Raw genomic sequence first — 287,564 nt, forward strand, 5'->3', positions numbered from 1 at the left:
ACATATATCTCCAATCACAAGATGTTGGGGATCTGATTATAAGATGTGGGTGAGGGACGGGATCTACTTCCTTCTTGCCACTGCTTGTGACTGACTATCACTGGGAACAGGATACTGGACTAAATGGATGTGGGCCTGAACCAACAACTCAATAATTACATTCTGTTATGCTCACCTAATTTCTTCAATAGTGGCAGCCAGTGGGCAGTATGGCTGGTGGGGCAGATGGTGGGTCATCAGAGGTGGAATCAAGGGGTGAACAGGGGTGGAGTCAACTCCATGTGGTTTGCTACCTAGTCTCCCTCTTGCACGCTCAAAAATCAGTTGGTAAAACATGACATGGTAAGACATAGCCCAAGCCCACCCTTTTCAGGACTGATCTGTCCTGAAACATGAACAAAATATATGTATCTCTATGTCATATACAGCTCTCTGTTTCAGTAGTAATAGTCTTAGGGTGCAATCCTATGGCTGCTACACAGCGGCTAGATGGCCATAGGATTATTCGGTTTTCAGGAACTGACCTTGAAGCCAGTGTTCCGAGGTCAGTTCCCAGAAAACTGCCTCCCTGCCCTCCTAAGAGGCACAGTTCGTCCCCAGCTCCGCACTCATAACAGCAGCATGGAGTGGGGGAAAGGGGGGTGTTCCTGGGGATGGGGAGGGAACAGAGGAAGCGTCGCTAAGTCACTTCCTATGTGCTGTCTGCCTTCCTTACTCCCGCTCCGAAGTCCTGTAGCTAGACGGCTGAAATCGGCCACCTAGCTCCAAATACAGGGCGGCTGGAGTGCGGAGGAGAGGATCCCCTCCGTGCTCTGCCTGCTCTGCATTGGATAGTCATTTGCCTCCGAGTTCGGAGGCGGCCAACCATCCCCATTGGATTGCGCCCTTAATATTCTTAGGCTGCAATCTTATACACACTTACCTGGGAGTTAATTACATTGAACTAAATGGGGCTTACATCTGAGTAGATATTATCAGTTTGCACTGATTATTATTATTATTATTATTATTATTATTATTATTATTATTATATAGAGTTAACACTTCCGACAATATTTATATTTCTGTCTTTTAAAATCTCATCATATTTTGGAGCCAAAAATCAAGTTTAAATTTTTGTGAGGCTTTTGTCCCACTAAGCTCTGCATTTCACTTTCATGAGCTGGCTTCATGCTCACAAAAAAATATTATTCATAGCCTCTTGGCTACCATAAATTCACTTACTTATTTTGGGTCTCATTTCACTTCTGAAATGGGCTGTTTTAATTATTTGCCCAGCAGAATGGAATGAAAATACACTGTGGAAAATCTATGAGGAAAAGCTGTCGGGGGTGGAGGACAGGGAGGGTGCATCTCTTGGAAATCTAGTTCACAAACAGGACTCTCTCTGTAGTGGAAGAACCTCCCCCTTCTTGCCTGAGCTCAGTGAAGCAGTTCTTACTGCTACAGCACAGAGTTATGTAATTACACTTCAGCCTTTCCTTTCTGCGCACCTATCTGTGTGTGAAATATAACTTCTTTTCCCGGCAGGCAGCTTTTAAGAGCTTCTTCACACAGAGCTTTTGTCCTGGTGTTGAGATTGGTTACTCACAGAAGTTTGGGGGCCCTTCAGATGACGTTGTCAACCTCCAGGGCGTCTCCTGCACTAAATGACCTTCATCCCATTTTTTAAAAGATCGGAGATAATGAGCGATCAGATTACAGTGTTTGAGTTTCGCTTGAGTTCCCTTGTGAAAAGAGGAAATCCCACATTAAGAGGAGCTGGACCACAGCGTCATCTAGTGACTGTCTAATGAAACATATGGATGACTCAGATAAGGGGGGAAAGGAGGAGAAAAAGCGGGGGGAGCGTGTGTAAATTTTATTTATTCATTCATTCATTTCATTTCTATACCGCCCAATAGCCGAAGCTCTCTGGGCGGTTCACAAAAGGGAGTCCATCTTGATCCTGCTTTTAAAATGGAAGCAGAAAGTCCCGTTTTAGGCTCGTGTAGAGATGCTCTTAGTCACTACCTCTCATTTAAATCAGTGCTATTATATCACCACATAATTGCAATCTCCTAATTGGCCAAAAATTTTTTTTCCAGCACTTCTATTCTCCCCCTGCCCCCCGCTCAAAAATAAATATTATCACACCCTTGTTTTTCCCCCTGCTCAGAAATCAATTTTGAAAAATAACTTTGAAAATCAAAACGGATGCAATTAACCAAGCAACAAATGGATAAAGTGGGGTGGGGAAGCATGGGGTCATGGAGCTGCAGCTGCTGCTCTCTCACTTGTGAGACCAGACATGCTGTGTCATTGATGGCTCTGCGCCTGCGCCTGGCTGCAGTGTGGCAAGGCGCCTGGTGCCTGTTAGCATCCCTCCCTTCCGAGGAATGGGACTCATTCTGATTGGCTGGAGGCAGTGGAGCCTCAACTTTTTTTTCTCTATAAATGGCACTATATTGGAGGAGTGCTTGAAAGGCCGCCCTCCAGGGCTCCACCCCCGGCCCTCATTAAAACTGGCCTTCTGTTCTGCGCATGCGCCAAAGTTCAGTTCGCAGAAATGATGCTCACACAGGCCAGGAGTTCCTTCCCAGAGCTGAGTGCGGTGCAGTGCAGCAGAGGTCCCTGGTGCGGCCAAAAGGCAAGGAACCGAAGCAGACCTATTTGCGGAGCTGGGTTTTTGTGGTGGGAGAGGAGGGAGAGCAGAGCCCACCCCCCTGGACATCCATTCCCACCTGTGATGGTGAGACGTTCCAGGGGTACGGTGCTTAATTTGATTTCCCTCCCTTTGGAAGGAGGTCACCTTACTGCTTATTGGAGTTTTGCAGTAATATTTACAGGCACATGGCTTAAATGCTCCAACAGACTGCTAAATTCCACTGCTGTTCCCACAACAGATCTCCAGAGAGAGCCAGCGTCCTTATATGCTTATAGATCCCAGATTCAGCTCCCAATGTCTCAGTCAAAATCGCCATGAAGATACCTAGATCACATTAGCCTTAGCTGCGGTAGGGGAAAAGTAGCCCCCTTTTAGACATTTCCGAACAAATAACAAGCAGTGCTTCCCCAAAACGAATCACATCCAAGTGCTGAATTATGTGCCAGCAAATTCCATATGTTAGCCATTCCCACAACATGCAGAATATGCATGGCCCTGTTTAGATTCCGGCACTGAGCAGCGGGTTGGACTTGATGGTCTTATAGGCCCCTTCCAACCCTACTATTCCATGATTCTATGATTCTAAGACCAGCTTTGTGAGCAGTCAGTCAATCTCCCTTAGGCGAAGGCAACCGGCTGATTATTAAGGCAATCACCAGCTCCATTAACCCTTTCCTGTCCAACCCCCAATCTTACATCAATTCTGTATATGATCATCTCCCTTCCCTTATGCCAGCTCTGTGGTACAATGTGGATGAAGAAAATATTTTTAGAGAGACCGCTGGGCGGTTTCGGAGAATGAAGAAAAAAAAGTTCTTGTTACTGATTTCCAGTGACGTTCCTTTGTTTGTCAACAAAAATACATCCTTTCCACGCAATAACAGATCTATACATTATAGGCATTTAAACCATGTATGTTACAGAGTGTCACGCTGAACAAGATTTACATTTGCATCAATCTGTCTTGCAGTTTGTAATAAGAAGGATTCCTCCCCCCCACAAAAAAACCCCCAAAGCCTTCAAAAGTGTGACATTCTTTATGGGCATTCCTAGGGGCACTGAAGTGTATGGTTTCTCAGACGAAGGGAGCCAACGAAGCCAGAGCCTGGAATAAATGCTTTTGCCAGAAGATCAGAAGAAATATTTACTGATTGCCACTAGATGGGGATGGAGCTCTAGCTACAAGATTTAACCCTGCTAGCAAAAGTGCTGTCATAATGGGTGTCTCTCACCCAATCTTGGGTGTGCTGCAAAACAGCAAGCTCCACACAGCAGCTTCCAGTGGTGCTGACGCTTATTTATTTATTTATTTATTTATTACATTTCTATCCTGACTTTATTCCTCCTTAAGGAACCCAAGGCGGCGTACATGATCCTCCTCCTCCCCATTTTATCCTCACAACAACAACCCTGTGAGGTGGGTTGGGCTGAGAGTCTGTGACTGGCCCAAAGTCACCCAGTGAGCTTCCATGGCCGAGTGGGGACTAGAACCCGGATCTCCCAGCTCGCAGTCCAACACTCTCGCCACTGCACCACGCTGACACTTACTTTATCAGATCCAACTATGCTCACTAGTTATGCTTCAGATGTTGCTTCCTACAGGCCTATTGTCTGCAATGTGGAACCGGCAGGGTTGAAACAATCCAAAGGCCTTAAAAGTTCACAACTAGGTTTGTTGCAAGGGACCAGAGGCCAACAGTCTCCGGGCATGCTCCTGAAGCTTTAGCTCCTGTTCGGTGGTATCCCATAATAGGTTCTCATAATAGGATTTAGGTCAGTTACCCAGTATTTCACATACAATATTGCTGCTGCTCTGACCATAGATAAAGTATCTCATTGAATCATAGAATAGTAGGGTTGGAAGGGGCCTATAAGACCGTTGAGTCCAACCCCCTGCTCAATGCAGGAATCCAAGTCAGAGCATCCCCGACAGATGGCTGCCCAGCTTCATCCTGAATGCCTCCAGCGTGGGAGAGCCCACCACCTCCCTGGGTCATCGGTTCCATTGTCATATTGCTCTAACAGTCAGGACATTTCTCCTGATGTTCAGCCAGAATCTGGCTTCCTGTCACTTCAGCCCGTTATTCCGTGTCCTGCACTCCGGGATGATCAAGAAGAGATCTTGGCCTTCCTCTCTGTGACAGCCTTTCAAGTCCTTGAAGAGCGCTATCCTATCTCCCCTTAGTCTCCTCTTCTCAAGGCTAAACATGCCCAGTTCTCTCAGTCTCTCCTCATAGGGCTTTGTTTCCAGTCCCCTGATCATCTTCGTTGCCCTCCTCTGAACCCTCTCCAGCTCGTCTGCATCCTTCTTAAAGTGCGGTGCCCAGAACTGGACACAGTACTCCAGATGATGCCTAACCAGTGCCGAGTAGAGGGGAACTAGTACCTCACATGATTTGGAAGCTATACGTCTATTAATGCAGCCCAAAATAACATCTGCCTTTTTTGCAGCCACATCACATTGTTGGCTCATATTCAGCTTGTGATCTACCACAATTCCAAGATCCTTCTTGCTTGTAGTGTTGTTGAGCCAAGTATCCCCCATCTTGTAACTGTGCATTTGGTTTCTTGTTCCTAGGTGCAGAACTTGGTATTTATCCCTATTAAATATCATTCTGTTGTTTTCAGCCCAGCGCTCCAGCCTATCAAGATCACTTTGAATTCTGTTTATGTCTTCCAGGGTATTAGCTGTCCCGCCCAATTTTGAGTCATCTACAAATTTGGTAAGCATTCCCTGCACCTCATCATCCAGGTCATAAATAAAAATATTTTTTAGTTTCAAAATATTTTCAGTATAAGAAAAAAAAATAGAGGCTCTAAAGGGAAAAATTAGTGCTGATAACATATCATATGCTGGGGTGAGGAATCTTTTCTTTCTGTCAGGGGCTGCATTCCTTCAAGGGTGATCTGTCAGGACCCAAAGGAAGTGAGGTGGGTGGCTGCCAGGAGGAGGGCCTTTTCTGCTGTGGCACCCCGGCTGTGGAATGAGCTCCTTAGAGAGGTTCGCCTGGCGCCTACATTGTACTCTTTCAGGCGCCAGGTGAAGACTTTTATATTTGCATAGCATTGTAGCTTTTTAGCGTTATTGTCTTTAAACTTTGCTGTTTTAAGTCTGTTATTGTATTGTAAATCTCTGTATTACTGCTAGGTTTTAGTCTGGTTGTACTTTTATACGGCAGTTTTAAGCTTTTATATTCTATACTGGTTTTATTCTGTAGTTTGTGGCTTTAATTTTGTGAACTGCCCAGAGAGCTTTGGCTATTGGGCGGTATAGAAATGGAATAAATAAATACCTGTGAAGTGCTCCTCTTCTTATGCCTTAGGCCTGTCTTGTACCCTATGTATCCTTCTTTTGCAACCAATGCAAACAGCGGGTCTGGGGTCTCAGACAGGCAGTGGTGACACATTATAATAGATGTACAGAGATACGTTTTCTGTTCATTTCATTTATATACTACCTTTCTTACATTGTGAGAAATTACATTGTTTATTTCTTACATTATTTCTTACATTACTCAAGGTGGCTACATGTGGTTCCCAGGTGGTCTCACCTCCAAGCACTGACCACACCCAGACCTTCAGCAAGGTGGCCACCTCATGTGCCTTCAGACCATGTCTTGGGACCAGTTTTCACAAAGAATCAGGACCTTCTTTTACTTTTGAGCATACACTTGCACCTATGAGCCTGTTGTTGGTGGTGCTGTAGAGTTCCTTATGTTGTTGTTGTTTTTTAAACCAGACTTTGACTGGACAGGCCATCAGACAGAGGATGCCCTCAAATAGAGGACTGTCTTTTTAAAACTAGGACACATGGCTATTGAATTATTGTGAGTTATTGTGAACCGAGGGGGAAAACCCCCCATCACGTTTGACAGATACCGATTTTGGCAGCACAAGTCTGACAAGGCAGCAGGAAACAATAGATAACTTTGCTACTGAACTAAGGCAGATTCATAAATGAATTATATACAGTAGATAAGAACTACCAACACCCATAGAGAAACCACCAGATACAGGGTGTAAACGAGGAAGAAAGCATGCTTTGTGTTCCTTTGGTGCTTCCCCCACCCTTTCTTTCCTGTAGTGTGGGGTGTCTGACGGGCCATTTGTGCAGTCTGAAAATCTGCTTTTAAAAAAACCCCTGTTAGATGCCTTTATAAGGGGATTAGACGAATTTATGGAGGGTGTGTCGCTTGATGGCTCTAAGCAATGATGGCTAAATGGAACGTCTGAGGCCATTTGCCACTGAATATTTATTTTTTAGAAGTTTTATTTATTTCATTTCTATACTGCCCAACAGCCAAAGCTCTCTGGGCAGTTCACAAAAATTAAAACCACAAGAGTGTAGCATTAAACAATATAAAATATAAAACAAATAAAATATAAGACAATATAACAATATAAAATATGAAAGCTTCAAACCACACTATAACAGTACAACCAGAATAAAACCTAGCAGCAATGCAGAGATTTAAAATACAGATTTAAGACACCGGAGCTAAAAGACTAGGAAGCTAAAATGCTAAAATAGTGGGACAATAAAATAGAGGGGACAATCAACAGAAGAGGGCCATTGCACTCATGTCCTGCTTGTGGGCTTCCCAGTGGCATCTGGTTGGAGACCGTGGGAAGCGCGATGCTGGAGTATCGGCCAAGGATCCGGATCCTTTGGCTAGATCACACAGGGCTCGTCTGTTCTTGCATATTCTCTTCCTTCATCGGGCTTCAAAGATCGTAGCAGGTATTGCCCACACGCCTTTAAGCCTACCAGATCTCAGGTGTGTCCTGCAAAATTCCAGGCTACTTACGTGGGACAGGCACCTAAGTTGCATGCCAGACCTAAAAAGCTAGACTGTGTCTATATACGATAATCTTAACCACAGTATGATAACATCAGCCCGTCATAAACACGCACACTGTTATGACTCATCTGACAGGTTGATCTTGTGTTTGACGACTAACGGCTTAACCGCTCACTTGAGGATTTTGTTCAAGCAGATTCTCGCAGGTTCAGGATACTCAATTTCAGCACTTCTATTGTGGGAAAATTAACAAATGAGTTATTTCTCTCCTCTGCATACACACCCTTTTCAGCAAGACATTCCGTCTCTGCCAGTAATTATGGTTAATTACAATTTACTATGAGAATTGGGTATCTGTTGAAAACCAAAAACGGGTTTGAATAAGGGAAAACACACACTCACCGCACAATCAAAGTGGATACACTATCGTTCTGCATAAATCTCTGAGTTCTTAGAAGACAGCTGTTGGTTTCAGGGAAGGGTGGTAGCATGTCTCCAAGCTGTGTGTTACAGCAGCCTTCCAAATGTGTTGGACTATAACTCCCAGCATCCCCATGGGAATTATAGTCCAACAGATCTGGATGGGACCAGCTTGGGAAAGGAATAAAAAAAGACAGCCAATCTCAGAGCAGAGAAGAAAATTAGGGGTGGAGAGGGGGGAGAGAGAAAGAAAAAACCACACGAACATACATTTTCAGTTATAAAATCAGCTGTGAAACTGCAGCTTTCTTTCCAAGTATTAAAACTGCGCTTTTCTGTCTATGTACAAGACCGTTTGACGGTCTTTCTTTGAAACAGGAGTCCCTCCTGTTTCTGGCTCCAAGTGGCTCATTGTCATTATGTGTTTGCTGGAGAGTATCTCTGAGCATGTTGAGTGCCTTTCTGTTATTGCTGTCACTCCATACTGCCCATTTCATTTCTAGTGTGAAAGGCATAAAGAAATGCGGCTGTCAAAAAAACAAATAAACCTAGAATCCCATCACTTTTACCACTACCACCCCCAATAGACACAGAAAGAGTGCTTACTTCTAACTGGTTGAACTTAAGCTGGGTCTTACATGGCCTCCATCTATATGGCACCGCTTTGACCCGCCCCCGTCGCAACTGCGCAGTAATGCGGCTTCGAGTCAGCACACCCTGCGATACACTCGGGATGTACTGTGTGCTTCCCTTACAGACTCGCAGTACCCTTTTTTGCCATTTTACTGAAATGCGCGGCTGTGCAGCCCTGTGAGTGTGGGGGTGAGACACTTCAGTGGCTGTTTTGTATTTGTGCAGCTCTGCTGTGTCTTTCCGTCCCTTTTTAGGAAAAAAGTGGGTGTTTTGTGCTCCTTCATTTGTCAGGTCCCTAGCGTGAGACTCTTGTGATGGTTCACACTCACAAGTATGAATGCTATGTGCCTAGCCATCGTTCCAAAATGGTGGCTGGAGCGATGTTGGTCCTCCCCCAAGACCAATGCCCCCCACCCCGGGTATTGAATCTACAACCATTGCGAAGATACAAAGCTGCAAAACTGTGTGAAAGTGTGATTAGATAGAAGAAAATGTCTCTCTGTGCCTCTGTAACTGTGCAGCTGCGAAGGGACAACGGGAGTAAAGGGGCGTCACGGAGCAACACAGGCACTACGCACGCCTACAACGCGCCCACTGTGAAATGCGAAGTCGGTTTGGGGAAGGGACAGATGGCTCGCAAGTGCAGGGAAACCCGCAGCAAACGAAAAACATTGCAGCAAAACAACTCCTTGGAACTCTGCATTTTCCGGGTGAAAACCACAGAAGGCTGCGAAGTCGTGACTGTGTCATCTTTCACGAGGGACCTCGACTCGCCCCCGCCCCGGAGTAAAAGCCTGGTGTAGATGGGCCCTTGGCCTGAGAACCCGCTTTCAAAACTGCTCTTGAATAGCTGAAGTAAAGCAACTGTTTTATCTGAACATGTACAAAATACCTGCCTGTGATGCTAAACACCAACTACCAATCCTGCTGCTATACACACCTGGAGCTACGGCTAAAAGCTTCCAGGTAGGATAGGATATATCTCCAACAGCACAAGAGGCGACTCTACACATGGACATCACCAGATGGTCAATATCGAAATCAGATTGATTATGTCCTTTGCAGCCAAAGATGGAGAAGCTCTACACAATCAGTAAAAACAAGACCTGGAGCTGACTGTGGCTCAGATCATGAGCTGCTTCTCGCAAAATTTTGGCTTAAATTGAAGAACGTAGGGAAAACCACTAAACCGTTCAGGTATGACCTAAATCATATCCCTTATGAATATACAGTGGAGGTGAGGAATAGATTTAAGGGATTAGACCTGATAGACAGAGTGCCTGAGGAACTATGGATGGAGGTCCGTAACATTGTTCAGGAGGCAGCAACGAAATCCATCCCAAAGAAAAAGAAATGCAAGAAAGCAAAGTGGCTGTCTGATGAGGCTTTACAAGTAGCTGAGGAAACAAGGGAAGCGAAAAGCAAGGGAGAAAGGGGAAGATATACCCAACTGAATGCAGAGTTCCAGAGAATAGCAAGGAGAGACAAGAAGGCCTTCTTAAATGAACAATGCAAAGAAATCGAGGAAAACAACAGAATGGGAAAGACTAGACATCTCTTCAAGAAAATTGGAGATCTCAAGGGAACGTTTTGTGTAAAGACGGGCATGATAAAGGACAAAGAAGGCAGGGACCTAACAGAAGCAGATGAGATTAAGAAGAGGTGGCAAGAATACACAGAAGAACTATACAGGAAAGATCTGAATGTCCCTGATAGCCATGATAGTGCGGTCACTGAACTTGAGCTGGACATCCTAGAGAGTGAAGTCAAGTGGGCCTTAGGAAGCATTAGTAACAACAAAGCTAGCGGAGATGACAGTATTCCAGCTGAGCTATTTAAAATCCTAAAAGATGATGCTGTTAAAGTGCTGCATTCAATATGCCAACAAATCTGGAACACTCAACAGTGGCCACAAGACTGGAAAAGGTCAGTTTACATTCCAATCCCAAAGAAGGGCAACGCCAAAGAGTGTTCAAACTACCGCACAATTGCGCTCATTTCACATGCCAGCAAGGTGATGCTCAAAATCCTACAAGCTAGGCTTCAGCAGTATGCGAACCGAGAACTACCGGAAGTACAAGCTGGGTTTCGAAGAGGCAGAGGAACTAGAGATCAAATCGCCAACATTCGCTGGATCATGGAGAAAGCACGAGAATTCCAGAAAAACGTCTATTTCTGCTTCATTGACTACGCTAAAGCCTTTGATTGTGTGGATCGCAACAAACTGTGGCAAATTCTGAAAGTGATGGGAGTACCAGACCACCTTACCTGTCTCCTGAGAAACCTGTACGAGGGTCAAGAAGCAACAGTAAGAACCAGACATGGAACAACCGAGTGGTTCAAAATTGGGAAAGGAGTACGACAAGGCTGCATATTGTCACCCTGCTTATTTAACTTATATGCAGAGTACATCATGAGAAATGCCGGGTTGGATGAATCAGAGGTCGGAATTAAGATTGCTGGGAGAATTATCAACAACCTCCGATATGCAGACGATACCACCCTAATGGCAGAAAGCGAAGAGGATCTCAAGAGCCTCTTGTTGAGGGTGAAAGAGGAGAGTGCAAAAGCTGGTTTGAAACTCAACATTAAAAAAACTAAGATCATGCCATCTGGCCCTATCACTTCCTGGCATATAGAAGGGGAAGAAATGGAAGCAGTGACAGATTTTACTCTCTTGGGCTCCAAGATCACCGTAGACGGTGACTGTAGCCATGAAATTAAAAGACGCTTGCTCCTTGGGAGGAAAGCTATGGCAAACCTAGACAGCATAGTAAGAAGCAGAGACATCACCTTGCCGACAAAGGTCCGTCTAATCAAAGCTATGGTTTTCCCAGTAGTAATGTATGGCTGTGAGAGCTGGACTATAAGGAAGGCTGAGCGCCGAAGAATTGATGCTTTCGAACTGTGGTGCTGGAGAAGACTCTTACGAGTGCCCTGGACTGCAAGGAGGTCAAATCAGTCCATCCTAAAGGAAATCAATCCTGAGTGCTCATTGGAAGGACAGATACTGAAGCTGAAGCTCCAATATTTTGGCCACCTAATGCAAAGAGAAAACTCCCTGGAAAAGACCCTGATGCTGGGAAAGACTGAAGGCAAAAGAGAAGGGGACAGCAGAGGATGAGATGGCTAGATAGCATCACTGATGCAATGAATATGAACTTGAGCACGCTCCGGGAGAGAGCGCAGGACAGAAAGGCCTGGCGTGCTATGGTCCATGGGGTCACGAAGAGTCGGACACAACTGAACGACTGAACAACAACAACAACAAGGATAGGATATAACATCCTGGCAGGTTCGATACCCAGGAAGTGATTAAGCTGTCCTCCCCTAAGAGAGACTGATGTGTCTTGGGTTCTTCTGCCATCAATCAATAGCCTGTGGGCAAAATGCATCATTTTCTAAAAGTTTGTTAAACGCTGGTAATGAGAGCATTGTGTGGAATGCAAATGTTGGTTTTGTTGAGAAAGTGTGTATCTAGCCATTCTGTTTTTTATATAAAGCACTCAATGAGGTTTACAAATAATATTGAAAGCCATCAATCAAACGGTGAGCCCTTTCCTAACAGCCAGCCTTGCTCTTCATACTTTTGAGGTTTAGCATCCGTTGCACTGATGTGTTCAGTGGAATCTGGAAATGTGTATATCCTCACGACTGGAGAGCTTGACGCTTCCAAAATGACGCTTCCACTGTTTTGAGTGGATTGGACTGAAGTGGCCCAATCTAGATCTAGAAGCACTGCATAAACTGGAATGCAGAAGAAATTCAGGAATGCATGCCCTCCTCGGTCCTCTGCCTACTTTCTCTTGTTATCAGACACAAAGTAGGGAGGTTCAGGTATGATAACCTTCATCTGTCCCTATTTGCCAGGAACACTATTTTCTACTACCTGTCTCTCATTAAAAAGACAAGGTCGTTTTTGTGATCTTATCTGCTTTCTGGGTAGATGTGGGGATGTCCTTTTATAAATATGTTACTGTGAACCTAACATGTGCTAGAATTAGAAACCTGAAAAATTCAGGCCCCACCCTACTTCTATGGTACGTGCGCGCGTGCACGCATGTCTTATCTCTAGGGCATGTGGCTATACATGAATGCACATGGATACAAAATACTGGGTTTTTCCCCCCCAGTCCCCCTAATTCTTAAAGGTGTCAGAGTTGCAGCTATTCAGTAGTTGCAGTATGTGCAAGCCGATCCATTGTGAGATTAAAATGTTTACACTTAAAAAAAAAAAAAAGCAAGGAAACTTATGACCAGTTTATTCACACACTTGTTTCGAAAGCCGGTGTAGAGTTAGGGTATTGCAGAGTGTATGATTACAACATACAAGTAGGCAAAGTAGATCCTTGAGCAATGCGTAATAATATTGTGCATGTGTGGGCAGAACTGACTCAGGCAATGATCCTTGATGTGAAATAGGGGTTTAGAAGTGCCTGAACGCTATTTTCATCCTTGGCATGCTGGAGGGTATGGGCTTCAAATCCTCACTCAGCCATGAAGCTCACTGGGTGCCCATGAACCAGTTATCTCTCAGCCTAAACTATCTCACAAGGTTGTAGTGGGGAAAGCAAGAGATGGGGAGAAGCGTGTGTACTGCCTCGAGCCCGTGGAGGAAAGACAGGATGAACAGGAGTGCATGAATATTAGTGGTACACCTTTGTGTACAAACAGTATTTGCACAACACATATGTGCCTAACACACTGTACCCAATGCTCAAGTCTTCAAGTCACAATATGTGCATAGCACATATGTGCCTAACACACTGTACCCAATGCTCAAGTCTTCAAGTCACAACGTGTGCATAGCACATATGTGCCTAACACACTGTACCCAATGTGCAAGTCTTCAAGTCACAACGTGTGCATAGCACATATGTGCCTAACACACTGTACCCAATGCTCAAGTCTTCAAGTCACAATATGTACATAGCACATATGTGCCTAACACACTGTACCCAATGCTCAAGTCTTCAAGTCACATGTGCATAGCACATATGTGCATAACACACTGTACCCAATGCTCAAGTCTTCAAGTCACGATATGTGCATAGCACACATGTGCCTAACGCACTGTACCCAATGCTCAAGTCTTCAAGTCACAATATGTGCATAGCACATATGTGCCTAACACACTGTTCCCAATGCTCAAGTCTTCAAGTCACAACGTGTGCATAGCACATATGTGCCTAACACACTGTACCCAATGCTCAAGTCTTCAAGTCACAATATGTGCATAGCACATATGTGCATAACACACTGTACCCAATGCTCAAGTCTTCAAGTCACAACGTGTGCATAGCACATATGTGCCTAACACACTGTACCCAATGCTCAAGTCTTCAAGTCACAACATGTGCATAGCACATATGTGCCTAACACACTGTACCCAATGTGCAAGTCTTCAAGTCACAATATGTGCATAGCACATATGTGCCCAACACACTGTACCCAATGCTCAAGTCTTCAAGTCACAATATGTACATAGCACATATGTGCCTAACACACTGTACCCAATGCTCAAGTCTTCAAGTCACATGTGCATAGCACATATGTGCCTAACACACTGTACCCAATGCTCAAGTCTTCAAGTCACGATATGTGCATAGCACACATGTGCCTAATGCACTGTACCCAATGCTCAAGTCTTCAAGTCACAATATGTGCATAGCACACATGTGCCTAACACACTGTACCCAATGCTCAAGTCTTCAAGTCACAATATGTGCATAGCACATATGTGCATAACACACTGTACCCAATGCTCAAGTCTTCAAGTCACAACGTGTGCATAGCACATATGTGCCTAACACACTGTACCCAATGCTCAAGTCTTCAAGTCACAATATGTGCATGTGCCTAACACACTGTACCCAATGCTCAAGTCTTCAAGTCACAATATGTGCGTAGCACATATGTGCCTAACACACTGTACCCAATGCTCAAGTCTTCAAGTCACAATATGTGCATAGCACATATGTGCCTAACACACTATACCCAATGCTCAGGTCTTCCAGATACCAAGAACTACTGGACTGGCCCTATCATGAGGCGAGTGGGGCAGCTATCGTTCAGTGTCATGGAAAGGCAGCAGATTATTAATTTATTAGTGTATTTTTACTGGCGGATAGGCGCTTGTGGGATTTCCTGTCTCTGATAACAGAAGAACTTGCCCAGCCTTGGGAACTGGGCACCTTGACTTGTGGGGAGGGGGGACATTTGCTGCTCTGCCTGAGTCAGCAAAATATCTTGGCCTGACCCTGCAGCTGCACCTTCTCCATGCGCACTTCAGTCTGGCTTAAAACAGCACCGCGAGGAAGCAGAAGGGGAGGCCGAGGGGCTGGAGGACTACATAAGGGAGTTTTCCGATTTGCAGGGTGGAGGGCGCCCCACTCCTCCTCAGCACTCCCAAATGACAGAAAAGAGAAGACAGACAGAGAACACCGCAGTGAGAGAATACCCCAGTGAGAGCAACCTTCCATCTAGCACCCAGTAGATGCCCTCTCCCTTGCTCTTGCCTGCCGCCTCAAGGCTACCTTTGAACCATCTTGCAAGGTATGTGGAGTGGGGATATGGGGGTGGGAGGTGGCAGAAAGGGAATGAAGGCAGAACAGTCTGTCTAGACCACCTGGCTGGAGAGAACAGTCTGAAAAGGTGAGGTGAGAAAATGTCATTTAGCCTGTGACAAGTACAGAAAGTAGCCAATATGTCAAAACCGCTGAAACCCAGTGGCAGATACATTTCTTAGGGTTTTTGTGGGTTTTACAGTACCCCATGTTTTTTTAAAGATCGGGTAGGGAAACTGTGGCCCACCCGATGGCTGATGACCAGGGACAATGGGAGTTGTAGTCCAACATCCAGAGAGCCACAGGTCCCCCACACCTGTTTCGAATGGAAGAGCAATTATTCCCCATCCCATTCTAGAGGGTCAGGACAGGTTGCATTTAGTGCCACCCCCTTAATGGAAATTAACCCCACTCCCTTATACAGAGCCCCCTAAACCTCTTCATGACATAGGATCCATTTTTATATGTTGCATATTAACAATGCCATCTTCTTCCTTAGACAAGAACATCATGTATGCGTCAAAATTCCCCAGACATCCCGGAATATCCACCCCTTACTTTACTGCTTGACCAGCTCTGTCATTATTAAGAGATTTCACACCAGCTCTTAGCGCCTTTGCCCCACAACAGCGGTGAGTCTTGGGAGTTCTGGGGAAGCAACCTCCGCTACGTTGTGATTCTGCCTGTCCTTATCTCTGGCCACCAGTATCCACCTCATGGGCTACAGTAGAATTGTAGTGGCTAAGAGACTGAAATGCGAAGAGGAAAAGTCCCCCATCTAAGTACTTAACGAAGCGTCTTTGGCTACTCATCAAGCCCCAGTCCCTGGTGGAAACCAAGCAGGCCCTGCAAGCCAGATGGGGAATGTTTTGAGCGATGGCAGTGAAACTCGGATCATCACGAGGCCTCCAGGGCTATGTGACATGTGGAACATCAGGGGCGGAGCTGCTCAGCACAACCCCGCTGCTGGGTCTTGCATTCAGCATGAAACATCTGAATAGGCCTAAGGTGATGAGAGGAACTGAGCCCTGCTGAATACTGCCCGCATTCAGAGTACTTAGGAGAGGGGATCTGTATCTTTTTGAATATACTGTGGTTTTAAGCTTTCATATTTTATGTTGTTTTATGCTGCACTTTGTGGATTTAATTTTTGTGAACTGCCCAGAGAGCTTCGGCTATTGGGCGGTATAGAAACTGCATAAACAAACAAACATACCTATTGCTGTAAGAAAGGGGAGAACGCCTGTGAAATCTCTTTCTTTGGAGAGGTAAGGGCAGGCGAAGATGGAGCCAAGAAGACAACCGATTTCACTCTCTCTCTCTCCTGTGTCATATTTAGATCTGCAACCCCCTGCAGAGTTTCCCACGTGCATCCGCACTTTGATCGTGGTCAATTTAACATAACCGGTTTCAGCCCTCGTGACAAAATCCATTGAATGCTAACAAAGAGCTGCACTTTGGAAGAGGCCTAAATTACATGCAAATGTATCATTTGTTCTTAATTCCCTTCCACCCAGTTGGACACTTTCTGATGAGTCTGGAGTTACCCAAGAGTACTTCATCTAGGTCCTAAAAAGTGTTAAAAAAACATATGAAAAATGACATGCTAGTGTTCTTGGGGTTGGGGAGAAGACAAGATAAAACAAAAGCATGCTGGAACAAGACAGCCTGTGCTTTGGGTGGAGAAACATTAATGAAATTTTGATTGTACAGATTTAACCTGTCTCCAGGAGCCAAATCCTCCTGGAGTTTCACATAAGAACACACAAGCTCTGAAAGTTACCGCAGGCACTTACAGAAAATCATTTACTCCACACCCATCTCCCAAACAGCAGGTGTGCAAAACAGTGGAGTTCACTTGAAAGCTCTTCAAAGAAAAGAAGTGTTCCTGTTAAGGGTGGAAGCATCTCAAGAAACAAGCACCAGCTGCCAACATCAGCAGAAAGTGAGCCAGTGTGGTGCAGTGGTTAGAGCAGCGTTCTCCGACCTGGCTCCCTCCAGTTCATAGAATCGTAGGGTTGGAAGGGGCCTATAAGACCGTCGAGTCCAACCCCCTGCTCAATGCGGGAATCCAAGTCACAGCATTCCTGACAGATGACTGTCCAGCCTCATCTTGAATGCCTCCAGCGTGGGAGAGCCCACTACCTCCCAAGGCAATTGGTTCCATTGTCATATTGCTCTAACAGTCTGGACGTTTCTCCTGATGTTCAGCCGGAATCTGGCTTCTTGTCACTTGACCCCATTATTCCATGTCCTGCACTCTGGGATGATCGAGAAGAGATCCTGGCCTGCCTCTCTGTGACAACCTTTCAAGGACTTGAAGAGCGCTATCCTATCTCCCCTCAGTCTTCTCTTCTCCAGGCTAAACATGCCCAGTTCTTTCAGTCTCTCTTCATAGGGCTTTGTTTCCAGTCCCCTGATCATCTTTGTTGCCCTCTTCTGAACCTTCTCCAGCTTGTCTGCATCCTTCTTAAAGTGTGGTGCCCAGAACTGGATACAGGACTCCAGATGAGGCCTAACCAGTGCTGAGTAGAGGAGAACTAGTGTCAGGGTGGAAACTGAGCCAATAGAACCCCAGAGCAGTTCTGATTCTGAGGAGGAACAGCAATCCGTGGGAGAGGAGCTCGCTCATCTCTCACAGGCACAGCAGCTGGCAGAGATTCCTCCTGCCAGCATTCCTGGGATAGTGACCCTGGCAACAAGAGAGTGCTGGAGGGGGGCTTGCTGGACGCTTGATGTCGACTTAGGGAGCGATGACAGATGGAGGGCACGGAAAGGAGGCATAGCGCTCGTTTGGTGCACAAGCAACAGTCGCATCCCGAGGACCCAAGGGAAAGAGGGAGGATCTCTCCCTAGCCCATAAGTTCAGGGTCTTCCCGTGATTCTCCTTCAAACAGGGACCAACTGCCTAACCAGGAGCATAGGCTACTCTGCTATCTTTCCCCAGTGCTGTTCCTTGCTTAGTCACTGGTGATTAGCATCTGAAAGAGTCATTACGTTGTAAAAGGATTAAAGCCTTGAAAAGTATCGTTTTGTCTGTGTCTTGAGCTGGCTATTGGAGTAGACTGTAAGAGGCAGCTAGGGCACATCCTGACAACTAGTACTTCCCAGGATTTGGAAGCTATGCTTCTATTAATGCAGTCCAAAATAACATTTGCCTTTTTTGCAGCCACATCACATTGTTGGCTCATATTCAGCTTGTGATCTACAGTTCCAAGATCCTTCTCGCTTGTAGTGTTGTTGAGCCACATATCCCCCATCTTGTAACTGTGCACTTGGTTTCTTTTTCCTAGGTGCAGAACTTGGCATTTATCCCTATTAAATATCATTCTGTTGTTCTCTGCCCAGTGCTCCAGTCTATCAAGAACACTTTGAATTTTGTTTCTGTCTTCCAGAGTATTAGCTATCCCGCCCAATTTTGTGTCATCTTCACATGTGATCAGCATTCCCTGCACCTCCTCCTTCAAGTCTTAATAAAAATGTTGAAGAGCACTGAGCCCAGGACTGAGCCCTGCACGTTACCTCTCCCCAGTTGGAGAAGATCCCATTGATAAGCACTCTTTGAGTCCGATCCTGTAGCCAACGGTGGATCCATCTGATCATTGTTTCATCTAGCCCACTTTGAGCTAGTTTGCTCATCAGGATATCATGGGGCACTTTGTCAAAAGCTTTGTTGAAGTCAAGGTATATTATGTCCACAGCATTCCCACAGTCCACAAGGGAGGTGACCTGATCAAAACATGAGATCAGATTCACCTGGCAGGATTTGTTCTTGACAAATCCATGTTGGCTTTGAGTAATCACTGCATTGTTTTCATGGTGCTTACAGACTGATTGCCTTATCATCTGCTCCAGAATTTTCCCAGGGATTGATGACTTGTCTGTAGTTCCCAGGTTCCTCCTTTTTGCCCTCTTTGAAGATAGGGACATTAGCCCTCCTCCAGTCATTTGGCACTTCACCTGTGCTCCATGATTTCTCAAAGATAATAGACAGTGGTTCTGAGAGTTCTTCTGCCAGTTCCTTTATTACTCTAGGATGCAGTTCATTTGGCCCTGGGGATCTGAACTCATTCAAAGTAATTAGGTGTTCCTTGACCATATGCCTATCGATCTCAAGCTGCAATCCTGCCCCTTCAGCCTGTACTTCGCCTTTGTCAGGGGGCTCATAACCCTCTTTTGGGAGAAGACTGAGCCAAAGTAGGAATTAGGCACTTCTGCCTTTTCTTTGTCACCTGTTATCATTTCGCCATCCTTATTTAATAGCTGAACCACCATTTCTTTCCTCTGTCCTTTACTATGCATGTATCTGAAGGCTTTTTGTTGCTTTTAGCATCCCTCGCTAACCTCAGCTCGTTCTCAGCTTTAGCCTTCCTGACGATTTCACCTACAACTCCCGACAATCCAGCTAGCATGACTAATATTCAGGGATGATGGGAGCTGTAGGCCAAAACATCTGGAAGGATTGGCATTGGGGAAGGCTGGGTTAGTGTCAGACTATGATCAGGGAGACCCAGTGCTTGCTTTGCTATGAATCCTTGCTTTGCTATGAAGCTTGAGCAGGTGACCTTGGCCCAGTCATTCATTCTCTTTCTCAGCCTAACTTGCCCCATGAGGTTGTTGCGAGGATAAAAAATGGAGAAGGGGAGAATCATATACAGTGCCTTGGGTTGCTTGGGAAGAAACGTGGGATATTAAATAACAAAATCGATTTTCAATAGGTGAATGGACACCCATTACACTGGATCTTAACTTCTGAGAACTCATGAAGTGACGCCAGTTAAAGCTAGGGCATGTGGCCATAACCTGTGTTACCGAAACAGGTTGCAGCCTGCAAAATAAATAAATAAATAAATAAATAAATAATCTTGCAGAGAAGGAAATCTCAAGGTTTTCATTTCAGACCTGCTGCTCTGAAAGGGAACTGAACAGGAAGCTGCTCGCCCTCTCTTCAGGGTACGCACAAGGGAAGGAACAATAGGCCGTTCACTAGAGTTCCAGGTTTTCTAGATGTAGTCTGTGCAGTTGCAGAGCCCAACTGGAGGATCACAGAGACTATGAACTTGCAGATGAAATGGCTCACGCTCCATGCGCCATTCCCCCAATTCCAGCTGAGGCCCTACCCCTCCACCTCCATCTCACATACCCAAGACTCTTGCCTAAGCTAGGATGTATTTGTAACAAAGTACAAGTTCAGTCACAATCTAGCAAAATAGATCTGTATGCAGAAAGCAGGTTTCTGCAGGTCCAAATGTGTATCATGATTGGGGCTGTCTTGAATATTCTTCACTTTTGATTTTTGGGATCAAAACAGTGCTTTCATGGCAGTAGAAATATTTCTCCCAAATCCCTTTGTGAGAATTCATCCTGTTTGCTGCCATCGTTTTCCCTGCCTGCTACTGCTTCCTCAGTTACGCACTCACACAGGCAATCCAACCAGCCCAGGAACACAGGGATAAAGTCATGACACTGCACAGCCCATCACATCTGGTGACTTAATGGTATCATTAATGGTGGGGGCAAACAAAACCAGCTGAGAGAGGCAGCAAGAGGAGGATATGGAAACGTACTGGCAAACTTTTTTGCAGATATTGAAAAAAATGTCAGAAGAGGGTTACTTTTAGACACAACCAAAAGTGTCCCAAAAATGCAGCGAGTAGTTTTGGCTCAGCCAAAATCATGAGGCCCATCTGTGTCCAACAAAGCCAGCTGGGTGCATATTAAAAATGTAAATGAGGATGTGCATTCCCATCCACATGCCTAGAGCTGCACTGGGACCAGTGAAGTTCTTTTTTAACTGGAAGGAGTCCTGTGTTTTTTAAAACTGGCATCTCCGCAGGAAATTGTACTTCCCCTCTAAGTAGGAAAGCAGCACTTTACAACCAATGTATTTCGAGACTAGTACAGAACACTGCAGCCTTTTCATTTTCTTAAAACATGTTCTAGTTTATTACATCAAAAACTATTTAGAACAGGCCAAAGAAAGTAAAAACAAACTAATGAACAAACAAACCAAAAACAGAACAGAACCCACTACAAATCCATAAGCCAACAATGGATTAGGAGACATTCACAAAACTTGGTGTCTTCAGTTAAAGCTACCAATTTTTAAAAAATCCTCTGAGGAGGGCAACCCTGAAGCAGAATTCTCAGACAGCTTGAGTTTAAAAAGAAAACAAAGAACTTTGTGATGGTGCAAGAAATTTGTAGAGTTACATTATGTTGGCTTTCAATATTGAAGGCCTTTAGTATTTCTAACACTGCAGCCTCTTTTCTTTTATTAGGCCCTGAAAGGGGGATGTTGAGACTTAAGAGCAAGTGTCTTGTGATGGCGATTTTTGTCCGGAACTACTTTTTCATTCTGTTCTTCAGTGAAGTAAGTTGTAAAATGACACCAACTAATACATAAAAAATTGGGTTCAAAAACAATGAACATTAAAAAAGTATTTTGGAGGAGGAGGACGGAAAACAGGATTTTTGAATCTCAGCACTGCAGCTTTGGATCTAGTGGAAAAAGGGACCTTTCTTTCTTGGTAAAAAATGAATGGTAATTTAATTATGTGGGAAGGAACTTGTGGTTTTCATAGATAATAGAAAAGTGGTTATGTCTGGCAGGAGCTGAAGTTTGGAGTATTAGTTCCACATGCACCTTGAAATAACATGGAAGAGGGAGACTCAGGATTGGGAAACCTGCACCATAATAATCAGATTCTAAGCTGTCAGTCCCCAGCTGAGAACAGAGACCTTTTTTTGGAAGTTTAGAGTCTTCTTCTACACACTGCAACATTTCTCTGGAAAAAGGACATGAGAGAGAAAAAAGCAAATAATAAAACAAAACTGTTTCCTTGAGAGAGGTGTGATGCTGCTGTTGTGGACTGTAACGCAATGGAATGCGAGCTGAGATCAGGTTTTGTGCCAACTGATCACCCAGAAGCCATTGCTCACTCCTGGGCGTTTGAATCCACTGGCATCACACAAGTTACGAACAGTTAAAATGCCCAGTATTCATCTGCGGGTGGCCAACATACAAAACACAAAACAATACCAATAGCAACTTACATAATGTTCTTCCCCACATCGTTAGTCATTTTAGAAAGAGAGAGATACATGAAAAGAGGCAGCAATATATTTATTCTTTTTTTTCACTGTCCTCTGAAACGACTGGGTCAGCTGGGGGTTCTTCAACCATGGCGCTGTTGCTTTCTGAACCGGTGTTGCTGTCGCTCGTCCCTTCCTCTGCCATGCTTTCAACCCCTTCTTGCCCACTCTCCTTGTCTTCTGGAGTGGATGTTCCTTCCCCATTTTGCTGGCTTTCAATAGATTCTTCTGGAGGAGGTTCCTCTGCCACAGAAACATTTTTATTGATAATTAGATTCTTTTGTTGTTGTTAACGTGAATTTTATTAGAAGGTTTTCCAGGCACAACAATAACACGAATAGAGTTCAAAGAATGAATGGTATGGACAGAAGGAAAGCAAAATAAGATGATCCTATCTTAAAAGTTGTTATGCATTATATACTGTTTGTGGCTTAGTCACAATATTGTACCAGTCATCTGAATGCTTTCATTCCCCTCTACTTCTAGAGCCTAGGCTATATAACATCATTCTATATACTAAAGTGAAGTCAAATTCAGTGGTCTGGCCAGCTGGTACAGCGAGATAAGAGACAGGAATTGAATGTCAAAGCAGAGAACGCAGATATTCAGTAACAGTTGGCACCCCCTTTCTCCAAATGCCCCACCTTACCTGAGGGAAGTTCCACCTACAATGTTTGAAACTTCCCTAGCTGTTGGCTGCATGATCTCTGACTTCCCTTTTTTGAAATGAGCCTCTATTGGCTGGACTGCTGTGATGTCATAGAATACTCATGGGCATTCTGTAGGCTAAAGACTTAAACTTCCAGCACAAGGGTTTAGGGACAGAATGGGCTATGAACTGTTGGTGGGAAGGTGGGGCACCACTGAAGCAATGGTAATCAACTGCTGGGCTGAGTGAATGAAGGGAGTGATTAGTGCAATACAGAATGTCTACAGAGAATGGCTACAGAGAAGGTGCAACAAGAAGAAGAAAAAAAAAAAGGCAAATTCTGAAGGTCTCTGTATCGCCCCTGCAGTGGGCGTTGAACTCTTAGGTTAGAAGTGCCAAGATAGTGACAAATCAGATTCAAAGGCTTACTTACAAGGAGTACTTTATTGGGTAACTTACAGCACACAGGCGTACCCAATGGTTGGATCAGACAGCTTCTCTGAGCCACGAGCCACTGGGTACAATGGGTCTTATACTCTACATGTTGGCAATAAGGCAGCCTAGCACTAGCAAGCACCCCTAGCGTTCATTCCCAGCATAAACTAACAGTGCTTCGTTCTCAAGCGCACCACCTGTAGCTTTAAGGTAAACAAACTCTGCTTCTCGGGCACATCAGTGATAAGACATTCTCCTCATTAGCAAGGAATGTTCCAAGAAGGCTGTTATTGGCCTTTTGACTCATCTGCACATGCTCAGAGGCTTACTAGCATGGGAATGGCACCAATAATGAACTTAAGCAAGCATTATGGATCTCTAGGCCCCTCTAACACTACAAATGACTTATCTATGCTCCTGGGGCCAACACAGTCTCACACAGAACATTTCTTTATCTGAACACAAAATAATTCCTGCCCGTTGAATGCTCTTGATCAAAGTAAGACAGAAAGGAAGACAGGAAAAAAGCTGTTAACAGGGGAGCTAGTTTTTAATATAGTCTGAGATAGAAGGAATTACCAACCGGACCTGATCATTCCAGCCAACTTGGCGATGCTGGCGTTTGGCAACACTGGCATTGCCTAGTCGTCCCCCCCCACCGCCCATTAAGCTGTGAGCACAAGCGGGGTACTGGAGAGAAAGGTCTACAGCTGGCCTTGCCAAAAAGGTTACCCGTTTCCATGGGAGCGCTGCCCTCTTCTTTCTTCTCCTCTGCCTTGCTAGCTGCCTGCTCCTCCCCGGCGCCTGTGCTGTTCTGACCGCGCTCCGCTTGCTCTGCAGCTTCTTTCTCCCTTTCCTCCTGCCGCTTGCGGGCCTGCTCTTCTGCTTGGGCAATTTCTGCAGCAATTTTCTCCATGTCCACCTCTACTTTCAGGCTGCACAGCTAGCGATGAAAGGAGAAAACCATCTCACTTTTGAATCCAGAGAACCTGTCGGGCTCTTTTATCATCCTAATGGCGGAACTCAAATCTCGTCTTTACCATGAACTCACTAGGTGGCCTTACGCCAGTAATTCTCTTTTAACTTCAGCTCTTCTTGCTAGGTATTTTGGTTCTCTCAATATCCAAGACAAAAAAAACTAATCTGTATAAAGTGATCCTGAGTATGCACTTTTGCTTAAGAAGCTTGGCCTTGCTGGAACAGACCAAAGTCTATATCTAGTTCAGCAGTCTTTGCAAAATTCCCAGCAACAAGCAGCACTAAATTAACCCTCAGAAACTGACCGGTGGTGGATTAGCGGGCCTCCTCTTATCCCAGCATATACAGCTGGCTGAATACAGGGAAACCGCCTTGGCAGTATACTGAGTTCAGAAGAAATTGGCCAGACCTTCTGCTCTTGCCTTACCAATTTATTTTAAGGACTACCAAAATAATGCATGTGAAGCTCTTAGAACATTATAAAGCATAATGCAAATGCAAGATTGCATTTTCAGTGGTACTGGCTGCAGAGAAAATTTTGAAAGGTTAACATGATAGCTAGAAACTTACTTTTTTAAACATTACGTTGCAGTTTTCCAGTGTCTAAGCAAAGCTTGAGGGCCACCCAAACATACCTGAAGGTTTGCACATTTGCCTACCCTCAAATGACCCACAGTTATAGGATTTCCCTAGAATATTTTCAAGGCGTTAGGCTGGATTTTACTCATAACATGCCTCTTGTATCAGTTCAAAGATGACCTCTCAATGCGGCATAACATTCAAACCTGTGGGCAAGTCCTTTTGCTCTGAGAAACGTTTTTACTTAGAACATAGCAGATGCAATTAGGAGTCCTGGAAGGGTGTAAATAATAATAACCCTCTTATAGTGCAATCCTGTATATGTCTACTCAGAGGTAAGTCCCATTGGGTTCAATGATGTTACTCTCACGTAAGTAGGTGTAGGATTGCAGCCTTAATCTCCACCACTATATTTGTGGCAATAATATAGCGGAAAGATATAGTGCAAAGAGAACATCTGTTATTGGGTGGATTAAAAATCTAATAAATAAATAATCATGCGTTTTACTGTCCTAATTTTGAGAAGCCTAGCCCAGTTGCTTTCCTGGATATTCAAGGGTCAATACTGATGCCATTTTATTTATTTATTACATCTATATCCTATCTTCAGTAGAGCTAAGATGGCATATACAGAATTCCCAGGTGGTCTCCTCTCCTGGTTCTGACTAGAACCAGACCAAAATCGCTTCAGCCAGGGCCAGTGTGCTATGTTCCTTCGGGCTGTGGTCTTGTTATATTCACTGGCTGTGATCTGTGTAGTTATGACCGTGTGGCTAAAACAGACACACTGCTTGCTCTTGGCCTAATGGGTTCATGACCGAGACTTCAGAGTACTGCCACCAAACTGGGAAAAGCACCCAGGCCCCCAATGATTAAATATGTGTTGGGCAAAACAAGCAGCACTACCTGACTCAGAGCATGGAAGACAAAAGGCAACTGGTGTAACCACGATTTATTGTAAAACATGCCAAATTTTAATCTGCTGTATCAGGTTTTGGAATTTTACTTATTCATAACGAATGGCCCTTCAGAAGAATTTTCCACAAGAAATCCTCCCCCCTGCATTAAGATGGAAATATAAATATGTGTGTCGCTTTTATGAGCATGAGTCTTTACGATAAAAAACATGTGAACCATTTTGACTCCCTCCCCCTCGATTTTCAACAGAATGCACTAATAGCCAGACTGGAACTCCTGAACAGGGTTGTGGGCCCCACCTTTCCTCTGAAGTCTGAGCTAGTCAGGGTGAGACACTCACATGAAGCTGAATCCATTCCCCTTAGTCAAGCAGCCATGTCACCAATGTAAGTAGCTACCCAGACTATAAACAGCCCTGTTGCCTCTGCCTCAAACAGTTCCCAGCTAGGAGACACAGGGAGGCTCACAAGCAGGGTATAACAGAGATAAGCTATTGTGATCATTTATTTTATTTATTTATTAAATTTCTTAATCGCCCAGCTGGCCGGTCACCTGGCCACTCTGGGTGATGTACAATGGTACAATTTAAAACAGTAAAATTACACATTAAAACCTGATTTAAAAATACACCAACGCACCCCAAATGCCTGCCTGAATAACCAAGTTTTCAGTGCATGGCGGAAGCTCATTAAAGAGGGGGCATGGCGGAGTTCCCTAGGGAGGGAGTTCCAGAGAGTGGGGGCCACCACAGAGAAGGCCCTCTCCCTCGTCCTCACCAGCCTAGCTGTCCTATCATCCAAAATCTAATACATTTTTGAGAGCTGTGCTGAATGCTAGAAGCTGAGATGGGTCTAGATCTCACTGAAGGCCCCTGTGTTTGGGCCTCAGACAAAAGGTATGGGCCCACATGATGGAATGCTTCCACGTGAAAAAGAAGATTCTTACACACAGTAAACCCACATGTTAGGGAGAACACCAATCCGAAACCGTGGCCTTAATGTCATATTTTCTATTGGGAGATACATTCAGTCATTTGAACCTGCTCCCCAACTTCCAGTCTGACATGGTACAGCCCACAAACAGGTTTACAACTTTGGTGAGAACATGAGACCTTGGCAGAAAAGTTTTTGCACTCTTCAGCCTGCATTTATTTTACCTTGGAACTAGGATTGCTTGAGCTGGCTGCTGTTTCCCCATTATTCCCTCCCAATCTATATACTCACAAAAGCTATCAGAAGCCCTCCTTCAAAGGAAACTAATCCTAGACTGGTACTGAACCCGCCTAGTATTTCCAGATAAAAGATCTCACTGGCCTTGATGGACCATGATAGAAAGCATACAAAATGTAATGGTAGCAGGCACTAAGATTTCAGTTCTCCCTAGTCTCAGCTCTGGGGAATCAAAGATCTGTCCCAACACACACATCCTCCTTCTCTATGGACTGAAAATGGAGATACAAGCAGGAAAACTTTGGAGAACCATACCCTCTTCAGCTCATTGTTAAAGGACTCTGTACTCTCCAAGAACTTCCTCTTCTTGTCCTGGTGGCGTTCTTCTATCTGCAGGAGTTCAGCTTCTAGTTTCCGCTGTGTGTATGCAGTGGAGAAATTAGAATACAAAGTAAACTCAAAGTTGTAACAAACACATTAGTTCAAATGCACATTTGAAGTATTGCTATATTTGGGGAAATGGTTTCAGGATGTTCGCCACTTGCTTTGTATTCTATGTTTTGCAAAGAGAATATTTAACCCACATATTTAATAACTAGGGAAACTGACCCGCATGTACAAAAATAGGCTCTGGCATTGACGTGCTAAAGGGAATGTGCAATGCCTTTGAAGGAAGCAGCTCCCAGTTTCACCTGGTTCAAGAGCTGCATTTCTGTGACAGGAATATCTGAAGAGTTAGTCCACACCTCTTATTACATTTGATTTCCCAACAGATACCATCTGAAGCCCTGAATATTGGACCTCACCCCTTACTCCTCCCAAAAGAGAGTGAAAGAGAAGTAAGCTCTGTGGGCAAAAAGATTCATATGCCTAGCATGTGTGTTCAGGTACATCATGTGACTTGGAGGACATCCCAATGCTCCTGAGCCAGGGCCTGCAGGAGAAGCTACCACCACCTGGGGAAGAGGCGTGCCTGCTGCCGCCGCCACCATTATCACCACCGTGGACTCCTGCCTGGCAGTATTTTTAAAGGGGATGTTTTGGGTTTTTTTGGATTTTTAATTGTTGGTGGGGGGTGGAGTTTTTTTGGGGGGGGATTCTGTTGTGTTTTTAGGGGTGTGTAACCTGCCTCATAGGCGGGAGTGACTGAGGCAGTGGGGGGAGTGTTGGGGGCCAGAACATACTGAGGCTGGGTGGCAGGCGCTGGCGGAGCGCAAGGGGCAGGCCATGCCAGGTAAGGGGAACAAGGGAGAGATGCGTAATATCTGTCCCCTGTTCCAGGCCTGTCCAGACCTGAAGGATGGCTGGGGGAGGCGTGACTCCATCTTCTGGCCTTTGTTTATTGCTCTGCGATGCCAGGTGTGTTACCCAGGAAACGTCCCTCATCCATGACTTGATCTTGGATGAGGGTGCAGACCTGGCATGTATTACGGAGACCTGGCTGGCTGAGGCCGCTGCTCCAACTCTGGTGGCCATGTGCCCAGCTGGGTTTTCGTACGCACAGCAGCCGAGGGCTGGGGATCGGGGAGGAGGAGTGGCTGTTATCTACCGGGAGTCCTTGGTCTTCACCAGACCCCCTCTCCGGGAGACCAAGGTTGCTGAGTGCATGTACTGGAGGTTGAGCCTGAAGGGCTGTCTGGGGATTCTGTTCGTGTACCACCCACCCCGCTGGATGACTGACTCCCTGGCTGAGGTGCTTGAGGTGGTCTCTGATGTGCGTGTACAGTCCCCTAACTTATTGGTGTTGGGGGACTTCAACGTACATTCAGAGGCCATCCTCACAGGAGCACCTCAGGACTTCATGGAGACCATGGCTTCCTGGGAGCTGCACCATATTCTAACTGGGCCTACCCATGTAGCCGGTCATGTGCTAGACCTTGTGTTTGTTTCTGGAGAAGCGGGAAGTGATCTGGAAGTCGGGGGTATATCCACCACCCCCTTGTCATGGTCAGATCACTATCTGGTGACATTAGACTTCTCGGCTCCACAACCCCTCCGCAGGGGCGGAGGACCCATTAAAATGGTCCGCCCCAGGTGTCTTATGGATCCGAATGGATTCCTGAATGCGCTTGGGGATTCTCTGGAGCACGCCAACGGTCACTCGGTCGAGACCCTGGTGGGTGGCTGGAATGCTGCAATCACTGGGGCATTAGACTGGATGGCTCTGAAACGCCCTCTCCCCCTGAACAGGGCTCGGACTGCACCATGGTTCAATCCGCAGTTACGAGCTCTGAAACAGGAGGTGAGATGTGTAGAGTGCCGGTGGTGGAAGTCTCGCTCCAAAGACAATTGGATACGGGCTAGAGCTGTATCTTCAGCCTATCACATAGCAGTGAAGGCAGAAAAAAAGGAATACTATGCTGCCTGTATTGTGTCCGCAGAGTGCTGTCCCAGGAGGCTGTTCCAAGTAGTCCGGAGCCTGGTCAGTCCAGTGGCTCCAGAACCGCTGGAGCATTCTAAGGCCTCCTGTGAGGCCTTGGCAAGGCACTTTGCAGATAAAATTGATCGGATTAGGTGTGTTACTCTGCACGCTGTGGATACAGTTAGTGAGCAAGAGGCGGCCTGTGGCAAACCGGTTTTGTGGGATCGGTTCCAGCTTCTTCCTCCTGATGAAGTGGACAAGGTGCTTTCATCTGTAAGGCCGACCACCTGCTTACTTGATCCTTGCCCATCTTGGCTCATTATGAGCTGCAGAGAGAGACTGGGTGAGGGGATCAAGGCGGTGGTGAACGCCTCCCTCGAGGAGGGAGTGATGCCATCAGTCCTCAAGGAGGCAGTGATAAGACCGCTCTTAAAGAAGCCCTCCTTGGATCCCCAAGTTCTGAACAACTTTCACCCAGTCTCAAATCTGCCATTTTTGGGCAAGGTGATTGAGCGGGTGGTGGCAATGCAGTTGAAGGCACACTTGGACGAAGCCGATTATCTAGATCCATTTCAGTCGGGCTTCAGGTCTGGGCATGGGACAGAAATGGCCTTGGTGGATGATATGAGGAGGGCTCTGGATAGGGGCGAATGCACCTCCCTTCTTCTCCTCGACCTCTCAGCAGCTTTTGATACCGTTGATCACGGTATCCCCCTGGATTGCCTGGAGGGGTTGGGCATTGGAGACACTGTATTGCGGTGGTTCTGGTCCTTCCTCTCCGGCAGGTACCAGAGGGTAGCACTGGGAGAGGTTGTTTCGGACCTGTGGCCACTCAGTTGTGGGGTGCCACAGGGTTCCATCCTTTCCCCGATGCTATTTAACATCTATGTGAAGCCGCTGGGGGCTATCATCAGGAGGTTTGGGGTGCGGTGTCATCAATATGCGGATGACACGCAGCTCTACCTCTCATTCAAATCTTCACTAAAGTTGGCAGTAGAATCCCTGTACAAATGTCTGGAGACGGTGAGTGGCTGGATGGGGAGGAATAAGCTGAAGCTCAACCCTGACAACACCGAGGTACTTTTGGTGGGAGACAAGAGGAGGTTGGGGGATGTTGACCTGGTGTTGAATGGGGTACGGCTACCCTTGAAAGACCAGGTCTGCAGCCTGAGGTCATTTTAGACTCCCAGCTGTCCATGGAGGCTCAGGTGTCAGCTGTACCAACTCCATCTGATACGGTGGCTGCGCCCCTACCTTCCCGACCATCTGCTCCCATCAGTAGTACATGCCCTGGTCTCCTCTCGTTTAGACTACTGTAATGCGCTCTACATGGGGTTACCCTTGAAGACGGCTTAGAAGCTGCAGCTGGTACAGAACGCGGCGGCTTGCCTGATTAAAGGCAGCCGCCGGCGAGATCACATCACTCCAGTGCTGAAGGAGTTGCACTGGTTACCAGTTGTTTTCCGGGCCAAATTCAAGGTGTTGGATTTGACCTTTAAAACCCTATATAGTTCCAGCCCAGCCTATCTCAAGGAGTGCCTCCAGCAACACCAGACAGGCCGCTTAACAAGATCAGCCTTGGATGGCCTTCTCTCTGTCCCATCAGCCAGGACAGCTAGGCTGGTGGGGACGAGGGAGAGGGCCTTCTCTGTGGTGGCCCCCACTCTGTGGAACTTCCTCCCTAGGGAACTCCGCCATGCCCCCTCCTTAAGGAGCTTCCACCACGCATTAAAACATGGTTGTTCAGGCAGGCATTTGGGGTGGGTTAAGGTATTTTTAGAAATATGATGTTTTTACTGTAGAATTTTGTTTTAAACTGTTTTATTATACACTCTGTACATCGCCCAGAGTGGCTGGGTGACCAGCCAGATGGGCGATTAATGAATTTAATAAATAAAATAAAAATAATACCGCTTCATTGAAACACACTCAGGCTTATAGCAAGACTTGTTTGCAAGAACCTGCAGCCCAAGCGGACAGTGTGAAGGTGTGTATATTTCTGGCAAGAGCTAGAATGAATGGTATAAATAATCTTTGGGACTGAAGGGAAATAAAATACAAACCAATCATTCAAGGAAATGCATTTCATCTCAAGACTTTTATATTCTTCATACATGGGGCTCCACACGACCATGTCCAGCATTTTCTCTCCCCCCACCCTCCAGGTTTTGCTTAATCAGCCTGAAGAAGAGTTTCGGAAGGACTCAAAAGCTTGCCCACTATTTTGTAACAATTTAGGTGGCCTTGAAGAAGGCATCACCCTCCTATGATTTTGGGATTTTTTTAGGGCTGCGCACCGCTTTGGCCCAAAGCCTGAGTCGAAGCAGGCTGCTTTGGGTCACTTTGAGCCCCTTCTGAGGCAAAGCAGAGGGGGCATGAAGTGACCCGGAGCGGGTTGGGGGCTCTCCAAAGCACCTCAGTGTGCTGCGGAGCTTCGGCACCCCTGGCCCAGCCGTGCTGGCACCGCCACGCCCTTACCTGAGCTGCCTATCACTGTCGTCATCGCCACCTCCATCACTGCCTGTATTGGCCCCAGGAGCGTAACCAAGTCATTTGTAGTGTTAGAGGGGCCTAGAGATCTATAATGCTTGCTTAAGTTCATTACTGGTGCAATTCCCATGCTAGTAAGCCTCTGAGCATGTGCAGATGAGTCAAGGGCCGGTAACAGCCTTCTTGGTGCATTCCTTGCTAATGAGAGTCTTTATCTCTGATGTGCCTGGGAAGCAAAGTCTATTTACAGGTGGCTATGCCTGAGAACCAAACACTTCTAGCCTATGCTGAGAATGAATGCGAGGGGTGCGTGCTGCTGAAACGCTGCTTATTGCTAACCTGTAGAGTATAAGACCCACTGTACCCAGTGGCTCGGGGTTCAGAGAAGCTGCCTGATCCAACCATTGGGTATGCCTGTGTGCCCTTAGTTACTCAAAAAAGTCTCCTTGTAAGCAAACCTTTGAGTCTGATTTATCACTATCTTGGCACCTCTAACCTAAGTGTTCAACGCCCACGGCTGGGGCGACACACCGCCTCCACCGCCGCCCCCGTCATCACTGCCACCAGCCCCTGAGGCCTGGACGCGTGCTGGCTCTTATTGCAGGGAGTCACCATTGTCACAATGGCAACTTCCAGGGACTTCCCATTTTAAAAATGGTGACTCCCTGCAGTAAGAGCCAGCACGCGTCCAGACCTCTGGGGCTGGCGGCGGTGGCGGCACTGACAGAGGAGGTGGCAGCGGTGATGGAGGTGGCGGCCCAGGTAAGGAGCCAGGGGTTTGCGCGGGGATGTGAGGGGCCCCTGAAGTGGGATTTGGCCATCCGAACCCTGCTTCTAGTTTGGGGCTGAGTCGGGTTGCCTCCCCCCAGATCAGCCTGAGCTGAATCGGGCCCGCCTCCGAAGCCACGAAGCAACTTCTGAGTGGAATCGGGAGGTCCCTGCACAGCCCTAGATTTTTTCCCCTAATGGATCAAACACAGCTATCTACACCTTCTGAAAGTTTCTGGAAATCTGACAGCTTCGAGCCCCTTTTAGTAGCTCAGGTGACTCATAGCTCACTTCATCCCAACTGCTTAGGAAAAGTAATAGTATACTAATAATTCTACCCTACAGGAACATAACAACAGCCTGGTGGAGATGACCAAAGGTACATCGAGTTCAGGTTCCTATTCCCAACAGATGCCTTGCCACCAAAAGTCACTTTGAATAAAAATGTCTTGCACCTCTTCCAGTATGTTTAACACCACAGATGATTTCAAACAGGTTTCAACTCAATTTTAAATTGTTGTGACATTTGCAGCCAAGTGAATCTGGGAATTGTGAAGAGGCTAGAGCTTTCTTACAAAAGAATTCCCAGCATGCTCACAAAGCTACAAATCCCAGAGTTTGGGAGAAGCAAATGCTAGTTACACTGATCTGAAACCAGTTTAAAAGGGATAATGGGGACAAATGTAATGATTCTAGACCTGTCATCACACAACACAGGTGCTCTATATCATGTAGAAAATGACCCACTACAGGCACAGAACCTCACTCATAGACAAACACTCTCCAAAACTATTTACATTTATAGTTTTCAGATATCCAAACTTTACCTGGTGAACCATTAAGGACTGCACTTGACGCTTGAGAACTTGCATCCTTGCTGTGGTGACCACTGATCTGACATCAGGGACCACGCTTTCACTCAGGATCTCACTGATTAAGCGGTGGTTTCTCTGGAAACGGGCGGTAGCAGTGTGCTTCATAGAAAATCCATCATCGTAATCTGAAACAAAGACATTCACAGTAGCGAATTACAAAAGACACACGTGCAGCTTGCACACGGCTACCATTGCTTAGCATCACAGGTAACACTGGCCACATAACCCTGAAATCTACACCCTTCCATTCCCTCTGTTGCCTTCTGCCACTCCTATGCCCTTTTCTGAAATCCTGAAGCTAAGAAGCAGAATTAAGCAAGATAAAAAATACACTTAAAATATATACCCACATACAAAAAACAGAGTTGTGATTGTAAAATTCAGGCTTCCTTGGCTGCAAATGTGTGTTCGCTCCCATTTACCTTACAACAACCCTGCAAGGTAGGGCAGTGTTATTAGTTATTCCCATATTACAGGGTAGGGAGCGGGGAGGCTGAGTGAACACTTGCTTCCTTTAGGCCATCTAATGAGTTCATCTCTGAACTGAGATTTGGGTTGGGTCATGTCTTTAACCACTACGTTTATACCAGCTCACAAATCCAACGTTCCTATTCTAAAGATCACTAAATACAGGTGCTTTCTTTTATACAGAAGCTGTGGATCGTTTACAATTACACTGTACTCCGATACACGTTTACTAGGCAGCAAGTTCCACTGCACTCAAATGGGCTCACTCTTAGGTTAGAATGTGTAGGTTTGCAGCCTTGCAAAAGCAAGTGGGGCAGCTTATTTAACCCAGCCATGTAAATGAGCCCACAAAAGTTACTAGCCTGCTGAGGGCTGGCAGAGGAGGTGGGCCAAAGTGTGCCTCCCTCCCTTCAACAGCACTCTGCATTTCTATGTTAGCTGCAGAGAAGGGGGCTTTCCTTTTCTGGCAGCCCACTTAGTTTCTCTGCTGGGTGCAGAGAAAGGATGGAGTAGTCCATCCTTCTTCCACCAGCCCACTTACTTCCCTGCCTGCAATTCCTTGTCCCCTATGGCTACCAGGCGCATGCTTAAATACAAGCTGGTCTAGTCCTATGTTAAAAGAAGCTTCTTCCTTTGCACATGCAAAAGAAAAAAAGTCCTTGACAAAAATGAGCTGCTCTATACAGTGGGAAATAAAAAGGAACAAGAAAGTGTTTCACAGACAGCTGGAACAGTAGCTTTTTTGCAGATGAACAGTCATTTGCTACTACCGAAGGAAACCTGCAAGGTCATGGGCTTTTTCAACAGACACCTAGCAAGCCTGCACCCTTTTCTCTGTCAGCTTTCCCCACAAAAGTAGTTCGTTAAACTGGATTGCAAACTCACACCCACCCATTCTCCCCCTGCCAGAACCACTTTCCAACCGGTGAAAGAATGCCACAGACAGTCAAGCACCAAAGGCACATCTCCAAAGTGCTTTTTTAAGTTGGGAGGATAAATGCCAGGCATGGGTTTGGCCTTGTTTCTAAAAAAACCTTTATTTTCAGATAGGTTTCACAGAGGAGCTACCCTGAATTTCTAGCCCATCCCTTCTGGCCAATGAATCCTACGATTAATAAAAGTGTTTAACTTCTGACTGTAGTACAAGCAGCTCCTATGCTTGTACTACAGTCAGATAATGATGGTGTACCCATTTTGGAACTACCCCTCCCTGCTTGCTTTCTAAAATGAAAGGTGGGAAGCTTATTTGTAAACTTACCCACTGCGTGCACTGAAAGCTCTTCCCATTAATCCCAGGTGTGTGTGAGCTTGCTGTGGTTTACTCATTAATAAGATAAAGATGTTCTGCACATGCTCAGGGGTTCTCTGTTACCCTCCCTGCAATGCTGGGAGGGCTGAACCCTGACAAGGATGTTTCCTAGGCCTAGGCTCCTCATGAGATGTATCACACACACCTCAAGACAAAACCTTGCGGTGTGAGTGCTGGAATCCCCCTCCCCAACCCCCAGCAACTAAAAAGTAACTTTGAGAGGATGACTCAATTCCACGCAACAACTTGTAGAGAACTGTGCAATTACTGCAGTAAAAAGCCCACGATTTGGAAAGGCCTCAAGAAAAGGGGAAATGGCCCTTCTATGGTAGATACCAAACCAGGGCCAGAAATCAGCAGCGTGGTAGCTTTTGATATTAAAAGCCCAATCAAGCAGGTGATTGTGCAGAGAGGGGAGAACAGCAGTGAGGGAACAGAGGAAGCTCTGCTGCCCATTCCAATCCTCCATAGTTTTTTGGGGTGTGTGTGTTAAAAACACCTCCTCTCCTCTTTTGAGCAAGGAAGGGAGATGTTCCCCCTGATTATCTGACTCCCCCACGGTTTCTGCTCAGCAACCTCACAAAAGAATGTACTGCAATTATGGCAAAGAGCACATATGCAGTATCATTTAAAGTGGATCAGTTACAAGCACCCACCCAGGTTAGGATGCCCACTCCTTGGGCACTAAGGAGCTCACCTCTGATGGCGGCCTGCCTCCTGTCCTAAGGGAGTAGACAGAATTAATTAGCGTGACTGCCTGCTCCAGAATGAGCAAAGAATCCTCCATGGCATAAGGTGGAATCAGGGCAGGGCAGGGCAATTCATGATCATGTTTGCATACCTCATTGCACCTCATACGGTGACAATAGCTGCTCTGCCGCGGAGCACGTCTCATGAGTTATGTGGGCATAGCAAAGTAGCACATTTGCTTTTCTATCTGAACATTTTCACTCTCAGGATTCAGCACAGGTACAACAAGTAAGACGGTCTTAAAGAATAAAAGAAGAGAGCCATCATATTGCACGACTTATACCACAGAGCAGGCAAAGAAGGCCAAGGGGTATTCATGTCCTCTGGGTGGCAATAAAAACGATTTGGACAATTCTCCTCTCAAGTAGATGTTGGTACTGACAATATAATTCTTTCAAAGTGAAGACGACTGACAGAAGTAATTAAAACTGATTGGGAGGCTTCAGATGAGAGCACGGGTACAAAAAGCGACAGCTATGAACAGAAGTTGCTGGATCCATCCACAGCAAATTAAACAAAACAATTCTATTCACACAGGTGTGAATGAGCAATCCAAGGGTCGAACTGGACACGATTTCAAACAAGGTTTTAACAGACAGAGCTGACAAGCTGGTGCAACATGGTGGAAAGTGTGCAGGTCAACCATGAGAATTCATTAGGTGGTTTTAGGCCAACCTCAACCCTCACCACAATCTGTAACAGGGAGATAAAAATAATATTGGCTTAGGCGACAGCTTTGTCATAAGGAGTGTTAAGAAGGATGGGAAGTGCCCCAAGATCTTAAGTTCTTATGCGCAACTTTCCCTATGAATTATGATTACCTATATACATAAAAATGCCTCCCAACAATACATCACACTTTAGAGCACCTTCCACAATGTGGGGCCCTCCAGAAGTTTTGGATGACAACTCCAAGAATTCCTTACCATTAGCCATTTTGCTTAGGGCTGATGGGAGCTGAAGTCCAAAACATCTGCAGGACACCAGGTTGGGGAAGAGCAAAGGTGGGTAAGTTGTGGCCCTCCAAATCTTTTGGCCTACAACTCCCATGATCCCTCACCACTGGCTAAGGTAGGTAGGGCTTAGGGGAGTTGCAGGATAAAGCATTTGGAGGCCACAACATGCCCACCTCTGCTATAGAGCGACCAAGAAATACAACAGAATCCTAGATGCGGCTATGCAGATCCCTGAGAGTACTCCTTTGTTTTCCTCTACATACATGAATGGTTACTTGACTTTCATAAACAGTTGACAAGGAGTGGCTAAGTATGTGCTGTCAGGGATATCCCATGGCCAAGGAACCTAGCTACCTGGTTCTGATATCTGGTGAAAATGATTGGATTTTTAATTCTTGCCTCCCTAACTCTTTCCAGACTGGCTTCCGGGTTTGATCATGCTGTTTTCATTCTTTATTCTTGCCCGACCTCTGAAAAAGACTGATAGACTTTGCATAGGTGGAGTGGGGTTGGTTCTGCTTGTACCCCCCCACTGCATGGGGACCATATAACAAGTCTCTGACCAGCAAGCACCTCCCCCACCTCAATCAATCCCACAACAGTGCACAAAGAGCACGTCTCCTCTACAAAAGGTGCCAGTTGGACAAGGAAGTCCGGAGGACTCAGGCAACTAAGGTAAGAGAGATAGTCTTTTTTTCAGGACACAGCATAATGCCCCTCCCCACTGTGCAAGTGGTGGTGGAATTTCAAATTCTTAGATGTCATTTTTAGGCACTTGAAAAACTCCAGGTGCCTGGCTGCGCAAGTGCTGACAACGGATTTTGCATTAGCTGGTGGCAGAAATGTTTTTCTTTTAAAAGCTGTTTACACCCCCTGCAGGATCATCAGTGAAAGTAGATGAAAAACACAAACTCTCCAGCAATGTTTGAATTATGTCTAGGATTGATGAAAAATAAATGTTTGTGTTTTGTGCAGCCTCATTCTATTCATTTGGAGGTCTCAAAAGAATAGTTACAGCAAATACATAGATGTCCCAAACAGCAGATATAAGGAGACCTGCAGATGGGCCAGCCCCAAGCAACCTGGGGTAGGGGACAAGAGATTGGTTTGGGATGCGGAACTGCCTTCAGAGTTCCCGCTGCCGAGTACTCATTAGTAAGAACCTGCAGCTCTATCACCAATCACCTTGCCACTGGCAGAAAGCACTGTGTCCCACACTCTTGCTTACCATCTGGATCTTCCGCAGGCTGGATGCTCATATAAGGTTCGCCCTTCTCCATACGGGACTGCCTTTGCCGGCTTTCCTCCTCCAGTGCAGCTTCAGCACGACTTTTTGCATTGATGTAGGCAAGGTAAGCAGGTGAATTGTGGTAGGCCTTCATTGACTCGTTGTATTCAATCTATGGTTTTATAGATACAGTTTTCTTAAAAATTGTGATCAAGACCATCGCCTATACCCTTGGGAAATTCTTCTGACTAAAAGAGCCTTGCAGTAAACAAGGACAATTTCACGTGAAGCGAGGAGTGGACATCTCAGGGCAGTTTACTGAGATTCAATTGCTCTCTTCTGCAAGGATCTCACAAGCAAAGGCAGGGTAGGGTTGCATCTAAACCCAACCCTTTCGGAGTGCTTCCATATATATTGAACAGCAAAGGGGAATACAGGGAAGTGTGATGCTGAAAGAAACTGGAAGAGGGGAGTCTCAGTAACTGCTTTATTTCCAGGTGCCTTTATGTTTACAGTTGGGGGCAGAGAGGGAGGGCACGCAACCTTGATTCAGGTTTAACTGTACAATTTTTGTGCATGTGGGCTCTTTTTCAAGCCATCCAAGGTATTGTGATTCTATCATACTCTCCTTAAAACTCCTGGGAGACCTGGCCTTGCACAGCAAAGTGTTGATTCAGTTTCTTTCCTCAATAACGTTCTCGTATGTGAGCCCGTTTTATCATCACCTCCTGCAGAACCAGTCTTTTTAATTTTTTTATTTTAGCTTTATGTGTGTGTGAGACAGAGAGAGACTTCCAGCGTCATTTGGGAGTGAGAGAGGGAGATTTCTTCTGTGTACCTTTTCTGCTTCATATTCATTTAAGTACTCTTGCTTCTCTTCATCAGTGAGGTCTCGCCACATCCCTCCAATGATTTTTCCAATTTCCCATAACTTCAAGTCAGGATTAGATGCCTTCACTTGGTCCCAGACCTTAACAGAAACATCTGTAGTAAAGCTCCAGCTAACTAAATACTTATAAAATTAAACACATCTTTGTTAATATCACCACTATGACTATGGTCCTTTCAGGGAACTATCACCACAAAGCAAGGCTACATTAAGACAGTTATTTTGGCTGTGCTATGTCCACTGTTTGATTATTTCTCAGGGGCAGGAAAACAGAGGTACAATGTTTATCCACTGCCTGGTTTTATTCTCAGTCGCACAGCATCCTTGCCCTTAAATTCTGCACATGTGTCTTCTCTTCTCTCTTAAGAGAGGCTGCTGGATGAAGTAAACTTTTTTTTTTTTTTAAGAACCAGGGATAGAAAGGCAGGTAACACAGTCCTCTTTCTGGCTCAGTCATTCCTTGACACTGGAACGGATCAGGCGCTGTCGAAAAGACTCTCATTTTATCAGGAAAACGTCACTGATTTCTTTTAAAAAAGGGAAAAAAGAGGTGTGGCACTACACCCTCATTCCCTCTCCCTAAAGTAAAAGGAGATGAGAACTGATTTTTTTTTTTTTTAAAGCGAAGTAGATTCTTACTGTCACTATTGCAAAGTCCATCTATGGAGTTGCACCAGTCCTGCTTTGCCACTGAAAGTGGATACTTTTAACACAGAAAATTCTGTCAATAAGTCACCAGATGCATCCTTGTTAGCAGAGATAGTAGTAGTAAGTCTAAATACTTTCTAAATATTCAATTAAAAAGTCTTCATTTCTCCCCCGACAGTATGGTGGCCATATTTCATTTTGTGGTGAAACTTATTTTTCCCCTCCACTTGGGTAGTTCACTACAGCCTTCACTGTGGAAGGAGAAGACAACTGCATTCTTAAGTTTTCCCTTAAGGAAAAAAAAATAAGCAAAGCACTCAGGTTTGGTTTTTGAATTCAACCACTCTTTAAAACAACTATGAAACAGATTAAGCATAAGCCAGATTTTAAGTGTCACTTAGTGAGATTTTGTACCCACCTTCCTGCTGTACCTCATATAGGGCATGAGGGGCTTATCTGGAGGCTTGGGGGGCTTGGGGATTGTAATACCTGATGATGCCTAGAGAAGAACCAAATAAGATCCACTGGTTATCTTATCTCAAACATCTGAGAACTGCAAAACACAAATTTTCCAAGAGACATATACAGGTAAGTAAGACACAGGTGCAGGTAACATTACTAGCTCTCATGAGAACAGAGTATATTCTCCAACACTAGTCCTGAGTCAGGAGTACCACAACAGTACCCTGACTGGTAGCTTTAATGAATTTGTCTGTCAGTACAGAGATTTTGGACTAAAAATGGCAATTATCTCAACAGCACAAGCAGCAACTTGAACAGCAGCTCCAAATGTCTGTTCTCTCTTTCTAATGAGAGCGCCTGTTACTCTACCTGTACTAACTACCTGAGGCTACATTCACACCTGTCTTTTAACTCCTGTTTTTAAACCCCAGCAGTAACATCAGTCCCAACAACATCCACATGCACAGCTCCATGCAGATTTAACAACTCTGAATTTCCAACTAATTCCAATCCTAATTGCTGGTATTGTTTCGTGCTATGAAAAACGTGGCTATCCCACCATCCTCTATAGTAAGGGAGATTGGAGGATGCCATGTCTGATAGGGACTGTCTAGGCATTTTTTCCCCCACAGCAAGGTAGCAATAGTTCTGAATCTTTGACCTGCCCAATGCCGCTTCTTTTGCACCAGCTCCTTGAGAGTACTTGATATTGCTGCTGGATATTACAATGATAGCCACATGGATTTCCCCAGAACTCTCACTGGGGAAGCACGAACTCTAGAGGATTAGGGGCACTTGCTGCAATTGATACAGTGGCAAACTTGTAGTAAAGGTCAGGTATGAATGCAACCTCAGTGCTAAAAGAAAGAGACAGGTAACTTTAAGAAGAGGAAAGAGAACAGAATTGAAGTAGTATTGATCTTCTTTCATTCAAGGCCTTCTCAAATTACAGTTATTCCATAAAGACAGACTAAGGGTGGGAAGAACCCCAGAATATTTATTGGAACAAGGTCTCTGCAAGGCTTGCTCCCTGAACCTGTACATCATATGAGTCCGAACTGTACTGTCCGAGTCCAAATTAGATTGTGAGTTCCTGGAGGGACCTTTGTCTTCCTTTAAGGTTTGTACAAACGCGAAGCACCTTGCCTGCACTCGATAAGAAAGAAAAAGAAAGACACTAAAACAAATAGGTGTTATTGGCTAGCAGCTGCACAGTGCCTTTCTCTCTACAAAAAAATTCTTGTTTCAAAATATAGCATTTGCACAAATACAAATTGTCCTTTTCAGAGATGTGCTGACACTTCATTTGGATTATCTATAGCTTGGCAGAAGTCTCACTCTGAGATTGCCTTAGTCTTATGTGTTGTCTGTTAAATTGTTGCTGATTTCAATGGAACTAGTTCCAATGATCACAACAAGCCATATGTGCTGAAACCAGTGTAATTTCCAGATAGGGGCTATGATTCAGAGTTGTGTGTATACATGGGGATTTTAGTGCCAACTATCATAAACTGACCTCTAGGGATACAAGGATCACTTTTCCAAACTGCTGTTGACAGTGAGAAAGCTCCAGTTTGGACGGTAGAATTATCTCATTATAGATTGTGGTCCTTATTGGGTGGTTGCTTACAGTACCAAAAGCTCTGATATGCACACAGGACACCATCCACAAGGGCTTCACATTCAGGAAACAGGGAGAAAACAAATCCATCTGTGCATTTTTTCACTTATGTGGATTTCATCTTTCCACAGAAATTACTGGGGCAGCCTGCGTGAGCAAAATTCCACCGGCCATTGGAGCACATACAGTTGATCTTAAACACTGTAATCTCATTGCAGAAGAAGGCATAAACATACAGACACACCACTGCATGGATCCCAGCTTTAGAACAATCAGGTCAATCTCACGGGCTCTAATAGGACAACTTCCTAGCTAGAGGTAAAGCATGTATGGTAAGAATGGTTTGCAAAATCAGGCCTCTAGCATTCTAGAAGCACTTGGAAATAACTTTTAAAGGGAGAAAAAGCAGGCTTTCTCCTTGCCATATTTATGAAATGCTATGAACCAATCAATGCATACGTCATTTCCATTGATATATTAAACAATGTTTATGAGGTGTATGCATCAGCAAATGTATACAGATATACACACAACGAAGATGAATCTGAAAACACTCAGTGAATCAATTTAATGCATATAAATCAATAGGAATTTTTAAAAGATAAACCACACATATTGAAATATACATGGCAGAAAAAGCTGTAAACACTCATGACATATATACAATGAAAATCTGTGAACCCCCCCCGTTTCAATCTGAATTTGAATTCAAAATTTTAAAATATTTGGGGTTAAGATTTTTTTAATGATTAGGGAAAAAACTACACCCTGGGTTGGACTTAACAGTGCAATCCTATACATGTCTATTCAGAAGTAGCCACACTGACTTCAAGGAAACTTACTCCCAGGTAAGTGTGTATAGGACTGCAGTCAGTGTATGCATGAAGGGCGATTCCCCACCACTGTAGTTGTGTGCAGTTTCTGTATCCCTTTGCTACCTGTTTGTTTGCAATTGTCTTTATAGTGCCCTATTTTCTATTTCTACTTTTGAGCTTTTGGAGCTCTATAGTGCCCTATTTTCTATTTCTACTTTTGGAGAACAGAAAGAAGTCTCCCTTCAATTTAGCAAGTTATTGCATTTGAGGGAACCTTGAAGACATGGGTTCAAGCCCCATGTAAGCCATGAGTTTACTGGATGGCATTGGGTCAATCATTCTAGTAGTTAATTTATTAAAAGTGGGATACTAGGACTAAAGCCTGATCTTTAGCCACAGAGAAGTGATAACTGGCTATAGTGATTCATTGTTTTAGGAATAGAAAAGGTTTAGAGGCACTGTCCTTTTAAGGTAGCCTGGAGATGCAAAGGGATGAGTCCTAGGTATTTCATGAGAATTCAGGTTCCAGGGCCACTCCTGCTCAAATTAAGCATGGAAATAATATATGTTATGGTACCAATACTGAGCCTGTACATACTGTAGCAGCCATGAAGAATAAGGCTTAGTTCCTAATCAACTGGCAGAGCTATGTCTGAGCTATACCGCTTCAGGTTGCAGTGGAAGCTTATATGATGCTCACTCATAGACAAAGACAATTCCTACACACAGAATATGAGCAAGTGAGAGAGAAGGCTAGGCTAGAACCCTTCTCCCCGACAGGCTTACGTTTCATGTGCAGGGAGTTATTTTTAGATGGAGGGCTATTTCATCTTGTGGGCCCCTACCTGGTGGCTGAGGTGGTACAGCCCAGACACAGGATTAGCACTTCAGGGAGAACTAGAACTAAGGAGTGGGCTGGAAAAGGTGACAACTTCTCCATGTCCTATCACAGACTCATGATCATGGACAGCTGGGGATGGAGGTTCCCCGCAGGCAGGGAAACTGGTAACGTCACAATTTACCATCTACTTTTCTCCCTCACAGGTTATCAGGCTACTGGGGAACCTTCCAGTCATCAGGAGATCATTAAGTGGGTTGAGACCACTTCAGTGCTGGGGAGCAAGGTGTAGATTATGGCAATAGCTATGTACTTCTTTGCCTGATTGTCCAGTGAGGGAAATAATGTTTCTAATACTTATTATAATTATCATTTACTCAGTAATTCCAGAGGAGTAGCCATGTTAGATATATTACATGTGCTACTGCAGGGGCATGGAACCACTTCCTTCTGGTTTCTTTCCACATTGCACCTGTAAGGAAGCATGCAGGAACTGCACAAGTGGGGCCAATGGTGGGATTCTGTCCCATGCATACGCTGCCCAGTTGAGAGGACAACCATCCCAGGAGAAGGAATTATGTAATTAGCCTGGCCAGCGTGTTTCCTGTATCCAAATCATGGATGGAAGGCATGGGAAAGTGGCTGCCACACCAATGCAGTTATCAGTTGCAGGTACTGGTACACTTTGATCCCATTGAAAGGTGGCAATTGCTTCTTATTTAGATGAGCAAGTGGTTTCCAAATTGTAACCACCTTTCAGAAGGACATAAGAACTTGGCATAATTAGAGGTTGTCTAAAGGTAGTAAAGGAAAAGCCCTTTAAAAAAATTTATGAGAGTGGGCAAGTGCCCCCCACTTCAATTCCAGAACACTGTTGATTTTTACACAACTTCACGTGAAGGCAGAAGATGCTGCCTTCAGTAAACACTAATCTTGGAGAATATTTTGGAATTTCCTATAGTTTCAAAACTGTTTCCCCCAAATCTGGGAAAAACTCTTTAGTTCCAAAACTTGCTTCTCTGGTTCATCCCGCACAGTGTGGCTCAGCCCAGGCATTTCTATACCCACCACCTTCTCAGACTGCTTCATTCATCTGATGAAGTAGGCCATTAGCTCAGAAAGTTCATGCCCCAATAAGGCAAATCAGTCTTGAAGGTGCCAAAGCACATCTAAATGAATTGTTCCTATGGAAGTGAAAGACCAATTCACACATGCATGTATATCACTTGATACTTTATCACTTGGTGGACTTGCAACTCCATGTGTGAGCACCCCACTACCTGAGGTGACATAAAAGCTCTGTCAGCAATGTCTGATCTGTGACAAGTTTCATATATGCTTGATGTTCCAGTCATCAAGTGACATACATGTGAACTCACCCAAAATCTTGTTCCAATTTACAAATAAAGGTCTATTATCTAAAACTTAGTTCCTGCACAGTGAAAAGGGGAAGGCCAGGGAGAAAGGAAAAGAAATCACAAGTTACTTTTTCAAGTTTATATCGTAAAAAAAAAAAGTGATAGCAGCTAAGATTCAGAAGAACCTAACTCTAAAGCCATTTCTGGTCACTTCCTGTTGTTTGCCGGATGACGTAATAGTTGATTCTCCTACCGTGGCCCGGCTGTTGGTGCCCGGGTTCCCTCCCAGCCTGTAGTTGTTGTAGGCCAGATGGCTGTATGGATTGTATCCCACAAACCCCGGTGTGCTGGGCATTTGCTGATGGAAACAAATGAGACAAAAACACGAATGAGAAATGAGTCCCAACGAGGAGAACAAAGAGAAATGAAAATGGTTTGCAATACAGCATGCAAAAGCAACCGGAAGTTAAACAAGCAAAATGAGGTGTTGCAGCAACTAGGTCCCTCTTGAGAGAAGCAGTTAGCCTGAATGAAATCTGTCAAGAAAACAGGAATGTTCCTCTTTAAAAATCTTGTCACTGCCAATTCTGGACAGTTGCAACCTCACAGCTTCTAACATGAACGTGGCAATATTTTACCTCTGGCGATTATAGTTTAAACATATTATAACCAATTTCAGAGGAATCTACTTCACAAAAAACCAACACACACACACACCAATAATTCAGGAGTGAGCAGCATCCCTTGCCACACTGAGGAAATTTCCAGCAGCAAACCTCTATGGAAGGCTAAAATGGCCAAACGTAGCTTGTTTCCAACTTAAATTTGTCCCTTTTAGCCTTCTGTAGTGGGCCGATATTGAAAACAGTCAGCAAATCACTGTATTTTTGGTGACACCAAATTTGGTGGCAGTGCAGCAGCAGGAATGCAGTCCAGGGGGGTAAAAATCCCCCCCCCCAGCACCCAAGTTACCCACCCTTGTAATCTCTAGACCCAATCATTATTTGGGGGTGGGGTGGGTGGAGCAGTCCTGTTTTATAGTACCTAGCCAGAATTCTCTCCACGCACAGACCAATCATGCTCCCCCCGACCCTGTTTTGCTTTGTTAAAGAGGACGTTTCTTGCCTGTCAGCAGCTCTCATCTTAATTGGCCTCAGAAGAAGGGGCACAGAATGACCAAATAAAGACACCGACCTCCAAAGCCACATCAACTTGGATGTACAATCTCTTAGGAATTGCCCTTGAATATCTGAATTCTTCGAACCTGCCATATATGCCTAGGCACCCAGCCCTGCACAGCACTGAAAAGCATTTCAAATTCCTTGGCATCAACATTCGAAAGCCAGTGTGGTATATGGTGGTTAAAGTGTTGGCCTTAGGTTGAGAAGCCGCTGGTTCAAATTCCTGCCTAGTGATAGGAATTTGGCTGCATTTGGACAATCATATCTCTGCTTAGTAAACAGAGATATACATGAGCCTTTTGCTTAAGCACAGAGCCCCTTTGGGCGAGCCTCCATTAAACCAGGATCTCATTAACCATAGTTTCCTGATTTGGATAAAATGGGAAACCATAGTTAAGCAAAAGGCTACTATGTGATTTTGAGCCAGTCCCTCTCTCTCAGCTTAACTTACCTCACAGGGTTGCTGTGAGGATGAAAGGGGTGGGGGGAATAGATCATGTATGCCACCCTGAGAAAGGGTAGGACAAAAATACTAAGCCTGAACAAATAAAAATTCCAGACAACCAGGTAGCCAGGTATAACGTCACTCCTATTTACAACTAAGAAACGATTTATGTTTATAGCCTGTGAATTCCTGAAGGCTGATGATGTTATGGCACTGTGCAGTATCAGAAGATGTCACTTTCCCAAAGGCTAAGAATCAGAACAAGAAAATATTACTGTCTTCCACCAATACTAATACAACTGTCCCCAGTACCTTCCTTTTCTTCAACATACATCACAAAACTGTAATTCCCAGGGTCTCTCAGGATGCTGAAGCGATGACAGTTGTCAGTTTATATTCTAATGTATGAAGAGCCTAAGGAAAGCTCATAGACTGTCCACTACCCAATCTGGGTTGACAGAAACCAGGTTTGACTTAGGCCTGGTATAAACTGAAGTTTTTACAGAGGGATCTGCTGCAGGAAACATCTGAGCTGGAAACTAGATTACTAACACTTCTTGCTTGTATCTGGATTTTTCATACTTATGTAACCTTCTTTTCTGCATGCATTCCTCAGGCCAAGGATGTAATTCCTTACAATAAGATGACACTGAACATTCAATTCAGTACTCAAGGTTGAGAACAGCTGACATCTTCCCCACAATTTCTGACCAAAGCAAGCAGTAGAGAGCCAGTGTGGTGTAGTGGCAAGAGTTGGACTAGGAGCCGGGAGATCCGGGGTCTAGTCCCCACTCGGCCATAGAAGCTCACTGGGTGACTTTGGGCCAGTCACAGACTCTCAGCCCAACCCACCTCACAAGGTTGTTGTTGTGAGGATAAAATGGAGAGGAGGATAATGTAAGCCACCTTGCGTTCCTTGCAAGAGGAAAAAAGGCAGGGTATAAATGCAATCAATCAATCAATGTAGAATAAGAGGTGTGCACAATCAAACAGCTTCTTCTACCACACTGTTCCAGATGGGTCAAGGAGGTTGGGGATCTTGAGCAGTTATCTGCAGCTCTAGCTATACTTATTGTAGTAAGCCAGTAAGAACTGCAGGTCTTCATGAGTAGCCAAGCTTATTTTCAGGCCTGCCTAGTCAGGTAGCCCAATGGCTAACCCAACTGGACCCTGGTGACCCTCCTAGGAAACAATACTTCCAGGGCAAGAAGCTACCGGACCTTGTGCTCAAACATTTACTTTGGTCTTCCCTCCCAACCTGCCTCTACCCTGGTGTTAGTCCTTGCTCCCTCATTAATATGCCTGGGTCCATTCAATACACTAGCCCAATGTGAGCATGACCTTTTTTGAACCTGGCTCTAGTTCAACATGTGTAATCAAAGTTGTCCTCCTGACCCTTGTACTCACTGACTTTGTTCTTCTGCTTCCTTCCATGCCTCACTATAATCCTCCACTTTGCAGGCTACATATTTCCACTGGAAACGCTATCCTACAAGATTTTGGATGTGTGCCCTGTCTTTAACTTCTGGACTTCCCTTATTCTGGACAACTTCCTACTACCTACCATGCATGTCCAACATCTTCACTCCTCTTTATCCTATCTTTCCCCTCCCTCTTTGTTTTGTCTCTAACACTTAGGTAGCCGGACCTATACTCCCTCTACGTTCTGCAAAGATTGCAGCAAACTGCTGACCCTACACACCATTACATGCGTAATGAAGCTCAGTGAGGGGTGGTGCTTAGCATGTAAACTCATGGCAATAGCAAAATTGATGCATTAAACTGAACTAAAGCTACTGCTGAAATGGCACATTTTAGGCACACACATACACACAAAAGTCCAGTTTTTCAGAACTAGACAAATATTATGATGCCTCTTTGGGAATAAACTGATTATAGCTTCCTTGATTTAGTAATCATTGCCTAATAGGAATACAAATGGAAAAAATACCAACACTACGCCTGCTGCTGAACAAGATCATTTCAGTGGCCCAAGCTACCATATGAAACGTTTGTGAAATACATCCATTACTTTGCAATCTTGAAGTGAAAGGTGCTTTAGACACGCAAGTTACAGGTAATCATGGTTTAGGTTTTTAGAGGAGCACCTGAGGAAACATTTTATTCATCTGTATGAAACTCTGCCCTCTGCAATTCAACAGTTCAAGTGCTAGCTTGGATGCAGGTGATCCAAGCTCAAATCCTCTCTCACCTACAAACACACCTGGTCAAGTTATTCTCTCAGGCTAACCTACATAACAGAGTTGGTTGTCCAGCTAAAATGCTGCTGTCGGCTCTTTGAGGAAGGGCAGATACAAATGGAACAATAAAGTCTTCAATTTTTAATTGGTAGATTAATAAGCTGTTTAGTTGGTTCAATTTAGTTGGGCTGAGAACAAAGAGCACACATGCTTTTTTTAAAAAGCCATTTTGGATCTGGTGTATTAACGTAATAAAGGAACAAAGAAAACAACTGTAAAAAGACAGCCCTCCATCTAACAATGAGGGTAGCTTTTGTTTAAGCTATAAAATATCCCATGCTCCTTTCAATAGACTCATAAATGGAGGATTTGGTAGCATCCAAATTTATTTACAATAAACATATTTATTAAGGAAGAGCTTTCAAATGTATTTGGCTCTTTGGAGTTTCCAATACTGTCCACGGCATCCATACATTTCACACAATACAGGTATTTTCAAGGCCAAGATGTTCTTAGTGGACCAAAGAGACTAACTTGGTACCAGCTATTACGTACGCCATGCTATCAGCCTTTCACCTATCCCTTGTACATCTGCAGTGATGAGCGTAGTACAGAGTGTAATTTGCTAGAATCTGCAGCTAAGGTTAAGGATCTGCAGTCACATCTAGTTTCATTTCTTTTGTGTTTTTTGTTTTCCAGTTGCCGCTCTTTATCCCTGAATGTTCCAGTGCTGCTCCTTGAGGGTGTACAGTCCACACCTGCCTATAACTTGCAAGTAAGCATCCCAGTCCGCTGTGTCTTTGCTAAGGGTAGGCTTTTCAGACTGTCACCTGAAGCAGCATGCTGGGATACATCCTCTCAAATAATGGTGTTCATAGGTTCCCAGACCTATGGCCGATGCCCAGGTGAAATAATGGCGGTGGATGAGCATCAGGAAAAGGAAGCAGAAGAATTAATGTTCGCTGAATTGAGGAGGAACAAGTATCTCCTGGTAAAAAAAAGTATGGGTGAAGCTCACTGGCGTCTTCTGGCCAGCTAATCTGCTGTTTGACAACTCTTTATTAATCAGTTGAGAGAACTTGAATGCACAGTATAGAAATTTCTACTCTAACCAGCCACCAGAAAAAAGAAATATAGGCAACAGCGATCAGACAAAAAGATCAAGTCAGAATCTACGGAACAAGACACAGAGAGATTCTGGTTTTATTCAAACACTGAAGTGTTTTAACATTACATGAATGAGCCTTGGGCTCCTCCACTGTTCTCCTCTGGTGCAGCCATGAGGAGCAAATCAGAAGCTTTCACTTCCATTTTAAAGTAACCACGGTTATGTCCAAATCAGATCTGTGTGTTACCTGACACTCTTACATGGAAATTTTAGTACCCACAACTCAATCCAAACATATTTGTATTAAAGTAACCACTCTGTAAAAATGTCTGAAACTAAAATATCGATTGTTCTGTAATGTAACTCATTTATGTTTAAGTTAATAACCGAAAATAATTTATTTGTAGATATACAATAATATACAGTGATGCAATATATATAAACTTGCTGTTACGTATTATTCCAAGTAGTGTTCGCAGAACTCTTCACACTCTGCTCTTAAACAGTTAAAGGACAGAAGACAGAGAGAAGCTGCAAGCATAACTGCAAAAACATGACACTGTGCTTTCCCTGCAAGGAAGATATAGCACAGTGACACGAATGAACAGCCACAGGATTATGTGCTCCCTTTTCCCTCTGCAATTCCCTCCCGCCAATCCTGATTTGAGGGCTGGCGAGAGGGAATTGTTTGTCATAGTTCGCCATTTTATCTAAAACAGTGAAGCTGTGGATCAAACTCTGGTTTGCTTTCCGGGTTTGCAGGACAAGGGCAAAGGACAGTTTGTTGGTTTGGACAAGATGGCAAAATGGTCCCCCTCCCTCTGGTTTGGGTCTGAGGCAATTGTAGCATGCAGGAGAGGAGGAAGCATACAATCCCAAGGCTTGCTCACATAATGTCAAATCACGATCTGGCGTTATGTCTGGATCACCCACTGCTAGTCAGCTGCTTGCTTGCAGGGCACTTGCTATGCTCCTTAGGTGAACGGCATGCTTGATATAAAGAGGCATTCTAAAATAATCAATAAAATTAGAACTATTACCACCCAACCTTCTAGGCTGGTGCCAGCCAACCCACATTAAAATCCTTAAAAGAGGAATCTGAAGGACACTTGGTGCATCTCCCCACAAAAAGGGAGTTTCACAGCTGTGATGCAATAACTGGGAGTGCCTGTACAGGTGTCCATGCCATACAACCCCCCTCCCCTAAATGGAACACTCAAAGGGCATTCTCAATTTTAGAAAGCATGATACATCACAGGAAAGGAATTGTTCAAGCATTAGTGGCTAGCAGAAGTAGCCATTTATATGGGTGCTTACTGTATCAATGTTTTCCTAAGCTATTTCTGCTTTTCAAAATCAGTTCACTTTTCAATGTTTAATATTTATTTATATCTCGCTCTTCAACAGATTTCTCAGGGCAGCTAACAATCAAGTATACCGTTTACAATACAGAATACAGCATATCGAAAATACAAGATTAAAAAATCATAAAAATGCAACAGCAGCCTAAAATCCCACTGCGAAGATAAATTATTTAAATTGAGCAATAAATTAAAAGGCATGGGTAAATTAAAAGGTTTCCACCTGGTGCCAAAGACATCAAGAAAGGTGCCAGGAAAGCCTCTTGGGGAAAGTGCTCCAGAGTTGGGATGCCACCAATGAAAAAGTCCTTTTCCCCATTGCCACCTGCCACATTTCACGCCAGAACTACACTAGGAGCTACACAGGACAGAAAACTGACATGGTCTAAGCCCAGAGAAGCATCCCATAATACTTTGTATGACTCATGTTGCTAGATCATTAACCAGGACCAGAAAGTGAAGTATATCTCACCAGTCTTTAAACAAGTCTTCACTGGCTGCTGGTCCATTTCTGAGCACAATTAAAAATGCTTCTGTTAACCTTTAAAGCCCTATACTGCTCAGGACTTGAACAATAACAAAAAGGTCACTTTCAAAGAGAAAGGGTGCCAAAACGGAATGTCTGTGGAACATTCCATCCACCCACGCAACCCCCACAGAATTTCACCCGGCACTGAATTTCATATCCTCTGGCACCAGGAGAAGACTTTTTTATTTGCCCAAGCATTTCAAAATATATTTTAGATTTGTTTTAATGCTGCTGATGCACTTTTGTGGTTCTGCTGTTTTAATTATATTTGGTACATTTTTAGCGTTTCTATTTTTAAAGTTTTTCAAATATCACTTGTAAGCCGCCCTAGAGGTTGTGAAACTGAAAGGCGGTGTACCAAATATTTTAAATAAATATTCTCCTTCCAGATGTTCCTATAAAATGGAATGTGGTGAAGAGATATTTACATAAAGTTACCCAGAATGGCACAAAATTATTAAGAGAATTAGTTTGGCTTCTGAAAGTATAAAATATTGGAATCTCTGCAGATCCACAAGATTTCACCTCCCATGGAAGCAGAATTCAGAGCATTGAAAGACCTCAATTAAAGCTGTGCAGCGCTTTGGCTCCAGAGCCCAATTCCGAGCCGAAGTGAGGTGCTTCGGGCTGCTCCCAAAGCAGGTTGGGATCAGCCTGGAGCAGCCTGAAGTGCTTTGGAAGCCCAGCCGCCCCTCTGCCTCCGCGTGAGTCCCCTGTTCCGTATCTGGACCCTTGGAACACATGCCAACAGCTGTTGGCCTCAAGCTGCCATTGCAACTTCCTCCATTTCTGGAAATTGAATCCTGTGCTGCCACTGCAATTCCTCCATCATGTAAGCAACATTACAGGTATCAACGCCTGTAATATTGTGTACATGATGGCTGTAAGGCCGCCATTTATGCAGGATTTAATTTCCAGAAATAGAGGAATTTGCCAAAATGGTGACTCCCTTAAAGGGGCAATGGCATGCGTCCTGAGGGTCTAGGTAAGGAGCAGGGGGCTCAGGCGTCAGGGTAGGGGGACAGCCTGCTTCAGCCCTCCGAATCCTGCTTCAGCCCTGGAGCCCAAAGTGGGTTGAACCGGCCTCAGAAGCCCTGAAGCGGCCTCTGAGGCAGGCCAGGGGGTCCCTGCACAGCCCTAATCTCAATGGACAGGGAGTTACACTCCTTATAGGCTCCCCAGTGCTAAATGTATGTGATGGAAGTAAGCCCTGCAGAAATCAGTGAGACTTCTTTCCGTGTAACTGTTATAGGAGTAGGATGTTGGAACAGCTGGATAATGCAGCTTTAGATGATGGGGCTCTAGCCCTTATCCATGGAGTGGAAAGCATACAAGCCATAGGGGGCTTTGAGTAATTAGACTGGAGCCAATAGACGAGTATGTACACATTTTCAATGGCTGCAGCCCAAGCAAGAAGGTCAAGTAGAGTTGTATTTGTAACACAGCAGTAGCTAGGTCATATTGCACAAAACAATGGTGGATCTTTTCAACAAGAGTGCTGTAGTAATTGATGACTAAAAACAAATCAAAAGAAAAGTATACTATAGTATTGCTACAGGGAAAGGTGGATAGAAGATCCAATTCACCCTTCTCTTCAGCATTCCAAGCCCTGGGCACTTCCCAGCTCTGGAATTCTCCTGAGATTCACAAAATCCGAAGCAATTAAAGATTTCTTTGCATAGGCAAGCATTTACTGGACAAAAACAAATGAAAGATTTTAAAATGGGTAATTTTCAAATATTCCTTCCACTGTTTTATAACTAGAATATACTTCTGTTCTGGTTAGCTTTTTACCAACCTATGTTCATGTGGATAAGGCGAGCCATAAGAGCTACTAATATGTAAATTGCTACTCTGGAACAGCACAACAGGTGCATAAGTTGCAGCTTGACTCTGCAAATAGCACCTAAAACTATCTCAGCCCCAAGCATTCATGAACAGCGGAAGCCATAGGCCTAGACTGAATCCTAGCCTTATGGTCTTTGGAGGATTTTGTTTTTAGTTTGTTTTATTCACTGTATACATCACAGATATCCTTAGTTATTTTTACTCAGAAAGTTAATCTACGGCACTTGCTCAGAACTGAAGTCTCCGTTTCAATATGGAAATGAAAACCATACATTATTCTGTGCAGCACTTTTGCTATTTTGTCTCTCCCCTCCCTTCCACTGGTGTGTGTACCTCATTCTTTGGGAATAAATTCAACACGAAACTATTAGAAAAGGAAAAAAATCACAAACATCTATTATTGCAAATGCACATGCTCTCATCTTAGCACAATTTAAAAACTACAGCTTGCATTTCCCCTGTCTTCCAACAATATGTAGAAGCCAGGGGAAACATTTTTAGCTTTAAGATCATTTGGAGAGAAGCCAACAATAACTGAAGTTAAAGATATAGCCTTGACAAGCAATAAAAACGTGAACGTTTTCAAAAGTTAATGCTAAATGTCATACCAAATAAGCTCATGTTATAAGTTAGAGTTTGGACACAGAGCATACATTCTGTATGCACAAGACCCCAAATTCTAATTTTTGAAAAATGCCATTTAAGAGAAGTAGGGCTGGCAAAGACCTCTGCGGTATGGATGTGAGTCAGACTTTAATCATATCGGGAGAGGGGAACCATTGGTCTGATTCTGTGGATGGAGCTCCTTATATCATCCGTGTGGGATGAAAATGAAGTTAGGTTTGGATGTGAGTCAGAGTTTAATCATATCGGGAGAGGGGAACCACTGGTCTGATTCTGTGTATGGAGCTGCTTATATCCTCTGTGTGGGATGAAAACGAAGTTAGGTTTCAGAGTTTGTGAAATAAGAAAAATACTTCCATACTCACGGTTGTGGGGGCTGGGGTGGGTGGCGGGGCATAAGACGGCCTTTCTGTTTTAAAAAGAAAAGGAAGAATGACTATGTAGAGGAGGTGGAACATACAGACTGCAAGGACAGTTTCTGAATAGTAAATCAAAATGTGAATAGATGAGCAAAGAAGAGGAAAGGCTATAAATTTAGAAAACACTTGAAACACTATTATAGGAGTGCCCAAGGTGTAGTTTGTGCACAGCTCCTGAGAATTCAAGGAAGTTAATAGAATGAACAAGCCCAAATAATTTAACAGCATAAGAGACTTACTCTTTGTACATCCCTTCTCCTGTTAAACACCAAGACCAATGGCCGACTGGTTAATGGTGAAACAGTTAATGGTGATATTGCCCTCTCACGGGACTGTACCCCTCTGAGTCTTTATATCACTTATTTGCAAGTGCACCAACGTGGAAAGTTTTACACGTGAGAAAGAAAGGAATGTCAGAAGCCTTCTCTCTGACATGTAACCATTTAACATGAAGCATAATTTTAATATGGAAACATTTTCATACAAGTGACTGAGTTAAATGAGCAAAGTTTGTACAACTCTAACATGTATCTTGCAAGGAGACTGTAGCACCCACAGAACTATATGCTGGAATCAACATTTAGGGAGCTAGGGAAGAGTATAAGACAGCAAAATCCAGAGTGAGTGCAGTGGTGGTCAGTGGTGCCAACAACAAGAACTGCAGGGTTCTGATGAATCATTCTGATTCACCTTAAAACAAAGATATTGTAGAGCTGGAAAAAGTGCAGAAAAGGGCAATTAAAATGATCAAGGGGCTGAAGCATCTCCCCTATGAGAGAAGGTTACAACAGCTGGGATTGTTTAGCTTGGAAAACATGCTAAACAATGTTGATGTCTAGATAGATAGATGTCTCCCCATCTATCATGATGGGGAGACATGATAGAAGTCTACAAAATTATGCATGCTGTGGAGAATGTGGATAGGGAGACATTTTCCTCCCTCTCTTAAAATACTAGAACCCGGGGTCATCCCATGGAGCTGCTGGTGGGAGATTCAGGACGCATAAAGGAAGTATTTCTTCATACAGCGCATAGTTAAACTATGGAATTTGCTACCACAAGATGTAGCGATGGCCATCAATTTGGATGGCTTTAAAAGGGGGCTGGACAAATTCCTGGAGAAGGCTATCAATGGCTACTAGTCTTGATGGCGACGTGCTACCTCCAGTACCAGAGGTGGTGAGCCTGTGTACATCAGTTGCTGGGGAACATGGGTGGGAGGGTGCTGTTGCACTCATGCCCTGCTTGTGGGTTCCTGGTCAGCAGCTGGTTGGTCACTATGTGAATAGAATGCTGGGCTAGATGTACCCTTGGTCTGATCCAGCATGGCTCTTCTTATGTTCTTATGAATGGGATCCCCCCGCCCCCCATTACGGGAATTGTAGACGAAGGAAAAACAGCAGTAAGAAAGCTGTAGGGACAGGGATGGGGACTGTGTTTGGAAGGACTGGGCTGGGGGTCTATTGTTCTTGGTCACATTGGGCCAGTTCGCACAACATGACAAGCCCATTGCACGACTTGCAGTAAGGGTTGTAGGGTGGATACGAATTTACCCTTGCTGCACCGTGTGCTGGGTTTGGACGACAAACCAACCTGCACTGCATCACGGAGAATTATGCAAATGGCTGGCGCGCATGCAGGACATGCCGGGGTGGGGTGGGGGAGGCACGATGGCTTCTTCTCCCTACACCATCATCTGAATACCCTTTAAGCCTGGAGCTAACTCATTAAGATTTTGATTTTACAACTCCGTAACTTTGACTATTCTTCCTTCATCACACTCTTCAGTAGCTGCTTGCTTGGGGCAAGTAAAAATTGCCATAATGTGAACAAGGAAGTTAGGATGGTAGATTCCAGAGTTAAGTGTGTGGCTGACATAGCAGTGTTCCTGCCCTGTGCCTACACAGGACTGCACCTTTCCTGAGAGGGCCTTCTCTGTGGTGGCCCCCACTTTGTGGAACTCCCTCCCTAGGGAACTCTGCCATGCCCCCTCTTTAATGAGCTTCCGCCGTGCGTTAAAAACGTGGTTGTTCAGGCAGGCATTTGGGGTGGGTTAGAGTATTTTTAGAAATATGGTGTTTTTATTGTAGAGTTTTATTGTTTTAAAGTGTTCTATTATATACTTTGTACATCGCCCAGAGTGGCTGGGTGACCAGCCAGATGGGCGATTAATAAATTTAATAAATAAATAAATAAATTTCCAGACTTGCAATGCTATCCCATGTATCTTTACTCAGAATTAAGTCACAATATGTTAAATGGAGCTTACTCCCAAGTAAGTGTGCACAGGATTGCAGTTTTAAGACTATGTATCTTAAAAGCTGGAAGATTTAGAGCAGGGATGGGGAACCTTTTTCAGCTTGAGGGCCAAAGTCCCCAGAGTGACCAGGGCCACCCCACTGCCAGATGTGGCCCCAACATAAATGTCCAGATCCCACTCACTCACATATACAGTCACACTCACTCACTGTAATGGGGCTTTAAAAAAATCTCCCTCCCCAGCAGTGTCCTCTCCAAAATGCTGACTGCAATAATGTTTTAAAAAGCCTCATTGCAGCATGAGAGGGAGGAGGGGAAACTCCGAATCCCAGATCAGAGATAAGGCAGCAGGTTAGCTTGTGGGGTGGATGGGGCCATATCCAGCCCGTGGGCCAGAGGTTCCTATCCCTGATTTAGAAAGTGTGGCCACCACCAGCACTGAGCCATGGGATGAAATAATTTGGATACGTTATATTAAACAAGGGGGAAAAAAAACTCTGCTAAACTTACTTGACATTTTGGTAGATAAAATGTTCAGCCAGATGACATTAGATCTGCAAAATACACAGAACAAAATTGTAAACCATGTTCTCTTTTGACACATAAAAGTTGGCCCAATACAGTCCGCTAATAACACCTACAATTAAAGTCCATAATTGATATAGTAGGCTAGAGCCACACACTAAACACAACCTCTACAGTCTCCAGTATTAAGCTATCAACATGGACAAACAACCCATACATAGTTCCCGACTGGTACCAGCTGGTGGGAACTATCTGAAACCAAGTGCTTCCAGTAGTGAGGAAGTAATCCTGAAGTTACTCCCCTCCCCCTCATTTCTCTGACACAGAGACACTAGTAGTGTAAATGAGTAGCAAAACCACATTACAGACCAATTAAAGGCATCTTGGGCTATAGGCATTCATCTATCTGTGACTGTAGAACATCAGTGATGCTCAAGCTCTGCTTGCAATCTATGGTGCAAACCCCTCACCACCGGTGGCAAATGAACAACTCTGGTCATAGAAGTGCTTTCTTAAGTGCCTCACAGCCAATAAATCTCTGTATGTAGACAGGCAGCAGATTTGGGAACACCCTATAAGATGTTTAACATGACAGCTTATTAGCAGATAAGTCAGTATATAAATGTTAATAATAAATGTTTTAGAGGTAGAGGCAATGACAACGGACAAACCTGGTATCCATTGTTCACCACCAACCATACCCAACGTGAGCAGCAGTAGTACCTCTGAGACAAGCCAAGAACTGATTTAGGGTGCAGTCCTATGCATGATTTAGACAGAAAAAAATCCTACAACTCCTAGCATTCCTTAGCCAGACCTAGGGCAGCATTCAAGGTTCAGTCCCTTTCAAGCATTTTGAGATTGTTGTACCATGAGGTGTTCCTCCCCCACATCCCAATCTGGATTCTGCTATTATTTAATTTCTAACAGGTCACAAGCCTGGGAAGGATCTGTCCTGTAGCTCAGAGAGCACAGTGACCACAGAACGTATTCCCCACTTCCCCTGACCGCATGGCTTAGCTGGGGAGGGACTATAGCTCAGTGATAGAGCACATGCTTTGCACATACAACAGAGGTGGGGAATGTGTGGCCCCACTGCCCCCTCCCCATGAAATTATGTCCAGAGCTGGCATTTTGAAGACTTTTTGACTCTTTTAGCTACTAGACAGCATCAAAAGGGTCAAACTTGAAAACAAGCGAATTTTGACCCTTTTGGTGCTCTGCAGCCGCTCCAGACGGCATTTTAAAGGGGGGGGGGGGTTTGGCATCCAGACCTCCCAAAGTTGCCACCCCTGACACAGAAGGTCCCAGGTTCAATCACCTCCAGTTAGAAAGGATGAAGAAGCAGCTGACAGGAAAGAAGTATACCCGAGATCCTGGAGAGCCATTGTCAGCTGGAGTACCCAATATTGGGCTAGATGGACAAATAGTATGACCACCTGGTATAAGGCAGCTTCTCACATTATTAGCTTGACTCATCAGAACCTACTTCACTGTAGCCATTATTTATTTATAATATTAGCCGCCCATCTGGCCAGCTGCCTGGCCACTCTATGTGGGGTACAATACTAATAACAAATTCACATAATCAACTGAACAAAACATAACAAAACAACACTACTCTAAAAAACCCTAACCCATCCCAAATGCCCTCCAGAACAGCCATGTTTTTAAAGCCCAGCAGGAGCTCATCAAAGCTTCATCATCAAATTTTAACAGGGTATACATTCTTCGTCCTCCGCTTGTAGCACACTGGGGTCTGTTTTATGTGGGATGGTGCAGAATTATTTATATTGTATTCTTTTTCTGTGAAGCCTTTCAACACAACCCCCAATCCCATATACTCTGCTGCCCACCACCCATGTGCACCCCCATCCTTTTTTGTGGCCCCTGTGCACAAGGTGCACAATTTTGTATTAAAATCCGGGAGCATGATCTTGCATTAAAAAAGTCACATCCCCACACACATTGCTTTAAAGGGAAAATGCAGCTTTTTTCTTACTGCTACAATTTGGTGGCAATTCAGCAGCAGTAGGGTGTGTACCATGGGTGTGTACCATGGGTGTAAATTGGTCCCCAATGCCTCCAAAGTTACCCACCCTTGCCCTCCTGTAACTAAACCTAAGTTTGCAATCCTAAATGCTAGCTAGGGTAGTAAAATCCATAGAAATCATGGATTTACCCCCGATTAAAGATGCTTAGGATTCTGCAGTAAGTATGTATAAATGATTGCATATTAACCATGTTTACCATTTCCTTCCCTTTCCTCTTTTGTCTCCTCTTTCGACATACAGATCATAAACACCCTATGACACGAACCTGTCCTTTTTTACTTATAAATCAACATGCACTTACATGGCACTAAATCTAAGCAAAAAGAAAAAGGAAAAAAACCCTACAGTATCTGGATGATGTTTCTTTGTGGCTGGGACCTGATGGATTTGTGTGACTTCACAATGTCTGTAATATGTTTTTATTCCTCACCTGCTAGCAATCGAAATCCCAGCCTGTTTGGCTTGCTAAACTAGGAACAACATGTCCTTAGCATCTAAACAGCTGCTTAGAATGTTCACAAAGTGCTTCATGTAATTTTTCTCAGTAATCCTTATAACAAATTTGTAAAACAGATTGGTATTGTTATCATGATATTGTAGATGGGGGAACTGGAAAGTAGAAAAACACTAGCTTGCCTACAACCAGCTACCAAGTTTACGCCAGAGGTAAGATATGAACCAATACAGCCTGGGTTTTGTGTTTTTTAAATATACAGTGCAATCATATATGTGTCTACTCAGAAGTAAGCCCCATTAAGTGCAACGGAGGTTATTCCCTGGTAAGCGTGTACAGGATTGAAATCTTGATTTTGTTGTTGTTAATACCAAAAAGAGCTAAGCAAATATTGCGAATTATTCCCCACCCTAAAACAGAAACGTACTGAATTAAAAAGGGCTACCAGATTGGCTTATTCATTTTATTCATTTATTATTTATATACTGACTTATTCCTTTTGTTTATTATTTACATATTGGCTTATTCGTTTTATGTATGTTATGTGTGGGCTTATTCATTTAGGGCGCAATCCTACGGCCGCTAGACAGCAGCTAGACGGCCATAGGATACCTTGTTTTCCGGGAACCAACCTCGGAGCCCGCGGAGCGCCGAGGTCGGTTCCTGGAGAACTGACCTCCCCCCACTTTCGCTCTGCCTGGTAGGCAGTGCAGAACAGCCTCGTCCTCCGCTCCCCCAAGCGGAGCGGCCAAAAAGGGGCGCACCTGGGGGTGGTTGGAAATGCCTTCCCGACACATCCAATGTGTCCCACAGCCGCCTCCTCCCCTGCTCCGTCCTCCCACGGCTAGACAGCCGCAATCGATCCGCAGGGAGGGAATCTGCCCATCCCTAGAACACAGCCGGCTGCATTTCTGGACTGTCACGATGAGCACCGGCGCTTCAAAATTTCTGGCTACACCCCTGCTCTGCGGCGTGCATCAGCAGGGAGGGGGTACATCTTCCACAGCATGGCGAGGCTGGTCTTATTATTTATTTTATTTATGTATCCCCTTTATATCCCGCCCTTTCCCCTCCTTACAGAACCCAAGGCGGTTTACACTGGACTCGATGGCCTTGTAGCCCCCTTCCAACCCTACTATTCTGTGATTCTATGATAGGTCACCCTCCTCCATTTTCTCCTCACAACAACAACCCTGTGAGGTGGGCTGAGCTGAGAGTCTGCGGCTGGCCCGAAGCCACCCAATGAGCTCCCATGGCCGAGTGGGGTCTCCCGGTCCAGCATTCTCGCCGCTACACCACACTGGCTTTACCCATTTGCATCAGGAAAGAACAAAAACCCTGGATTTCTTTTTAATTTTAAACGTTCGCTGGGGGGAGTGGCGGGGGGGGAGACGAAAACTCGTCCGCACACGACCACTGAGGGCAAAGCGCCCCCTCAGAGGCGCCGGGGGGGGGGAGGCGGCGGGGTGCTCAGGAGGGAGGATGCTCTCTCCCGGGCCAAGCCCAGGCCGGGCCCCGCGAACTCACCGGCTCCAACCCGGGCCTCGGGCCTCGCTTCTTTGTCTCTCTCACCCGAGAGAAACGATGGAGTCAGTCGCGGGCGACGGCGGCGGCTTCCGTTTCTGCTTCAGCACTTTCGACACAAACGCTCTTCCGCCTTTCAAAAAACACAACGAACAACGACAGCCTCGCCGCGCCCCGCTGCCCATAAATAAGCTCCCTGTGCCGGGAGGAGACGTTCCGGTAATAAATCCCACCAGAAACTGCCGCCACAGCGTAGCGAAACTGCGAATCTGGAGCAAAATCACATTTACCGTCGCCGTAAGCTTTTGAAGAGCGGCTGAGAACGGGGGGGGGGGTGGCGTGCCGGATCACGTGCGGACGAGATGACGTATCGCGAAGCGTTGGAGGGGACGTTTACCAAAGGGGTGAACCATAGACTTAATAATTAGAGTGGGCGTGTTGAGACAGAAAAAAAAGTCCTGTGACTTTGCTGGGAATGACAGGATTTTTTTTTCTCTCTGTCTCAGCACGCAGAGGGCTGTGCTCTAAATTTCCATTTCTTTTGACATTTTTCCCCTTGGGATGGAAGTGAGAGATGCAGATAGAAATCAGCGGAGAAAATCGGGGTTTTAGCGTAGCTGTAACTGGGCAACAAAAGTTAGTAAGAAAGTAGCACGATCCTATGTATGGTTACCCAAGAGTAAGTCCCACTTTGTTCAATAGGGCTTACTTCCAGGTAAATATGAATAGGATTGAAGCCTTAGGACTTATTTCATGTGATTTTAAAACAAGTTTTTAATATCTGATATATCGGATATCGGAAGATCCCCTTCATGGATCACTGCCTTGTTGTGGCGAAGGAGCTTGCGTAACTCAGTGAAGCCATAAGCTATGCCGTGCAGGGCCACCCAAGACAGACAGGTCATGGCAGAGAGTTCTGACAAAATGTGGTCCACTGGAGAAGGAAATGGCAACCCACTCCAGTATTCTTGCCAAGAAAACCCCATGGAACGTATCACAAGGCTAAAAGAGATGACGCCGGAAGATGAGCCCCTCAGGTCGGAAGGTGTCCAATATGCTACTGGGGAAGAGCAGAGGGTATTTCCAAGTAGCGCCAGAAAGAGTGAAGCGGCTGGGCCAAACCCGAAAGGACACTCAGCTGTGGATGTGTCTGGCGGTGAAAAGAAAATCCGATGCTGTAAAGAACAATATTGTTTAGGAACCTGGAATGTCAGATCAATGAATCAAGGTAAGCTGGAGGTGGTCAAACATGAGATGGCAAGATTGAACATCGACATCTTGGGAATCAGCGAACTAAAATGGACAGGCATGGGCGAATTTAATTCAGGTGACCATCATATCTACTATTGTGGGCAAGAATCCCTTAGAAGAAATGGAGTAGCACTCATAGTCAACAAAAGGGTGGGAAAAGCAGTACTGGGGTACAATCTTAAAAATGATAGAATGATCTCAGTACGAATCCAAGGCAAACCATTCAACATCACAGTAATTCAAGTCTATGCCCCAACCACTGAGGCCGAAGAAGCTGAGGTTGATCGGTTCTATGAAGACCTACAACACCTTCTAGAACTAACACCAAAAAAAGATGTCCTCTTCATCATAGGGGATTGGAATGCTAAAGTAGGAAGTCAAGAAATCACCGGGATAACAGGCAGGCATGGCCTTGGTGTACAAAATGAAGCAGGACAAAAGCTAATAGAGTTTTGCCAAGAGAACACGCTGATCATAGCAAACACTCTTTTCCAACAGCACAAGAGGCGACTCTACACATGGACGTCACCAGATGGTCAATATCGAAATCAGATTGATTATGTCCTTTGCAGCCAAAGATGGAGAAGCTCCATACAGTCAGTCAAAACAAGACCTGGAGCTGACTGTGGCTCAGATCATGAGCTGCTTCTTACAAAATTTCGGCTTAAATTGAAGAACGTAGGGAAAACCACTAAACCGTTCAGGTATGACCTAAATCATATCCCTGATGAATATACAGTGGAGGTGAGGAATAGATTTCAGGGATTAGACCTGATAGACAGAGTGCCTGAGGAACTATGGACGGAGGTCCGTAACATTGTTCAGGAGGCAGCAACGAAATCCGTCCCAAAGAAAAAGAAATGCAAGAAAGCCAAGTGGCTGTCTGATGAGGCTTTACAAGTAGCTCACGAAAGAAGGGAAGTGAAAAGCAAAGGAGAAAGGGGAAGATATACCCAACTGAATGCAGAGTTCCAGAGAATAGCAAGGAGAGACAAGAAGGCCTTCTTAAATGAACAATGCAAAGAAATCGAGGAAAACAACAGAATGGGAAAGACTAGAGATCTCTTCAAGAAAATTGGAGATCTCAAGGGAACGTTTTGTGCAAAGACGGGCATGATAAAGGACAAAGAAGGCAGGGACCTAACAGAAGCAGATGAGATTAAGAAGAGGTGGCAAGAATACACAGAAGAACTATACAGGAAAGATCTGAATGTCCCTGATAGCCATGATAGTGCGGTCACTGAACTTGAGCCAGACATCCTAGAGAGTGAAGTCAAGTGGGCCTTAGGAAGCATTAGTAACAACAAAGCTAGCGGAGATGACAGTATTCCAGCCGAGCTATTTAAAATCCTAAAAGATGATGCTGTTAAAGTGCTGCATTCAATATGCCAACAAATCTGGAACACTCAACAGTGGCCACAAGACTGGAAAAGGTCAGTTTACATTCCAATTCCAAAGAAGGGCAACACCAAAGAGTGTTCAAACTACCGCACAATTGCGCTCATTTCACATGCCAGCAAGGTTATGCTCAAAATCCTACAAGCTAGGCTTCAGCAGTATGCGAACCGAGAACTACCGGAAGTACAAGCTGGGTTTCGAAGAGGCAGAGGAACTAGAGATCAAATCGCCAACATTCGCTGCATCATGGAGAAAGCAAGAGAATTCCAGAAAAACGTCTATTTCTGCTTCATTGACTACGCTAAAGCCTTTGATTGTGTGGATCACAACAAACTGTGGCAAATTCTTAAAGTGATGGGAGTACCAGACCACCTTACCTGTCTCCTGAGAAACCTGTACGAGGGTCAAGAAGCAACAGTAAGAACCAGAGATGGAACAACCGATTGGTTCAAAATTGGGAAAGGAGTACGACAAGGCTGCATATTGTCACCCTGCTTATTTAACTTATATGCAGAGTACATCATGAGAAATGCCGGGTTGGATGAATCAGAGGTCGGAATTAAGATTGCCGGGAGAATTATCAACAACCTCCGATATGCAGACGATACCACCCTAATGGCAGAAAGCGAAGAGGATCTCAAGAGCCTCTTGTTGAGGGTGAAAGAGGAGAGTGCAAAAGCTGGTTTGAAACTCAACATTAAAAAAACTAAGATCATGTCATCTGGCCCTATCACTTCCTGGCATATAGAAGGGGAAGAAATGGAAGCAGTGACAGATTTTACTTTCTTGGGCTCCAAGATCACCGCAGACGGTGACTGTAGCCATGAAATTAAAAGACGCTTGCTCCTTGGGAGGAAAGCTATGGCAAACCTAGACAGCATAGTAAGAAGCAGAGACATCACCTTGCCGACAAAGGTCCGTCTAATCAAAGCTATGGTTTTCCCAGTAGTAATGTATGGCTGTGAGAGCTGGACTATAAGGAAGGCTGAGCGCCGAAGAATTGATGCTTTCGAACTGTGGTGCTGGAGAAGACTCTTACGAGTCCCCTGGACTGCAAGGAGGTCAAATCAGTCCATCCTAAAGGAAATCAACCCTGACTGCTCATTGGAAGGACAGATAATGAAGCTGAAGCTCCAATATTTTGGCCACCTAATGCGAAGAGAAAACTCCCTGGAAAAGACCCTGATGCTGGGAAAGACTGAAGGCAAAAGGAGAAGGGGACGGCAGAGGATGAGATGGCTAGATAGCATCACGGATGCAATGAATATGAACTTGAGCATGCTCCGGGAGAGAGCGCAGGACAGGAAGGCCTGGCGTGCTATGGTCCATGGGGTCACGAAGAGTCGGACACGACTGAACGACTGAACAACAACAACTGGGCAACAAAAGTTAGTAAGAAAGTAGCACGATCCTATGTATGGTTACCCAAGAGTAAGTCCCACTTTGTTCAATAGGGCTTACTTCCAGGTAAATATGAATAGGATTGAAGCCTTAGGACTTATTTCATGTGATTTTAAAACAAGTTTTTAATATCTGATATATCGGATATCGGAAGACATCTATGTTCAAATTAATGGAGCGTAAGCCTATATGTTTTCCCAGTAGCAACGTATGGCTGTGAGAGCTGGACCATAAGGAAGGCTGAGCACTGAAGAACTGATGCTTTTGAACTGTGGTGCTGGAGGAGACTTACGAGTCCCCTGGACTGCAAGGAGGTCAAATCAGTCAGTCCTAGGAAATCAACCCTGACTGCTCATTGGAAGGACAGATACTGAAGCTGAAGCTCTGGACTATAAGGAAGGCTGAGCGCCGAAAAATTGATGCTTTCGAACTGTGGTGCTGGACAAGACTCTTACGAGTCCCCTGGACTGCAAGGAGGTCAAATCAGTCCATCCTAAAGGAAATCAACCCTGAGTGCTCATTGGAAGGACAGATACTGAAGCTGAAGCTCAAATATTTTGGCCACCTAATGCGAAGAGAAAACTGTCTGGAAAAGACCCTGATGCTGGGAAAGACTGAAGGCAAAAGGAGAAGGGGACGGCAGAGGATGAGATGGCTAGATAGCATCACCAATGCAATGAATATGGACTTGAGCATGCTTCGGGAGAGAGCGCAGGACAGGAAGGCCTGGCATGCTATGGTCCATGGGGTCATGAAGAGTCGGACACGACTGAACAACAACAAATGCGAAGGGAAAACTCTCTGGAAAAGACCCTGATGCTGGGAAAGACTGAAGGCAAAAGGAGAAGGGGACGACAGAGGATGAAATTGCTAGATAGCATCACCGATGCAATGAATATGGACTTGAGCACACTCCGAGAGAGAGCGCAGGACAGGAAGGCCTGGCATGCTATGGTCCATGGGGTCACGAAGAGTTGGACACGACTGAATGACTGAACAACAACAAGCCTATATGTGACTGAGTTGGGATTTAGGCCGGGAAAGGAGGGGAAGGGGATCCAATGGGACAATTTAAATAGTCTAACCTGTACTGAAGCATGTGAGGTATTTGGTATGGAGAGGCTTAGGTGCAAACACAGACCAGCTTCAACTCCATTTCTGACCTGGGCTGCATCTATATGGCACCGCTTTGACCCCCCCACCCTGTCGTAACTGTGCAGCAATGTGGCTTCAAGTCAGCATGCCCTGTGATACACTCGCGATGTACTGCGCGCTTCCCTTACAAACTTGCCGTGCCCTCCCCATCCCTTTTCCTGAAATGCGCGGCTGTGCAGTCCCATGAGTATGGGGGTGAGACACTTCAGTGGCTGTTTTATATGTGAGAATTATTATTGGGAATAAGCCCCTGGGTACTGAGTCCACAACCGTTGCAGGGATACGAAGCTGCACAACTGTGCTTGTCGTTGTGAGCCGTGAGAAGTGCTCAGGAAAGGACAAAGGGGGGTCGGAAGCTATAACTCCACAACACTTTGCTGGATTGGGGCGTAATTGGGGGTGGGGTGCTCTCCTAGGGAGCCTTCAGATGCTGCACTGGAGAATCAGAGATTTTGGCTTCTTCATGCAAAAGTGTGCATATTGGGGAAAAGTGGGGGGGGGCCTCTAACTCTGTGACAGTTTGCTGGAATGGAATTGTGAATTATTCACTCTCCATTCATAATAACGTAGTAGCAGGGGACAGCCTGGACAGGGGCAAGGAAACAGGTATCTCTCATTGGTTGAGCCACTCCTGCCCTGTTGGTGATGTTCTGCTTTACTCCCCACACCCAACCCGGAGGTATGTTCCTTTCAAGGGCTGTGTGACCCGTGAAAACTGGATTTTAAAGGTATGGTATACTTGGCCTTTCTTGCTTTGCATGTCCCTAACAGACCAAAATGAACTTGAGCACACTCCGGGAGACAGCGGAGGACAGGAGGCCTGGCATGCTATGGTCCATGGGGTCACGAAGAGTCGGACACGACTTAACAGCTGAACAACAACAACAACAACAAATGAACCAAAGCTGCTTCCATGAAAATGGAATGAACATGTATTTCCAGATGGGGGGCTCCTGGCAGTAATAGTCAAAAGGCACTGTGCAGCTATTCTATCTTTTCTTAGTTAAAAGATTTTCTGTGGTAAGAAAAAAGATGTGAGAAGCAGTGGGGAGGACACAGGAGGGTTACAAATTGAAGACCACAACGTCTCCCCCCACCTCCACATAAAATTCAGTGAATGAAGCAAGGTGGTTGCACAATAAAAGCCTTGCCTGGGAAGCACCCATGGGCTCAGGAGAAAAGAGGAGAAAATGAAGGGAATGGAATAAAAGCAGAAATATAAAGCAGAGATGTCAACCAAACCAGAAATTTAAAACTATTGATCTCAGCAAAATCAGTCTCCCTAAAATGGAGAAAGACTGGCATAGTTGAAAGAGGCAGCAGAAGAGACAACTCCCAGCTGATCCAGGATCAGGTCTCCCACCTCCTCTCCAAATTCCCACAGGGCAAATATCTTACGTGGTCAATGTGGTTGAGGAAGGGTCAGTGTTCAGTTTTCTAGTTTTTAAAAGAATTAATACTGCTAAAAGGTCATGGGCAAAAACATTAATTGTAGTGCTTCAGAGAAGGCCAAACGTTTTCCTCGCTGGGCCATGAACACAGAGGTACAAGTAGTACTCAACACAGTGCGCTCTGTGTGGGACTACCCCTGAAGAGTACCTGAAACCTACGATTGGTGCAAAATGCAGCAGCTAGGCTGCTAACCAGGGCACGGTAATGGGATCATATTCCATGTCTCCTGAAAGACCTGCACTGGTTTGCTTTCTGGGCCTAACTCAAGGTGTTAGTCATAACCGTTAACATCTGGAGGGAGCAATCCTATGGCTGCTAGTCAGAGGCTAGACGGCCATAGGATATGTGGTTTTCCGCCTGCGCTCCGAGGTTGGTTCCCAGAGAACCGATCTTCCCCCCCTTCCTTGCTGCCTCGCAGGCAGCGCATAACTGCCCCGTACTCTGCACTCAGAAAAGGAAGGTGGAGCAGCCAAAACGGGGCGTTCTGGGGGGCATTCTGGGGCGGGGAAGGCAGAAATGCTGGTACGACACATCCCATGTGTTGTTCTGGGAGCCTCCTCCCCTGCTCCGCCTTCCTGCGGCTAGACAGCCAAAATCGGCCACCTAGCCACAAATGCAGGGCAGGAGTAATGCGCAGGGAACAATCCCCTCTGTGCTTCTCCTGCCCTGCATTGGATAGCTGGTCGCCTCTGAGTTCGGAGGCGGCTGCCTATCCCCATATGATTGCTCTCTAAATGGCTTAGGACCTGGCTAAGGGACCGCCTGTCTTCCTATGAGCCTGCCCAGGTATTAAAATCTGCAGGAGAGGCCCTTTTGAGGGTGTCATTACCCAGACAGGCCCGTTTGTTGAGCGCACATGTTTCTCCTGTGTTGCCCCCAAACTATGGAATGTGCTCCCTCCAGACCTATGATTTGTCCCCACTCTCTTGGCCGTTAGAAGGGGTATGAGGATTTCTCTTTCAAATTGTGCAGTTTTAATGTTTTCACTCCTCTTGTTTTTACCATTTTAAGGTGTTATTGTTTCAGATTATTGTGCTCCACCTTGATGGCTCTTTAGTAGAAAAGGCAGTATATAAATGTTAATAATAATAATGATAACAACAACAACTCATATCCTTACAAAGATGCCTTGCTAAAGCCTCCTATTTTTTGCTGAGAGTCTAGAAGAGAAAGATTAGGAATTCAGAAGAGGGAGGTGTCAGGACTGGAAGTGAATGCAATCTGGAGGACAAAGGAGGTATTTACTGTTCTTGGTTCCTTGTGATGAGAAGATGCGCCCAGAGCTCAGCAGTACCAGTCCTCTCACGTCACTTGAGCAAGGCAAAAGATTCTGAAACTTACAAGTGCTCCTGGCCCTAAGCAATTGTGCAGAATCTGAGCCCTCCCATTCCCAGCTCTACAGACTTATTCGCAAATTCAAGGGAGAGTCACAGCTATCATGCAATTTGCTGAAGGTCTGTACACGTGGAAGAATACTTGCTTGGCTGTTTGTGGGTTACCCCTGTAGCGCCCTAATCTTGTTAATAGCTTGTGCTATGCTGAAAATTTATTCCACATTGTTTTCGACCATTCTCAGTCAATTTGACAGAAAAGTAATTGCTTTTGAAAAGAAATTCGAAGGAGAAGAAATTTCAGAGAAATTCTCATGGGTTGGGTTCACAGTTCTTGTGCTGGCCTTTCTTATGAGGCAGCTAAGGAGTGTGTACGAGTGTCTTGTCTTTCATTGTACAATCACCCCTCAGGCAACCTGTAGCCTCCTTGGCTTCCCACATTTCAATTAAAGCCCAGGGGAAGACATCATGGGTAATTCCTCCCATAGGGCTTTTTCAGATCAGGAAACATAGGAAGGCTGGGAGGCTGCAGAACAAGGGAGAGATGTGTAATAGACTGGGATGGTGCGGGCACCTGATCGGGTCCAGGAATCCGATGGACCCCCCTGCCTGCTGCCCTGAACCGCACCGCCGAGGCCCCTGCCCCCCTGCTTGCCAAGCTGCCTACACTCACCCCAAGTCCATCCGGTGATCTCTGCACCCCCCCATTTTGCAAAAAAAAAAAAAAGGCAGGTGCATACATACACACATTTGCTCTTCCGCAAAATGGTGCTATGTGAATGGCCAATATATATATGGTTACAGGCATATATTACAGGTTACAGGAGAACCGGACAGGGGGGCGCCCATCCATCCCTAGTAATAGAAAGAAAGAAAAACACAGCACCCTCGGCCTCAATAAGGTAAGTTCAAAAACACCACAAAAGACATTCAAAACGAATTATAAAATGCCCCGGGAATGAGGCAGAAAAATGGAAGCCTCTTTCATGGGGCAAGAAAACTCTCAGGAAACTAGAGGACAGATTTTGGCACAGCACTAGGTCCACTTCGTATCTCTGGAGCTGGATGCAACTCTCCCTCCATCCCCCAGCAAAAGGACTTGCAGGGAAGGAGTGGTCTTATCAGCACTTCCATAAGAGACAAGATTTATCCACAATCACCCCTCAGAAATATAACAGTTGGAAGATCCTGGGGAAGGTGCTGAATCCTGAAGGATGACAACTAGAGCGGAGGCAATATTTCTCTGCCATTATTTTTTTTGTGATGGATCTCGCCTGCTTCTCTTGAATTCTTCTGGGGTCCTGGCTTAGGTCTTTCCTAAAGCTGTAGGCCCTAGACTTCTTATTAGCCCTTACTGGCCTTGCAAAAACCTCTCTGCTGACCACCCAGTGCAATTATCTCAGAACAGGCCACAGTGGACCTGGTCATGGAGCAGCCCTGAATTTTTTGCCCCACTGCCGCTGTTGAGCAACAGCATCTACTCCACTGACCAACAGTAGCGAGGAAAATACTAGAGACAGTCTGTTCCCAGTGCCTTCACTGATTGCCTGATAGGTAAGTAAGGGTCATTAATGGGAGGCCCATGGGCCAAATCCCCCCCCCCCGATATTGCCTGGATGTATTGGGGCGGTGGAAATCTGCACCAATGGAACTTACTGGAAGTTTGGGTGTTGGGTGAGAAGCGAGTAAGGGGTGGTGGTTGGCACCTCAACCCCCAGCCCCAAAGTGACCTGTGAATAATGGCTGTCCAAGAAAATCCATTGTTGATCAGACTCTATACCCAGTAATTATGGCATAGCCCTCGCCAAGGTAGTAAATTTCGGTTGTACTACTGTGGACAGCAGTTCATGTGATTGCTCCTCCAATCAATCAATCAATCAATCAATCTCTTTAAACAGCAAACTAGATTCCAGTGGGTCTTCCCACTATTCTAGTTTTCATTGTCCTATTTTATTTGTTGTTAATATGGTTGTTTGCACTGTAAAGATATATGGTCGTTTAAAAAATACTATGGTTTGCCTTAAGCCTTTCGAACGAGAACGGCTTAGCTATAAAAAACATAGCAGAGCTTGGATGAAAGGCAATATTAGAGGAAATGTCCCAGACAACTTATTTTTTTTGTAAATATATGCTGTCTGGAGAAGCAGTCAACTGTCAAATCATCCCAAAGGGTGTTTTCCTTCCCCACATCGCACACAATATATTCATGACATATTGTATTAAAAGGTAACATTGAATACTTTGAGGTCAGCTTAAGAGAGTCTAAATCTAACCAATTAAATCTACCATGCCAATTAAGATGTGACATTTTCCTGGTGGTGGGGTTGTATTGTGTGTATTTAGATGAAAACGGCCGATCCTTCTTTTGGCATGTTTGAATAGAGAAAAGGGGGAAATATGAAATTAAATCAGATTTGTAAACAAAATATTTAATTTTAATACGGGATTTGTGTAATCATTTTCTTTGAATGTTAGCTATTTGTTTGGTTTGCCAAACCTGTTGTACACAGTTCAGTTAACAGCAATGTGTTTGCTTTTATCAGGCTTTTTTTTGTTATTTTTGTAATTTTGTTATTATATGTGCTAGTTTCAGTTTAGGGGTAAGGTTGTTATTCTTTGAGATAAAAAGCAATAAGCATAGTTGGCAGTGTTCTGATGGATTGGGTGGCCTTGTTGCATCTGTGGCAGGGCTTCCGTAACATTGGAGGGTGGAGTTTTTTGCGTAATTATTTTGCTTGTGTAATAATTTGCATGCCCTGGCCTAAGCACATATTTGTTGGACTACTAGGCTGTCAGAGAATAGGTGGGGTCTTGGCAAAACCAAAGACAGGAATTTAAGGACCAGTTTTTAAAAAAACAAAAACAAAACAGGAGACCATTGTTTTCTACCCTTAATTATGGACTTCACTTGAGAAGCACTTATGTCTCTGGGCTTGAACAGACTCAAGGGTCACCTTTGCGCTAATGAACATTTCATCTACACATTAACCCCTTACAGATTAACTCACATCACCTTATTGTTCTCTGCTAGAAATTCCTGTGCAATGGAAGGATGACTCCTTTCAATACAAAAAAAAAAAATTACTGTGCTGTGGCTTTTGATTTTTTCTAATTGACCATCAGAGCTACGTATAATTTTTGTGATCTTTAAATCAATAATTTCTGAGATAAACTAGTGCAAATCCCGTGTCGCCATGGGGGCTAGTACGTAGGCTAAAATGGCTCAAAATAGGGAACACAAATGGCGGCTGCTGCAGCTGCTGCCATTTGCGTACGCTGTTGTTTTTTTTTGGTTTGCCGTGATAGGCTACGTAAATACTTATGTAGCCTATCACGGCAGCTTTGCAGGACGCAAATGGCAGCTGCTATGGTGGCTGCCATTTGCGTCCGCAGCAGCCCATCTGCAGCTGGAACTCCAGCTGTGGACAGCCCTGGCCGGCGGCTCTGCAGAGCTGCCGCGGAGCGGAACTGGACGGTTTAGGATTTCGGGGGGAGGTGTGGAGTGCCCCCCCCACTGCGAATCACCCTGTCAAAAAGGTAAGTGACTTTTGTACATCCCTACTGTATACACACACTGTGTCACATGTTACATTACATGCACAGTGCGGAGCATATGCATTAACCTCCCCTTTGCGTCATCCCAATCCCTTCTCCTTTCCCGAGCTGCCCAAAGCTCAAGCTTTTAACTTTTTCAGAGTTTCAAATTTTTCTGCCCATCTACACTGCTCAAGCATCACTTTTTTTAAAAAAAGAGCAAAATTGGTCTGGTAGATCTCTAGTAATAAGCCTTGCACTACCATATTCTTATACAAGATTATAAGTTGTTCACTTATTGCTCTGGTCAGCAATTAACCTTGCTATGTGCCAGTTTCCTTCCTGATCTTTTCTACCCCTGGATTGGCAATTGAGTGGCCAGACCTTGGACAAAACGAGTTTTTCTACCTCTGTATCAGTCAGGGTTGAACAGGGTTAACAACTGAGGCTAGTAAGTGGTCCTGGTGGATGAATGTTGTCTGGTGCTTGAGTGTGTCCCTCTTGATACTCTTAGACCTTTCTCAGCATCTTTTGATATGATAAGACCATCAAGTACCCTTGGGCTAAACTTGAGTGGTTGGAAGCTCCGTTCTTTGGTGATTCGGTTCTTATCTGGCTGAATGGCACAAGAAGGTACTATTCGGTGACTGCTGCTCTATGAGTCTCCATACTTTTCTAATATGAAGCTATTGAGTTTTGAAATGTGGCATCGTCAGTAGGCTGATTATACCCAACCCTACATTTCATTTATATCAGATACTTGAGCAAGTGCCTGAACACCTGTATGGCTGGATGAGGGCCAATAAGTTGAATCCCGACAAGACAGAGTTTGAGGTTAGTTGGCAGATCCGGTAATGCGGGGTATTGCCTATTCTGGATGTAGTTACATGTCATTTAAAGGATCAGGTATCCCGGGTGGTTCTCCTGGATCCTGCATTGCTATTTGATCCACAAATGGCAAAGGTAGCTGTGTCTTCTACCAGCGTTGACTATAAATTGACTGTGATCTTGCATTTCTTCTCCATGGATTGGTTACCTCCCATTTAGATTACTGTAATGTGCATTACGTGGGAAGATGATCTGGTATCTTCAACTGGTGAATTATGCAGCTGGCAGCTGCACACTTTCTGTCTGGAATTTGAAGGAAAGATCATATGATGCCAGTCTTAGCACACTTATACTGGCCACTCAATTCAAAATGCTGGTTTAAAGCCCAAATAGCCTGGGTCCAGCATACCACTCTGAACACCTTCTCCCATAACTGTCTTCTTGTTCTTTAATATCTTTGGGAAAAACCTTCCTTCCTCTCTGTTCAAAGGGTAGCCATGAGCTCTTTTACAGAGGACAGTCCTGTCTTTGAGGGGCTGCCACAGGACCATCGGCTGTTTGACGTGTCCTCCATTTGAAGGGCTCTCCTGCCCGATTCCAGTTTAAAGATAATGAACCATAAGAACTGTTGCCCATCACCAGTTAGCACCTGGACAGCAGTATGAACAGGTCGGTCACCTGGTCACAGTCTTCCACACTATAGTGAGGCATACTGTATTTCTATTTAAATTATAATAACTATTTCTAAATTTGTATCTATAGATAAACTAGCATACCCAATTTTTATGCAAATGTGTCCTCTTTTTGGTGACTCATAAGTGGCCACCCTAGAGAGGGTGTGGAACAGAGCCCTTTCTACCGCGGCATCCGCTCTATGGAACTCTGTCCCAGAGGGGATCTGTCTTGCCCCCTGTTGTATTGTTTCTGCCAGCAAGTGAAAGCCTTTTTATCTGGAAAGGCTTTTGCTGGGTTTTGTGGTGTGTGCAACTTTGTTTTTGCTGCCATGCATAGTTTTTAAGCGGTTTTATTAGTTTTTATGTTATAAGTTGCGCTGTGTGCTGAATTGCAGAAAAGGTGACTAACAAATTTGAGAAATCACATAAATTTAACAAAGACATCTCCAGTTGCTGACCCATCACTTCTGAATAGTAGCCCTACTGCTCTTGATGCTGTGTTGAGAAGATCCACAGGACATGCTGCTTATATTTGTCAGGCTTAGTTTTATTATCTGCATTACAGTGGTGTCATTTACTTGGATAAATTCATATCCCCATAGTTTTTTTTAATGCTCAAAAGTAGTTTTTAAGTCTCCTTTTTGAAATTCCAGTGTTGCAAAAAGTACAAATTAAGTTCCAACAAATAAGGAAAAAGCTGCAGAGTAATTCATAAGACAGTTTTACATTCAGAATGCCAAGTAATCAAATATTAACAATGCTAGATCAGAGTTTATTTATCAAACGTCAACAGCTAGCATACTATTTTAAGTTATAGAACAAGAACCTGCAGTAGAAATGATTCTTTTATATGTTGTTAAAAGTTGGAAGTTAGTTAACTAAATGCAGCATGGAACTTGCTGTGTCATTTTTTTTCTTCTGCATGCCATATGTGATAAGGCAACTGTTGACACTCCAGCAAAATTATTGCATGCTATTGAGGGACTAAATAAAGAATCTGAACCTGATTCTCCAAGATATAGTGTCAAATTGTAGTTTTTTCTAATCATTAAAAAAATCACTGAAACACACACACATTAATTTCATCATAAGGTCATTTTTAAAACCCAAATGCCTGTTTTCAAGTTTCATTTTATAGTTTTTTAAAGACAAGAATTTACTATCTGCAGCATGGAAAGAAAAATGTACACTCTTTTCTAAAAATGTTGGATGCTGCTTTGCATTTCCAGGGTGGTAAGAACATAGATGACGTACCTGGGCTGCGACAAAAAATCCAATGAATCTCTGGGATGATTGCTATGAACACAGGAGGTTGTGAGTTTGTATTATGCTTCTCTCCTCCACCTTTTCCCATGACTTCACCTTTTCAAGAAAAGTCATGCTGTCCTGGATTAGGGAATAAAAGATTCCCCCCCTTCCTTTATATAAAGCAAATATTATGAAAAGGGGACTATGGCCAGCACCCAAAGAACAATTTTAGGCATGGCCAAAGGCTAGTATGCACCCAGTAGGATTTTTCTTAATGTCTGAACAGCAGTCCCCCGTGCCTTGTTACAGATAGCTTTTGAAACTCACCTCAGTTTGCCATTCAGCTTGCCGAATTGTTCAAGAAAAACATGTCCAAAGCCACCCCAGATGTGCTAATTAGTTGTGCCATTCTTTGGATCCTGGGCTATAGATAACTACGATCGCTAGCATTCCAGACTAAAGATTCAGATAATCTACCATTCTATGCATTGTATAAATAGAATGTGTAATGTGTAACAGACACGTTTGACCAATGGGGAGAAAATGATTTGATTTCTCTAATGTCTATGTGAACGAAGGGTGCTTTCACAAGTAGAGTGATGCTAAGAATGCCAATTAGTCTGGAAGTTAATAGAGCATTCAAATGTAGAAGAAAACCAATCCGATATCACAGGAAAATTCTGGTAAGGGCAGCTTTTGAAGGAAGACAAGAACCCATCCCCCTCTAAATGGCTAGTTGTAATATGAGTTCCTATAGGCAGTAGCCTATTCACCAGGCAATAAATTAGACTTTTAAGAATAGGTTTTGTAATTTATTTGGCTTGTAACTGTGTGTGCACAGGTAGTGGTTGCTGAATTGGCATGATGGAGCACAAATGTAAAAAAATCTAGTTTCTCCCTGGTTGGTTTACCATAACAAGATGCTGTAAGACTTGAGCACAATTTTGGCTTCAACTTGTAGCCCTTTTTAGTCTCATTCGATCAACTGTGGATACGATGTTTCCAGTTGTTATGATAGTAGACCATATGGCAGTCTTCTTCAACCTGGTGCCCTCCAGATGTTTTAGACTACAACTCCCAGCATTCCTGACCACTAGCCATGCTGGCTGATGGGAGCTGAAGTCTAAAACATCTCGAGGGCATTAGGTTTGAAATAGCTGCCATATGGTATAGGCACAGACATTGTACATTAATATTTTATATTTGAAATATCTTTATCCTGGCTATTGTAATAACCACAAAATTGCTGTTGAAGCTCTGGGTGTTGTGAAGTCAAGAGTTTTCCTATTAGCTTCAAGGAAACCAGGATTTCAATCCATTGAGATTACAGATGTGTGTGGGAAGACACTGCAAAATGAATAAACCACCCCAAGCCTTTGGGGAAAAGGCTAAAAGTCTAAGTAAAGTATAAACGTATGAAAATATTTTGAAAAACAAAACTCTTTGAACAATTTCCTTTCAAGGACAACTTTTCCTTGGATAAACTCAAAGTCACAATGACGGGTAGCAAGAAATATGCTAAACAGGTCATTTGTTATGGCCCACATTCTAGGCCAGTTCACATGTCACGCTAAGCCATGCTGAAAACAAGCAATGGTGGGTTGGTTAATTGCTCACTAAGCCATGCTGCTAACAGACAGTTGGGCACTTGCCGGCTTGCCATGGTTTGTTTCCCCCTTCGCCCTCCCGCCTACTCTCAGAATTCCTGCTGTGAAAAGATTCTCCCCGTCTATTTCTTGCCTTGCAAAGCACCTGTGTTGACATACATATGCCATATCTTCGCGGGGTGGGGGTGGGGGGGCGCTTACCTTATTTTCTAGGATGACGTGGCTGAGGGTTTTATTTATTTTCTTCCTTTAAAACTTACAAAAGCGTCCTTGGCTGCTCTCTGCAGGCAGTGATGGAGCAACTTCCTTTTCCTAGCACAGCTCTATGTATATGTGTGAGTGACTTACCTCTGGGTAAACACGTGGAGCCCCAGTTCAGGACTATTGCAATTTGGGAGGGGGGGATTTAAGCTTTCCCCCCTTCTGCCTGCATACTGAAATCCCCCCCACCGCAAGGAATGGTTAAAAAAAGAACAAAAAAGTTTTTTTTCCCCCTTTTTTAACCTTCAGCATGAATCACACATACACAGGGCGTTTCTACACCAGCCTAAAATCTTGCATTTAAAATGGGGCTTTCTGCTTCTGTTTTAAATGCAGGATCACCACTGACTCCTTTTACATGTGCTTCCTTCCCCCCCACCCCTTTTCCCCGTAGCTGAGTCTTCCATTATCTTTCATTGATTTCGCTCCACTTTAACTCTTTTCATGGAGGAAACTGAAGCGGAACACAAGCGGGGTAATTTGATAGCTCATTATCTATTTAAAAACGGAACAAAGGGCGTTTAGTGAAGGAGGGTCATGGCAGGGTCACAGCATCATGTAAAGAACCCGCAAACTTCCGTGAAGGAGCAATCTCAATCGCAGGATAAAAACTGCATGATGAAGCCCACACATAGCAGTGATAACTCATCTCACAAGTGGATAAAGCTGGTTGCTGTCAAACGAACTGCCAAGCCAGAGGAGGAAGGAGCTGGAGGAGGAGGGGTGAAGGGCACTGCGAGGGGCAGCTGGTTTTTGCCGCTCTCTCTAGGCCTTTCCGACAAAATATGCACAAGCCACTCTGCTGGGTTCAGACATCACAACAAACTATCCTGAACAACCCAGCAACAAGCCATGGGTTCTCAGGGTGACTTGTGCATGGTTAACAAACTATGCTGAGGAAACCATTCCGGGTTCGGACGTCATAACAAGCCACCCTGAAACCAACAAGGGTGACAATCCACCATGGTTTGCTGCTTCGTGTGAACCAGGTCAATGGATAGCTCACATACCTTTCTGATGCCATATTCTCATGGCCTGATGATGCCATGATCACCAAACAGAAGCCAGTTGGAGCAATGATAGTTAGCAGCCATGGGCAGTTTGAACATCTTCCTATTGGTTAAATTATTACTTGGGCTGTAGCCTCACCTTGGCTACAGGTGAAATCTACCAGGATTTCATAAGTGCTGATATCAGCACATAGCAAGTTATGGTTTAAAATGTGTTTTAAAAGAAGGCTTGGAAATATTAGCATAGATCCTTTTGGAAGAAATCCAACTACGGTCATAGAATCATAGGGTTGGAAGGGGCCTACGAGACCATCGAGTCCAACCCCCTGCTCAATGCAGAAAGCCTGATTCCCAGGTGGGTGTCCCATCCAAGTACTAACCAGGGCTGACCCTGCTTAGCTTCCGAGATCAGACGAGATCAGGCACATCCAGCCCTTTACTGGTACACAGATTCTTGGATAAGTGCACAATTATTGGCCAGTTCTGATAGAACAGGCAACAGTGCGCATAAGTCTTGCTGTGGTCATGAAGTGCTTTCTGCAAAGCATCACAAGGACGTTAGTTGGACTACTTTGGAATTAGACGGTTTGAGGCATACGTGCCCCCTCGCTAGGAGAGAAACAGCAACTACTTGCATGTTAATTATGATGCTGATACAAATAGCCAAAGGCAGTTACATCAGTCATAATCCTATGCTAGAGTAAATCCTTTTAGATGGAGATGTTCTGTTCTGCAAATACAGGTCTTTGAACCTATTACATTTTTAAGTGCTTATTAAAATTCTAAAAGCCAAGAAAACTTCTTTGAAGAAAAATAAATGAGAAAATAAAGTACTTCAGCAAGCACATAATAATCTAACAGGCATTCTGTTTCTTAGTGCAATGTCCTTAACCTTCTCTAATATCTTCACAATAACACTGGTTCATAGGAATATATATTAGTTGAAAGGCTATACTCCTAATTTTGACAGACAGGAGGCAATCATGTAGTCCATCTAGGTCTGTACTAACATTTATTTCTGAAACCCATTCATGAATAATCTTTGGGTTAGTTTGAAGCTGATTTAAGTTTTGATGGATGGGATGCTACAAGACCTCCTCATAACCAATCTCACCTCAATATCAGGTAGGCTTGTCTGTTTAGTCTGTAAACAGCCTTCATCTGCAGCTGCCAAGTGGAGATCAAAGCGCAAAGAAACTGATTTTTTCCTTAAGCGAGGGTTGTCCTTAAAGAAAGAGCCTTCCCATTCTTTAATCACTTCATCGACTTTTTCTGTCCTGAAACAATAAATTAAGTATTATACACACGTATTAACACAAAGCATGTCCTCAAGCTAGGATTCCATAAAGTGATCAAAAGTGGCATGACCTGACCACACAAGGAGATACGTTTAGTCAACTGAAACAAAAGGCTGTTGGGTCTTTTAAATAGCTATATTTCTACGAAATATATTGGGAAGGTGTAACTTTTATGCACTTCTCTTCTAAAATAAAAGGAAATCAGTATGGCATCACTGACCTTATGGAAAACAAGCCTTTTGGAGCCTTTTAGTTTAGAAAAAGGTTACGGGGGGCATGATAGAGGTGCATAAAATTATGCATGGTGTGGAGAAAGTGCATAGGGAGAGGTTTTTCTCCCTCTTTCATCATACTAGATCATACTAGCAGGGATGGCGGACAATTCTGCCACAGACTCCAGTGAGGTCGGATTCTTTAGAATGTGGCGGAACGGAACAATACCCCCCACCACCCCGTGAAGTCCCCACGGACCGGATCCTACCTGCCTCCAGCGGTCCGGATCCGGCCTCTGCTGGCCGCTGCTCCAATGTGTGGCCGCGAATGGCATCCAATAAAGCAGGAACGCAGATGGTGTCCGCTACGCCATTTGCATCGCTGCTGTAGCCGTGATAGGCTACGTAAATATTTATGTAGCCTATCACGGCTAAAGCAGGGACGCAAATGGTGTCCGCTATGCCATTTGCATCGCTGCTGTAGCCGTGATAGGCTACGTAAATATTTACGTAGCCTATCACAGCTAAAGCGGGGACGCAAATGGCGTCCCCTATGCCATTTGCACCCCCGCTTTAGCTGTGATAGGCTACGTAAATCTTTACATAGCCTATCACGGCTACAGCAGTGACGCAAATGGCGTCCCCTACGCAGGGCACCATTTGCGTCCACAGCAGCCCGGCTGCGGATCGGCCTGGCTGGTGGCTCCACGGACATGCTGAGGAGCGGAGCCAGCCGGGGAGGATTCTGGGGGGGAGGAATGGATCGCCTCCCCTCCGTTGAGGATTCTGGGTGGAGGACCGGATCGCCTCCCCTGCCCGCAGACCCCAGCAGAGCAAGGTAAGTGGGGTTTTGTACACCCCTACATACTAGAGCCCAGGGTCATCCGATGAAGCTGAATGATGCGAGATTCAGGACAGAGAAAAGGAAGGACCTCTTCACACAGCACATAGTTAAAGTGTGGAATTCACTACCACAAGATGATGGCTGCTAACATGGATGGCTTTAAAAGGGGATTAAATAAATTCCTGGAGGAGAATGCTATCAGTGGCAAGTGGGCTTGATGGCTAGGTGCTGCCTCCACTACCAGAGGCGGTATGACTCTGAATACCAGTTATTGGGGAACATGAGAAGGAAGGTGGTGTTGCACTCATGACCTGCTTGTAGGCATCTCATAGGCACCTGGAGTCAGAATGCTGGACTAGACAGACATTTGGTCTGATCCAGCACAGCTCTTTTTATGTTCTTATTAACGTGCTCCCCAGTAAAATGATTGCCCAGACTTCCATACCATGGAAACAGAACAGATGCCCTTGAGAATCTGCTTTCACAGCCTTATTCAGGACAAAACAGCAATTCTGTTGAGCTAAGCAACACTGAGTTAAGGCTCTGCACGATTTAAGTCATGGAGCATTGAGTTTTTAGACTCCTTTTGTGTGCTTTGTATTAATTCCAATTTGCTAAATATTTCTGGTGATACCTTTAGCAGTTTCCTGTGGGCAGCTGTTTGGCCGGTGTGTGAACAGAATGCTGGACTAGATGGACCTTGTTCTGCTCCAGCATGGCTCTTCTTATATTCTAATATTTTTGGTTGCTATCCTTTACATCCTTATTACAGCATAAGCTCCACTGAACATAGTGGGACTTCTGAGCAAACAGGCACTGTTGGTCATCATAATGGAATCTGATCATGGAAGCTGCATGTTGTTTATTATAGTTGAGACATTAGCAAACTGCAAAAGTTAGTTGATGTGCTGCGCCACGGCAGAGCGTAAGACATATCTACCCTGGGAAGCCCCATGTTGTTCGAAATCAATACATGCAGGCAGAATCTTAGAGCAGAAACATCCCTGCTACAAGCCAACGTGACGTGGGCACCTTGAGTGGCAGATTTGGGGCATAATTAACAGCTCTTATTGCATTTTTCATTCACTGCATTCCATTTGTGCAGGAGAACTCCCTGATGGATAGTGTCCTTTGTTGATTAGTAGGTGGAGGCTGTATTATTTGGCAACAAAACATCCTAGGCTGGACCTGCCTTAGAGAATATGTCCTTACTCCGTGTGTGCACCATGTTTTTCACTGTTTGACTTACTGTATTGTGCCACGAGCTTCTGCGCTCTCCTTTGCAACACTTCCATTTAAGACCGCTTGCTTTGTCAGTATTTCCACTTTTTCAGTCTCATGCTTCTTGAGCTCACTTGCTATATAAATAAAAAACATGCAAAGATATAATCATGTTCGCCATTACGCAGCAGCAGGCACCTGTCTGTAGGCTGTACCGCAACACACACATCAAACTTATTTTCACTGCCTGCCTTTTATACCTCTTAGGGCAGAAAATTACCGTTCTGACCCTCAAGGCTGACTGTACAGCAGCTCACACTGTGTACCTCGGTTACTCAACAAATGTTCAACTGATTTGCCTAGTCTGACTGATACCATGGTGCTGTTGCAGTGTTTCATGAGCAGTGCTGTGTCCCACCGTTCCTCTTTAAATGGGTACAATTGATCATAGGATAGATAAACCTGATGTGTCATTGGTGCAGGCAGACTGCTAATTCCACCCCCTACACACACACACACACACACACACACCCCTTTTGGGGGTCTTTGTTGCACTGGCTTCCTGCCACACGAACAAGAATATGAGAAGGGGAAGGACCATAACTCAGTGGTAGAATACAAGCTTTGTATGTAGACAATACTGAGTTAGATGGTCCAGTGGTCTGATTCACTATAAGACAGCTTCCTATGTTCCAAGAAATCACTTTCTGCAGGGTTCACAGACTGAGACAAGGTGCTAGGGAACTGAAACGAGTGAAATCAAGGACTTAACGAAAGACTCTGGTTTGATCTAGAACAGGGGTTGGCAACTTGGGCCCTCCAGATATTTTGGCCTACAATTTCCATCAACCCTAGCCAGCATAACCAAACATCTGTAAAGCCTCAATGCCCATCCCTGATCTAGATGTGGAATGGCCTACCACTGACATGAAGATAGCATACACAATGACCTAATATTTGATGCACATTTACATCAGTACACTAATCAGCCATGCGAGAGAGTCCTTTACTTTTTCAGCTGTCAAGTCTTTCCCTCATGTAAAAACAAAACATAAAATTCCTGCATGGAGAAATCTAGTACCCTAAGGAGAAAGGGTCTAGCCAAGGTCTCATCCTGATGTGCTAGTTTTCTACTTGCAGGTGGATTTTTGTAGCAGGAGATAATATTAATGAATTCAAACTTTCCTTGCAGTCTTGAGTGGTACAGCCCATTCTAACAATGCACTACTCACTTATTCTGTGTGTAGCAGGCTTAACAAAGCTAAAACGACAGGTTGTATTTAATAAAGGGGGTGGGGTCAAGAGGACAAAATATATGCACAATAAGGTTAATAAAAGTAATAACTGGGGGCTCATAAAGTAATTACTCGCTGGATTATGTTTTCTCTGAGTTGACAGATGATGCACAGCTGGTGCCGCGTAGATTCTCTCAGGGAAGCTACCTGAGAATCTATTTACAAATATTTTCAGGCCTAGCACTTTCTGGAAGATGAGCTTATAGTTTGCACATAGATGTCACTTTGTGACATGATTGCCATCTCTTACGCTAGTAAAATTACATCAAAGTTGATGTATGTTTTATTATTTCAATTTCAGTTCAAAGAGGGCAAAGACTTATTTTCTGCTGCCCCAGAAGGCAGGACTAGATCTAACTGGCTTACATTACAAGAGTACTGAACATTAGCAGAAACAACTTCATAGTAACAACAGTTCAACAATGGAACCAATTACCTAGAGCGCTGGTGGGCTCGCTAGAGCTCTTCAAGCAGAGGGTAGACAGCCTTCTGTTGGGGATACTCTAACCTGGATTTCCTGCATGGAGCAGGGGGTTCTCCTAGATGGCCTACAAGGCCCCCTCCAACTCTATGATTTTATTATTTCAACCCATAATTAAATAGACTTTTTCAAACCAGAAAATGACTAGTTGATCTCAAGGGATTCAGAGAAGTCAAGTGTGTGTGTGTGTAGAGAATGTTGCGACTAGCAAGCGTCCAACGGACTCCCCCCCATTTGGCCCCCTGGATGCAGCTTGCTGAGCCACCACCCCTGCCCACGGAGCTGCACGAACTGCAGGGACTTACTGGTCCTGCCCACAAGCGCTCATCTGTCCTCAAGTCACCATTACACGTAAAAATGGCAGCTTGCTATTTTCCATAAAGCAAATCTTGTGCACAATGGCTGGCACTTTCCGGCTGGCCATTGTGCACAAGATTTAATTTACAAAAACCAACAAGTCACCGTTTCCAAGGTGGCTGTGGGCACACAGCTCGGAGGGACGACAACAATCCTTTCTTCCCCTCCCATCCCAGCTACAGCGAAGGCAGTGCCTTGACGGGAAGAGGAGGAGGAAAGGGAAGCCCCTCTCGGTGTTCTCCTCCCATCAAACCGCTGCCCCAGCGTTGCTGGCCTGGGATGGGAGGAGGACAAAGGATCAATGCTTTCTCCCCCTCCCATCCCAGTTACTAGTATATGAAAATACAGAGCCCCTTTTACGCAAGATGGGGCTCTATATTTTCATATATTTACTGTTACGCACAACGGTGGCTGGAAAGTGCCATTTCCACAACATTAGAGGCCTCTAATGCTGTGCGCAACAATAAATAAATGAAAATATAGAGCCCCATCTTGTGTAAAATATGGCGGCTCGCATGGAGGACCGGGCAGCTGCAGCGCGCTCCTGGACAGCTCACTGAGCCCTCCAGGTGCTAGTGTGGGCAAACAGCAGCTGCTTGAGCACCAGCTGAGCACAGACTCCAGTGAGTCCATCCATCCCTAGTAGAGAATTCCCTGGCTGGGGGATTAGCAGGGTCAGCTTGGATTGGACAGTCTGAACAGTGTTGTAAAAAAAAGAAGAAGTGCGTGTATATGCAAATTACTTTGCACCTTGTTACTGTAAATCCCAGAATTGGAAACTGTTTTTTAAATTTTTCCAGTGGATTATTGTCCTTAACTCCTGTGAGTCCCAGTTCAAATTAAGCCTTGCCTAAATTGTGGACTATCCTTTTATGCCTTTCTTAAGGAAACTCACGTGAAGCCAAGATAAATGCTATTCGGCTGGTTGTAGGCTTTTTGTCATCTTTTCTTTCTTGGCGTGTGGAACTATGAAACCTAGAAAGAAAAAGGAAGTATAAGAATGGGCTTCTTTATGGTTAAAGTCTTCCAAGTAGACAGAAACCATGAGCATGTGCAGGGGGTGAGCTCCATAGGTTGTGCTAGAGCACACATCTATCGATGCTCAGTGAAGTCTATATTGCACTTGTTTGCTTTGCAACAGCCTTATACCCTCTATCTGTCTGGTGCTGACCACATACAAGAAAAGGGGTGTCTCCCAACCATTGGTTCTACCCACGTTGGGTGCAGCCCCCAACTGACTTTTCCTGTGGGTCTACGGCCCTTCATTCAAACACAGTTCCCCAGTGGTTCTGAAATAGTGTATCTTGGCTCATTAAGCTGAGATATACACAAGCATTATGCCTGAGCATGTGGGCCCCTTTCTCCTCTCTTCTTGGTGTTCCACGATCAAAGATTTCTTGGGTTAATTAACTATAGTTTTATGCTATATCTGAACTGAGAAGCTATAGTTACTAGGCTGATCTGAAATAAACTTCAAACCATGGTTCCAGATCTAGGTTTGTTCTGATTCTGGTGACTATAGTTTTCCAGTATGGACATAATAGGAAACTATGGTTAATTAACTCAGGAAATCTTCAGTTGCAGCACACTGAGGAGGGAATAGCTGATAGGTGTGGACACAAGGCTCATTAATATCTTGGGTTAATAACTGGGCCAATCGTTGGGTTGAGATGTAACGACAAACTGTGGTTTGTCATTATGAGAATTGCATGAGCCTCTGGTTTGCATCCCCTCTTCTCTGCACATGAGAGGAGGGGAACAAAAGCTTCCATTTTCACTTTGAACTCACCATAGTTTCCCGTTATTTCTAACTGTAGATAGTTAACAAACCAGGGTATCAAACCATGGTTTGATTCTAGTTTGTTTTAATGAACCACAGTTAGAATGAACCACAGTTCTCCAAGTTCCAATATAACGTGGAACTTTAGTTAATACAAAAGTAAGAAGAGAATGTTTTGCTCTCTCTCTTTTGAGCAAGAGAGAGGAAATGGGAGTGGAGAATACATGAGTATGAGGCTCATGCAAGCTAGTTCTTGTAGCAACCAATCATGGTTTGTCATTGCATCTCTGTGTAAGAGAAAGCATGCCTGTTACCTTGAATGAAACATGGCATGAGTACTTTGGTGTTAGTACATGTATTTGGCAACCAGTGAGCACCGTTTGATCCACTTCCCAGCTAATAAACATTTGGATTTGCCAGAGATCTAGGTGGTATTCTACACGAGGCTTTTACTTTGGCTCTACTCCACCCCCAAGAGGATCGTGTCAGATGACACACGTAGTTAGCGCAGCATTTCTTGCCCTAAATCTGGGTGTTTTTTTTCCGTACTCATTTGGTGACATTTTTTTCAGTCACAGTGGCTTCTGTGCAATTTGGCACTCTGTGTGACCTCAGCTGACTTCTCTGCAGGCTTGTGGACGTGGCGCTGATCGGCGGAAGGGAGTCACGTGGGGCGAGGGCCTGAGGAAAGCAGAGGGCTAAATGTCTACCTGGAAGTAACTCATTGCCCTCTGCCTACAGGAGCAGAGGGGTTGGGAGAATTCCTTTGCCAGCCCTTTTTCTTAACACTGCTCAGTCGCTGCCTCTCCATTTGAATATTCATTCATTGACCACTGGGTAATCATGCTTAATCGGAAGTAGGGATGGGCAAACTGAGCCTTACTTCACCCAGGCTTAGGGGCGCTGCCACTGCATCATCATTATTAGTACTGCTGCAGCTGCTGCCTCCCCTGCTCCAAACTCTTGTTTCTGCAGGAAAGCCTCCTCCTCATTCCCACACACACACACACAAGCAGGAAAATCACATGCACAACAGGGGAAGCTGGCTAGTATTTCTGAACGAAGGAGGTTTTAATGCAGTCTGCTAAAGGGCCGAAACACAGCCATTGTGGGGCTGTGAATAAAGGAACTGGGGATGTGATTGTGAATGACTTAATCAGGGGCTAGTATTTATGAACGAAAAAGGCTAACTTTTTCATTCTTTTAACTTTTAACAGTCTGGTGAAGGGGAGAAAAAACTGGGAAAGAAAGCCTGCATCCAAAAGTGCCCTGAGCATGTTTACTCAGAAGTAAGTTTTGCTCCCCCCACTAAGAAGTAAGCCTTTGAGGGTCTCTGTGAAGCTGCCCATCCTTCTGTGCATGTTTACTCAGAAGTAAGTTTCACTCCCCAGTAAGAAGCAAATCTAGCTCCCATGCAGTCTCAAGTAGGGGATTTATAAAGTTCAGCTGGATCCCGTCTTTCCCAATGGATGTTTACCTGGGTCACGGGGGCAGTGGGACCTACTCCCAGCTAACAGTTATGTTTAGGATTTAGGGAAGGATGAACTGAGGTTTGCTTTCTCTCAAGGATACAGGATGGGGATTCACCCCAATGCTGGATGAGAGGGGAGAGGTGTGTGGGGTAAACTACAGGGGTAAAACTATATTCAGCGCTTCCAGTAAGCTTCCCTGAGCAGGGGAGTGTTGACAGGGGTGGGGAAGAATTCTCTCATTCGCTGAGCTTCACCTATGAGGTTGATGAAGATTTCATGATGAAATCGGCTTTAGCCTGTGAGCGGCACGTGAAGCAAGAAAAGCCGGGGTTTAGGTAGTGCATCCTTGGCTTGTTTTTTTGGCTTCGTGTGCCGCTGACGGACCAAAACCAATTTCAGGAAAAAGTGGAGAAAAGCTGAAAACGCTTCTCTATGCATTTCCGTGAAGACTGGCTCCCAGTCACTTTGAGGGCTTATTATTTATTATTTATTTTATTTATTTATTTCATTTCTATACCGCCCAATAGCCGAAGCTCTCTGGGCGGTTCACAAAAACTTTGTTTGGATCAGGAAGCAGGATATAAATCTAAGAACTAAAGTAAGAAATCATAAATACTAGTCAAAGAATCCTGGCTATATTTCAGCTTGAGAAATGACACAAATGTATATAAATACCTCTTCTCCTCCTCCTGCAGCAGACTGCGGTACGTAGCTATTTCTTGCTCAAGCCTCATCTTAGTGTTTAGTAATATTTCATGTTGCTGAAGCTGTTTATCAATGCCCTGCCGCACTTCTTGAAGCTCTTTCTCCAGACCTTCAATCTCTGTTTCCAGATGCTTCAGCTGTGTCTGGTACTGCTGTTCTGTGGTATGAAGAGAACGTTCCAGGCCCTTTTCCTATTAGATTAAGTTACTGGTTCAAATTCCAAAGTGTATTTCTCTATAAAGTCCAAGGCCATTTTTTAAAATAATTGAGAGCTCACTTACAAACAAACACGTTGGCTTTTAAATTAAGCCTCTACCTATATAATAAAATCAGTATTTGTAACAGCACGTTTCATTCTGAGGTATATAAAACATAGTTTACAACATTTAAGCAGGGCTGACCTAAGTGCTGCTGACACATTTAGGTGCTTGGACCAAATCTACATCAGATTAATAAAACACACCCAGGTGACAATGCAATATCACATGCTACCTGAGGGGAAATATTTTCTTTTTTTCCATTTTTTTCAAACTTCCTGGCTAACAATTAACAATCTGGGTCTTGTGAAAGTTTCCCAAACTTCAGGGCGATTTTTGTTGTCTTTCAGGTTTTAACAATGCTCTAAAAATGCTGGTTAACAAAGGATGCATATAAATGTATCATATTCATTTAAGTTATTTTTATCCTACATTTTTGACCCCATGGAGTGGCAATAGAATCCCTAAAAAAATAATAAAACAAACAGATCAGTCGGTATACATTAAACAAAAACACGTTCACAAAACAATAACCAAAGAAGCAACAAACTAACCAAAACAGCATCAACCAGTTAGAGGAAGCACACTCACAGCGCTATTCACCTTCTACCTGAATGTACTAAAACTAAGAGATGGAACGAACTAAGCCTCTTGGGCTAAAGAATCCCACAATGAACAACCTGCTACTGGAAATGCCTGATAACATACTCCCAATCTCTTCTTCACCTCACAAGATACAGGGCATCTCTGCACCTCCAGTTTATTGCACATTCATGATTGGCCACTCACTGAATTGTGCGGGTCCATTACATGACGTCATCCAGTCATTATCCCACCATTTCCACCCACCTATCCCATGTGTTCCCCAAATGGAAAAAATTGGGTATTTTTCCAGATATGCGCAAATGGAGCGCCATGACCTCCCCGTGTATTTCTCCCTAGCACGAATGAACCGCTGTGTGTTGGTGGCTGTGGGCGGTTGTTTTGGGTTGTTGGGGGTGTAGTCATGATGACGAAGGCAGTGATGATGGGCTGTGAGGCATGTCGCCTTCCCATGCCAGCACCATTTTGGGGTCCTCGCCATTTTTGGCTTGCAGCATTCTGAACAAGAGGGCAGAGCGGCATGCTGACCTTCCGACCTGCCGGGTCATCCCCCTGCTGTGCATTCTCAGCGAGTAAATGGCTGAGTAAACAGCAGAGATTGTCAAAAACACTGAATGGGGAGGTGGGGGGAGGGCTGGGGAGATCAGTGGGGGGCTGTCTGCATGTCAGTCCCATCCACCAGTAACATGCAACGGGACGGAAAGGGGCAGGAACCAGGGATGAATTATTGCTATACCCCTAGTGCATGTAATGCTTCTTTGTGGAAAGGTGGCAGTGCCTCTGAGTGGCATCACTACCCCCATGAGAAGGAAAGAAACAAAAAATAATGTGACTGGAACAGCCATCTAAAAACAACGACCCAGTCCTGCAATGATCCCAGATGGGGAAACAACCAGCACTGATGTGGAATTCTCCCCCCTTGTGATGGAGCCCATAGGAGCTTCAGTGCTTATGCAGACTTCAGTTTCCTGGAAGGAGGGCAATGGAGACTTGTGGTGTTTCTTTCATAAAGGCTTATTTACACTGTGCTCCGGATGAAGGCCTGCAACATCACCCCCTCCCAGCCATCCCTGCTCCCTCTCTGCTGCCCACCGATCTTCTTTTACAAGACTAAAGCTGCTCTCCTTTTGTCTCAGACTCACCCTTCCCCCAGATCCATTTCCTCCGATCCCCTCAGGTCTTGTAGAACAAAGGTTACCAATTCAAGACAACCACTGGGTAACTTGCCCAAAAGACTGCATCGGGGGAAATCCTCAGTCTCTTTGTATTCAGCAGCACTGAATGGTAAGGGACCTCTGGGGGTAATGTAGACTGACGCCAAACACATAACAATATTTTGGGTACTGTAGGGCAACAGAAAAAATACGTATTTTTTCCCCAGTATGAACAGAATAAGGCTGAGTGATCGCACTTACCACAGCATGGAGAGAGTCAATTTCTATCTGCATATGATGCCACTGACGTTTAGCTTCATTTAGCTCTGCCCTGGCTGCCTTTAGGACTTCTTCGTCTTTGTTCATTCTTTCCCTAGTGGCTTCTTCTAGCTGCAAGGAACCATTCAGTGTCAGTTTAACATGCCAGAGTCAGTGAAAATTTTAACTTCGGTTGTGTGAATGAATGCTAGGTTTCTGAAACAGAGCATATCCTGGGCATCATTCACCTTGCAACTGAGGAGATTGAAATCTTGAATTCAAATCCCAATTGGTATGAAAAAGTTAGTGTAGATCCCCCCCCCCCGAACGCTTAGAATGACTTTGCATTGTCACCAGCTGGACCAACAATGTGGCATACCTGGCCAATAAGCCTGTATTACACTAATTGTCACCAATCAGCCTGTGGTACATAGTGACAGATACCTTAGTTACATTTCTACCTAACTACTGCAATGTGCTGTACGTGGGGCTTCCTTTGAAAAATGTCTGAAAACTTCAGAAAATATCACTGTAATGCCTCCGTTAGGCCAACTTGAAAGTCACAGTGCAAGCTTTCCAGTTCTCCAGAACTCTTCATCAGGCAAGATGGTTGTGAAGGTTTGAGGCCTACAGAGGCAAAGGGAAAAAAGGGCCAGGCTTAGAGGCCTGGAGTTTTCTGGTGGAGGGGGTAACCCTGAGAGAAGTAGTTTCACTTCTCCAGTTAAGCGTCAGGTTCATTTCTCCACTTAAGTTTCATTTCTTCAGGTGTGAAGAGATACTTTCACTTTTGAGGGAGGAGGGCATATAAAGAGAGCAAGAGAGCCAGTAAGAGCAGAGGCAGCCAGAGCCTGAAATGAGAGCAGAGTCTGGAGAGTGAGCAGGAAGAAGCAGCCTAGAAAAGTCTAAGGACACCTAGGGTAAAGTAACTTTTGTTTTGCAACTTTGTTTTCTTTTAAGGCCTTTTGTATCACTCAGCTCTTGTGTAAATACCTTTAGTTGTGATTCCTTGCTTTAAATCTACTAGTAAACTGCTGTGGATAAACCCTGTGTCTAGAGTGTCAGTCCTCCCACGTCTACAGCCTAAACCCCACATTACTGGGAAGGGGAACTTTAAAAGAAAGAAGGTGAGAAAGACTCTTAGGGCGCAACCCTATGGGGATAGGCAGCCGTCTATCCAGTGCAGGGCAGGAGAAGCACGGAGGGGATCATTCCCTACGCGCTTCTCCTGCCCTGCATTTGCAGCTAGACAACCAATTTCGGCTGTCTAGCTGTGGGAAGAGCTGGGGAGGAGGCTGTCGGATGATGCATAGGATCTGTTGTACTGGCATTTCTGCTTTCCCCGCCCTGGAATGCCCCCCTCCCCAATGCCCTGTTTTGGCCACTCCTCTTCCAAGCGTGGATCATGGGGCTGTTCCACACTGCCTGAGAGGCAGTGTGGAAGGAGGGGAAGGTCAGTTCTCCAGGAACCGACCTCAGAGCGCAGGCTCCGAGGTTGGTTCCCGGAAAACCAGAGATCCTATGGCTGTCTAGCCGCTGACTAGTGGCCATAGGATTGCTCCCTTAAGGAGGCAAGAGATCCTTAAGGGGTTGCTTAGGGGGTTGAGGTCATTAAATGGAACCTTGACAATGGTGAAGAAAGCAAGGGTGAGGGGGCAGCTGATGTTCAAGCCATAGAGTTTGCATTTGTTTACAATTTTAAGATCGAAAGTTGGAGGAGGCTGCAGACATTCAAATTAGGCTCTGTCAGGTACAGTGATGCTTTCAGGTTGCCCCTGGGACCCCCTCAAGGGTTGCTGGGAAGAAGAAACAAACAAACAGTTGATTCCTCATTTCTGAAAATATAAAATCCAGCTGTTACACAAAAATTGTAGTGAAAAAACACACAGGTTTCTTGGTAGGTGGAAAACAGAAGTAGAGAGAAACTTAGACTGTTTTTATATTAACAAAGCTGGAGAGAATTTCAGATGGTGTACTCTGTAAGAAAAAAAGTCAATGGATGGCAAATTGGGTAGCTCTACCTAGTAGTTAGAGGGGATGTACCCTCTGGGAATAAAGTCCCAGCTTTAGGTAATATAAAATCATCTTTCTCCAATGTAGGATCCCACTGCTCAACAGCTAAATTTGGTATTCTCCAGATCACACAAGGAGCCAAAGTCGATGGTTTGGCCAAAAGATAAATTCCAAAAGAAAATTTCCAAAATCCACATCACTGCAATACTTTTATTAGGCCAACTTCAAGGTCACAAACTGTGGCAGCCAAGTTGCTGACTGGGATTGGGTATCAGGAATGTGTCACTTCACTGCTGCCACAACTGTACTGATTCCCTGTTTGTTTCCAGGCCCAGTTCAAAGTGTTGGTAATGACCTTTAAAGCCCGGCCTGTACGGCTTAGGACTGTGTTATTATCTGAAGAACGACTCCCGTATGAGCCTGCCTGCTCATTAAGATCACCCACAGAGAACCATCTGTCTGTTCCAAACCTATGTTTGGTTGGACCAAGGAGGGGACTTTCTCTGCTGCCATGCCCAGACTCCCTGCCTAGGGAGGTCTAACCTGTCCCCTCATTTTTGGTCTGTTTTCATCGGTAGATAGACATGCCGTGGAATCCTATGCAAGTCTACTCAGAAGTAAGCACCACTGAGTTCAATGGGACTTAGTCCCAGTAAAAGTGTACAGAATTGTAGCCTTAGGGTGCCATCCTATGCATGTTTAGACAGAAATAAGTCCGAGCATTAAATAAGCCACGGTGGGTTGTGGTGACTGTGTGAATTAGGTCACTGGGTTATAAGAGACTTGTGCTGCCTTGTCACAAAATGGATTGCTGATGGCTGGAGACAAAATAGTCATCCCAGACAAGGCAAGGAATTAAATGCTCAGCTGCTTGGAGGAGTCCCACCAAGGCATTCAGAAAACACTAGTTAGTGACAGGCAGATAATGTACTGGCCAGGAATGACCCAGCATATGCAGCAGTTCACAGAATGCTGTAGAATTAACCTTCCCCAACCTGGTGTCCTCCAGGTGTTTTGGAAGCCAACTCCCATCATCCCTGACCAGTGGCCATGCTGGATGCAGCTGATGGGAGCTGTAATCCAAAACATTGGGGAAGGATGCTGTGACATGTCATAAGCATTGGCCAACCAACCAAAAAGAACCACGTTGGTCTCATAAGGTTCGTGTTCTACCATCACACAAAGTAGCCACATAATATTTTTGATTTTAGAAAGGAACTCATACCTAGAAGCCCAAAAAAGCAATTGCCTTGAGACACCGTGGTGACTAACTGACTAGAGTGGATGAGCTGATAAGGAGGCTTATCAGGTTGCTAGATTAGAGGTTAAAATAGAATAAGCATTTTGAAATGGTACTACCTCTTTGTAAGATCATTTAGCTTGTTTTAGCTTGTTATTAGAAACTCAGAGGTTGCGTTACAGCTGGTGGAAGAGCTCTTGTTAAGCAAAGGCTGATCACATGCATGCTTATTCAAAAGTAAGTCCCCCTCAGTTCAATAGAGTTCATTCCTGTTTAAGTGTGCATAGGATCGTAGTCTTCGAAGAATGTGGCAAGAAGTCAAAATCTGTAGTCAAGAACAATTGGAAGTTGGGAAGTATTATAATCAGGATGCAGCATATTTTTCACCTTGCTTCTCAACATAGACTTTTTTCTTGGTTTTTTAAAAAAAATTCAAAAAAATAGAAGTCTTTGGGGAGTTCTGAGAGACCTACATGAAGGATCTTATAAGTCAACATCTGGTTTGCTCACAAACCTTATGTAAAAATAAAGTGGAAAATATAGTTTTTTCCGAACCTTTTGGATAAAGAATATCAATGGTCTAGCTTGAAAAACTGCATCTGAGGAGTAGGCTCTAGCATATGAAAACTCATGCCACAAAATATTAGGCTTTAAGGGCGCAATCCCATGCATGTTTAGACAGGAAAAAGTCCTACAGCGTTCCCCAGCCAGCAGGGGAATTCTGGGAATTGTAGGACTTTTTCCTGTCTAAACATGCATGGGATTGCAACCTAAGATGCCACAGAACTCCTGTTTCTTCAAAAAAGTATCATTCTGTCTTTATTTATTCATACATTTTCTGTTTCATTTCTATTGTAATTACATTTCTGAAGAGGGAATTAAAATAAAAACCTGTCCAAAAGACACATTTCCTTCATATTTTGGGGTTTATAACATATAAATGATATATAATATTTGAGCTTTTTATAAGGTTATATAAGATTATTATTTATTATTATTTATTTACATTTATTAGTCACCTATTAAACTAGTCTTCTAGGTGATTATTATATAATACAATAGAGTATATAATATATATGTAGGAAGAAAAAGATTTGCTTTAAGGAAAAGATGGCTGAAAGCCATGAAATGGATCCAGATTAAAAGTAAAATATAAAATAAATTCTCTGTTCATTAATCAGGGGTGGGCAACCATTTTAGCCCTGACAGCTGCATTCTGTCAGAGGTAATCTGTCTGGGACTGCATGGGAGGGACTTCTGGTAGGCAGTGTTGGGGTCCCACCTTGTCCCCCTCAAATACACACATATTGTCCTCCATTCACACACTCATGCGCTCACTTCCCCTGCACTCACACACTCATTCTCCCTCACTCACACACCCTCAGTCACAGGTTTCACCCTTCTGCTATGATTCGGATGACCCCCTCCCCCTCAACACACACATACTCTGCTATTAAGCTTTTCCTAAGCTCAGTAGCAGTGGGATGGGGGAAATCTTCCTCGGGATTGTGAGGGAGAGATAAGGGTTAAACCTCCCCACCACACATACAGCTGCTGAGCTTAGCTGCTGCCCTTCCTGCTTCCCTGCTCAGCAGGGAAGGCATCAGCAGAGCCTGCCAGATGCAAGTGGTTGACCTGTTGTCCACAGGCTGTGGGCCGACTTAGATAAAGCCTGAATTATGAATGCATAATTTCATTCAGTCTGATAAAGCTGATACCAGTTTTGAAACCGCCCAGCAAGCTTTGGCTATTGGGCGGTATAGAAATGCAATAAATAAATAAAATGTACAAAAACATCATTGCTATGATGCTGGAATTAGGAACATAAGAAGAGCTCTGCTGGATCACACCAAGGGTCCATCTAGTCCAGCATTCTGTTCACACAGTGGCCAACCAGCTGTCGACCAGGAACCCACAAGCAAGGCATGAGTGCAACAGCACCCCCCCACCCATGTTCCCCAGCAACTGGTGTACATAGACTCACTGCCTCTGGTACTGGAGGTAGCACAGAGCCATCAAGACTAGGAACCATTGATAGCATTTTCCTCCAGAAATTTGTCCAGACTCCTTTTAAAGCCATCCAAATTGGTGGCCATCACTACATCCTGTGGTAGCAAATTCCATAGTTTAACTATGTGCTGTGTAAAGAAGTACTTCCTTTTGTCTGTCCTGATAAATTGAACTTCACAGCTGGCTAGTAGAACATAATTGTTGGTACCAGATCCAGACAGAATTTGTGGATTCCTCCTGCTCATACCCATTTCCGAGTGAATATTTTTCCAAATACCCAGAAGTCTTGTGTCGCCTGGACAAGTCAGCATACTCTGTCATTGCCAAATCACAAATTGTCTTTGCATGAAACATCCTCAAAGAACTGGTGAGTGCCCATAAGCACAAGTACAACAGATGTCATCTAAGACTTGTGCAGGCACAGTTAACGGCAGATGGGGCTAGGGATGTACGAAAGTCACTTCCCTTTTCGAAGGGTGACATTCGTGGGGGGGGGGGAGGTGCTCCGTCCCTCCCCCCGAAATTCTGGCCAGGGGGGGAGGTGCTCCGTCCCTCCCCCCTGAATCCTGGCCGGCCAGCTCCGCTCCGCAGGGATTCTGCGGAGCCACCAGCCAGCTCTGCCAGAGGCCGGACATCTGGCCGCTGGCTAGCAGGGACGCAAATGGCGGCGGCCATAGCCGCCGCCGTTTGCATCCCTGCAGTCAGCCGTGATAGGCTACATAAATGTTTACGTAGCCTATCACGGCTGATTTAAAAGAAAAAACACACACGCGCGTATGCAAATGGCCGCGCCCATGGGCGCCGCCATTTGCATTCCTTATTTTGGCACGTCTTAGTCTACGTAAACATTTACGTAGACTAAGACGGCGAAATAACATATTTTCGCCATCTTAGTCTACGTAAATGTTTACGTAGACTAAGACGTGCCAAAATAAGGAACGCAAATGGCGGCACCCATGGGCTCCGCCATTTGCGTACATGCGTTTTTTTTCTTTTAAATCAGCCGTGACAGGCTACGTAAACATTTACGTAGCCTATCACTGTGTTTTTTAAAAATCTAGCCGTGATAGCCTACGTAAATCTTCACGTAGCCTACCACGTTTTTGTTTTGTTTTTTTTAATTGGAAATGGCGGCTGCAGCAGCCAGTCGGAAGACCGGCCGCCGCCACCGGAGCCGCCACTGCCAGGAAGATCTGCCCAAGGTAAGTCCCGTCCCGGGGGGGGGGGGCAGACTGTTCCGCCACCGATTTCAGGGGGCCGAATGCGCTGGCATTCGGCCTCCCCGAGATCCGTGGCGGAATTCTCTGACATCCCTAGATGAGGCGGCTATTTACACATCGCTTCAAAATAGGAAATGCATCACCAAAAAAGAGGACAAAAGAGGACACAGATCTGCATAAAATTTGCATGTGCCAATTTATATGTGTAGGAATAATTACTGTATTTAAATAGAATCACAATACATCTCAGCATAGTGGGGAAGACTGTGACCAGGTGACCCGACTGCCTGCTCAGACACTAATAATTGATGGGCAACTTGAAGGGCTCTGGGTACTGCCCCTTGTTAGGGTTCCTTATCTTTAAATCAGACAGGACAGCCTTTCAAATAGAGGATGCCTTCAAACAGAGGACTGTTCCCTGTAAAGTAGCACATCTGGCCACCCTTATAGTAGATGCAGAGCAGACTCATGCAAATCAGGGCTTGGCTTGTCCGAGATACTTTACTGCCCGAGGTGAAGTACAAAATGGCGCTTTCCCCCATTATATGTACAAAAGCCAGCCAGACCGGCAGCTGTGTTTTACTTCAACACCACTGACAGGACAGCATCTTTGCACCAGAGACAGCAGGCTAGTTTAGGGGGTGCACACAGTTGTATCTGCTCCCCGGCCCTCAGCTTCTCCTGCCTGGCGGAGCTGCTCACTTGGCCTAATTTCAGGGTCGGCCCTGAACAGAGGATATTCTGAAAACCAAGAACCTGAGGAAGGGGAAGAACCATAAGACCATTGTCACCAACCATTTCAGCCAGAGAACCTCCTGCCACAGTCCACACGTCCATTTCCAGAGGCTCCAACATTCACAGAACCTCCTAAAGCCAAATGCACAAGCAGTTGGCTGGGATACATACCCGAAGAGAGAGACATGAATGAAAACTTTATTCAGGAGCCATATGAAACAATAGGTGAAACATTCAGGCATTCCGATTCTGTGTAGACTAAACCCGCAATGAGAGGGAGCGTGCTACCCCTGGCCCCCTCTGTCAGCGCATTCGTCACCCTCTACACGGGGTGACTTCCTGTAGAGGACAACATCCCGTATCCGTGGAGGGTCTCCACGCAATTCAGAACACTGCAAAATCAGCATTCTGAATCACGTAGAGAGCATCTATGGATACAGGAGACAGGATGTTCTCCTCTTCAGAAATTCACTCTCCTCAAGTTTAGGGCTACAAACACAGTGATGGAGTGGAACGGGGCTAATGCACTCCTTCTCGTTGCATGTTTACTCTTCAGAATCAGAACACCTGCACAGGGCTTTAAGCCAATGGCAAAAGGTGGTCAAAGGGTAGGAATAGTTGACCCACATGACTGAGCATGCTGCTGCAGTAATCATCACTGCTTAAACCATTAACAGTAAACATTGACAAAACAAGAAGAGCAACACAGCCATATTGTAATTGCTACCCATCACCAACCTCAGCAACCTCATCAGAGAAGGCCAAAATAAGGTTCATGAAGCAACCAGTCTGTGAGGCTCAATTGTCCTGCAACACAGAGATTTTACATCTCTGTCTAAAGGCCTGGAGAGGTGCACACACACAAAAGTCCTCTACAAGGTCATTCATGCATTCATTTTTCATTTATTACATTTCTGTACCACTCAATAGCCAAAGCTCTCTGGACAATTAAAGATAAAAAAACCATAAGAACATAAGAAGAGCCCTGCTGGATCAGACCAAGGGTCCATCTAGTCCAGCATTCTGCGCACACAGTAGCCAACCAGTTGCCCACGGGAACCCCACAAGCAGACTATGAGTGTAACTGCACCCTCCTGCCCATGTTCCCCAGCAAGTGGTGTACATAGGCATACTGCTTCTGATACTGGAGGTAGCATATAGCTACCAGGACTAGTGGCCACTGGTAAACTTCTCCAGGAATGTGTCCAATCCCCTTTTAAAGCCATCCAAGTTGGTGGCCATCACTACGTCTTGGGTTAGTGAATTCCATAGTTCGACTCTGCGCTGTGTGAAGAAGTCCTTCCTTTTATCTGTCCTGAATCTCCCACCCATCAGCTTCATGGGAGGACCCCCAGTTCTACTATTATGAGAGAGGGAGAAAAATGTCTCCCTATCCACATTCTCCACAGCATGCATATGGTGCAATCCAATCCAATACACTATGCAATACAATGTTGTACATAATGTAAAAACCATATACATCAAAACATATAAATCCCTCGGAGGCACTTAGAGGAGGGCTTTAGATCATGAGTATATGGGAAGGTAGGCCCTGCCCCTTGCTACAAATGACCTCACTTCCTGGAATGTGGGAACACAGGGTAGGGTCCTACTGGGAACTGGGAAGAGGTGCTCTCTAAGGTTTGTTTGTCCCTGGCCATGAAGTCCTTGAAAGGCCCAAAACAGTATCTTAATTTGGGATCAAAAGTGGACCAGTAGTGCAATATTGGTTGAATATGCTCTTGCTTCCCCAGTCCCCACACTTGCCAGGTGAAGGAAATCAGAAAATAGCTGAGTAGAGATCTGTCCAGATCATGGTCAGTGTCTCCAACCTTCTACCCCTCAGCTTTTCCATTGATCCAGGTGCCATTGGAATTTGGTGCCCTTGTACTTCCACAATAAGAAAGGATATGTAAACATAGCTTTAAGTGATGAAGTATGTTGCTTTCAATGGTTTGCATATGTGCTGCACTAGTTGGGTGTGCGGTGCACTGGCTAATGTGCTGGCTTGGGACATGGGGCCGTATTTTCCCCTTTGAGCTGTCTCGTGCCCTGAGATCTTCAGGGGAGGCCCTTCTCGTGGTTCCACCACCATCACAGGCTCGTCTGGTGGGAATGCGGGAGAGGGCCTTCTCGGTGGCTGCCCCAAGGCTCTGGAACTCCCTTCCCAGGGAGGTGAGAGTGGCACTCTCTTTGGTATGTCTCCACAGGCAGGTAAAAACTTTTTTGTTCCAGCAGACCTTTGGGGATAGATAGTCTGGGCCTGTGAGAATATGATGGATTGATACTATTGTTTATATTGCTCTCTTTTAAAAATTTGGTATTTTATGCAGTTTTAATACTATTGATGATTTAATTATATTTTAACTTTTGTATATTTTTGTTTATATGTTTTAACTGTACAAGTTTTTAGTGTTGTAAAGTGGCCTTGAATCCCAGTATTTGGGAAAAGGCAGGATAAAAATAAATTATTAATAATAATAATTAATGGGACACCCAGGTCCACATTCCTGCTCTGCTGAGAACCCTGCTGGATGGACACATCACTAACTCTAGGCCTAACCTATCAGATTTTTGTGATGATAAGACGACATAAAGAGATGTTATAACCTGCCCCAAGCTCTCAGCATAGGATTGGAAAGATATCTAAACAAATAAATGGTGTCAGCCTACTGTAGTAGAGGCAAGCCAGCCATAAGAGATTATAAAAGGATCCCTCATTCCAAAATAACAATGTAAAAGGACAGTGACGTGATTAGCTCATCCTCCTTCCAGCTTCAATTTCTTGGTTTATGGTGTTCGTGGTAGTCACGCTGGTCATCCCGCTGTGATTCAGAGGCATTTGTTTCTGTGTGAATTTTTAATGCTGTCACTGTGACTGGGCAACCTTTAAGAAATACGAGACACGAAACAGGCAAGCAAAGCATTGCAGAACACTATGACACCCACATCTTCTGGGGACACTGTAAGCATTATCTTGAGGGTAAAACATAAGCTTCCACAATCTTATAGACGATGCCTAGAAACCTTAACCCACCTTAAAAATGGTTGTTATATACCACTGCTAAATGACGCCTAATTTGTTTTCTTCCTATGAGCAAATTAGCTCAAAATGAGGCGTAAAGTAGTATTGCATTGGGGGGCGGGGAGCGAGGGAGATGACAAAACCTTTGTCGTTCTCTTTATACAAATATCTGAATGCAAGGTGACTCAACTCTACCTTAGCGCTCTTTTTATACACCTTAACATATTTCCCCCCTAGTTGCTCAGTCTAGACACACTGCAGTTATGGGAGAAGGAAGAGAGGTGGGGTGGGGGGAGCAAAGAAAAGAAATCTGGTTCCCTTCCCCAATAAAATGCTGCATTGAAAAAGGAAATACTGTACCTCACAGAGGCTGAGAGAGGAACTGAGTACACATGGGATTGTCTCCTTATTCGGGTAGGTGCCTGTCTGTATGTGATCATTACCTGGGTCCCTGCTGAGAGGATGGTCTCTATCTGACTTCGGGTGATGAGCGTTTCATAGTTTGCCCTGATCTCATTGAGGAGCTGGGACAGTTCCATGCTGCTCCCATCCTCCACCTTGGCTAGCTGAACCTTATTGACAGGGCGAGAAGGCTGCTGCAGAACATTCCCAGCCTGCAGTGAAAGTGAGAGAGAGCAAAGAGAGAGAGACACACACACAGGGGTGAGCAGGGAGGCAAACATAGATATTTTTAAAGCGGCAGAGTTCTATTCCGTTAGCAACAGCAATGAAGCATCTTCAGTTATCGTGGTTCCGAGGTTTTCAAACTTAGAGCTGGTTAACATTGCTACTTTGTGCATGGCCAGGAAACCTGCCCACATCCCCAGTGTTTGTGGCCGAGGTAGGTCAGCAGAGGGCTGCAGGTCGCTTCAGTGTGACTTTTTTTTCCAGCACAGAAATTAATCTCAGTGTGGAAGAAAACATGTTTCGTAAACCATGCATCAGGGCAACATAGCCTTGGCCTCCTCATGTGTGTATATGTGTGTCCAGCAATGGATATATGCCACAGTTTTCTGAACTAGGTATATGCACAGCCCGAAAGAAATGCATGCTTTGGGGTTTGTTTTTTGCTTTTGCTAACAAGGGGATTAGTGTCCGTGCCAGACGAAGTAACTAGCATATTATATGATGTAAGCTGAACTTTTTGTCTCAAACAAATCTGAGTTTGTGGTGAATGATGCAAATAACCCATCCGTCATAACAATCGTGTAATTCAGGTGAAAGAAACATCTGCTGGCTGGGAATTGGCCCGTAGTAACCATCCCTTTGTCAAGACAAGAAAGTACGGCAAATGTTTTAGGCAGCAGAGCCTGCTCTCCTCCTGGAGGGCAAGAGGATCAAAGGAAAATAGGAGGAGCCTAGATGGATTCATTTAAGTATTTTTGGTAGGTTCATGGGAGGGCTCAAAACACTTGCAAAAAGCAGGTTGCTCTGCTTAGGCCTGGCTACTGCTAAATCAAGAGAGTGGTAATCCATGGGAGAGCACACATTGGGTCTCTACTACTGGCCGAGGGAACCAAGGATTACTGGGGGGGGGGGCGGGGGGATACACCACCTGCCTCCCAGGAAGGGCATCATGGCAAGGAGGTTCAGCCTGGCCCCGTCCATTGTCCCAAAAAAGTGCAGCTGCAAGGACCTTGCTCCCCGCACCCCTCCGTGCTAAGAAGAACGCTCTGCTCCGAGTCGGCCTGGAACTGTAAAGCTGAAGAGAGGCACACTCTGGCCTCTGCCACCAGCCAGGAGATCAAGGGCCATTGTGGGGCTGGCTCCATCCATCACCCAGAGAAGGGCAGCTGCTCCAGTCCCTGCTATCCTGTTCCCTCCCAATTTCTTTTTCCTTTTCTATCATGTCAGGTTGTGAACCTGCAGGCAGGGACTGTCTTGTCTTTAATACCTGTATGATCCTTGGAACATTTTGGGTACTATATAAGTGTTTAACAACAACAGCATCCTGTGTTGTACCGGTTGGGATGGCACTGCTCCCCAGCCCCAGTGAGGACATCTATGCTGGGAGTGGGCAGGGGCAGGCCCGTGCCCCCTCAGTGCTGGTGTGCTGCCTCACACACCGAAAATCATGGCTATAGATCAATTTTAGTTTTATACAATGAGCCTGTTGGCACGATTGGCGCAACCGACCATGGCTTATTTAAGCCATGGTGGGTTGCGATTTGTGCTGGTGGCCATTTTGAATATTCAAGCTGTGGCAGGTGGCCACCAGGGCTTATTGTGTTGTGCGAACCTGGCGAGTTTAACAACCCTCGCATAACCCATAGGCTGTTTTAGGGTTATGTGAGGGTTGTTTAACTCTCACATAAGCCACCCTTGACATGATAGGCCTAGGTAACCATCTTCCACAACTTAAATATGCAAAAGAGAGCTTCGGCTATTGGGCGGTATAGAAATGAAATCAATCAATCCATCCATCAATAGGGCGGCTGGCACACACCACAACCCACTGTGGTCGTGCAAACCCAGTCCATGTTTAAAGTAACTGTCTAAAATAATTCCCAGTGAGGTGAAATAATTCCCAGAGAGGTGAAATAATTTCCAGAGAGGCCATGTTAGTACCTGCTACGAAGAGTCTCATAGACCAGCACATTCATTATGACATAAGCTTTTGTGGGCTATAGTCTACTTCATCAGATGCATGAAGTGTTATCCTCAGTGCCACGGACTGTCCTTTTTGCATTTCGTTGACATTTGACCTCACTTACAATTTCTGTTTCTCTGATCATGTATACCTGCCAAATGGGGGTGACGCTTCTACCACAATAAATCCGCCACTGCTGCCACGAGGCTCTCTGCTGTCTAAAATGATTGCATTTTTAAGCAGAATCTTGTTTTGAAGAAAAAAACCATGTATTCAGATGTAGACAGTTTCTTGTCGCTTCTTTGAATTCTGCAAAGAGCACCTTTCTTATGCACAGGTTTTGTAAAATCGTGTCTGAGTTATCATACGCAAAGATGATTCAGTATCAGCAACAGTAGTAACAGTTTATCTGAGATGCCACCACCAGCCATACTATATAGGTGGCTAATTTTTTTTAAAAAAACAATAATAGCAGGGGATTCATGGCCTCATAGTAGGTAGGTGACATCAAGCTAGGATTCATGATGGATCGAAGAGCTGTGAGGAGAGGACCAAAGAACATGTCTTTTTGAGCCCTAAGGCTGCAATTCTTTACCCACATACCAGGCTGTAAGCCTCACTGAAATAAATGGGCCTTGCTTTGACTAGACATGCATAGGAGTACACTGTAATTCAGAACTTTTCCAGAGGTTTTGCCTTCACCTTTAAAACAGTATATTTGAAAGCATGAGAATTAGAAATTTGTACTTAAATATATTTGTATTTAAATGAGAGATCAGAGTTTGCACTTCATATTACAATAATGGGTTGTACAGGATTGTAGGACTCTTGCAGGACCATCTGAATACTCAGGAGTAAGTCTCTGTGTTCAGTGGTCTTACTCCCAGGTAAGTTTGCATAGGATTGTAGCCTTGGTCATCATGACAGGGAAAGTATTGTTACCAAGGAACTTTTAAGTACCACCCTAGTTGTTTGACTCCAGATCTCTGGGAGATCAGACTTGTCCAGGGAAGCTAAGTATGCAAAGGCTTAGGGACAGCCAGGACAAAAAAGTTGCAGTTTGAATTTTCTGACCTCTAACTCCATTAATCAGTAGGCAGGACTGTTGCCAGGTATGCCCAGCAGTGTGAAAACTCTGGATATATGCAGGTGATGCCTTCGTCCTTCCCAGTTCCTAGCCTAATCAAGCCATGCAAGGCACATTCCAAATTGGTCAGTTCAGAGCCCTGGCAAGAGCACCTCCATGCATGAAGCACTACAAGTAAACACGTTGGATTGGATCCAGATTTAGTCATACTTAGAGCAGGCCTATTGAAATCAACAGGACTTAAGTAAGCCATGACTAACTTAAGTCCTATTGATTTCAGTGGGTCTACTCTATGTATGACTATGGGGATCTCTACACCTCAAGTTTTTTGCGGATTCATAGTTGCTCCCTCACTGAATTGTGTGGGTCCATTACATGACGTCGTTGTTGTCCAATAATTATTCCACTATTTCCTCCCACCTATCCCGTGTTTCCCTCAAATGGAAAAAATGGGGTATTTTTCCAGATACGTGCAAATGGAGCACCATGTCCTCCCCGTGTATTTCTCTGCTAGCGTGAATGAAGCGGAGTGTGGTTGTTGGGGCCGTGGTCATGATGTTGATCATGACATCGAAGGTGGTGACGAAGGTCTGATGGGCGTTCAGCCTTCCCCCTTCTGCGCCGTTTGACTCCTTGCCATTTTCAGCCTGCCTGTTCAAAACGGAGCGGCAGAGCGGCAGCGAGGGGGGGCCACAGAGTGGAGAAGCAGCAGAGGGGCTGAGTGGCAGGGACTGGCCAAAAGCATGGAAGAGGGAGGCGGGGCCCGGGGAGATCGTTGAGGGGGCTGTCCGCGTGTCAGTCCCCATCCACCAATAATGTGCAAGGGGAGGAAAGGGGGCAGGAACCCAGGAGCAAGCATCGCTGAACCTGGAGTGTGTGTAATGCCTCTTCACGGAAGCATAATGCTATGGGAACGGCCATCTACAGAGAAGGAAGAGCATGTAAAGGGAATCAGTAGTGTTCCTGCATTTAAAACAGAAGCGGAAAGCCCCGTTATAAATGCAGGATTTTAGGCTGGTGTAGAAATCCCCTAGATCTGAATCCAGCCCATTACCAGTAAAGCTAGAGACCACCCCAAAAATGTGCACATAGAACCCCTTTTGTACACAGTATTCATGGCAAGACTTAAATCCTGCGTCCTTCTACTGTATCTGGCCTTTCCACCACTGGTGCCTTACAACTCATCTCCTATGATGGGACAATACCACTGATTCTACGGGTACCTTTCTCCTCTTTATCTTGGCAAAACCCCTCCCTCAGGTAACTGACCCTATAAGAGGAACCTATAACTAGTACTTAGTTTTCAGTCTGTGTATGCTTTCGAGAAGGCCAAGTTTGAAGGTAACCCAGGCTGTCCCAGCCCTTCCCTATTCAGCTCTATCCCACCTCTTATCTTTCTCCCCAGTGCTCCCCTCCCTTCTTCATTTTTAATATGTTACAACCGATGTAGGGAATACACAGCCATTGGCAGTGACTATGCTCCTTCTATATGTCTTCGCCAGAGAAAAGGCTGGTAAAGGGACTTGCCCCCACCTCAGTCTCTCCTAATATTAAGAGCAGTCTTGTTATGTACAGCATCTCCACAGAAGAAGGAGAGCCCCCCTTTCCTCCACTATGCAATATCTGTGTTCCTCTTTCTCTACCCCATCTTTTCCCATGTTGCTTTCTCTCTCTGTCTCAGTCAGTCAGATAGCCACAATGCTGTTCGAACACCTGTTTGGTGCATGATGACCTTCCCTCTCCGTATTTGGCGTTAGGATTCCCTTCTTACAATCTCCCCTTAGAATTAAACCAAAGAGTTGCTGGTATAAACTGTACCCTGCTTGTGTAATCAACCTTTCTTTTCTTAACAGCCTCACATATTCATCATTTTGATGGCTTCATGAGAAAATTCTGCATTCTCGATTCCACAATCCAGTCCATTGTGTGATTGCGAATTCCCTTTGGTAACAGTATTTTAAATGAATAATAAACAACATAGGGTAGAATCCGGTGCTGCCCTTGTGCGTGTGGCCAGCCGCCCTTGCCTTGTGCGTTTGGGCAGCCCCCCCATTCCGCAAGCGGCCCCTATCACTTGCGGAACCGTGATTGAGTGCTTCTGGAGGCAAGCCCAAACTAGTGAAAACACTTATTGCTGGAAGAGGGCAGGTCAGTGGAGCTCGCACAACGGAGTTGCACAGACTTGCCTCTTTCCAGAAACAAGTGGTTCCACTTGTTTTGGGGCTTGCCTCCGGAAATGCTGAAGTGTTGTTCCATAATTAGGAGGGACTGCTTGTGGACTGGAAGTGATGGGGGCGGGGCTGCCTGCACGTGAGCCAGAATCAGGAGCCAGCTCTGCTAGTGGATGGGCAGCATCTGCCCATAGAAATGATATAGACATATAAATATGCGCATGCGCGCGCGCGCGCGCACGCACACACACACACACACACACACACACAGCTCTCTGGGGGGTTCACAGCATGATAAAACACAATACTAAAACTTTAACATTCAGAAATTTAAAGCAGTTTAAGAACAAGTAAAAAACAATTGACAATAAAACTACTAGGACCTGATAAGAAACGAGGGGTGCAATTCTATGCATGTTTAGCCAGAAAAAAAATCCCACAACTCCCAGATGGCTTGGGAATTCTGGGAGTTGTAGGAGTTTTTTTTTCTGGCGAAACATGCATAGGATTGCACCTCTAAGTGTCTTCTATTTTTGGATTTAATTTGGTTTTTGGATGTTATGGGATTAAATCTTTTCTGTGTGAAATTCCAGTCAGTATCCACCAAAATTTAGAGGAGCCAGGATGTCTGTGGAGGAAGAAAAAAGTTTGCAGGATGCTCAACTGAAGGTCAGAGGAAGAGCTTAGGAAAAGGAATTTAGGGCAAAAGTGAACAAGAAACTATCCTCCTGACTGACTGGAGCTGGGGAGGGAAATAACTAATTTTTAAATTTTAAGATAGAAGCTTAAGACAGAAGCCGGGGGTGAGGGGGATTATAGGAGAAGAATAGTGAAGGAAGAGAAGAAGGCCAGAAAGAGGCAGAGCTGCTGGTACTGGAGAAAAGAGTGCTGTATCACCTTCAGTGCCATTTTTGGTAGAAATAGGGATGTTGGAGAAATTCTGCACGGACCCCAATGAGGCTGGATTCTATTGAATCTGGCCCCCCGAAGTCCGTGGAGGATCGGATCTCCTACTTCACAAAGTCCTTGCCAGCTGGATCCTGCCTGCTGCTGGCTCCGAAGCCCCAGTGATACGGCTGCCATTGCTGTATCACTAGCTGGACTGATGGACTGTGGATGCAAATGGCGTATTTGTGTTCCTGTTCCTTCGCACGATAGGCTACATAAAGATTTACGTAGCCTATCACATCAAAAAGCAGGGACGCAAATGGCGTAGCGGATGCCATTTGCGTCTGCAGTCCGTCAGTCCAGCCAGCGATACGGCAATAGTGGCCGTATTGCTGGGGCTTTGGAGCCGGCCGGCGAGGATTCCGGGGGGAGGAACGGATCACCTCCCCCCCGCGGCAGACCCCCTGTGGATGGCAAGGTAAGGGATTCGTATATCCCTAGGTAGAAAGGTGAGGTACAAAGCAAATAAAGAAATAAACCTATTATAGTAAGATGTTGCTTAGATGAGGGACCTAGATAAAATAGGGACACAGTCTAATTAGGCTGACTGGATGCATTTATCCCTGGTCATTTTGTTCTATTGCACATATGTTTTTATGTGTATCCATTCAGATTTTAAAACTTTTCCCTATTAACCTTTTTCTTAATACAAATTTAAACTTTGGAAACTTTGTGGTCTCTTTTCTTTCTGGGTTACCCAGTCCACATCTAATGGCCAACCCTCACACTACTCAAAGTAGATACCTGAGACCCAGAGAATTTTAAGACTGTTTTGGTGGAGGCAACCAGGTGGGGGTGGGGGTTGATTTCCACCTGGTGGCAGGCAGCAGAAAAGGCCACAGGAGGGGAAGAGCAAAAAGGATGGGAGGGGGATACTATTTACTTGATTTCCCATCTATTCACGGAACAGGGCACTGCCAATCCCTGACAATATCTATCTATCTATCTATCTATCTATCTATCTATCTATCTATCTATCATTGAGAGAAATTAAATTATAATATTTGTTTATACAGGATTACTGCTTTGTGAATCATGTTATAATTGTCTTGGCTTTCTTACAGATAGAGAACCTAATTATCATTTCATGCCATTAAGGTCTAACAAGGAATAAGAAATACAAGCTTAGACATTTCACAAACTTTTCTTTGGAAGTTGCAATATACATATATGATGCAATAGGTTTGCAACGTTCCTCTTGGTTGTTTTGCAGCACAATCCTATACATGTTTTCTCAGAAGTAAGTCCCGTTGAGTAAATGGGGCTTACTCCCAGGAAGTGAGTACAATTAGTTCTAAAGGAGCTGATTTTCTCACACTTAAATTCAGCTCGCTTAGCCCTGGGATTATATTTATTTATTTAAAATATTTATAAGCAGTTTTTCTATCACAATATCCAAGGCTGTGTATTTCAACAATAAGAAAATAAAAATAGCAGTATAATAAATAATCAAGGTCAAAAATCCCTAAAAAGCCTTAAAAGTAGAATGATTTGAGTAATATTCAAATTCAAAACAGAAAATTAAAGTAATTAAACTACAAAACTTACGAACCATTAGAAGCCTCAGTTTTTAATTTATCTCCTGAATGATACACGAATGGATGCCTCCCTTAGGGACGGTGTAAAGGCTGGAACAGAACAGGCAGGAACGGCCCCTTTAATTGAAAAACCATGCCAAAAATAGTGACATCTGGTTAGGAACACTTGAGGACAATATTTTAGGACTAAAACCCTTGCAATATTGTATTACTATTAACCCCATAATGCCCAGAACACATACAGAGCGGAATGGCCCAGAACTGCCGCTTCCGAATGAGCGAAATTAACCAAACTCACCAGCCACTCATTACTTCGAGGGATTGATGCAATAAGCCACAAAATGTCCACAGAAACCATGTTCTGATTCCCCTTCTAGGTCATAGTCTGTATTCTCTATTCTGCAAAAGAGGCTGGAATGGCAGCTTCCAAGTGAGCCAAACGAACCAAGCTCTCTAAAACTTCCACGGAAACCACGTTTCAATAGCTGTTCTGGGCCATAGTCCATATTTGCAAAACAGGCCCATGTTCATTCAGTTAAAAGTTTCAACTCCAATGTTTATTCAGTTATATTCAGTTTATTCAGAATGAGTTTATTCTGTTAAAAGTCCTTCTGCCCTCTGTTTTTCACAGGGAATATGTCTATATAACAATAAGAAAGTCCCAGTTTGAGTGTAGATTGTGTATGTATGTATGTATGTCCTGGGCAGATATTTTTGGGTGGTTCAGACTAAACCTGGAACTACGAAAATGTGCAGAAAAATATTGCTTAATGTTTCCCCTAAAGAGATTACCAGATTGTGTGTGTGTGTGTGTGTATGTGTGTATACACACACATACATAGGCACCTGTAGCCACATGAGAACCCCATGAGTACACTAAAGCAGGGGTGGGCAACTGGGTACACTCCAGATGTTTTGGATATAAACTCCCATAAGCCCAAGCCAGCATGGCCAATGGTCAGTGATTCTGGAAGTCCAAACATCTGGAGGTCAGTAGGTTGCCTACCCCTGCACTAGAGAGTCAAGGAGCAGGTGTGACCTTTAAGACTCAAGCCCTTCGATGCTGGGGAGAGCAATCCTGTGGCCGCTAGACAGTGTCTAGATGGCCATAAGATTTTTTGGTTTCTGGGAACTGAACCAAAACCATGCTCTCCTCCCTTTCCCCCTCCCCCTCGTAGGTGGCATGGTTCTTCCCCATCTCCGCGCTTATAACCACAGCATGGAGTGGGCAAAAAGGGGGCATTCCCAGGGGCAGGGAGGGGAGGAGACCGTGGAAGCGTTGTTACGACACTTCCAATGTACTGTCTGGCTTCTCCCCCTCCTGCTCTGAGGTCCCCAGCTAGACAGCCAACCCCCCCTCCGTGCTCCACCTGTCCTGCATTGGATAGTTGGCCGCCTCTGAGTCCAGAGGTGGCCAGCCACCCTGATAGGATTGCGCCCTTGATGTTATTTATCTGATTTGCATCGTCCCTTTTGGCCTCTTCTAGCCCCTCAAACTAGTAGCTCAAGTTCAAAGCACCGGAGAGCTAGAGGCCAAAACAAGAATGTGTGTTTCTGCCCTTCCAATCATCCATTCTTTGGGCTTCCTAATCCAGGGGTGGGCCAACTTCAGGCATGCATGCTCTGCTTCGTTTTTTTACTGGAATCTTAAGATCCAACAATCAGAGCCTGGTGCAAAAGAATTCTGAACCCAGGAATTTATTTTGAGTACCAGAAGTGAACAGAGCTCACAGTCCTTTCACATAAAAATCCACCCCATTTACCTTAACTTTTTTTTCATTTGAGTAGTATACTTTAGGGTTGGCAGGGGCAGTCATATTTTTGCTGGTATTAAACAACTGGTAATCAGAAATCCTTGCTGATCTACTGCAAATCACCCAGAGACCTAGCAGTAGGTCGAATCTGATCTACCCCTTCCTGTGAACTTTAATAGCGCCAACCTTTTAATCCAGTCCAACTTTGCAAACATCTTAAATGCCTGCATCTGTACTCCTCTCCTACAATTTAGCTCTGTGAAGGTGAGCATAGTGCTGTGTTAGTTCAAGCTGGGACAAATACCCTTGTGTCTCCTCAGCCCAAGGTATGATTACATACGATGGTGTCCCAACAGGGCACTAAGGATGGATGTCTTCTGTGTGAACTTTGTTGGCCCAGACAATAATCAGTCAATTTGACAGTTCAAAGTTATAAACCTTGGAAATAACATAATCTAGGCAAAGATTTATCAAAGCATCAGCCAAGCGACTGCCACCGGAAATAGTGTCTGACACTGATGTGCATGTTCAAACAAGATGTTATCAAATAAAATTCAGACACCAGAGTCCTTTGAATTTGAGCTGAAAAGCTACTGAAGCTAGAAATGGAGGCATTTATTCCAACACAGCTGTTTCTGACTTACAGCTTTGTGCTGTCTTTGATACTTGCATTGTTGAAGGGGTGGTGGTGGAATGATCTGTCTAAATAAATAATATTCTACGATAATTGTTCTGTTCCCCCCCATCCCAGAATTAATAAAACCTATGTTTCATAATAAGCATTATCCCCATTCTCAGAACTCCCAAATAAAAAGCCAACCAACGAAAAGCCGAAGAAAGGGAAAGAAAATATTTCTAACATGTTTACTTTAAAAACTGCATAAAGCTGCACTAATACCAGAGCAGTAAGCCAGAGGACACACAGCGCTCCTCCAGTAATTTGGATTTCTTATGTCTGTCCACAACTCAAATCACTGCAGAGCCCAGCAAACAGTTGCACGTGCTCTATGACTCTTAAAGGGACCCACATTGCCATAGATTGCAGTCTTAAAGTATTTAGTAGACAGATTTCCCAAAGTGCAGACACAGTAGTCTTCAGCAGCAGGAAGGGTAAGTATTGCTGTGGAACTTTAGAGAGGCTTAGAACGTAGAAGAGCAGCTGATCTGTTGACCCCCACCCCCCAGATCACTTGGCTTGCTTTGAATTTGCTATTCTCAAGGTTATCACGTTGAATTGGCTCCATTGTTACTACCATTGTAGCATTAAGAAAGAGGTGTAGCCATGTTAGGCTGCTGCTGCAATGCCTAGGAGTAGTGGTACAAGGAGAGAAAGATTCCCTGGTCCACTGGCCTTGTTCATGATTGGTCAGAGTGGGTGTTATATCCAAAGAAGCAATAGAAAGAACTGTAGCTGGCTGGGTTAATCACTCTAATAGTGCTACATCTTTGCTCTTACCACAAGGGCAGGAAGGTATTGTCAGGAATGAATCTGAGCATGTGGGGATGTCTGGCAGCTCAGATTCAGAATCAGAAAGAGAACAGCAAGAACAGAGGGAGGCACCCTCCCTAGTGAGCCCAGATGCAGCAAGACTTTCTTCCCAAGACCTTGACACACAGATGGCCCAGCCTGAATGCCCCCCTTTCCTCCACCACGAGAACTCAAGTTTCGGAAGAGGGCGAGGGGCATGACTTGAGGGACGCTGGAGTCCGTCGCAGAGCGAAGCGGGAAAAGTTAGGGGCGGGGCTCAGACGCTCCACCATGTTGGCCACTCATGGGAGCCAATGTAGGAGGGAGCCACCCTAAGGGAGGGGCATCCCTGCGAAGCAAGTCTGGCAGAGAAGTTCATGCCCAGCCTGCTGGCAACGTCTCTAACTTCCACTTTGGCTCCTCTATTGATATTCGCAGATGTGTAGATTAGCTATTTCATTGCAGTCTGAGAGTTTCTGAGAATCTGCATTTGTAAAGTGGCTAGTTGTTAACAGACAGAGTAGTGTTAACCTGAAGCCTAGTTTCCTGGAGTGTGTTGATTGCAAAGGGAGAGGATGTAGGAACATGACAGGTATAACACTTGATTTAAGTGGAATACTATACACTACTGAATCCTCTCTCTCTCTCTCCCTCTCTCTCTCTCTCTCTCTCTCTCTCTCTCACACACACACACACACACACACACACACACCAATTAGGGATCTTACAGAAATGACAGCCCCTTGCAATGTGTGTGCAGTACAGAGATATTAACACTACCGGGAACTGCCCCTTACTTGCCTCCCTCAATGGCATCCTTGGCTCCTGGACCATCTCATCAACTAAATCTGGGACTAATTTTCTCTGTGTGCATAGGCTAAGTGGAAAGAAACTGCTGGGTAAGCACACCTATCCCATTCACACATCAATTAATTTACTCCCTGGAATGTATGTTTAGGATTGTGATCTAAGTCACATGGAGACCAATGGAAGAAGTTAATCACATGACTAACTTCGGTCACATTGCTTTCAATGGAACTGAGTCATGATTGAATTTAGCTTGATCAAGGCCAGTGTATATACCCATGACATTATTGCAAACGCAGTTGTCCAGTCCAAAGTACATTGTTTCCTCACCAGTTCCCCATGATCCTGACATTGGTATTAATGTCAATGACATTCTGATTATATGCATGTGTTTGGAACCCCACCTTGGGCCATGCAGGCAAATTGTGGAAATGCCCTATAAAAACTGCAGCTGTCCAAAACTGATAAATTCAGTGTGCAGATATTCTTTGAAAGAGGAATGGGAGCATTTTATTCCTTAGCAGTCTGGAGCCCCAACTTTGCAACTGTAGTGGGAGATATGTTGAGATATAAACGTGAGGTTGTGGGTAGAAAAGCCTTGCTCATGTTTGCCACATTAAAAAAAAAAAGCTGCATGGTTTTACCTGTTGAATGCATATCCTGAGTGAAAACGTCTTTAAAAAAAACAAATCGTGCAAACATAATGGTGGTGGAAATGTGCTCCTTATGTCATGGTTGTGACACAGTTGAATGAAACAGCTAGTTAAAGGGAGAAAACGGATTTAATCAGCGATACATTAAAGGAAGTTTCATTATCCTGTAGATCACTGTATGTTGTTCTGGAGGGAAAGCATCTGTGTCCCCCCCACAATGAAACAGTCACAAAGGGGTGGCTTTTCTGACATAAAATGAACATATTTTATATCACATACACATCCCATAGAAAGGGGATTTGGACCCTGGTGCTTTAAATACAGATTTCCCAGTGTACTATTATTTTCGGTTGAAGTTCTTACCAGTCCTTTTAAACTTATTTACCTCAGACTTTTCGATTTCTTCTGCTGCCCACATGATCCCTTTTCTCTGTGCCCCTCAGTTCCTCCTGATGTCAGGTATATTAATCTACACTTTAAAACTATCCTTTGGTTCCTTGCTACCTGTGCAGATGAATCTTACATTGCGAACTTTGTTCAATTATTTGTGGCAAAAATAAGGCTATAACTTCAGTATTTTTTAAAAAGATCAGCAAGTCATGAAGGATGACGACAACATATTCAGAGTTTAAAATTTAATATTCGGAAGGCAGGTATAATTTGCAACAGAAGAAAGTTTATTGCAATTGCAGCAGTAAACAGAATGTAGTTCTCAGTACTTATAAAAGATTACACATCCATAAAAGTAGAAGAAAGCATATTGTGGTTTTTTTCTCTAGGGCCCTTATTTGCAAGAAGCTACTACGCTGTAATTGATTCCGGTTCCAGGAGGTATTTTGCTACTTGGATTCCCCCTTGCTGGCAAGCGTTGAAGGGTTCTCTATTCTGATTTCCATGCAGCTCACTTAGTCGCCCTTTCTTCAACTGATTTCACTTGAGAAGAGACTACTTTGCCATCCACCATTTCTTCAACAATGGTCTTAACCACCCTGGTTTTGGTGGGTTCTGATAGGGGAAAAATATGACAGTGTTATCCATTGATAATATCAATATTAGAAATCTACTACTTAATCAGTAAAATGAAGTGGATTCAAGTGCCCTGTTTTCCCACCATAAAATGACGTCTCTTATGTGGAAACCTGGCTGCTAGTTTTCGGTTGGAGAAGAGCCAAACACACATAGGGATTGCAGGCCCACACAAATTTGGCAAGTTTAAAAAAAATAAGTTTCTCAAAACTCCGGTTGGCTTGCATGTGCAAAGCTTTTTAGGAAGAAATCCTATGCATGTTTAGAGACAGAAAAGTCCTATAACTCCCAGCATGCTGGCTAGGGAATGCTGGGAATTGTGGGACTTTTTTCTCTCTAAGCATGTATAAGATTGAGCTCTTAATCACTTTCCTCCAGCATCTTACATTTTATAATGTCATCATCCAATATGATGGGACTGCAAAAAGAAACCTTCTGTGGAACAGGACAATGGTCCTGTAAATATGCAGTTCATCTCCAGTTAATGGCACCATATTGTAACCATATTGGGCTCAGGATACGAAAGAACATAAGACAGATGTGGGCAATATCCTTGTTTGGATTAATGTTTGGTGGTTGGTACGTAAGACAAGCTTTTTACTGCTAGTAATTGTGATAATTAGGGTAATGTTTTCCCCAGGTTTTCCTTTTCACTAATTCATTAATTTTAGAGTTCTATGTAAAGCATAATGGTTATTCTCTCCTCCCTCTGTCCCACCGATTAACTCTTCATTTGGAATTATGCACTTGATTTTCTGTAAATTCAACAGAATAGCACAAGTGAATGCAATTAACTAAAGAAATATGAAGCTTTCCCTAAAAACATTTGCTTGTTCCTACTTTTTAAAATCTCAAGCCCATGCTGCAACAGTGTAAGTAAATATTATCAAAACTAGCCTATTAACATCTTTTAAAAAATTATTGCTGAAAAATGTGCTACGGTGAGTGACAATTAGTTTTATGCCTAGGTAGTTCTTAAGGTTGCCTCTTCCAGTAATATTCTAGTTATACTGTTTTCTAGAAATATTCTAATCTAGGAAATAATTCTTAAACTTATTTCTTAAAGTGAAAGTGGCTTGTGGTGGTATGGATTCAGCCTCCTCAAGCCGTTGCTCAAGCGACTTGTGAGGCAGGGCAGCTCAGCCCTGGACTTCATTGCCTCTGGGCTGACACCTGCATCATGCAGCTGCTCTTTGTGGCGGCTTGCATCCCAGCGCTGAGCACCGTTGAAGGATCAGCTGAAACAGTGGAGCTGGCAACCTCTACAAACAGCAGGAAAGGTACAGGGACAATAGCAGTGGGAGTGGAAGAGCTGAAGGCTTAAAAGCTCGGTTCAAGAAGCTTAGGTCTGGTGTGGCTCACAGGCCACCTGTGAAGTTGCAGGGGCAGCAAACCCCATGTACTTCACTGCCATGGGAATGGAACTGCTCACGATTTACATGGTTTTCAGATTTGTGTGTTGGATTTTTAAATACAAAGCAAAAGCAATAAGCCTACCTCTCAAATAATAGAATTGTACTTACCTCTGATATGAACTTTCGTCTCGTATGAGCGGAAACTGTGAAAAAGAAAGACAGCAATATTTGTTAATCCTTTTACAATGCCGCTGGGAATTCTTTTTTTAAAAAAGGAATGGTCAAGCGAGTAGTAAAGGTCTGGCTAAAGGGAGATTAGCCCCATTGTGTGGCATGCGGGTCATATTTCTGAAGGAGTCATAGAATCGACTCAGAATCATAGGGTTGGAAGGGGCCTACAAGACCATCGAGTCCAAGCCCCTGCTCAATGCAGGGAACCTGATTCCCAGGCGGTCTCCCATCCAAGTGCTAAGCAGGGCTGACCCTGCTTAGCTTACAAGATCAGATGAGAGATCGGGCGCATCCAGCCTATAAAATATTTGAAGTGAGCTAGATGAACTGAATAATGAAATTCAGCACATCACAGCTTTGACATGTTCTCAAAAGTTACAATTAGAATACTTTTTGATCTAGAACCCATCGTTTGTAGATGTTGTTGATGTGATCTAGACAACCAGAGAGAGTGAGAGAGAGAGACATTTACTTTTTAATGTGGTCATTCAGCATTATTCTTGCCTATCTTGCTTCTACAGAGACCGGGTGATACCTTTATGTGGGGCAATTAGTATTTAAAACACTAGGAGCAAGTTTTTGAGTCACACAGAACTCTTCCTCATACATACAAAATGGGGGGCAGGGGGAAAGCACAACTATTAAATGTTTGCTTCTAACTTGTAAAAATCTGTTGGTTCAAAGTAAAAAGTATTGCTGCTTTTGCTTTATGTATCTTTCTGGCTACACAGTAACAGTAAACCCCTGTTTAGTCTGTTTTAATTATCTGGGAACTACAGCTTTACAAATAACAATAAAAATAATCCAAGAGTTTAAATAACTAGGCAGCGCACATATTATAACTAAATGAGATACCTGCTAGTGTATTGTCAAGTACAAACAATATTTGAAAGAAGAGAAAATTGATACAAAGACATTGTAAGACTAACACTGTAACAAAACACAAAATAAAAAAAGTTTTACAATATAATCCTATGTATGTTTACTCAGAAGTAATTCCTACTGTGTCCAATGAGGCTTACTCTCTAGTACATATTTTAAGCTTGCAGCCTTATATGTACTGTTTGTTGTTAGGATGGCTGCACCAAGTGTATAAAACTAACTTCTTTCAGCCCCCCAAATAAAGCCCCAACAGAGCAAGACTAATCTGTCTACCATGCGGACCAGACCTCTGTCTTGGTTGGTTTATTTATTTATTTAGAGCATTTTTACCCCACTCTTCTGCCAGAAAAGGCTCCCAGAGTGGCTTACAGAGGCTAATATTAAGACAGTCCCTGCCCTCAGGCTTACAATCTAAAAGACACGACACAAAGGAAGGGGGATTTGGAGGGAGGAGTGGAAGAAAGAAATTAATTCTTTCCACACTCAAATGAATCAGTTCATCTTACCTGTGTGAAAATTTTTCTCATCTAAAAATGAGCTACTGGAGTGCTGAATCAGGTCAGTAGCTTTTTTCCTCCTTTCTTACTGAAATTCTACTAAAAGTACTGGGATATCTTAAACCTGTAACATCATTGCTGCAGCAGAGGAATCTGGATATCGAAGCAGCACTGAAACTTACTGTGTTGACAGGCAGTTGCAAGAAATCCAAAATGATACTGTTTTCAACAACAGTTTTGAACCAGCCCATGAAGCAGCTTCAAAACATCTTCATAAACTCCCTTGGGCTTCAGGAAAGCTTTTTTTTTTTCTTCAAATAAATTCAGGGAACTGATAAGTAGGATTCTATGACAGGAAAACCCAGCAGGAATATAATTCATGGGTTGGATCTACAGGTTTCCCTTCTTCCGATGGAAGGGAATTCCTCCAGCAGAAGGAATCCTTCCATCAGAGGAAGGGAACCTCTGAAACCGATTCCACGTAGCTACTGACTTAATTTCCAACATAAGAAGAGCCCTGCTGGATCAGACCAAAAGCTTATCCAGCATCTACTTTCTGCATAGTGGCCAACAAAATCCCTATGGGAGCCACAAGCAGGCCATGAGGGCAAGAGCACTCGCTTGCTCTTGTTCCCCAGCAAATGGTTGTCTGAGCCATGCTGCCTGATTCTGGAGCTAGTACATAGCCATCATCACTAGTACTTGTTGTTAACCTTATTGCCCACTGATTCATCTAAATCCCCTTTGAAAGCCATCTAAGTGAGTGGCTCTCACCGCATCCTGTGGCAGCAACTTCCAAAGTTTTAACCATGCGCTAAAGAAGTGCTTCCTTCTGTCTTGTCCTGAATCTCCCACTGGATGTCCCCCAGTAGGTGACCACTGCAACCACCTTTAATTTTTAGACCATTGGCTTACCTTTCCCCATCTAGCAGGCGCCGGTACGTTTCAATCTCCATTTCCAGTCTGGTCTTAATGCCCAGTAGTTGCTGATACTCTGAATTCTGGCACTCTGTTTCAGACCTGATCTGCTGTAGCTGTTCCTCCAGGCTGCTAACTTGAAGCTGTAACTGTGAAAGCTGAGTGCTGTAGTTCCCCTCAGTTTCCGCCAAGGTGCCTTCCAGAGATGCTTTCTGTTAGGGAGAAAAATAATCAAAGGGAGGCTCATTCACACCAATGAAGGCGAAAAGTTTGAACTGCATTCTCTCAGCATTAAGTTTATGTCTTTATTTAAAACAACAACAACAACCCAGGGTGAGTATGTACTGTATATTTTATGATGTATTCCTGGAAATTGCTATACATGTGTAGAATTTGGTTTCTTTTGCAGTTTGGCATCTCAACAACCCTCCGTAAAAGAGAAAGGTAATCTACGTCATTCCTGTAGCACAGCCTTGTAAATAAGCAAAGTAGTCTGTAAGCAAGGTAATAAACGAGGTAACCTAAACAGAAAGGTAATCTATGTTTTATATAGATTATATAGTATATTGGGGGATACGTGGCTCAACAACACTACAAACGAGAAAGATCTTGGAATTGTTGTTGATCACAAGCTGAAGATGAGCCAACAATGTGATGTGGCTGCAAAAAAGGCAAATGCTATTTTGGGCTGCATTAATAGAAGCAAAGCTTCCAAATCCCGGGAAGTACTAGTTCCCCTCTACTCAGCACTAGTTAGGCCTCCTCTGGAGTACTGTGTCCAGTTCTGGGCACCACACTTTAAGAAGGATGCAGACAAACTGGAGAGGGTTTAGAGGAGGGCAACAAAGATGATCAGGGGACTGGAAACAAAGCCCTATGAAGACAGACTGAAAGAACTGGGCATGTTTAGCCTTGAGAAGAGAAGACTGAGGGGAGATATGATAGCACTCTTCAAGTACTTGAAAGGTTGTCACAGAGAAGAAGGCCAGGATCTCTTCTTGATCATCCCAGAGTGCAGGACACGGAATAATGGGCTCAAGTGACAGGAAGCCAGATTCCGGCTGAACATCAGGAAAAACGTCCTGACTGTTACAGCAATACGACAATGGAACCAATTACCTAGGGAGGTGGTGGGCTCTCCCACACTGGAGGCATTCAAGACGAGGCTGGACAGCCATCTGTCAGGGATGCTCTGACTTGGATTCCTGCATTGAGCAGGGGGTTGGACTCGATGGCCTTGTAGGCCCCTTCCAACCCTACTATTCTATGATTCTATGTCATTCCTGTAGCACAGTCTTGTAAATAAACTCACAAAAATTTAGGGTTGGCAGAGAATTTCTCCCCGAAACTTCGGGGGGCCGAGTGCCAACGTGTTCGGCCCCCCGAACAAGTTTTGGGGAGAAATTCTCCGCCCCCCCGCCCCCCCCCGGGACGGGACTTACCTTTGGCGAATGTCCCTCCCGGCGGCGGGTCTGGCCGGCGGTTTGTTGGGTCTTCGTCCGGGGCGGGAGCGGCAGCCGGTCTTTTGACCGGCTGCCGCCGCCGCCATTCCAATCAAAGAAAAAAAAAAACGCCCCCGTGATAGGCTACGTGACGATTAACGTAGCCTATCACGGCTAGATTTGCAAAGTCAGCCGTGATAGGCTACGTAAATCGTCACGTAGCCTATCACGGGTGACGTTAAAAAAAAAAAAAAGCGCGTAAGGATAATGGTGGCCCCCATAGGGAGCCGCCATTCCCGTTCCTTATTTGGTCGCTGTAGTCTACGTAAAGATTACGTAGACTACGGCGAAAATAAGGGCAACGCTATTTGCGTTGCCCTTATTTTTGCCGTAGTCTACGTAAAGATTTATGTAGACTACAGCGACCAAATAAGGAACGCGAATGGCGGCTCCCTATGGGGACCGCCATTTGCGTACGCGCTTTTTTTTTTTTAAGTCACCCGTGATAGGCTACGTGACGATTTACGTAGCCTATCACTGCTGACTTTGCAGATCTAGCCGTGATAGGCTACGTTAATCGTCACGTAGCCTATCACGGGGGCGTTTTTTTTTTTTTTTAACTTTTAATTTCGCAGCCGGGCGAGGCGAGGCGCCTCCTCCCCGACCTGAATTTCGGCTGGGCGAGGCGGGAAGCCTCCCCCCCGGCCTGAATTTCGGTCGGGCGAGGCAGGAAGCCTCCCCCCCCCGGCCTGAACTTCGTGGGGGGAGCAGCGAAGCGCCTCCCCCCCCCCGTGAAAAGCTGCAAGACCAGGTAAGTGACTTTCGTGCACCCCTACAAAAATCACTAGCCAGCAAAATAAATAAATAAATAAATAAATAAATAACTAGCCTGCTAAGAGGCCGCCTGTGTTTCCGTGCTGGCCACGAAGGTGTGAAAACTCTCTCTCCCCAGCCAGCATGGAAATGCAGGCTACTAACCTCTTGGCAGGGGAAGTAATAGTAGTGACTTCTACCAAGTGGACGGGAACAGGAGGGATGCATCCCCACTCCTGCTGTTTCCATGCTGGTCATGGAAGTGGGAAACCCTCTTCTCTATAGCCAGTTCGGAAATGCAGGCTGCTAGCCTTTTGGAAGGCTAGAAAAAAGTGATAGATTTCCAAACAGATGATGCCTGCAAACAGAAGTCTGCCCTCTGACAGCCCTTCAAATCGAGGACTGTTTTCTGAAAAGGAAGACACCTCCATGGCCACTGTAATTGTGCTCTGAGATTCTTGGGTTCTGGGACCTCCAATGTTTTGCCTTGGGGTTAGTACTCCCTTTGCATGCGGCGGCAGGCCTATAATTTCTCCTTAGCCTCTGAATTACTAAACATATTTTTCTTAAAATGACATTTATCTCAAAGTTCCTTCTTCAAAGGAAACTCATCCTGTGGACTGGACGCTGTTTTTCCTGCTGTTCAAGGAAAGCGAAGCAAAGCACCAACCTTCGCCAGAAGGGACTGTAGCTCAATGTCCAATGACTGCAGGGAGCGTTTCAGTTCTATTAACTCGTTCCTGGCTGAGTTTGCCGCACCAGCATCATCGTAGATCTGCTGCTGCAGGGGTTGGCTCTGGGAGGGAAAATAATTAAAATGTAACTCAACAAAAGGGATTTTTCTGTTGTTGTAAAGGGTGCTTTTGTTATGTAGGACTCTGATAACAGGCTCATTTTGCCCAGTATCACAGGTTATCACTATATTCTAAAATTAATTTTTGCGAACCACCCAGAGAGCTTCAGCTATTATGCGGTATATAAATAAATAAATAAACAAATGATTATCATACGATCTTTTTACTATAATCTAAAATGTGCTATAAAAGAGCCAGCATGGTGTAGTGGCTAGAGTGCTGGACTGGGAGTCGGGAGATCCGGGTTCAAGTCCCCACTCGGCCATGGAAGCTCACTGGGTGACTTTGGGCCAGTCACATACTCTCAGCCCAACCTACCTCACAGGGTTGTTGTGAGGATAAAATGGAGGAGGAGGAGGATTATGTATGCCACCTTGAGTTCCTTGGAGGAAAAAAGGCGGGATATAAATGTAATAAATAAATAAATAAAAATAAAAGAAATGTACAATTGATAAGTTCGAATAAGCTTTCTAGATACATATGGAGCACCTCTCCCAGTATGAGTTCCCTCACCTTTTTATGATTCCCAGACTTGCACACTCTGTTCCACGATCCATATGTTAAACAAGTAAGATCAGCCAAGATCTGGAGTATGGCCTTTTTTGTACTGATATTGAATTAGGGCGCAATCCTATGCATGTTTGGACAGAAAAAAAGGCCTACAACTAACTCCCAGCATGCCCCAGCCAGCCATGCATTAGGATTGTACCTGGAGGGAGCAATCCTACCGGGATAGGTGGCTGCCACCGAACACAGAGGTGACCGCCTATCCAATGCGGTGCAGGAGAAGCATGGAGGGGATTGTCCCCTCCACGCTTCAGCCACCCTGCATTTGCGGCTAGACAGCCGATTTCGGCTGTCTAGCCACGGGAAGTCGGAGCGGGGGAAGTGGTGGCAGGATGACACATTGGATGTGTCGTACCAGCATTTCCAAGTTCCCCGCCCTGGCACACCCCCAGGAACGCCCCATGTTCACCGCTCTGCGCTCCTTTTCTGAGAGCAGAGTGCGGGGCCGTTCTACGCTGCTTATGAGGCAGTGCGGGAGGGGGTGAAGGTCGGTTCTCAGGGAACCAACCTATCCTATGGCCGTCTAGCCACTGACTAGTGGCCATAGGATTGCGCCCTTAGTTAATTAAAGAGTCCCAGAAGCAGCCATTTGAAACTCTATAGTACAATCCTGTACATATCTACTCAGAAGTTAGGCCCGTTATGTTCAATGGGGCTTGACCCCAGATAAGTGTTCTTTAGTGTTGAAAATTCATCATCAGCGGCCCTCCTTTGTGAGCCCCTGCCAAAGGAAGTGAGGCGGGTGGCTACTAGGAGGAGGGCTTTTTCTGCTGTGGCACCCCTGCTCTGGAATGAGCTCCCTGGTGAGGTTCGCCAGGCACCTACATTGTATTCCTTTCGGCGCCAGGTGAAGACCTTTTTATTTTCCCAGGCATTTTAGCATTTTAGCTTTCTAAACTTTTAGCTTTGCTGTTTTAAATTTGTATTTTAAACTCCTGCACTGCTGCTAGGTTTTATTGTGGTTGTATTGTTATATTGTGGTTTTAATGTTCTGTATATTTTAAATTGTTTTACTGTGTGCTGTTTGGTTTTAATTTTTGTGAACCGCCGAGAGAGCTTCGGCTATTGGGCGGCATAGAAATGAAATGAATGAATGAATAAATAAATAAATAAATAAAATTGGTAAGATATAGAGGGAGTCCACTGGCCATGGGAAAGGAATAGTGATATGATGAAGTCTATGCCATCTAGGTTTGGTATCCATTTTTTGCTTATTATCTTCCATTGCGCAGAATAGCAGCAGACATCACAAGTGAAATGCATTGTACAGAACGTTCTTTCAGCGGTCATTTGCCTCACCATTTTGTTGAATTGTTCTTCAGCCTCTCTGCGATTCTGCTCCGCGAGGTCTTCATATTGCGCTCGCATGTCATTCAGTAGCCTCGTCAAGTCAACCCCCGGGGCAGCATTCATTTCCACTGTGACATCGCCGGTAGAGCTACTTCTGAGTAAGGTAATTTCCTGGACAAGAATATTGGATGCAAGTTACTTGAGCTGTAGAATCAGTCTAAAGTCCAGGAACAGGGGTCCTTAAACTATTTACTCTAGAGCAGCCCTCCCCAGCCTGATGCCCTCCAGATGTATTGGAGTACAACTCCCAGTATTTCTGACCATTGGCCATGCTAGCTGGGCCTGATGGGAGTTGAAGTCAAAAACATCTGGGCGGCACCAGGGTGAGGAAAGCTGCTCTAGAAGGTCATTTGCTGAATTCCATGGTAAAACTCTTACAGAAGCATTCTAACAGTTGTCTTCTTAAGGCACACCTAAACATTATTGTGCAGGGACCCATACCCATAGTTACTGTGCAGTCAGCGGATTGGATGCAGATTTAGTCATAGTTAGAGTAGACTCATTAAAATCAGTGGGATTTGTTAGTCATGACTAATATCATAGATGAATTCCTTGATTTCAGTGGGTCTTCTTTGAGTATGACTAAACCTGCATCCAACCCAGTGTGTATAAAAGTATCTTTACTATACATGAAATGATTATGATTGCTGTCATGCATGGAACAAATTTTTAAAATAATAATCTGTAATAATATGTTTTGAAGCTAAAAGGCGGTATAGAATTGTTTTATAAAGAGCTTGTTGTGATGTCCAAACCCAGTGTGGTTTCTGCTAGGGATGTACGAAAGTTACGCCACGGATCTCAGGGAGGCCGAATGCCAGCACAGTTGGCCCCCCGAAATCGGTGGCGGAACGGCCCGCTGCCACCCCCCCGGGATGGGACTTACCTGGGGCGGATCTTCCTGTCGGCGGCGGGGCGGTGGCGCGGTGGTGGCGGCTGCGGCAGCCGGTCTTCTGACTGGCTGCTAGGGGTGGACGAAAGTCACTTACCTTTTCTCGCAGCTTGTTCGCGGTGGGGGGGAGGCGCTTCGCTGCTCCCCCCGCGAAGTTCAGGCCGGGGGGGGACGCTTCCCGCCTCGCCCGGCCGAAATTGAGGCCGGGGGGGAGGCTTCCCGCCTCACCCGGCCGAAATTCAGGCCGGGGAGGAGGCTTCCCGCCTCGCCCGGCCGCGAACGCGAAAGTTAAAAAAAAAAAAAAAAAACGCCCCCTGATAGGCTACGTGATGATTCACGTAGCCTATCATGGCTAGATCTGCAAAGTCAGCCGTGATAGGCTATGTCAATCATCACGTAGCCTATCACGGGTGACTTAAAAAAAAAAAAGCGCGTACGCGAATGGCGGCCCCCATAGGGAGCCGCCATTCGCGTTCCTTATTTAGTTGCTGTAGTCTACGTAAATGTTTACGTAGACTACAGCGAAAATAAGGGCAACGCAAATAGCGTTGCCCTTATTTTCGCCGTAGTCTACGTAAACATTTACGTAGACTACAGCGACCAAATAAGGAACGGGAATGGCGGCTCCCTATGGGGGCCGCCATTATCCGTACACACTTTTTTTTTTTTTAAGTCACCCGTGATAGGCTACGTGACGATTGACGTAGCCTATCACGGCTGACTTTGCAAATCTAGCTGTGATAGGCTATGTGAATCGTCACGTAGCCTATCAGGGGACTTTTTTTTTTTTCTTTTATTGGAATGGCGGCGGCGGCAGCCGGTCAAAAGACCGGCTGCCGCTCCCGCCCCGCTTGAACACCCGCCGAACCGCCGGCCGGACCCGCCGCTGGGAGGGACATTCGGCAAAGGTAAGTCCCGTCCCGGGGGTGTGTGCGGGGGGCGGGGGGGTGCGGAGGATTTCTCCCCGAAACTTGTTCGGGGGGCCGAACACGTTGGCGCTCGGCCCCCCGAAGTTTCGGGGAGAAATTCTCCGCCATCCCTACTGGCTGCCGCCGCCATTTCCAGGTTTAAAAACAAAACAAAACAAAACAAAAAAAGTGATAGGCTACGTAAAGATTTACATAGCCTATCACAGCTAGATTTTATAAGAACACCGTGATAGGCTACATAAATGTTTACATAGCCTATCACGGCTGACTTAAAACAAAAAACAAAAAAAATGCACGTACGCAAATGGCGGCGCCCCATGGGCGCCGCCATTTGCGTTCCTTATTTTGGCACATCTTAGTCTATGTAAACATTTACGTAGACTAAGACGGCGAAAATAAGGGGAATGCAAATAGCGTAGACGCTACGCTATTTGCGTTCCCCTTATTTTCGCCATCTTAGTCTACGTAAATGTTTACGTAGGCTAAGACATGCCAAAATAAGGAATGCAAATGGTGGCGCCCATGGGCGCCGCCATTTGCGTACGTACGTTTTGTTTTTGTTTTTTTTAAATCAGCCATGATAGGCTACGTAAACATTTACGTAGCCTATCACAGCTGACTGCAGGGATGCAAATGGCGGCGGCTATGGCCGTCGTCATTTGCGTCCCTGCTAGCCAGCGGCTGGATGTCCGGTTGTTGGTGGAGCCGGCCGGCGGCTCCACAGAATTGCTGCGGAGCACAGCCGGCCGGCCAGGATTCCGGGGCGGGGGGAGGAACGGAGCACCTCCCCCCCCCCGGCGAGGATTCTGGGGGGAGGGACGGAACGCCTCCCCCCGCACCATCAGCATAATCCCCGAAAGATAAGTACTTTTCATACATCCCTAGTTTCTGCAGGGTGGCCTAATTTTCAAGAACAAGAACAATTTTCAAGAACCAGGAGCGGGGAAAGCTTAAATCCCCCTCGCCATTCGTTATTGTCCCAATTGAGGGCAGGTGTGCTTACCCAGAGGTAAGTCAATCATGCATACATGCATAGCTGTGCTAGGAAGAGGAATGGGCTGGGAGGAGTGTTAAAGAAAGAAAAGAAAACCTTCAGCCACCTCATCCTAAAAAATAAGGTAAGCCCCCCCCCCAAGATATGGTGTATGTATGTCAACACAGGGTCTTTGCAAGGCAAGAAAGAGGTGTGGGGAGATCTCCTCATAGGAGGAGTACAGAGGAGTTGTGCCCTCCGGGGATGCATAAACAAGCCACAGCAAGCCTTGGGGAGGCTGATCGGCTTTTGGCACCATCGTGGGTTAGCGATCAAATAACCAACCCACGGTGGCTTGTTCTCAGGGTGGCTTATTGCGATGTGCAAACTGCCCCCAAATGGGAAACTTGCCCAATACATAGTACACCCAAATCCATTTACATCTACATGCGTCTCCTCTTACTCTCCATTTTACGCTGCTCTTATACTCCACCCCCCACCCGCTTTGCGTGTAACATCTTGCGCTCACAATGTTGGGTGTCTTTGGTTGGTCCTAATAAAGATATTGCCTGACTCTGGATTTTGGAATTTTTCATCATGGGCCAGCTCCATTTACTTGTTTTATGGTAAACTGTTTCGTGACTCTCTAAGTGGGGAATCAGCATCTTTAGATGTTGGAAAACCATTTTTCTTAATATTATATTTCTTGGAAATGTTCCCAGGACAAATACGACAGAGAAAACAGTTTGCATCTCATCAACTGAAGCTAGCCTTAGGGCCTGGAAAACTCTGGACTGGATCCATGCACCCTCCCTGGCTCCCAAGTATCTACCAGCCATAAACGTTCTGAGCAAAGCAGGGTATTCTAAAGAATGAAGTGTTAGTTCCAGTGGCACCCACCTCCATTGTAGCCTAGATTATACCAGCTTTATCTTACAGGTTGAAATTGTAGGTTGATGATCTGCCCATAGATATCTGCAGGGGGAATCCCAGCCTAAAGTACACTGCCCAGCCCCTATTTACTTTGTAACACACAGGACCACACAGACAGTATTCAATAGACATTCGATGGGAGTAAACTATTCAATAAACCAGTTTACGATGCAATTGAAACTCCTTAATTTGGATAGACATTTATCTCCTGACAATTCAGTGGGAGTCTTTAATAACGGTGCATTTTCCTGCTATACTCAGGTGTTTTTTCCCCATAACAGTATAACAAATGTGACCAAAGGCTGAACGTGAGCAACCAAACTGTACATGAAATATATTGTGCTTTTTATATAGTGATGGAGCCATAATTGTATACTGGAAATATAAACAAACCTAATTGATGAATGTGGGTGAAAAATGTTGTCAGTGTGCTGTGCCTGTCTCTGCCCACTTTCCCAACTGTTTTGGTTGAAGAAACTCACAACTCTTACATTGGGCCATTTTGCACATCGTGGTGGCAATTCCTGGGTTGTATAACCCAGGAATTGCCGGGGACGAGCAGAGCATGCAAGCCATGTGCCTGTTGTTTCTACTTTTAATCAACAATTCAGGAATGCCCCATTACTGGGTTGTTTCGTGATGTCTGAACTGGGAAACTCTGAGTTGTTTATGGGTTAAACAACCGAGAGTTAATTCAACAATTGCCCATGGTTTCTTTGTTCCTGGGTTGTTGATTAAAACCAGAAACAGTGAGCACACAACGGGCACACTCTGCTTGCCCCTGGCAATTGCTGGGTTAAAAAACCCAGAGTTAAATAACCAAAGTTAAATAACCCAGGAATTCCCACTGTGACATGTGAACTGGGTCTACATCTTGGGGTTAGGTGGACTGTAAAATGTGAAATAATGGACTCTGTGGGGTATATAAGGCTGAGGATGGCTTGTCAAAGTTTACCCAGTAAGCTTCATGGCTTAATGAGGATTTGAACTTGAGTCTCCCCATGTCCAAACCAAACATTCTGTCCACTGCACTGCACTACACTGAATACCTATCTTGTATCCCAAACGCTCACACTGCCCCAGTCTGGACGGCACAGAAAACCATAGTTCAGTGTGGTAAGAATGAGTCTCAGTGAGCCTCATGGTCATATGTGCCTCCCCTCCTCTCCCCTCCTCCGGAGCGGCTGCAAGATGGAGTTTGGAAGCTTTTGCTTCTATTTCACTTAACCATAGCTTGTCATGTCATTCAAGTGGACAAACTGTGGTTACTGTTAACTTGCTTTGTTTGAAACAAACCAGCTTGAAAGCATGGATTTGGGCAAACTGTGGTTAAACAAAAATGGAAGCAAAAACATCTGAACCCCCCTTCTAGCTGCACTGGAAGCAGAGTGTGTGTGTGGGATTATGCGAGCCCAAGGCTCGTCGTGGCTTGTTCTCAACATGCTAAACTATGGTTTTGCATGACCTTTGAACGTGGCCTCTCTGTTGTCTCTGAGTGGATTAGGATGGGAAACTAGCGGAAAAGCTGATGTCCTTTACCTCCTCGTGATTCTTCTTAAGGTACGCCAGTTCCTCAGTGAGGCTTTCGAGCTGGGCCTCCAGGTCAGACCGGTTCATGGTCAGGTCATCAAGTATTTTGCGCAGACCATTGATGTCTCCTGCGACACTCTGGTGAAGGAAGAGCTCATTCTCGAATCTAGAAGGGGCAAATGATCATATGAAGATATGAAATAGATATGAAAATGGCTCACTTCAGCTATTTGTAAAGACAAAATGTACGTTCATGGTCAACATTGGAAAGCACATTGCAAATTATAAGGACTGGCTTGGATCCTAAGGTAATCTAACTTAAGGAAGTACACAGAAGGAAAGCCTCCAGTCCCATCTGCCTGCCTGCAGCCCCCCTACATGCCACTGAAAAACCTTTCTGGAGGGTCAGGGACCCTCCTAAAACATGTGGGATGGACCACAGGGGACTGCTGTGGGGAGGAGGAGGAGACAGGCAACTTTCCTTTCATGAACCTCCTTAAGATAACTTACCTTAGGATCCAAACCCAAATTGGGGTGATTCCTTTCTCCCCCAGAAACTGCCTAAGCCCCATTTCCACATAGTTCAAGAGGCCCGCAACCCTCCAGGCAGGCATTTCAGGGGCACAGGTGGTTGTGGAGGAGGAGAGAGAAACTCTGTTGACTTCCTTAAGGCTGCAGTCCTGTTCATGTTTATCTCCAGTGAATACAGTAGGGGTTGTTGCCTCTGAATAAACACACTTGCGTTCTTCTGTAAGTTAACTTATCTTAGGATCTGAGCCATTATTGTAGGTGGTCATGAAAATAATATGAAAATAAGATCAATTCTTTGTCTCCAAGAAAGAAGGATTAATAAAAATAAGACTTCTGCGGTCAAATCATTTAGAGCCAGTCTTCAAGCTACAGTCTTCACGGTAGCCTTCCGGCAGGGCTACTATAACAGTGGTTGAGCACTGAGATGGTTTCATGACACTAGTAAAATGCTTTAGATAGAAGCTAATCATATATACTAATAGTGATCTCAGCGCTCTGAGTGCTGCTTCTTATGTAGACAAAATGGCATTGTCCAGGGTTGGGGAACCCCTTTAGGGAAAAAAACCCTAGCCCAATTCTTGGGCATGCTCAGTGGGCATAGAATGCTCAGATTGACTGGGGGGGGGGGAATAAAAAAAATGGGGGGGGATGGAATGGAGCATCTTGGAACAGTATACAGCTGGTTGGCTGCAGCCCTGAACAGCAGCACTCTGCACTGCAAGATTTTGTTTCAAGTCCCACTTACTCTCTTTCCTCATAGAAAATGGAGTAGTTTAGAAATGGAATGAGCATCTTAGAGTGGTTGAACAGTCTCTTAGGTTTTCAAGAAAAGGCTGGATGGGCATCTCAAAATTACAGTGTGCCTGTCAGTGGAATGGACTAGATGTCCTGCTGGGATCCCTTCTGACTCTGAGATAATTACAATGAGCCAGTAGATGGATTGTTAGACCTCGGAGATCTGGCTTCAAAATCCAGCTCATTCTTGGTGTATATGCCACTTTAAAAGAGCTATTCTGTTTCACTGAATCTTGGCAAAAACAAAGAAATGTTGGTGTTGATACAGATGAGCCGAATATTATCGTGCCTGGCATAAGAGGAAGCAAATGAAGCTCTATTTAGTTCTCTATATAGCTGAGGATTACCGGTTTTGCCCAGTTTAACAGCTGCCCATTGTAGACATATAGGTTGGATCCAGATTTAATCATACTTAGAGTAGAAGACCCACTGAAATCAATGGGATTTAAGTTAGTCATAACTAACTTAAGGCCCATTGATTTGAGTGGGTCTACACTAACCTTGGATCTATTTCTATTTCTAGAAATTTCTACTTCTAGTATAGGAAAGGGGACTGTCATATTAAAGGTGGGATTTAGGTTTCACACTTGCATTTATGTTCTTCGAGCTTAATGACCTAATGTTGCTGGACATGGTGAATTGTGGGGAGCGAGGCTAAATAGCCACAGCCTGCAAACTTTTAAAAAGCAAAACGTTTGGCATTTAGCTTACTTCAGTCGGAAGTCATCAGCAGCAAGCCTGGCATTGTCAATCTGTAAGACCATGTTGGCATTGTCGATGGTCACGTTAACTATCTGAAGTGAAACAAGTGAAAAAGAATAAGCCATGTTTTGTTTTGTGGTACATTTCCATTTTCAGATTAACAGCAAATGCATTTGCACATAATCAGAGATTGCCAGTAAAGTAATGCAGAGAAAAAGTGTCTTACAGCACAATCCTATAATCTCGACTCAGAAATCCCATCAAGATCAATGAGACTTACTCCCAGAGAAGTGGATATAGTATTGCTGCCTTATTTTCCCCAAATTTTATGTATGTATGTATGTATTACATTTCTATACCACCCAATAGCTGAAGCTCTCTGGGAAGTTCACACTCACAACACAATAAACATTGTGCTTTAATATAGTTTTGAAAATTTTCCCTAGCCTAAAATGTGTTGAATATGACAAATAAAGATAAGCAATAAAGTTTATCTTATACAGCAGTTTTGCAACTAAAGTACTTGAATTAAAAGCAGTGCCTATTCTGCTATTATCTATAACCCTGGTGAGAACAGGATTAATTCATCTTAAATTCAAGTACTTCTGTTGGATTAATACGTAGTTAAGACTCGTATTACTGAACATCAACATTTTGAATGTTATAACGTGGAAGAAATATGATTCATTACCATTTTAAATAACTGGGCAATCCAGCTTAGTTAAGCAGAGTGATTTAAACCTATGCCAGTTTAGTTCCATTAACCTCATACTTCAGTTGTGTATTTGGGCTGCTCATGGCAAGAAAGAGAAATTCTCTATGTTGGATTCCCCCCCCCCCCCCACACACACACATTGGACACTTCAGGGAAACTTTAACTGACCTCATTGCATTCTTGATATAGAATCAAGAATGATTCTACCTTCCCTAACATGGTGCCCCCCTAGATAGTTTGGACTACAACTGCTATTATTCCTGACTGTTGGCCATGCTGGCTTGGGTTGATGGGAGGTGAAGTCCAAAACAACTAGTGAGCAGTAAGGAAAGGCTGATATTGACACCAGGGCTCCGGAGGAATAAGAGTGATAAAATAGGTAAAACAATTCCTTTGACTGGTCTTCTTTAACCCCATATTGTAGTGCAGGCAAAGAGAGAACCCTTCTCTCATTTTGTTTCTCTTATACATAATGGAGAGTCAGCTGCACAAACCTCACTGAAGTGGATGGAAGCTGGACAAGAGTGGTTCTCTGTGCAGGTTCCATTTCTTGCAGTGGGACCTACCCGGGAGACATTTTTCTCCAAAGACTACACAGAATCTCGCTGAACATCTTGTTTTCTCACCTGGTTGCGAAGATCTTCAATTATCTGGTGATATTTGCTGTAATCACGGGTAACTCCGGGAGCTCCGGGTCCATTTTTCTCATACCAGAGGCGAATTTTACGCTCAAGCTCAGCATTGGCCTCCTCCAGAGAGTGCACCTTTTCCAAGTAGTTTGCAAGACGGCTGTTCAGGTTCTGCATGGTTTCCTTTTCAGCACCAGCCAAAAAGACACTGTCGCCCCCTCCAAAGCCACCACCCATGGGCATCGCTGAGCTGGAGCGATAGCTTGCTCCATAACCACCTGTCATAGAGGCACCACCAAAGCCAGATCCACCACCGAAGCCAGCTCCACCACCGAAGCCAACTCCACTACCAAAACCACTGCACACACCCCCTCCATAGCCACTGCCTAGCCCTACTAGAGATCCCCCACCAAAGCCACGCATACTGCCGCTCGACAGTTTGACACCTCCATCGCCCCCAGAAAAGGAAGCAATTCTTCTGCTTGCGGTGGAAATCCGAAGAGACATTGTAGCCAAGTGATGTGTTTGCTAAAACACAGCAGGCAGGTCAAAGGACAGGCAGTGTCACAGGGCAGGCAGGTAGTGGGCTAACAGGACAGTTTTCTCTGTCTTTTATATAGGATCATTAGGGTGTTGCTTCTGTAATTCCTCCTACCTGTGGCGAAATATTTTTTTTGCCTACTCGGCTGAGTGACGCTGCAATTGGTGTTCTCTCCCCCCCCCGCCCCAGAATTTAGCATTTAATTCAACATGGTGTCCGTTTGCCGTTTGGTGCCCTAAGGGTGTTTGTTATGCTGAGGGCGGAGAAGGGTGGAACAAAGTTAAAAATTCATTACGATATTGTAATTGTAGATGAGTAATTCTTTTCTTCTTCTCCTAGACCCCAGGCATAACGCTCCTTGTTCCCAGAGCAACTCTCCAGGTGACATACATGCCCTATAAGCTCCCTGTATTCATTCACATAACAAAATAGTGGTAGACCTCAGTGTTCGCTTTACCTTCACAATTTCCCTTTCTGAATATTATTTGCCCTGGTGAGATCAGTGTTTACAGTTAGATAATTTTAGACTGTGGGCTTAATGGTCTTAATGCCCCCCCCCTTACTTTGACATCTGGTAAGCCAGCCCTGCTGTATTGGTGGGGGCCTCCTGCTCATTCTACTGAGAGGGGCTCTGAGCTTCTGCCCCAACATCCTGCCCTGATGGTGCCACTGGGTGGGATCATGTCCTTTTCTACTTAATCCAATTTATCAGGTGTCTCATCCAACCCAGCCCACTGCTGCTGGACGGATGTGTTGGAAGAGCCGCAATTCTAGGATGTTCAACAGCCATCTCCCCGTTGAGCAGTTTGCTCCACCACCTCTAGATTTATTTATTTATTTATTGTATTTTTATCCCACTCCTCAGCCAAAAAAGGCTCCCGGAGCAGCTTACAATCAATGAATGAAGAAGACGGTCCCTGCCCGCAGGCTTACAATCTAAAAAAGACACGATACACAAAGAAAAGGCACTGGGGAGGGGAGAAAAAAGAAGCAGGCAGACTGCCAGCAGGGCTGGGGGGATGGCCCCGTTCCCCCCTCCCATATCCCAAAGGAGGGGCAGTCCAACTGGAGCAGGCCCTGATGTTCCCTTTGCCTGCTCCCTCGCTCCTTCTTTTTCCTCACAGGGCCATGGATGTCAGTTAGCCCGGGGTGTGTATGTGTCCAACTGGAGCAGGAGTAAAACGGGAGTTTTAAAACAGGAGTATGAGTCACAAAATATCTTGCATTAAGGGACATCAACATTTATTATTAAAATAGCAAATGAATGCCCATTTGCCATTTTTTATGGAAAGCTTTGGGACTTTGGGGAATTTGTGCAAGAGTGGGACCCTTCTGTGGCTGAACCGCGAGTTTCGGAAAGGTGTTTTCATACACGGCACAAAAAGAGCCTTTGACGTTCATCTGTGCTTGCCTGTATAGGAGAGAAGGCGGAACAGAGTCACTTTTTAACTTGAATGTTTAACTTGAATGTCCACTCTAGTCCAACCAGTTTAGGTATTATCAAATTTCAGTTATTAAATATGCTAAATAAATCTGTATATTGTGTGGCAATCCAGAGAAAGTTAGGCATGCCGATGCCTTTGCCTTTGTTTCTCATGGAAATCACTGTGACTGCAACTCACAGTAAGTGCTAAGCCAAACTGATTTGAACATGCTGCACAGGCACAGCTCCTGTACATGTTTACTGAAAAGTGAGCCCCACTATTTCAGTGGAACATTCCCAAGTAAATCTGCATAGGCGTGTAGCCTTACAGACGAAGTATGATTCAATGGGTGTCTCTACACAAGCGATTTATTGCATGCTCGTGACTGGCCACTCAGGGACGTTTATGGGTCTTTTACATGACGTTGTCAACGTCTAGGATGTCTCCTGTGCCTTTTCCCATTTATCCTGCTTTCAAAAAGGTGAGAGATAAGCTGGAATATTTTTTAAAAGTAGGATATTGGGAGTGTGAAATGCTGGCGTAGTGCTATGAACTTGTTGAGGAAGGACTTTCCTCGATTCCCAGGTGTCTGCCATGTAAATGCTTGAGCACATTTCTCAGTTCAAGGGAGAAGAGGGTAAAATGCCTCCGTGCAACAAAGGGAGACACATCTGATCCCCCACCCCACCAAGCTCAGAAGCAACGTCCTCTGTTGATTCAGAGCACCACATTAAGTTCAATGGGGCTTACTCCCAAGTAAGGGTGCCAAGGGTTGCAGACTTACAGCAGAATCTTACATCTATTCAGAAGTAAGTCGCAGCTTTCCTCGGGGCTGTGAGGAAACAGTACAGCACAAGTTAAGCCATGAAAGCAAGACACCCCCTCACTCCCTTGCACCCATGCCAGGGAGGGAGGGAGGTGCTCCCTTGATTCAAACCACATGGCTGCTATGTAAAGGAGCCCCTCCGAATCCTGCAAAGAAACTGAAAGCAGAAAGCCGCAGTAAGGATACAGTTTGTGTATGTGTGTTTTGCTAATGTAGAGATACCCTATGACTTGCATTTAGATGCAAAAAATCAAAGACACAGGTATAGGATGCGGGGAGACCTGGTTTGGCAGCGGTATATGTGAAAAGAACTTAGGTGTCTTAGTTGATCACAAGCTGAATATGAGCCAGCAATGTGATGCGGCAGCTAAGAGAGCTAATGCAATCTTGGGCTGAATTAACAGGAACATAGTGTCCAGCTCATGGGAAGTAATAGTTCCACTCTATTCTGTTTGAGTCAGGCTGCATTTTAAGAATGACATTGACAAGTTGGAGCGTGTCCAGAGAAGAGCCACCAGGATGGGGTGGGGTCTGGAAACCAGGCCCTATTAGGAACAATGGAAAGAGCTGGGTATGTTTAGCCTGGAGAAGAGGAGATTAGGGGGAGGCCAGATAGCAGTCTTCAAACATCTGAAAGGTTGTCGTGCAGATTCAGCAAACTTGTTCTCTGTTGCTCCCAAGGGCAGGACTAGAACCAGTGGGTGGAAATGGCAGGGAAGCAGATTTGGACTGAACATTAGGAGAAACGCCCGAACGGTGAGAGCTGCAGCAGTGGATCAGACTGCCTTGGGAGGCGGTGGGTTCTCCTTCGCAGGACGTATTTCAGCAGAGGCTGGACGGCCCTCTCTCATGGGTGGTGTAGCTGCACCCTGCACTGCACAGCCTGCATTGAGCACGGGCTTGGATTAGATGAGCTCATCTCTCTCCCTCTCCCCCCCCTTCCCCCTCTCTCAAATGCAACTGTACTTTGCACAAAATAACAAAACAGTGTGGACTCAATGGTCCTGTAGGCCCCTTCCAACCCTACTATGCTATGATTCTAGTTCTTTATAACTGCATTCTGCACAGCAACAGTTTAACAATACTCTGCATTTTAATTGGTTTCCTTCCACAACTAATGAAAAAGTAAAACACACTTGCTGCTAACAGGGGCAATAAATAGAAGGTGTGTGTGTGTGTGTGTGTAGGGGAATTCTAGGGGAAGTGTGTGTGTGTGTGTGTGTAGGGGAATTCAGTGTTGCATTGAATTCTTCTGTTCATTTTTATAGTATCCCAAACTATGGATTAGATGATCTCTGAGGTCTTTCCTAAATCATTCCAACCCAATGATTTAAATGGGACTTGCTTCCAAGTAAATATGCATAGAAGTGCAGCCTTGGGTGCTCTTTTTTCAGGATTGCTCCCCGTGTTTGGGTTCCATGGGGAGCTGGGGACATCTGTTTCATGGAATACAAAGATTATGAAGATACCCAAATATTATTCATTCTCTAGAAAGGACAGGAAAGCTTGGGGTATCTGGTGGTGTTTTCAGTCTTTCTGTGTGTTCCGTGTGTCAGTCAGTGTTCCTTAGCTATTTCAGAAAGCTTCCCCTACACAAACACACACACACACACACACACACACACACACATCTATTTATTGCCCCTTTTAGCAGCAACTGTGTTTTACTTTTTCATTAGTTGTGGAAGGAAACCTCTTAAAATGCAGAGTATTGTTAAGCTGTGCAGTGCAGAATGCAGTTATGAAGAACTAGAATCATAGCATAGTAGGGTTGGAAGGGGCCTACAGGACCATCGAGTCCAACCCCCTGCTCAGTGCAGGAATCCAGGTCAAAGCATCCCCGACAGGTGGCTGTCCAGCCTTGTCTTGAAGGCCTCCAGCGTGGGAGAGCCCATCACCTCCCTAGGCAATTGGTTCCATTGTCGCATTGCTCTAACAGTCAGGACGTTTTTCCTGATGTTCAGCCGGAATCTGGCTTCCTGTCACTTGAGCCCATGATTCCGTGCCCTGCACTCTGGGATGATCAAGAAGAGATCCTGGCCTTCCTCTCTGCGACAGCCTTTCAAGGACTTGGAGAGTGCTATCTGTCTCCCCTCAGACTTCTCAAGGCTAAACATGCCCAGTTCTTTCCGTCGATCCTCACAGGGCTTTGTTTCCAGTCCCCTGATCATCTTCGCTGCCCTTCTCTGAACCCTCTCCCGCTTGTCTGCATCCTTCTTGTGTGGTGCCCAGAACCGGACACAGGACTCCAGAGGAGGCCGAACCAGTGCTGAGTAGAGGGGAGCTAGGACTTCCCGGGATTTGGAAGCTATGCTTCTATTAATGCAGCCCAAAACAGCATTTCCCTTTTTTTTTGCAACTCCCGTAGACTAGAGCCCTATTCAGGCATTCAAATTACTGATATGACGAGAGAGAATGGGGACAAGTGCATTTTGTCTGCCCCCTTCCATTGCTGCCTTCATCGCCGTCCGCAAATTGGAAACGAACTACACCAGGAAGCCTTCTCTAGCTGTGCAGGTGCCCTGCACAATTTAGAACCGTGGGAAAACCAAAGCTCAGAGAGGGATATACCTTATGTTAATTGCATAGCCATGTGTAGCTGAGAATAATAGATATATTTCTGTTCTCTAGTGGAAGTGTGCATGGCTCTGCTTTGGATCAGGACCACTGCACCCTGGAAGAGGAGGATTAAACCTCCCCCTCTGTTATTCCTGGAATCAATTCCTGGAATCAATTCCAAGAAAAGAGGGAAAAAGTCTCAACTGACACCCGTGGATTACTTTAGTTGGAGATCCAGGGGGCTGGATATAATATAGGGAGCCTTTTACATGCAAAGAATACGGTCTACCATTGACCTGTGGGGGCTCCCCTGTAACAATGCATGCTGCAAATAGGCTAGCACCTTCAGGGGCAAATAGCAACCCTGGGTGATTTGGGGTAGGAAAATGGTACAGGGAGGAAGGGGTTGATGTTTCTCTCCTTGCATCACAGTCCCCATCCGGGGGGGGGGGGGGCGCTTTTTGTGAAAGAAAAGGGGGGACAGTTGCAAGCACACAGCTCTAAATGTGTTAATTTGACTTTTGATTGCATCCTGTTGGTATTTTAAGACTGCTATCTTCTCTGGATGAATTCAGTGCTTTCATACTGTGATGAGTTTCTTTTCTTTTTTAAAAAATCAGCAGCCATCAAAGGTGGTTGGTTGCTAACTTTATTGCTAAGTTGTATGATAAGAGCCATGTTCTGACTCAATTGTTGATGGTACAATACTTTTTCACCAGAGATTAAACTGAACGCGGGCATCTAGCCAGTGCCGAACTCTCTAAAGTGGTTGCCGGCACTGTGAGAAAAAGCCTAGAGCGAGGGAGGGGGGACAGTTTTAGCAACAGCATCTCTGTAGGTTCACTAGGGAGCGGTATTGGCATGTGAAAGCCGACGTTGTAGTGAAACTACAAACATTTTCTTAGCATCCGTAACATGACAAATTGTGCTTATAATATGGCACCCAGGTAACTTGAATGAGGTGATCGCAATAAATTACGCAAAGACAACATTCGCAAATTTTCCAGAAATGTGTTCAGTTTGCTTGGTTTATTCTTAATGGCAATTTTTTTTTAAATTGTGGGCATAGGAGAGGACTCATATATGGAGTTTTGCCTGCCTTCCTTCCTTCCTTCCTTCCTTCCTTCCTTCCTTTGGGCCAAACTGGATTGGGACTGTAGCATGTGGGTAGGGGGCTTCAACCTTTTGCCCCCCCCACTGAAGTTGTGAACCAAATGGGGGGGGTATACCTGCTATGGCAGTAGGCAGGTGGTTGTCCACTATGAGCTTTTCTACACAATGCTCTTAAACACTTTTAGTCATGACTAACTTAAGCTCCATTCATTTCCATGGGTCTACTCTAAGTAGGATTTATGTTGGATTTTACTCTGTATTTACTTTCAGTTTCGTCACAGAACTGAGATCCGAGATATACACAAAGAGCTTTTCCTGTCCTGGTTTTCTGCTACATAACCTCTAGGTGGCGCTGTGCTATAGCAGAATAGCACAAAAACACAAGTAGGAAAATACTTTTTCTTTCACTTTCAGAAATAATACCGTGTTTCCTCAACTCTTAAAAAACCCAGGAAAATGCTCTGAAAAAACAGATGTGAAACTGGAGGATCACGATGTCGTCTAAAGAACCTGTAAGCAACTGTGAGTAAGGAATCACAAATGCACAATATATGCCTCATGTAGGAAAGCTCTGTGTGAACAGAATGCTGGACTAAGTAGGTCTTAATCTAATTCAGCAGGGCTCTTCTTATGTTCTTATCTGCATGGAGAAAAAGCTTTATTGGAGCTGTATTCCCCATGCAAATAGCCGATGTGTGGGGGCAATGTAATCAGGACCAGAACTGCAGTGGGGGTCAAAAGATTAATGGACCACAACACCCATCTTATGTACCTGATTGCACCAGACCTGGGTTTAAAATCAACGGGTCTGTTGCTGTCGTGTAGTTGGAGCCTCACAAGCAGGGCTGCAATCTACAAAACTAGAATGTGCTAAGTTTATACCAGGGGTGGGGAACCTATCCAGATGTCGGACTCATCAGTTCCCATCAGACCCAGACAGTGGTCAGGCATGATGGGAGTTGTAGTCCAGCCTGTGTGTTTTACCATTTATTCAGTACAGATATATAGAAGGATGTGTAGTGAAATGATCACCTGTCCCGACCTGGTAACTCAGATGGCACACGCATGTTCCACTTTCTTGTCTCCTTGCTTGATTGCACAACACTTGAGAATTCATGGCTCAACATATTGCTATGAATGTTGGCCTGACCATGCCTATTGTTAGGTAGACTACACTACTACCTAATGTATGGACCTCCAAAGTACTTTTGTACTGCGTGCACATTTGTGGGAATCATGAGAAATTTCTGCTTTTATTTGTGTGTGAGTGTGTGTGTGTTTAAAAAATTAAGCTTCTAGTTCTTGTGGGTGTAGAGAACAGCTTGAAAACAGGATAACAAAAAAGACTTAGGTTCATCATTTTTCCAGTCTTATAATTTGTAGGACTTAGGGGTGTACGAAACCCCTAAGTCCTACAAAAAAGACTCAGGTTCATCATTTTTCCAGTCTTATAATTTGTAGGACTTAGGGGTGTACGAAACCCCTAAGTCCTACGTAGTGGATGCTATTTGCGTTCCCCTTATTTTCGCCGTCTTAGTCTACGTAATTATTTAAGTAGACTAAGACGGCCCAAAATAAGGAACGCTAATGGCGGCGGCCGTAGCCGCTGCCATTTGCGTACACCTTTTTTTTTTTTTTTTTTACCCAGACGTTTTAGGCTACGTAAAAACTTACATAGCTTATCACATGGGTGTAAAAAAAAACACAAAAAACCTGCAAATGGCAGGCAGCAGCCGGTCGGAAGACCAGCCGCCGCCGCCGGAGCTGCCAGCGGAGCCGCCGCTGCCTGGAAGATCCGCCCCAGGTAAGTCTCGTCCCGGGGGGATCCGCGGGGGGGGGCGGGGGGTGGCAGGCCGTTCCGCCACATATTTGGAGGGGCTGAATGCACTGGCATTCGGCCTCCCCGAGATCCGTGTTGGAATTCTCTGCCATCCCTAGTTCCGGGGGGATTTCGGGGGTGGTGGTGGGGGTAGTCCATTCCACCATGGCCCCCCAGGGACTCACTGGAGTCTGTGGCGGATTTCTCCGCCATCACTAGTAGGACTGCACACTGAGTTTAGTTTCCAAAGGACATATCAAGTTTTTCTGTGTTCTTGACAGCAACTATTTCATATTAAGTATACTCTATAAATGCAACTTATTGGCACTTGACTTGTCCTTGAAAATGTCCTTGAAAATTTCTCCAGCACTTAGGGGTGCTGGAGAGATTCGAGACAGACTAAAATGAGCTCAGATTTCTAAGAATCCGACTTGTGGAATCCGCTGCAGAGTGCCTCCCTTAGGCCGCCGGCTTTTGGATGATTTTTTTTTACTTTCCTGAAATTTCCGCATATAAACCCATAGAAAAATAAGTTTCTGCTGAGGAAACATTGAATGGAATGGAGGACAATATGCTAAATGTTGTGTACTAAGGCAAATTATGTAAATACCTATATAATTATTTGTGTATTTTTCCGCTTGATGAAAAAGAAAATAGTTGCGTATGTCTGTGAGCGGACGATGGAACAAAAGGAACCTGACAATCTGTGAAACTCAGACGGAGCGAATTTTTCACAGTCCATCCATCCCTAGACACACTCAAAAGATAGATGTTAATGAGAATTAATGAGTCTTTTGCTCCCCCTCTCGACTGGAGCCAATAAACACATATTAACTGTGCCGCATGGACAGATACATGCTAGTTTTGTTCATCATATATTTCCTATGGTGCTAAGCAAGTTGTGGTCTTGGTCTGTGTTTGCTGTTTCTGCATGCCACAAAAACATGCTCCAGAAATGCCTTTATTGGGCCCTTTTGGGAATGTATCTCTTGGGCACTTGATTTCTGTTTTCATCATGCCATGCTAAAGTTGTGTGACTTGTGCTATGATGGTTGCTGCTGGAAGCCCAGCATTTTTACTGGTAATAGAATAGCTGCTTCAGTGATTACTTATGACGAAGATATGGACCAGTGCAATCCTGTACATGTCTACTCAGATGTAAACCCCATTAAACTCAATGATACTTACTCCCAGATAGGTCTGTATAGGATTGCAGCCTAAATGTATATGATACATTACTCCCAGGCATGGTTAATTCACATGTGATATGGCAGATGAGATTTGTCATAGTGTGAACACCATACAGTGTGAAGCATTTGTTGTAGCTCCCTAACACATCATGTGTACTGCATGTCCCTGTGTATTTTCAGAGATGTCTCTCCTCTTCACACTTTGCAGTGATCACATGGTATACAAGTGGCAATCATATCTGCTGAGCACCATGTTAAAGTTGTTTCGTGGTTTGGAAAGTATGCATGCCTAAGTATAGGGGGACCTCTTTGCCATGGTTTGATCTTGTTGCAGAATGTTCTAGCTGCCTGCTTCTGTGTTTTACTAAACCAGACTAAATCAGTCAAGAATGGGACCACAAATTGACCACATGGCATATGTGATTGCACAAACAGTGTCATAGGTATGCTGCTACCAGTGAGGGTATCTGCTCACTGTTCAACAGTACCTGCATTGAATCCCAACAGATCGTAAGAACATCAGAAGAGCCCTGCTGGATCAGACCAAGGGTCCATCTAGTCCAGCATTCTGTTCACACAGTGGCCAACCAGCTGTTGACCAGGAACCCACAGGGCATGAGCACAACAGCACCCTCCCTCCCATGTTCCCCAGCAACTGGTGTACATAGACTCACTGCCTCTGATACTGGAGGTAGCACATAGACATCAGGACTAGTAGCCATCGATAGCCTTCTCCAGGAATTTGTCCATCCCCCTTTAAAGCCATCCAAATTGGTGGCCATCACTACATCCTGTGGTAGCAGGTTCCATAGTTAAACTATGCGCTATATGAAGAAGTCCGTCCTTTTATCTGTGCTGAATCTCCCACCAATCAGCTTCATAGGATGACCCCAGGTTCTAGTATTTTGAGAGTGGGAGAAAAATGTCTCCCTCTCCACATTCTCTACACCATGCATAATTTTGTAGACCTCTATCATGTCTCCCCTTACCCTCCTTTTTTCCCAGCTAAACAATCCCATCTGTTGTAACTTTCTCTCATAGGGGAGATACTCCAGTCCCTTGATCATTTTAGTTGCCCTTTTCTGCACTTTTTCCAGCTCCATAATATCTTTTTTTAGGTGTGACCAGAACAGTACACAGTATTCCAGGTGTGGTCTCACCATAGGTTTGTGTAGGGGCAGTATGATATTGGCAGTTTTATTCTCAATTCCTTTTCTAATTATGCCTAACAAGGAGTTTGCCTTTTTTTTTTTTTACAGCATCTGCTCACTGGGTTGACATCTTCATTGAGCTGTCCACCACAACCCCAAGATCTCTTCTCTGATCAGGTTATATTTGAAGTTGGGATTTTTGCCCCAACATACATCACTTTACATTTGCTTACATTTAACATTGTACTCCTTCCAGTGCCAGGTGAAGACCTTCTTATTCTCCCAGTATTTTAGCATTTTAGGTTCCTAGTCTTTTAGCTCTGGTATTTTAAATCTGTATTTTAAATCTCTGCATTGCTGGTAGGTTTTATTCTGGTTGTACTGTTATCATATTGCAGTTTTAAGCTTTCATATTTTATATTGTTTTACGCTGCACTTTGTGGTTTTAATTTTTGTGAACTGCCCAGAGAGCTTTGGCTATTGAGCGGAATAGAAATACATACATACATACAATGCTCATTTAGCTTAAATGAACCCACACTGTTAAAATGTTGTGCTTCATTTTGCTATGGGTGACTTCAGTGGGCGAATATTGGAACTGAGTGCAACTAAATATCTGTTGTATGCAAATAGTAAAAAGGTTTATTGAACTATTACAGCTAAAAGAAGTCAGAATTTCAGAATGCACTTTTGGGGTTTGCTTAAAAAAAGTGGATAGAAGTGAGGAATGTCTAGAAAAAAATGCTTTTAAAAAAGAAATAATTTCCAGGCTCTTGAAGGTGTTTTTATGTGCTTCTCTGCATGTACTAAAAAAGGAGATTCTTTGCAGTTTCCTGGTGTTTATTTAGTCGGCTTCTCTTCAACTGATTTGACCTGCGAGGAAACAACTCTGCCGTCAACCATTTCTTCTACAATTGTCTTAACCATTCTGGTTTTTGTTGATTCTGGAAATTAAAAAAGCAAAGTGGAAATACAGTCAAAACATGTTCAAAACAGATCTTTGCCATGTCTTCCATTACTGCAAATTATACTCTAGGTGTTTTTTTTAAATAGAAGCAGACTGTTATTAAATACACAAGATGGAAACGTATGGGCCTGACAAGGTGTGATGGTAGCAGATCTACGTGATAATTAGGTCATTGCCAATTCCCTATAATGAAAGTGGGTGGGAGCTATTTAAAGTGCATCGTGAGGGCAAGGAGTTGACCTTTCCCCCCCTCCAAGCTTCTCTTCCCAAAATTGCTCCTCCATCGCTGTTTTTCTCCTAGGGGGGTTCTGTGAGTGGAAGTAACTCCTGCAGGGAGAAAAACAGCTGGTGAAAATTATGGGTGGGGGATGTGTTCCTCTCCCGCTCCCTCCCAACGCATGCTGCATTTTAAATCTCTCTCTCCCGCTGCTCGGTTATAGCGAATTGGCAGGATCTGAGTTTCGGCCCGCTGCCATTTTGTTTAGACGGGCGCTAATAAAAAGAAAATATGTTTTGGCCCTGCATTAGTGCAATGCTGAAGATGACTGGCTAAAATGTTTACATGTTAAGTCACTTAAAAAAAACACTAGACAATTTAAAGTATGCAGAGACTGTATTCCTCCAGTGAATTTTAACTAGTACAGTTATATTACACAGTATAGTACTATACAGGTGTAGTACATAGATACAGGTATAATAGTACATATATAGTGAGCTGAGAAGCATGAGTCCTGAAGTAAGGTTTCATGGGGGACGCACAAGGCATCTCCATAATACAGAGGAGTTTAATAGGCGTTCCCTCTCTCCAGGGAATCTCAGGGACTCTAGTTCTGTACGGCTTGGGCTCTGTGCACAGGGTCAAGAGGGGTGTTACTATAAACACCGTTTATGTGTTGTCGGAGTGAGCAAGGCCATGCCTGCAGCCATGCCCCTGCCCCCAGGACACCCAGCAGTCATGGGCCCTCCGCTCTGGTCGTGCATTTGGCCATTGTGTGAAGGAACTCTACACATACTGATGTACCTGCATAGAGATTCGCCACAAGAGGGAAGATCCTGACCAGGGCTTTGTGCACAAGAAGAAAGGGGACATTGGAAAAAATGTTTCACGAGGTCCAGGAGAGGCAATCTGCCATTGGTATGGAGGTAAGGGGCAGGCAGTTTTGGAAGCAAGGGGACGGAGAGGTGGAAACAGAGGGGACAAAACTTTGGTCGTGCATTTCTAAGTGTGTGCGTGTGTATAATTACCTTTGACAGCACTTCCTGAACCCATAGAGCTATAGCTTGTAGATCCATAAGTATATCCAGACCCAAAGCCACTGTAAAAAAGACACATTGGGTGTTTTTTTTTTTTTTTGTAATACATTGTGGTATGCTATGGTTGGGTTTTCAGTGAGCAGTGAGGAAAGATAACAGAATTGTTATGATCAAGTATTGATGGTAACTGTTGATAATCAGCTCAAACTTGCTCTTGTTTCAAAGTTGATTAATGAGGATCATTAATTTACTAGAACATCAACCCTATGCTGGTGTTCTAAATTTAGGAAGAGTTGGTACACAGAGGGAGAATTGGGATTCACTGCCCCTGCCCCCAAGAAACTATGTATATCAGCTCTGTGTAGACCTTCCAATCAATACACAGAGGTTGGGAGGTGGGCTACCACATACGATCCAGATCACCCCTCCCCTCCGCTGTAATAGTTTTCCAAAACCGGTTCTCCCAAACTCTGTGTAGAGATTTTGGCTAATGTAGATCTAACTACTGATGTTACATGTGCAGATATTTAGAATCACCCTCACTTCTGCATACTTCCTAAATGCAGAGTGCAATCCAATCCCATCTGAAATTATGGGACGTGTCCCATTGAATTCAATGGATGTCATATCATGCAAATCAATGCCCTGTGTATCTTGCCACATGGTCAGATCTAAGGAGCCCCAGAATTTGTTTTGAGACAGATCTGACTGTGGGGGAGATCTGTACAACTTTAATTTGCCCCTTACCATTTTAGTAGGTTTGAGGGGGTAAATATGTATTTATTTACTTACTTACAAGATTTATATCCTGCCTTTCCATTCTTAAGAGAGCACTCAAGATGGCTCACAGTGGGTTGGATCCAGACAAAGTTCATCACACTTACATTCCATTGAAATCAATGTGAGAAGCTGGCCATGATTAACTGAAATCCCATTGATTTCAACAGGACCTAAGTGTGGCTAACCTGCAATGCATTCATATACATGTCTACTCAGAAGTAAGATGTATAAAGTCTTATTCAGCACAGGACCACAATACCTGATGGAGGACCTCTCCCGTTATGAGCCTACATGTACACTATGGTCAACATCTGTGGCCCTCCTCTAAGAGCCTCCCCTGAGGGAGGCTCAAAGAGTGGCAACAAGGGAGAGGGCCCTATCAGTGGTAGCCCCCTGACTGGGAATGATCTCCCCACTGAGGTCCACTTAGCACCAACTTTGCCATCTTTTCGACGCCAAAGTAAGACTGTCCTCTACTCCCAGACATTTGACAGCATATGATGAGATTTTACTGTCAGTTGTTTTATCAGATCCTGGTATCTCATTGAAATTGTGTTCAGCTCTTTTAAATTGTTTTTAAATTTTGTAATGTTAAAATTTTTATTTATTATGTTTTGTAATTTTGTGAACCAACCAGAGAGCTTTGGCTATTGGGTAGAATAGAAATAAATGAAATGTAGTGGAATTGAAATGAAATAAATGAAATGAAATTTAATGAGTACACTAGGACTTACTCGCAGGTAACTGTGTATAGGATTGTAGCCTTAGTCTGGATCCAATCCAATACATATAAACAAATATATAGAAAGATATGCTAAGAATAACCATACATTAAGGGCACAATACTCTGGCTTCTAGACAGCGTCTAGACAGCCATAGGATTTTTTGGTTTATGGGGACCGAGCTTGGAGCTCACTTTATGGGAACTGACCTCGGTTCCCAGAAATCCGACTCCCCGCCCCCTCCCCTGCTGTCTTGTAGGAGCTGCAGTTTGTCCCCAGTTCCGTGCTCAGAAGAGCAGGGTGGAGCGGCCAAAAAGGGGGTGTTCCTAGGGGCGGGGACCACAGAAGTGCCGTTATGATGCTTCCTATGCACTTGTCCAGCCTCCCCCCATCTGCTCCAAGGTGCCCCAGTTAGACAGCCAAAACTGGCCATCTAGCTGCAAATGCAGGGCGGCCAGAGCGCGCAGGAAAAGATTCCCTCCGCGTTCTGCCCACCCTGCATTGGATGGTTGAGTTCGGAGGTGGCCGACTATCCCCATAGGATTGCACCCTAAAAGATCAAAAACACATCAAACTAAAACCCAGTACAACTAGGAGCTTAGAAACATCAAACAGAAGGCATGCCAAAGTCTTGCCTAACCAAATCCGTCTTAACTTGGTGGTGGAACACCATAAGAAATAAGGCCAAGGCCAAGTAGATTTTGGGGTGTAGGAACTTCCACTATCTGGGTACTGCCACGGAGAAGGTCCTTTCCTTTGACTCTCATACCTGCCTTAAAAAGTAAGGTTTGAGTCTCCCTTTCAAAAATGTATCTCTGTATCCTAATCCTTTAGATTAGGGGAACAAAAACATTTGAATTGTATCCTGTCCTAGACTGTTCTGTGTTTATGGCCACACTGGTGATTTAGTTTCCTCCGTTTCTGTCATGCCCTTGCCACACCCTTGTTTGCATTACCTTGGGGGTTGTAGCATGGAAGACATACCACAGAACTGGCCACAAATGGTGTTGCCCTGGCATGTTACCCCAGCACAATGGCTTTCTTGTTAAATAGGAACAGAAACGTAGCATTGCTCTGTGTCATAGCTGACTAACGGAATAATGAAGACACCTTGAGCATTTCTACACGAGACATTTATCGTGAGCTCATCATTCCCTGCTCATGGTTGTGTATGGGTTCTTTAGACTATGTTGTGACCCTCCAGTTTCACTTCTGTGTCTAACCAGCACTTTCATGGAGTTTTTTAGAGCAGGGAAAATGTAGCATTTGACCGCGAAAGTGAAAGGACGTGCTATTTCCTTGTGTGTATTTGCGCTGTTCCACGATACCACAGTGCTACTTAGAAATTATGTAGCAGAAAAGCAGGAAAGGAAACGCTCTTTGTGCATGCCCGGATCTCAATTCTGCGATGGAACTGAAAGCAGATATAGTGCTATAGCTGGCTGGGGAATGCTGGGAATTGTAGGACTTTTTTCTGTCTAAACACATGCATAGGATTGCGCCTTTAGTTATACTTAGAATAAACCCATTGAAATCAATGAGACTTAAGTTAGTCATTACTAGCTTAAGCCCTATTTATTTCAATGGGTCCACTCTGAGTATGATTAAGTCTGGATCCCATCTTATGACTCTGGAGGAATCTTCTGGAGGGGTAAGTGTGTCAATCTCTTTTTCGGCAAAAACAAGAAGGAATCTCGCAACGCCTTAAAAACTGGCAAGTGTATTATGACAAATACATTTGTTCGTCTTGAAGGCGCCACGCTACAAGGCTGCCTGTCCTTGTTTCTGATGTGAGGATGTGGTTTCTTCACATGCATGTGATGTGTCTTCCTTACCCTCCTTCTCCATCCAGTAGGCGGCGGTAGGTCTCAATCTCTTGCTCCAGACGTGTCTTGATGCCCAAAAGCTGCTGGTATTCTGCATTCTGGGTCTCCATGTCAGAGCGGAGCTGCATCAGCTGTTCCTCAACGCTACTGATCTGACCTTGAATTTGGGCAAGCTGATCGCAGTAATTTTGTTCGGTTTCTGCCAAAGTGTTTTCAAGAGATTGTTTCTGATAGGAGATGGAGCCAGGGGTGCGGGGAGGAAAAAGGAAAAAAAGCATAGCACCATTTAGTGAGTATAAAGTTACTGGAGAAGCTTCAGGAAGGGAAACTATTTTAAATATCACAATGAGAACTCTTACTTCGGAACGAGGCATTCAAATCCTGTTGAAAATAAACAGTGCCGCCTTTGTGCTTGTGTATCTCGTTCACCTTCTAGAAGCCCATTTCTAAGAATAATGCCACAATCCTTTGCATGTTTACTCAGACATAAATCCTGTTAAGTTCAATGGGGTTTACTCCCAAGTTAGCGAGTGCAGTGATTGCAGCCTAAATAACCCACCCATCTCTGCACATACACAACCAAAATTATGGGTGGGGCTTTTTTTGGGGGGGGAGGGGATCTTTAGGTGGAGTTCCCTGGGAAAAAAATGGTGTAAACTAAACTTAAGGGTCAAGCTAAACATGACACCATTAATATAAATTAGCAACTATACAAATGTTTTTCTAACTTTAAATACCGAGTGTGGCGGAGGGGTCTTTAACCCTTTGCTGTTCGATGCGGCGGTCCCAATCTGGATTGGTGACCCAGCACCTGCTATTTTCAGTGGAAGGAAACCTCCCTGATGTGGTGATGGAAGGCTTTCCTTAGAAAGCAAATTGCAAGTGCAGCAGTCCGATCTGGATTGGGACCACAGTGAGGAGCAAAGGGTTAAACCCCTCCTCCCTCCCCAACTAGGATCTGAATCCATATCAGCTTCCCTGTGTTTATTAATTTTTTTTAAAACCACTCGTACTGTTGCTAATTGCATAAAGGGTGTCATTGAATTAGCCAAAGACACCTATTAAGATGCTTGCACTGCATTTTAAAGAAATCATTAATACCCCCAGAATCACCTTTATCACCAGCTAAATTTTCGCATGGCCCCTGTGAGGATTTTACCCAGGGGGACAATGCAGTCCAAATATCTGCTGAAAGTTTCTCAATAGCCCATAAGATCTCAGAGTCAGCTGCTCAATCAGTTAACGGTGAAAATGCATTAGCCAGCGAAAGCAGAGCTTCCCGCCGATAGTCTGGTCAGAGTCTGTTGAAGATAACTCACCATCTTTATCTCCTAACTCACCCCAAAGTGTCTTTCGGTGGGGTAAATATAGATTACCTAAGACACAGGACAACTTTGACTACATGGCACAGATCAGTCATCTTCGTGGTGATGCAAAAGGCAAGAATCAACCCCATGTAAAAGTGATTGAACCCAAATGTATAGTTAAAAGAGTAGCTAATGCTGGGAAGTTCCATCTGGCAGATGCAGATTTAGAAATACAGTTGCAGTTTGCCTTGCAACTCTTTTTCAAGTTTGCATTGCTTTTTTCCTCCCTGCTTCTCCCAGCCCCCCATCTTTTAACATTTCGGTTTCGTCTTCCAACCCCTTCTCTTTGGCTCTGACTGCAACTTCATTTATATGATGGTTACTATGAATGACACTTGAGCCTCTTTTGAGTGCTCCAAGTCATCCTTCCCCAACCTGGTCCCCTCCAGGTGTGCTGGCCCACAACTCCCATGGCCAAAGGCCAGGTGGGCTGAAGATTGTGGGGGTTGTCATCCAACACAACCGGAGAGCCCCGGGTTGGCTGCTCCGAGTGATGGTTCATCGCTACTTCAAGATGGCTCCAAAGGTGGATTGAACCAGGAGTGCTGAATTGCCATCTCAATATGTGCTGGAGGGCAAAATGAGCTCCTGGGCCAAATGGTGGCTTGGCCACAATCAAATTGGTCATAGGAATCCTCTCCCCTTTCCAAATAATTAAGTGAGAGATCTTTCAAAACACTCTGATTCTCACAGACCTAGCGCTGCCAAATGGAAGAAGTCAAGGTGGTGTGACGCTACACCTACCATGGCAAGTTGGGCCTGAAGCTCCAGTTCCAGGTTCTGCAGAGTATGCCTCAGTTCAATCAATTCACTCTTGCTTGAGCTCAGCTGATCCACGTTGGCCGAGATCTCTTGCCTCAAAACTCCAACCTGAGACAAAACAACGAAAGAGGAGGAGAGTTTAGTGTGGGCTAGGTGATCAGAACGTTTCCCAGGGTTTGTGGCATTGGTAGCATTCTTGCCTGTTTGTTGAACTGTTCTTCTGCCTCTCTCCTATTCTTGTCAGCAAGTTCTTCATACTGGGATCTCATCTCATTCAGAAGTTTGGTCAGGTCAACTCCTGGAGCGGCATCCATTTCAACACTGACGTCTCCAATAGACACCCCTCGGAAGCTCCTTAGTTCCTACAGGAGGAGCGGCCCGATGGATTTTTAACAGCACACCAAATGAACCAGGCCATTTAGTTACAGCAACCCACAACAAAGAGAATAGGGGAGATGTCATGTGCAAGTTCTATTGAGATGAATGAGAGCTGTGCATAGGTTTTGCCATTCTATTTTTCATTTATTTATTTTCAAAAGCAACCTAGGAACCGTAAGTACAGTGTTACACAACTGCTTTAACCTGGACGATGCACGCGTTCCCTGAACTACAGCTTGCTCACCCCTGTTATAAAATTACTGCTTAATATTTTCTTGGATTTGAAGATTGATTTGCAAGCACATCACGGAGTTCTTGCTGTTGTGACATGTTGACATACATAGAAAACATAATGCACAAATGAATACACACACAAATACATATGGGGATGTCGTTGCATTTGTCAGAAAACCTGTCTTCTCTCTGAGTGATGTGGGAGTTTGGGGATTGTGATAAAATAAAGGCAGGACAGTTTTGTGGGGGGAAATTAAAAAGAAGAAGCAAAAATAGGATATATGAAGGACACTTGAGCAGAATGCATGCATACTTTCTCCCAGAGTGGCAAACTCAAGACCACCTAAATACACCCAGAAGTGTAACTTGTCTATATAAGGGATGACAGAGCAGTTTAAAATCTGTTTCACTGTGCTCTCATCTGACCGCCAGATGGCAGACACACCTGAGATTAAATTTTCATTGCCTTTAAAAGGGGGGAAAAGAATGAGGATGAAAGTGCTTCCACATGAGGCTACCTGCTGCAAGCACCCAGCCTCAGTCACAGACATTTATGAGGGGTCCAGTCCAGCTGCCATTGTCTTCCATTTGTAACCCTCCCGTGTTTTCCCAGCCCTTATTCTGCTTTTTTTTTCTTACCCCAAAAATATTTTAAGAAGAGAAAGTATCTGCACAATGCCTTTTTGCTGCTAGAGTATGCCTTATTTTGAAGTAAGCAAGGTACTACAAATTGCCAGAGTAGAGGCTGGTGGATCCAATGTCAGTGGGGCGATGAATCCGCTCCGGGTTTCAGTCTGAACCAATCAGAACTCTAAAGGAGCTACTTGGAGAGCTCCTTTAGAGTTCTGACTGGTTCTGACTGAAACCCGGAGCAGATTCACCGCCCCACTGACATCGGAGCCATCCGCCTCCTCTGCACATTGCTGCTTAAAATCCAGAGTCTAAAAGTACTGAATTGCACCACTGCCAAAATTAGAACGCATACCTCCTCCTCACTAAGATGTGACACAGAAGTTTTAGGAAAACAGTTCTCTTACCTCCTCATGGTTCTTCTTGAGGTAAGCAAGCTCCTCATTCAGGCTTTCGATCTGCAACTCTAGGTCAGACCTAGTCATGGTTAACTCATCCAAGACTCTCCGTAGGCCATTGATGTCAGCCTCCACATTCTGATGTAGTAACAGTTCATTTTCATACCTTTAAAGTTAATATATTAAGAATGACGCGTACAGAATATATTGACTGTAAAAGAAATCAGATGGATTTATAATTAAGGGCATTGAACAGTTTAGCAAATGGTGGCTTTTTGCTTTCTGCCAGCACTCAAAAGCTGGAAAAAGGGAGGTGTGCGCGCGCGGGGTGGGGTGGGGATCTCTTATTTCCTTTCTCTTCCCAGGAATTTGGTACTTACTTAAGTCTGAAATCGTCAGCAGCTAGTCGAGCATTGTCAATTTGCAAAACGATCCCAGCATTTTCAATAGTTTGTTTAAGTATCTATAAGCAAACATATAAAAGATGGATGCAGTCCTTTCAAATCATAGCCATCATCCCTACGTCCTGGTATGTAAAGTAATATAGTAGAATCACACTGAAAAATCTTGTAAAGCTGTTTTCAGAAAGGAACATTGGGAAGTGAAGGGAGAGGATGGACATCAGGAAACTGACTTCACAGTGTTTATTTAATATACTTAAATGTGCCCAGAGGATATTTCGTTTACCCTGGATTTTTAATGATGGGGCAGGTCCAGTGGAGATGGATATCTGCAGAGAATCCATTACAATGAAAGTATAAATAGCCCCCAGGGTGAGATTCTAGGAGAAGAAGCTTGAATGTAGCCAGGGTCTATACGTTCAAAACTGCTGTAGACAGGGGGAAGAAGCAGTGTCTATGTTAATATCTAAGATGAGTTTATCCCAAAGGTGTAAAGAAAGCAGAAGACTTTTAAGGCGTAATCCTATGCATGTTTAGACAGAAAAAAAAGTCCTACAATTCTTAGCATTCCTCAGCCTGCCATGGAGTTGTAGGACTTTTTTCTGTCTGGCCAGGCATAGGATTGCGCCTTAAGAAAGGTTTGACTATGTTGCATACTACCATTTCTAAAAAAATATTCTCTCAGAGGCAGTTGTTGTGAAAGGTGATCTTCCCTGTGGTTAATTATTGTATTTCTTTATTCCAAGGGCTCAGGACTGGCTATACTTGTATATTAATTAATTAACTTGATTTATATCTGTATTGATTTGGAGGCCTGATTCTGTCAAGTCTCAGCCAAAGTGGACACTTTTGATTACCAAAATGAAACGAAGCTGCTTGTGTAAAAACGATGACAGTTTATTGATAGAAAATGGATGCAGAATAAATATGCAAAGAAAGCTCACACCTCTTTCCAGCTAATGAAGCAGTCATAGCTGGGTGTCTGTCAGAGTCCCCATGATAGGCAGAGGCCATCCCTTGAGCCACAAGTCTCTCTTCAAGGGGCAATGTGCGTGCAGCCAGCTTCAAGAAATTTGTGGCTCGAGGGATGGCTTCTGCCTATCATGGGGACTCTGATAGACACCCAGCTATGACAGCTTCATTAGCTGGAAAGAGGTGTGAGCTTTCTTTGCATATTTATTCTGCATCCATTTTCTATCAATAAACTGTCATCTTTTTTACACAAGCAGCTTCGTTTCATCTTGGTAAACAAAAGAATCTACTTTGGCTGAGACCTGACAGAATTAGGCCTCCAGTTTAACACATTATTCCACCTTTCCACTCAAATATGGCACTCAAGGAACAATTAAAAATACTTCTGTGTTTCAAAATCTCACAATCTAAATTACACAATCCCTCCTGCAACCCTTTCATTCTCTGCTTTCCCTTCTTACAATATAACCAACTGTATTTAAGCCTGCAAGTCCAATGAAAATATCCCAACCCATTCTCAGCCTGATTTTTGTTCGTATGTGGGCCACTAATTCTGCTACATAAAAATACATTTACTTCCACTTGCAAGGAGCCATAGCTCAATGACAGAGCACGTGCCTTTTACATAGTTGTAGGTTCGGTCTCTGCAGTCTTATCCAGTATAAAGGATCGCAGGTAGCAACTAGTGAGGTAGGAATGGCCTTAGACCTTGGAGAACCACTGCCCCTCAGAGCAGACAGTGTGGCTGCCTGGACTCTATGATACGTAGCTTCATATGTGGAAAAAACAGCTGCTTCAATTAGGAAAAATAATGATAGCTGTCTGCCCAAACTGTGAAAGATCGCCAAGCATTCCTGTTTGTGCCTTCACCTTGTTGTGCTGGCCCGAATGATTTTGCATGATTTAACCTTCACATGTGGAGTGGAGTGTGGTTGCTGAAATCTTAAACTCAGGTTTGCTCTCTCTACTTAACAAGGGCATGTGATAACCACTTACTTCACAGTTCATTGCTTCACAAATTCAATTATGGAATGGGAGTGAGAGCAGGGAAGTGTAGCTATACTTCAAGGGTTTCCCTAGAAGGGATTTCGGACCCAACGGTTTTCAGTAAGGCAAGGTTAACTTTCAAATGCATGAGGGGTGGAGGCAGTTTGTGCATGGAATACTTCAGGCAATCCAAAATGTTACTCCTTCTACCTCTGAGGGTAATGATCACCTGAGGGATGTCAAAAGATTTACAAACTGGCCATTCAACATTGCAAAGCAGAAGAAATTATAACTTAATTATGGATTGTAGAAAAGTTGTTGCTACCCCGTCGTACATGGGCAGAGTGCACAGACCCAAGTGAGAACACTTTGCAAAATGACTTACTTTATTCCGAAGATCTTCGATGATGTTAAAATATTTGCTGTAGTCTTGGCCAGTCTCAGGAGTGCTGAACTTTGCATACCATTCCTTGATTTTGAGTTCCAGCTGTGCATTGGCCTCCTCAAGATCATGTACCTTGCCCAAGTAATTAGCAAGGCGGTCATTGAGATTCTGCATGGTTTGCTTCTCGTCGCCACCACTGAGGAGACTGGTATCTCCCCCCACAAAGCCCCCGCCATAGCCCCCGCCATAGCCCCCACCAAAGGTGCCACCCAGGCTGCCACCCAGGCCGCCACTCAGGCCTGCACCCAAGCCCATGCTGTAGCCCCCAGCAAGGCTTCCTCCACCATAACCCCCACCATAACCCCCTCCACTGTAACCTCCAGCAAATTTGGAACCACCACTAAATCCTCCGACATTAGATACTCTGACAGATCCTCCACCACCACCACCTCCAACGCTGTATGAGGAAAGCTGTCGAGAAGAGCCAGATGTGAGGACTGAGAGAGCCATGGTGTCTGAGCAAGAAGGGTGACCTGTCCCGTCCTAGCAAGGCAAGCTGATAAGAAAGAGTGCATCGAGTTGGTGGGCTTCTTATGTTTATATACAGAGTTAATGGGGTGTATCGTTTCCGCCCCATCACAGCCAAAGGAATTCCTTTGCCAAGTCAGTGTCTTAATATCCATGATTTGATAATTATTTTGTCTAATTAAAAGCCGATGTTACCACGTTCTACAGAAATATGTATCCAGCGCTCCAGAAATACGTATCCTCGGGTCATTTGTTATGCCAAAGTTCTGGATGGAACTGGGTGGAAGGGAGCCAAATGTATTTTGCTTTTCTTTTTATCTTTTTGATGAGCAACCCTTTTCCTTTTTCTCTCAGTGCCTCCACTTTCTTTTAACTCCAGTTAGATTGCATTCTCTTCAACATGTCAAGCCTCTGGGCATAACCCTTCTAACTGAAAAAGGAAGCCAAACAAGGCTTCAAGTGACATGTATGGACAACACATACACTGTACTCTTAAACCAGGAATGATTTTTTTTTCATCTAGTAGAAAAACAGATGTCAAATACCTTGTCATAGTTTGGCTCAAAATTGTGATTTGCCTGATTTATTAATTGCAGCCTTCTTGGATATTTATTAAAAATCTTTGATGTTAAATCTGCATTCTTAATCTGATGTGCAGCCTGTTGTTGCAAGTTCTAAGAGATGAGAAGAGGTGGGAATTTGGATTAGCAGACACAAGGATTTCTCTTCAATCTGTGATTCAGAAGAGAACATGTTACTTCACATATAGATCACCAGAGTTTACTACCAATAATTTAGGAAAATTCCTCTGCAAATGCAATTCCCATAAAAGAGCAAAGTATTTCTCTTTCCACTACTCCTGTTTTGCTTTTCCATGCTCATAGCTTTGGTTTTAAAATGTTCAGTCCTCATTTTCTACAAATCCACCACCATTATTAAGTTCACTTCCTCCTTTTTGGTACACTTTAAACTCACACACCTTGAAATGAACTTCGTCCTGTGCTCATTTTGCAAAAACTTGGCCTTAATGCAGTTTTTCTCTTTTTCATGTTTCCCAACAATACAGTATCTGGCAAAATATATGCTATTGTGCATTGACAAATAGTAATCATGATGGTTCAATGTCCCTTTGATCAACAATACAGTGATTTATTTGGGTCTGTAGACACTTATGTGGAAATGGGAGAGTTTTTGTACTCATTTTTCCTTTGGCTGAATTTTAAAACGCAAAATGGCAATTTCTTATATGTTAAGCTGAGAGTGAAAAATGGCACCTTCTTATCTATTAATCTTTTTTTTTTCTTACTGTGAAAATGCTACTTCAGCTGCACAAAGTATAATAGAGGGGAAGAAAGATGGCAAAATGCAATCAAGAAAAAAGGAAAATCCTTTTTTAAAAAAAACCAGAGAGGTGCATGCAAGGATTATGCATGTAATATCCGATCACTTGGTTTTCTATCCACAGATCTTTTTGCAATAGAGCAAGTAGGGAAATTGGCCCTACAGTGATGTAATACACTTTTAAAACACTGCAGGACAACATTTGCCAAGAATAGCCATCCATTATTGCACAGGCTGGGGGAAAAATCCAGTTCTTAGGATCCAGGATCGTATGTTTTGTAGGACTGAAAAACAAATCCCAGTTCTGAATTGTCAGCTGTGCCTGGGGTCATTAGTAATGATGTACAAAGTCAGACATGGGTTAGAAGTGTGCACCAGTGTGGATGCTACGCATCAGATGCTGATAGTAGTCTACATAGCAGTGAGAGGCCTGTGTAATGGATGGATAACATCCACAACAGTTTATGGTTTCTTTTGCCCAGCTCAAAAATGTGTTCTTTGGCTTCCCTGTGATTATATGCAGTTGCTTTGTGTACTTCTTCATGGCCGACAACCACTGAGGCCAGTTCCGGCTCCAGGTTTGGGGGGGCCCTTGGACACGAAACTGTCCATAGAACCCCTCTCCGGTGGGCTCAGTTCCTTGTTGTTGCTACTTGCTTACTTTCCTTCTGGACCCTTCCTTCTGGACCTTTCAGGGAAGGGACTGCAGCTCAATGGTGGAGCATCTGCTTTGCATGAAGGAGGACCCTGGTTCACTCACCAGCCTTTCCAGGCAGGGATGGAAAAACCCCTGCCTGAAACCCCAGGGAGCCATTGCTGCCAGTCAGTGTTGACAATGCTGGGCTAGATGGCCCAAGGACCAGACTCAATATAAAGCAGCGTCCTGTGTTCTTGTGACCCAGTCTGCACCACTGCTCAGAGCCTGGGTGAGACAAACGGATGGCCATAACTGCTCCCCTTCCCCTTCACTGCCGTTGTTGCTTGCTTGCAGGAGAGCAAGTGGCAACCCCAGCAGGGGGAAGTAGCGACCCCAAGAGTCCCCCACCTCTCTTGCTGTGACCCATTCCTCCTCCCCGCCACATGATGAGACCAAGGGCCAGTTCAGAAGAAATGTCTGGCGACAGCATTCCTCATCCTGTAGCCCGAATAACGTTGTGTGTGTGGCGGACCAGTGGCTTGAAACATTTGGCGTGAGTGCAGGTGAGCTGCGGCATGTTGCGCTGTGATCTGGGCTTCTGAAGAGGGCTTCAGACATCTGCTGTGCCGTAAGCACTATTCTGTCAGAGTGAAAAAAGAACTCTCGTGCGCCTGGGAGGTGGATGATTTCCTCTGCTTGGATTCATTCTGTGTACACTTCTCATTTTATGCTGCTGTGGAAGACAAGCAAGTTGAAACACAGCTGGTAATCGAGAAGGAGTGGGTTTGTTTTGTTTTTTTTGGTACAAACATGCTGGTGATGAGACTTGGATACTGATAGTTTTACCTCCATGTGTTTGTAAAGCGATAAGTGTGTACTTTATTACTTCTGCATCAGTAAAGCTTTGAGCTGACAACCTTAAGCTGCTTCAGTCTCAATGAGATGTAACAATTTGCAATGCTGTATTTAATAGGTGTTCTACATTTTACTGATGTTTTAATAGTACATTGCAAATTTCAGTAACCTCGTTTTCTACAACTATCCTAACTTCTGAATACAAGCAATGGTGCAGCCAAGGTTGGACCTCAGGGCTCCCCCAAATGATCCCCAAGAGAGTGGTAAATAATAGGGCCAGTGGCAAAAAGGCCCTGCATCAACACCCATGGCAAAGCTCACAGGAAGCTTCCTTTCTTTTGATTTTAAAAAACATTTTACAGTCGGGCAGCTGGCTGGACGTGTATAGGAGCTCATTTTATTATTTTTGCATTAAATACATATTAACCTTTCCTACAACAAACTGGTGCTTATTCCCAGATAAATGTGTTTGCTTGTGCTGCTCTGATGGTAAAATCTTTGTTCCTGTAGCCATAATGGTGCTATGATATAAGTGGGTCTAAAGTACAGAATTGCACATTCTCGGAGCATTTCTTTTTTTAAAATCAGGGGTGGAAAACAAGTTTTTTGCGGGGAGGGGTTGCTTTAACTTATCAGGAAGGTAGACGTAGTTGTAAATCATGGAACGACGGCGGTGCGTGTGTGTGTGGGGAGAAATGCTAGTTGTGTGCTTTAGGACTGAAGTGATATGCATGAGTGTTTAAACGAGCGCCCCTGTAAGAACAACATCTCCAAGATCTAAAATTACCAAGCTGCACCACCGAGTAAAAGGCTAAAAAGAAAGGCACCTGGCCACTTTCAGCGTGGTTATGTGATCAGCCTTGAGGGATGTCTGCAGACTGAGATCGTGGGTTGGTTAGGGCTGGGAAATGTGGAAGTCCACTTGGAGAGGGTGAAACTGAAGAATGGAGAAGCCACATCGGTGTGCTGGAAGGGGGCAGTGGGGCTGTGGAAGTGGGGCTCTGGACTGTGCCTCTGTAGTGTCTTGCCTCAGCTGCCACGAAGGGTCATTGTCACACTACACTGGTCCCAGTTGCCACGTGCTTCAGTGTGCTCGAGACAGTGGAGGCTGGTGGCTCCGATGTCAGCGGAGCTGTGAATCCACTCTGCATTGCAGTCAAACCCACTCAGAACTCTAAAGGGGCTCTCCAAGGTGCTGAACCCAGCCCCCCCCAAATGGTTTCAGCACCTTGGATAGCTCTTTTAGAGTTGCAACCGAAACCCAGAGTAGATTCACAGACCCACTGACAGCGGAGCCCCCAGCCTCCACTGGCTCGAGATCAGGCAGATGGGTGTTACAGCATGGAGTGGGCAGGTTCAATGTAGGTCAAACATCAGAACATATGAACTTAAGAGCCCTGCTGGATCAGAGCAAGGATCCATCTAGTCCAGCATTCTGTTCACACAGTGGCCAACCAGCTGTCGACCAGGAACCCACAAGCAGGGCATGACTGCAACAGCACCCTCTCGCCCATGTTCCCCAGCAATTGGTGTACGTAGGCTCACTGCCTCTGGTACTGGAGGTACCATATAGCCATCAAGCCATCACTGGTCTGCACTACAGAGCCCTTGCATGCATACATTTGTCATGCAGGCATGTTCTTAGACATTATGGTTCTCTTGAAGCCCAGAAGTCCAAACTGAGGTATATTGGGATTACAGATGGGTGATTGGATGAGCACAGCAGCTCGTAGGATTGAGTGGTAGGGTCGCAATAAATGCGCAAGGCTATAACCAGGGGCATTGGACTTGAGGCCAGATTCAGCTAGAACTCCAAGTTGTTCTGCCCCAGTGGCCTGCCTTAGCAGTACTAGGTTCTTCACCAAGAAATCTCGAATGCATGGAGCTAGAGAGAAAACAGCCTAGGGTTTCTCTCTGACATTCTTGCCAGGTATTGTGTCTCTTGGACTCATCAGAGCTGTACACAATCCATGTAACCCGATTTCAGTCTCTGGGGGAGAAAGGGATTGGAAGAGGGCTTTCTGTCCCAGGATGGCAGAATAAGTCATTTGCAAGTGACAAAATCTGCTTTGGAAATGCTTTTATATAAGAATAATCAAGGCAATTTTAAGTAACCGCAGGAGTAGAAACTGTTACTAACTTGGAAACATTAATGAGGGAAACTCCTTCAGTGTAACAGAATTCTAAGGTGAGAGATCAGAATGTCTAAGCAGGTTTTATCTTAAGGCAAGGAAAGCTTTCCATAGGCTTCTTAATCTAAAAGGCTATCTAGGCTATATTAATCTAAAAGGTAGTCTGATTCTTCTTGTGCTGCAGCATTAACAGAAGCTGAAAAGTGCCCGTGATGTTTATATCACTGCGTTTTCTTCAACAGACTGGACCTTGGAGGATGTAACTCGCCCATGTTCATCTAATTCCTCAATGATTGTTTTAATCACTCTAGTTTTCCTTGTATCTAAAAAGTTAAAACAAACAAAAGAAAGAGCAAGTAACTGAAAGTGTGCATGCCAAAAATTCTTTGCAAAGAAGCTCCCAAAACACACACAAACACAATAATATATTTTACCCTCTCAACCACAAAGTAGGGTACTTTCTCTAAAACGGTCCTCTGAGAATCTCTTCTGCTATAACATTTAGTGCCGGGGTAGACAACACAGTGCCCGCCAGATGTTTTGGGGAGCAATCCCATCATTTCTGACCATTGCCCATGCCGCCTGGCGCTGATGGGAGTTGTAGTCCAAAAAACCTGGAGGGCACCAGTTTGCCTATGCCTAATTTTGTGCTTATTGGGTAATTTTTTGGACTTGATCCCTTTCGTGCATATTAAGGAGAGTTACTTTGGAATTAATTATATATGTCATTTTTTTCAATGATTAATCTGTCATCCAACCCAACAGGAGTCTATCAGCACATCTGGGAGCTCTTGTTTCTTTCATTTCAATTTTTTTTTAGCTTTTCTCTCTGTCTTATAATTAATATTTTTGTGCTGCTTTATTGAATTGCATTTTTCTGGATTTTGTGATTTTAAATAGTGATTTAAATAGATGACTCAAAGTTAGTTGATTTGTAAATCAAATCTGGCATGTTCATAATTCTGGAATGGATAATGAGCCCTGACATATATCCAATTAACTTTTTTTTTTTTTTATAACTCAAATTGAGTTAATATATATTTTCTGCTCATACTATGTGGGGTTGTGAGGTGGGGGTCTTAGTAAAGTTACAGTAACATGAGGTAGTCTGAGAGCTTTTTAAACCATTTTCTTCCTTATTAAATGCCTTCTCTCAAGAGGCTAGGAAGTGTGGTTCCTGCCACGCACTTTTTAAAAAATGGCCAGAATTGTCCCTGGAAATGGTGCTACCTGATCACAGAATCCTAAACCTGATCTTACATTATCTCAATTCTGAACCTGTTCCAGATCCTAGATTTCTTGAACCTTTTATTTGTTTATAATAACAACATTATGTGATCACATAGCACCATTTCCAGGGACAACTCTGGCTCCATTTTGAAAGCATTCCTAGCATCTTGGAGAGGCTTTTACCCATTAAATGCCACAAATAAATAAATAACATACAACAGGATGTACAGGAAGAAAGAATAAGAAGCTGTGGTTTGCAGCAACTATGCACCCCTTGAGATGGTTTACATCTAGGAACAGGTGAGAATTTCATTTCAGTTCTTTTTAAATAAGAATTTGCCCAAATGCATCCATCTAGGCTCAGGACTTTGAGCGCTTAACTTGTAAAACTCTGGGTTTGAATTACTCTGTCTTCAACCAGGGTCCTCATCTGTAACAGCTATATGGCAGGCAGATACAACATAGCCCTCTCTGTGCTGGGAATAGCCGTACCTACTGAATTTGTCTCATGTAGATAGGTGAGAATTTTGTTTCAGGTACCTTTTGATAAGAATTTACCCCCAAATGCATTTTTTCATATTTGGGAAGGAAAGTATTTGAGCGCTACAAAATTCAAATGGAGGAGAAAGTGAAATTAATGGACTTGTTAACGGACTTTGCATCCCTGTCTGCAGGTGGATTGATGGATCAGAGTTGTCTGTGAATGTTTGCCACGTAACATGACTTGGATTTTCAGAATGAGTCTCTATGCAGCAGTGCCCTAGAATCCTGTTCATGGGGAAAGTGCAGAGATTACTGCTAAAGTCCCTTTCCTTTGCACTGGTGGAATGGAAAAGGGGAATCCACGGAGTGTCAGAATCAGCCTATTAATAACATGTAAAATAAACTCATGAATGACGTTTACCTTTGTCTCTGGATGTGGAATCAGTGCTTGTAGATGGTGTTCCTCTAGAACTGGATTCTGTGCCAGTGTCTCTAGTACCAGATCCTGAAGCTCTTAGTCCTGAACCTGTTCCAGTCCCCAGATTTCGTGATCCTTGTTCTCTGCTATCTCTGTATCCAGATTGACTGTAATAGGCAATAGGTTTGTTCTTGTTACTCTTGCTTAGTTATATTTCCAGCATTTCTAACAGTAGTAGGCACATCAAAAATATTTATTGTATATAGCATATAGGCCCTAACAAAGTTATAACCATGAAACCTAAAAACAGCTAAAAACCATAACACCTTTCCCCATAACATTTGAGACAAATATAATTTTGAAACAAATGACCCCCCAGAGTTAACTGCTGTCTCAGCCAAATAATTTTCTCACAGCTATGGTAAAAAATGCCATCCTGTTGTGTGATAACTTTTTGTATTTTCGAGCAGGCTACACATTTTCTTCTCTCCACAGCCATCTCTTTCACTTCACGGGCCCCAAGAATCTCTGACCGGGTTTATCTTACAGGTGACACTGTAGAGCATAAAGTACCATCTGTGCCACAAATACATTGGCAAAGTAAAATTGGCATCCCATTAAGGGTGCAGTCCTATGCATGTTAGACAGAAAAAAGTCCTACAATGCCCAGCATCCTTCAGCCAACTATCTTTAGCCACATAGGCTTTTAGGGCTGGTTCCACAAGCAACCCACCCTTTGATCTGCAAGAACTGAACACCTCTCTCAAAGTTCTTGAGACCACTTGAGGACTAGAGGTACTACAGCATCAAACCTGGGACCTCATAAATGCAAACCAGGCACAGTATCATCAATCTGCATTCTACATTATTTCATAACACTGACTCACAAGGAAGACAGTACTAAATCAGAGAACCCTTCCTTTGGGAATAGCTAGGAAGCTAAGCCCCTTCATGGATCACTGCCTTGTTGTGGTGAAGGGGCTTGCATAACTCAGTGAAGCCATAAGTGAAGTGCAAAAGCTGGTTTGAAACTCAACATTAAAAAAACAAAGATCATGGCATCTGGCCCCATCACTTCCTGGCATATAGAAGGGGAAGAAATGGAAGCAGTGACAGATTTTATTTTCTTGGGCTCCAAGATCACCACAGACAGTGACTGTAGCCATGAAGTTAAAAGATGCTTGCTCCTTGGGAGGAAAGCTATGGCACACCTAGACAGCATAGTAAGATGCAGAGACATCACCTTGCCGACAAAGGTCCGTCTAATCAAAGCTATGGTTTTCCCAGTAGCAACATATGGCTGTGAGAGCTGGAATATAAGGAAGGCTGAGCGCCGAAGAATTGATGCTTTTGAACTGTGGTGCTGGAGAAGACTCTTACGAGTGCCCTGGACTGCAAGGAGGTCAAATCAGTCCATCCTAAAGGAAATCAACCCTGAGTGCTCATTGGAAGGACAGATACTGAAGCTGAAGCTCAAATATTGTGGCCACCTAATGCGAAGAGAAAACTCCCTGGAAAAGACCCTGATGCTGGGAAAGACTGAAGGCAAAAGAGAAGGGGACAGCAGAGGATGAGATGGCTAGATAGCATCACCCATGCAATGAATATGAACTTGAGCACACTCCGGGAGAGAGTGCAGGACAGGAAGGCCTGGCGTGCTATGGTCAAGGGGGTCACGAAAAGTTGGACACGACTGAACGACTGAACAACAACAACAGGAAGCTAAGGCTGCAATTCTATACACATTACCTGGGAGTAAGTCCCATTGAACTCAGCAGGACTTACTTCTGAGTAGAGACTCATGGGATTGCTCTGCAAATTATAACTACACAACAGGATGAAACAGTGGCAAGGAATTTTATTTTTCATGTCTTGAAGTGCAAAAAGTCACTGCTTCGTAAACATTTTGATCAACGTTCAAGATTTTTAATGAGATTGTGATTCTCTTTCCTGTTGTTGGCTTTTAAATTCCTAGTCAACAGCGGGTCAAAATAGTGGTGACTTCTTCTCAACTGTCCATCACTCTGTTTGGTCCTCTATGAGGAACAAATTAGGGAAGTATGAGAATTTCATTTGGGTTCATTTTTGCTTCGAATTTGCTCCATTCGCAATCCTGAACACAAACGCAAACTGGAATGCAATTTTTGAGAAAAGTTCTCAACTTGTGGTCACATTAGAAAAGTGTGCCTAAGAAAACATATATCGCAATGTCATGCTTTAGTTTACAATGTGTGCAATTTGGGTGCACGCTTTAAAAATGCACGCTGTTTTGGTTCACAGAAAGAAAAAGTTTGGGAAGAAGAGGAACTGAGCTCAGAGGTAAAAAAATCAGAGAATCTCGACAAGCTCAAACCTCTTTTCTCCCGCCCCCAGAACAAATGTGGTTTAAGGAATGGGTGAATGGCCACAATTTTGCACTCCAGCAGACATGGAATTTGAGGGTTAAAACTGGCACATTTCTGGTAGATGAGAATCATGCAAGGCAACCCCCATAGCCTTCTGAGTCTTTGTCTGTGCATGCCCTTTGTCAGTGCTGGCTGGGCTGAACCGTTGCCTGAAAGAATGCGTTTGTTTAACGATAAACAAAGCGGCACTGTGCCCTGACACACCGCTGAGCAGTTACGCTCATGTGCTTTGTACATTTGTGCTGGCTTATGGAACATCTGGCGTGCAAACATTCTACTATTTACACCGCCGTAGGCAACCTTGAACCTGTTGGGGGAAAAAAACCCCTTCCACCTGAAATTTTATTTTAAAATAAAGATTTTAAAAAGAAGGGCAACGCAAGAAGGAGAAGAATAAGTATACTCCTTTTTTGCCTGACGGTTGCTTTTTGATGCCTACTACCTTGCCTCTCCATCAATCAGGCGCCGATAGGTCTCGATCTCATTCTCAAGGCGGATCTTGATGTCCAGGAGTTGCCTGTAGTCCGCATTCTGGCACTCCATGTCCTCCCTGATCTGATGCACTTGGTTCTCCACGTTGCTGACCAGCCCTTGTATTTGTGAGAGCTGGACACAGTAGCGGCCTTCCGTCTGTGCCAGAGTGTCTTCGAGTGAATGCCTCTGACAAGGGGCAATAATGCAATCGTAACATAGGCTTGTTTTGACACAATGGACATTTCAAAAGGTTGCTGTGCTAGAGTGTCCTGGGGGGAATAACCACTTTCTCAAACATGAGCAAGGAATTCCAGGCTGTTTGAGATACACCTCCATGTTAAGTATCTGGAGTAGGGTGGCCATGTGTCCTCTTTTACAGAGAACAGTCCTCTATTTTACGGGCAGGCAGAAGGGAGAGCTGGATCTATTGGTAGGTCTCTGGGTGATTTGTGGTAGATCAGGAAGGGTTTCTGATGTACAACTATCTAACAATAGCAACAGCAAAATTACTCCTTGCCCCCGAATTATACTACTGAAATGAGCAAAGCTTGGCATAACCAAGAGAGGATTTATGTGAGCTTCGTTCAGTTTTGGTACTCTACTCAGAACAAACTCCTAGCCTCAGAGTTTTTTGATTCTATCTAAGCGTATGCCTTCTGCACCAGGTTCCAGTGGGTGGATCTTGAGGTTCAAGCTGGAGGTCTGCCTTGCCCTGATCTAGTTGAAGGTCTGTCAGATAATCATTCTTGGTTTGAAGGCATCCTCTACTTGAAGGGCTGTCCAAGTCCAGTTTAAAGACCAAGAACCATAAGAAGTGAGAGCCAGTAAGGGGCTTGGTGCCCAACAACCATTAGTACCTGGGCAGCAGACATAGCAGCGGGCACACAGGTCACCTGGTCACAGTCTTCCCCGCTCTGGTGAAATGCATTGCATTTCTATTTAAATTATAGCAAGTCTTTTAAAATTTGCATCAATTGATATCAATTAGCATATGCAAATCGGTGCCCTCTTTTTTGGCCATGTGCAAATGGCCACTCTATGGACTTCCTGTAGACATCTAGTTGGCCACTATGAGAACAGAATGCTACACTAGATACGCCTTTGGTGTTCTCCTGGCAAATATAGCCTGGCAAATATAGTGGCCAGGGATACAAAGACCCACACAACTCAAGCAGGTTTGGGCTTGAATTTTTCATAAGGGGCCAAGAAGCATTTTTAAAAGCATGTTTAAAACCAGCCACTTTTATTGTGAAGAAAAAGCAGCCACAGGGCCTTAATCCAGAATGTGCTTCCAATCCAGTTTGGCCCCCACCCCAGTTTATTGTGGAAAATCCCCCCCCCCCGGCTTACGTTTGCCCTGAAAAGTGCTGTTTACTGTAAACAGCACCTTCCCAGGCAAAGAGCAGTGGGAAGGATGAATTCTGGAAGGAAATGGGCTTGGAGTCCACAAACCAAATTAGGAGTATGTTCCAGATCAGGACCCTGCTTTCTAAAAAAATAATGTAATGTGTAGTTTGGCCCTCAACAGCCTGCTATGCCATTAAAAAAACACTGGTCTGAAACTGACTTTCACAAGCAGAATGTGGTATGGAATGGGAATCTGCTGTGCAAAGGAAAGGAAAACAAGTCCAGGATCCCACTGAGTACATTGGGGCCTTTAGGTTTAGCATAGCACTTTGGGTCCTAGTCAAAACCTAGACCAGTCTTCCCCCAACCTGGTGCTCTCCAGAAGTGTTGGACTGCAATCCCCATCATCCCCAACCAGCATAAAAAATTTCCAGCAGCTCCTAATGAATGAGAGACAAATCACGGGAACCCTGGACTTGGAAGGGGTCTCATAGGCTCTCTGGCCTAGCCTTCCCCTGGGGACCTCAAGATGTGTTGGACTACAACTCCCAGAATTCCTGACCATTGGCCATGCTGGCTGGGCCAGATGGGCACTGCAGTCCAAAACTTCTGGAGGGCACCAGATTGGGGAAGGCTGATCTAGATCAACTGCCTGCCTGCTCAGTGCAGGAAACGCAGAGTTAGAGCATCCCCAACAGATGGTGGCCTCAGCCTCTACTTGAAGGCTTCCACCAGCCCTCTAGGGAATTGGTCCCATTGTCAAGCTGCGCTTACAAACAAGACATTCTTTCTAATGTTCAGCTGAAATCTGCCTTCCTGTAATGTAAGTCCATTAGATCTAGCTCTGCCTGGTATTTACATAGTTCTTGACATTTCTGGGATCCCTGATTCTTTCAACCAACTACAACCTTTTTCACCTCTTGAATGGGAAAACAAATTATGAAGGGGATTCAGGGGGTATTATCCCAGGATATCTGACCAAATGGCAAATGGCCTGATATAGAACGCAGGATATTTAGTCATCTTTAACATCTGATTTAATTTCTCCTTATACCGTGTGTTATAAGAGAAAGCTGAATGTTGGAGGGGGATTTTGTGTTAATCTTCGAAATACAAGCATTTTCTCTGGCAGAGACCTCTGCCCATACCAAACTAAGTTGAGTTTTCAGGTCTATCTCCAGACCCTGAAGGGTGCGTCTCAGCTCTGCAATCTCGGTCTTGTTGGTGCTGGTCTCCTTGGCGCTCACATTGATTGTCGTATTTAATTCTTTACTCTGCAGCAATTTAATAACAGAATTTAAATGTGTAGTATGCAAGTGACAGAAAGATGCTTTGAGCCCTAGATTCTGTTTCTCAGAAACTTATTATCCCTACTCTGTTTGTAAAATGGAAGTGCCCGAGTTCCTGATATATGAATACCAGTAGCATAAAGAGTGAGAGTAGGGCACTCTGCACATGTTCAAGGCATCTCATAGACTTGCAGATAACACCCTCTTATGCACTCTGTCTGTGCACTAGGTTCTCAGTGCCTGGCACCAGCTATGGAGTTCCCTGGCCCTAGAAGGGCCACAAAGCTCAAGGCTCAGATATTTCACATTTATTTATTTATTATATTTATATCCTGCCTATTAGGGTATATCCCTTGCAAGGCATCCTACAACAACAAAGAAAAACAATGGATAAAGCAATGCAAACTTTAACAATTCACCAGTAAATGAAGCAACTAAAACAATAGCAGCCAAAACACGAAGCCAAGATAAAACCATCAATAAAAAGCTAAGTGGAACAAAATGGTGTTAAAAATCTGTTTAAAAGCCACCAGTGAGGTGGCCATACATATTTCCTGGGGGGCAGGAGTTCCAAAGATATGGGGCCACCACTGAAAAGGCCCTGTCTCTGATACCTGCTGAACTGACGGACCTTGATGGAGGGCCAGAGAGCAGGACCTCTGAGGCCAATCTCAGGGCCTAGGCAGGTCCATATGGATGCTGGTGGTCCTTCAAGTAACCTGATTCCAAATGTGCAATGTGTTGGGAGGAGTAATTGCCCTCTGCCACTGGAGAATCAGATCACTATGCACTGGATGTGGGTGGGCATGTTATGGGATGGCAAATTATGGATAGCTGTCATCTGCCACCTAAAATGGCAGGCTTACTGTGCCTCATTCTACAGCTGTCCTTGATTTCAAACTGGGCATTGATGGGGACTCTGTTTCTACATTTCCCTGTCAAATAAGGGCAGTAGGCTCTCTTTTAAAAAAGAGCCACCACCACAACAAAAGAACAGTAGGTTCCAAAAAGGATACTAGAGGAGATGGGAATTCATTAGCAGGAGACAGATTCATAAAACTGCATTTCACAAAGAGGACAATAAGATTGCTGGACTGATAAATATAATTAGATTTTGTTTTTAAAACCCATATCTGCTGTTGGGCACAGTCCATTGCCGTACAGATTTCTAGACACACCAGGGCATTTTTACCTTTTCATTGAACCACATTTCGGCATCTTGGCGATTTTGCTCTGCTAGAGCCTCGTACTCTGCTCTCATCTTGTTCAAAAGTGTGGTCAGGTCAATTGCTGGGGCGGCATTCATTTCAACATTGACACTCCCAGAAGTTGTGCCTTGCAACCCTTTTATTTCCTGCACAGAGGAGGGGAGTGCCGGGGGGGGGGGGGAGGAGAGAGAGAAAGAAAAAAAGCAAGAAAAAAAGTACTTTGGCTGTTTTCACAAGGGTTGGTTCAATAAGTTTATTTTCTGCGTATGGTCAGATTGACTTGCTTTACTCCTAATAGGTTGTCAACATTTCTGCATCGTTAGAAATACTGCTGCCCTTTGTTCTCAGCTGTGAAAGATCATATGCCACAAGAGAAGAACGTGGATGTGTATTTCTCTATACTCCCCATTTTCTACAGATTTTTCTTTAAAAACAGGAAATGCCTAACCAAAAGACTATCAAAATGGAATGAATACATTTCCTGGTATCACTATTTGAGTTAGAATGATTCCTTCTCATGTTACACATTGGACTAACAAAAACTGCAAGTTGAAAAAGAGAAAAAGAAAACATGTTAACAAGAAGAAAGCACTCTTTTGTAGGGCTGTACAGGGACTTCCCCCAACCCCCTCTGGAGGCTAATTCGGAGCTTCCAAATTGGTCCCAACCCACCTTGGGCTGATCTGGAGCGAAGCCAACCCGCTTTGGCCTTCATATCTGAAGCATGACCTGGACAGCCGAAGTGCCCTCCCTCCCAGCTGCACAAGCCCTGCACCTAGCCCCCTGCCCAGCTCTGCCAGCCTGCTGCTCCTCCTTTCCTGGACCCGTGGGGAGTGCCTGAAGCTGCTGCTGTCTTGCAGGGAGTCACCATTTTTTAAAATGGCAACTCTTCTTCTTCCAGTAAGTAAACGGTGCATAGATTGTGGCTGTAAAGGCCATTTACACAATATTACAGGTGAAATCTATGCACCATTTACTTGCATAGTAGGGTTGCCATGGCAACTCCTTCCAAGATGGCGCTCCCCATGGGTCTAGATAAAGAGCCGGGGGGTTGCGTGGCCAGGCAGGCAGTTGCCTGGATTGGGCCAAAGCGGGCTGAAGTGCTTTGGGAGTAGTCCAACCTGCTTCGGGGCACTTTGGGGCACTCCCAACCTGCTCCAGAACCAGCCTGCTTCAGCCCAAAATCACCCCAAGCCGCTTTGGGATTTGGGCCGAAGCGGTGCACAGCCTTGCTCTGTTGTACACCAGTTGTGAATGTGTCCTTGTTTGTGAGTCTGTGTGGAGTGAAGTTGAAGGTGAGATTTAACTATCTGCCATTTCATTGCCTTGCCTTACTACCATCTATCCTTATTTTAAAGACTGAAAAACAATGTTGAGTATTCAAACTTTGTCTTAATCCCGCTGACCCCCAACGTTCGACACACAAAGGCTTTGGCCGCATAATCCAACATGTTTACGTTTTAATACCAATGGGGCATGATTCTTAACAACATTTCAGTGCGGTTGAAGTTCAAGTGATTTTCTATCCTCACCGCTGTACATGAAATCAATCCCTTGGAGGGATGAGTCGCAGCCTGTCTGGTATGTAAACCTTTGCTTCAAACTTATATTGCACAGTTATAATTAAAAACAGGTTTGATATCAGCTGCTGATGGTAATTGGTGATGATATTTTGTTCTCACTTCTCTTACTTCGGCTGCATGCCCTGTTTTGTGTATTTTAAGGGTGGCGGAAATCCCCTATTTTCCCCACATTCTTTTTCATCTTAATCATTAGGCATATAATATTTTATAGACTTCATACAGTGTTAAATACCTCTGGCATTAGATCTTCATTAAGTTTTCTTTTAGTCACTTAAATGTTCTGGTCACATGATTCCAGATTTATTTCCAGATAATATTTGGGGCTTCTGGTTCCTTTCTAACTTGATTAGCCTTTTCATGTCATCGGTTTCATCTGATTTGTTTTTACTGCATATGCTCCCTCTAGATAAATCTGTATTTTAAATTCCTGCACTGCTGCTAGGATTTATTGTGGTTGTATTGTTATTAGGGGTGGACGAAAGTCACTTACCTTTTCTCGCAGCTTGTTCGCGGTGGGGGGGAGCGCTTCGCTGCTCCCCCCGCGAAGTTCAGGCCAGGGGGGGAGGCTTCCCGCCTCGCCCGGCCGAAATTCAGGCCGGGGGGGAGGCTTCCCGCCTCGCCCGGCCGAAATTCAGGCCGGGGGGGAGGCTTCCCGCCTCGCCCGGCCGAAATTCAGGCCGGGGAGGAGGCTTGCCGCCTCGCCCGGCTGCGAACACGAAAGTAAAAAAAAACAAAAAAACCCGCCCCCTGATAGGCTACGTGACGATTCACGTAGCCTATCACGGCTAGATCTGCAAAGTCAGCCGTGATAGGCTACGTCAGTCGTCACATAGCCTATCACGGGTGACTTAAAAAAAAAAAAAAAGCACGTACGCGAATGGCGGCCCCCATAGGGAGCCGCCATTCGCGTTCCTTATTTAGTTGCTGTAGTCTACATAAATGTTTACGTAGACTATGGCGAAAATAAGGGCAACGCAAATAGCGTTGCCCTTATTTTCGCCGTAGTCTACGTAAACATTTACCTAGACTACAGCCACCAAATAAGGAACGGGAATGGCGGCTACCTATGGGGGCCGCCATTATCCGTACACACTTTTTTTTTTTAAGTCACCCGTGATAGGCTACGTGACGATTGACGTAGCCTATCACGGCTGACTTTGCAAATCTAGCCGTGATAGGCTACGTGAATCGTCACGTAGCCTATCAGGGGACGTTTTTTTCTTTTTTTCTTTTATAGCAATGGCGGCGGCGGCAGCCGGTCGAAAGACCGGCTGCCGCTCTCGCCCCGCTTGAACACCCGACGAACCGCCAGCCGGACCCGCCGCCGGGAGGGACATTCAGGGAAGGTACGTCCCGTCCCGGGGGGGGTGCGGGGTGCGGGGGGGTGCGGAGGATTTCTCCCCGAAACTTGTTCGGGGGGCCGAACACGTTGGCGCTCGGCCCCCCGAAGTTTCGGGGAGAAATTCTTCGCCATCCCTAATTGTTATATTGTGGTTTTAATGTTCTATATATTTTAAATTGTTTTATTGTGTGCCGTTTGGTTTTAATTTTTGTGAACCACCCAGAGAGCTTCGGCTATTGGGCGGTATAGAAATTAAATAAATAAATAAATAAATAAGATAACAACAGTTCCCTTCAGGTATATTACACTTTTAGGGACAAAGTGCTATATTCTGCACCTAGTTAAATAAGACACTTCCCTCACATTCATTGCCATGTAGAACATGAATTCACAAAGTGCAACAGACACTTACGGGCAGCCTCCTTCAACGTGGCGCTCTCTAGATGTGTTGGACTACAACTCTCATAATCCCCCACCACCATGGCCATTCATATTTGAAAACTTTAAAAAGTAAACTCAGTTAGCAAATTTCTAATTATTGTCTGAATAGATTAGAACTACATTAAATGACTGCTACAGCATCAGGAACACAGGACTCTGTAGAATAAAATCCAAGCTGTCAAGAATGCACAATGGTGACTCTACTCACATGTTGGGAAAATGAGCATAAATCTCTATCGGTAAAATATACTTTAGAACAATAATTTTAATAAGGAATGAAAGAACTAACTATGCTGGGAATCTTATAGAGAGGATTAAAAATATTTTCCCCATGCCTTTGTTATTTCCAGACATTTTACATCTCTAGTCTTTCTATAAAAGTGTTCTTATTACATAATTTTTAGAAATCATTTTGGGGGGAGTAAAGACTGGGAAACAATATATAAATACTTTGTCTTGAATTCTAAAAGAAAATATTTCATAATCCAAAGCTGTTGAATTTTTCCAATATTTTTTGGAAAAAAACCAAAAATGGTCCTTGGAAAAAAATGGAGGGACCCCCCCTCCCAATTTTTCCATTTTTTCCCCTGGCCTTCACATCTCTAGGTAGGTAGGGGAGCAGGCCAAAAGAGATTCAGGGTGCTTCCAGATGAAGCTTTTATCATGCAATCATCCTGCCTTATTCATGGAATTTTACGGTAGGTCCTGATGATATTGTCTTTAACTTGCAGTCCTGCCATGTTTTCCCACCACTTCTTCCCTCTTTTTTCCTACCAGGAAAAAATCTATTGAGTAGGGATGGCAGAGAATTCCGCCACGGATCTCGGGGAGGTCGAATGCCAGTGCATTCGGCCCCCCGAAATCTGTGGTGGAATGGCCTGCCCCCTCGCCTCCCGCAGATTCCCCCGGGATGAGACTTACCTGGGGTGGATCTTCCGGGTTACGGCGGCTCTGGCGGCGTCTTCGGCGGTGGCGGCGGCGGCTGGTCTTCTGACCGGCTGCCGCTGCCACCATTTGCAGTGTTTATTATTTTTTTTACATGGACGTGATAGGCTACGTAAGTTTTTACTAGCCTAAAACGTCTGGGTAAAAAAAAAAAAAGGCGTACGCAAATGGCGGCGGCTACGGCCGGCCGCCGCCATTTGTGTATGCTTTTTTTTTTTTTACCCAGATGTTTTAGGCTACGTAAAAACTTACGTAGCCTAAAATGACTGGGTTAAAAAAAAAAAAAAGGCGTACGCAAATGGCGGCGGCTATGGCCACCCATTTGCGTTCCTTATTTTGGGCTGTCTTAGTCTACGTAAATAATTACGTAGACTAAGATGGCGAAAATAAGGGGAACGCAAATAGTGTCTGCTACGCTATTTGCGTTCCCCTTATTTTCGCCGTCATAGTCTACGTAAATATTTACGTAGATTAAGACAGCCAAAAAGAAGGAACGCAAATGGCAGCGGCTGTAGCCGCCATTTGCGTATGCGGGTATTTGTTTGTTTGTTTTTACCCAGAGCCCTCCACGGCCGGAAATCCGGCTGCGGATGGCTTTGGCCTTGCTGGGCCTGGCCGGCTGCTCCGCGGAGCTGCCGCGGAGCACAACCGGCCGCGGAGGATTCCGGGGGGGGAGAAATGGAGCGCCTCCCCCCCATCCAGGATTCCGGGGGGAGGGACGGAATGCCTCCCCCCCCCATCAGCATAATCCGCGAAAGGTAAGTGATTTTTGTACATCCCTACTATTGAGGAGAAAAAGAGATAATAGCTAAACAATATCTTTTGAACGAGGAGCCCTTGTTCTGAAAGACCCTCAGGGGATGCTGAGGGGATCTCTACACCTCAAGTTTATTGAGCATTCATGGTTGCTCACTCACTGAATTGTGCGGTTCCATTACATGACGCCGTCGTTATCCAGTCATTATTCCACTATCTCCTCCCACCTATCCCATATTTTCCTCAAACAGAAAAAATGTGGTATTTCTCCAGATATGAGCAAATGGAGCACCATGTCCCCCCCATGTATTTCTCCCCTGGCGTGAATGAAGCACCAAGTGTGGTTGCTGAGGCCGTGGTCACGATGTTGAAGGTGATGACGAAGGTCTGATGGGCGTTCAGCCTTCCTGCTCCTGCGCCATTTTGGCTCCTCGCCACTTTCAGCCTGCCTGTTCAAAACAGAGTGGCAGAGCGGCAGGGACTGGCGAAAAGCATGGAAGAGGGAGGCGGGGCCCGGGGAGATCGGTGAGGGGGCCGTCTGTGTGTCAGTCCCCATCCACCAATAATGTGCAAGGGGAGGGAAAGGGGCAGGAACCCAGGAGCAAGCATCGCTGAACCTGGAGTGTGTGTAATGCCTCTTCACAGAAGCATAGCATGATGGGAATGGCCATCTACAGAGAAGGAAGTGCGTGTAAAGGGAATCAGTGGTCATCCTGCATTTAAAACGGAAGCGGAAAGCCCCGTTATAAATGCAGGATTTTAGGCTGGAGTAGAAATCCCCTGTGAGAGCCATTCCTCTTTTTTATTCTTCTCCTTTGTTTGCATGGGAGATGAACACTATATTGGTGGGCTTTGCTGTCACAGTATATCCGTTAGGGATGTACGAAAGTGACTTGCCTTCTCACAAAATTGATTCGCGGTGGGGGGGAGGTGCTCTGTCCCTCCCCACGAAATTCTGGCTGGGGGGGGAGGCACTCCCCCCTCCCCCCCAAATCCTGGCTGGCTGGGTGTGCAAATGGCTGCGGCTGTAGCCGCTGCCGTTTGCGTCCCTGCAGTCAGCTGTGATAGGCTACGTAAATGTTTACATAGCCTATCACAGCTGAGTAAAAAAAACACAAAAAACCCCTGCGTGTACGCAAATGGTGGCGCCCATGGGCGCCGCCATTTGCGTTCCTTATTTTGGCATGTGTACGGCGAAAATAAGGGGAACGCAAATAGCGTAGAAGTAAGGGGAACGCAAATAGTGGGTTTTTTTTTTTTTTTTTACTCAGCTGTGATAGGCTACATAAACATTTACGTAGCCTATCATGGTGTTTTTTAAAATTTAGCCATGATAGGCTATGTAAATCTTTACGTAGCCTATCACGTGTGTGTTTTTTTTTAAACTTGGAAACGGTGGTGGCGGCAGCCAGTCGGAAGACCGGCTGCCGCTGCTGCCGAACCGCCGGTGGAGCCGCCGCCGCCAGGAGGTTTCACCCAAGGTAAGTCCCGTCCCAGGGTGGGGGGGGGCAGACCGTTTCGCCACCGATTTCAGGGAGCTGAATGCGCTGGCATTCGGCCTCCCCGGGATTCGTGGCGAAATTCTCTGACATCCCTAATATTTGTGCTTGAAACTTTTGAGCAAGTGGCAGCCTCTTTGTAGGGTGCTAAATGGCCACCATGCTAGTGTTGCTCTGGGCTGCCCCAAGACATTTTGCTGCCTGAGGAGAAGGACAAGGTGGTGCCCTGCCCAACCCTCTTTCATGTACAGAAACTAGAGCTGTGCAGCAATGGCCTCTCAAAATTCTCCAGAGTATTTGTGGGCAAAAAATGGGAGGGGGGTGATTTTCACTGAATTTCTCCAAGGGGAGGAGAATTCTCCCACAGTTTCTCACAGATAGCACTCACTATTGGCAGGAGTTGTAGCACAGCTTCTTTCTTTTCTCCTAAGCATTTTTGTTTTTTCCCACTGCTACTGCAAGTGTTGAGGCTTCCACTCTTCCGAGTCGTTCTCAGGGCATTTTATAACTCATTTTGGTGGTGTTTTTGAGCTTACCTGATTACTGCAATGTGGTGAAGGGTGCTGTGTGTGTAGAATCATAGAATAGCAGGGTTGGAAGGGGCCTCCAAGGCCATCGAGTCCAACTCCCTGCTCAATGCAAGTCAGAGCATCCCTGACAGATGGGCTGTCCAGCCTTGTCTTGAATGCCTCCAGTGTGGGAGAGCATGTGCGTGTGTGTGTGTGTGTTTTCTTTCAATTATACATCTCCCCATTGCTCTGCAGCCTCCCAGGTTGCCTGTGCTTCCTCATCTGAAAAAGCCCAGTGGGAGGAATGACTTTATTATGTCTTTCCCTGGGCTGTAATTGAAGTGTGGGAAGCCAAGGAGGTTACAGGCTGCCATAGAGATGACTGTACAATGACAGACAGGACACTTGTGTGCACTCCTTGGCCACCTCGTAATTAAGGCCAGCACAAGAACCCTAAACCCAACCCAGGAGAATTACTCCAAAATTTCTTCTCCTTTGCATTTCTTTTCTAAAGCAATTTCTTTTCTTTCAAATTGGATGAGAAAGGTTGAAAAAAATATGGGAGAAATTTTTGGCCCAGCACTAACAGAAAGTGACTGCACTGGCAGCGGAATCTTTCCTCAGCATTGGGGATGGGGCACCATTCTATATCACACCTGAGGACAGCAGGCTAGCTTGCAGGGCAGGCCGCGTGGCACACAGAGCTCTGCCATCTTCACTGCTGCTTGCTCACTGCTCCACCCGGATCCTGCTTGCTGCCCAGTCAAACCAGTGCTGCAGCACCAGCATGTGCCCTGTGAGCAGACCAGTGCACATGCATGTACGGTGCCTGCTGGAGTGTGTGGTCAGGCCTGGTTGCCTGTCTCCCTGTGCACTCAGTCAGGGGCCTTTCCCAAGGGTGATGTCTGTGACATCCCGGGAGTAGGGGAGCCAGCCAGCCAACCTAGGCCAGCAACAACGAAGCGTTGCTGCCACCAGATGGCCGGCTCAGGAGGACAGGAAGGGCCAGGGGGTTCAGGAGGGATGGCCGGGCCCCCACCCCGTTCTCTGCAGCTTGAGGTGCCTGCCTCCCTCTGCCTAATAGTAGGGCTGGGCCTAATCACTGCTAGTCCCGTTGAAGTAGTTTGTACTCGGTGAAGCTATCAACACCGAACATTTCCTAAATTCAACAGTTGCGAAATGCCACAGTTCGTATATGCTAATTTAGTGTTGACTAAGATCTAGCTTTACCGTAATCTGTTTAAGCAAAATGGCTGCCTTACCTCTTCATGGTTCTTCTTGAGGAAAGCCACTTCTTCAGTCAGGCTTTCAATCTGCATTTCTAGGTCGCTTCTCGATAGAGTCAGTTCGTCCAGTACTTTCCGTAGACCATTGATGTCTACCTCAACACTCTGGCGAAGGAACAGCTCATTTTCATATCTTAAAAGAAAAAGAAAATGGAAGGTTTTTGAAAAATACTTAAGGGTGGAATTCTATGCATGTTTGGACAGAAAAAAAGACTACAACTTCCAGCCAGTATTGTTGACTGGGGAATGCTGGGAGATGTAGTTTTTTTTTTCCCTGTTTAAACATGCATAGGATTGCACCCTAACTAGCACATTGATACCAGAAGGGTTTGCAAGTACTTAACTTCGGCTATCCTGCTACTGGATCCATTGTTTGATTGTCCTTGTTTGAGAAGACTGACTGACGGTGTTTCCAGGTGAGGCTTTTACCATGTGCTGGCCCTTCTTCAAAGACAGAATTTTACAGGGTGTCCAGATGTCATCTTCCCTTTGCAACCCTCCTGTATTTTCCCACTGCTTCTTCTGTCTTTTTCTTTCCACCCAAAATAGCTGCACAATATCTATCGATTGCTAGTGGTAGGAGTCCTCTGTCTGAAAGCGTCTTCAGGTGTTCTTTGTTGTTCTGCTTGCTTTAGTCAGTGGTCATATTTGGATGTAACGGCAGCGTCTGGTAGCAATTCATGGATTAATAACCAACAAATGGCACACAAGCTGTTTCCAGTTTCCTAGCACAACCTACAAATGCAGCATTCACAGGTTGCTTCTGTGATGGCTGAACCTGGGCACTTGGTGTTGTTTGTGGGTTAAACCACCTCAAGTTAACCCATTTTTTAAATTGAGTTAACTTGGGGTTGTTTAACTAGGGATGGCGGAGAATTTCTCCCCGAAACTTTGGGGGGCCGAGCGCCAACGTGTTTGGCCCCCCAAAGAAGTTTCGGGGAGAAATTCTCCGCACCCCGCACCCCGCACCCCCCCGGGACGGGACTTACCTTTCCCGAATGTCCCTCCCGGCGGTGGGTCCCAGCGGCGGTTCGCCGGGTCTTCGTCAGGGGCGGGGGCGGCAGCCAGTCTTTCGACTGGCTGCCGCCGCCGCCATTCCAATAAAAGTAAAAAAAAAACAAACGCCCCCGTGATAGGCTACGTGACGATGAACGTAGCCTATCATGGCTAGATTTGCAAAGTCAGCCGTGATAGGCTACGTAAATTGTCACGTAGCCTATCACGGGTGACTTTAAAAAAAAAAAGCGCATACGGATAATGGCGGCCCCCATAGGGAGCCGCCATTCGCGTTCCTTATTTGGTCGCTTTAGTCTACGTAAAGATTACGTAGACCACGGCGAAAATAAGGGCAACGCTATTTGCGTTGCCCTTATTTTCGCCGTAGTCTACGTAAGGATTTACGTAGACTACAGCGACCAAATAAGGAACGCGAATGGCGGCTCCCTATGGGGGCCGCCATTTGCGTACGCGCTTTTTTTTTTTAAAGTCACCCATGATAAGCTACGTGACGATTTACATAGCCTATCACGGCTGACTTTGCAGATCTAGCCGTGATAGGCTACGTTAATCGTCACGTAGCCTATCACGGGGGCGTTTTTTAAAAAACTTTTTATTTTGCGGCCGGGCGAGGCGGGAAGCCTCCCCCCCGGCCTGAATTTCGGCCGGGCGAGGCGGGAAGCCTCCCCCCCCGGCCTGAACTTCGAGGGGAGAGCAGCGAAGCGCCTCCCCCCCACCGCGAAAAGCTGCGAGACCAGGTAAGTGGCTTTCGTGCACTCCTATGTTTAACCCATGAACAACCCCAAGTGCCCAAGTTTGGACATCACGGAAACAGCCTACGAATGCTGCATTCATAGGTTGTCCGAGGAAGCTGGAAGCGGCTTGTGGGTAGCGTGTATCCCCGCAGTTTGTGGGTTAATTAAAGCATGAATTACTACTGGGCTCCACGTTTACGTCCAAACAGGGCCAATATTTACAAGTAAAGTTAGGTGTACTCTGCTTGAATGAAAAGAACTTACTTCATTTTGAAGTCATCTGCAGCTAGCCTGGCATTGTCTATCTGCAGGATAATGCTGGCATTGCTAACGTTTGCTGAAATGATCTGCATGGGGGGAAAATAGAAGGGGGACACTGAAATATAAAGTATTTTAGCAGATTCATTAGGATTTCACACATTTTATGAATGTAATGAAATCGGCTCAGGAAAAAAGCAACGTATACTCAAATACTAATACACTTATACACATATAATACCTTGGTGTAATACCAAACGTTGCGGTACAATTTGTTTAGTTAGTGTAGCTTAAGTCTCAGTGAACGTGCTGCTGAAAATAGTCCAACACAGGGTCTTTTCCAGCCCTGGTACCTGGGATCCATTAACTAGATATGCTAGGGACTATGGCTCAAGCCATATGTTACGCTACATACGTGATGTGTGCTCTCATGTGATGTGGGTTGTGGTGGACAGCTCGATGAAAATGTCGACCCAGTGTGTGATGATAAGGCAAATTCTCTTTGGGGCATCATTTGGAAAGTAATCGAAAATAAAGCTGCCAATATCATACTGCCTTACAAATCTATGGTGCAACTACACTAGGAATAGTGCATACAGTTCTGGTCACTGCACCATAAAAAGGGAGTCGGAAAAGGTGCAGAAAAGGGCAACTAAAATGATCTAGGGGTTGGAGCAACTCCTACGAGGAAAGGTTACAACATCTGGGACTGTTTAGCTTGGAAAAATGATGAGGAAGGGGGGACATGATTAGGGATGTGCGAACTCACCCCTGTCCAGGTTCTCCGGATTCCTGCCCAGCCCTAGCCCCATTTGCTGGTCCCCGGACTGCGCGTGAGCCCCTCCCACTCTCGTCAAACAGCCCACATTCACTCCAGCGGCCTCATCGAGCTCTGCGGTTGCCATTTCTAAAAAAATAAATAAAACGGCAATCTCAAAAATGCACACATTTTTGCATGTGCGAAAATGCACATTTTTGTGAAGACACACAGTGTGTGTACAATAATGTGCATTTTTAGTAAAATGCGCATTTTTGTGCATACGCAAATATGCACATTCGCAAAAGTGCGCATTTTTGTGCGCGCGCAAATTTGTGCATTTTTGCTATCACCATTTTCTTTCTCAGAAAATGGTGACCATGAAGCTCAACAAGGCTGCGAGGGTGAGTGCAGGCCATTTGCCGAGCGCGGGCAGGGGCTCGGTGAGCAGAGCTCGGGCGGGGTGCAGGCAGGAGCAGGTCTGCTGGATCCCCGGACCGAATCAGGTGCCCGTACCATCCCTAGACATGATAGAAGTGTATAAAATTATGCATTTTGTGGAGAAAGTGGACAGGGAGTGGTTTTTCTCTGTCTCTCATAATACTAGAACTCAGAGTCATCCCATGAAGCTGAACGGTGGTTCATTCAGGAGGACAGATAAAAGGAAGTTGTTCTTCACACAATGCATAGTTAAACTATGGAATTCACTACCAGGACAGGAATTTAAAAGGGAATTAGACAAATTCATGGAGGATAAGGCTGCCAATGGCTACCACTCTTGATGGCTACATTACCTCCAGTGTCCAAGGCAGTATGCCTCTGTATGGCAGTTGCTGGGGAACATGAACAGGAGGGTGGTGCTATTGTATTGATGTCCTGTTTGTGGGTTTTTCATAGGCATCTGGTTGCCTACTGTGGGAACAGAATGCTGGACTAGATGGACCCTTGGTCTGATCCAGCAGGGTTATTCTGATGTTCTCAGAAAACACATACATATTTAATGTTACATTAGTTTGACCATGAATCTGGTGTCTTCTGCATGTAAAGCACTGCCACTTAGCTATGGCCTCTCTGCAAATAAAAGGATAATATGGACAAAGACAATTTTCTCAGTTTCTCATAATACTAAAACTTGGGGTCATCCAGCCTGGAGTTGGCATAGTTAATTCCCCCTCTCCCCCATTGCTATCAGTGGGAGGCAGACTAAAAAAAATAAAGGATCCATCACTGACTCTGCAGGAATAAAGTAAGGTACATCTCTTTCTCCAGCCCTGACCAGCAGGGCTTTCAAGGTGGCAGAGGATCTGGCAATCCCCCCTGCCCCCCTGCTTGGGTACTAAGGAGTGCACTGAAAAATATGTATTGCTTCATATGGGGTGGGGTGTGTGTGTGGAATCTGAAGTACCACTGGTATAATAGACTGGTTTAAAAGAACCGGGACAATCACACGTATATTTGAGTTAACCATTTGTTTTGAGAAATCATTTGGGTCCACAAGCAAACAAATTTATTCAGGAATAGATATTAGAATGACAAATCCCAGGATAATATTCATCCTTACCAGCTATGCTCAGTGTTGGCTGTCTTTGGTAAAAAAAACTAATACAAAATAAACGTTGAATATATTTGACATAGTGTGTCAAAAATATGTGTATATGTTGGCGTGAGAGGAAGACACGCTGAGACAGGGGGTGCTTTCAGGCAAGGCTTTTAATGTGCAGTCACCCTGCCTCGTTCACTGAATTTTATGGGGGATTCAGACATCGTCATTGTCCACTTGTAACCCTCCTGAGTTTTCCCACCACTTCTTCTGTCTTTTTCCTTACTGCGGAACAACCATTAAGGAAGAAAAGATGGAATAGCTGTGCAATGCCTTCTGGCTGTTAGTGCCAGAGCCCTCCATCTGGAAGCACCCAGGCTCATGAAATAGTTGGATCCTGGAGTTGTGAAGGCAGCAGGTTTAGATTCCGCTCAAGAAGTCGGCAGAGCACATTAAGAAGAAATCCATGGTAGGTGACTACACGGGTGCCATGGTACAAATGCGCTCTTTTTTATTATTTATTCTATTTTATTTATCTATTTGTGATACTTATACTGCTAATATAGTTAAATCCCTAAGTGGTTCACATATAAATATTAAAATCACATTTATAATATTTATTTATTTATTAAATTTCTTAATCGCCCATCTGGCCGGTCACCCGGCCACTCCTAATACAATATTAAGAACAATCCCTATTACAATAATAGTACAGAGAAATGCAAGGAGTAGTAAGATGGAGCGGCATGATTAACTTGATGATAAGCCAGGGAAAGCCTGGGTGAACAAGTGCATTTTCAGGAGGCATTTAAAACATGCCACATTTTCTGCCTCCTGAGGGTTTCCAGAGGGTGGGTGCCGTTACTGAAAAGGACCCCTTTTTAATTAAAAGAGGGTCTGATAATGGAGGAAGAAGGATAGGGCAATGGCTATGGAGATGGCCAGTGCAAGATTCTGCCCAGACCAATCATGCAAAAGCTTGTTTCTGTTTAAAGAGGGACCTGGCATTTTGTGGGATAAGACCCCCAAGCAGTGGCAGTTGGTGGGACATAGTGTGGACTATATTAGCTGCTTAATAATTTTCGGTTCAAACACTGCAGGTCTGGATGCACTTTGAAGCAAGCAACACGAAGGAGAGAGGCATTCTTAGAGCTCAGTCATATAACCATTTTTTAACACAGTGTGGCCAAGTTCTCTTTTGAAGTGACTGTCGTGCTGTGTTGAGTTGGATGTGTGGGGTGCTCCGATTCACATGCAGTTTGCAGTGCACCACGTCTGGAAAATCCTTAAAATATGGGGGTCTGGAATGTGATGAGTCACTGTCTGGAAATGTTTTGGAAGCCCCCCAAATCCTGCCCATCATAGTAAAGTCCATTCAAAGGTCCATATGAGCTTCTCAATATTTATAAACTGTCTTCTATATATCGTCCTTTACTGTGTACACTCACTGTCTCCTTACTGCCAGCTGTACTTTTCAGGTTGTATCCTGCATCATTCAGTAGTATAAGCATTGTACTGATAACCTTTTAATGGTAAAATCACAGCTCTCTTGTTTTTTCAAAATCTCATTCAAAATAATTGGCTTACCTTATTTCTCAGGTCATCAATGGAGGCATAATATTTGCTATAGTCACGGAGTCCTCCTTCAGTGTGCGGTGCAGATTTCTCATACCAGTTTCTGATTTTTAATTCAAGGTCACCGTTCGCCTCCTCCAAAGCATGCACTTTAGCCAGGTAGGAAGCCAAACGGTCATTTAGATTCTGCATGGTTTCTTTCTCCCCACCAGAGAGAAGTCCGCCATCACTGCCAGCAGGGCCACAAGCAAAGTAGCTATGAAAGCAAGCGCCAGTTCCACCTCCAAGGCCACCCCATCCTGAGCCAGCACCCCAGTTTGTCCCACTACCAAAGCTTCCTGCACTGGACCCTCCACCCAAGCCATACACCCCACAGCTAGAAAGCTTCATAGATGCCCCACCACTGCGAGAAGAGGAAACCTGCCTAGACCCACGGCCAAAGTAAGACATGATCTCAAGGAAGTTTCAAGCAAGTATGGAAAAGCAGAAGTGTCACCCAAGGAGCTCTTGAACCGCAAGCGTAGTCTCAAGCATTTATAAGCTGGTTTTGTAAGGGTGTGTGCTTTCTTTGGAACGTCTTTTCATAACTGCATTGTTTGTTTGGCTGATTTATCATTTCAGAAGTGCATGATTGATGGATATTAATAACCAGACCCAGGAATCCATCTTGTTCATTTCCCCTGGGGCCATTTGTGATTTTTCCCCCCCCAAGATGGGAATGGGTGGATTTGACCAGGCCAAAGCTTTCATTATCTTTTCAGCAAGGTTCCTCCCATCACAGTCCCACCACCATTTTTTTTTTAGCACATCTTTATAAATATATTGCATTGCGTTCCTCCTCTTTCGCACTTGCAACACAGATTCTTTTGTGACAAGGGTGTGCAAACTTCTTTTAAGGATGGTTCCCATTTGTCGTTATTTCCTCACCCTGGGTGGTGCAAAGAACTATGTGGTTGGTTTCTCCGCAAAAGCATCTTCACATTGTTCCAGCTGTCTGCTTTTCTTATGCAGGGGCTTTGTTTTCTTATTATTTCTCTAAGCACTTTGCTATAATACCAAACATTAATCAACAAGATGTTAGATTTATTTCCTGAAGCTTTTGCTGTTGTTGTTGCTTTTACATTGTCAAGGTTCCAGCAAACAAGAGGTATTTCAACAGCTGGCTTAATAAAATTTGGAACACTTGAGAAAATTAAACAATGCTTCAGAAATTAAGAAGTAAGGAGATCACTGTTATTGAATGAAGTAGTCTTGAAGACTTAGGTGTTCTTAAGAAAAATAAAGGAGACTTTTGGGATGAGGGTTACCTGGTTCACAAGGGCCAGCCAGAAAGTTTAGGCAGATGTAGGATGTTGGAGTACAAATAATCTGGCTTTGCTTAGAGGAGTCAGTTTGCCTAAACCCTCAGAGACAAACCTCTGAAAATGTTAAACAAAATATTAAAAATGTGTAGATGTTATTACATAAGTCCATCCCCACGTTAGACTCAGAAATGGAGGGTAATCACCCCAACGGTGCTTTGTACAGCACCGTGTGATTTGATAATGAAGGATGGTATAGAAATATTTTAAAGCAATAAATAAGTGTAGTATGGTGGCTAAAAGATGGACTGGTGAGCAAGGGAGCTCCTGATTCCCAAACTGCTGGAGGGTTTGAAGTTCTGTTACAAAAGACCCAGCCAGTTCAGACCAGTCGGCTATTATAAAACAGGATTAAACTGGGAAAGTGGATTGGAAATAAAGCCTAGGATATTGGTCTCATGTAGGGGATTCTATGCAGGGGCCAGAGACCCAGATGCTCTAGATGATGCTGTTGGTCTAAATCAGGATACTGGGGTTTGTCACACACACCTTACAGGGTGTTATAAGGATTACTGGGGCAATGCATGAGAAGACTCTATAAAATGCGATATAAATATTCAGTGCCATTGTTGCCATGAGGGTAACTGCAATTTTTGCGGTGACCGGATAAAAATTAATTATACAAAGTCATAGAGGACAGGACCAGCTGCATGGGTCACTGTCTCATGGATGGGGCATGAGGCAGTGTGGGAGGAGAGATAGATTTAGGTCTGAGAGGCCTCAATTAAGGCCTTTACTTGGTGTGGTCTTAGAGGGCACTACCTGTCCCCTGGAAGGAAAGCCCATAGCTTAGTGGTCGAGCACATACTTTGCAAGTAGAAGCTCTAGAGTCCAAATTGTGGTAAGTCAACCATGCTGAGGTTGGGGACCTTCCTCGTCATTCTTCTAAGTGGGCCTCTGGAGTTCTGTCCCCAAATCCCACCCTGATGGCACCACTGTGGTGCACTTGAGTTGTTCTATAAAGTGATGTCCTAAAAAGCGATTTCTGAAACTTGATATTTTAGGATGAGGTTCCCCCAGGAGTTCCACAAAATATGAGTGAGGTGATGTAGAATGGACTTGGTAATTAACTGACGTCTCAAAATCGAAAATAGATGTGCTTGATTAATCAGAAGCTGTAAAGAGATTTATGCTGGACTTCTCAATGTGTTGTGTCGTTTTTCATTGATGACCAGTAGGGATGAATGAATTTGTCAGGTTTGATTCTGCTCAGTTCCTCATTTTCCCAACAATAGGTTCAATCCGTCCCATTTCCAAAGTTAGCAATTTTTTTCTAAATGAAAATCCATATATATTTTTGTGCATCTCTATACAAATGTACACATTTTTGCATGCATCTTTCTAAATATACATAGTTTCTGCAAGTGATTTCCCTAATATAATCTGTTTTAGTGCACACTTTCCCCTAATATAAGCATTTTTGTGCATAAGTTTCTCTGTTATATGCACTGTTGTCCTCATTTCCCCATATTATATATAATTTTTGCATGGATTTCTTGATTTGCAAATTGCACTGCAAAATTTGGAGAAGGGTGAACATTGGTTTGTGTGTATGTTTGGGAAGTGCTAATTTGCTATGTTTGCATTAAAATGTGCACCCAATGAATCTATCACCCATCCCAGTGACCAACAGCCACTAATGAACTGTGTAGGCAATATGTGGACAACAATTTAAAAGGCGACAATCATGACCAAAATCTTATCATTTCAATTGCAGCAGTAGGAAAACGTTTATTGTAGAATGTAAGATAAGGAAGCCAACATTTCTCTCTTGGATAGCATGGAAGGAGATTGCCAGGAAAGCAGCAGCGATAGGAGCAGAGAAATCAAGTCATCCTTGTATAGCCTTTTTCATTACGTCTGTTTGCTATCGCAGGCTTAAAAAGACTTCCGATTGGGATTGGAGGTTGCTTATTTTATTGGCTTTTCTTCAACTGACTGGACATGAGTTGAGATAACTTGATCACCAATTCTGTCTTCCACTATTGTCTTGATCACTCTCGTTTTGGGTGGATCTGTGTAACAGAGAGAATGCAGAGGTTTAGGAGAGCAGTAACTCTTTTAAGTATGCAGAGCCGGAACATATTTAAGTAAACCGTGTAGAAAAACACACAACACGTGTGCTACGTAGGAACATAGGGAGCCACCTGTCACTGCGTCAGACCACTGGTCCATCAAGCTCAGTATGATCTGTAGTGTGGACTCTTCACCAGGGGAGGGCAACCTCTGTCCTGCAGGCCTAACCTGGCTCACGCTTTGGCCCAATATGGTCCACAGAAGGCTGAGCTTTCTCCGTGGGTCCTGCCGCCTGCCCGTACCAAGCCTTGCCCTGCCCTGCGGAGAAGAATCTCCATGCTGTCTCTGATGGGGATTCCCCTTTGTGCAGCTTATCTTCCATCGGAGGACGAATGGCTCGAAGGGGAATCTCTTTGTTATCTCTGATTCCCCTGCACCATATGGCCAGGGCTTGCAGCTGAGCCCCTTTCCATGGCACTTGCCCCCAGTTGCAGGAAGGAGCTGTCCAGCTCAGCTGGGGCTTGCATGAGCTAGTTCCTGCCAGCCAAGTCCCTTTCCATGCAGAGAGAGGCACAGAGTGCTGTCTCTTTCTTCATGGAAAAAAGAGGAGGTCCCACAGTACTGATGATGTCACAGGAGGGGCCCTGCCCCCTTGATGCCATCCAGCCTGCCAGGCTTGGTCAGGGGGCCAATCTGGCCCCCAGACAAAAAAAGGTGTCCCCTCCCCCCCCCCCCGTGCTCTACAGTGACTGGCAGAGAGTCTCCAGGGTTTCGAACATGAGTCTTTCCTACTTGGAGATACCAGGGGTTGACTATGTGATCTTTTGCATGCACAGCATTTGCTCTAACTTTGAGCTATGGTCCCTCCCCAAATACTTCTCAAAGATTAAATAAGCAATAAGACTAAATAAAAGATTACGGGCTACTACATTTACATGCTGAAAGGTAAGGCCAATAATGTAGATCGCTATGGTGTTTCGTGGACTTTTCCTAAAATTCAGTTGTATTGGCAAAAGATAGTTCAGAGTCTTCACCAGATGACAGGCAGGAGCCTGACATTTGACTCTGATAACTCTTTCAAGTTATTTGCAAGATGATTCTTACAGATCATGTCAAATGCTGATTACAGTCTTCTAGTACCAAAAATTCTGCTGGCTAGAAAGTGAAAAAATGCCTCTCTACTTACTATTAAAGAATGGTTACTTGAGATTAGGGAAGCTGGAGAAATTTGAGATGGACTAAAATGAGCTCAGATTTCTAAGAATCTGACCTGCGGAACCCACTGTGGACCAATCTCCCCAGGATGCATGGAGGCCATGGACTTCCGGATCTTTTTTTTTTTTTTTTTTTTAACTTTCCTGAAATTTACACATATTTATTCATAGGAAAACACACACATTTCTGCTGAGACTGGTAAATATACACAAAGAAAAGCTGAATGGAATGGGGGAGACAATATACTAAATGTTACGTACTACGGTAACTTATGTAAATTGTTGCAAACCCTCTTATGGAATTATTTGCATGTTTTTCCACACAATGAAAAAAAAGAGAATCCTTCTGTGAACGGATGATGGAGCAAAAGGTGCCTGACAATCCATGAAACACAGATGGATTGGACTTCACACAGTTTGTACATCCCTACTTGAGATTGCTTCTATGGATAAATGGATGGATATGATTCACTGAAGAAATGGACTGAGTTAAATGGAATTTCTTGATTCTTCTCTGAAATGGTATCCTTTTATGGTATGCTATAATCAACATTATAGTCTGGAAAGACTAGTTTTTTATGTGTTCATCTAGTGATTAGAATCTCTAATACACACAAAGAGATAGATATGTCACTAAACTTTAGTATACAGTCATTTATTCATTCTGGGAGAGAGCGCAGGACAGGAAGGCCTGGCGTGCTATGGTCCATGGGGTCACGAAGAGTCGGACACGACTGAACGACTGTACAACATTTATTCATCTTTCATTCTGAAGTGAATCTTGTCTTAGTTGGACGTCCCTTCCTAAGCTATGACTCGTAAGTCCCACGTAAATGATCATTCAGTGTAGAAAAGGGGATTGCACTTGCTGCCATCGACCTCCATGCCTTCCATATCTCATTTGCACAAGGCCTACCCATGATGAAAGCAGCTGCAATTCCAGTCCCCCCTTCCCGACCCCAGAATGGTCATACTCATTTCTATACTGGATCACCACCTGCAAGGCCAAGTTATTATTCCACTAGTCATCCTTTAAAAATAATTCTTCTTTAAACATCAACATCAACAAGAACAGTAACAACAACAACCCTGTTATGTAACGCAATGTTCTCAGTACCTTTTGAGAGGCCAGTAAGCAACTTAATAGTACTATTTTGTCCTTTAAATTAGTAGCAAAATAAAACTGTTTTTAGAAATGTGGAATGTTAAAAATGCACAGGAGAATACGAACCAAATGTATTACCTTTGGTAGTGCTTCCATATCTTGATCCCGAATCATCGGAACCTTCACCACTAAGTCCAGCATCTCTAGATCCAGAACACCTATATCTTGAGTCTCCAGATCCGAAGCCTTTGGACTGAGAGATGGAATGTTCTTGGCTCCTAGACCTCATGTCTGCAAATCCCACATTTGTAGATGGAGAACAAGAAGATCCTGATCCTCTACATCTTGAATCTGAAGATGCTGATCCCCTAGAAGATGTCTGACCTGTAGATTTCAAACTGTTTGATCCTCTTATTCCTGAACCTCTGGATCCAGTAGTACCTCCAGACGCAAAATCACTGTAAAAGCAGTAAAGAAAACAAAAATCTTTATCTAATTCATGTTACGCTGAAGATGCAGAGTAGACAATAAGAGGGCTCCTGTGAATAAAATGTTACATTACATTACCAACTTAACTAAACCCTTTATTGTACCTATTATGTGGCATTTAGATTAAAATGTGCTGATAAAATGTAATACCAAGTTGCTTGCTTAACCACCTGCACCGTAACAAAGTTTGGTTGATATATAAAGTGAAAATGTATCACATAAGTAGATTTAGGGTTGCCAGAATTCAGGATGCTAACCTCATTTATTGTGCATGTATGGCTGTAACTAGACATTCTGCACTGGTCAGACTTAACATAAATGACAAATGCAGTTGTGCACTACTGCATTTTGGTTCTGTCCCAGGTTATGAATTGCAAGATATTTTGAAGATCGTATTGTTCGAACAACAAGTACATAAGAACATCAGAAGGGCCCTGCTGGATCAGAGCAAGGGTCCATCCAGTCCAGCATTCTGTTCACACAGTGGCCAACCAGCTGTCGACCAGGAACCCACAAGCAGGGCATGAGCGCAACAGCACTCTCCCACCCATCTTCCCCAGGAACTGGTGTACACAGGCTCACTGCCTCTGCTACTGGAGGTAGCACAGAGCCATCAGTACTAGTAGCCATCCATCGATAGCCTTCTCCTCCAGGAATTTGTCCAACCCCCTTTTAAAGCCATCCAAATTGGTGGCCATCACCACATCCTGTGGTAGCAAATGCCATAGCTGAACTATGCGCTGAGAAGGCAGGCATTGCCCTGGTTCCTAATAAGAGATAATCAACGTTTCAAGGCAGATGTCCATAATCTGTTGAATAATTAAATGATGAAAAATCAAGTGGAGGTCAAATATGTATAAATGATACATATTTAGATCAGGCGTGGAGGATCTGTGGTCTTTCAGATGTTGTGGGGCCTCAGCTCCCATCAGCCCCAGGGCCAGTGCTCAGGGATGATGGTAGTTGTAGTCCAACAACATCTGAAGGGACATGGGCCCCCAAACGTGCCTCAGACAAAGGAGGATCTTGGATAAAGGAAGTCGGAGGCTGGTGGCACTGATGTCAGTGGGGCGATGAATCTGCTCTGGGTTTCAGTCAGAACCAGTCAGAACTCTAAAGGAGCTGTCCAAGGTGAATCCGCTCTGGGTTTCAGTCAGAACCAGTCAGAACTCTAAAGGAGCTATCCAAGGAGAATCTGCTCTGGGTTTCTGTCAGAACCAGTCAGAACTCTAAAGGAGCTATCCAAGGAGAATCCACTCTGGGTTTCGGTCAGAGCCAGTCAGAACTCTAAAGGAGTTCTCCAGGGTGTGAGCATCTTGAATATTGCCTTTGTTTGACCAGTTGTTTTCTGGGCCAAATTTAAGGTGTTGGTTTTTTTGACCTTTAAAACCCTATATGGTTCCGGCCCAGCCTATCTTAAGGAGCGCCTCCAGCAACACCAGACAGGCCGCTTAACAAGATCAGCCTCGGATGGCCTTCTCTCTGTCCCATCAGCCAGGACAGCTAGGCTGGTGAGGACAAGGGAAAGGGCCTTCTCTGTGGTGGCCCCCAGTCTGTGGAACTCCCTCCCTAGGGAACTCTGCCATGCCACCTCTTTAATGAGCTTCTGCCACACATTAAAAACTTGGTTGTTCAGGCAGGCATTTGGGTTGGGTTAGGGTATTTTTAATGATGTTTTTAATGTAGAATTTTATTGTTTTAACTGTTTTGTTGTTGTACATCGCCCAGAGCGGCGATTAATAAATTTAATAAATAAATAAATAAAATTTGGAGTTATGACTGGTTCTGACTGAAACCCAAAGCGGATTCAGCCACCAGCACCCCTGAGTTCAAAGGTATTTAGGAAAGGGAGAATTCTGCCACATTCCCCTTTATTCACCTCTCTCCCCCATCCAGCAGACTGTGGTAAGTTTCAATCTCATTCTCCAGGCGGATCTTGATGTCCAAGAGCTGCTCGTATTCTCTGTTCTGGCACTCCATGTCACTCCTGATCTGCTGTACTTGGCCTTCCACGTTGCTGACCACTTCTTGTATTTGGGAAAGTTGGGCACAGTATTGGCCTTCTGTCTGAGCCAGGGTGGCCTCAAGAGATTGTTTCTGATGAAAGAAGAAAATGGGATACTGAACATTAATATGAGTGCAAAGCAGAAGCAGTGGTGTGTGTGTGTGTGTGAGTGTTTCTGTCGAGGGCCACATACCCTCAGAGGTAGTCTGTATGCTGGCAGTAATTGCTCCCCTCATTAATTACCCCTCTCAGGGGTAATCTGTAAACTGACAGTTTCTGCGTGTGTAATCTGTGTTGTGTGTGTTTCTGTCGAGGGTCACATACCCTCAGGAGAAATCTGTATGCTGGCAGTGGGCAAAGCCAAAGCCGGTGGTGGATGGGGCCACCCCCCTTTCTCTCCCTTTGTCTCCCCCCCCCTCTGTCTTTCTGACACCCCTTTCTCTTTTTCTCCATCTTCCTCCTTACCCAATAGGCTGCTGGGGAAATGACAGATCACTCTTGTCAGAAGTCTGAACTAATCACTTGCAGAGCACTTTTAAAATTAGGCTGAGGACTGCAGGTTGCCCATCTCTGGTGTAAAGTTTGTGGGGAACTTAACAGCTCCATCAACATTTTACATTTAACTTACATTTCCATCAAAATCCTCCTTTGAATATTGGCTGAATAATTATTCAGACATTCCACAAATATGTGATTTTAGACAGAAAAAAACCCTACAACGCTCAGCATTCCCCAGCCAGCTGTGCTGGGTGGGGAATGCTGGGAGTTGTAGGGATTTTTTATCTACACACGCATAGGTTTGCAGCCTAAATTGCCAAAAGTGTGTGTGAGAGAGAGCCAACTCCATGTGCCAGCCCCCATGTGCCACCTGGAGCACAGGACAATGCCTGCAGCCTTTGTGGAAGGCATCATTTTGTCTTAAGCTGAAGAGAGGGTTAAAATTTAACAAATTAATAAGCAGGAAGCATCTTTTAACATAGGTGTCAAGTTTTTTTTTTTTTTTATAGAATTCATATACCAGAGACAACTTGGATTGCAGTTCACTTTCTAGGGTTTGCAAGCTGCGTCTCAGTTCCGTAATCTCACTCCTGTTGGTGCTGGTCTCTTCGACACTGCTGGTGATCTGTTTATTTAGTTCTTCACTCTGAAATATTGCAATTTATTGTTTGATTTTATTTATTTGATCCCGCCTTTCTACAAAAAATGGCACCCAAGGTGGCTTACAATCGCCAAAAAGACTTGATAAAAACAATAAGAAGCAAATACATGGTTTAATGCAAATCAATGAAGTCATTTCTTTAACAGAGCAATGTTTAATTTGTTTAACAGAGGTATGGCGGATCCCCCTCCCAAGGCCATCGGCGTTGCTACAACCACGGGAGGGGATATGTGAGTGTGGATCGTTCCCTCTCCCTGCTCCCTCCCCACTCTCCTTTGGAGGTGCGGTGGAAAGTAGCACAACAGCTGCTCTCCTGAGGTCGCAGCAGCGGCTGTGGAACAGCTTCGGGGAAGAAAAGGAGTATGGAAAGCTGGGCAGAGAGTGGAAGGAGGAGGAGGAGAGGCCGGGACCTGTAGGATCCAAACGCTTCTCCGTTGCCTGTCCTGCCCACAACAAGGAAGGTCAGCTAGACAAGTCAAGAGGATCATTTAGCTGAAAATAAACAGAGGGATGGGAGGTATTTTTGCCTCCATCCTCCTCCCGCCCCAGCCTGGCTTTGGCTGGTGGTGGGGCACAGGATAGACAGAACGCTCCAATCTCGCAGCCCGGTGTCTATTGAGCAGTAATCCCTTAGGACTGCACTTTAATGCAAGTAAATGGTTAGCCTTTATTTCACCTGTTTGTTGAACCAGGCCTCAATATCTTGTCGGTTCTCCTCAGCAACGGCTTCATATTCAGCTCTCATCCTATTCAGAAGTGCAGTCAGGTCAACTCCAGGGGTGGCGTTCATTTGCACGTCGATGCCTCCAGTGGTGGTATCCATCACAGTGTTCATATCCTGCATCAATAAAGATGTTTTTTTAAAAACTTTCTGCAATAGCAGTATCTTAAATAAGGCATGTGCCTTATTTGCACAGTTAAATGCACATTTACAAGATGGGCGATACTTGGCTCAACAATACAGCAAGTGAGAAGGATCTTGGAATTGTTGCAGATCACAAGCTGAATATAAGCCAACAATGTGATGTGGCTGCAAAAAAGGCAAATGCTCTTTTGGGCTGCATTAATAGAGGTATAGCTTCCAAATCACATGAAGTACTAGTCCCTTCTACTCAGCACTGGTTAGGCCTCATCTGGAGTACTGTGTCCAGTTCTGGGAGCCGCACTTTAAGAAGGATGCAGACAAGCGGGAGAGGGTTCAGAGGAGGGCAACAAAGATGATCAGGGGCCTGGAAACAAAGCCCTATGAAGAGAGACTGAAAGAACTGGGCATGTTTAGCCTTGAGAAGAGGAGACTGAGGGGAGATAGGATAGCACTCTTCAAGTCCTTGAAAGGTTGTCACAGAGAGGCAGGCCAGGATCGCTTCTCGATCATCCCAGAGTGCAGGACACGGAATAATGGGCTCAAGTGACAGGAAGCCAGCTTCTGGCTGAACATCAGAAAAAACCTCCTGACTGTTAGAGCAATATGACAATGGAACCATTGACCTAGGGAGGTGGTGGGCTCTCCCACGCTGGATGCCTTCAAGATGAGGCTGGACAGCCACCTATCAGGGATGCTCTGACTTTGGATTCCTGCACTGAGCAGGGGGTTGGACTCGGTGGCCTTGTAGGCCCCTTCCAACCCTACTCTTTATGATTCTATGATCTTTTAAAATAGGACTCTCTCAGAATAATTTGAAGGTTTCTAGATTTCTTTGACCTGCTTTAAGAAGTTCAAATTTCTTTAGTTAGGGCACTGAGAAGTGCAGAGTGCTCTACTTACAATGAAGTGTTGCTGCAGAATTATACAGCACACAGCTTCACATTTTGCTGTGATTCAATGCGTGACTTAAACTTTCAGACCATCAGATGCTCTGTTTTCTTATAGAGAAAATGTCATTCCTGGCCCTTTTAAATTAATATCAATACAGAGGCTAGCTTTTGAAAAAAAGCAGTGGTCATTTCAATTTCATTATTTCTTTAGTGTTTATTATTAAACGTATTTCTATACCGCCTTTTAGTCAAAGACTGTCCAGGTGATGAGAGACTTCACATAAATTTTAAATTTTATGACATTTAAACAGTGTATTCACCATACTGGAGAAGTTTTCAAATGCCACTGCAGGGGCTTGAGGCTGAAAAGCGAAGGTGCGAGGATGGCAGATTTTGGACAAAAACGCTGAATTGCACTCTAAGTGTGCTATCTGGGGTGGGGGCCTTCAGCTCAGGCCCACTGCACAAATGGGCAGGGTTTGCATCTGAGTAGGGATGTGCAAACCGACCCTTGTCCAGGTTCTCTAGGCGCCCGCCCAGCCCCTGGCTCGGCTCGCCAGTCTCTGGACCACACTCAAGCCCCTCCTACACTCGGCAAGTGGCCCGCATTCACCCCTGTGGCCTTGTCAAGCTTCACAGTCGCCATTTTGGGAAAAATAAAATGGTGCTCACGATAATGAATATATTTGCATATGTGCGAAAATGCGCATTTTTGCGATTGCCATTTTATTTTTCAAAAAATGGCAACCCTGAAGCTTGTTGAGGCCACTGGGGTGAGTGTGGGCCGCTCGCCGAGCATGGGCAGGGAGCGAGCAGGGGCAGGGGCTCGGTGAGTGGTGCTTGAAGGTGTGGGCAGGGGGGTTTCTGCTGGATTCCCAGATGGGATTGGGCACCCGTGCCATCCCTACTTCTGAGTATTGTAACCAATTCTTTAGAGGCTGGAAATAATCTCAGTACAAGTGAGAAGCAAGGAGCTTTTGTACTAAATGAATTAGGGTTTAAGGGTTTTTCTATACGCTTTCCTACTGGATGTAGTGAGTGGGTTGAGAACTGATTGTAGCAGCACCAGATCAGAAGAAACCATCCTTCCCAGAGATTATGTTCCATTCTCCAGCCCCCTACCAGCTATGAACTCCTAAAGTTGGAGGAGAGGAGAGAGATGGAATGCAGGACTACCCTCACACCCCCTGTAAGTGGCATTTGAGGTTGGAAAAAAATAATTGGAACTCTGTACTTTAGTCCAGCTAAGATGTCCTGCTAGTCTGGGAACAGAAGCATCAACTGGATGCTACCTTCATTGCATTGCTTTGAACAGAATATGCATTCCGATGCACATTGCAATACACATCCCCATCCAAGTTGTCAGGCAATTGATCTCATGTTGATTAGAGTTGGGTGGACTCTCCACATATGCTTTGGAATGAGTCTGATTAAAATAGATTAATTTGGAAGATGGCTGCTTGACATTCAAAATGAATCTGCTTTTGAACTGGACCCATTCCATGGGTGTCTCTACATTAAGGAAAAAAACTGCACCCTTCCCAGGCTTTCTTCTTCTGGAGTCTTTCTGCGTTCACTATGGGCTCCTTTAGATGGCGGCCACGTGATTTATAACTGAAAACTTCCCCTCTTGCCTCGGCACTGCTCCATAAGGTTCAATGAAACCACGCCATCTAGTGGCTGTATTATAGTGCAATGCTGACTTTACACACTGGGGATATCCCATGACAATTTAAATAGTGCATTATCTCCGACCTTTTTTAAAGTGAGATTACTGGGGGAAGGTGCGGCAGACGTCCTGGAGGTTGATGACGTTGTGTAAAGGACCCGCAAACTTCCATGAGTGGCCAGTCACGAGGATGCAATAAATCGCTCGTGTGGAGAAGCCCCGTACAGTGAAGTGTTTCGGTTCTGATGTATTCCTGATCACTATTGTTGGGAGCTTAATACAGGTTTGAGGCTTCCCCACAGCTTGTGCCCTCCAAGATCTCTCCCTGCCTACCTCTCTTTTCTCGAGCTTACTGAGGCAAGGGAGAGCAGCAGGGAGGGCTTCAGTGAACCTCTGGAGTAATAGGGCCTCAGGCGTCAGGTCATGGATGCTGCCATAAACATGCATCATCACCCAGGGATGCTAGGAACCATGAGACTCCAGTGGTTCCATTCCATTCGTGATTAGGGTAGCCACTTACACATGGCCAAAAAAGGGGAAATGCATCACCCAAAAATAGGACAAAAGAGGATATCTATTTGCCTATAATTTGCATATGCTCATTTAGATGCAAATTTGGAAATAATCACTATACGTCAAACAGAAATACAAGACCTCTCACCACCATGGTGGGTGGGGAAGACTGAGATCAGGGGACCCGGGTGCCTGCTTAGTCTGCTGTTCTGGTTGCCAAATTCAAGGCCCCTGTCGGCTCTCCCTTCTGATGGTCTGGAAGTTGCAGCCTGTGCAGAACGCGGCAGCTCGCCTGGTTAAAGGCAGCCGTCGGCGAGACCACATCACTCCAGTGCTGAAGGAGCTGCACTGGCTATCAGTTGTTTTCTGGGCCCAATTCAAGGTGTTGGCACTGACCTTTAAAACCCTATATGGTTCCGGCCCACTCCATCTTAAGGAGCGCCTCCAGCAACACCAGGGGTGCCGCTCAACGAGGTGGGCCTTGGAAGGCCTTCTGTCTGTCCCATCAGCCAGGACAGCTAGGCTGGTGAGGACTAGGGAGAGGGCCTTTCCTGTGCTGGCTCCCACTCTGTGGAATCCCCTCCCTAGTGACCTCTGCCATGCCCCCTCTTTGAGGAGCTTCCGCCGGGCTTTGAAAACCTGGCTGTTCAGGTGGGTGTTTGGGGTGTTAGGGTTTTTTTTAGAGCAATGTTGTTTTGTTTAGTTGATCATGTAAATTTGTTGTATTTTGTGTTGTTATTTGCATTGTATGCTGCCTAGAGTGGCTGGGTAGCTGGCCAGATGGGCGGCTAATAAATAAATAAATGCATACATAATAAAATGGTTCCTGATCTGATCTTTAAACTGAACCTGGACTGGACAGCCCTTCAAATAAAGGATGCCTTCAAATAGAGGACTGTTCTCTGTAAACGACAACATGACCACCCTACTTGTCATCTGAAGCCTGAGGCGGGACTATGGCATTTCTTGGAAGCCCTCGTCACATCTTCCTGCCTCAGTAACTTTGGGGAAGTGTAGGTGGCAGGGAAGGCTCCAGGGAACACCTGTGAGCCAAAGTGGATCCATTTTGGATTGGCCCAGACTCCAGAAGGGTCAGGGTCCAACTGTCCAATCCAAAATGGACCTGAGATCAATCCAAAATGGATCAACCCTACTCCCATTTTGTATTATGCTCCATCAGTAACATTGACATCTTGTTTATGCACAACTACAGCTGGATTAGGGTTCTGGTCTTTTTGTTTATGTATGTAGGTGATCCAAACCAATTCTATTAACACCAATGAGATTTTTGCCATTGACATCAGTGGATTGCACCCATTGCCTTGAAGGCATATATTAAGACCAGGTTTTATGCACAGCTGAGACCTACGTTACCTCCTCATGATTCTTCTTAAGATACTCCAGCTCCTCAGTCAGACTTTCAATCTCCATTTCAAGATCACTAACGGTCATGGCAATCTCATCCAGGACCTTACGTAGGCCATTGGTGTCAGCTTCAACACTCTGGCGGAGCGTCACTTCATTGTCATACCTGAACAAAAGTGATGGAAAGAGTTGTCAGGAGATGTGTGGAACATATCTGAAGAGGGAGAGGCTAATAGGTCCCTTTTTTGTGGGTGTTTTGTACAGCGCCTTCATTGGTTTCTGCTCTACTATTCGCTTGGATACCAAGTTTTATCTGACATTCCACTAAAGTAAATGTACAGCACAATCCTATACATGCCTACTCAGAAGTAAATCTCATTGACTTCAGTGGGGCTTACTGTCAAGTGAGCAGGTATAGGATTACAGCCTTCATATCAGGGATGCCTGTCAGGAAATGAATGTTGGATTAGTCAAGCGTTGGTCTAACGCTTTTTGTGATGTGTACCAAGAGTAGAAGTGCAATTGGCTGATAGATGTGAGTTTGTTCCACACAAGCATGGTGTAGTTCAGGTTTATTCTATGTACACATCATGGGATATGCCCTCCTTGAGTCTTCAGGGAAGCGCAAGGTGTGGCGTCTGTGCCTGCTTTGCCTCACTTACTTCAGCTTGAAGTCAGCAGCAGCCAGCCTTGCATTGTCGACCTGCAAAAGGAGTGTTCCATTGTCTGTGGTCGCAGCAATTATCTGAAGAAGAAGAAGAAGAAGAAGAAGAGAATTATGGATTTGGACATGAATGAGGTTTAACTCCCAGCTCAGCCATGAAGTTCACTGTGTAGTCTTTGCCAAGTCAATGTAGACGTTCTCTCCCGGCCACCTCCTGGCAAAAATGATTAGAATCGTGTGGGGACAAGCCTACTGGGGAAGAGTGGGGGCAAATCTATTGGGGAAGAGTGGGGACAAGCCCATTGGGGAAGAGTGGGGACAAGCCCGTTGGCGCTGCCTGGCTCTTGCATCCTCATCCCCGCAGGCCTTCACGTATTGAAAGGGTTCCTTCTGCTGCGGGGAGCTGTCTATATTCATGTGGGCTCCCTGTGCAATGTAGAACCGTGCATGAATGCAGATGTTATCATGGGTGGGGTGGGGGTGTAATGGACACTTCAGAAATGAAATCTTTACAAGTTCAGGAACCTTCAAAGGTTCAGAAATGTAATCTTTACACATTTATTATTGGATTGGAAAGTGTCTGTCCAAAAATACCACAGACAAGGAAACTAGGTAGATAAAATAAATATTTCAGTTATAAGTAATTGCATATGTCAGAGATCGTATGCATGACACAGTCTCAGATGAGATAGGATACCTGCAATAACTATATCAAGAACTATATTAATTAATTAACAGCTGTCAGATTTTATAATTTATGAACTTTCAATACTATCTGATCAGAAACCTAAGACGAAGCTACAAGACAGCTTCAGACTTCCTTCTATCCTTTCTCAACCCAAATCTTTTTTATTATACATACTCTTAAGTGCATCCCACTTCCCTGAGCAGTGAGAAGTTCTAGGGGTGCAACTTACCCAGGTTTGGTTTTCTTTGGAAGGAAAGATTGCTGGAGACCAACAGTACAATCAATCCTATATGTGTCTACTCAGAAGTAAGCCCCATTGAGTTCAATGGGACTTACTCCCAGGTAAGTGTGTCTAGGATTGCAGCCTTAAGCCATGATATTTAAGTTGGTTTACAAATATACAGGTAGAGCATAGGTGAAAGCAGTGTCTTAAAACACTCCAGCAGCAAAATCGAATGCCCTGCAGCAGCTCTCTGGAGAGAAGCAAGCAGCCCCCCAAAGGAGCTATCCAAAGTGAGCCCTCGCGGCCTCTTTCTCTGTCCCAGTCCAGAAAGATATATACGCCTTTTGTGGAAAATGGCTCTTCCGGCTATTTCCTCCACACTGCGAGCCATTTACCTGTCATTTCCCTTACAGTAGACGTGCCTGCCACTTGGGCTTGCTGACAATGAAGGAACATGAGCAACCCCTCTGGCCCCATGAACCCTCTCCTGTCTCTCCCCCCCGCCACAATTCACAACAATATAAATAAATATAAATATTGTATTATCATACTTTCTCTCTCTCTCTCTCTCTCTCTCTCTCTCTCTCTGTCTCAAATAAAACAGAATACTAAAGCACATCCACACAGACTTTCCCCCCTTCCTTACCTGTTTTCGAAGGCCATCAATGGCTGCATGATATTTACTATAATCATGCTGATCTCCGCCCCTGGTCCCCGCTCCAGACCGCTCAAGCCATTCTTCGATTCTCTTCTCAAGTTCGCCGTTTGCCTCCTCCAGCGCTTGCACGTTGCCCAGATAGGTCGCCAAGCGGTCATTGAGGTTCTGCATCGTTTGCTTCTCGTCGCCAGAAAAAAGCCCGGCTTCGCCACCCTCAAAGCTATTAAAACCCCCAGCCGAGCCACCTCCAGCCGTGCCCCATCCAGCCCCAGCGCCCCATCCAGCCCCAGCACCCCAGGAAGATCCACTCGTGTTGCATGCCATGCCACCGGAAGCCCATCTCCCTCTGCTCTCAGACATCCCGCTGAAAGAGCACATGCCCCCGCCGGAAGCCCATCTGCCTGCACCCCCACCCCCGCCAGAGCTTCCCCCAAAGACCCTGCCGCCGGACCCGCCACCGGGGCTGTACGTCCCCCCGCCAGCCATTCTCGCCTGCCCTCTGCTGCTGTGGGATGAAGAGGCCTGTCTGGATGACGACTGGGTGAAGAAGCTCATTGTTGCAGGACAATGTACAGAGGACCGTTCTTATGGAGAGAGGCAGCTTAAGGTGATGCCGTCCTTGGAAGGCAATTCTTCACCTTTTTATATGCACATTTCGAATTGCATCATGCTCCTAAGTGTATGGTACTTTTTGCCAACTTACTAGCCTAGCCCATCATTAAATAATTATAATAATTAATAGCTAATCCCAATTTGTACATTTGGGCTCTTCCCTCTGGTTATTCAGTACGCTGAGGTGGAAAATAGGTGGAGCAGCGTGGGTCCAACCTTTCATTATAGCCTTGTATCTTCTGTGGAGCAAAATTGAGTAATTACTTTCTTTTTTATAGTGTTACTGCTTCCTAACACATCATTACATGTTACCTGTTTATATTCAGTGTCTTTACATTTTATCTGTATTTTACACATTTTCATTCACTATCATGTTTTATAGCTCTTGCCAGAAGGTTATATATTCTTCTTCCAGGTCAAAGGTTCTTGCCAGAAGGCTATGACTTCCATAATTATGGCATGTTTTATGTATAGAACCACATTTGACAATTATAGTTCTCTGTGAGATTGTCACTTTATGACCAGCCCTCCATAAAACCACTGGCAAAGGTGACAACTTCGTGATTTTTTATTCTTCTGTCTTGTTTATGGTCCACTGTGTTCAAGGAGGATTTTTGTTGTTGTTTATTCGCTCAGTCGCTTCCGACTCTTCGTGACTTCATGGACCAGCCCACGCCAGAGCTTCCTGTCAGCCGTCGCCACCCCCAGCTCCCCCAAGCTCGAGTCCGTCACCTCCAGAATGTCATCCATCCATCTTGCCCTTGGTTGGCCTCTCTTCCTTTTGCCTTCCACTTTCCCTAGCATCAGCATCTTCTCCAGGGTATCCTGTCTTCTCATGATATGGCCAAAGTACTTCAGTTTTGCCTTTAATATCTAGAGATGTACGAAAGTCACTTACCTTGCCCGAAATTTGATTCGTGGTGGGGGGGAGGCACTCCGTCCCTCCCCCCGAAATTCTGGCTGGGGGGGAGGTGCCCCGTCCCTCCCCCCCCAAATTCTGGCCGGGGGGGAGGCGCCCCGTCCCTCCCGCCGCGAATCCTGGCTGGCCGGGAATGCAAATGGCGGCAGCCATAGCCTCCGCTGTTTGCGTCCCTGCAATCAGCCATGATAGGCTACGTAAATGTTTACGTAGCCTATCATGGCTGAATAAAATAACACACACAAAAAACCCGTGCGTACGCAAATGGCGGCGCCCATGGGCGCCGCCATTTACGTACGCGCTGTTTTTTATTTCTCAGCCGTGATAGGCCACGTAAACATTTACGTAGCCTATCACGGTATTTTTAAAAAAATCTAGCCGTGATAGGCTACGTAAACCTTTACGTAGCCTATCACTTTTTTTTTTTACTGGAAATGGTGGTGGCGGCAGCCGGTCGGAAGCCCGGCTGCCGCCGCCGCCGCACCGCCACCGCACCGCCACCGGAGCCGCCGCCGCCACCAGGAAGATTCGCCCAAGGTAAGTCCTGTCCCGGGGGGGGGGGGCAGACCGTTTCGCCACCGATTTTGGGGGGCCGAATGCGCTGGCATTCGGCCTCCCTGAGATTCATGGCGAAATTCTCTGACATCCCTAGTTGTGTCTAGTGCTCAAAGTGGGGTGGGATGGGATGAGATTCCATCCTACTTCTTTTCAAGTGGATATAACTGAGTCTGGCCTAACCACCCCACTTCCTCCCCCCCCTTTGAAACCATCTCACTTCCCTTTTTCAGGTGTTGGTCGCATCCTTTTTGGGGTGGGGGATTTCATACGTGGATTTTGCTCACGCTGACTGACTGATTACCAGTGTTGGAAGGGCTGGCTCAGAATTTGTGATGTGGCCAAGAGTGGTTCCAACGTACACTGCAAGAGAGAATTCAGATTTAATATTTTGCACAAGCCTGGGAACAGGTGACCTGGTTACTGGGACTGCTGAAATGACAACATTACCATGGTTTGGACCATTGTCTTTGGAAGGCACAGATGTCTGACCTTTTACACCCTGGTTGGATTGTGGACTGCATTACTTTACTTCCTGCTTAAACACATACACAACACACACACACATGCACACACAAATGCACACACAGAGAAATACACACACATGCACAAATACACACACACACATGCACACACACACCTGAATGCAGACTTCCCAGATAGCTATTATCCTGTTTCCAATCTCCCCTTTTTGAGGTGGGTGTTCGAGTGAGCAGTTATCCCCCAGCTTTGGGCTTATCAAGCACTATGAAGTCTGCACTTTTGCTCTTGGTCTAGGTTTATAACTCTCTTCAAGATTGACAGGGTCATATAGAATCATAGAATAGTAGGGTTGGAAGGGACCTACAAGGCCATTGAGTCCAACCCCCTGCTCAATGCAGGAATCCAAGCCAGATGCAGGAATCCAAGTCAGGGTCAAGGGTACCATGTTTGTTGAACCATGGAATTAGCGTGTTGTCTGAACACAGGACATTTTCAGGGTGGCTTGTTAACCATGCCATGTTAACCACCCTGAACAACCCAACAACAAACCATGAGTTCGCAAGGTGACTTGTTAGAGAAAAATAAGCCACACTGCATGGTTAACAAGCCACCCTGCCGAAAATGTCATGGGTTTAGACAACATGCTAACCCACAGTTCAACAAACAACCCACGGTTCAACAATGACCCACACTCAACCACTGAGTGTGGGTTAGCATGTTGTGTGAACCCAGTCATTGAGTTCAATGGGGCTTACTCCTAAGTAAGTGTGTATAGGACTGCAGCCTTAGTGATGCTGAAATCCAGACATTCTGGTAAAATGAAAGTCGCTATTTGGAGGGTGCCAGTTTTTAATTTTATTTTACTTGAAAGCAAGATCAATAAAGGATTCCCAAAGTTATGTGGAGCACTGGCTTTTTGAGTTGCCCATGTTTCTTTTACATAGAAACATAGATCCTCTGCCTCGTCTTAAGGTCAAAAGAGATTTTGGAAGTAATTCAAATCTTTGCTTGGAAAACCATTTTAAAAACCATCATCTTAATCCTGTGTCATGTTTGTGGATTGAAAATGATTATTCTGTCAGTGCACAGTGGCAGTTGAGTATATGATAGTGTACTTAATGTATACTGGCTAATTGTTTTTTCTGTTTTCAAAGGGCAGATAAAGTTGTTTTTCCCCCCACTAATTAGTTAAGGCCTGACATGGCTGCTGACTCGCTTAATCTCCTTTTCAATTAAAATGATGTTATATATATATATATATACATTGCAACAAACCCTTTGCCAAACCCTGAAATGTAAATCATGTTTTGAGACCACAAAGGAAAGTTTTCTTAACCTGTTAGTCATCTCCATCAACCACGGCCATCACATTTGGGAAATAAATTGTATTTCTTGGATATTGCTTCTCCCCATTCCATTGAAAGTTTGACTCCTTCATCTGACTAATATGGGTTCGTGAGGGCAAGGCGTGACACTTCTCACCCATGCTGCTGTTCACCAGAAGCTGACCCAGCAAGCTCCACCGATTCAGCATTTCTCACAGCTTACGGCAAGGGTGAGCATCTTTTTTCGGCCCTGAGGGTCATGCGTGATACAGATGGTTCTTTCCTCACAGCTCGCAACAGGGGAGACAGAGGGAACTGAATGAGGTAGGGAGACCACTTATGAATTGCCAAAAAAGAGGACATGCATCACCCAAAAGGAGGACAGTGATATGCATAACAGTTGCACAAGTTAAGTTATATGTATAGATGCAAATTTAGAAAGTATTGTTATATTTTAAATAGAAATACAGTACCTCTAGTTGCAGAGTGGATGACTGTGACCAAGTGACCCACATACCTGGCTGTCCAGGTGCTTGTGGGTGATGGGCAACAGTTGTTATGGTTAATTATCTTTAAACTGGAATTGGACAGGGCAGCCTTTCAAATCGAGGACAGCCCTTTGGCAGCCCTTCACTTAGAAGACTCTCCTCCATAAAAGAGGATGTCTGGCCACCCTAGTATGAGGATTGCTGGGGGAGGGAGTAGAGAACCTTCTCTCCATCCATTTCCCCAGCAATGCTGATATAGGTGTCTTAAATTGGGGCCTGGCCAGGGCCCACACACTAAACATATTCGAGGATACCAATATGACTCAAGTCCACTTGTGTGAAAGAATGATTTATTGATGGAAAATGGATGCGGAGAAAGCAAAAGAACACCTACACATCTCTTAACTCTTGGTTCAGTCACTCTGGTTCCCAGGGGAGTGACAGGCGCCCTTCCTCGGGGCTGGTTATCTGAGCAGGTGGCGTGCCTCAGAGAACAGGTAGCAGGCCAATTTGCTCTGGATTTTATAGAGCAAGCCACATTAAGTTAGAAAACCATCAGAAAGTGCACACGCACACACACCCTTTACCAAGGCCTTTCTCTCTTGGCAGCAAAACAAGTTTCTCACAGTACAGAAAGAAGCATCCCTTCTCAGTTAGAAGGTACACAGTGCAAAGAGCGACTACTATGAATGTTTTTAGCTTCTGTTAGTAGCAAAAAGCATGGACTTCACTGCTTGTGAGTACAGCTATGAGTAGGGATGTTGGAGAATTCCACCATGGACTCCAGTGAGGCTGGATTCTTTAGAATCTGCCCCCCCCCCGGAGTCCGTGGCGGAATGGGGCAATCCCCCTGTGTCACCCCGCGGAATCCCCCCAGGATGGAGCGTTTCTGGTGGCGGATGCGGTGGCTCTGGGGGCGGCGGATGCAGTGGCGGATGTGGTGGCGGCAGCTCTGGCTGGTGTCCTGGCTGCTGCCGGTCTGCTGTGGCTGCAAATGGTGGCTGTCGTAGTGGCCGCCATTTGCGTCCCTGCCTTTTGCCGTGATAGGTTATGTAAATACTTACGTAGCCTATCATGGCTTAATGCAAGGATGCAAATGGCGGCCACTATGACGGCCGCCATTTGCTGCCGCAGCAGCCCGGCAGCAGCCAGAACTCCGGCTGTGTCCGGTTGGTGGCTCTGTGGAGCCGCCGTGGAGCGGAGCCGGCAAGGGAGGATTCTGGGGGAAGGGACGGCGCGCCTCCCCCCACTGTGGAAGCCCTGGAATGGAGCAAGGTAGGTGTTTCATACATCCCTACAGAGGGTGGGATGTTGGTGAAAGCCCTCAGTTGGTGAAAGCCCTCAGAAAGCCCTGCGTGGCCATTAGGCTGAAGGGAAGAAACCCCTGCCAGCAAATGGCAGGCAAGTGGCACTACAGCAGTCCTGTTTGGGGCTGTCAGGAGCTCTGAGCAGGAGCGCTGTTGCATTTGCACTGCTCTAGCACTCCCATTTGGAGTCGAGCCAGCCCCAAACAGGAACACTGCAGTGCTATCTATAGTGCTATTATGCAGCAGGCGTAGGGAGGCTTCAGGCTTCTGGTGTCAGGAATGCCCCTGTTGCCTTCTGAATCCTCCAATAGCCAGAATCAACACCCAGACCAAAGGGCTGCTTTCCAAGGCTTTATTTCCATTCAACCTAATGAAGCTCACAAATGCTAATTGCCTGAGACTCAGAGGAAATACAAAGGAACAGCCTACCAGGGGTGTCTAAGAGTTAGGATGTCATTTGGTCTCTGTTTGGAGAAAAGCGCGGCAACTCTCTGAACTTAAGGAGTAGGAGGGGAAAGTCTCCCCCTGTCCCGTGGGGCCTCGGGGCACAGCTGTTGACGTCGAGCCAACCGGGTTGAGCGCCTCAGCTCGGCTCCCGCAACCTCTCGCTTGTGCCTGCGCCTGCACCTTGCATCTAAAAGCTCAAGTTGTCCCTCCCTTTCCCTGCCAGGGTCACTGTTGCTCCCAGGAATGTGAGCGGGGGGTGGGGCTCCCCCTTCTGCTGTGCCTCTGAAACCTAAGAGGGTTCCTCTCTCATGGATTCTATCTCCTCCTCAGTATCAGAGCTGCTTTGGGACTCTATGGGCTCAGATCCAACCCTGACATCTGGGATCTACTTTGTTTTTTTACTAGCACCCCGAGATCAGAGCATGGCGCAAAAGACAGAATTAAATTAATTCTAATTTTATTTCAAATTAAAGAATTCTGAGCCCAGGTATTTTTTCAGTACCAGAACATAATGCAGCTCACAGTCCTTCCTCACAAGACGGCACTCCTAGTTACCTTAAGTTGTCTCCATTTCATCAGTATAATTGAGGAGAAGGGGAGGGTGGTGATTCATTTTGCTGCTCCTCTTGTTGAACAATTGGGAGTCAGAAATCCTTGTTGATCTGTTGCAAACCACCCAGAAATCTACCAGGAGATTCAGAGCTACCTTCTGCCCATCCTTGCTGTCAGGGGTGCAGTGGTGGAAGGTCATGCCTAGGGATGTACGAAAGTCCTTTTCAATGGGGTGATTCACGGTGGGGGGGAGGCGCTCCGCACCTCCACCCAAAATTCTGATCCGGCCGGCTCCGCTCCATGGAGATTCTGTGGAGCCGCTGGCCGGGGCTGCCCACAGCCGGACATCTGGCTGCTGGGCAGCCTTCTGAAAAAAACAACAACCGTGTACGCAAATGGCGGTGGCTACGGCGACCGCCATTTGCGTTCCCTTTTTTCCACTTTTTTAGCTTACGTAAATATTTATGTAAGCTATTACGGTGAAAAAAAAAGGAACGCAAATAGCGCCCACCACGCTATTTGCACTCCCCTTTTTTTCGCCGTAATAGCTTACGTAAATATTTACGTAAGCTAAAACAGCGAGAAAAAGGGAACGTAAATGGCGGCCACCATAGCCGCTGCCATTTGCGTACGTGTTAGTTTTTTTTTGCTTGCCGTGATAGGCTACGTAAGTAAAAGGCAGCTACGCAAATAGTGTGGTGGCCGCCATTTGAGTCCGCAGCAGCCGACCAAGAGACCAGCTGCCGCTGTCACCGCCGCCGCCGGTGGAACATCCGCCCCAGGTAAGCTTTAGTCCTGGGGGGGATTCCGCGGGGGGGCAGGGGGCAGGGGGCCTTTCCACCATGGGTTTTAGGGGGCCGAATGCCAGTGCATTCGGCCTCACTGAAATCCGTGGCAGAATTCTCCGCCATCCCTAGTCATGCCAGGACAGAGTCCCGGGACTTTTTTTAGAGCTGGGTCGCAGCCAGGTCCCTCCTACTCCCAGCCTACCACTGTGGGGCAGGTGGCTGGAAGAGCCAGAGATGCTGTTGTGAGTGGGGTGGGTGCTGCTGCTACAGCAGCTACTCTCCCCAAATCTCCAGGCATGGGGCAAGAAGAACAGCAAATTCCCCCCTCCCCTGTCCTGAGTGTCATGGTTGCCTCTGAGCACAGGGAATGGCAGAATAGTTCAGATTCTGAGGAAGAGCCGCAAGATGTGGGGGAGGAAGTTTCCCAGGCTTCAAAGGCACAGCTGGACGGAGAGGGCCCCTCTTCACACACCCCTGTGAGAGATAGTGAACAGGGGGAGGCGGGGGTTGGAGAACCTGAATTCTTAGATGCCAGGTGCAGGCACAGAGTGAAGAGACAGATGGTAGGGGTGGAGCTTAGACGGTCTGCCCAATTGGCCCAGCGTCAACAGCTGCGCTTAGAGGTCTCATGAGAGAGAGGGAGATCCCCCCCCTTAAGTTAGGATAGCGAGCCCGCCTTTTCTTCAAATGGTGGGCAACTTTCATAGCTTTCCTTTGAACTCCCTGAAGCCATTTCCTTTGTAGACTGTGAGTCACTGACAATTTGCATCTGTATGACCCATTGAAGTCAGTGGATTAAAAGCCGTGGATCTGAAGCCTCTTATCTGTGGTTTGATTTGGCTTTTGAAGTTTTCAGCAGGGGCAAAGGGAATCCTGACACCGAGAGGCTGCCTGGGCAAGGCAGCCTCCCCTGGCAAAGGGTTAATTTACCCTCTCTTGCAGCCCGCCTTCTCTCGCTCCGAGAGGGAGCAATGGAGGAGCCACCGCTGCCACACCTGCTCCTGAGACCATGCTGTCGCCATCCAGTTTCGGGGAAGGGCGGGAGCACGTGGGCCAGGCTAAGTTGCTTGCTGGAAATGCTTATCCTGACCATCAATCCCGTGCCCCCAGCAAGCCCAGCCAGTTGTAAAGCGTGTCAGGGTGGACACTGAGCCCATAGAATCCCAGAGTAGTTCTGATTCTGAGGAAGAGGGGTCGCTCCTGGGAGAGGAGCGCACTCCTCTTTCCCAGGGCCAACGGCTGATGGAGATTCCTCCCACTGGCATTCCTAGCTTAGATAGCAGTCCTGGGAGTGACAGAGCGTGGGAAGCCGACTTGATGGACACGCGACGCCGACACAGAGAGCGGCGCCAAATGGAGGGCGCGGAAAGGAGGCGTAGTGCCTGGTTGGCGCGCAAACAACGGTTGCACCCAGAGGATCCAAGGGAAAAGGGGAGGGACTCTCCCTAGCCCTTAAGTTCAGGGTCTGCCAGTGATTCCCTTTCAAACGGGGACCAACTTCCAACTTAGGGCATAGGTACTCTGCTGCTCATATCTAGTTGCTAACAGTAGAGTTGTTAAGTTGTAAAAGAGGAATAAAGCTTTGAAAGGAATCCCTTTGTCTGTGTCTGGACTTGGCTACTGGATTAGACTGAGAGAGGCCTCCAAGGAGCCCTTGACAGAGCGGCGGCAACCCAGCACGCAGACACAGCACACCCGAGAACTTGCTGGCCAACATCAGACTCAGATAGGTCAGCTCAGTCAGTTTGTTGAGTGGCAGCGGTGGTGGTGGCAGCCAAAAAAGGCAGCGGCGGGTGGGGCGGGGCATGGGGAGGGCAGAGAGATGAAGGAAGAAGTCTATATGAGTGAAAAATAAATGACATTAAAAAAATTAAATTAAAATGATAAGAAATATCTGGGAATAAACCCCATTGAAATCTATATGCTTACTTCTGAGAAGACATGTATGTGGATATTGGCAGCCCCAATGCAGCGGCCGCCTCACCTGCCTCTGCACAGCTCTGGGCAGGGGCCACAGAACTTCTCTTACCCAGCCTTTCCCAACCTTGTGCCCTCCAGATGTGTTGGACTGCAAATCCTATCATCCCCACTCCCAGCCAGCATAGCCAATATGCTGCCTGGAGATGATGGGAGTTGTCATCCAGCAAATCTGGAGGCCGCCAGGTTGGGGAAGGCTGCTGCCTGCTGCATTTCTTCTTGGCTGTTGGTGCAGAGGGTGAGGGCCCAAAGTGCACATTTTACATTTTTTCAAAAAAACCCCACACCAACAACAACCCCAAAGCAAACCAAATTACATATACAAAGCTCAATCCTTCATAAATATAAAGTAACAATATTATCTGAATTAACTAAGAATACAAACCTACTATCTAATATATATTAGTATATGAGATAAGGGGGGAAATCCTTCTGCAAATATAATCGCACACAGCAAACAAGTCATTGAAACCAGAACAAATAGCTTGAAAGATTTCTGTACCAGTCCATCGAGGTGGGGGGAGGAACCCAATTCAAATGTCAACACAAACGAACTGAACGTTAGTTATCGGTAGATTAGAAATGTAATAAATAAATGAACAGCAAAAGAAAACAACTTCTGACTCCACCCAGATACAACTAAGCCCAGTGCCACCTCATGGCTAAACTATATAATGACACTATCCACACACAATTGATAAGGCTATATATACATTTCTTCTGTTAAGGCTTTCTGTGTATCCCCTATACAGATCTTTTGATTTCCATGTTGCAGCTAGGGATGTTGGAGAATTCTGTCATGGACTCCAGTGAGGCTGGATTCTTTAAAATCCAGCCCCCTGGAGTCCGTGGCAGAACGGGGCAACCCCCCCCGCCTCCCTGCGGAATCCCCCCAGGACGGAGCCTACCTGGCGGCAGCAGCGGCTCTGGGTCATCTTCTGGCTGCTGCCGGGCTGCGGCCGCAAATGGCAGCCGCTATGCCAGCCGCCATTTGTGTCCTTGCGGAGGCCGTGATAGGATACGTAAGTATCTATGTAGCCTATCACAGCAAAAGGCAGGGACGCAAATTAGTTCCTGCCTTTTGCTGTGATAGGCTACATAAATATATACGTAGCCTATCACGGCCTATCACAGCCTCCACAAGGACGTAAATGGCGGCTGGCGCAGCCCAGCAGCAGATGGAGCGCCTCCCCCCCACCGTGGATGTCCCATCCAGAATGAGGTAAGGGATTCGTACAGCTCTTTCTTTCATGGATACCGTGAAGAGATGGAATGATTCACTAGTAAGGTTTAGAAGAGTGAGGTTTTGCTCAGCTGTGACCACTGCTTAGAGAACCGGGTGATCGGATGTCTTGAAGTACCTTTCAAGCTTGGATAAGAGATTCTTGCAGAGTGCATATAGGCAGGTGTACTAAACCTCCTTCAAGACTTGGGATCACAAGGCTTTCTGCTGAGGGTCAAACTGGGGACGATGGCAAGAAAGCCAAATCTGGATTCATCACATTACTTAAAAAGCTTAAAATGAACTGTAGCAGAGGGCCATGGTGCTGTGGGGGAGAAGTTGTCATATTCTCATATGGTACCTGTCTGAAAGATTGCTTCGACGCTTCCTCCCATATGTGCCTGCCCGGACCCGAAGGTCATCCTTAGCAGTCCTTCTCCATGAGCCCCTGCCAAAGGAAATGAGGCGGGTGGCTACCTGGAGGAGGGCCTTTTCTGCTGCAGCCGCCCGGCTGTGGAATGAGCTCCCTAAAGAGGTTTGCCTGGCACCTTCATTGTACTCCTTCCAGCGCCAGGTGAAGTCCTTTTTATTCTTCCAGTATTTTAGCATTTTAGCTTCCAAGTCTTTTAGCTTTGGTGTTTTAAATCTGCATTTTAAATCTCTGCATTGCTGCTAAGTTTTATTCCGGTTGTACTGTTATGTCGTGATTTTAAGCTTTCATATTTTATATTGTTTTTTTGCCACACTTTGTGGTTTCAATTTTTGTGACCTGCCCAGAGAGCTTCGGCTATGGGGCGGTATAGAAATAAGTAAGTAAGTAAGTTGCCCCATGTGGCATTGAATTGATCTGGGGTCCTGATTCTGCCAGTTCCCAGTCATCAATCAGATTCTTTTGGTTATCAAGCGTGATGCAGTGGCGAGAGTGTTGGACTGGAAGCTGGGAGATCCGGGTTCTAGTTTGCACTCGGCCATAGAAGCTCATGGGGTGACTTTGGGCCTGTCACAGACTCTTGGCCCAACCTACCTCACAGGGTGGTTGTTGTGAGGATAAAGTGGAGAGGAGGAGGATAATGTAAGCTGCCTTGCGTTCCTTGTAAGAGGAAAAAAGGCGGGATAGAAATGCAATAAATAAATAAATAAATAAATAAATAATCAGAGAAGAATCAAGCCCCTTGTGCAAAGGATGGCCGTTAATTGACAGAAAATGGATGCAGAAAAAATATTCAAAGACAGTTCACACCTCCCCTCAGTTGGCAAAACAGTTGTCCCAAGCTGATATGTCTATCTGAGTCCCAAAGGCAGATGGAGAAGCCGTTTTCTGGGCCAAAGGTTCTCCAAGCTGGGTTCCCCCTTGGAGCAAGACCAGAGATGGAGAGCCTGAGACCCTGATCCTATAGGCTTCTCTCTCTAAACAAGAAGCACCTCTTCCCCCTCGCGACAGCAGCTCGAGAAGAGGCGGGCTTCCCTCACCCCAAACATCCCAACCTGAGAACGTCATTGGCTTCCCAGAGCCAAGGGACACAGGGAGGACCTCTCTGTGCAGGAGTGAGATGAGATACTACTCCCTGTCTCAGACTGGTGAGGTAACTCAGTATTTTGCACAATACGAATTAAAAGTATGTGAGAGGCTCTCTCTAGAAGCCCCCCCCCCCCCACGGGGCCTACTTTTGTTAGCTAAAGCCTGCTAAAATCTACTGACTGTGGTAAACTACACAGTTCCCTATGGATTTAGGGCCTCTGTGAAGTCCACATTTTTTGCTCATCAACCAACCTGCTGCTTTCAAGCTCCTATAAAAGGTCGGGAATCCAATTACAGATCACCAGACTGTCTCGTCTACTTTGACCCTGAGGCATTCGTTGATGCATTGAGTCCCTTGTCATAAGTATGTGGCGTAATCTATCAACCGAGCTCATTCAAATCTGCATCACATCACCTAATTAGACAAGGGAGTGGAGCCCAGGAGAGAAGCATGTATTTTATTCTTGGCGATAAGCTTGGTTTTCAGCATTTTAATGTCCTCTGTCTGTAGAGATGCTGGTGAGAAGATTAAAATTGGAATAGGCTATCTGGTTTTTCCCCAAGACCCTGTAAGTGGATGTCACTGTAGATCTGATTGCATTGATTTCATTTCTGTACCACCCAATAGTCAAAGCTCTCTGGGCAGTGCATAAATGTTACAAAACAAATAACATATCAGTGTCTACTGGGTATTTCTGTCGCAGAGGATAATTATGTGGAGTGTTGCACAAGGCAAAATGACATTGTATATCTTTGCTGAAAATTGTTGTTGTTGAATTAGCTGTGAAATGGAGTTGGAGATGGGTAAGTAAGTGAATCATTTTAGGTCATACGCATTAAGAGGTGTGTGTGATTCTAGGACTGTCTCTGCCATTTTTGGAGTATGTACCCAGTATGTATGGGGGGGCTGGGGGGGGCGACGGCCAACAAGAAGCTCTGGCGTGGGCTGGTCCATGAAGTCACAAAGAGTCGGAAGCGACTGACCAAATAAACAACAACAAACCCAGAATGTGATCCTGAAGAATATAGCTGAGTGATACTGCTAGATATGTATGTCTATTTTTTTAATGTTCCCACCAGTATTTCTGTACTTTCCAATTCCAACTGAAAACTTTCCAGGAAGTTTTGAATTTGAATATTTTGATAGACTTACTGACCTCTTCTGTTTTCATATCTTTGATACTGTTGCTTCTAGTAGCTGTGATAGGAAGCTATGCAGCATTTTCATTAACAGTCACCCATTTAGACAGGATCTCCTTCTGGTCCAGCATCCTATATATTGCTATTAAATGCATTCTCTGAATGATAATCCTTAAATAGCCAAAATGGCAAAAGTCATGCGCACAAGGGAAGCATCAGCAGGCTTGGGAGAACCTTTGCAGAGAAACATAAACAAATCTTTAGGGGGAAAAATCCTAAGGGAGCAGGAGGGAAAGCCCTAAACAGGAGCACCAAACATCCATCGGATATGGTGTCCATTCTGCCAGTGTAGTGGTGGCATATCTCCAGTTCCAGTGTAATGTGAGTATAGAATTGCTCTGTTAGTCAACCAGTCCTTCAGTTAAATTTCCATATGGGTTAAAATAATATTTCTGAAGCAAGAAGCACACTTAATTTGTTTTTAGATGATGTGCACTGATAGCACACATCATCTTAGAAGAGGCATTCCTTTTGCATGTGAGAGAAGGGAGAATCTTGCCACCTGCGGTTTTTATAAGCATTTGCATTTAGAATTATCTATCTATCTATCTATCTATCTATCTATCTATCTATCTATCTATCAGTAACACCTGTGTGGTTAGGGGCACCTTTTTTTAGTAGATCAGAGGTTTTAAATAGATTGATCTGATTAATTAAACATTTCAGCCATGCTGATGGCTATTATTAATATTATAATAATATTTCTGCTCTTTAACTTAGATGGGTTTAAACTGTTTCATCAGAAGTATGTGTCTCCCTGCTCTCCTCTGTTACTCCTGACCACTCTGAAATTCTCATCATCCCTAGGCAGCATAGCCAATGGTGATGGATGATGGGAGTTGCACTCCAACAACATCTGGAGGCCCACAAGTTGCCCACCCTGCTTTAAATTCTTTCCTTGTTCAGCTCTTTTCTATCCCCAACACTTGACTTGTTTGCCCCACTACTTCCATTAAGCCGTTTACCCCAACGATCACCGGCCCTGGTTTCCTCCCTCTCAGCTCAATATTTGCATTCATGCTGTCAGGCTGCTGAACTATTTTGGAAGGAAAAAGATCTGGCTAACTCTCAGGCTCACTTTTAATTCATGCTGTCTTACTTCTTCTCTGCTGTTTATCCAGCCAAGCAACATAACTACCCCACCCTGATCCACACCTGTTCCAGCAATCTCTGGAACCTCTTTTCTACCTTTAATGCTCTATTAAGGGCTTGCCCCTCCTCTTACCTAACCCACTTTATGTCTAATGCCTTGCCTCCTCCTCCTCCTCTGATAAAAATGAAGCTATTCACCCACAATCTCTCTACCTCCCCACAACCCATCTCTTCCCACCCTCCCTCGTTCCTCGTTGTCTATTTTAGAACGTAAACACCTTGGGAACAGGGACCTGTCTATGCTATCCACGTCACTATGTAAAGTGCCATGTATAATGATAACACAATATAAAATAAACTGTAATAAAAAGGTGGGTGCCCAGTGGTCTCCCATCTAGGAGATTAGGTTCTTGCCTCCTTAGTTTTACTAGTGTTACAGGATTAGGTGTTCCCAGGCTCTATTCACAGCCCTGTAGTGAGCGTCCATAATCTGGGATGAGAGATGAGATCCCAGGCAAGTCTGAGTTTATAGGAATGTAGTTTTAGGAATGAAACTATTGGCCATGTATAGAGTGGCCGCATCCCCAAACAGTTAGTGCTTTAAAGATATCTAAGGGCTCAATCCTATGAGTGTTTAGACAGAAAGAAGTCCTACAACTCCCATCATGGCTGGCTGGAGAATGCATATGGGTTAAAATAATGGCTTTTTCTGGCTAATGTATAGCCTTTTCTGTCTAAACATGCGTAGGATTGCACTCTAAAACCATGCATTGACTAGGTTGTGTATGCAAACATGTGACTGATGCATAATTGGTGGTCTGGACATCTCTACACTGTTTAATGCCAATGGAGCCATGAGAGAAGCATGAATTCATGTGCACAGAGAATGACAGGTTTTTGGACTTTTATCAGCAAGGGTTTGGTCTTTAATTAAATATAAGGGGCCACCACATTCTTTGTCTACATAAATATTAGCTTACCTAAATAAAGGAATGAATTAAACTGGCAACATGTACCAGAATCACTGAACTGGGACAAAAGTATTTTCAATACACCTTTTAAATGGTTGGGTTTTTGAGTCCCCAGTAGATGGCAATCTATCATTCCTAAACTCTAGTTTGACATTTGTTGTTTGCTGGTGTACTTAGAAACACACTCCAGTAGACCTGCTGCCTATATATTTATTATTATTTCGTACTCAGTTCCTTTTGTTTCTGTATTTATGTTAAAAACCCATTTGTTTGCTGAGCATTCTCCAACTGAACTCTTACTTTAATATTTCCATCCATTCTCTATGTGGCCAGACTCGAAATAGTCTGCTAGTGTTGTCTTTTTAAACCTTTCTACAGTGCCTTTACATTACACCCCTTAAAAACATATATTTTTCTCCTACCCCCTTTTTGCATTTTTCTAAATATTGGCAAGTATTACTGTCTCTCTGCTGCTGACATTGTCTGGCATGGATCCATTTCCCTGGTCTTTTCAAGTGATGACACGTCATCACGATATTATCTTCTGAGTAGTAGTATAGTAAAAGCCTGTTAACTTGTGTGTGTGTGTGAATCAAGAACATTACATTGAATAGCAACAAATGGTCAATACAGACCTATTGTGCATATATTAAGTGTGTGACTGACTTGTAAAACAATAGACCTTGTAAGCTGAAATATAGTGTTTATTGAATCATTTGGCTAAAGAGGAATTCTGAATGTATCTTCTGTAACATTTCATAGCTAAGACAGAAAAGGAGAGGATGAAGTAAATCTAATGATTTCTTGCTTTAGCAGAATGAATCATTGACATTTTGCTTTTCCTTATATTTGCTCCTCAACTTCCTTAACTTGGGATGAAACTACTTTGCCATCCACTACCTCTTCGACGATTGTCTTGATCTTCCTAGTTTTGCTTGGATCTAAATAGGAAAACAATGGATATTTATGAAACATATTTCCATTAAAAAACAGTGTTCAGTTTAGATATGCTGAGTCAAAATACTTTTTAAGTGAATGTGTTTGTCCTACTACATTACAATGTGTGTGTTTTTTTAAAGTAAAATGTATTGTGACCTATCAGAAACTGATGGAATGTATTGTGTGACATGGACCTGGACAGACAAAGGTTTAGTTCTTTGGAGGCAGAAAGTAAATTCAGAAGGCAGCGAGAATATATACAGTACATGATATAGATATGTACATGAATTAAGAACACCAAGGAAGCAATCATATGGCTGCTAGACAGCAGCTAGACGGTCATAGGATATGCGGTTTTCCAGGAACCGACCTCGGAGCCTCTGCTCCAAGGTCGGCTCCCAGAGAACCTCCCTCCCTCCGCTTCCACGCTGCCTCGGAAACAGCATGGAACAGCCCCATCTTCCATGCTTGCAAGAGGAGTGTGGAGCGGCTGGAAAGGAGCATGGCTGGGGGCATTCTGGGGCGGGGAGAGCCTAGCTGCTTGTACGACACAACCAGTGTGCTATATAGCAGCCTCGCTCCCTGCTCCGTGCTCTCGCAGCTAGACATCTGCAATCAGCTGTCTAGCAGAAAAAGCAGGGCAGGAGAAGCGCAAAGGGAACGATCCCCTCCGTGCTTCTCCTGGTCTGCTTTGGATAGGCAGTCACCTCCAAGTTCGGAGGCGGCCGCCTAACTCCATAGGATTGCACCCTAAGTGGCGATCCAGGACTTTGAAAGGGTCACAAGGGGAAGGGAACAGCTAGAAAAGACAGAGACTAAACTCTTCCTAACAGAAGATGGAAGCCTTGAGAGGTATGCCACTATTCCCACCATCCTAAACACCAGCCTTTCCCAACCTTGGGTCCTCAGATGCTATTAGTCTACAGTTCCCATCATCCTCGGCCATTGGCCACAGTGCTTGGGATGCTGGGAGTTGTAGTCCAACAATATCAGGAGACCTACAGCTGGGAAAGCCTGCTTAATAGTAAACTTGTTCTCCAAGCATGGATACTGATGCAGCCCAGAGGGAGGCATTAGCAGGCTCAGGGAAACCCCAAAGTTTACAGAAGTACAAAAAGTCTTTACGAAAAAGGGAAACCCTAAGGAGGAGGACCCCCCACCTCAAACCAGTCTAATGAGGACTGAGCATGCTGAACTGACTGATTGTTGGATGAGGGTATGGAAAACTGGGTGGAGGGGGAATGGAATGGAGTATCCTGGAAAGGAGCATGTTTGGCCGGCTGGATTCTGAGCAGGAACACTCTGCACTGCAACATTTTGTTGCAGATCCTGCTTGTACAACTGTGATCCTAAGGTTGGCTTACCACGAGTGGAATCCATTGACTTGACGCTTGCCACAGAAGCACTTTCAAATGAGCTGCAAAGAGATGGAAGAAACGTTCTTACCACATTACATTGCCAGCATCAGGTGGAGCAAAGAGAGGACCATTTCACTTTCACCGACAACTGACATCCCACCAAGAGATGACTAACTCCTGTCTTTAACAGTCTGCTATTTCTCCTACCCAGTCTCGCCATCTAGTAGTCGGCGGTAAGTTTCAATCTCCATCTCCAAACGAGTCTTGATATCCAGGAGGTGCTGGTATTCAGCATTTTGTCGCTCCATGTCTGCCCGGACCTGGAAAAGCTGAGATTCCACGTTTCCAATGTGAAGCTGCATTTGTGAGAGTTGGGTGCAGTAACCAGCTTCGGTTTCTGCTAGAGTGTCTTCAAGAGATTTTTTCTGTGTTGAAAAGAGAAGGAGAGAGAGAGAGGGAGGGAGGGAGAGAGAGAGAGAGAGAGAGAGAGAGAGAGAGGTTACAAAATGTATAAAACTGACGCAAAAGAACATGAGCTGGTGGATTGCATAACCACATCTCAGGACGTTACATTTATGTGAATGTTAGGCTGGACTGAAATATATATTTTAACTGCTATTTCAAATTAATGTGGTTGTATTGGAATCTTTCTTGGGCTCCAAGATCACCACAGACGGTGACTGTAGCCATGAAATTAAAAGACGCTTGCTCCTTGGGAGGAAAGCTATGGCAAACCTAGACAGCATAGTCAGAAGCAGAGACATCACCTTGCCGACAAAGGTCCGTCTAATCAAAGCTATGGTTTTCCCAGTAGTAATGTATGGCTGTGAGAGCTGGACTATAAGGAAGGCTGAGCGCCGAAGAATTGATGCTTTCGAACTGTGGTGCTGGAGAAGACTCTTACGAGTCCCCTGGACTGCAAGGAGGTCAAATCAGCCCATCCTAAAGGAAATCAACCCTGAGTGCTCATTGGAAGGACAGATACTGAAGCTGAAGCTCAAATATTTTGGCCACCTAATGCGAAGAGAAAACTCCCTGGAAAATATACCCTGATGCTGGGAAAGACCGAAGGCAAAAGGAGAAGGCGATGGCAGAGGATGAGATGGCTAGATAGCATCACCAATGCAATAGATATGAACTTGAACACATGCCGGGAGAGAGCGGAGGACAGGAAGGCCTGGCGTGCTATGGCCCAGGGGTTCATGAAGAGTCAGACACGACTGAATGACTGAACAACAGCAACAATTGGAATTGTATCTTGTATTACTTAACATAGTTTATGTGTGCTCTTACGCAAGCCACTTTGGGAGGGCTTTTGCCCTGAAACGTGACCTACGAATACTTAACATTATATTTGATTGTCTATCCTATCTATATAAAACAGTGGCACCCCGGGACCTGTCACAAGGGCCAAGTGACACGTTACTCAGAAGAATGCGCAACTGTAGCCTAACTACCCCTTTTGAAGAAGAAAACCCACCTTCCCACCTCCCACCCTGGCCAGGGCTTCGTAAGTGGTGATTGCCCCCTCCCGCTCCCCTGGATTACTCTGTAACTATTGTTAGAGATTCTTTGGTCCCGGCGGCCAGTCACCATACCATAGCCAGTTGAGACTGCAGCTCTATTTCCAGGCTTTGAAAAGTCCGTCTCAGGTCTGTGATTTCACTCTTTCCTGACTGAAGCTGCTCGGTATTTGAAGAGATTTCTCTTTTCAGTTCCCCACTCTGAAATAGCAAATGCCGGCATGAGAGAACATAAGGATCTCACCCAGCTTCATGCACAGTGGAACCAATTACCCAGGGAGGTGGTAGGCTCTCCCACACTGGAGGCATTCAAGATGAAGCTGGACAGCCACTTGTCAGGGATGCTTTGACTCGGATTCCTGCACTGCGCAGGGGGTTGGACTTGATGGTCTTATAGGCCCCTTCCAACCCTACGATTCTATGATTCTACTTTTAATCATATTATCTGCACAATGACTCTCTTCTCACAATGCTCACTTTTTCATTGAACCAGGCTTCAGCCTCTTTTCGATGTTGTTCCGCAATGGCCTCATACTGCATTCTCATGTCATTCAGAAGCTTGGTCAAATCAACCCCTGGTGCAGCATCCATTTCCACACTGACTTGTCCAGTGGCATTGCCTTGGAAGCCGAGGAGTTCCTATGAAGACAACCACGAAACAAGGAACAGTTAGTATAAGTCTACTCAAAACAAATAGCTGGGCATGCAATTTAAAGGATTTGTTTGAGCCTGCTTTGACAGGGATGCTTAAGAACATAAGAACAGCCCTGCTGGATCAGAGCAAGGGTACATCTAGTCCAGCATTCTGTTCACACAGTGGCCAACCAGCTGTCTACCAGGAGCCCACAAGCAGGACATGAGTGCCGCCACAGCACCATCCAACCCATGTTCCCAGCAACTGGTGTACATAGGCTTACTGCCTCTGATTATTGGAGGTAGCATAGATGCATCAGGACTAGTAGCCACTGATAGCCTTTTTATTTATTATTGCATTTATATCCCGCCTTTATTCCTCTTGCAAGGAACATTTGTCCAACCCCCTTTTGAAGCCATCCAAATTGGTGGCCATCACTATGTTTTGTGGTAGTGAATTCCATAGTTTAACTCTGTGCTGTGTGACAAAGTCCTTCCTTTGATCTATCCTGAATCTCCCACCAATCAGCTTCATGGGATGACCCGGGTTCTAGTATTTTGAGAGAGGGAGAAAAATGTCTCCTTATCCACATTCTCCACACCATGCATAATTCTGTACACCTCTGCTTGAATAATGAGTATATAATTTAAGACTGAAGGGACTTTCTTCTACTAAGTACCTCTACACGTTTCTTGTGGCAGTCAAGTAGATCCACATTGTGTTTATGATGATACACGCAAACCAGCCTTCCCCAAGCTGGCACGGTCCAGATGTGTTGGCCTGGAACTGCTGCCATCTCCAGCCAGTGCTGCCTCAGGACAATGGGAGCTATAGCCCAGTACATCTGGGGGCAATGTCTGGGGACAACAGTGGGAGCTATAGCCCAGCACATCTGGAGGGCGCCAGGTCAGGGAAGGCTGAGATGGGCTGTAGGGGAAAAAATAGGTGATGGAAAAAGTAAAAGAAATGAAATGAAGCTTTGCATACCTCCTCATGGTTCTTCTTGAGGTAGGCCAGTTCCTCCTTCAAGCTTTCGATTTGCATTTCCAGGTCAGCTCTGGTCAAGGTCAGCTCATCTAGCACCCTGCGCAGGCCATTAATGTCAGCCTCCACACTCTGGCGAAGGGTCACTTCATTCTCAAACCTACCAAGAATTCAAATGTACAAGGCCACTGTCTCCGCCTAATAACACAGGTCTTCCTGTGTAATACACTACCTCATATGATTGTAATGTGCTTTTATCTGGCTTTTCTATTTCTGATTTTCACCCACTCTCCTCTATTTTCAACAAAGCTCCTTTGTTTTTTTCTTATTTCTCATTTACCAACATTCCTCTTCTTCGGTTTGTCCTACATTTTCCCCATTTGATTCCACTGAATTGAAATTGAGTTGATAAATACCTTCATGTTCAGTCTCCTTATCTTTCTCCTTATATCTTTACACTCTCCCCCTCTGTTACTTTCTAGTGGCACTTTACTTCTTGTTAAACACCGCATCTCAGCTGTTCTCTCTTGTCTCAGCCCTTTTCTCAGTTATTTTTGAATCTTTTCTGGTGGGTTTGTAAATAGAGGCTGGGATCCTGAGCATCTCCTGGGTGGTGCTCCTGCCAACAGAAGGGGAAGAAGCGACTTCCATCGATTCCCCCTTCCCCTTGCAGTCTGTTGTGCCCCCTTCCAAATCGGCTCCGGAGGGTTGGGGGAAGCTCTGCAACAGGGTTAGGATCCTCCTCTGGATCTCACTCATAATTATGAATAGAAGGAGCCCTTCTGTTCGTGAAAGTCTAGTTAGGATTTATGCTGTTGGGTGGCATTCAATGGTGGCCTTGCACTAACGGAAAACAGTTCTGCTTCTGCAAGGTGAGGCACCCGGTTTTCATTGATCCCCTTGCAACTACCTATTGGACCCTCCAAGCCATATCCCATATTGTTCTGGAGGAAGATCTTTTCAGGGGGCAAGGGAGACTACAATGGGTAGGAGGGGGGTGGGATTAGCAAAAATCAGTACCTAAGCAGAAGCAGATGTGCTTTCCACTAGCATAAAGCCACCATTAGATACAACTCATTGTGCATTCCATATTGAGCATCTCTACACCAGCCTAAAGTTCCGCATTTAAAACGGGGCTTTCTGCTTCCATTTTAAATGAAGGATCATGACAAGACTCCCTTTACACGTGCTTCCTCTCCTCTTTTCCCCCTTGTCTGAGTCTTCCACATGTTTCATTATGCAGCCGCTAGATGGTGCTCTGCTCTAGCTCCTCTTATTGCGGGATTTCCTCTTTTCACGAGGGAACTCAAGTGGAACTCAAGCACAGGAATTTGATACTTCATTATCTCCTATCTTTTAAAAAACGGAATAAAGGTCATTTAGTGCAGGAGACACCTTGGAGGTTGACGACATCATCTAAAGGACCCACAAACTTCCGTGAGTAACCAATCTCAATAGCAGGATAAAAGCTCCGTGTGAAGAAGCCCATTCTCTCTCTTCGGAATGAGGGCTACGTTCAAGGCTATGATGCAGTTGTGTTCTCTGAGTGGTACATAATGAAACTGCAGGATACAGTCAGTTACAGATTGATTGATGCATTCTGGCATGCATAATCTGATATTATGGAGAGGATATATGTAATGAAAACAGGCAATTCGGTTGTCTGAACTAGCCATTACCATTAAGTAAGCAGTGATGTGATTATGATCAATGTTCAAAGAAACAGAGATGAAGCTTAAAATATATCTGGGCGTTATCTGTTTTCTTCACCAGACAATTCTACTTACTTGAGCCTGAAATCATCAGCTGCCAGCCTTGCATTGTCAATCTGAAGGACTATTCGGGCATTTTCAATAGTTGCATTGATGATCTGGAAAAGAAGGAGAGTATTTCTAGAGAATATGGCTTTTTTTATACTACTGCTTCATTCTTACATCCAGTGGTAAATGGAAGCCAGATAGAATGCTACATCAATGTCTTTAGATCAGCAGATTCAGGTTAGGTTCATCTCTCTGTCATAGCATTAGCGGACACCTACCCCAATTGCGTACTGCTAAATATACCAGATTCAAAGCTAAACAGCAGATTTCGATTTTGACTTGATTCTCAAATGTTGTTGGTGGAAAAACATTTCACTGAATAAGTCAAAGTCATGCCAGGCTATGGAAAGTGATAGTTATTATCAAATATATTTTCAAACTGTGTAGGAAAAAATGTCCTTTTTTTATAAATGCAAAAGAAGCGTTTAGCTTGATCCTATGCATGCTTCTCAGAAGTAAATCCAACTTTGTTGAATTGGATTTATTCCCAAGTAAGTATACACCAGATTGCAGCCTGGATACATTTTACCTGATTATGGTTGTCTTAATTTCTGCTTTTTGTTTTTGGCAGGAGTCCAAAATGACCCAATTGGACGAAGTCACTTTGATTCCCATTTTACAAATGACACTGAGAGTGCAGTGCAGTGAGTCCATGTGACCTCAGTCTGGTCCTCCCAGATGCTAGTCCACATCTATCTATCTATCTATCTATCTATCTATCTATCTATCTATCTATCTATCTATCTATCTCATATTTGACTTCGCTTAGGACTAATAGGGCAGCTTATCTAATTCCCTTTTATTCAAGTGAGGTGTGTTCACTGAAGGTGTCTTATCTACACAACTGTATTAAAAACACACATCTACAGTGAGAGATCATTTCAGGTCACAGTATTGTAAGAAATGAATTATTATCAAGCCACTTTTGAGTGGGATTCATGATATTTTATCTGGGTATAAGAACATCAGAAGAGCCCTGCTGGATCAGAGCAAGGGTCCATCTAGTCCAGCATTCTGTTCACACAGTGGCCAACCAGCTGTTGACCAGGAACCCACAAGCAGGGCAGGAGGGCAACACCACCCTCCCACCCATGTTCCCCAGCAACTGGTGTACATAGGCACACTGCCTCTGGTACTGGAGGTAGCACATAGCCATCAGGACTAGTAGCCATCGATAGCCTTCTCCTCTATGAGTTTGTACACCCCCCTTTTAAAGCCATCCAATTTGGCCATCACTACATCCTGTGGTAGCGAATTCCATAGTTTAACTCCGCGCTGTGTGAAGAAGCCCTTCCTTTATCTGTCCTGAATCTCCCACCAATCAGGTATCATTGAGAGGGATTCAATTTGTAAAGAAGTGCAGTGATCTCACGAGCATTTACCTTGTTCTTGAGATCTTCAATCACGGGGTAGTATTTACTGTAATCTCGGCCAGCCCCTGGACCTCCAGCCCCTGGGCCATTTTTCTCATACCACTCACGGATCTTGCATTCCAGCTCAGTATTGGCTTCCTCCAGAGATCGCACCTTGTCCAGGTAGGCAGCCAGGCGATCATTCAGATTCTGCATCGTTTCCTTTTCAGTGCCTGCTAAAAGGCTGCCTTCTCCTCCCCCACTTACCCCAAAGCCCCCTCCTAAGCCAGCACCTGAACCCCAACCAAAGCCTCCTCCTAAGACTCCACCAAAGCCCCCTCCCAAGCCTCCGCCATATCCACCACTGCTAACGCCACCAGCCCCAAAGTTGAGCAGAGACCCACCACCAAATCCTCCCCCAAAACTTCCAGCACTACTGGAACTGGAGAGTCTAACAGAACCTCCACCATATCCACTCCGGGAAGAGAACTGACGGGGTCCTGTAGATGCTCGGATGGAGAAAGCCATGGTGCATCAAAAAGAGCTCACTCCGAACCTGCTGTGGTGATGGGGTGATGCAGAATAGCTTTGCGGTAGGATTTGGCTTTATATATGAAACCAAGGGAGTGTTTGCTTGTTGAAGTCCACACCTCCTTAGGCAACATACTTTCATCTTTTTGCCCATTCAATGATCTCCTGAACAAGCTGGATGATGTGTGCAAAAAACCCCAACATTGTCTACTGGTGTGGAAACTCAGTGCCCTCCTGGTATTTGTTCTGCTAACAGGGTGGAGTGGGTGGAGTGGAGATAGGTTTTGAAATAATCCATCTGCTGCACTGAGGGAGTAAGATATTTTACCTTCTTAACCCACCTTTCCTCTAATTTCTGACATTATCTTCATTTCTTCTATATACGTGGTTTTTAAAAATATAAATATTCCTTTTTCTCATAATATTTCTCCTTATGGGTTTGGATTGTGAAAAATGTAAGTACTTCTCTCCCCCCACCCCCCTTCCTTAGCTTGGTTTGCACTGTTTGTGCATCATTCTCATATATGTGTGTGCACGTGTGCGTGCATACACACACGCACACACACAAAGGGACAACAAAATCTTGCAGTGTGAAATGCTCCTGTTCAGGGTTCCAGCCAGCAATGTCCTTTTCCAGGAGACTCCATTCCATTCCTCCTCACCCTCCTGGTTTTCCATTCCCCCCTCCAACAGTCAGTATTCCATGGCCACTGAGTTTGCTCAGTTTTAATTGGGCTGGTGGTTTTTAACTGGGGCGGAGTGGGGGGTGGGGGAGGTTGCCTCTTAGGGTTTTAAAAATAAGATTTTTTCTATACTTCTACAAATCGTGGGTCCCCCCACCCCAAGCCTCCTTTCTTGTATGTGAGTGGTGCAGTATTGGCTATATAAGGATAGCCATGCACCCCTGAACTTCAGAAAATGAGGGAATGATAAATCTGATGAATGAATGCCATATACTAAATGCTTTGCTTATGTTAAAAACAAATACACCCCAAACTGAAAATAAATCAACAACTGAAAACATATATTTTGCTGCCTCAGGAGTGGTTCTGACAAAACATTATCTTTTTCATATCTTTCCAAGTACAACCTATATAGAAAAGCTGTGTTTTATTATGGGTGCCCATGAGCCTGTTGTGTGTGGACAAAAGAACATGTTTGCTCAACAAGGAGTAACATTCACACACAGCCCTTTGGCTAGGCTCCAAAGAAGACTTTGCCCTATGTTTCTCAAACAGCAGCCCCCCCGGCAAACCACATTTCAAATGAATGAGACTTTCAAAAGTACTTTTCCAACATGGCATGAATGTTTACTTGTCGAAGTAAATAACATCAAGGCTTCCTATGTCTTTTACCCCATGAGTATCCTCCTTTGCCTCAACTTTATGTTAAGCCCTATTATCTGAAGGCATGATGACACATGGTCCACTTTCAGTCGTTCGTTCTCTGGAATGTGTCTAGTCCCCCCCTTAATGTGTCTAGTTCCCCCCCTTAAATCTAAGGTATGAGGGTTCCAGGATTGGTCCCCCCCCCCCATGGTCCCAGTAAAGGAAGCTGCTATTTGGCCCAAGAAGAAAATTCCCAGGGCTAATGGCAGCTTTGGGAGGTGGGTTTTTTAATTGGGACTGCAGTGGGGAGAAAGAGTTAACCCCCCGACCCCAGCCATTATTAAGGAAAAAGAATGCCACATCTCATCTGGCCCTGCTGTCTTTAATTAAAGCTTCATTTCCCCCATTATGGAAATACTAGTGACCTACCTTGGGGGGGGGGGGGGCAAACACAAAAAGTTTATAAGGCACTTTGCAAGCTTAATGATAAATAGTAGTTAACCGGCAGAGCAAGCTGATGAAAATATATGGGAAGGGGCTGTGGGAATGCTGTATGTACTGCTCAGGAAGGGAGGTTAGGACGCTGTTTGCTCAGGCAACAAAAAATGGTGAATAACCTGTGCATGGTTATCCTGGCAGAAATTACTTCACCCTAAAATAACTTGCAGCCCTTATAAAGTGGGTTTGAGATAGGATATCTGCCAGGTGACAATCTGCTATGCTTCTTATGTGGAACAATGATCTGGAGAATACATATTAGGTTTTTGAGTATTAGCACAGGAGACTGGGAACCCAGGCTTTAAGTATTTTAAGCACAGGAGACTGGGAACCCAGGGGGATGTTTCCACCAGCGATTTACTCTGAGCTGGCTGGGTGTGGAGGTTGTTAGGGATACATGATGCCGTGGCCATCCCGCAGCCACCCCGGAGCTTATCAGGGAAAAGCCGGATTTCCCGAGACTGCTTCAAGTCCTATTCTTTTCTTCAAGTCGGGTTCTCCCCGGTATAGTTGCTGTGTGCCTCAACCCCTGTGTTGACCTAGGGGATGCTAGCCCTGCCCAGGGGTGTGCCTTTCACTCTGACCCTGGTCAAGGGGTGTTTCCTCCCATTGTGCTGAATGAGGCTTGCCCTCTGAATGCCCACAGAACTGACAGAGAAGCCCCTCAATTGGCAGGGCACAGTACGATCTCGAGGCTCCGATTCTCCTTTGTTTGCTTTCTTGCCTTAGGAAGAAACTACTTCCTCCCTTCATTATTGTCAAGGGCTCCTTGGAGGGCTCTCTCAGTCTAATCCAGTAGCCAAGTCCAGACACAGACAAAGGTATTCCTTTCAAAGCTTTATTCTTCTTTTACAACTTAAGAACTATACTGTTTGCAACTAGCTCTGAGCAGCACAGTACCTATGCCCTACGTTGGAACAGTTGGTCCCCGTTTGAAAGGGAATTACTGGCAGACCCCTGAACTTAAGGACTAGGGAGAGTCCCTCCCCTTTTCCCTTGGATCCTCTGGGCGCAGCCGTTGTTTGCGCGCCAACCGGGCACTACGCCTCCTTTCTGCACCCTCCATTTGGCACCGCTCTCTGCGTCGGCGTTGCGTGTCCACCAAGACTACTTCCCGTGCTTGGTCACTCCCTGGACTGCTTTCTAATCTAGGAATGCTGGTGGGAGGAATCTCCGTCAGCTGTGGGACCTGGGAAAGAGGAGTGCGCTCCTCTCCCAGGAGCGACTGCTCTTCCTCAGAATCAGAACTACTCTGGGATTCTATGGGCTCAGTGTCCACCCTGACAGTTATAGAGATTCTGCAAGTTAAAACGGGGGCTGGTTTCCATCTTTGTGTTCTCCCCCGACCCTTTCCCAGCACAAGCATATGTGTGTCTACTCGGAAGTAACTCCCATTGTGCTCAATGAGGCTTGCTCCTGAAATGCAGGGGCATTTGGACTTTCAGGGGAAATGGGAGAGGGGGTGGGAAGCCTCTTGTATTGGTTGAGCAGCCCCTGCCAGTCAGATGACGTTCACTCCAACCCCCACCCCCAGCAGGAAGTATGCTTTGTGAAGTGATTTTTACTGCTGCGGAGAACCTGCTCGTGGATCCCTGCATGGACCAAAGTGCAACAAATCTGATTGCTTTAAAAAAAAATCTGGTAGTGCTCCATTAGCTTCTCCTTCTGTTATCGTGGAAACACGGCCCCAGTCGAGGCATTACACTATAATGGTTACAGCAAACAGATATGCGTACATTGGTTATGATGATCTTGTCAGGGATGTCATCTGGAGTTTATCACTCTATAACTGGCCCAAGCCCTGCAGGGCAGGGGTGCGGTTTTAATTGACACCGATTTCCTCTGAATGGTATTGGCGCAACAAGCTGAAGAATCTGAAATAACTCTCCCCCTCTTTTTTCCTAGAATTGGATAGTGACTCATGGCTGTGAAACGGAGGAGCATTTTCTCTGGCTTCTTTGCACAGATCAACTTTATCAAAGGGGAAGGGGAGTTCTTCAGAAGATGACTTGGCAGAGTTGTGTGCTGGTTTTATTGGGAGAAAAATGACGACGACACGCTTCCTGCATTGAAGGCCCGCCACGTTGGCTGCAGGGAACGTGTGTTAGCTGATAGGCAAAGGGTGGTTTCTTCTATCCAAATAGTAAAAATCGGATGGGAGGAGCTAAGCAAGCAGCAGAATGATTAGGGCGGGATGCTGGGGACACCTGCCCTGGGTGTAACCTGGGTAAGACAAGGGCGCCAAATGAGCATCAACATCCATCAAGTTTATTTTGGTGACAGCTATTAAAATGAGCTTAGGGTGCAATCCGATGCGTGTTTAGACAGAGAAAAGGCCTACAACTCCCAGCATGCCCCAGCCAGCATGGCTGGCTGGGGCATGCTGGGAGTTGCAGGCCTCTTCTCTGTCTAAACATGCATAGGACTGCGCTCTTAGTTTCTCACAGTGCTCCAGAGCGACACTACACTGAGCACTCTGGGGCATTGTGGGAAATTTAAATGGCAGTTCCCAGCACCCATGTAGTGCTGCAGCCAGCACCACCGCCAAGGAAGTCTGGAGGGCTCTGCCAGAGGCCACTTTGCCCAGGACCCCTCAAACCGGAGCCAGCCCGGGATGGTCCTGTTGCCCAAAAGCTTGCTGAAGTGCCTCCTTTCTCCAGCTCTCCTCCTACACCTTCCCACTCTTCCTCCTGCTGCTTCCACGCCTGCTGTTGTTCTATCTTCCCACCCACCGACCGCTTCTCTTCTCTTCTCTTCTCTTCTCTTCTCTTCTCTTCTCTTCTCTTCTCTTCTCTTCTCTTCTCTTCTCTTCTCTTCCCTTCCCTTCCCTTCCCTTCCCTTCCCTTCCCTTCCCTTCTTTCTGAGTGAGAAGCCTTTGTGGAAGCAAGCATCAACTCTGCAGGACTTCTTCACACAAAAACCTGGAAGATGCCTTTGCAATGCTACTCAGTGGTGCTTGAGGGTTCTTGGGCAAATCACCATTTGGTGCAGAAGGACGGTAAAAGAGGAGAGCTGAGAGTTGCTCTCTAAGGAAGAAAGATGGAGGTACATATCCAGTGAAATTAATAACACAATCCCATGAATGCTTACTCAGAAGGAAATTCCACTGTTTGCAATTAGGCCTATTTCTAGGTAGGTGTGCATAGGATTGAAGCCTAAATGTACCAGCTCTGTTGTCTTCTGCCTACCACCAAAGCTCAGCACCAAGCGAGATAATGACCCCCCCACCCCCACCCAGAGTCTTCTGAACTTCGAGGGAAGGGTGGGGTTGTTCACTCATTTTGCTCCATGTTTTTGAGGCACCTGAAAAGTGGCCAGAGAGATTCCTCAAGTCTAGCATGAAGTGAGCGACTGATCCTTCCTCTTCCAGACTCTTCTGTTCGTGCCAGTGGAGTTGGGGTGTGTGTGTGTCAAGGCAACCACAAAAGAATGTCTAGCCATCAAGGCTAGCCAACATTTGTGGACCCCTGCATGCTGCAAGCATAGACTTGGCAGGTTAAAGGGGAGAGAGAATCACCATTGAAAGGTAAAGCATGTTTCTAGCCCTCATGGTTGCAGATATGTTCAGGCTTTCTTATATTTGGGGTTTTCTGTGCATTTTTCCCCAGTTCATTATTATCCTTCTACCCTGAACAACAGCCCTTATTTCTTTGCTTGCTACATATCCACTCACTCCAATTTCTCATACAACTCCTCTCTCCTCCCCTAAATTAAGCAGAGTCAAAGTATGCAAACTGAGTCCATTTATACATAATTCCCTGATTTACATATTTTAATTCAGATGCCAGCATTAGTGTATATTGTCCCAGGAAGTTTTCTTTGCCTTTAGTACAGAATTCTAGATTATGAACAGCAACAAGAAGACAGGATTCAGCAAGCATGCTGTGTAGCCATGCATAATTAGTGGGAAGAGAAGCAAGACAAATTAGTGCATATGTTCAAAACCACTTTCAAATATGGATCACTCTATCTGATGTTAACATCCATTGGGTTACCGGGTGCTGACATGTTTTGCAAAGCTCTGTTAGAAAACATAGTCAGTGGGGATACCAGGGCACGTGCATCTCTCTCTGTATACCAGGGAATGCCCACAGAGGGTGGAGAAAGCCCTAAATGGCATCAAAGGTGCCATTATTTAGTACCTAGGTTTTTGGGAATTTGGGGTTGTAGAATGTATTTATTTGAAGCTGGGTAAATGGTAGGAATGGCAGAGAAATCCGCCATGGAGATTTCTCTCCAGGGTTCATGGCGGAATGGAGCAACCCCCCCCCCCCCCGTGAAACCTCCCCGGAACAGACCTACCTGCTGCCGTCCGCTGCTGGGCTACTGCGGCCGCCATAGCGGCCGCCATTTGCATCCCTATGCTAGGCCGTGATAGGCTACATAAATATTTACGTAGCCTATCACGGCTAAAGCAGGGACGCAAATGGCGTAGGGGACGCCATTTGCGTCCCGGCTTTAGCTGTGATAGGCTACGTAAATATATACGTAGCCTATCACGGCCTAGTGTAGGGACGACATTTGCGTCTGCAGCAGCCCGGCAGTGGATGGAGGCCCCGCTGCGGATTGGCCCGGCCAGCGGATCCGTGGACTGGCAGCGGAGCAGAGCAGGCAGGGCAGGATTCCGGGGGGAAGGACCAGATCGCCTCCCCCCCCTGCGGACCCCAGCGGAGCCAGGTAAGTGGGGTTTCGTACACCCCTAGTAAATGGTGAAGCTATTGGGTTGGATGCTTATTAAGGCTGCAGTCGGATACACATTCTCCTGGCGTTAGTCCCATTGACCTTAGTAGGGCTTACTTTTAAGAAGACATGCATAAGATTGCACTGTAAGCTAGCTACACTTAGCTCCCACTGAAATCAACAGCACTTCACTTGTCCTAAATAACTTGTAGGGTGGCCACTTACACAATGTCAAAGGAGAAGATATGCATCTCCCCAAAAGAAGACACAGATTTGCATGACATTTGCACATGCTAATTTGCATGTATACACACACATTTAGAAATAATGACTATAATTTACATAGAAACACATACATCCCACCACAGTGGGGAAGACTGGGGCCAGTGATGTTTCTGCCCGCTCATTCTGCATTCTGAGTGATACCTGTTGATGGGCAACTTCAGGTCCCCTGCTGGCTCTCCCTTCTCATGGCTCCTTATCCTTAACCCAAACTTAGACTGTACAGCCCTTCAAACAGAGGCCTCTGTAAAACTGGCCATATGGTCGCCCTACTAATGTCCCATTGATTTCAATGGGACCTAAGTTCAATTAGTTTGGATTGAACCCACAGTTTTCTCTAGGGCAGCCTTCCCCAAGCTGCGCACTCCAGATATGTTAGACTACAACTCTCATCATCCCCAGTTAACATCTGGAGTGCACCAGCTTGGGAAAGGCTGGTCTCTGGGGAAATGACAGCTGTGGTTGGGTCGATTGAGTTAAATTTCAAGCAGATAGAGTGCTTTAATACTCTATGCAAGTAATTGGCAAGCAAAGATAATTGTGGCTTTTAAACTTGATGAATACATACTTTTTTTAACCAAGAAGAAAGGAAATAGTATATTGTTTCTTTATGAATAGCATAATTTGCAATTGAATTATCTCCTTATATCTATAGGAAAACATCTTTTCATCTTTAGAAATTAGGTTATTTTTGCAATTAACATTAAGAACATAAAATGCATTTCATTCCACAGCCAACTACTACAGCTGCTGTTCCTTCTCATCAACCTTGCATGATACCACTTTTCCATCCTCTATCTCTTCGATAACAGTCTTGATCCTCAGAACTGGAAATAAAGACACACAGTTATTTGTTGGGTCCCACAAGCCGTAATATGACATCACCGGTGGACTTGGGCTGTCTTTACAAGAGGCATTTATAGTGCACTCGTGATTGGTCACTCATGGAAGTTTGTGGGTCATTAACATTGCGCTGTCAACCCCCAGGGCACATCCAGCTGTTTTTATATTTTTATCCTGAAAAAAGCCCACCCTGAGATAATCCACTATTTAAATATAAATCTGCTTTAATGGCTGTGTGCAATTGTGTGGTTTCACTATAACCACAGCCTGGGAAGAAGAAGCCATTGGGCAGAGCAGGAAAATCACAATTGCCCTCCCTGCCCCATGTCTGCCTGCTGACCTGGGCTGGGAGGAGAGTTTTCTTGGCTGGGCTACGAGAAACTCAAAGTGAGCGCAGAGCTGGCCAGGGGACGAGGAAGAAGATGGAGACCCCCCGTGTAAACGGGGGCCAGCAATGAAGCCCTTGCCCTCACTCTGCTTTGCAGAAAGAGAGCGCGAGCAAGCGAAACTTGAAACCCTCTGGGGACTCACTGATTTGCTGCTCGCTCTCTGCCCTGAGGCTGCAGAGAACTTGCTTGTGTTAAGAGCTTATCTTTATCTTGCTTAGAATGCGGAAACAGAAGCCCCGGTAAATTGTGAAATAAAAAGCCTCATGTGGTTAGGGATGTACGAAAGTCACTTACCTTTTTGAAGGGTGACATTCGCGGTGGGGGGGAGGTGCTCTGTCCCTCCCCCCAAAATTCTCTCCAGCTGGCTCCGCTCGGCCGGGGCCACCTGCAGCTGGACATCTGGCTGCTGGGCAGCCTGCAGGGACACAAATGGTGGCAGCTGTAGCCGCCGCCATTTGCGTCCCTGTATTTTGCCGTGACAGGCTACGTAAATATTTACGTAGCCTATCACGGCTTAACTAAGGGAACGCCATTTGCGTTCCCTTTTTTTTTTCTTTTCTGTTTTAGCCTTCGTAAATATTTACGTAGGCTATTACGGCAAAAAAAAAAGGAACGCAAATGGCGGCTGCTGTAGCTGCCGCCATTTGCGTTCCCTTAGTTAAGCCGTGATAGGCTATATAAATACTTATGTAGCCTATCATGGCTTCTGCAGTGATGCAAATGGCGTCCCTGTGTTAGCTGTGATAGGTTACGTAGCCTATCACGGCTACATGGAAGAAGCGAATGGCGGCCGCAAATGCGGCTGCCTTTCGCAAGTCAGCGCGGAAGGCAGCAGGTAGGTGCTCTGTTCTGGGCCCATTTCGCGGGGTGGGGGGCGAGGGGGCTTTGTTCTGCCACAGATTTTGAGGGGAGATCCATGGCGGAATTCTCTGACATCCCTAGATGTGGTGAACCCTTAAATCATGCAGGAGTTTCTATTCCCTGTTCAGAAGGTTCCTGCTAATCCCATACCGGCCTCAAGCTGAGGACCAACAGGAAGTGAAGAGTGGACTTTTGCAGGCAATATGACTGCTGGGGCTAGTAGAGGTTGGAGCTAGGCTAGACCAGGTGACTTAAATAGAGGGCCAGGCCCAAATTAGTGGGCTAATGATATATCTCATGTGGCACAATCCCATGGACCATTGCTTGGAAATAAGTCCCATAATGCATTCAATGAGTCTCACGCGCAGGTATGTGTGCACAGCCTATTATCCTCAAAAGAGCTCTCTGCAGAAGGTTTGCCTGACAGTGCTTTTCCCAAGGCTGCCCAGGGAGCTTTCTGGCTAAGGAAGGATCCTGGTCTGGGTCTCCTGCATTGTAATACTCTTTCCATGGTAGGGATGGCAGAGAAATCCGCCACGGACTCCAATGAGGCCGGATTCTTTAGAATCCGCCCCCCCGGAGTCCGTGGTGGAATGGACTACTCCCCCCCTCGCCACCCTGTGAAATTCTCCTTGGATGGACCCTATCTGCTGCCGGCCGGTCCGGGTCTGTCTGCTGCCGTCCGCTGTCCCGCTCTGCGGATGCGAATGGCATCTGGCGTAGCAGACGCCATCTGCATCCCTGCTTTAACCGTGATAGGCTATGTAAATATTTACGTAGCCTATTACGGCAAACAGCAGGGACGCAAATGGTGTCCGCGGCTACGCTATTTGCATTGCTACTCTTTTCATGATAGGCTACGTAAATATTCACGTAGCCTATCATGGCTAAAGCAGGGACGCAAATGGCATCCGCTATGCCGGACGAAAAATAAAAGAATGCAAATAGCTCCCACTACACTATTTGCGTTCCCCTTTTTTTTGCCATAATAGCCTACGTAAATATTTACGTAGGCTAGAACGGCGAAAAATAGGGAACGCAAATGGCGGTCGCTGTAGCCCCCGCCATTTGCATACACTGTTTTTTTTTGGGGGGGGGTTAGCCGTGATAGGCTACGTAAATACTTACATACCCTATCACGGCAGCCTGGCTGGATGCAAATGGCGGCCGCTACGGCAGCCGCCATTTGCGTCCGCACCAGCCCGTCCGCAGCCGGAAATCCGGCTGTGGACGGCCCTGGCCGGCTGCTCTGCAGAGCCGCCATGGAGCAGAGCTGGCCGGGCAGGATTCTGGGGGGGAAGACCGGATCGCCTCCCCCCCGTCGAGGATTCCGGGGGGAGGGACGGAGTACCTCCCCCCCACTGCAAATCAATCCGCAAAAAAGGTAAGTGAGTTTCGTACATCCCTAGACTTCAGTTAATCATGACTAACTGAAATCCTATTTATTTCAAAGGGTCTACTCTAACTATGACTGGACCCAACCGAAGCTGTGAACCCAAGCAATATACCCAAGCAATGTGAAAAGTTATCCTACTCTCAATAACACAGGAAAACCTTTATAAGACTGCATTTTGCTGTGCTAAAATAATGTTTTTTATGTTTGTTACTGGCTTATAGGAAATTAGGAATGGATAAATGGGTTGAGGCTGTTGGCAAGTGTCTGAAAGCCCTTTACCACTCAAGCCAGTTAAAAGAATAATACAAAAAATAAAATAATTGTCAGAATGCTATGGATTTCTGGAAAAATGGGCAGTCCTCTCAGTGAAATTTCAACAAACAAGAGGGAGGGAAGGAGGGCTGGGTAGGTGGTGAGTTAATAATCATACCTCTGTTAGGGTCTTCGATATTGTCAATTTCCACAGTTCTGTTCAAAAACAAACAAAATATATTTTGTCAATTTTCCCATGCCTGGCTTATTTTTCAAGGAGTTGGGCATCGTTATTTGTTTCTTGCCCTTGGGTTCTTTGCTTCAGTCTGGCAAGGCGCTAGACAGAGCATGTGCCGGTGAGCAGGTCAAGGTGGCACCGTATTGCTTTCTGGTTGGACTATGACAGGCAGCGTTCCATTGGTGCTCTGAAAACATGGGCAGGGCACTCCACCGTGCTTTGCGGCCCAAATGACAGGACATTTTAAGGCTCTCCCCCTCTCTGCCCATGATTGAGCTATCTGTTATCCCAGCATGGCCCGCTCTGTTTTTCAGCATGCGTCTCCTCAGATGATGACACAGCCTGCTGACGTGCACAACTTAAGCATGTTTGTGCTGAGTGCCTCACCTGCTCTCTTCCCCTTCCAGCAGACGACGATAGGTGATAATCTCTGCTTCTAGCTTGACCTTAATGTCCAAGAGGATGCTATACATCTTACTCTGCTGCTCCATGTTTTCTCGCAGTTGCCACAGCTGCGCTTCTATGCTCCCAATCTGTGCCTGTATTTGGGCCAGCTCCGCCCTGTAACGTGCTTCAACTTCTGCCACAGAGTTCTCCCAGTTCATTTTCTAGGAGATACCAATGCACACTTCAGGAGGGTTTTCTAGACCTTGTAAATCGGGAGAGCAATTGGGGGGGGGGAGAATCATGGTGGAAGAGTTAATGCTGCTGTTTTTACTACTACTAGGACAACGGCGACTTAATTACTAATACGAGCTGAGAAAGTGCTTGGCTCTTGGAGTGAAAGTGCTTGGCTCTTAGAGTGATCTTTAGATGCTTTTTATATGCTCGGCCTATGTGACCAGTACAGGAAGCATTATCTTCATGACACAACAGCCCACCATGGCTTAGTTTACCTGCAGGGGCTGTTGAGTCATGCTTGGCAACCATGGGTGCCATTTTCTGCATGGCACCTGAGCGTGCCTGGCTTGCCATGGCTTGTTGTGTCATGTGAACCCAGGTGGCAGGGGTTGTTTGAGGGTTAGAAACCTTCGAATAACTCTAAAATAAGTTATTGGTTATTTGAGGGTTGCCTAACCCTCAAACAACCCCTTGCGCCCAGCTTCGCATGCCACAGCAAGCTGGGCGCCCATGGGTTTCATGCAAAAATGGCGCCCGTGGGCACCCAGCACAACACGACAGCATCCACAGGTAAATGAAGTCACGGTGGGCTGGCGTGTCATGGGAACCAGGTTATCTTTTCACCCACTGTATCCCAAACCTAGGAGCAATACTAGATTAATATTTGGGGAACCTGTCCTGGGAGGGAACTTCTAGAGTTCACTGGGCAGGCACCCAAATTATTATGCAATTTGGCAAGTGCAATAACTATATTGCTCTACTCTCCCATAAATACTAGAACCCGGGGTCATCCCATGAAGCTGAATGGGGGGAGATTCAGGATAGGAAAAAAGAAAGCACTTCTTCACACAGCGCATAGCCAAACTATGGAATTCGCTACCACAGGATGTAGTGATGGCCACCAACCTGGATGGCTTTAAAAGGGGATTAGACAAGTTCATGGAGGAGAAGGCTATCAATGGCTACTAGTCCTGATGGCTATATACTACCTCCAGTATCAAAGGCAGCATACGTCTGTATGCCAGTTGCTGGGGAACATGAACAGGAGGTGCTATTGCACTCATGTCCTACTTGGGGTCTCTCACTGGCATCTGGTTGGTCACTGTGTGAACAGAATGCTAGACTGGCCTGATCTAGGAGGGCTTTTCTTATGTTCTCATGAACAGCCCGGCTTTACCATGCTACGATGGGATTGGCAGTCAATCTCAAGGCTCCTGAGGGTGCGTCTCCGTTCCAGGAGCTCAGCATGAAAGGTCTCAATTTGTGTGATAGTGGTGTTCACTTCCTGAGTAAATTCTTCACTCTGAAATACAAGGAAGGAAAAAAAGATGAAGAGAAGGCACACGGGATTGTAATTGGGGGCGTAATTTTTAGTTGATGAATTGATTGGATTAAAAGCCTTTTGATTGACTGAAAAGATGCCCCTGATTTAGCAGCAATTTTATTTTACTACGAGAACTTAACAAAAACTGTGGATGGCAGTCACCATCTTAAAAGAGGTGTTTGCCCTTCTTGCACATAGGTGAGGGCATGTGTCTTCCAGAAACCTCCCATAGCATGTGGATACACCAGTTTGCTTGGGTCCCCCCCCCCCCGAAGCATTGACTTCATTCATATTCAACATTTTACAGATCTAATTGATTTTAATGAACAATCTGATCTGGCATCTTTGTGCAAGATTGCTTGGTCAGTTTCAACCAGTCAACCAGTGAGCAAAGCTTTAGATTCAGACTTGAGAGAGGTGGGTTCCAATTCTTGCTAAGGGTTCCAATTGGGTTCCAATTCTTGGGAGGTGGGTTCTAATTCCAATTCTTGAGAAGTGGGTTGCAATTCTTGCTAAGGGTTCTAGTTGGGTTCCATTTCTTCCTAATACACATAGCTTGTGAGAGGTGGGTTCCAATTCTTGCTAAGCTATTCACATTTACTTTTCTACTTCAAGATGCAATCCGATGCATGTGACGGACTCGACCTTGGGGGAGCTGGGGGTGGTGACAGCTGACAGGAAGCTCTGGCGTGGGCTGGTCTGTGAAGTCATGAAGAGTCGGAAGCAACTGACTGAATAAACAACAACCTATGCATGTTTAGACAGAAAAGAAGTCCTACAGCTCCCAGGATTCCCCAGCCAGCATTCTGCAGTTGTAGGACTTTTCTTTGTCTAAACATGCATAGGATTGCACCCTTGAACATAAATAAATCCAGAGACGGCTGTTTGCTTTTGAAGTAGTGCTTTTTACTGGTGTGGGAAACCAGCATGGCCTATTTTTAAGTGAATTAGGGCACAATCCTATGCATGTTTATACAGAAAAAATCCTACACTCCCAGCATTCCCCAGGCATGGAGCTGTAGGACTTTTTTCTGTCTAAACATGCATAGGATTGTGCCTTTAACTGCCTGATCCAACTAGGGTTGGACAAATCAGTCTATGTCTCATGTGTGTCGATTTTGCTAGTGTTCCTTCACAAGTCCATTCTGTCCCATTTCCATTTTAATCTACAATTTTATAAATATCCACACATTTGTATTTAAGTAGTATTTTTGAAATTTTTGAAAAGTATTGCCCCACTTGCTCTATGTCTTAATTTCCATGTGGGACAAATGAGTCTATTAAAACTTGGAAGATCTTTAGAACCCACCACCGCTCTTGGCTCAATTCCCAGTTTGTGGAATGGAACAAGGTAATGACCTGTTTTTACAGAAGTGTTCCAGGAATGAACAAAAAAGGTTGTAAAGTAGTTTTCATGTATACAATACCATATAAATGAGCATTAGTCATGACAACAAACATCACCTGTTTTTCAAACCGCTCCTTCGCCTCTTGACGGTACTTTTCGGCAATGACTTCATATTCCTTGCGCATGTTTTCAATAATCTTGGCCAGATCGACGCTTGGAGCGGCATCCACCTCCACAGACACAGTCCCACTCAGCTTCTTGTGCAAAACTGCCATTTCCTGCAAATGTTGGTGATAATGATTATTCCGAGCTGATTAACCTCAACCCCGACTCCTGTTCGCAGAACAACTACCCTTGTTTGGGGGTCCCACGTTCCAGTTTAGTGCCTTCCTCTTTCGTTGCCGTTATTTCCCCCTTTCTTTTTGTTATTTTTGCAATAAAAAACATAGTTTAAAAAGACATGAGTTTAACCAGTTGACCAAATGAGGTCATGCCACATTTGTGTTAGTTCAGCCATCGCAGACGCCCGCACAGAATTCCTAAAGACCCTTGCTAATAGTCACGGGTCTTCAGGCACTAGATCATCGAGCACGGGCTGAAGCTCACGAAAGGGAACAGGGCCCTGAATTCTCCTCCAGACTCCGTTGCCCTGTTGGCCTTTCTGAAAAGAAATAAGCCTGAACTGGGCCAGTCCAAGTCCAGGGTAAAGATCAAAAAGGGAGAGGCAGAGCAGGGGCCTTGAAGGTGCCCATCACCAGCAGGCACCTGAACAGCAGACACAGCAGTGGGCACACAAGTCCCCTGGCTGCAGTCTTCCCCTCTATGCTGAGATGTCTTTCTGTTTAAATTATAAACATTATTTCTAAATTTGCATCTATACATCTGAATTAACACTGGCAAATTTTATGCATATCTGCATCGTCTTTTGTCCTCTTTTGGGAGGTGATGGTTTTGCTCTGTTTTGGGGTGAGTGGCTACCCTGAATGTATGCTGTTTGCACAGTCCATCATTTCTGTATGTCAGATACTGTCTTCTTCCCTGGCAAACTCTGTTTTTCTAACTCCTAGTGTTGGGCTTTCCTGTCTGAACTGAAGCACAGCACAAATCCCCCCCTCTCCCTGCCCCCCAGTAGGGCCAACCTTTGAAAAGGTCCAGCTGTACTATTCAGACACCAGTTCTTGCCTTCACCTGTCTCCCCATCATGGTGCTGCCTGAAGCGGGTCACTTCACCTTGCTACGCAGACGGACTGGCTCCGGTAACGGCGTGTGAATATAGTCAGGGGCATTTTTTTTCAGGGCTAGTTATGCCACATCTCTAACCAGGTTCTGAATGGTCTGCATCTTCAGTTGAGAAAATTCATAACCCTTTGGTTCCATGGGATGTTTCCTTACCTCGTCATGATTTTTCCTGAGGTAAGCCATTTCTTCCTTCAGAGTTTCTACCTGGTGCTCCAGATCAGCCTTAATCAGTGTCAAATCATCAGTTAGTCTCTGCAGCCCTGCTGAGTCGCTTTCCACACTTTGCCTGATCCCCAGCTCAGTCTCGTACCTATTTGATTTTTAAAAGGGCAGAGATCATCTTCCTTGTGCTAGCAAGCCCCATCTATTAGAATATAATCAGTGCCTCAGTCTTACTCAGCCAATACAACAAACTTCTTAATGACAGCTCAATCCTGCATCCCATTTTTAGATTTCTTTGGATAGGTTCCTGCAAACAATTGCAACAATGATTGCGTGCAGAAGGTCCTGGGTTCAAATTCTGGCATCCCCAGGTAGGGCTGGAAAAAGTCTGCTCTCTGGAACCCTGGAGATCTTCTGACAGTCAGTGCAAACTATAATCCTGAGCTTAGCTGGCCCAGGGGCGTTGACTCAGTATAAAGCTGTTTCCTACATTCTTTTGATAAACCACACAGGGTCTTCACAGCTTTAAGATATCAGATCATGCCAACTGCAGTATTGGAAGGTCATTGGGGTTGGACTCGATGGCCTTGTAGGCTCCTTCCAACCCTACTATTCTTTGATTCTATTCTATGATTCCCAGTCACAGCCGCTATTAATTTATTTATTCATTATATTTACCTTGCTCTTCCTTCAGGAGGCCCAAAGCAACTTATGGGGAGCTCCCAAGAGGGTTCCCATCCAAACACTGTCTGATGAGGCTGGGACATGCTTAGCTTTAATGACAGAACAGCATTATGTGCCTTTAGGCCATTATAGGCATATCTGCTATGATTTGTGGCCACTGGATTTGTGGTTTGGAAGATGTCATCTGTGCAACTAAGGACGCAATCCTATCTAGATAGGCTGCCGCCTCTAAACTCGGAAGTGACCACCTATCCAAAGCAAAGCAGGAGAAGCACGGAGGGGATCGTTCCCGCCATGCTCCTCCTGCCCTGCTTTTTCTGCTAGACAGCCAATTGTGCAGGAGCACAGAGTGGAGAAGAAGGCTGCTGTACGACACATTGGATGTGTCGTACAGGCAGCTATGCTCTCCCTGCCCCGGAATACCCCCAGCCACACCCCTTTCCGGCCGTTCCGCATTCCTCTTGTGAATGCGGAGGATGGGGCTGTTCCGCGCTACCTCGGAGGCAGCGTGGGAGGTTGGTTCTCCAGGAACTGACCTCGGAGCCTGCACTCCGAGGTTGGTTCCCGGATAACAGCATAGCGGCCATCTAGGTGCTGTCTAGCAGCCATAGGATTGCTCCCTAAGCTTTTCTTTTTTTTAATGAACTATTATGTCTTTAGGGGGCTTTAAAAACATTCTTCAGGGTCTGTCAGGCACTTGTCGTTGCTATGACATCTTTGAACGTAAGAGGTACCATGGCAAAACCTCTGACAGTATACAATGGTACAGTGGCAGAATTAAATATTGTTCACAAACAAAGCCTACAGAACCTGTTTCGTTAGGAGAGAAAAGCTGTTTCAGAAGGGGGTGATTTGGAGCAGAGAAGCAGTGGGAGTGGGAGGGAATGCTTAACCTCCCCCCACTTGCTCCCTGAAACTCTACCCTTCCAATCTGCTTCTCCTCTCCTTTGTAGGATTCCACATTTACATGTCATTTTTAATTTCACCATTTGTTGCCTCTAAATTTGTGTCGATATGTGTGTGTGTGTGTAAGTGTTAATTGTTCATATTTTTGTGTGATTTGTATAATTTGTGTTTACTTCCACACTGACCTTTGGTACTTAACTATTGCTATACATATTAGTGGATTGCTATATGTATTAATTGCTTTTTATTGGACATACTTCATGCGGAAATCATCAGCGGCCAGCTTGCTATTGTCAATCTGCAGGATGATCTGGGTGTTGACCATTCGTGCTGCGATAATCTGCAATAGAAAAATGTGTGCAGACAACAAGAAGTTAGTTGCTGATCTGAAGCTAGTAAAACCAACCCAGAAATTTAAATGCTAAGTTACTTGTATGGTGTAAATAAGATATCTATGATAGGAATGCAGCTGCTTTGCTGCTGAAGATAATGGGTTCTCAAACTTTGTCCAGAGGGTGGCTTCCAGTTCTTCTGGTTGGGTGAGCACTCAGCCAGGAGCTCTGGGACTGGGAGCGTCCCAGGGAAAAGACAGTGCAAGGACACTCTGGGAACATCCCAGGGAAGGATGGTTGTCTGGGACCTACTATACTCTGCCTGGAAAGTCAGCTGGGTAGATTGCACAGAATGAATCATAGAGTTGAAGAATAGGCTATCTAGTCCAACTCCATGCAGGACATCCATAGCTTCAGCATTTTTAACTGATAACTGTCCAGTCCAGCCTCTGCCTGAAGACTTCCAGCTGTCACCAAGTGAACTGTGAGGGGTCAGGGAATGATGAAGTAATCCTACGTGTCTTCACTGGAATCAGTGGAGGCTGGTGACTCCGATGTCAGTGGGGCAGTGACTCTACTCCATGTTTCAGTCAGAACTCTAAAGGATCTATCCAAGGTGCTTTGCACCTTGGATAGCTCCTTTAGAGTTCTGACTGGTTCTGACTGAGACCCTGAACGGATTCATCGCCCCACTGACATTGGAGCCACCAGCCACCACTGGCTGGAATAGGTCGATGCTGAAAAAGATCTCACAACGTGCTTTACGGTGAGAGAAAGGAAGGCCATCTAAAAGCATGTCATTACAAATGTGATCCCAACCAAGCAATAATTGAAGCCAGTTGTCTTGCAGTGACTGGGGGAGATGGGTGATATCTCCTTCTGGGCCCAATCAAAGAGCAAATAAACATGTGGCAAAGGGACAGAAATAATTGAACGCTTCCAAGGTCAGCTCTCCTCACCTCCTTGGGGAGGTTTGCTTCAGTCTTTGAGAAACATGGACAGAGAACAATACAATCTTCTGTATCATAGAGTTACCCATGGACTGGTTGAAGTCCACCAGGAAGGGAGCCTTCAGTGTGGTGGCCCCCTTCCTGTAACTTCCTGCCTTTGGAGGTCAGACAGGTGCCAACGTTGTGTTGCTTTGGCACCTCCTGAAGACATTGTTATTTTGGGAAGCCTTCCTTGAGTGATCAGCCACGGTTTATTAAATTTGGTCTTATCAGAACTTATTTCTTAAAAAAATGTTTTGTTTTGGCATGGCTTGTTATTCTTTTATCTTTGCTATTCACAGCTCCAAAATCTTTTGATGTGGAGCAGTATATAAATGTTATAAATAATCCAAATAATAAATAATAGTAAACAATAGTGTTGAGGTTTATTGTAATTCATTATTTATGCAGCTCCACTGGTGAAATCAAGGCTGGGGAACCTCCTACCTGTAGGCTGAATGCAGCCTGCAGACCCCCCCCCCGCCATTTCCCCCCTCCTCCCTGCTGCTCAGCTGTTGTCTAGCTCTCAGTGGAACAATGTGTGTGTGGGCTCGCTTGGGGTGTGTGTGGGAAGACTGCAGGGAAGGTGAGGCTTTGGCATTTGTGCACTTCTCCTAGGAATGGGGATGGCCAGGGTGGGACTAGATAGGTCTGATCCAGCCCGGCTCTTCTTAGCATCTTCTCTTCTTCTCTTTAGACTCCACCTTCTCTCCCCTGCCACTCCCACCCCCAGCATGTTGCTCAGCTGATGGAGCCGTGCGTGTGCATGCCTAGGTGCATGTGTGAATTAACGCCTGTATGTGGATGCCTGCCTGGAGTTGCCCTACGCCCACCCAATGCAGGAACATGGGCCTGCAGAGCTTGCCCTCAGGCAAATGCAGCCCCTGGGCTCAAGAAAATTCCCCATCCCTGCTGTAAATGGTGTTCTACAGGGTTTTCCAGGAATTGACAAGGAATTGACAGACAAAGGCAATAGAGGGTGATAAGAGTAGGACGAGATGCATGTAGCAAATGCAGTGATATGTTCTGAAACGTGATTACAGCTGGGAATGATGATTAAGGGGTCAGTTTAAAGGATTTGTGAAATAGGTGGGTTTTGAGGAGAGATGTAAAAGGAGGAGAGAGGTGGCACCACATATATGGTTAGGGAGGGAGTTCCATGCCCGGGAGGGGCAGCAAGAGAGAATGGGCTGTGTTGTGGCAGAGGGCAAGAGAGCTGCAGGCAGCGGAGAGTGGTAAGCAATATATACTGATTACCATGTTCTGTGGTAGTTGGTATATCGCTGATGATCAAATACAGGGATAAGCAAACTGGGAATCGCCAAGAACAAGGCCCAATATCATTTGAGCGGGCAGCACAAACTTGCAAGCTGGCCTTCCTTCTACAGACACACCGTGATCCCGTTTCATGCAAACCATCTCATGATTTGTATTTATAACCAGACATGGCAGCATTTGTGTGCGTGCGCGTGCATGTACACTAGACATTTATTTCCATCTATCAGGGGTAGCAACTTATGGCCCTCCAGATGTTTTGGCCTGCAGCTCCCATCAGCCCTAGCCAGCTTAGCCAATGGTGAGGGATGGTGGGAGTTGTAGGCCAAAACATCTCGAGGGCCACAAGTTGCCCACCCGGCATATATTTTGGGCCTGTGAATCCTAGCAGCAGCATTGTCTCCCACTATTCCTGGGAACGGAACAGCGTCCCTGGCCATTTTGGTGCTTTGTTCCAGCTGCCCCTCTCACTTGACTTCCCATAAAGGACTCTGAAATGGGTTGGTTTTGAAAAAGTATGTCAGATAGGAAAACACCTCTCTCCCTCTTCCTCGCTCCCTCCCTCCCTTCCTCCCCCTCTCTCAAACTATTCCTCCTGGTTTAACTGTACAAGCAACTCTGTGTTCTAAAGAAGGGCCTAGAGCATCCATTCACTTTTCAGAACGTTGCTTGTCCTGCTCTAACTCTGATTCTGACCAGCTCCAGCAAATCCCACAATAGAGATACAGGGAGGTATGTTTCCATAAATAATCCTGAAGTAAGATCTACAATTTCCCCCCTCATGGGAATGGCCAGGTCCTCTTGGATCATAGAGCCCCAGTACGGTGTACCCCCACACCCCATGCTTGGGCCCTGGTTATAAATCTCTGCTGGCAAGCTTTTCCAAGGAATCTCTGGCAGGCCTCTGTTGCAGCTGTAGCACTAGTCTGCATGGAACTTCAGACTGACTCTTCTACTCTGCCACCTCATTCTGTTTTAAAATCCCACCCCTTCTCCTCCCGCCCATCCACCCTGGTGAGGATTAGCTACAATTTTAAAGTACTGTACATGTGACGGTGCATTTCTTAGTACCTTGAAGAGAATTCCCACCTTGCTGAAAGTAGAACAAGAATGAGTATACTGAATGATGAGGCAGATTCTGATTTAAACAAGTTTCCCCAAATACACATGAGATCTTTACCTGAATATGTATTTTTGGAAAATAATGTGGAGGCATTATCATACATTCAAGCTACAATCCTATGGCCACTTACCTGGGAGTAAGCTCCATTGAACTCAATGGGGCTCACTTCTGAGAATACACATGGAGGATTGCACTGCTAGAAACTATAACCAGAAAATGGGCTCTCTCCTCCCAATACTTCAATAAATGTCACCTGCCAAGTAACAATCTACTATGTATTTACTTTTATATTGGTTGGTGCAACTATGGGTCAGAGATTAGATTAGCCATGAGATGGTGATAAAAAGGGTGGAACGGGTGACTTTAACGGCAATTCCCACCACCTTTTGGAATTTTACAATGAATTTTATTTGTATCAAGAGAAAAATGGGGGGAATGGACATGGGAATAGCAGTAGTTAATAATATACACTATTAACGGAGTTAATTACATTATTAACAGAGTTAACAGAGTCTTCCATTTAAGCCAAAACAGTGGATCCCTCCCAAAGAGCTTCAATAGTTTCTGGACGACACATACTTTCTTGACTCTTTTCAATCTGGATTTTGACCTGGATTTTGAACTGAAACTGCCCTTTAGGAGTAGGACCCAAAGTAAACTATTTCTCTACACAAGGAATTTTTCATTTTAGTGTTCCACTTAGTTGTATAAAAGACACTGCAAGTTTGGGGAGCCTCATGAGTTAATTCACAGGGGAAAAATGTACAGAGCACAGAGAAAGGGCAATGTTACATATCCAGGCTGATGGACAGCTGCCAGAAGCAGGGGTCACCATTGTGGCGATCCAGGCTGATGGACAGCTGCCAGAAGCAGGGGTCACCAGTGTGGTGAGCATCCTCTTGACACACATTTCCAACATGGGAGGAGAGATCATAGTTCACCAGCTAAGGAAAGGTTTTTGAAATGGGGCCAGATAATGAGGAATTGTGCAATATTTGATACCTGTCAGGGTTAGGTCAGCACGAAACTTGCTGCGATTCCTTCTTTTACACAGCTGTTGGCAGTGCAGAAGACCTCTCCTCTTTTGCATCTGGCTACCCTAGTCAGCACATTTGCTTAAACAATACACCACACCAAAAGGGCAACTCACAGTCACATCGTGATTTCCTCACTGTGAGGAAATGATTATATTGATCAAGTGTTGTTCTTAGAGTCAAAAGCCTGAGGTGTTAGGACAAAGTATATTCTCTCTCTACAGGTACATGGTAATTTCCTCAGAATTCAAACAATTCCTTACCTTGCTTTGGAGCTCCAAAATAGTTTTATAATATGTGCTGTAGTCTTGCCTAGTAACAGGGGAACTTTTCTCATACCACAGCCGGATCTCCTTTTCAAGATGAGAGTTCCTGTTTTCTAAGGAGCGCACCTTTTCCAGATACGAAGCCAGGCGGTCATTCAGATTCTGCATGGCAGTCTTTTCATTGCTGTCAAGCAGCAGGTCATTAAAGAAGGTGTTTTGTTGAAAACCACCAAAGTTGTTGGTGTAGGAGGAAATGCGAATGCCACGGCCGCCGGCTCCTCCGTAGACACTGGCTGGTCTGTAGCTTTTGGCCGATGAACGGCGTTCATAGACAAAACGTCTTTCTTTCGTTGGAGAAGCGTCCCAAGAGGCACGTGTGCTTCTGTGGTAGTCATCATTGGGTTGCGCCATTGGTAATATTTTTAATGGAGTAGCTAAGGAACTACTTTCACAGAGCGTGCTGTAGAAAATGCTCTGTGGAGCAAGCTTCTTGGACCTTTATACTTGTGTGTAAAAAAAGGAGGCTGGCCAGTGTTAAACTCCACCTCTCCTGAGGAACTGTTAAGGTGATATTGGCACCATCAGCAGTTTACCCCTGAGCTATCACCTGCCAATAAAAGAGACCTTTAATCAACAATTTTGACATTTAATCAACAATTCACCTGTGGCTCAGTCCAAAGTCTGCAGAGGATCCGGTTTCTTTATGATTATTTTAGAGCAAAGATAGTACTTTCTGAACGATTTATGGCACTATACCTGTCTCTTTAACCTGCCATGGTCTGTGTAACATGCCACCTCCGTATGGACAAACTAACCGAAGGAGTGTCAGTGCTTGGGAGGGCTGAAAGCTACTCTCATGCACATACACAGAAAAAGAAACTGGAACATGGTCAACTTTTGCTTGACTCCATCCTTAATTTGCCAGCTTACCTCCACAGAAAGAGAGTATTTTGAATATGTGAATCCTTCTTTATTGCAACAAAAGCAAATACTGTTGACGATGGGTGCTCTGAGTTTTAGATTGGGCAGAGAGCATTTTCCATGGTGACAGAAATCAGTGGATCAGTTATCTGAGCTGTTATTAATCCCTATGAATGAATCACATGAATGTAGAAGCAACTGAGTGAGCAGTGGATTCATACGGTAGGCTAGTGTAATTTTCTCATAGTAGCTAGATGCTACTTGGGGAGATGTTACTGCCAGAACATTTTGAGCCAGAACTTCCCTGCTTTACAAATCCACCATCCATTTCACAGAATCATAGAGTTGGAAGGGATCTCCAAGGTCATCTAGTCCAACCTGTTGCCGATGCAGGAAATCCCCTACCAGAGCACCCCTGAGAAGTGGCCAGCCAGCTTCTGCTTAAAACTCTCTGATGAAGAGAGCCCGCTGCTTTTCCTGTCCTGTTGGAGTGGTGGGTACAGGCGATTCACACCACAGTCTTAGGGCTTGAGGATAAGAGGAATTCTGCGGTTGTCAAAGTACATCCAAGGCTTTCCTAGGGAAGTATGAACACAGGGGTAATTAGCTCCCCCCCATGTGCGCGTGCGCGCGCGCGCGCGCACACACACACACACACACTGATGGTGCATCAATTGCCCTCCCACCCGCTACCCAGCTCCATGTGCCATTTATTAAGGACACAATCCTATTGAGATAGACAGTCACCTCTGACTTCCTCTGAAGTTGAAGGCAACTGCCAGGAGCGCCCTAGCGGCCTCTTTCAGTCTACTCCAATAGCCAACTCAAGACACAGATGAAAGGATTCTTTTCAAGGCTTTAAACCTTTTACACCTTAATGACTCTTTGCTAATCACCAGTGACTAAGCAATGAACAGCAGAGTAGCCTATGCTCCAAGTAGGCAGTTGATCCCTGTTTGAAGGGGAACCACAGGAAGTCCCTGAACTTATGGGCTAGGGAGAGATCCTCCCTCTTTCCCTTGGGTCCATGGGAGGCGGCTGTTGCTTGCGTGCCAAATGGGTGCTACGCCTCCTTTCCACGTCCTCCATTGCTTGTCGCTCCCTGCGTCTGTGTCGAGCGTCTAGCAAGCCCCCCTCCTGCACTTTCTCACTGCTAGGATCACTATCTTTCTCAGGAATGCTGACAGGAGGAATCTCTGCCAGCTGCTGTGCTCGTGAGGGATGAGCTGGCTCCTCTCCCATGGATTGCTGATCCTCCTCAGAATCCGAACTGCTCTGGGGTTCTATCGGCTCAGTTTCCACCCTGACAGCAACTGCCTATCCAAGGCAAGGTGGCTGAACCACAGAGGAGAGGATCCCTTCCTTGCTCTGACTGCCCTGCAGTTTGCCTTAGACACCCAATTTTGGGTGTCTAAGCACAGCTTCGGGACAGGGGCGGGAAGGGGGCTGGAGACTGCATAGGGAGCTGTCTAAGACAGCTTCCGCAGCCTCCTGCCCTCCCTGCCCCTGGGAATGCCCCCCCTTCGCCCTGTCTGTGCACCATCTTACGAGCACAGACAGGCAGCTGCTGCGGTTCTCTCCACCCCGGCTCTGAGGGGGAGGGGAGCGTGGTTTCCTGGCTCTGAGCTCATAGCGCTGTCTATGAGCTCAGAGCCAGGAAACCAAAAAATCCGATCACCTCTCTGTCTAGGGGACATAGGATTGCTCTCTTAAGAAACATTACTTCAGTGAATCTACAGAAAGGAGTGGCCATACAGTTTGCAAACAGTGAGCGTGCATGTGTGGAGATATACATATACATATACATATATATATATATATATCTAGAGAGAGAGAGAGAGAGGGAGAAGCATTTTTATGCCACTCCTCAGCGAAAAAGACTCCTGGAGGGGCTGACATTAAGCAGTAAACAAGACAGCCCCTGTCTGCAACTTATGATCTAAAGAGACAGGGCACACAGGGAAAGAGGAATGGGGAGGGAAGAGGAAAAAATGAAGTCGTCCCTCAGCAGGGCTGGTGGAATGGTCCTGCCTCCCCTTCGTTTCCCTCTGTACAGCTTGCTGAACTGGCTGCTGGTGATGGCAGCTGAGGGAGGAGGAGTCCTCATGGAGGTGATCTTTGAGCAGGGCTGGTAGAGCGGCTCTGCTTCCTCTCTTGTCTCAGGCGAGGCGAGTGACAGAAGGCCGCAAGAACACAGATAAGGTTCAAGGGGAAACCTGGGGCTCCCTTGCTTATCTTTGCATGGTTTGGTTGATGGTAATGCCGGCCTACTCCTTTTCAGCCACCGTCATTCACAGCCTTTGCATCCAACTTCCTATCGTTAGGCGCACCTCATTTCTGTGAAGCCCCAGGGGTGCAAATACTTACCAAGTTTGGTTTTGTTTAGAAGGAGGTCGGTGGAGCCCCCGTTCTTCTTCCTCCATGTACTCTGCACCTAACAAGTACAATAAGGGTAGAAAGAAGGGCTCAGTATGATGCCACACCAACCCAGTGAATCATATAGCTGGTTGCCATCTTGACTTTGCCCACATCCAGACACGAGCTACCTTGGACCAATGGGTTATAGACACAGGGCAGTATTCAACAGTGTCATTCTGCAAACTCAAATAGTGCTAGTGGAGTTCCACCGGATCTTTCCACTGCACCAGCGGTTGTGCATTATGCTTCCACAACTAGGGATGTCAGAGAATTTTGCCACGAATCTCGGGGAAGCTGAATGCCTGTGCATTCGGCCCCCCGAAATTGGTGGCGAAACGGTCTGCCCCCCCCCCCGGGTGCCGCCATTTGCGTACGCGCGGTTTTTTTTTTTTTCCACTCAGCCGTGATAGGCTACGTAAACATTTACGTAGCCTATCAAGGCTGACTGCAGGGATGCAAACGGTGGCGGCTATGGCCGCCGCCATTTGCGTCCCGGCCAGCCAGGATTCGTGGCAGGAGGGACGGGGCGCCTCCCCCCCGGCCAGAATTTTTGGGGGGAGGGACGGGGCGCCTCCCCCCTGGCCAGAATTTTGGGGGGAGGGATGGAGCACCTCCCCCCCCACGAATCAAGTTTCGGTTCAGGTAAGGGACTTTCGTACATTCCTATATTGTGCAAATGGTTGCATAACTGTAATGCATAACTGGTTGTGCAATGGATTGTACAAGTGTAATGCGCCACTGCCTGCATAATGGGTTGTGCAACTGCTTGAGCAACCATCCTCGCACATATGTAACTTTAGTTGGATTCTCCTCTTGCGCATAGTTTGGAACATAGTTTCCACTAGCGCAATGTCATTTGCGCTAGCGGAATGACACAGTTGGATACTGCCCACAGTGACAGAAGGTTATTCCCTGGAGTTTGCCCACCTGCCATAATCCAAGTTCAAAGCCTCCCCTCAATCAAGAAACCCAACCAAGCACCAGAGCATCTTAAAAGCCATTCATCGTCTAACTGAGATCAGAGCTGTAGAATTGGTGCCACATTCCCAACTCAAATGGTGTTTATTCTATTTTCTTTTAAGTGCCCCCAAATAATGGGGACATAAGAGCTATCATAGATCTACAATGGCTGAACAAACATCTAATGAGCAGGCATTTCTAGATGGAGATGCTGAAGTTGATATTGGCAGCCATCAATCCATTGGATTTCCTAGCATTAATCAACCTCTCCAAAGAGTATCTCTACATACCTATCAGAAAGGAACACTGGAAATTCCACAGGATCTGCTATAATAACCGAGACTTTCAGCACAAGGCACTTCCCTTTGGCATAACCTCAGCCCCCACAGTGTTCACAAAGACTCTGGTAGCACCCTGAGGTCCTGGGTGTGTTCCTCTACCCCTACCTAGACAATATTCTGGTCCAGGTGTCCTCTAAGCAGAGGTGCCTAGACAGCCTACAGGTCACCATAACCTGCCTAGAAGAGAATGGTTTTGTGGTGAATCGGGAGAAGGGTGAAATGGTACCAACCCAATGCCTAGAAATTGTATTATTATTATTATTATTATTATTATTATTATTATAATTTAAATTTCTATACTGCCCAATAGCCAAAGCTGTCTGGGCAGTTTACAAAGATTAAAAACATTAAAAAATACAGTATACAGAGATTAAAAGCCATTTACATAAAACACACACGAACGGACAATATACACAAGAGAACATATATCTAAAACAACTTCAAACAAGCAACCTCAAGCACACAACCATAACCATAAGACAATCCAGGATCGATTAAAACTTATCATATGCTGCCAAATGCCTGGGAGAAGAGAAAGGTACCAACCAACATGATAGACACCACTCCCAGAGATATTCCTCACCCAGGGAAGAAGGGACAAGATCTCGCATTTAGCATGATCGGTTCTCACACAGACTTCAGAGGTTACTTTATGGCTTCCCATCCATGACACTCCTTCCACAAGTTGTAAAAAGGCTTTCGTGCACGGGGCAGAGGTGATCCTGGTGGTGCCACACTGGTCTCGGTGATCCTGGTCTCTAGAATTATTGGTAATGGCAGAATGGAACCACCGGAGAGTGCTGCACTGGAGGGACCTCCATCAATCCTTCGTCCTCAGTCAGCACTCTTCCATCTGACAGCTCAGAAGCTGAATGACTGTGGGTAGGCAGATGGTGTATCCAGAAGAAGTCTGAGAAACTCTGCTGTCATCCCGGAGACCATCTACCAATTGGAAGCCCTTTCCGGAGTGGTACAAATGGAACTGGACAAAGTGCCATCTCAGAAAGGGGTGAATGTTGTGCTAGAATTCCTCCAAGCAAAAGGAGTGAACAAAGGCCGCAGCACCAATACCAAAAAGTAGCAAGTGGCAGTTACAGGGGGAAGACGTCCATCTCTCCTCACCCCCATTACAAGAGATTTATAAAAGGGCTCACTCTTTTCAAGGCCCAGGAGTGCACTGGTTTACCACGTGGAATCTCAGTTGGGCCCTTGTGGTGCTAGCGGAAGCACCATTTGAACCCATGGCTACCTGTTCCCTTAAGTTTTTGGTGGCAATTACATCAGCTAGATACGTGTCCGAATTAGGAGTTCTCTCCTCAGACCCCCTATTACGCATTTTTTCACACAGACCAGGTGACCCTTAGGCGAGCACCCTCTTTTGTGCCAAAGTTAAATTCCAGCTTTGATTGGGCAAATTTCTCTACACACTTTCTGTCCTAGCCCAGCCCATCCACAGGAAGAGTCTGGCATACATCAGATATGTGTGAAGCACTTCACTTTTATTTGTACAGGGTCATATTGTTCAGGAAGTCAGAAGCCTTATTTCTGTCATTCCGGGGCAAGTGCCTAGGGGACAAAGTTTCTAAGACAACAATATCTCAGGGGTAATGAAGAGAATTGTGAAAACATGCAAGAGCATTAGCAAGCAGCCACCAGGGTGCATAAAGGCTAATTCCTTCACGGGTGTGGCCATGTCAGTGGCATTGCCGGGAAACACCTCTATAGAAGACATATGCAGGGTGGCTAGATGGGCATCACTGTATACTGTAAGAGACATGACAGAGGTCTACAAAATTATGTATGGTGTGTGTGGAGAACGTGGGGAGGGTGACATTTTTCTCCATCTCTCAAAATACTAGAACCCAGGGTCATCCCATGAAGCTGATTGGGGGAGATTCAGGACAGATCAAAGGAAGGACTTTTTCACAAAGCACAGAGTTAAACTATGGAACTCACTACCACAGGATGTAGTGATGGCCACCAATTTGGATGGCTTTAAAAAGAGGTTGGACAAATTCCTGGAGGAGAAGGCTATCAATGGCTACTAGTCCTGATGGCTATATGCTGTCTCCAGTATCCAAGTCAGTGAGCCTATCTATACCAGTTGCTGGGGAACATGGGAGGGAGGGTGCTGTTGCACTCATGCCTTGCTTGTGGGTTTCTGGTCGACCGCTGGTTGGCCACTGTGTGAACAGAATGCTGGGCTAGATGGACCTTTGGTCTGATTCAGCAGGGCGCTTCTTATGTTCATATAAGATAGACAAGTTTTCTTCGGTTTGCGCACTTTTGAGAAGAGAGTCCTCAAGAGCCGGATGATCCCAGAGACCCTTAGTCAGTACCACTTTGAGATATCCCCAAAGGTGGAGAACACCTGGCCAGGAACCCAGGAAAAAAAGGAAATTTCTTACTGTGAATTTCTATTCTCTGAGTCCCACGGAGGGCATTTGGCCCACCTTTACTTCTAGGACCGGCCTGGGGTTTAGGGTTTCTGCCTTTGCTGTAAATGTGGGGTGGTAGACAGGATTTCCTAAGGATATTCTACTTCTTGATGGATCTACTATTTTTCTTTCTGAGTTGTTAGCAGTTACAGTCCAGATTTTAGTTGTTCTAGTCCCATGGTGTAATAAAAAAGAAAAGGAAAAGATTACTTGTTGTATTAGAAAAATATGGGATTGAGGGGAAATCTTACTTTCAATAAGTCAAATAAGTCAAATTTACACATTTTATTAAGACCCACCCAGCACTTTTCCAGACTGGTCTGGGAACAGAATGGCTCCCCTTTCCCCCAGAGAGGCAAGTAAAGATGTGGATCCTGGAGAATGCCTTCCATGGGAGTCCGAGAATAAAAATTCACAGCAAGAAATGTCTCTTTTCTTTTATATTATTCATTTTATTTTGATAGCAAAAATGGTGATTGTTGGTCATATCGCTACCAATTCATGGTGAGACAAGCGAAGAAAATGGAATAGTTTCTTCTTTTAAATGCAAATGCTGATTCCCACCCCTTCCCCCCATCCTCCCTCTAACCACAGGTGTAAATGCAAATTCGATGCTTTCGCAATTGATAGGTTTTCTCAGCTTCTCCCGGCTCTGGAAAACTGGATGGTAGGAGGAGTTTTGGCCTAGTATATCCTTCCCTCCACTTATTGAACATATCAATAAACTACATCAAGATAAAGATGAACATTAAAAAGTGAAAAAGTGCCTTCTTCCACTATTTTGGTAAGTCATTTTTAAAAATGACATTTTGTGCATTTGGCTGTTGGGATGAGGGAAGTTAGGCCGGGGAGAGGCATCCAGGACTGGGTTTCTGGCTAAGCATGGGATTGGATGCAACTTGTTTCTGAATCCGAGGTGCGTGGGGAGGTGGGAGACCACCATTGCTCAGTGGTAGCACGAGAAAGATATTCTGACCATGCTCAGAGGTGCTTTTCTTCCCAAGCTTCAGCTCTGGTTTTGAAAAGAGACTTCTGGAAAGAGACTTTGAGAAAACTTACATGTAGCACGGGGGGTGGGGGTGGGCAGGAAGAGTTGTGTGTGTGTGAGGGAATGTTTTTTGCAAAGAGTTCCTGGAAGGAAAGGAAGGGAGGAAATGACTAGGAAAGGATTGTTTGTAGAGGGAACCAAAAGAGAGAGGTTCCAGGGCTTTAGTTGGGGTGGATGATAAATCATTGGTTCATAAACCATGCTTCTTAATTCTGGAGAAGTGTGTGGAGAAAGGGTGCGGCTGTGCAGTAATAAGGAGAAAGCACTTTGCACTAAAAACACTCTAGTAGCACTTAGCTATTACAACTTCTCAAGAAAGATGTTCCATAGATCTACTCACGTTAGCTAGTCATTTATTGCTGTGCCTCAGCATTCTCAGTTGTAAAAAGGGTCCAAAGTCCTCTAAATGCTATAGCTATAGTATCTGTGCCTATATGTGTATTTGAGTTGCCCTGCAGTCTGTGATTTGCCTCCATGCTTTTGCCATCTGGAGTTGTCTGCATGCATTCACTTTCATTTTTAAAAAAAACTGAATTATATTAGCAAATGTATCAAATATACAAAATGTATTTCTTAATTATCCAGCAGTTAAATTAACAAGTATCTGAATTCCAATAAAATCATTCTACTAGATCTTACCACATTATCACAATTACAATCAATCTGCGTCAAACTGGCCTTCATATTATTCTACTAGCGAAAGGACCTGGATTCGCATTGCTTGGAAGAGTCCTTAGTTTGATACGGCAAAGCCTTCAAGCAAAGTTACACAGCTGTCAGAGTTAGACACGCCATACCTGCTGTGTCAGTGAAGTTACAGCCATGACGCCCCCAGGCACGATCCCTGCCATGGTGTACCCTTATAGCCGCCCGTATGCCCCAGCTGTGGGCTTCCAGAATTTAGAGGTGCTGAGAAAGTGATAAGTCAGATCCAGGTTTGCTTACAAGGAGATTTTATTGAGTATTTACAGCGCACAGGCGTACCCAATCGTTGGATCAGACAACAGCTCTGGACAAAGAATTCTGCTACAAGAAGACTTTTATATCATGCATGTGTTTCATGCATGGCAGTGAGATAATATGACAGGTGCAAGCATTAATCATGTGTGTTGAAGCTTATCCACAACTTTCTCAGCATAGCCTGGCAGTGCTTAATAACATACTTGGCAGAAGCAAGACTATCATAATTTTCCCAGCACATACACCTGGCTCCACTTCTCACTCAGGCACATCCTAGGCTCTGATAAGATAAATGGTGCCAGGCTCACTAGCCTGGAATGTGCTGAGGGGGTACTATATCGGCCTTCGGCTCATCTTACGAGCCGAAAGGCCCACTTGCAAAGGATTGCAACTAATAATGAACCAAAGCAGAGAGCATCATTATCATCATCAATCATCATCATCATTTCTATACCGCCCAATAGCCAGAGCTCTCTAAGCATCTGTAAAGCTACTGTTAGCTTGCTTACAGGCCTGCGGCCCTACACCCCCTAAGAAAGATGTTTGTCCACTCCGCTCTCCTAAGGAAAGGGTTGCCCCACAGCAGAGGGGGCAGCTATATAACTGTCCCTTGGACTACCCCCCCGGCTTCAAACTGTGTCGACGTCAAAGTAGTGGTAAGGGAAGGCTGCCCCCTAGTGACTGAAGGTGGCACTGCAGGCTTCAAACACAAGGACACACATTAATTAATACACTTTAAAATCTAAATAACTCGAGGTTTACAACCCTAGGGTTCCCAAGCCAAGTTTCTGGTGTCTAGGTTTCACACTCCTGTAGCTATGGCACTGACAGACCCACATCCTCTTTTATTATTATAGATAATCCATTTTTTAAAAAAGTTCAATAATTCATAAACGTAATCCAATTAATTCCAGTGAATATAGAATTTTTATTGTAATGAAAAAAATGATGTGAGCAATTTATTTATTTTTCATAATTTTTACTTCTTCCCTTTCTGTTCATCAGCCAATAAGTCAAACTGACACGTTTTAGTACGACCCAGCAGTTGATTCCTCATTCGATAACAATGGGTGCTTTTGCTCCCTTCCCTGCCCCCAGTTGTTGGAGCTGACAAGAAATAATAAATTAATTCAACATCAAAATGTGATCCTATTCCTTCCAGGTACCCTAATATATCATTATAAGATCTAATGGGATTTCCAGTCCTGCTGTTCATTTAATTTTCCTTCTTATTTCCTTCTGTATCACTGGACAATCGCACCAAATATGCCGAATGCACTTTTGAGCCCCACTTCCTGCTTGAGTTTGGATTGTGCCGGGCCCATCGTTGTCCTCCAGGCCATGCTGATGGGTTGCTAGATTAGCCCCATGCACTCCTACCCAAGAACGTCCCTCTTTTCATTTACAAAATATTGGAAAGCATGGGTTTTCTTTTTCCATTCTGGGAGACTAGTCAGCCCGTTTGCACATAACAAATGCAAAACATTGCAGCGTAAAGCTAGGGCAGATATAGTTTTGGAAGGGGATTTGATCAATGCATGGATGGCAGATGTGTCATCTATAGCTAACGTGCTTCAGGGCATTGCAGTTACATTAAGCAATTAGATTTTAAGGCTGCACCTGTCATGAGATGTGCCACTGAACAATGCACGGGGAGTTCGTTGTAGGTTGTAGCATCTGGTGTACAGAGCTTGGGGCAACGGAATGGATAAAACTATTATGCAGAAAGTCTTCTTGTTTTTCTTTATTGTGTTGCAAGGGAGGAGGAAGTTACCCAAACAGCTTTTGAACGCCTGGTTTGGGAATAGGAATACATTTGTATTAATCTTGAAAAACGGGACCTGCAATAAAATGTTACAGTAGGGAATGCTCCTGTTCAGGATACTCTCTCCTCCCTCCCACCTGGTTTCTTCCCCTACCTCAACAGCCAGTCATCATTCAGTGGCCACTGAGCATTCTCAGTCTTCACTGGGCTCTTGGGGGGTGGTTCCCCTCCCCCTTATGTTTTTTCTTTAGATTTTTTGCACTTAGAATAGAATCATAGAATCATAGAATAGTAGGGTTGGAAGGGGCCTACAAGGCCATCAAGTCCAACCCCCTGCTCAATGCAGGAATCCAAGTCAGAGCATCCTGAATGCCTCCAGTGTGGGAGAGCCCACCACCTCCCTAGGGTAATTGGTTCCATTGTCCTTCTGTCTTTTATACTTCTGCTAAAAGTTGTGTTCCCCCAAACCTACTGATACCTCCCCCTTGTATGTGGACAGTGCCCCTTTCGCTACAGACTGACACTTGGAGAATTGAGATCGCTATTAATATACATGATAGATTTTATTCCATGGATATTCTTGATATAATGTGTGTAAGAAGAGCTGTGCTGGATCAGACCAAGGGTCCGTCTAGTCCAGCATTCTGTTCAAACGGTGGCCAACCAGCTGTCAATGGGAAACTCACAAGCAGGACATGAGTGCAACAGCACCCTCCAGCCCATGTTCCCCAGCAACTGGTGTACGTAGGCTCACTGCCTCTGGTACTGGAGGTAGCACATAGCCATCAGGACTAGTGGCCATTGATAGCCTTCTCCTCCCCAGAATGATGCTGTCTTTCCCCGAGACCCACATTCTCCATGACAGCAGAGAAGCTGTCACCCAGGGTCTGGGACACTGCTCTTAGATCCCCAGAGGTCTTGTCCACCAACCTCTCTGCCTCTCTTTGCTTCTCCGGGTCAGCAACCCTGGCTTCGAGGGAACGAACTTATTCCCTGAGAACCAAAAGCTCATTACATTGAGCACCCCCCCACCCCGTGACTTCTGTCCAGCTGACAGATAGTCATCCATGTGGCACTCGGTGCAATACCCTGGACAGCCCCCACACCCCTGCTGGCTTTCTATCTTCATAACTGTTTTTTTATTGCCATTATTGGGGTTGTTTACCTGGAAAACTAAGATATTTACTAGGTGGGAAATTTATTTTGCCTGATTAAAGGCAGCCGCTGGTGTGATCACATCACTTCGGTGCTGAAGGAGTTGCATTGGTTGCCAGTTGTTTTCTGGGCCAAATTCAAGGTGTTGGTTTTGACCTTTAAAACCCTATTTAAAGCCCAGCCTATCTCAAGGAGTGCCTCCAGCAACACCAGGCAGGCTGCTCAGCAAGATCAGCCTCAGATGGCCTTCTCTCTGTCCCATCAGCCAGGACAGCTAGGCTGGTGAGGACAAGGGACAGGACCTTCTCTGTGGTGGCCCCCACTCTGTGGAAATCCCTCCCTAGGGAACTCCACCATGCCCGCTGTACATCGCCCAGAGTGCCTGGGTGACCGGCCAGATGGGCGATTAAGAAATTTAATTAATTAATTAATTAATTAATTGAATATTTATTATTTATCTATTTGTGACCTGAGTGGAAGTTCATGAATATTTCACGAAAGTTGGGCATACAGGTATGGAACTGTCACTACAGCATCACACATATATGTGAAGGGGTGGTCTTGAGCGAACACGGCATTGGAAGGAACTAGATTTGTTCAGCGTAATGACGAGAATGCAGATTATTTGCTAGAACTGTGTGCAAATGGTTCCTCACATTTCTCCACCCTATTTGTGGGCAGAGAAATTTGGAAGAATTTCTACAGGGGGAAGAGAAATTTTCCAACAGTTTCTTGGTGCTGGGGCTCACCATTAGCAGTGGTTGTAGCACAGCTTCTCTTTTCTCAAGGGGTGTGTGTGTGTGTGTGTATGTTGCTGCAAGTGACAGCAGCAGCAGCAGCAGTACCTGTACTGGCGGGCTGACCACAATTTTGCATCCTCCACAATGCCCCAGACCTAGCATTGTTCCATGGCATTGCGGGAGGAAAATGGCTGCCATACACACAAAAATAATGGAGAATATTAAGAGGAAAATCATGTAAAGAGGCTATTTCTGGGTAGAGGGTGAAAAAAAGAAAAATCTCAATAATTTTCTCAGGAGAACATCTGCTGAGAAATTTTGGCTGAACTGTACCTGAGGGTCAGTTGTTCTTAATCCACCTGTCAAGGTTCCCCTTGTGACCTGGACCCCCTGAGCAACTCCTTAAGGATCTCTTGCCTCCTTAAGAGTCCCATCTTCCTTCTTTTAAACTTCCCCTTCCCAGTAACCTGGAGGTTAGGCTGTAGATGTGGGGTGATTGACACAGTAGACACAACACAACAGTTTATGGGTAAATTTAAAGCTAGCACATCACAACTGAAGGTATTTACACAGCAGAGCTGAGTCATACAAAAGGCCTTAAAAGAAAATAAAAGTTGCAAAATGCAAGTTCCTTTAGCTGTCCTCAGACTTTTCTAAGCTGCTTCTTCCCGCTTGCTCTTCAAACTCTGCTCTTGCTTCAGGCTCTGGCTGTCTCTCTCTTATGGGCTCTCTCGCTCTCTTTATATACCCTTCTCCCTCAAAACCGAAAGTACTGCTTCAAACCTGAAGAAATGAAACTTCAGTGGAGAAATGAAACTGACACTTAACCAGAGAAATGGAACTAGTTCTCTCAGGGTTACCCCCTCCCAACAAAAACTCAAGGCCTCTAAGCCTAACCATAGAATCATAGAATAGTAGGGTTGGAAGGGGCATACAAGACCATCCAATCCAACCCCCTGCTCAGTGCAGGAATCCAAGTCAGAGCATCCCCAACAGATGGCTCTCCAGCCTCATCTTGAATGCCTCCAGTGTGGGAGAGCCCACCACCTCCCTAGGTCATTGGGAGGTGCATGGTCGTATTGGTCTAACAGTCAGGACGGTTTTCCAGATGTTCAGCTAGAATCTGGCTTCCTGTCACTTGAGCCCATTATTCTGTGTCCTGCACTCTGGGATGATCGAGAGGGGAACCTGGCCTTCCTGTCTGTGACAATCTTTCAAGTACTTCAAGAGCGCTATCATATCTCCCCTCAGTCTCCTCTTCTCAAGACTAAACATGCCCAGTTCTCTCAGTCTCTCCTCACTGGGCTTTGTTTCCAGTCCCCTGATCATCTTGGTTGCCCTCCTCTGAACCCTCTCCAGCTTGTCTGCATCCTTCTGAAAGTGCAGTGCCCAGAACTGGACACAGTACTCCAGATGAGGCCTAACCAGTGCTGAGTAGAGGGGAACTAGCATTTCCCTGGATTTGGCCTCTGTAGGCCTCAAACCTTCACGTCACCAAAAAAGGTTTAGGTTGGACATTGGCAAGAACTTTCTGAGAGTAAAGGTAGCAATATTTGAACAGCTTGACTGGGTGTGGTGGGGGCGGGGGGGGGGGCACGATGAAAACTCCATTACTGGAGTTCTTAAAATCAGGTTCAGCAAGCATTTGGTAGGATTACAGTAGTTCAGTTTCTGAAGCAGGAGGATTTTAGTTCTGTGTGGGTGCAACTGTTTAGCATAAAAGCAATAAAGTAGTTCATGAAGCAGATGTGATCGTCAAATACCTTAGATAAGAACTGTAGAAACCGAGCGATACCTCTTTTATTGGTGTATTGATAAACCTTGGTGTATGGCAGGAATGGAAGGGAAAGGGGTGAGGTCCTTTCATTTAGATCACTTCCCACCCTCAGTGTTAACAAGTTGTAATGAGCCACCTTATTATACTGAGTTGTGAACCAATTTGTCACCCAAGATCCTGTCATTAGGGAAGTCGATGAATAGGCTCACAACATTTTCAGTGTGGCAAAATCGTGCTAACTGTACCTATGTGGCAGATAGAACATCAGCGTTGCTCATACAGCTGCAAATCACAGTATCTTGCTACCATTTCTGGATTTGAGAGCAAGCTGTGTTGGCATGACACACCAAAAAGGTACAAACTCATGGTATAAATGCAGGAGTAGTTAAAAGGAGAATTTCAAAAATCCCCTAGTAAGTGTTTACCCTGTACCAGATCTAGTGGAAATGAGTTGTTTCCTACTGCTTGCTATCTATCCTACATGAATGAAGAGCTGCTGTCTCACATAATGTAAATGTTCCCCATTTTGTTGAACAGGGAATGCTGGGGCTGGATGGGTCAAGTCTGTCACTGACGCATGTGTTCATTCATCACTCTGTTCTGTCTCATTGATGCATTAATCTGTGGATTTTTAAAAATCAAGATATATTATGTATTTAACTATATTTTTATACGTAATCTGTATTTTTGGACATATTTTCTCACAAAATACACATTTCTAAACATATTTTATCTCCAACTATGCATGTCTAAATGGATTTTATTTCAAAATGCACATTTTAAAATGCATTTTAATACTTTTTTTTTTAACCTGAGAACTGCAGTGTGGAATCTCAAGGATAGCTATGTTCTGGTCCACACATGAATGCAGGCAGGAAACCAGGTCATTTTATAGACTAGGTCACGTTATATTGGAATCTGCAAATATTGAATCCCTCGAGCATCCCTAAGAATGGTATGCGTTTCCATGCATCCTTTCTCCTGAGAAAAGAGATCATTTAGGTAGCAACTTTTCAACATAGCTATACCTTTCAGAGAAAGACAAATTACACAGATGACAAGGTTTGCGTCTGGTAAAACAACACAGAGAAGTATTCAGGTGTTGTTGTTTTTTTCCACAGTCCTTTCAGCAACATGACAAAGGTGAAGCTATGTTTATAGAGACAATGCTGGTGACTCATGAAGGAGTGTGTGGAAATGTGCGTGTCACTGGGATTTACTCAAGCATTTACTTGAAAAACCATTAAGCACAAAGGAAAAGGTACACCCCTTCTGTGCATGAACTCTCATGTGTCACTTTCATTTTAATGTACATAAAAAAGCAAAAATCCCACATGGAACAAGATTCAGTGGTGAGATTTTCTTAACTCTAACCAGAATTAGATCAAAGTTGGTGTGGAGTCTGCATGCACCATTAACCAGTGCTCGAGCATAATTTCTCAGGCCCAGTACAAACTTGTAACACAGGCCTCCTTCCTCCTTTGTTATCATGTAGCCTTGTTCCCAGTGGTATTCCGTCCCAGGAATGTGGCCAGGCTGCTGAGAGAAGCTATGGTAGGGCTTTTGGGGGTGGGGTGGGGGGAAGTGGATAGAAATAAAGGCAGGCAGGCAGGCGGGCAGAAAAACACCTCAGCCACCCCTGAATGTTCTTAGAATTTGCCCACCTCCAAAAGTCACCAAATAGCCCTCCACACTTCTGTGGAGGACAAATGGTCTGGAGAAGGTGGGTGTGGTGTGGTAAGCCAGCTTGATGAGACAAGTTGCTCAGTCTGAAAAACGGACTTGGATGTGAGGGCTTTATACAGATGGTGTGCCCACATTGGCCTGTGAGTTTAACTCAGTTTAACTAGAAGGCGCCTTTAATTCACAGAGCCTAATTCACGTATTTGGTGGAGGAACCGGGGCGGCCTCAGGAGCTAATGCAGCTTGAGGCCCCTCGGCGCCTCATAAGCTCTCTATTTATATTGTTGCTTGTTCCACTCCAACCTCGCTTCTGCCTGGCTCCATCAAATCTCACAAGATCTTAGAATATACATACAGGGAAATAAATGTGCATTAACATCCTCAAGCATGATCAACTATTGAGCATCCATTTTTTCCTCATGCGAATGGGCTTGTAGCCCAGGCTGAGTCCCCCTAAACTGCTAGGCCCAGATAAAGTGCCCCCTCCTTCTCCCCATGTTTTGGCCCTGCTTGGAGTGCAGGAGCTGTTAATGGAAAGGAAATGTAGCTTTGGCCCAACAGTTTAACCCAGAATGCACTCAGAATGGAAGCCACCGATACTACGGCAACCTTCATTTACTCCACAGTTATTCAAGCTGGCATGCTGCGTTTCTAGTTCTTTGTATAGTGCACTAGTATGTGGACCAGCTCAGGATGACCACCCTGGCTTGGAACACATCTCTCTATACATGACTGCAGACTACTTTTCCATGTTCAGGGAAAAAGCCCTTCTGGAACATGAATTACTGGGCAGGGGGGATGTAGCTCATATGTGCAAGTGGAACTGCAGCCTTGGCTCTATTTTGCCAGAGGACAGGCTGATGTCTGTCCAGTGTTGGTGATTGAGCAACTAGCACATTTCCCAAATACAAAAGATTACAGTGTGAGTAACTTTGGATCATTTAGGCTAGGTAGCAGAGTGCCCTCGTAAGGTACTTGGAGACCAACACATGTGGGATCAGAACCATTTCAGAAACTGAGATTTATTGAGAAAGAATTATAAAATGTTAGTTTAACAGTTATTTATCAAAGGATGTCCCAGAGATGGGGGTTGGGGGGAGAGAGGATGAATAGTGAGATGTGCCAGCCATGCCAGCACAATGATTGGTTGGCTTCTGGGAAGGGGAAAATTGCAGTGGGAATTGAGAAGCTGATATGAGAGAGGGGGTGGGGGAGAGAAAGGGAGGAAAGTTATACATTTCCTTCCTTATGCTCTGTCCAAATATAGGGGAGGGTGTTGGGATCCTTAGCATCAGGGTAATGCTTTAAAAGTTTTTTAAAAAGAGACATTCCTCTGACAAGGCATTACTGGGTGGAGTCCACTGGAAGTGGGAGTGCACTAGGGGTGTACAAAACTCTTACCTGGCTCCATGCCGGGCAATCCACAGTGGGGGGGAGGCGCTCCGTCCCTCCCCCCAGAATCCTCCCTGGCCGGCCCCGCTCTGCGGCAACTCTGCGGAGCTGCCGGCCAGGGCCGCCTGCAGCCGGACATCCGGCCACTGGGCTGCACAGGGACGCAAAGGGCGGCCACTGTAGCCGCCACCATTTGCATCCGTGTCTTTAGCCATGATAGGCTACGTAAATATATACATAGCCTATCACAGCTAAAGACACGGATGCAAATGGCGGCGGCTATGGTGGCTGTCATTTGCGTTCCTTCCTATTGCTGTGATAGGCTATGTATACATTTACGTAGCCTATCATGGCAAAAGACAGGGGTGCAAATGGCGGCCGCTGCACCATTTGCGCCCCTGTCTTTTGCCGTGATAGGGATGTCTGTCGCTGTGGAATCTGGCTCTTCTGGGGCTTGATGGACTCCGGGCGAGCACCTGACTTGGCTCGCATTTGTGGGCTGAGCTGTAGGGCTTTTCAGGACATCTGGGAATGTTTCCCTTAAAAAAGACAAAAAACAAACGCAAATAGACATGTGCACAAATTGCAGGGTGCAATTTGCATGATTTACACAAATCTCGGCTGCAATTTGCACAATTTATGCAAATTTCAGCTGCAGATTGTGTAATTTATGCTAACTGATGCTGCAATTTGTACAAATTACACAAAGCGTGGCTGAAATTTGCATAAACCATGGAAATTGTGGCTGAAATTTGCGCAGCATTCTATTTACACAGATGTTTTTGTAGCAGCCATATCGGGGGTCAGACTAAGTAGCCTCATGCAGTCTCATGCTTCATGTTCTTGCTGAGCTCTTTCTCCCTTGAATATATTGTTGTAAGCTGGCGAGACACAGGAATTCCTTATCTTGTCAAAGGTCATACAGTTGTATATCTTGTTCTCTGCTGTTCTCTTCTGTTCTCTCCTTATCATGGCTACCCTATAACCCAGTTCTTGTATTATAAACAATAGTGCTAGGAGAAGAAATGTTGAGGACTGCAACCTCACGCGGGAGGGGGAGGAGGAGCCGTTTCATATGTGTCACAATGTCTATAAAACCAATGTGCTGATGTATTTCGGGGCTTCTGGCTCTTTGGAAATGATTCCAGCCTTAAGCACGCGCGTTAAATAAAGAATCTCTTTTTCCTTCACTCCGTGGTCTCTCTGACTCTGGGTTCTGCAACATAAATGGTGCCGTGACTCGGATGTGGCAGGCTCTGAGCCAGACAGGTGGCAGTTGCCTGCTCTTGATCGCCGCACCAGGAGGACGAGCTCGGCGCATGCCTCCCTTTCTTGGCACCACCGACCTTTTTGTCGAGTGAATGGGAGAAAGCCTGCACCGGGATCGCCCAAACGGTAGTGAGCAGCAAGAGAACCTTGGGAAGCGGAGGAAGGAACTTGAGCCCTGCCTGTATCGCAGCTGCAATTGAGTTGAAACCCACATTGGAAGCCTTCAGGAGAAAGGCAAGTATATGGGAAAAAGAGGGCCCCGCCTTTAGGGAGAAAGGCCACTGGGCAGAAAAAAAGAGGGCCCGCCTTATGAAGAAGGTCAGTGTTGGTGGTATACGTATACAAAAGAACCTACTCCTTGCGGGTAGAAGGGGGGCCTGATCACACCCCCGAGTGGGTGCCAGTACCCAGCACGCCAGTACTCAGTAGGAAGCTGAGGAAGCTGGGAAAGCAGTTTTCTGCTCTGGTAAAAAGTGGGAAAAGTGGGTGGCAGGGACATATGGATGCAGTAGAGAGAATGATGATTGTGTGAGTGGCTACTGCGGTTTCTGAAGCATACCGTTGACCGTCCGGGTGCCCAGGCCAGTAGCAAAGTGCGTGGTGTGTAAAATCCTCTTGTGTCGGCCAGTGAGACCCCTTACTCACTGACCAATTCCCATTCCTTAATTGTGTCTGTCTTCAATTTAGGAGGGAGGCTATGGGTAGTGGGGGAAGCAAACCTTGCACCCCCTTGAGATGTATGTCAAACAAAGAAGGAAAAAGGTTTTTTTAAAAGATTCAGAATAGAGAGAGAAAACAGCAAAAAGCTCAAGGTCAAGCTGAGAGGAAAAAAAGAACAAGATTTGGGGCTGTTTATTAGAAAAATGTTGCAGGACAGTCTGGCTTTTAACAAAGCATGGGAGCGTGAGAGTGTAAGGCTGAAGAAGTAGCTGTTAGCCTAGCGCGCCGAGAGAGGGGGGGCAGGAAAATTGCCCACAACGTTCTGAGTTGTGCAACATCATCACCTCGCCTAATTGAGATGAAATCCCTAAGAAATGGAAACTGAAAATGAAGACCCAGAAGATGAAGGCAAAATAGAAAATAAAGGTGAAGAATCAGCCCCCAGAGCACAGGCTAGACCCCTCTTCGAGTGAAAAGTGTGCCATAAGACTGTCCCAAAGCAGAATGAAGCGGAAAGACCATGTTGAAGATCTCTGTCAAGGTAACCGTGTTTAGCTTTGAACTGTGTTAGAATTGCATAGAGCCTGTAGCTACTGACCATCAGCTATATGATTTCTGAAGAGCGTAACCATTAAGCTTTTGCCGTGGGATTCCCTGCAATGAAGAAATCTCACTGATTTGAGTGTCCAGTGTTACACTGCCTAAGTGTGTGTGCTAAAGAGACCGAGAAACCAGACAGCATGTTCCTGGCCAAGCCAAAATCACGCTACTACCATGCTCCTGAAAGCTGCAATAAACTGTGTAAGCTGGGAGACCCAACCTGATTGAGAAGAAAAGAAGATATTGGAGCAACTGTCTTAAAAAACAATGAGATCTGTGTAGCTGGCTGGCTGACGCTGTCAGTGATGTTACAACTTTAAGACTGTTTTCCTGTTTGAGACCCCAGCAAAGAAAGCTAACCCGAGTTATTTGTTGCCCTTGCCAAAGCAAGAATTTGGCTGCCCTGTACCTCATCGTGTCCTGTTTTAAGCTTGGGATTTACAAATACAAACAAACTGAGAAGCTTGCCTTTGAAGTCCTGCAAATCACCCCACCGCCTCCCCGAAGATTAATGGCTGCTTGAAAAATGCAAGTATAAGGCGATGCCCATCACCCCCCAGCATCCTGAGTTTCAGCACTCAGTGTTTCAGTGCTTTCGTGTACCAGGTTAGAAAAAAAAAAAGAAGAGTAAGTTTTTAAAATGTCTGTGAGAGAACCTGACAGAAGTAAAATAAAATTTACAGAGGAGTTGCCCAAGTTAAAGTGTCATGGCTAGAGAGCTGAGCTGTGCCGCTCTGTTTAGACAGAGGCCTTGCTAAAAATTTAAAGGCCCTTGTCTGTCAGAAGGGGTGTAGGGCCACACTTTCCCTTTTTAAACTGATGCAAAAGTAGAGAGCCTTTGCTGGAAACATCGCATCTTCATTGCCCAGAGCCGTCTCTGTTTGCTTCCATCAATGTCTGGGCTTTTTAGAGACACTCTGCACATGAACTAAAATTTTAAATTGTCAAAGACTTGCCATGGACAGTGCTGTGAAGCTTTTGATAAACTTGAATTCTCATCGCTGTGGACCGTGTGTCTATGTTTGTAGTCAGCTCAGTGTACAGCAGGCTGAGTTTGATCTATAACTTTTAGATTTCCTTTTGCCAGAACTCATGCAGCATAGAGTTGCCGATGCAAAAATGGTGACCTAGAACTCTGCGTGTGTGGGTATGCCTGTCCCTTGATTTTAATGAGCCCTGAGCTTTCAGCCAGAAGAGCAGTATAATTGCTGGATCTGCTCCATCATGCCTTACCATGCAAGAAGTGTTTTCCATTCATTGTGTTAAATTGCAGAAAAAGTTTGTTGTGTATATTTTATGATTTCTTAAATATCATAAAATATATGTGATATTTGCAGATTAGTGTTAGTTGCAACTCCAAATAATACTAAGTGTGGTTCCCAATGGATGACAAGGAAAGAAAGACAAAAGCAAGTAAAAAAGAAGGAATAGAGAAAGTAGCAGACAGATAGAGAAGAGAGAAAAAAAAAGAAAGAAAAGGCAAGAGGCAAAGAAAAAACATTTATAAAAAAGAAGCGTGGCCATAGTTGCCCCCAGGGTAAATTAAAAGCAGCTGATTGTGCCTGGAGCTTATTACCTGGGGTAAAGTAGCCACAATAATGTAATAGTTCTTTAAGATGAAGAAAATGTAACTAGAAGGAGAAGAAGAGCCTACCCCAAATGTGTGTCATTGGGACTAGTGTAAGGCAGAAAGGTTTAAGTAAGTGAGTTTAACTTGAAAAAGACAAATAAAGAGACAAGGCTGGTGCATGGAGCAGAAAGTTTTATATAAAAAGTTTGAAACATGATCTGCAATACAGGCAGATCAGCAAAAAAAAAAGAAAGCAAAAGAAAGAGAAAAAATTTGTCTTCCCATACTAATGAATAAAAGTGTTATCAAGCACTTTGAGAAGCGAAGTTGTTTACAGGAAGCTGTGCCTGAGAACCAAACACTTCTAGCCTATGCTGAAAATGCTTGCTAGTGTTGTGCTGCCTCATGGGTAACATGTATGGTATAAAAACCCATTTAGCCCAATAGCTCGTGGTTCAGAGAAGCTGTCTGATCCAACCATTAAGTACGCCTGTGTGCTGTAAGTTACCCAATAAAGTCTCCTTGTAAGTAACCCCCCCCCCGCTGAAATCCCAAAACACAAGTGGGGCTAGAGCGCCTCACCCAGTATCAAACCCTGCTGTTAGAAGCCATGAAAGCAGGTATGAAGAAGTCAATTAATATGACCAAAGTGTTTAAAGTGCTGCAAGGTGCCACCGAGGCCCCAGAGCGTACTTGGAGCGTCTTTCAAATGCCTATCGCCAGTATACCTCCCTCAACCCAGAGGCCCAAGAAGACGTGGATGAAAGAAGAAAAGAAGAAGACCCGGCAGAGGCAGAAGATTCTTAAAAAAGAACCAGTGTGCCCAGTGTGGACAAGATGGACATTAGTGGCATGAATGCCCAAATAAAATAAATCAAATACACAAAGGAAAAAACCAAAGGGGCCAGAATGGGCGAAGAGGGAGACAGCTTGAGAGGGGCCGTGACATTGACTGTGAGGGGCCGTGACACTGACTTCATAATTGACACTGGAGCAGCATCAAAAGCAAGCAAACTAGCCTTAAACAAGAAGTTCAAACACTGAGCAAAGTTCTTCAAGCCCAGCGTCGCTTTGTCTTAAAAAAATAAGCCATTCTCATCACAGAAGCTCATCCTTTCCAACCAAGAGTTAAAGTATGAGTTAAAGAGGGAAAAATAACCCTTTGACTCCCAGATGGAGAGGACTGAAAACTGTCATACTTTCCACCTCTGCAGCTATGAAAGCAGCTAGAATTAAACCCTGGATACATTGGACACGAGTCAAGAGAGTGAGAGGGGGAAAGTAGACTATAAACAGAAATCCTGAAAATCCTTTAAAAATCATTCTGAAAAAGCAGTAAGAAGACTCAGGCTAGACCTTACTGTGGACACACCGGGAAACTGTCCCCCTGCGTACAGTCAGACCTGCAACTGGAGAATTGAAGAAGGGGACTAGACCCTACTGCAGCTTGCCAGGTGAATAGCTGCCCAGCGTACGGTAAACCTGCAAACAGGCTTATTAGCTCTTGCCTAATACCTGTCTGTAGACATCCTGGGAAAATTCAAAAAGATACCATGTTAAGAGTTTATGGTGTAAGTTTAACTTATTCCCAAAATGCTAATTGGGGTGTGGTTGCAAAGATCCTACCCCCTACAGAGTTCACTCTACGCACCCCCATCGTTGCTGAAACAAATGCTACGTGTGCACGAATGCTTAATTGTCAAAAATTTTCCAGAAAATATAAAGCTATCCCTGGCCCCCTTCCACTGTAATAAAATTCAAAACATATCTTTTAATAATGCCCACATACTTTTGCCTCATGGATGGTTTTAGACATGTAGTTCCCGCACTTGGTCATTCATTCCTGCCAACTTGTCTAATAACCACCCATGTTGCCTCAGCCGCCAATTGAATTGGTGCCAATTCTTCCCCTGTAGCCTGAGAAAATCCGTCGACGGCAGCCTCGAGCACTCCAACTAACTAAAAATTGTAATAGTCATGTGCAGTTATATTTTGACTCAGAAAAATTGGCCTTAGCAATGTCACTGGTTAAGGTTCCAGGTTTAGCCTTGGCTGATGGTCTGGAAATCAACCGGTTAGCTTGCAGCTTAGCCAAAAGCATAAATGCCACCTCACAAGCATTGTCATTGTTAAATAAAGAGTTGCGTGATCTAAGAGGTGCAGTTCTAGAAAACAGAGCTGGTATAGATTACCTCTTCCTTCTTCATCATTTAAGTTGTGAGACACACCAAAAGCTCTGTTGTTTTAACTTAACTGATAATGGCAATGCTGTAGATAAACAAATCAACAAGCTGCACAATATAGTAGCTAACAAAACAATAAGACAAAACAATTAGCTAAATTAGTTAACCCCTTGGCTTCCAGATCTTAGCTAGCTTAAAAGCATTGTTCATCCTAATTCTACCAGTGTTGTTCATAAAAGTTCTGTTATGTCTCTGCGTTCCTTGTCTTATGCGCTGTTTAACCAATCTGGTTTATGTCTCAGCTAGTAAAACTGCTGCCCTCTACGCTCTAATAGCCCAACAATAGGCTAAGTAATATGTATGTCACAAAAAGCTTTGTATAGTTATCAGAAATGCTATAATTGTAATGAAATTATGCATTTAAGGGGGGAATGTAGCAGCCATATCGGGGGCCAGACTAAGTAGCCTCATGCAGTCTCATGCTTCATGTTCTTGCTGAGCTCTTTCTCCCTTGAATATATTGTTGTAAGCTGGCGAGACACAGGAATTCCTTATCTTGTCAAAGGTCATACAGTTGTATATCTTGTTCTCTGCTGTTCTCTTCTGTTCTCTCCTTATCATGGCTACCCTATAACCCAGTTCTTGTATTATAAACAATAGTGCTAGGAGAAGAAATGTTGAGGACTGCAACCCCACGCGGGAGGGGGAGGAGGAGCCGTTTCATATGTGTCACAATGTCTATAAAACCAATGTGCTGATGTATTTCGGGGCTTCTGGCTCTTTGGAAGTGATTCCAGCCTTAAGTCCGCGCGTTAAATAAAGAATCTCTTTTTCCTTCACTCCGTGGTCTCTCTGACTCTGGGTTCTGCAACATTTTAACACCTGGAAAAATCCATGAGCTGGCCCGACTCAATCTTGGGGAAACGAGCCGAAGCCCAGGGGGCCGAGCTGATGAATGCTTGGCGAGTTCCAGCCCCCCAGACCAATTCCTCCGACCTCCCTAGTTTCATTGAGAACTGTCAAATGCAATTTGTCGTACTGTGCTAGATCTTTTCCTGGCTAGCTGACCTTTGCTGACAAAATGTAGCCTTTTGAGCCATGGTACTTGTGAGGGGACACACAAAACGGTGGCAGAATAGTGCTCTCCAGCCGATGTGTCCTGTGGGGATCCTAAAACGCACTAGAACAGCACCTCTGATGCCCTAAACGCAAGCCTCATAGATGTGCCCTTCCTCCTAATGGTTCTTCAAGGCAGCATGGCTTTTCTTTTTCCCAGCGCAGCTTTCTCACTAGAGGTCGCCACCTCCCTGCATGTTCCTACTATCTCAAGCGACGATGCAACCCTTTCCAGTGGATATGCCTGTGTACATTCACCTAGTTCACTTACTGTTTATGTTACCCTCCGATTGTTGTTAAAGCAGAAGAGAAAAGGGAGTCAAAACACTTGCAACGTGAAATGTGCATGGCTCTCTACCCCCAGAATGAAGACAAGTGACAGTTTACGGATTATCAAAGGGCCACAACTTTATTATAAGGATACATGGATCTGCAAGCAACGCAGCGTTCTTTCACGTACCAAACTCACCCCAACCAGTGTGGGTTTCCTAACCTTAAGGCCAGATCTAGGAGGGTGCTCTCCAGCTATCTACCTTCAAAGGGGTGAGACCACACAGGCTTCAGGCTCTGGCACGCTTCACTGACTGATTTGTGCCTTTCTTTGCCTGCCTACCTTCAAAGATGTGTTAAAAAGGCATTTGGCAGCTTCCTACCCCATCAGCTGGAGAGCCTTAGATGGGGAGAAGCTGCCATAGCCCAAAGGTTGCCAAGTCCAACCTTTGGTTTGGACCAAAGTTTGGTAAGTAACTACTTAGCTGCGGCAATATAACGGGCCGTTCACCGGGCCCCCTCGTTCTACGTGTTTGATGTGAAGAAAGCGCTGGTAGTTAAGGAAGTGTTGTGTTTTTCCTGGCGTTTCTTCATGCACACATTGTACCTTATACGGACCATCTAGTGTATCATGTGCATTTCTATCCTCACTTTGATCCCCACTGCCAGTCCCCACATATCCAGGATTATGGAGGAAGTCTTCCAGGTCAGACAGAGTGGCTTCCAATCAAGCTCGCATCCTGGCACCTTCCATTTTAGAAACGATAAAATATCCACGGTAGCATGCTAGGTACTGTACCTGGCACTGAAGTGTAATAGTCTGCATTACTATTTTTAAATGATGGAACAGGCAGACCACTGTGGAGTCAGCTGACTGACCAAGGAGTCCTTCTTTAAAATCCTAAAGATTTTAAATCAGTGCAACTGGAGCTAGTTGTATTTGATAGTTCTTGCTTTGCTCACTCACTTAACTTCCCCTTTGGTGACCCCAGCATTTACACTCTTTTCAGCAAAGCCAATCAATATAAAGAGATGTGAGCCAGTCCTTATGGTATCCTGCAATATTGAGGTAATGCAAACCATAGAGTGATGTCAGCAAATCAGTCCAGTGGTGTGGGCCTACCAATATAGTATGTTCAGTGGAATAATGTATGTATGAATCCTAATAAATGAATTCACATATGTTCAGCAACATGTCCTATGAGTATAATTATATTTAGATCTTAAATATAAATATGAACTGACCAGTACACTATGTTCAGCATCCAAGGCCCTCCTCCAGGTGCCTCCTCTGAAGGAGGTTCGGAGGGTGGCAACAAGAGAAAGGGCCTTCTCTTTGGTGGCCCCCAGTTATGGAATGATCTCCTTGATGAGGCCCACCTGGTGCCAACATTGTCATCTCGTGAAAACTGCCGTCTTCTCTCAGGCATCTGGCAGCATACAATGAGTTTTAAATTAGGTCTTGGATTGTCTTTGGCTGATAGTTTAACAAATTGTTTTTAGATATATGTTGGCTGTGTTACTTGTTTTTTTTTTATGTCATCCTTGCGCAGGGGCCATGCTAATCTTCTCTGTATAGTTCCAATTTTAGTATATGTGCCACTGAAGTGAGCACCCGTGTTACTTGTTTAAATGGTTTTATGTAAATCCCTTTCTTTTTGTATCTTGTATAATGTGTTTTAATGGTTTTTAATTTTTGTGAACCACCCAGAGAGCTTCGGCTATGGGGCGGTATAGAAATATAATAAATGAAATGAATGAATAAATGAAATTAAGCATCACCTTAAGCCACTTCTAACCCCCTTAGTAATGCTTTCTTTGACTTCTTCATGGACTACGTTGTTTTGGCCTTCTCTTCACGCTGACATCTGTGCCGCCCTGCTAATGTCATCAGCAGTGAAGTAACATATAGATATTCTTGTCTCATCACATCAGCAGATGTTCATGTCCCTGCAAGCCCTGATCCATCGGTGAAATCTTTTGGCCATATTGTGTGCACAAAGAACACCTGCTGCCCAGGAAGGGGGCTTGCTGGCCCCTCTTGATGGGCTCACCTGGACCACAGAACGTGCTAGGCCCTCTCACGCTTCTCCTGTCAGGGGTTGGGCCATGTCTGTGGGACAGGGTAATGTCCTTCTGGTAAGCTCTTGAGAAACAAGAGCTGCCAGTTTAAACTGTAAAAACACTTTAAGAGAAGCAAAGATCCCTAAAGGAAAGGGAAGGGTAATGCATTGTCAGGAGTGCCCTGGCAGCCTCTTTCAGTAGACTCCAATAGCCAACCCAAGACACAGATGAAAGGATTCTTTTCAAGGCTTTAATCCTTTTACAACTTAATGACTCTTTCAGATGCTAATCACCAGCGAACAAGCAAGGAACAGCAGAGTGGCCTATGCTCCGAGTAGGCAGTTGATCCCCGTTTGAAGGAGAGTCACTTGAAGACCCTGAACTTATGGGCTAGGGAGAGATCCTCCCTCTTTCCCTTGGGTCCACGGGAGGCGGCCATTGCTTGCGCGCCAAATGGGCTTTACGCCTCCTTTCCGCGCCCTCCATCGCTCGTCGCTCCCTGCGTCTGCATTGAGCATCTAGCAAGCCCCCCTCCCACACTTTCTCACTGCTAGGATCACTATCTATCTCAGGAATGCTGGCAGGAGGAATCTCTGCCAGCTGCTGTGCCTGTGAGGGATGAGCTGGCTCCTCTCCCATGGATTGCTGATCCTCCTCAGAATCAGAACTTCTCTGGGGTTCTATCGGCTCAGTTTCCACCCTGACATGTGGGTGTTCTCTCTCTCTCTCTCTCTCTCTCTCTCTCACACACACACACACACACACACACACCGGAAGGTTTAGACTCCAAGACTAGAGCCTGATTTCTTATGCATCAATTGTTCCTTAGATACCATTACTAGTGCCCACTGGTCCTGCCTCTCCATATCTCTCTTTTTTCTCCAAGCATCATACCGTATGTCTCCTTGCTTTTTTTAGAAATATATGTTTACTCTACTCATATCCTGGTCTTCTGTGAGACTCCCAGTGGTCTCCTATCCAAGGGACGGATCAGCTCCATACCTACTTAGCTGCAGCAATATCGGGCCGTTCACCGAGCCCCCTTGTTTTACGTGTTTGATGTGAAGAAAGCGCTGGTAGTTAAGGAAGTGTTGTGTTTTTCCTGGCGTTTCTTCATGCACACATTGTACCTTGTATGGACCATCTAGTGTATCATGTGCATTTCTATCCTCACTTTGATCACCACTGCCAGTCCCCACATATCCAGGATTATGGAGGAAGTCTTCCAGGTCAGACAGAGTGGCTTCCAATCAAGCTCGCATCCTGGCACCTTCCATTTTAGAAACGATAAAATATCCACGGTAGCATGCTAGGTACTGTACCTGGCACTGAAGTGTAATAGTCTGCATTACTATTTCCGACTCTCAGAGCCAAATGCAAACTAATCGGTACATATCAGTGGACCAATTGATACATTGGTACATTGTATAAATGCATCACCAATTCAATTATCGCATGGTCCATCCTCCCCTTGCCCACCCCCCCAACGCTGTTAGCAAGTTGCAGCCTGGAGAATGTGCATCTTCCTTTAAATCCCCTGATGGAGAGGGAGGCACGCCAGCCATGGCTAATCCTAGCCATTTCCTGGTCCTGTTGTCCACCCCCTTCTGTGATGAGTAGGATTTCTGGGGAGAGTGTGACAGGACCCTGGAGAAAGGAGGTGTGAGAGGGCCATGGCTGCGTAGTTTCCTACTGGATGGGGGGATCATCTCGAGCATGACAGAGAGAGACCATGAGCCAGTGCTGACACTTAAGAGGACACAAGGTTGCATATGAAAAACATAATTCATAGAATCATAGAATAGTAGGGTTGGAAGGGGCCTACAAGGCCATCGAGTCCAACCCCCTGCTCAATGCAGGAATCCAAGTCAGAGCATCCCTGACAGATGGCTGTCCAGCCTCGACTTGAATGCCTCCAGTGTGGGAGAGCCCACCACCTCCCTAGGTCATTGGTTCCATTGTCGTATTGCTCTAACAGTCAGGAGGTTTTTCCTGATGTTCAGCCAGAATCTGGCTTCCTGTCACTTGAGCCCATTATTCCGTGTCCTGCACTCAGGGATGATGGAGAAGAGATCCTGGCCTTCCTCTCTGTGATAACCTTCCAAGTCCTTGAAGAGCGCTATCCTATCTCCCCACAGTCTTCTCAAGGCTAAACATGCCCATTTCTTTTAGTCTCTCCGCATAGGGCTTTGTTTCCAGTCCCCAAACAGTTCCCCTATTTGGGTGTTCCCCTTCACATGTGAGTGGGGAGCAGGGCCACACCTACTGGATGCATCGTCACTGGCCAATCCCCTTCCCAATCCACACATTGGGGAGGCACAGAGGGTTGCTTGTGGTGCCCATCGGCTCTCTGCAGGAGTTGGAACTGTGGTCACGCAGGGCTCCAAATCATAGAGGGAGGCAATTAGGGATGTCAGAGAATTTCTCCACGAATCTCCGGGAGGCCGAATGCCAGCGCATTCGGCCCCCTGAAATTGGTGGAGAAACGGTCTGCCCCCCCGCCCCCTCCGGGACGGGACTTACCTTGTTCGAATGTCCCTGGCGGCAGCGGCGGCTCTGGCGGCGGTTCGGTGGTGGTGTGGCGGCGGCAGCTGTGGCGGCCGGTCTTCTGACCGGCTGCCGCCGCTGCCATTTCCAAGTAAAACAAACAAACAAACAAACAAACAAACAAACGTGATAGGCTACGTAAAGATTTACATAGCCTATCACGGCTAGAGTTTTAAAAAACACCGTGATAGGCTACGTAAATCTTTACGTAGCCTATCACGGCTGACTTTGAAAAAAAAACCCGCATATGCAAATGGCGGCTCCTTAATATGGCGGCTCCTTAAAATAGCGTTCCCCTTATTTTCGCCATTGTCTACGTAAATGTTTACGTAGACTACACATGCCAAAATAAGGAACGCAAATGGCGGCGCCCATGGGCACCGCCATTTGCGTACGCGCTTTTTTTTTTTTTAAAGTCAGTCGTGATAGGCTACGTAAACATTTACGTAGCCTATCACGGCTGACTGCAGGGACGCAAACAGCGGCAGCTATGGCCGCCGCCGTTTGCATCCCGGCCGGCCAGGAGGATTCGCGGCCGGAGGGACGGGGCGCCTCCCCTCCGGCCAGAATTTCAGCCAGAGGGACAGGGCGCCTCCCCCTCGGCCAGAATTTCAGGGGGGAGGGACGGAGCGCCTCCCCCCCAATGCGAAGCAAGCTTCGGGTTCAGGTAAGGGACTTTCGTCCATCCCTAGAGGCAATACATCTACAGCAGGCTCCCTTCTACAGACGCCCCCTCTGTATGTGGCCAGTAGGGGGTGTGGCTAGTAGGGGCAGGGCAGGGGAAGTGACCCTGGCACTGCCCCCCCTCCATGCAGTGGTGATGTCAGGCCAGGCCTTTGGGGAAGAGGTTCAGGGCCCCACCCAGCTCAATGAGCAGGAGGGCCCCTAAACACAGCAGGGCCGGCTTACCGTTTTTGGGAGTATGCAAAGTAACACGCATTACCATATGAAGCGGGTGAGGGTGGCTGTCTAACTGCATCCCTGACTCCATGCTAGGTATGCTTGAGGAATTTGATCTGTGTGAGATCCAACGTGAACTGACCGGATCTGCACTTCTGCACTTTGAAATGGAACTATAATGTGGATTTCATACTTCTCTGAATTTTGCTATGAAGTTCTTGCCTCAAAGAAGTACCGAAGTGTGTTTTAAAATGCAGATTTTACGGCACTTTGGCAGTGCATGTTTTGTGAGAAAATACATTCAAAAACACCTGTCTAAATTCGTACTTAGCATATGAATGCTTGTGCAGATTTTTTTTTAAATTGCATTCGTCTGGAAATAGAACAGAATGGTCCTATGAATGAACACATGCAAAACCGACACAGACTAGAATCAGACGAATCTCTCCATCCTTATTCCACGTGATTGTTAATGGCATGGAGTGAATGCCCAAATAGGGGTCATCCCTCTCTTAAAACCAAAAGCACTTCAATTTCAGTGGAATTTGCTTCTAAGGGTGCAATCCTATGCATGTTTAGACAGAAAAAAGTCCCTCAGCTCGCAGCATTTCCCAGCCAGCATGGCTGACTGGGGAATGCTGGGAGCTGTTGAACTTTTTTTCCCATCTAAACATGCATAGGCACCCTAAATAAATTGTTTAGTCCTTGAGTACACAGAGAAGTTGTTGCCTGGAGAAGAGCTGTTTTATGACTTGCTGAATTAGCTTTTCATTCAAGGAAGCCTAAACAAATATTTACCCTTACAGTCGTGTTGACAGTTGTCTGCAACGGTGAGACGCAAGTATGCCTCCCTAGAAAAATGAACATTAAGTTGAACAGTATTAAGTTGAAGTACAGTGCGTATTTCCTTAGAAAGTAGAATCGGCTGAGGTCAGACAGGGGTCTTTTCAGGAGATTGGCAGTGGTACAATAGAAGCATTGTAACCTGTGATGTGCGCACATCCTACAACAGGCCCTGCTCACAGGTATTGCAGGTTTTTGCGAAACCTGTTTAAGCAGATGCAGCAGTCGGACAAAAGAAATGTCCCTCCACCTAAACAAATGTCCCTCCACCCAAATGTCCCTCTAAACAATGCTCAGATGAGATCACATTCAGCTCTCTTGAAAACTATTGTGTGTCTCTTGACAAGGACTATAAAGGAAATAAAATTAGTGACCTCATTGCTGATACCGTAAAGGATGCAATATCTGCATTGTGTGTTTAGCTCAGAATGTATAGAGTTTTTATATATGCTAATGCCCCTGCAGTGTTTCACCTTCTCCCTGTTTTCCGGTTTATGGATCCAATGTCTTCCTGGTGACTCATCCGCAGAACTCTGCATCACATACACAGATGAGCAGAATGTGGCAAACTTTAGATTGGGAACCTGATATATTGTCATTCTTGTGAGTGATTAAAAAGAAGCAAAACACCATGCAGTGAATAAAAGGTAACAGGGAAATCGCTTTAAGGTGTTGCATGCAGTGACCTTTTTTTTTTGAGGAACATATTCATGTGACTCATTAACTGCGCCTGAAACCAAGGTGGGGATCTATATTTCTGGATTGTTATTTTTGTTTCTGTAATTCTAGCCTGACTGCTTCCTGTAGTATGTATTTAAAGAACTCAACAACTGTTTTGTTCCTGCAGTCTCCATCCTAAACAGGCACACCCTTCACATTTCTTTTGCTCCTGCTCTTCTGTTGTCTAACACCTGCACACCTGTCCTCCTCCACTGCAATGGAACTTTAACATCCACATCACTATAAACCAGCTCACATTTCTGTAGCATATTTTCATTTATTGAGAAATACGTGCAACTGAGAAATATGTGCAGAAGCCTCTCATTGGTTTTATTAATAAACATTCGCTTGACGCTTTCCCACGATTCCACTGGATTCTTCGGTTACTTTTACATGTGATTGGTAGTGATGCTCGAGGATTCCGTTTTGTCCAAATCTTTAAGCAAACCAACCTGATTCACACTAGTATGTGGATCAGAACGCAGTTGTCTTTCAGCTTCCACACTTCTCTGAATTTAGTGGTACAGTTCTTGGCTCAAAAACATACCAAAATGCATATAAAAACACAAATGTTGGGTTAAAATGCATAGAAAAAGGCATGTTTAAGGATAAAATGCATTCAAAAAAATATGTTAAAACAGTGCAATTTTTTGTGCATTTTTAAAAATTGGAGCGTGATGTGCAAATGGGATGGAATGGATTTATGAATGAATACGTTCAGAACTGACATGGACCAGAAATAGACTGATTTGTCTCTCCCTAGTATGTAATATATTTCTGGGACTCATACCTGCACCTTAAGGTTTGGACAGACAATTCCTTTTTGAGAAATAATGGGACATGTGTCACTCTTTTGTTTTGGGAGAGGAGGGTACTGGCGTCTTCTCCTTCAGCCATGGCCTACCTATGTAAGCCATGCATTGTGGGAGGAGGGAACTCAGAGAAGATTGCAGGCCAGCTTCTGTGTTCTGAAACTGGAAAGTGAGTAGGGGGGTGTCTCTATGACAACAGAAGGAGATGGAAGGAGAGGCCAATCATGGCATACCTGGATTTTTCAAGGAGCTGGCTTTAGGGATGGCAGAGAATTCCGCCACGGACTCCAATGAGGCCAGATTCTTAGAATCCGGACCCCCTGGAGTCTGTGGCGGAATGGACCACCCCACCACCCCACGAAGTCCGACTCGGCCGGATTCTACCTGGCAGGCCGCCGGCTCTGGATTCGTCTGGGCCCGTCCGCTGCCCTGTGCATATGCAAAATGGCATCTGGCATAGCGGACGTCATTTGTGTCCTTCCCTTTTTGCCGTGACAGGCTACATAAAGGCAATGTAGCAGCCACCATTTGCATCCCTGCATTAGCCGTGATAGGCTACGTATATATTTACGTAGCCTATCATGGCAAAAGGCAGGGACGCAAATGGTGTAGCGGACGCTATTTGCGTCCCTGCTCTTTGCCATGATAGGCTACATAAATACTTACGTAGCCTATCATGGGTAAAGTAGGGAGGCAAATGGCGGCTGCAGACTGCGGAAGCCATTCATGGCCACAGACAAGGACAGCAGATGGACTGGATGGTCGACAAAGGTAGGCTCCGTCCCAGGTAAATTGCGCGGGGTGGTGGTGGGGATTGCCCCATTCCGCCACCGACTCCAGGGGGCCGGATTCTGAAGAATCTGGTTTCACTGGAGTCTGTGATGGAATTCTCTAACATCCCTAACTGAAGCTAATAAATATTAGGGATGTCAGAGAATTCCACGATGGATCTCAGTGAGGCTGAATGCCAGTGGATTTGGGCCCCCAAAATCCATTGCGGAATGAAGCCCCCGCCCCCCAACCCACGAAAGGCGCGCGGGACGAAGTCCCCGCCACCCCCAGCCCACAAAAGGCGCGTGAAACGGAGAACTTACCTGCCCTGTCCGTGCCGCTTTGCGAATGGCGGCCATCCTGCGGCCGCCATTTGCTTCCTCCTCTTCAAAGCCGTGATAGGCTATGTAAATACTTACGTAGCCTATCACGGCTAATGCAGGGATGTCATTTGCGTCCCTGCGGAAGCCGTGATAGGCTACGTAAGTATTTATGTAGCCTATCATGGCAGGGGGAAAAAAACCCAGGGTACGCAAATGGCGGTGGCTCCCGCCATTTGCGTATGCTAGGTTTCCCCCCCCCCGTCATGATAGGCTACGTAAATATTTATGTAGCCTATCACGGCTAAATACAGGGATGCAAATGGCGGCAGCTATGACAGCCGCCATTTGCGTCCCTGCAGGGCTGCCCAGTGGCTGGATGTCTGGCTGTGGGTGGCCGGAGCCGGCCGGCGGCTCCGCGGCTTGGCTGCGGAGCAGAGCCAGCTGGGCAGGATTCCGGGGGGGAGGACCGGATCACCTCCCCCCCGTTGAGGATTCCAGGGGGAGGGATGGAGCGCCTCCCCCCCCAGCAGAAACAGAACAGAATGGAAGGTAAGTGTTCCATCCATCCCTAATAAATATCTTAGATCAACAAATGCAGTTTTAGCTCAGGGCAACTTTCTGCCCATCTGTATTATAGAACCGATATGAGCTACAGCAGAACAGTCTCTGTCCCCATTAAACATGATGGCATTCACATAAATATTTACAAGAGTGCCCTGGAGGCCGTAGAATTTCCAGGACAGTACTATGACCTGTTGACTGCCATTGCTGGTTATGGCAATGCATCAATACTGCCACTTGCGATGTAGCACTTCAAAGCACTGCGAGGTGACTAAGAATCAGCTAATTAATCCCCACAATGCTTTTGCCAGCTCAGCGAATTTTATTCTCCTTTTATAAATCAGCAAGCTTAAAGCTGGGAAAGTGAGAGAGCCTTAAACATCCAAAATATTCTAAGAATGAGCAATCCCTTCTTTTTGGTGGGACTTTTCTTGGAAATATAGCTGGAAATATAATGCCACATTTCACATAGTGGATGTGTAACAGCAGTGATTAGAAGTAGAACTAGTTTCTTGACTCCATCTGCTCTCACCAGAGTGTATTCTACTACAGAGCTGGACACATGAGAGAGAGAGAGAGAAAATGTATGCACTAGGAACTATGCTTTGGAGCGAGCTAGTGGACCCATGGGCCTTAAAAGCAAATAGATGAAGATGAAAAAGATCAGGGGCATAATCGTATGTGTGTTTAGACAGAAAAAAATCCTACAACTTCTACCTTTCCCTAGCCAGCATGGCTGGCTGGGGAATGCTGGGAGTTGTACAACTTTTTTCTGGGAGTTGTACAACTTTAAAGACCAGGGGAAGGGGCAAACGTGGACTATCTGCTCCTTCTTAGCTGCTGTTCTCTTTTATCTTTTTTATATTCTTTTAAACTGTTGTATATTTTATATCTTAATATTTTAATGTGTGCCTGGGAGGACTATTGGGTAACTCAGGGGGTGGGGGAGGTGCCACCATAACTGTGGTCACGGGCAGGGGGAGGTATGGCGTTGGGGGATTAACAGGCCAGCTGAGGAGAAGAGGGGCTAGACACCTTACAGCTGTCGCCTCTTCTGGTTCTTCCCCCAACCTGATGGTTCCTGGCAGCCTTACCAGTCTGCCCTCGGGTCTGGTGGTGCTGCTGCTGAATGCCAGGTCGGCCCAAAATAAGACCTCCCTCATCCATGATTTGATTGTGGATGAGGGGGCTGACCTGGCATGTATTACTGAGACCTGGGTGGGGGAACTGGGAGGGGTCACTCTCTCCCAGCTGTGCCCTCCTGGGTACTCAGTGCAGCACCAACACCGACTTGAGGGTCGGGGAGGGGGGGTTGCCGTGGTCTATAGGAATTCAATCTCCCTCTCCAGGCTTCCTGCTCATTCGAGTGCAGATCTTGAGTGTCTGTACCTTGTGTTGGGTACCCGGGACAGATTAGGGATTCTGTTGGTGTACCGCCCACCCCGCTGCCCATCGGACTCCCTGCCTGAGCTGACGGAGGTGGTCTCGGACTTGGTGTTGAGGACCCCCAGGATGATGGTCCTGGGGGATCTCAACTTCCATGCCGAGGCCGCTGTATCCGGGGCGGCTCAGGACTTCATGGCCGCCATGACAACCATGGGGCTGTCCCAACATGTCATCGGCCCAACGCATATAAAAGGACACACGCTTGATCTGGTTTTCTCGACTGGGCAGGAGGATGGTGATCTGAAAGTAGAGGAATTAACATCTGTCCCTTTGTCATGGTCAGATCACTTCCTGCTGAGGTTTAGACTTCTGGCGGCCTTTCCCCTCTGCAAGGGTGGGGGACCTATTAAAATGGTCCGCCCCCGGAGATTAATGGATTCCGATGGATTCCAGAGGGCTCTGGGGGATTTTCCTGCTGGTATGGCTGGTGCTCCTGTCGAAGCCCAGGTCGCTCTGTGGAATGCAGAGATGACTCGGGCAGTTGACACGATCGCACCCAAGCGCCCTCTCCCTCTGAGCAGAGCCCGGCCAGCTCCTTGGTATACACCTGAGCTGAGGGCAATGAAGCAAGAGGGGAGACGGCTAGAACGCAGGTGGAGGAAAACTTGTGCTGAGTCTGACCGAACACAGGTAAGAGCCCACTATCGAGCCTACTCTGTGGCGGTGAGGGTGGCAAAGAGGCAGTTCTTTTCCACCAGCATTGCATCTTCTCAGTGTCGTCCGGCGGAGCTTTTCCGAGTGGTTCGCGGCCTGTTACATTCTGGGCCAGGGAGAGAGACGGTGGAACCCTCGGTAGCACGCTGTGACGAGTTTGCGCGGCACTTTGAGAATAAAGTCGCTCAGATTCGTCATGAATTGGACACCACCATTAATGCAGTTCCATTGGTAGAGGCGTTCAGAGCACCGTCTAGTCCAGTTTTATTGGATGAGTTTCAGTTACTGAGGCCTGAGGATGCGGACAAGGTGCTTGGCCAAGTCCGATCGACCGCTTGTGTGCTTGACCCTTGCCCTTCATGGCTTATTAAATCAAACAAGGAGGGGTTGTCCGGCTGGGTCCAGGAGGTTGTAAATTCCTCCTTGAGAGAGGGAGTGGTGCCTGCTGCTTTAAAAGAGGCAGTAATTAGACCACTCCTGAAAAAGCCTAACCTGGACCCAGAGGATGTTAACAATTATAGGCCAGTGGCCAACATCCCCTTCCTGGGCAAGGTGCTTGAGCGGGTGGTTGTAGGACAGCTCCAGGCACTCTTGAATGAAACGGATTATCTAGATCCATTTCAATCGGGCTTCAGGCCTGGTTTTGGAACGGAAACTGCCTTGGTCGCCCTGTGGGATGACCTCTGCCGGGAGAGGGACAGGGGGAGTGCGACCCTGTTGATTCTCCTGGACCTCTCAGCGGCTTTCGATACCATCGACCATGGTATCCTTCTGGATAGGTTGTCTGGGTTGGGAGTTGGAGGCACTGCACTACAGTGGTTCCGCTCCTACTTGGATGGCCGATTCCAGAAGGTGGTGCTGGGGGATTATTGCTCTGTGCCATGGCAATTGTGCCATGGGGTTCCACAGGGCTCTATTCTATCCCCCATGCTGTTTAACATCTACATGAAACCGCTGGGGGAGGTTATCCGGAGGTGTGGTCTGAGGTGCCATCAATATGCGGATGACACCCAGCTCTACCTCTCTTTCTCATCAAAACCAGGTGAGGCAGTGGCTGTTCTGAACCAGTGCCTGGGCATGGTAATGGACTGGATGAGGGCCAATAAACTGAAGCTCAATCCAGACAAGACAGAGGTACTGTTAGTGGGTGGTTCGTCTGCCCGGCTAGGTGATATTCAACCTGTTCTGGAGGGGGTTGCACTCCCCCTAAAGGATCAGGTTCGTAGTTTGGGGGTGCTCTTGGATCCAGAACTGTCACTTGAGGCACAGGTGAACTCAGTGGCACGGAGCACTTTTTATCAGCTTAGGCTGGTATACCAACTACGCCCTTATCTGGACAGAGATAGCCTAGCTACAGTTATCCATGCTCTGATAACTTCTCGTCTGGATTACTGCAATGCGTTATACGTGGGGCTGCCTTTGAAAACGGTCCGGAAACTTCAGCTGGTCCAAAATAGGGCAGCAAGATTGTTAACAGGGACTGGCCTGCGAGCTCATATTACGCCAGTATTTTTCCAGCTGCACTGGCTGCCAGTCCATTTCCGGGCCCGATTCAAAGTGCTGGTGTTAACATTCAAAGCCCTTAACGGCTTGGGGCCAGGATACCTGAAGGATCGCCTCCTCCCATATGTGCCTGCCCGGACCTTAAGATCATCATCAGCGGCCCTTCTCCGTGAGCCCCTGCCAAAGGAAGTGAGGCGGGTGGCTACTAGGAGGAGGGCTTTTTCTGTTGTGGCACCCCGGCTCTGGAATGAGCTCCCTAGTGAGGTTTGCCTGGCGCCTACATTGTACTCCTTTCGGCGCCAGGTGAAGACCTTTTTATTCTCCCAGGCATTTTAGCTTTCTAAATTTTTATCTTTGCTGTTTTAAATCTGTATTTTAAACTCCTGTACTGCTGCTAGGTTTTATTGTGGTTGTATTGTTATATTGTGGTTTTAATGTTCTATATATTTTAAATTGTTTTATTGTGTGTTGTTTGGTTTTAGTTTTTGTGAACCGCCCAGAGAGCTTCGGCTATTGGGCGGTATAGAAATGAAATAAATAAAATAAATAAAATAAATAAATAATTCTGTCTAAACTAGGGGTGTACGAACCCCACTCACCAATCCGCCAGGCAGCTAAGGATGTCAGAGAATTCCGCTATGGATTTCGGTGAGGTCGAATGCCAGTTCATTCAGTCCCCCGGAATCCGTGGCGGAACGAAGCCCCCCACCCCGCAAAATGGGTCCGGAATGGAGCACCTACCTGCTGCCGTCCGCGCTGCATTGCGAATGGCGGCCATGTCTGCAGCCACCATTCGCTTCTTCCATATAGCCGTGATAGGCTACGTAAAGACTTACGTAGCCTATCACGGCTAACGCAGGAACACCATTTGCATCCTTGCGGAAGCCGTGATAGGCTACATAAGTACTTACGTAGCCTATCAGGGCAAAACTAAGGGAACGCAAATGGCGGCGGCTACAGCGGCCGCCATTTGCGTTCCCTTTTTTTTGCCGTGTGATAGGCTACGTAAATATTTACGTAGCCTATTACGACAAAAGAGAGGGGCGCAAATGGCGTAGTGGCCGCCATTTGCGTTCCTTTTTTTTTTTTTCCGTGATAGGCTACGTAAATATTTACGTAGCCTATCACGGCAAAATACAGGGAAGCAAATGGCGGCGGCTACGGCAGATGCCATTTGCATCCCTGTGTAGGCTGCCCAGTAGCCGGATGTCCGGCTGCAGGCAGCCCCGGCCGGCGGCTCTGCAGAATCTCCGCAGAGCGGAGCCGGCCGGAGAGAATTTGGGGGGGAGGGATGGAGCGCCTCCCCCCCACCGCGAATGTCACCCTTCAAAAAGGTAAGTGACTTTCATACATCCCTACAGGCGGCGTCTACTTGGGGGGGGGAGGTGATCCGTCCCTCCCCCCTGGAATTCCCCCCAGCCGGCTCCGCTCCACAGAAAGGCCATGGAGCTGCTGGCCAGGGCTGGCCGCAGCTGGACTTCCTGCCGCTGCTGGGTTGCAGCTGCAAATGGCGGCCGGTGTAGTGGTCGCCATTTGCGTTCCTGCCTTAGGCTGTGTTAGGCTACGTAAGTATGCCTGTCACGGCAAAGGGCAGGGACGCAAATGTCGCCCACTATGCCATTTACATCCCTGCACTTTTCGTAGCCTATCACGAAATACTTACATAGGCTATCATGATAAGAGCAGGGATGCAAATGACCTAGTGGGCGCCATTTGTGTCCCTGCCCTTTGCCGTGATAGGCTACGTAAATACTTACACAGTCTATCATGACCTAAGGCAGGGACGCAAATGGCGGCTGCTATGCTGGCTGCCATTTGCATCCGCAGATGGGGATGAGGCCGGACGGCCGATGACCAGGTAGGGTCCGTCCGGGGGGGGATTCTGTGGGGTGGCGGGGGGGTAGTCCATTAAAGAATCTGGTAGTCCATCTAAAGAATCTAGCCTCACTGGAGTCCATGGCGGATTTCTCCGCCATTCCTAGTCTAAACATGCATAGGATTGCACCCTAAAAGGTGTCAAGGGGTTCTGTTGCAGATGAATCGATATGGAAAAGAATTCCCTGAAGGAAAAAAAGAAATGAAATCCATGGCATTGCATGATAATAAAATTTCTCCCTCATTTTCTACCTGTTTACTTATTTCAGTAAGTAATTAAAGTAT

The 287,564-nt window shown here is 45.3% G+C and overlaps 8 protein-coding genes, 1 long non-coding RNA gene and 1 other non-coding gene across 14 annotated transcripts; 1 reads left to right on the plus strand and 9 right to left on the minus strand.

The window, feature by feature from the left end:
• Positions 1–20,993: 20,993 nt before the first annotated feature.
• Positions 20,994–61,338, minus strand: SMARCE1 (SWI/SNF related BAF chromatin remodeling complex subunit E1). 2 transcript variants are annotated; one of them, XM_084804592.1, is made up of 11 exons: positions 61,264–61,338; positions 57,214–57,257; positions 54,391–54,434; positions 44,982–45,086; positions 40,053–40,133; positions 38,936–39,067; positions 38,098–38,269; positions 33,339–33,511; positions 27,207–27,308; positions 23,980–24,190; positions 20,994–22,406 (listed from the first exon to the last, which is right to left on the minus strand). In XM_084804592.1, the coding sequence occupies exons 2-11, from the start codon at positions 57,218–57,220 to the stop codon at positions 22,195–22,197; spliced, it is 1,239 nt and encodes a 412-aa protein (XP_084660718.1). In that variant the 5' UTR covers positions 57,221–57,257; positions 61,264–61,338; the 3' UTR covers positions 20,994–22,194. The 2 variants fall into 2 exon arrangements, with proteins under 2 accessions (XP_084660718.1, XP_084660717.1); XM_084804591.1 differs by having other exon boundaries at positions 44,919–45,086.
• A 13,480-nt stretch (positions 61,339–74,818) lies between these two features.
• KRT222 (keratin 222) lies at positions 74,819–101,202 on the minus strand. Its single transcript, XM_084804596.1, has 6 exons — positions 101,031–101,202; positions 90,351–90,479; positions 88,046–88,266; positions 85,014–85,093; positions 82,014–82,122; positions 74,819–79,687 (listed from the first exon to the last, which is right to left on the minus strand). Exons 1-6 carry the CDS (start codon positions 101,124–101,126, stop codon positions 79,474–79,476), a joined length of 849 nt encoding a protein of 282 aa, XP_084660722.1. The 5' UTR covers positions 101,127–101,202; the 3' UTR covers positions 74,819–79,473.
• LOC146341027 (uncharacterized) lies at positions 100,964–127,678 on the plus strand. The gene is made up of 4 exons (XR_014783813.1): positions 100,964–101,001; positions 118,613–118,845; positions 123,511–123,641; positions 127,055–127,678. It is a non-coding gene; the product is annotated as an uncharacterized LOC146341027 (long non-coding RNA).
• On the minus strand, positions 114,226–132,751 carry KRT24 (keratin 24). The gene is made up of 8 exons (XM_084804595.1): positions 132,165–132,751; positions 130,833–130,915; positions 128,805–128,961; positions 123,488–123,649; positions 121,438–121,563; positions 118,510–118,724; positions 116,153–116,187; positions 114,226–114,608 (listed from the first exon to the last, which is right to left on the minus strand). The coding sequence occupies exons 1-8, from the start codon at positions 132,672–132,674 to the stop codon at positions 114,505–114,507; spliced, it is 1,392 nt and encodes a 463-aa protein (XP_084660721.1). The 5' UTR covers positions 132,675–132,751; the 3' UTR covers positions 114,226–114,504.
• Positions 132,752–143,406: 10,655 nt separating this feature from the next.
• Positions 143,407–155,429, minus strand: LOC146341029 (keratin, type I cytoskeletal 12-like). The gene is made up of 8 exons (XM_084804594.1): positions 154,854–155,429; positions 152,489–152,571; positions 152,118–152,274; positions 150,669–150,830; positions 150,451–150,576; positions 148,349–148,566; positions 145,003–145,073; positions 143,407–143,734 (listed from the first exon to the last, which is right to left on the minus strand). Exons 1-8 carry the CDS (start codon positions 155,361–155,363, stop codon positions 143,631–143,633), a joined length of 1,431 nt encoding a protein of 476 aa, XP_084660720.1. The 5' UTR covers positions 155,364–155,429; the 3' UTR covers positions 143,407–143,630.
• Positions 155,430–160,562: 5,133 nt separating this feature from the next.
• Positions 160,563–183,892, minus strand: LOC146341030 (keratin, type I cytoskeletal 12-like). The gene is made up of 8 exons (XM_084804593.1): positions 183,455–183,892; positions 179,577–179,659; positions 177,538–177,694; positions 169,185–169,346; positions 167,852–167,977; positions 165,325–165,542; positions 162,475–162,644; positions 160,563–160,669 (listed from the first exon to the last, which is right to left on the minus strand). Exons 1-8 carry the CDS (start codon positions 183,890–183,892, stop codon positions 160,563–160,565), a joined length of 1,461 nt encoding a protein of 486 aa, XP_084660719.1.
• Positions 183,893–191,502: 7,610 nt separating this feature from the next.
• LOC146341031 (keratin, type I cytoskeletal 10-like) lies at positions 191,503–200,848 on the minus strand. Its single transcript, XM_084808253.1, has 6 exons — positions 200,315–200,848; positions 198,756–198,838; positions 198,103–198,259; positions 193,468–193,629; positions 192,651–192,776; positions 191,503–191,724 (listed from the first exon to the last, which is right to left on the minus strand). Exons 1-6 carry the CDS (start codon positions 200,810–200,812, stop codon positions 191,503–191,505), a joined length of 1,248 nt encoding a protein of 415 aa, XP_084664379.1. The 5' UTR covers positions 200,813–200,848.
• Positions 200,849–216,470: 15,622 nt separating this feature from the next.
• LOC146341032 (keratin, type I cytoskeletal 12-like) lies at positions 216,471–224,921 on the minus strand. The gene is made up of 8 exons (XM_084804597.1): positions 224,424–224,921; positions 223,009–223,091; positions 221,225–221,381; positions 220,081–220,242; positions 219,679–219,804; positions 218,288–218,505; positions 218,087–218,139; positions 216,471–216,724 (listed from the first exon to the last, which is right to left on the minus strand). Exons 1-8 carry the CDS (start codon positions 224,919–224,921, stop codon positions 216,627–216,629), a joined length of 1,395 nt encoding a protein of 464 aa, XP_084660723.1. The 3' UTR covers positions 216,471–216,626.
• A 5,558-nt stretch (positions 224,922–230,479) lies between these two features.
• On the minus strand, positions 230,480–247,601 carry LOC146341033 (keratin, type I cytoskeletal 20-like). 4 transcript variants are annotated; one of them, XR_014783816.1, is made up of 9 exons: positions 246,992–247,601; positions 242,233–242,315; positions 240,377–240,533; positions 239,101–239,262; positions 237,490–237,615; positions 236,079–236,299; positions 235,632–235,669; positions 231,254–232,539; positions 230,496–231,109 (listed from the first exon to the last, which is right to left on the minus strand). XR_014783816.1 is itself a non-coding variant. In XM_084804598.1 (8 exons), the coding sequence occupies exons 1-8, from the start codon at positions 247,403–247,405 to the stop codon at positions 232,454–232,456; spliced, it is 1,287 nt and encodes a 428-aa protein (XP_084660724.1). In that variant the 5' UTR covers positions 247,406–247,601; the 3' UTR covers positions 230,480–232,453. The 4 variants fall into 4 exon arrangements, 1 of the variants encoding a protein (XP_084660724.1); XR_014783814.1 differs by having other exon boundaries at positions 230,497–231,159; positions 231,251–232,539; XR_014783815.1 differs by having other exon boundaries at positions 230,500–231,114; positions 231,251–232,539.
• Positions 247,602–273,765: 26,164 nt separating this feature from the next.
• Positions 273,766–273,875, minus strand: LOC146341034 (U6 spliceosomal RNA). The gene has a single exon (XR_014784160.1). It is a non-coding gene; the product is annotated as a U6 spliceosomal RNA (small nuclear RNA).
• Positions 273,876–287,564: the final 13,689 nt, after the last annotated feature.

This window comes from Heloderma suspectum, chromosome 6, assembly GCF_057233095.1.
Source record: "Heloderma suspectum isolate Gila_16-S chromosome 6, 16-S_ref, whole genome shotgun sequence".
Classification (NCBI taxonomy): Eukaryota; Metazoa; Chordata; class Lepidosauria; order Squamata; family Helodermatidae; genus Heloderma; species Heloderma suspectum.

Coding starts and splice junctions, on each gene's coding strand:
- SMARCE1 (XM_084804591.1), bottom strand. Junction 45,087..54,390: donor CCACCCCAGCCCCCACAACC/GTGAGTATGGAA, acceptor TGTTTCCATCAG/CAAATGCCCAGCACACCGGG. Junction 33,512..38,097: donor GCCTGCGGAAGATCCAGATG/GTAAGCAAGAGT, acceptor TCTTTGTTTCAG/ATTACGATGATGGATTTTCT.
- KRT222 (XM_084804596.1), bottom strand. CDS start 101,126: ATGGAACTGTCCCAGCTCCTCAATGAGATCAGGGCAAACTATGAAACG. Junction 85,094..88,045: donor CTGCAGGAGGAGGAGAAGAG/GTATTTATATAC, acceptor TTTTCTTTCTAG/GTTTCATAGTTCCACACGCC. Junction 79,688..82,013: donor GAAGCTCGTGGCACAATACA/GTAAGTCAAACA, acceptor TTATTGTTTCAG/GACAGAAAAAGTCGATGAAG.
- KRT24 (XM_084804595.1), bottom strand. CDS start 132,674: ATGTCTCTTCGGATTTCCACCGCAAGCAGAAGAATTGCTTCCTTTTCT. Junction 130,916..132,164: donor TTGAAGATCTTCGCAACCAG/GTGAGAAAACAA, acceptor GTTTCACTTCAG/ATAGTTAACGTGACCATCGA. Junction 128,962..130,832: donor GCTGATGACTTCCGACTGAA/GTAAGCTAAATG, acceptor TGCCCCTTCTAG/ATTCGAGAATGAGCTCTTCC.
- LOC146341029 (XM_084804594.1), bottom strand. CDS start 155,363: ATGGCTCTCTCAGTCCTCACATCTGGCTCTTCTCGACAGCTTTCCTCA. Junction 150,831..152,117: donor TCAAGAAGAACCATGAGGAG/GTAAGAGAACTG, acceptor CTCCTCCTGTAG/GAACTAAGGAGCTTCCGAGG. Junction 148,567..150,450: donor TTCAGGCCCAACTTGCCATG/GTAGGTGTAGCG, acceptor ATCTCCTATCAG/AAACAATCTCTTGAAAACAC.
- LOC146341030 (XM_084804593.1), bottom strand. CDS start 183,892: ATGTCTTACTTTGGCCGTGGGTCTAGGCAGGTTTCCTCTTCTCGCAGT. Junction 179,660..183,454: donor TTGATGACCTGAGAAATAAG/GTAAGCCAATTA, acceptor CCCCCCATGCAG/ATCATTTCAGCAAACGTTAG. Junction 160,670..162,474: donor ATCCAGAGACAAAGGTAAAC/GTCATTCATGAG, acceptor TTAACTTTTTAG/ATACAAGGAAAACTAGAGTG.
- LOC146341031 (XM_084808253.1), bottom strand. CDS start 200,812: ATGGCTGGCGGGGGGACGTACAGCCCCGGTGGCGGGTCCGGCGGCAGG. Junction 198,839..200,314: donor TTGATGGCCTTCGAAAACAG/GTAAGGAAGGGG, acceptor CTTCTTCTTCAG/ATAATTGCTGCGACCACAGA. Junction 192,777..193,467: donor AGGCCTGGTTCAACAAACAG/GTGAAATAAAGG, acceptor GCAATATTTCAG/AGTGAAGAACTAAATAAACA.
- LOC146341032 (XM_084804597.1), bottom strand. CDS start 224,921: ATGGCTTTCTCCATCCGAGCATCTACAGGACCCCGTCAGTTCTCTTCC. Junction 223,092..224,423: donor TTGAAGATCTCAAGAACAAG/GTAAATGCTCGT, acceptor CTTCTTTTCCAG/ATCATCAATGCAACTATTGA. Junction 219,805..220,080: donor AAGCCTGGTTCAATGAAAAA/GTGAGCATTGTG, acceptor TTGCTATTTCAG/AGTGGGGAACTGAAAAGAGA.
- LOC146341033 (XM_084804598.1), bottom strand. CDS start 247,405: ATGGCGCAACCCAATGATGACTACCACAGAAGCACACGTGCCTCTTGG. Junction 242,316..246,991: donor TTTTGGAGCTCCAAAGCAAG/GTAAGGAATTGT, acceptor TTTCTATTGCAG/ATTATCGCAGCACGAATGGT. Junction 239,263..240,376: donor TCAGGAAAAATCATGACGAG/GTAAGGAAACAT, acceptor CAACATTTGCAG/GAAATGGCAGTTTTGCACAA.